We start from the raw sequence: 224996 nt of genomic DNA on the forward strand, positions 1-224996 counted from the left end.
TGTCAAAAGTCCTGACCTGCAGAATCCATGCACATGATAGGATGGTTAACACAACACTATGTTTTCAAGTTGTTTATTTAGGCAGTAAAAGTAACTAGAACAAATGGCAAAGTAAAAAGATGGAAAAACCTGGTTGCTTGATGGCAACACTGTGCTAAATGAACCAACCCTGGAGCTGCCTCCTCTCTGGGCTTCTAGTTGTGTGAGCTAATCAGTTCCTGTGGTGTTTAAGTTCTTTTGAGATGGTGTATTAGTTTGCTAGGGTTGCCATAACAAAATACCCCAGGCTGAGCATCTTAAACTACAGAAATTTATTTTCTCATAGTTCTGGAAGCTGCAAGTCCAAGATCAGTGTGTCAGCTGGGTTGGTTTTTTCTGAGGCCTCTCTCCTTGGCTTGCAGGTGGCCACCTTCTTGCTGTGTCCTCACATGCATGACCTTTTCTCTGTGCACCCACATTTCTGGTGTTTCTCTGTGTGTCCAAATTTCCTCTTACAAGGACACCAGTCAAATTGGATTAAAGCCCACCCTAGGGACTTCCCTGATGACACAGTGGTTAAGAATCTGCCTGCCGGGCTTCCCTGGTGGCACAGTGGTTGAGAATTTGCCTGCCAGTGCAGGGGACACGGGTGGGTTCGAACCCTGGTCTGGGAAGATCCCACATGCCGTGGAGCAACTAGGCCCGTGAGCCACAACTACTGAGCCTGCGCATCTGGAGCCTGTGCTCCGCAACAAGAGAGGCCGCGATAGTGAGAGGCCCGCGCACCGCGATGAAGAGTGGCTCCCGCTTGCCACAACTAGAGAAAGCCCTCGCACAGAAACGAAGACCCAACACAGCCAAAAATAAATAAATAAATAATTCTTTAAAAAAAAAAAAAAGAATCTGCCTGCCAATGCAAGGGACACAGGTTCAAGCCCTGGTCCAGGAAGATCCCACATGCCACGGAGCAACTAAGCCCGTGCACCACAACTACTGAGCCTGCAAGCCACAACTACTGAGGCCGTGTGCCACAACTACTGAAGCCTGCGCACCCAGAGCCAGTGCTCTGCAACAAGAGAAGCCGCCACAGTGAGAAGTCCGCGCACCGCAATGAAGAGTAGCCCAGGCTCACCACAACTAGAGAAAGCCCGCGTGCAGCAACAAAGACCCAATGCAGCCAAAAATAAATAAATTAATTAATTTTTTTAAAAAAAGCCCACCCTAATGGTCTCATTTTAAGTTAATCACCTCTTTAAAGACTATCTCCAGATACAGTCACATTCTAAGGTACGAAGTGTTTAGGGCTTCAACATATGAATTGAGGGGAGACACAATTCAGACCATAATAGATGGGCTCCTTGCTGCTGAAATCATCCTTAAAAATAATATGGGAGGAAAATAAATCACTCTAACATAACAAATACTGGAAGAGCTCAAGAATTAAAGAAAGAGCAATATGACAGAATAACTCCAAGGATGTCAATGACTGGAACTGGGGTTATAATGGCAGCCAGGTAGACATTCTCTCTCCTACTCTGACATCTCTGACTCTCTCTGGGGCTTACCTTCATTCTCTAAAGAGCCACCACACTGAGCATTACCTTGTTGTTTTCATATGAAATACATCAGTCTCCCAGTGAATTACAGGAGTGTTGAGGGGAATAAAGCTAGAACTGGCAGAGCTCCACACACTTGTTTAGGGAGAGCAGTAATGCTCCTAGTGCTACGTGAAAGGAGCACTAAGGCTTCTTGGCTTCCTGAAGCTGCCTACCACATGCCTTCCCATGTTTCAACCCAACCTGAGACATGCTGTACCTTATGATACCAAGAGAAAAATGAACCATGAGCTAATCTGGTGAGAGAAAAGACGTATGGTAGCCTCATGGGGAAATAGTTGTGAAAACTACAGACACTGAAGCTTCTGCTATTAACAAGCCTAAAAACTCACATCACATATGGACTTTAAAATAATTCTCTCTCTTAAAAACAAAAAACAGGGAGTAACCTAAAAACTGAAATGTAAATAAATCAGGATGTGTCCACAAAAGAAATATTATTCAGTCATTTTAAAAGAATGTACGGAATTCCCTGGTGGTCCAGTGGTTAGGACTTGGTGCTTGCACTGCTGGGGCCTGGGTTCAATCCCTGGTCGGGGAACTAAGATCCCACAAGCCGAGCAGTGCAGCCAAATAAATAAGTAAATAAATAGAAGAATGTAGTAGAAGGGAGATCAAGATCGTGGAGTAAGAGGACATAGAGCTCACCTCCCCTAACAAACACATCAAAAATACATCTAAATGTGTAACAGTTCTCAAGGAAAACTAACAGGAAACCGGCAGAAGGACTCCTGTACAATACAACGAAGGCTGTAAGAAAGATATACACATAATTGGGTAGGACAAGAAGAAAAGCATCAGGTAGGAACCTGTGCTGGTGGAAAGGGACTAAGAGGAAAAGAGAGATCGCACGGGCGGACACTCGTCCTGAGGAATGAGCAGGTCAAGCCACAGACTGGGCGTCCCAGTCCTGGGGTCTTACACATAAGACAAAAGCCCCCTTAGCTGCTTGGAGAACTGCTGAGACAGACAGAAAGACACCACTCATGAGGAGTACACAGGTGCTGGCTTGTCCCCAGGCAGGGCAGAGAGAGGTCTGCCCTAGTGGCTGCTACCTCACCGTGCTCCCCAGTCCGAGCAGAGCAAACACTCCAGCTCCTCTCACTCCACACCATAGATTGGCACTGAATCTAGAGCAGACAGGTCCTGGGAAAAGACTTGATCTAGGGAAGCAGAGGTGACCCAGGGGCCTGAGGTGTGGTCCAGGTGGGGCAGCACAGCCACTGTTGATGCTTACTCAAATAGCACCCCAGAAGCAGCCCAGACTTCTGATGGTGGCGTGGTTGCCTGAATTCCTGCTACTGTCCCGCCACACTCCCAAGTCCAAGACAAGCAAACGTCTGGCCCTGCCCACTCCACACCACAGCCTAGCACTAGATCTGGGGCAGCCATGACAGGAAAAAAGGTACAACCGTGAGCTGCATCTGAGCAGAGCCGCAGATGCCTACACAGGCAGCATATCAGACCTCTGTAAGTGCACAAGCCCTACTTGCTTCAGCACTCCCCTCCTTTGGGGCGAAGGCCACAGTGTGGGGAGAAGGAAAAACACACACTTAAAGGGAATACAACCAGCTTGAGCCCAACCCTCAGGGCTTCCACTATAGTAACTTGAGAGTGGACCCCACTCTTGACAGGGCTGTGATGGCCACTGATTAGAGAGGAAGTCCTGCCTCACACCCTGCACAGGCTCTAGCTCCTCCATCACCAGCCACACCCCTTACCAAGGTGATAGCAGCCAGCACACCCTGAGGAAAGATGTGACTGGCATCCACATCAAATCCAGCCTTCCCACCAAAAGCACTGAGCAAACATATTCTATATAGGGATGTTCCCACATAAGAACACCCCTTCAACACCACAATAGGTAACTGTTTTGCCTAAATTCATAGTGATAGAGAAAGTTAAGAAAAATGAAAAGGCAGAGGAGTTACTCTCAATTAAAAGAACAAGAGGAAACACCTGAAAAAATAAATAATGAAACAAACAATCTACAAGACAAAATATTTTAAATGTTGATTATAAAAATGCTAACTGAATTAGGGAAGTGAACTGACCTAAACACAGTTCATTTTAACAAAGAACTAGAAAATATATAAAGAAGACCCAATCAAAACTAGATAATTCAATATCTGAGATAAAAAGCACTCTAGAAGCAATGAATAACAGACTAAATGACACAGAAGGACGCACAACGATCTGGAAGATAGAATAATGGAAATCACCCAATCAGAACAGCAGATAGAAAGACAAATGAAGAAAACAAAAGCAACATATGAGATCTATGGGATAACATTAAAAGTGCCAACATTCACATCATAGGGGTGAGAAGGATATCGAAAACATATTTGAAGAAATTAGGGCTAAAAACTTCCCAAACCTAAAGAAGGAAACAGATACCAGATAAAGGAAGTACAGAGCTTCCCAAACAAGATGAACCCAACCAGACCCACCGCAAGACATATCATAATTAAAATGACAAAAGCTAAAGCTAAAGAGAGGATTCTAAAGACAGCAAGAGAAAAACAAAAGAATCATATACAAGGGAATCCCCATAAGGCTATCAGCTGATTTCTCTGCAGAAACTTTGCAGGCTAGAAGGGAGTGACATGATATACTCAAAGGGCTGAAAGGAAAAACCTGCAACTTAAGATAATCTACCCAGCAAGATTATCATTTAGAATAAAAGGAGAGATAAAGAACTTCTCAGACAAGCAAAGAATTCATAAATACTAAACCTACACTAGTGGCATGGACATATATACACTACCAAATATAAAACAGATAGCTAGTGGGAAGCAGCTGCATAGCACAGGGAGATCAGCTTGGTGCTTTGTGACCACCTAGAGGGGTGGGATGGGGAGGAAGGGAGGGAGAGGCAAGAGGGAAGAGATATGGGGATATATGTATACGTATAGCTGATTCACTTTGTTATACAGCAGCAACTAACGCAACAATGTAAAGCAATTATACTCCAATAAAGATGTTAAAAAAAAAAGAAAAAAAGAAGTGTTGAAGGGTCTTCTCTAAACAGAAAAGAAGTAATAAGAATCTATAGGAAAGGGAAAAATCCCAATAAGAAAGGCAAATATATAGTTAGTTAAAGAAAACGTAAATAAGCCAGTACGTAGATTAAAAGATAAAAAATTGCAAAAGCAAATATAACTACAACAAACAGCAAAGGGATAAGCATTAAGATGTAAAATATGACATCAAAAACACAAAATGTGGGGGAGGGGAGTAAAAAATGTAGATCTTTTAGAATGTGTTTGAACTTAAATGACTATCAGTTTAAATCAAGTAGATATAATTATGGGTCAACATATATGAACCCCATGGTAACCACAAATCAAAAACCTACAAGAGATACACAAAAACCAAAAAGAAAGGAACCCAAGCAGACTATGAAAGAAAATCATTAAACCACAATGGGAGAAACCAAAAAAGAAGAAGAAGGAGAAGAAGAAGAGGAGGAAGAGGGAGGAAGAGGGGAGAGGAGGAGGGGGGGAGGAGGAGGGGGGAGGAGGAGAGGAGAGGAGGAGGGGGGAGGAGGAGGGGGGAGGAGGAGGGGAAGGAGAAGAAGAAGAAGAGGAAGAGGGGGGAGGAGTGGGGGGAGGAGGAGGAGGAGGAAGAAGAAGGAGAAGAAGAAGAAGAGGAAATGAACAAAAAAGAACTACAAAAACAACCAAAAAAGTATAAAATGGCAATAAGTACATACCTTTCAATAATTACTTTAAATGTCGATGGACTAAATGCTCCAATCAAAAGACATAGGGTGGCTAACTGGATAAAAAAACAAGATCCTTCAATACACTGCCTACAAGCAGCTCCCTTCAGAGCTAAAGACACACATAGACTGAAAGTGAGGGGATAGAAAAATATTTTATGCAAAGAGAAATGACAAGAAAGTATGGGTAGCAATACTCATATCAGACAAAACAAACTTTAAAACTAAACCTATGAAACACCATATCAAAAGACAAAGAAGCATATTGTATAATGATAAAGGCATCAGTACAAGAAGAGGATATTACACTCATTAACATACACACACCCAATACAGGAGCAACTATATACATATAGCAAATACTAACAGACATAAAGGAAGAAATTGACAACATTATAATAATAGTGGGAAACTTTACCACCCACTGACATCAACGTACAGCTCATCCAGACAGATCATCAATATGGCAACAGTGGTTTTAAATGACACAACAGACCAGTTTAATTTAATTGATATCTACAGGACATGCCATCCCAAAACAGCAGAATACACATTCTTTTCAAATGCACATGGAATGTTCTCCAAGATAGATCATATACTAAGTCACAAAACAAGCCTCAACAAATTTAAAAGGATAGAAATTATATCAAGCATTTTTTCCGACCACAATAATATGAAACTAGAAATCAACAACAGAAAGAAAAATGAAAAAAAAAAACAACGAACATGTGGAAACTAAAACATGCTACTAAAAAACCAATGGGTCAATGACGAAATCAAAAGGAATTCAGAAAATACCTTGAGACAAATGAAAACGGAAACACAACTTTCCAAAATCATGGGATATAGCAAAAGCAGTTCTAAAAGGGAAGTTCATAGCAATACAGGCATTTCTCAAGAAACAAGAAAAATCTAAAATAAACAACCTGATCTACTACCTAAAAGAATTAGAAAAAGGACAAACAAAATCCAAAGTCAAGAGAAGGAAGGAAATAATAAAGATCAGAGAGGAAATAAAATACAAAAGATAATAAAACTAAGATGTAGTTTTTTTGAAAAGATGAACAAAATTGATAAACCTTTAGCCAGGCTCACCATGAAAAAAGAGAAAGAACCAAATAAAATAAGAAATGAAAGAGGAGAAATAACAACCAATACCACAGAGATACAAAAAGTCATAAGAGAATACTGTGAACAGTTACATGCCTACAAATTGGACAACCTAGAAAAAAATGGACAAATTTCTAGAAACGTACAGGCTGCCAAGACAGAGTCAAGAAGATACAGACAATTTGAATAGACTGATCAGTAGAAGTGAAATTGAATTTGTAATTTAAAAAAAAAATCCCAGAAACAAAAGTCCAGGATTGGACATCTTCACATGGGAATTCTACCAAACATATAAAGAAGAACTAAGACCTATCCTTCTCAAACTATTCCACAAAACTGAAGAGGAGTGAACACTCCCAAATTCATTCCACGAGGCCACCATTACCCTGATATCAAAACCAGACAAAGACACTAACACACACAAAAAAGAAAATTACAGGCAGTATCCTTGATGAATATAGATGCAAAAATTCTCAACAAAATATTAGCAAACTGAATCCAAAATACATTAAAAGATCATATACCATGATAAAGTTGGATTTATTCCAGGATCACAAGGGTGGTTCAACACTTGCAAATCATGGTGTATTTGTTAATACACCATATTAACAAAAGGAAGAATAAAAATCACATGATCACCTCAATAGATGCAAAAAAAGCATTTGACAAAATTCAACATCCATTCAGAATAAAAAATCTTATCTAAGTGGATATACAGGGAATATACCTCAACATGATAAAGGCCATTTATGACAAACCCGAAGCCAACATAATACTCAACAGTGAAAAACTGAAAGCCTTCTCACTAAATTCAGGAACAAGACAAGGATTCCCACTCACGCAACTTCTATTTAACATAGTACTGGAAGTCCTAGCCACAGCAATCAGACAAGAAAAAGAAATAAAGGGTATCCAAATTGGAGGGGAAGAAGTAAAACTGTCACTATTTGCAGATGACATGATACTTTATAGAGAGAACCTAAAATCTCCACCCCAAAACTATTAGGACTAATAAACAAATTCAGCAAGGTTACAAAATACAAGATTAATATACAGAAATCTGTTGCTTTTCTATACACTAATAATAAAATATCAGAAAGAGAAAGTAAAAAACAATTCCATTTAAAATTGCATCAAAATATACCTCAGAATAAACTTAACCAAGGAAGTGAAAGACCTATACTCTGGAAACTATAAAACAGTGACGAAGGAAACCAAAGAATGATTCAAAGAAATGGAAAGACATTTTGTGGTCTTGGACTGTAAGAATTAATATTATTAAAGTGGCCATACTACCCAAAGCAACTACAGATTTAAATCAATCCCTATCAAAATACCCATGACATTTTTCACAGAACTGGAACATATAATCCTAAAATTCACATGGAACCACAAAAGACCCTGAATTGCCAAAGTAATCTTGAGGAAAAGAACAAAGCTGGAGGTATAACCATCCCAGACCTCAGACTATATGACAAAGCAACAGCAATCAAAATATCATGGTACTGGCACAAAAAACAGATACATAGATTAAGGGAACAAACTAGAGAGTCCAGAAATAAACCCTCGCACCTATGGTCAACTAATCTATGACAAAAGACGTAAGAATACACAATAGAGAAAAGACAGTCTCTTCAATAAGTGGTGCTGGGAAACCTGGACAGTCACATGTAAAACAATAAGATTAGAACATTCCCTCACACCATATACAAAAATAAACTCAAAATGGTAAAAAGACCCAAATATAAGAACAGAAACCATAAAAGTCCTAGAAGATAACATAGGCAGAACACTCTTTGACATAAATCATAGCAATATTTTCTTGGATCACTCTAAGGCAAAATGAATAAAAGCAAAAATAAACAAATGGGACCTAATCAAACTTACAAGCTTTTGCACAGCAAAGGAAACCACTGACAAAATAAAAAGACAACCTACAGAATGGGAGAAGATACTTGAAAATGATGTGACCAACAGGAGTTAATATCCAAAACATACAAACGGCTTATACAACTCAACATCACAAAAAAAACAGCCCAATCAAAAAATGGGCAGAAGACCTGAATAGACATTCCAAAGAAGATCTACAGATGGCTAACAGGCACATGAAAAGATGTTCAGTGTTACTAATTATTAGAGAAATGCAAATAAAAACAACAATGAGATATCACCTCATACTCGTCAGAATGACCATCATCATAAAGTCTACAAATAACAAATGATGGAGAGGATGTGGAGAACACGGAACTTTGTGCACTGTTGGTGGGAATGCAATTGGTGCAGCCACTGTGGAAAACAGTATGGAGTTTCCTCAAAAAAATTAAAAATAGAGCTACCATAGGATCCAACAATCCCACTCCTGGGCCTATATCTGGAAAAAATGATAATTCGAAAAGATACATGCACCCCAGTGTTCACTGCACCACTATTTACAATAGCCAAGACATGGAAGCAACCTAAATGTCCATCAACAGATTAACAGATAAAGAAGACGTGGTACATATATACAATGGAATATTACTCAGCCATAAAAAACAATGAAATAATGCCATTTGCAGCAACATGGATGGATGGACCTAGAGATTATCACACTAAGTGTAGTCAGTCAGACAGAGAAAGACAAATATCATATATCATATATTATATGTGGAATCTAAAAAAAATGATACAAATGAACTAATTCACAAAACAGAAACAGACTCACAGACTTAGAAAACAAACTTATGGTTACCAAAGGGGAAAGGAGGAGGGGGATAAATTAGGAGTTTGGGATTAACATACACACACTACTATATATGAAATAGATAATCAACAAGGACCTACTGTACAGCACAGGGAACTCTATTCAATACTCTGTAGTAAGCTATATGGGAAAAGAATCTGAAAAAGAATAGGTACATGTATATGTATAATGGAATCACTTTGCTGTACTAACACAACACTGTAAATCAACTATAATATAAAATAGATTTTTTAAAAAATAAAGTGATATTAAGCTAGAAAACACATATGGATTTGTGGACTTCTGGCAAAAACCCACTGCCCAGGGTGTTCTGCCAACTGCAGAGAGGGATTCATAGGACTAAGATTCTTTCGTTAAGTCAGACAATAATCCTATGGCAGTATAAACATTGACACTTTCCCTCTTGTTAGCACCTTGATAATAGTTCATTTTATATATCTGGGTTTCTAAAACCTACTTTATCATCATATCTGCTATACCATATAGCAGGGTCTTCCATATAACAGGCATTTAATAAATAGATGTCCAACAAATGAATGGTATCTCCAATATCATCAACATATGGCAATTATTTTCTGATGGCTACTAAAGTAGCCTAAGTCCTGAGCCACAAGTGTCAGGGCCAATATCTAAACTTGAACTTCTCAATTATCTCTGCCTTTCCCATTGCACATCTTCCAGCTCTTCACGCCATGTTTCCAGTGACACCAGCCACATCCCCTGAGGCTACATAGCCTTGGCAGAGCCCACCACAGTAAATCAATCTCCAGAGCTAGACTCAAGAGGATACATTTAAGTCACAAAAGAACGCAGGTCACAGTTGTAATTATGATCATTGAAGTAGACTTCAGTGTGTTATGCATAACTAAGTGACTGTAGGACTGCTCACTGTATATCAGCTCAAAAAACATCTCTTTCTGTATGGGAATAAAAATGAGACATGAGGAGATTGTTTTATCTAGTGAATACTTGACTTTGAAATAACTACCATTTCCATACCCTGGTAATGTAGACTGTACCTGCCCACCTGTTGCCTTTGGCCTTGACAAGTTCAAGGTATTAGAACTACTAAGGTCATAAACCACTCAGAGGGTCTAAGACTATGGCCTGGTCAGAACTCACACTGTCAGACTTCCTTAAAATCCAAAGGGGATTGAAAAAGAAGATCTTGCTTTTTCTCTGGAAAGTTCCCAACGCTTAAAACAATTTAGAACACACCTGCAACAAACAATGGATTTCCACCCAAGCTTTATCTCATACACACCTAGTTTACTTACTGCCTATTAATTTTCCTCAGCAGTGCCCCACACATCCCCATCCCTTGACCAGAACTGAAGAAATTCTCACACCATCGGTTGAGTCAGCTCTATGGGAACGAAGAAATATTATCCTACTCTGCTTAAAACGCTGGCTTAGACAAAGTGGAAACAGTCAGCGAGCCTCGTTTTCTTAGTTGCATATTTGATTGAATGTTATTAAAAGGACTGTTAAAGTTATGAAATTCCATGCTCATATTAGGTTTAGGATGGGGTGGCTAAGGACACATATAAAAAGAGTTACTCTGATTCTTCTTTTCTTAGTAATAACATTTAACACTCAGATACTGCTTTTTATCTCCATCACTCTTTACAAACGTTAACTGTATAATTTCACTACATTAACTGCAAAGAGAGAGTCAGAAATGGCCCTATAATTAATTGTGCAGTCACTTTGGAGCATTAATTGTCTCTTAAAATGACATACTACACCCCAGAGTCTATGTTTTAACCTGGTTTAAAGTAGGAAGGTAAGAAAGGAGGGAAGGAGGAAAAAAGATCATATTCTAAAATAACAGAGATCTCAGATGCCTACCTAGGATTCTAGGGAAATATCCTGTGGATTTAGAATGTGGAATTGAAATAGTTAGTGAACTGAATGACATATCTCAATTTTGAAAATTATTATGCTTAGCACATTACAGTTTGTATTAAAAACAAAAACAAAAACAAAACAGGAAAGGTTCCAAATCCCTCCTAGCAGAGAAAAAGTTCCTCCAAATTAAAAAAAAATTTTTTGAACATAGTGAGTATACAGATTTAACATAAACAAAAGGCATACTATCTGTTGTCATTGTCGGTAATACTTTTACAGCTCACCTCTACCTTGAGTCATTTTTTTGGGAAAGACTCTCCAAATAATAAAAATAGCTATCAGTTGTTAAATATATACTACATGTGAGGCATTACGCTAAGTACTTCAAAAACACTGATTCAGGGACTTCTCTGGAGGCACAGTGGTTAAGAATCCACCTGCCAATGCAGGGGACACAGGTTCGAGCCCTGGTCCGAGAATATCCCACATGCCGCGGAGCAACTAAGCCCATGCGCCACAACTACTGAGCCTGCGTTCTAGAGACCTCGAGCCACAACTACTGAGCCGTGTGCCACAACGACTGAAGCCCGCGTACCTAGAGCCCGTGCTCTGCAACAAGAGAAGCCACCGCAATGAGAAGGCTGTGCACTGCAACAAAGAGTAGCCACTGCTCGCCGCAACTACAGAAAAAGCCCACACGCAGCAATGAAGACGCAACGCAGCCATAAATACATAAATAAATAAATAAATTTATTTATTTTAAAAAAACCCACTGATTCAGCTCAGTTTCTCTAACCTGCAAAGTGAAGGAATTATCTAGAGCAGGAATCAGCAAACTACAGCCCAATGTCTAAATACAAACACTGTTTTTGTAAATGATGCTTTATTGGCACATATCCATGTCCATTCATTTACAAATTGTCTATGACTGCTTTCCCGCTCCCAGGGTAGAGCTGAGTAACTGTGACAAAACCCACATGACCCACGAAGCTTAAAATATTTATGATCAGTTCTTTTAGAGAAAAAGTTTGCCATCCTCTGATCTAGAAGATGACCTCAAAGGACCTTCAAACACTAACATCCTATGCCTCTGACTCTGAGTGTTGAGAAACCTTTCTCTGCTTTCTCCACTATGTCATTAGCTGCATCACCAAGCAAAAACAGTATATTGGCCTCTATTTGCCTATGTGTTGTTACGTAGGCTTCTATATCTTGCCAGTTCTTTAGGAAAATATTCTTCATGTTTCTAATTCTAAAATAATTCACATATCAGCCCATTGTTGAGAGCTAACAACTTGAGTTAATTCAAATTTAAACCATATACTGTCAATAACACCCACATCAAGTATTAAAAAGTATATTTATAGGACTCTAATAAACTACACTAATAAAAATCAAATTCTGTCACTTCTTCCCTCACTCTCTCAGTTCATTGCTTCTTCTCCATTTTCTCTGCCATCATCATTGCCTGTTACCACTCCACCTCATACTTGAACTACTGCTTGATTGACCACCATTCAGCCCAATCCTAAGCATAAAGCAGGATTCTACCCACCTGAAATCTAAGACTCACCTTTTGAAAGAATCAGTGCTAGGGATATAAGAACTTTTCTTAAATGTTTTCATTGAATGTCCAGAATTAGAAACAATGAAGAGCTACGCCATTTTTTTCATATCCTCTCATATTCGTGGTTAAGTTTCACATGGGGTCCAAGAGGTGAAAATTTGATAGAATGCATGATTGGGATGGGAATTTACAAGGCTTTAAACGTTATCACTATAGTTATTTTAGAAAGGCCTGGGAATGCCTCAGTTTCACACATAATTTGGTTTCCTGTACAAGCTTGGGTTCTCAAAGAAAAATCACTCTGAAACAGAGCCATGGTGTAGAGAGGACATGAGCACACTGTGCTACAGAAGGCTGGCAAGTTAGTTTCAGTATGTACGCGGCACAGTCTCAAGGATATATTTTTCACCTCAGTAAAAATCAGGTGCTAGATTTTAGTATTGTTCATGAGAACTTTTTTTTTCCTATTTACCCTAAAATACTAATTGTTCCTTCAACTGATTGAATCACTAACTTTTCTATCCAATTTATTAATAGCCTTCATTGGATTCACTCTAACATGCTTTAGGGCTGACCCAGTAATCATCTAGATTTGGTTATTATTACAGTTTAAGCATTATTTTAAAAAGTAAAAGTACCGTCTTTATCTCTTTAAGTATCAACTTTTGAGAGTATCCTCAAAATATCATTTAAATACCACCTTTATCCATCCACGTAGAAGACTGACATTAGAAAGAAAAAAAGACTATAAAACAACCGAATTTTTACATGGAATTAAAATTATTTTATTCTATACTCATTCTTATACTAATTCTATACTAAATCTTCCTGTGAGTCTCCAGAAGTAGGCATCTGAACCGAAATACTTTCTTTAATGTATTATAGTAGTTACAGCCTCTGTCACACTGCTCATGTTTATCTTTTTTTGTTGTTTTTGCTCCATCTAATTGTGTTTAGTTCTTTGTGATTTCTTATAGTTCATTGACCTTCTTTAAGAGGAGTTTTCTGAATTCTTTGTCAATTCATAGGTATCCATTTCTCTGTGGTCAGTTACTGTAGGTTTATTAGTTTCCTTTGGTGGTGTCATGATTCTCTGATTATTCGTGAACCTTACATCTTTGCTTTGGTGTCTGTTTATTTGAAGAAGTGATCACCTCTTTCAGTCTTTACAGGTTTGCTAAGGCAAGGAAACCCAGTCAAGTCGGGGGTTCAAGAAGGATCACTGGTAGCATCTTTGGGTGGAGAGGGCTTCTTGTCAGGGTCTCTGATTGGGCAGGGCCACTGCCCATGCTCTCAGGCCAGGTGGGGCCACTGGGTGGATTTCAGAGTTGAGCAAGTCTGTTGGCTGGGCTCCAGTCAGGCAGCAGTGCTGACTGGGCTTTGCAGTTAGGCAGGACATCTGGCTGGGCTCCCCAGCTGGGCAGTGCCACTGGCTGGACTCTGCAGTCACATGGGGTTACAGGCTCAGCTCTACAATCAAGTGGGGGGATGTCTGGGCTCCTCAATTGCCTTTCATTAGCAGGGCCACAGGCTGCGCCCCTTGGCTGGATGGTGACACCGGTTGGACTCTGTGACTGGGTGGGGCTGCAGGCTGGGCTCTGCAATCACCCTTGGTTGGGTGAGACCATAGGCTGTACGCCCTTGCTATGTGGTAGTAGTAGCTGAATTCTGTTTTCAGGTGGGACCTCAGGTTGTGCTCCTTTGTCAGGTAGGGCCATAGGCTGAGCTCCACAGTTTAGCAGGGCTTGCTGGCTTAGCTCTCTGCTAAGTTAGGGCCACATGCTGGCTGAGAACCCCAGACAGACAGAACTACGGCCATGCTGCCTGGCCAGATGGAGCCACTGGCTTGGCTTCACAAGTGAGCAAAGCCGCTGACTGGGCTTCTGTTCGGGTGAAGTCACCTGCAGGGAGGAGGTGCCACCACCAAGGTCTGAGCATGGGTCACTATCAGCTCAGCTTCCCTTCTTTTCTCCTACCTGATCCTAGGCGGTCTGGCCTTGCAGTCCCCCAGTGTTTCCTGTCAGGCAAGAAACACTGGGCAAGCTGGATGCCTGTCTCAGGCTCTCTTTCCCCCACCGCAGAAACTGTAGGTGCAGGGAAACCCTCTCAGTGTGGCGCTGTGTTGACCTGGCATAGGGGCAACTGGTCAAAGTGAAACTGCTCCTTACCCTTTTAATGCAGCTTTTCTCAGTTTTTTCCTCCAAGGGGGTGTTTCAGCCTCTGTGATTTTTCACAAAGGCATTCTTGTTGTGAATAGCTGCTATTCCTTATTTTTGTGACGGGAACTAGAGCGGGAACCTCCTATTCTGCCATCTTGCTGATGTCACTCCCAAGCTTATCCGCTATAAAATGTTACTGGAGAGACCTGCACGCTTCCTGTATTACATGGTTTCTCATCTCTCCCCTGAAACATATGTAGAATCTACACCACTTTCATAAGTTCTTATACTCTAATAAGTAGACTCCTTTCAGAAGCAGGTAGGCTCCAAGCAATACCCTGTGTGTCAACATCAACCTGAAGGCCAAAAGCTCACAAAAGACACTGGAAAAGATGAACACCTCTGTATCAATGGCAAGTACAGCTCTTTCCAGTTAAAACCCCGTGTTGTTCTGATAATAGAAAGAGATTGAAACCAGGACACTGATAAAGGGCACAGTACGAAGAGGGAATCTTGCTTTTTTTTTTTTTTATGTAAACCTTGTTTAGAATGTAATCATAAGAACTAGTTTGCTGAAATATCAATTGCTCTGCTATGTGCTTTACGTACATTACCTCATTTAATCCTCTTAAGAGCCTTAGGAGCTAGGACCTATCATCTCCATATTTACACGTGAGGGAACTTAGATGAAGCAGGGCAAGAGATGGAGAATGAGCATTCAACGGGGTCTGGATGATTCTTTAAACTGGGCTTGAAACTCTCTTAGTTTTGACACTCATGACATGTCCTAGATGGCAAAGTTCAATAAAGCCTAAAATGCAAAAAGTCAGACCAGTGTTTGTCCTTTTTATGTTCCTCCAGAACCCTAAAGCTTTCTATTTAAAATGGGGTCCTGGAACTGGTGAAAATACATATTTTACTAGAAAGTGAGTAATCTACTGATATTTGACTTTTAAAAGTTAGCAGAGATCAGAGACAAGCATGTAACACATTTCTCTTGTCCCTTCTCCATGTGTGTTAGATTTCCTAGGTCACAGCCACACCAACCTTTAGGAACATGTGTGTAGGCCAAATTCACACAGACTGCATGCACTAAGCTGTCTTCCTGACATAGGCCTTGAGGGATGTGGTAAAGGCAGAGAGAGCAGAGTTTCTGGGCCTTTGGTTATGCAAAGAAGACTCAGAGCCAAGTTTGGAAGCATAATAATTGCTCTGCATAATAAAGTGAAAGGAATTTTTTTAAAGAGAGTAGTGACTTGTAAGAGACAAGGAGGCTGAAATCACTGTGGGTACATGTGGCTTACCGAATATTCTTAAGGAACAGGAATGTCTCATATTCACATATAAATCATAAGTAGTACTGCAATATTAAATTTCCCTACCTCCCTAACTCTTCAGGAAAGTTAGCTTGAGCCCACTAAACCACTAAATCACTCTCCCTTCCTTAGAAAAAAGTAAGTGAAGCGATAGGAAGAAAGAACAGAAACAGCCTTCTTCATTCTTTCAGAAGAGTGGAACGTCCTGTTTTATAGGCTAGAAGAAATACAAGAAGAGGATAAGAATTGTGTCACACAGAAGCAAGGAAAGAAAAACACCCTGGCCATCAGGTTAAAAAGCTAGCAAATCTTTGTCATTGTTTTTTTCATTCCTATATAGGAAATAACTGCCTATAGAAAAAGTGAAGAGGGCTTCCCTGGTGGTGCAGTTGTTGGGAGTCTGCCTGCCAATGCAGGGGACACGGGTTCGAGCCCTGGTCTGGGAAGATCCCACATGCCACGGAGCGACTGGGCCCGTGAGCCACAACTGCTGAGCCTGCGTGTCTGGAGCCTGTGCCCCTCAACGTGGGGGGGCTGCGTTAGTGAGAGGCCCGCGCACCGCAATGAAGAGTGGCTCCTGCACCACGATGAAGAGTGGCCCCCACTTGCCGCAGCTAGAGAAAGCCCTCGCGCGAAACAAAGACCCAACACAGCTAAAAATAAATAAATAAATAAATAAATAAAAAGAGTAGCTATTAAAAAAAGAAGAAGGAAATGCTAGTTTCTAAAAAAAAAAAAAAAAAAAAGAAAAAGTGAAGAAATGTGTTCCTGGAACTTTCTCGAACCAGACCGGCCAGTCCCCAGCTCTGACCTTATTTTACCATTTATCTCCCTGAGAGGGCCCAGAGAGCAAGGAACTCAGCTAGTAGACACCAGAGTTAAACTCTAGTGAACTTTTCAGTCCGCATTTTCCACACACCCACCTTCCTAATCTGATTTAGCACCAGGATTCGTGCAGAGCTCAATTCTTTTTTTTTTTTTTTCCAATTCCAGAATTTATTAACTGTACAATTGGTTAATTCCTGAACCCATCTGGGACTCAGTTTTATAGCTTGCAATTGGGAAGGGCTTTTTTTTTTAACATCTTTATTGGAGTATAATTGCTTCACAATGGCGTGTTAGTTTCTGCTGTATAACAAAGTGAATTAGTTATACATATATATATATCCCCATATCTCCTCCCTCTTGCCTCTCCCTCCCACCCTCCCTAACCCATCCCTCTAGGTGGACACAAAGCACCAAGCTGATCTCCCTGTGCTATGTGGCTGCTTCCTACTAGCTATCTATTTTACATTTGGTAGTGTATATATGTCCATGCCACTCTCTCACTTTGTCCCAGCTTACCCAGAGCTCAATTCTTTTAAACTTATTTACAAGTTTTATCATTATACTTGCCCACATTATGCAAGCAGTTTGCAATCTCCCCTAATTCTCTGGCTTTAATTATAGAATTGAACAAGCCAAAAACTCATTTTTCCCAGGAAACATTAAACATTACCATCTTAATGAAATTCTTAATGAAATGGTCCACTATGCGTGCCAATGACCGGTAGTAGCTGGGCCCCTAGCTTATCATTGGGCAAGGCAATTGGACAAATGCTCTTTCTTCTGTCAGTCACCAGGAATGGCAACCCTCACCCACACTTTTGGCTGGAATGATAATTCCACAAGACCGGAAGACGAGTCACTGCAAGATGCATGGATATAATTAAGATTGGATAGAAAGAGTTTAAATGAAGTAGGAATTGACCTTAACCTATACAAATCAAAACTTATTTTCAAAGCTGAATGAGCTCACATAAACTTTTCTTGCCAATTAAAAAAAAAAAAAAAGTTATCAACTGTCCTTCTTTTCTCCAGAGACTAGAGGTCTGAGAGATAAATAGCTCTCTTCTCAACTAACTTTTCAGGACTGGAGACAGGAAATGGTCAAAATATAAGAAACTTAGGGGACTCCTGAAATTTTCAGCATAGTTCATGGGTGACTCTTCAATTGTCTGTTCTTTCCCAACTGCATTTTTCAAATGCCTTTGTTGCATAAAACTCAGATCTTATATACACCACACGCTGTCCACAGGCCAAAGTGACTGGCTGCCAAAAGCTAAAATGGAAGGAAAGCAGACCTGTTCACACATTTGTTCAAATAGCACGGACATCAATGTCCTGTGCCAAGTAAATACCAAATTAAAGTACTTAACAATAGCCACTATTTATATAACAAATTCCCAGTCCCCAAACCTTGTCAAATCTTTGCATTGCCAGAAACATGTCAAGATGCCAAAACATTTATGGTTCTGTAGAGAAATTAATTGCTACATCTATCACAGTACCTAACTGAGTAACTATTATTTCTCGTCCTCTCAAGTTCTTCTGTTTTTCCACAAAAGGAACTAAAGGCAATGGAAAATTGTTTGTAAATTTTTTAGCAGCTTTATTGGAATATAATTCATCTATCATGTAATTCACCCACTTAAAGTATAGAATTCAATGGTTTGGGGTATATTACATTATTAATTTTTTAATTGTGGAAAAATATATCTATCATAAAATTTGCCATTTTTTTAAACTTTTTAAAATATAAATGTATTTATTTATTTATTTTTGGCTGCGTTGGGTTTTTGTTGCTGTGTGTGGGTTTTCTCTAGTTGTGGTGAGCAGGGACTACTCTTCATTGCGATGCATGGGCTTCTCATTGCAGTGGCTTCTCTTGCTGTGAAGCACGGGTTCTAGGGCGCATGGGCTCAGTAGTTGTGGCGCACGGGCTTAGTTGCTCCGCAGCATGTGGAGTCTTCCTGGACCAGGGCTCGAACCCACGTCCCCTGCATTGGCAAGCGGATTCTTAACCACTGCACCACCAGGGAAGTCCTGCTATTTTTAAATGTACAATCAATGCCATTAATTACATACAAAAATTTGTGCAACCATTACCACTATTTCCAAAAGCTTTTCATCACTCCAGATGGAAACTATATCACCATTAAGTAATAACTCTCCCTTCCTCCTCCCTGCAGCCCCTAGAAACCTTTAGTCTACTTTCCATCTGTATGAATTTGCCTGTTTTGGATGTTTCATGTAAGTGGAATAAAACACTATTTGTCTGTTTGTGTCTGGCTCACTTCACTTAGCATACTGTCTTCAAGGTTCATTCATGTGATAGCATGTGTCAGGATTTCATTCCTCTTTACGGTGTAATAATATACCATTATATGTATATACCACATTTTGTTTATCCATTCATCTGTAATCATGTTGATTATAGGTTTATTTTTTTAAATAATTTGACTGCAGAGAATTGGGAAATTTCATACTTCAATTCATAGCACACTCTTGTCATCGGTCAAGATGTGCCCCTCTCTTGGGTTTTGTTAATTTCTTCATCCCCAGAAGTCTCTCCTCCAATGGGCATGCATGCTAATGTGTTTTATGTAGATCCTTAAATATGTAGGTAGGTTTGCAAAATACAGAATTGTGTGTTGTTTTAATTTATATAAATGCATTTAATTTACGTAAATCTGGGACTTCCCTGGTGGTCCAGTGGCTAAGGCTCCACGCTCCCATTGAAGGCAGCCCAGGTTCGATCACCGGTCAGGGAACTAGATCCCACATGCCACAACTAAGAGTTTGCATGCCACAACTACAGATCCTGCGTGCCACAATGCAGATCCCACATGCCACAACAAAGATCCAGCACAGCCAAATAAATAAATAAATAAAATTTTTTAAAAATTTACATAAATCTCATTCTGTTTCTTTTTCACTCAACTCTACGTTTGTCAGGTCTACAGGTATTACTATGTCTAGTCAACTGTTAATGGTTTACCGAAGTATGGCATAAAGAGATTAAGTGGTTTCTTGTTATATTTTTTTCCATTGAGAGAGGTGACTCCCAGGGTAAATTCTGTACTTTTCTATGAGCAGTGGACAAATCTCTTAATCTCTCCAAGTCTTAGTTTCTTCATCTGTATAATGAGGGGGTTACACCAGATGAGAGATCCTTATGGGCAGTATGCATCAAATGACCTAGGAAACTTTTCCAAAATAATGTGCCCAGCTCAACACTGCTAATCATCAGGGAAAAGCAAACCAAACCACAATGAAATATCACCTCAGATCTGTCAGAATGGCTATCATCAAAAAGACCACAAATAAAAAATGTTGGCGAGGATGTGGAAAAAAGGGAACCTTCATGCACTATTGGTAGAAATGTAAAATGGTACAGCCACTGTGAAAAAAAAGTATAGATAGTTTATTTTTCTGAAAAAAATAAAAATAGAAATACCATATGACCCAACAATTCTACTTCTTGGTATATATGTGAAATAAAAACACTAATTCGAAAAGATAGACGCACCCCAATGTTCATAGCAGCACTATTTACAGTTGTCAAGATATGGAAGCAACCTAAGTGTCCATCAACAGATAAAGAAGATGTGGTATATATACACAATAGAATACTACTCAGCCATAAAAAAAACCAAAATTTTGCCATTTGCAACAACATGGATGGAGCTGAAGGGTATTATGCTTAGTGAAATACATCAGATGGAGAAAGACAAATACTATATGATATCACTTACATGTGGAATCTAAAAAAATACAACAAACTAGTGAATAAAACAAAAAAGAAGCAGATTCACAGATATAGAGAACAAATTAGTAGCTGCCAGTGGGGAGGGGGAGGGGCACTATAGGGGTGGGGGAGTGGGAGGTACAAACTATTGGGTGTAAGACAGTCTACAAGGATGTATTGTACAACATGGGGAATATAGCCAATATTTTGTAATAATTGCACATGGAAAGTAACCTTTTAAAATTGTATAAAAATGTTAAAAGTAATTAAAAAAACAAAACTAAATGATGTGCCCAACCCAACAGCAAAATTTAAGGCAGTAAAACCCTGGCATAAATAATAATAATAATAATAATAATAATAATAATAAAATAATAATAATAAATCACCAAATGATTCTGATGTGCACCCCTGGTAAAAACCCTGGCACAAGATGGATCTCTGAGGGCTCTTCCCTTTAGTATACTAGGATTCTGTGACTATAGGGAAAATCTCTCAGCAAAGGTCCTACAGTGAACCAGAGGCAAGAACCTGGCAATAAAGATGATGCCTGTGTCCCAGTTCTCTGTTTTTTAAATACAAAATCTATTTTTAAAGCATTTATGCTATTTTATTGCTACCTTCTATACGGATATTCCAAGGATTAACTGCTCCCTGGCTAACTCACTCTTCCACAACTCCTCAGGGCTCAATCCTTCCTTAGCTTGGATCATGCCCTCTGGTTCTTGTATTTGATAAAAGCTGAAAGAGGCTGGGAACTTCTTTCATTTCTATTCCCATCAGGAATTTGTGTAGCTCAACAGGGTCACCTCTGAGTTTCTGCTTTTACAAGGAATACAGCTCTGGTTCCTATACTCTGCTTTAAGAAGAAAATGCCTGTACTGTCGTACACATACAGTTCTGCTCCTGGCTCATCCTCCGTGCCTTGAACTGAATTCAAAAATCAGAACTAACCTTCCCAGTCTTGTGTTTCTTGCCCCCAAATATTACTGTTAAAAATTTGGACACACAGAAAATAGGAAGAAGAAAATAAAAATTACTATAATCCCACTGAGTGATATAATTTTCCCTCCCAAATATCACCCTACCTAATTGTTCTAGTCAGTTCTGGCTGCTATAACAAAGTACTATAAACTGGGAGGTTTATAAACAGACATATATTTGTTCACAGTTCTGGAGGCTGGGAGTCCAAGATCAAGGTGCCAGTACGGTCGGGTTCTGGTGAGGACCCTCTTGTGGGCTGCAGACCGCCGATTTCTCATTATATCCTCAAGTGGCAGAGAGGAGGGAGAGGAAGTAAGCTGTCTCATGACTCATAAGGGCACTGATCTCATCATGGGGGTTCCACCCTCATGACTTCATCTAATCCTGATAACCTCTCAAAGGCCCCACCTCCTAATACCATCACATTGGGGGATAGGGTTTCAACATATGAACTGGGTCGGGGGTGGGGAGAGACACAAACATTCAGTTCTTAACATTCTTACCTATCTCTGTTAGTGGTACCTTAATGGTCCTGTCACTCAGGTCCCAAGCCCAAGAATTATGCTTGGTTCCTCTCTTTTCCTTACTTCCTCCAACCTCCAAATATATCCTGAATCCATCCTCATTTTTCTGTTTCCATTCCTACCACCATAGGCCAAACTGCCATCTTCTCTTACCCAGGCTTCTCACTTAGCCTCCCTGGAAAGTTGCTGAAGGAATGAAAAATATTGACTGACAGAAACAGGAAACAAAAATATACATGCTGGCTTGAAGAATTAGGCTAAAACTAACAAGATTGAATTTAATACAAATAAACATAAGCCTCTGCATTTACTTTCCAAAATTCCACGGCACAAGTTACAAGTTGTATAAAGGACTTGGGTGATTTATTTGACTGCAAGCTCACTTAAGAAAACAATGTGGGGCTTCCCTGGTGGCGCAGTGGTGAAGAATCCGCCTGCCAATGCAGGGAACACGGGTTCGAGCCCTGGTCCGGGAAGATCCCACATGCTGCAAAGCAACTAAGCTCGTGTGCCACAACTACTGAGCCTGTGCTCTAGAGCCCGCGAGCCACAACTACTGAGCCTGCGTGCCACAACTACTGAAGCCCGCGCACCTAGAGCCTGTGCTCCGCAACAAGAGAAGCCACTGCAATGAGAAGCCTGTGCACCACAATGAAGAGTAGCCCCCGCTCGCCGCAACTAGAGAAAGCCCGTGTGCAGAAATGAAGACCCAACGCAGCCAAAAATAAATAAAAATAAAGAAATCTATAAAAAAAAAAAAAAGAAAACAATGTGATGTACCCAACTGAAAAAAAAAGTTCTTACTATTTTAGTTGAATGAATAAAAATGCACAGTCCCGTACAAAGGGCATAATATAATCCTTTTGTGCTGGTCACACACAATGTTTCATTGTGGGCACCAGATTTAGATAGATAGATAGATAGATAGATAGATAGATAGATAGATAGATAGATAGATAGATAGATAGATAGATAGATGATAGATACATAGATAGATAGATCAACCTCCGTAATTGATAGAGAAGGATTCTGAGCAGAGCTAGACTGTCACATGAGCAACAGCTGAAAGAACAGGGGACGCTTATGTAGAGAAAAAAAACCTGAGGGTCTAAAGGGTACACCCACACTTGGATGGACCTGGAGGGTATAATGCTTAGTGAAATACATCAGGTGGAGAAAGACAAATACTACATGATATCACTTACATGTGGAATCTAAAAAAATACAACAAACTAGTGAATAAAACAAAAAAGAAGCAGACTCAAAGATATAGAGAACAAATTAGTTTCCTTCAGTCAATATTTTTCAGTCTGTGACTTGATCTGCAGATCCATGACTACACATTCCTTGGATGGTCCCTGGTCTCAGATTTGTCCTTGGATCAGAACCTTATATGGGGCTCTCCCCAGGGTGAGCTCCTGCTCTCTCTCTCTGGATTCAGCTGGGGCCCCCAAAAGTCACATTGTAACTTTTGGCCTTCCTCATGCTAGGTGATATGGAGGTGTTAGGAGACCCAGACTCTGGCAGAAACCAAGACAAAGGCTCCAGAATGCTGTTCCCACAGCCTGGCACGTTCCTTCCTGAAAGGTGAACTGAATCCAGCAGGGAGATTTTGTCACCAGCCACATCTTTAGAACGCTGCTTCAAATGAAGAACCATTAAAATAATAATAGTGATCTCTGCCCACGGACATGAAAACCTACCAAAGGTACATTTTTTAATTAAAAAGCAGGTTAAAAAACAATGTGTTGAACATTTTCCATTTTTGTTGTAAAATAAAACACATATAAAAAGTCAGAGAGAGGAGCTTCAAGAGGGCTGAAGAGTAAGACGTGGAGATCACCTTCCTCCCCACAAATACATCAGAAATACATCTACATGTGGAACAACTCCTAAGAACACCTACTGAACGCTGGCAGAAGACCTCAGACTTCCCCAAAGGCAAGAAACTCCCCACGTACCTGGATAGGGCAAAAGAAAAAAGAAAAAACAGAGACAAAAGAATAGGGACGGACCTGCACCAGTGGGAGGGAGCTGTGAAGGAGGAAAAGTTTCCACACACTAGAAGCCCCTTTGTGGGCGGAGACTGCGGGTGGCAGGGGGGGAAACTTCGGAGCCACGGAGGAGAGCGCAGCAGCAGGGGTGCGGAGGGCAAAGCAGAGAGATTCCCACACAGAGGATCGATGCCGACCAGCACTCACCAGCCCGAGAGGCTTGTCTGCTCACCCGCCGGGATGGGTGGGGGCTGGGAGCTGAGGCTCAGGCTTTGGAAGTCAGATCCCAGGGAGAGGACTGGGGTTGGCAGCGTGAACACAGCCTGAAGGGGCTAGTGCGCCACAGCTAGCCAGGAGGGAGTCCGGGAAAAGCTCTGAAACTGCCTAAGAGGCAAGAGACCATTGTTTCCGGATGCGCAAGGAGAAGGGCTTCAGAGCACCGCCTAAAGGAGCTCCAGAGACGGGCATGAGCTGCGGCTATCAGCACAGACACCAGAGACGGGCATGAAATGCTAAGGCTGCTGCTGCAGCCACCAAGAAGCCTGTGTGCAAGCACAGGTCACTATCCACACCTCCCCTCCCGGAAGCCTGTGCAGCCCGCCACTGCCAGGGTCCCGTGATCCAGGGACAACTTCCCCGGGAGAACACACGGCGCACCTCAGGCTGCTGCAACATCCACTGGCCTCTGCTGCCGCAGGATTGCCCTGCACTCCATACCCCTCCCTCCCCCCGGCCTGAGTGAGCCAGAGCCCCCGAATCAGCTGCTCCTTTAACCCCATCCCGTCTGAGCCAAGAACAGATGCCCTCAGGCGACCTACACGCAGAGGAGGGGCCAGATCCAAAGCTGAACACCAGGAGCTGTGTGAAAAAAGAAGAGAAAGGGAAATCTCCCCCAGCAGCCTCAGGAGCAGCGGATTAAATCTCCACAATCAACTTGATGCACCCTGAATCTGTGGAATACCTGAATAGACAACGAATCAACCCAAACAGAGGATGTGGACTTTGGGAGCAACAATATATATATATTTTCCCCTTTTTCTCTTTTTGTGAGTGTGTAGGTGTATGCTTCTGTGTGTGATTTTGTCCGTATAGCTTTGCTTTCACCATTTGTCCTAAGGTTCTGTCTGTCCATTTTTTGTTTTTTGTTTTTTTAGTATAGTTTTTAGCACTTGTTATCATTGATGGATTTGTTTTTTGGTTTGGTTGCTCTCTTCTTTCTTTCTCTCTTTTTTTTTATTACATTTAAAAAATTTTTTTTAATAATTATTTTTTATTTTAATAACTTTATTTTATTTTATTCTATTTTATTTTATTTTATCTTATTTTATCTTTTTCTCTCTTTCTTTCTCTTTTTTCTCCCTTTTATTCTGAGCCATGTGGATGACAGGCTCTTGTTGTTCTAGCCAGGCATCAGGGCTGAGTCTCTGAGGTGGGAGAGACGAGTTCAGGACATTGGTCCACAAGAAATCTCCCAGCTCCACATAATATCAAACAGCGAAAATCTCCCAGAGATTTCCATCTCAACGCCAAGACCCACCTCCACTCAACGAACAGCAAGCTCCAGTGCTGGACACCCTATGCCAAACTAGCAAGACAGGAACACAACTGCACCCATTAGCGGAGAGGCTGCCTAAAATCATAACAAGGTCACAGACACCCCAAAACACTCCACCGGATGCGGAGCTGCCCACCAGAAAGATCCAGCCGCATCCACCAGAACACAGGCACTAGTCCCCTCCACCAGGAAGCATACACAACTCATTGAACCAACCTCAGCCACTGGGGGCAGACACCAAAAACAATGGGAACTACGAACCTGCAGCCTGCGTAAAGGAGACCCCAAACACAGTAAGTTAAGCAAAATGAGAAGACAGAGAACACACAGCAGATGAAAGAGCAAGGCAAAAACCCACCAGACCTAACAAATGAAGAGGAAATAGGCAGTCTACCTGAAAAAGAATTCAGAATAATGATAGTAAAAATGGTCCAAAATCTTGGAAATAGAATGGAGAAAATACAAGACACGTTTAACAAGGACCTAGAAGAACTAAAGAGCAAACAAACAGTGATGAACAACACAATAAATGAAATTAAAAATTCTCTAAAAGGGACCAATAGCAGAATAACTGAGGCAGAAGAACGGATAAGTGACCTGGAAGATAAAATAGTGGAAATAACTCCTGCACAGCAGAAAAAAGAAAAATGAATGAAAAGAATTGAGGAAAGTCTCAGAGACCTCTGGGACAACATTAAACGTACCAACATTCGAATTATAGGGGTCCCAGAAGAAGAAGAGAAAAAGAAAGGGACAGAGAAAATACTTGAAGAGATTACAGTAGAAAACTTCCCTAATATGGGAAAGGAAATAGTTAAACAAGTCCAGGAAGCACAGAGAGTCCCATACAGGATAAATCCAAGGAGAAACACGCCAAGACACATATTAGTCAAACTATCAAAAATTAAATACAAAGAAAAAATATTAAAAGCAGCAAGGAAAAAACAACAAATAACATACAAGGGAATCCCCATAAGGTTAACAGCTGATCTTTCAGCAGAAACTCTGCAAGCCAGAAGGGACTGGCAGGACATATTTAAAGTGATGAAGGAGAAAAACCTACAACCAAGATTACTCTACCCAGCAAGGATCTCATTCAGGTTTGATGGAGAAATTAAAACCTTTACAGAGAAGCAAAAGCTAAGAAAATTCAGCACCACCAAACCAGCTTTACAACAAATGCTAAAGGAACTTCTCTAGGCAGGAAACACAAGAGAAGGAAAAGACCTACAATAACAAACCCAAAACAATTAAGAAAATGGTAATAGGAACATACATATCAATAATTGCCTTAAATGTAAATGGATTAAATGCTCCAACCAAAAGACACAGACTGGCTGAATGGATACAAAAACAATACCCGTATATACGCTGTCTACAAGAAACCCACGTCAGACCTAGGGACACATACAGACTGAAAGTGAGGGGATGGAAAAAGATATTCCATGCAAATGGAAATCGAAAGCTGGTGTAGCAATTCTCATATCAGACAAAATAGACTTTAAAACAAAGACTATTACAAGAGACAAAGAAAGACACTACATAATGATCAAGGGATCAATCCAAGAAGAAGATATAACAATTGTAAATATTTATGCACCCAACATAGGAGCACCTCAATACATAAAGCAAATACTTACAGTCATAAAAGGGGAAATAGACAGTAACACAATCATAGTAGGGGACTTTAACACCCCACTTTCACCAATGGACAGATCATCCAAAATGAAAATAAATAAGGAAACACAAGCTTTAAATGATACATTAGACAAGATGGACTTAATTGATATTTATAGGACATTCCATCCAAAAACAACAGAATACACTTTCTTCTCAAGTGCTCATGGAACATTCTCCAGGATAGATCATATCTTGGGTCACAAATCAAGCCTTGGTAAATTTAAGAAAATGGAAATCGTATCAAGTATCTTTTCCAACAACAACGCTATCAGACTAGATATCAATTACAGGAAAAAATCTGTAAAAAATACAAACACATGGAGGCTAAACAATACACTACTTAGTAACCAAGAGATCACTGAAGAAATCAAAGAGGAAATCAAAAAACACCTAGAAACAAATGACAATGAAAACACGACGACCCAAAACCTATGGGATGCAGCAAAAGCAGTTCTAAGAGGGAAGTTTAGAGCAATATAATCCTACCTTAAGAAACAAGAAACATCTCAAATAAACAACCTAACCTTACACCTATAGCAATTAGAGAAAGAAGAACAAAAAAAACCCAAAGTTAGCAGAAGGAAAGAAATCATAAAAATCAGATCAGAAATAAATGAAAAAGAAATGAAGGAAACTATAGAAAACATCAACAAAACTAAAAGCTGGTTCTTTGAGAAGATAAACAAAATTGATAAACCATTAGCCAGACTCACCAAGAAAAAAAGGGAGAAGACTCAAATCAATAGAATTAGAAATGAAAAAGGAGAAGTAACAACTGACACTGCAGAAATACAAAGGATCATGAGAGATTACTACAAGCCACTATATGCCAATAAAATGGACAACCTGGAAGAAATGGACAAATTCTTAGAAAAGCACAACCTGCCGAGACTGAACCAGGAAGAAATAGAAAATATGAACAGACCAATCACAAGCACTGAAATTGAAACTGTGATTAAAAATCTTCCAACAAACAAAAGCCCAGGACCAGATGGCTTCACAGGTGAATTCTATCAAACATTTAGAGAAGAACTAACACCTATCCTTCTCAAACTCTTTCAAAATATAGCAGAGGGAGGAACATTCCCAAACTCATTCTACAAGGCCACCATCACCCTGATACAAAAACCAGACAAAGATGTCACAAAGAAAGAAAACCACAGGCCAATAACACTGATTAACATAGATTCAAAAATCCTCAACAAAATACTAGCAAACAGAATCCAACAGCACATTAAAAGGATCATACACTATAATCAAGTGGGGTTTATCCCAGGGATGCAAGGATTCTTCAATTTACGCAAATCAATCAATGTGATACACCGTATTAACAAATTGAAGAAGAAAAACCATATGATCATCTCAATAGATGCAGAGAAAGCTTTCAACAAAATTCAACACCCATTTATGATAAAAACCCTCCAGAAAGTAGGCAGAGAGGGAACTTTCCTCAACATAATAAAGGCCATATATGACAAACCCACAGCCAACATTGTCCTCAATGGTGAAAAACTGAAACGATTTCCACTAAGATCAGGAACAAGACAAGGTTGTCCACTCTCACCACTATTATTCAACATAGTTTTGGAAGTTTTAGCCATAGCAATCAGAGAAGTAAAAGAAATAAAAGGAATCCAAATCGGAAAACAAGAAGTAAAGCTGTTACTGTTTGCAGATGACATGATACTATACATAGAGAATCCTAAAGATGCTACCAGAAAACTTCTAGAGCTAATGAATGAATTTGGTAAAGTAGCAGGATACAAAATTAATACACAGAAATCTCTTGCATTCCTATACACTAATGATGAAAAATCTGAAAGTGAAATTAAGAAAACACTCCCATTACCATTGCAACAAAAAGAATAAAATACCTAGGAATAAACCTACCTAAGGAGACAAAAGACCTGTATGCAGAAAATTATAAGACACTGATGAAAGAAATTAAAGATGATACAAATAGATGGAGAGATATACCATGTTCCTGGATTGGAAGAATCAACATTGTGAAAATGACTCTACTACCCAAAGCAATCTACAGATTCAATGCAATCTCTATCAAACTACCACTGGCATTTTTCACAGAACTAGAACAAAAAATTTCACAATTTGTATGGAAACACAAAAGACCCCGAATAGCCAAAGCAATCTTGAGAAAGAAAAATGGAGCTGGAGGAATCAGGCTCCCTGACTTCAGACTATACTACAAAGCTACAGTAATCAAGACAGTATGGTACTGGCACAAAAACAGAAATATAGATCAATGGAACAGGAAAGAAAGCCCAGAGATAAACCCACGCACATATAGTCACCTTATCTTTGAAAAAGGAGGCAAGAATATACAGTGGAGAAAAGACAGCCTCTTCAATAAGTGGTGCTGGGAAAACTGGACAGCTACATGTAAAAGAATGAAATTAGAACACTCCCTAACACCATACACAAAAATAAACTCAAAATGGATTAAAGATCTAAATGTAAGGCCAGACACTATTAAACTCTTAGAGGAAAAGATAGGCAGAACACACCATGACATAAATCACAGCAAGATCCTTTTTGACCCACCTCCTAGAGAAATGGAAATTAAAAAAAATAAATAAACAAATGGGACCTAATGAAACTTCAAAGCTTTTGCACAGCAAAGGAAACCATAAACAAGATGAAAAGACAACCCTCAGAATGGGAGAAAATATTTGCAAATGAAGCAACTGACAAAGGATTAATCTCCAAAATTTACAAGCAGCTCATGCAGCTCAATATCAAAAAAACAAATAACCCAATCCAAAAATGGGCAGAAGACCTAAATAGACATTTCTCCAAAGAAGATATACAGATTGCCAACAGACACATGAAAGAATGCTCAGCATCATTAATCATTCGAGAAATGCAAATCAAAACTACAATGAGATATCATCTCACACCGGTCAGAATTGCCATCATCAAAAAATCTACAAACAATAAATGCTGGAGAGGGTGTGGAGAAAAGGGAACACTCTTGTACTGTTGGTGGGAATGTAAACTGATACAGCCACTATGGAGAACAGTATGGAAGTTCCTTAAAAAACTAAAAATAGAGCTACCATACGACCCAGCAATCCCACTACTGGGCATATACCCTGAGAAAACCATAATTCAAAAAGAGTCATGTACCACAATGTTCATTGCAGCTCTATTTACAATAGGCAGGACATGGAAGCAACCTAAGTGTCCATCGACAGATGAATGGATAAAGAAGATGTTGCACATACATACAATGGAATATTACTCAGCCATCAAAAGAAACGAAATTGAGTTATTTGTAGTGAGGTGAATGGACCTAGAGTCTGTCATACAGAGTGAAGTAAGTCAGAAAGAGAAAAACAAATACCGTATGCTAACACATATATATGGAATCTTAAAAAAAAAATGGTTCTGAAGAACCTAGGGACAAGACAGGAATAAAGACGCAGACATAGAGAATGGACATGAGGACACAACGATGGGGAAGGGTAAGCTCGGACAAAGTGAGAGAGTGGCATGGACATATATACAGTACCAAATGTAAAACAGATAGCTAGTGGGAAGCAGCCACATAGCACAGGGAGATCAGCTCGGTGCTTTGTGATCACCTGGAGGAGTGGGATAGGGAGGATGGGAGGGAGACACAAGAGGGAGGAGATATGGGGATATATGTATATGTATAGCTGATTCACTTTGTTATAAAGCAGAAACTAACACACCACTGTAAAGCAATTATACTCCAATAAAGATGTTAAAAAAAAAAAAAAAAAAGTCTGGCAGGAAATATACCAAAATGTCAACTGTGTGATCACTAGGTAGAGGGAACATGGGTGTCTTTATTTTCTTTTTTATAATTAAAAAAAATTTTTGTAATTATGCAACAGCAATTTTTAATTTTCATAATTAAAAAAATTGTAGTTTGGGCTAAAAAGATGGTTTGTTTGCCAAAGAAAATTAAGACCAAATGGGAAGCCAGGGATAGTAGGGTACTTTACATTTGTGGAGCACCTACTGCATACCAGCGACTGCAGTAAACACTTTTCCTGCTTTCATTCCTTTAATCCTCACAACCCTCCCATGAAGTAACAGCCCCACTTTATAGCTTGGAAAACTGAGACTCAGGAAAGGTTAGCAATTTGCTGAAGTCATACTATTTGGTAGAGATGATTAAATCCAACTCTGTTTAATTCTGCACTGGTGTTTCTACAGTTAAAACACCCTATCTCCCTCTAAGCTGGCAATCCTGAGGCTGGAGTAGAAGCAACAGTCCTTGGCTTTTGGTGGATTTAACATTTGTTGAGTCTTCTCAAAGTTTTAGGTTTCTCTCTCCACGATCAACATTGCTACTCATGGAATGGTGCATGGCATTGCTAACATCACCTGGGAGCTTACTAGAAATTAAGCATCTCAGGACCAGCCAAGACCAACTGAATCAGAATCTGCATTTTAACAAGATGCCTGGGTGATTCACCTGCACATTACAATTGGAGAACTGCATCTCTAAAAAGGCCTCCCCAGCCCCACTCCCTGCCTGGGTTGCTATGGAAACCATCATCCTCAGCCTCTGCTCCCAATGTCTGGTCTCTTTCCCCAAAGCAAAGTGCTCTGTCAGACACTCACAGAAGCCCTGGGGCCCAAGAGGAGAAAAACTATTTCCAAACGCAGATTATGAATCAAAATAAAGCCTGGCACTTCATGCTTTATATGTGTAAGCCTCAAAGATAGCTAGCACTGGTCCCTCTACAACAGCCGGAGCTGTGGTGTGTGGGTACCTGTTTAACGGCCAGCTTGGGGTGGAGCCCTGATTTGTAGCACTTGCTAAGTTCCATGGAGTAAATACTCGCAGCAGGGCCAATTCCAAAGCCACCAAGGTGACGTCACTGAAGGTGAAGCTGGGAAGGGATGCACGCAGTTGGCTCAAGCAAGCAGGCACGAGTAGGCACCAGCTCCAGCACACCACTCAACCAGAGCCAAATTTTTCTGCGTCAAGATCCTTCGTGTAAGCGGGGAAGCCACAGCATTATTTCAGCTAATGAGGACATTATGTTTTACTGTTGGCTTCTACCACCATTTAAATTTATCCATCTCTAATTAGTTTTGGAAAACAGAAAAGGACTCACCAAATATACTCTGCAACAGCCTGTCAGACCGTAAAACTGTCTGTTGCGGCTGCTCTCTCAGCAAACAGGAGTCTTGGGTTTGCTCTGGAGAAGGGTTGGGAAGCCCAGGCTCAGCCTCATGAATAAAACATGTCCAGTAGCTTCTAGGTGGGAGGAGAAAGGGGTTCCAGCAAAGCCTATATTTCCCCTAACTCTTCAGTATCTACTCTCGTAGTTTACTTCCCAGCAGGGACAAGGTATAGCAGCTGCATAGATTTGAGTTAGGAAGATAGAAAGTTAGAAATCCAAGGAGAAGCCGGATTGACAGAGGGGAGGTAAGAATAGCATGGGTGATGGAAAATTGAGAACAAACATATAGGAGAAGGAAATAATAACTATTTGAAAAGAAGTGAGTATGTCTGTTTGGCTGGAGGAGAAAGTTGTTAACTACTGTCATTATTAGCCCCCACTTAGTGAGCCCTTGACCATGTGCCAGGCTCTATGTGAGCATTTTAAGTCAATTTTCTCATCGACTTTTCACAGAAATTCAATATCATCACTATCACCCTCATCAACATCTCCATTTTACAGAGGAAGAAACTGGTTTAAAGAGTTTAAGATATTTGCTCAAAGTCATACAGCTAGTAAGAAAGAAGGGAAGAACTCCAACCCAGGTCTATCAGATATACTGTAAGCAGTGCAATACATCATCTCTAAATACGTGTGAGTGGTGGGGACAGGGGTGGAAAGGGAGATGTCCCTTTCTGAAAAAGTTCCAAGAAACCTCTCTGAGCAGGCAGAGAGGCAGAAGGAACAGAGAGGAAAGGGACCACTGACATCCCCCTGGGTCCTGAGGGCCAAGAGTGGAGTGCCAAAGTGCCAACAGTCTTAATTACCAGGTCTGCCCAGCTCAGACCACTCCTGGGTGCCATGCTAAATTCTGGAAATGATATTTTCAGAGAAACACTGACAATCAATGTGTAAACAGAGGGGAGTGACTAGAGGGTGGGAAGATTCAAAAGCTACCCTTGTTGGAAAGGAATCAGGCTAGGGAAGATGAGGCTTAAACCAACAAACACACTTTTCAGAGATCAATGGCTGATGACAAAACCTTGTTCCTCTTCTTCTGGGACATGCAGCTAGACCACATTTTCCAGCCATCCTTGCTGTTCAGGGTGGCCATGGACTGAGTTCTAGCCAATGGAATATGGGTGGAAATGTTGTAACACCCCTCCAGGCTGGGCCCCTAAACATCTCCAATGTGCTTTCTCCTTCCATGGTGACCGTGGAAGCCAACTGTTGAAGAAAGCAGAGCTACAAGGTGAAAGGAGTCTGGTCTCTGAATTACTACTTGGAGATGAGCCTCCCACCAATCAAAAACACTGAATTAAACCTTATGTGAGCGAGAAATAAACTTGTATTTTTTAAGGTTCTTTTTTTAAAAGACACCGTTCCAAAGCAACTGGAGAAAACTCAGAGATGGAAAGTGATCGTGATACGCAACTTTCAAATATCTAATGAGCCACCACAAGTTAAAAGATTTCTTGGGCTTCCCTGGTGGCACAGTGGTTAAGAATCCGCCTGCCAATGCAAGGGACATGGGTTCGAGCCCTGGTCTGGGAAGACCCCACATGCCGCAAAGCAACTAAGCCTGTGCACCACAACTACTGAACCTGTGCTCTAGAGCCGCGAGCCACAACTACTGAAGCCCGCGTGCCTAGAGCCAGTGCTCCGCAATAAGAGAAGCCACTGCCATGAGAAGCCTGTGCACCACAACGAAGAGTAGCCCCACTCGCCACAACTAGAGAAAGCCCGTGTGCAGCAATGAAGATCCAATGCAGTCAAAAATAAATTAATTAATTAATCAATTAAAAAAAAAAGATTTCTTGGGGTTACTCCAAGGTAGGGAACTAAGACCAGGGGGTAGTATCTTAAACGAGACTGATCACAACTCAGTGTAAGCAAAACAATTCCTAAGAATCAGAGATGTCCAAAGATCTGACTCCTGCCCACTCTCCAACCTCATCTCCCATCACTCTTCCCTTGGCTACCCACCCTTCCTTCTGGTCCATGAGCACCCTGAGCTGTTTCTTGCATCTGGGCCAGTATACATGCAGATTCCTCCGCCTCAAACACTCTTCCTGACTCCCCACAAGACTTATTCATATGTTCATTCAACAACTGTGTATTGTTCCACGCCCACTCCATGTCAGGTACTGTTCTGGGTGCTTGGGCTATAGCAGCGAACAAAACAGACAAAAACCACTGCCCCTGTGGAACTTAAATTCTAGCCAGAGATAAACACTGTAAACAATAAACATAGGGGCTTCCCTGGTGGCGCAGTGGTTGAGAATCTGCCTGCCAATGCAGGGGACACGGGTTCGAGCCCTGGTCTGGGAAGATCCCACATGCCACGGAGCAACTGGGCCCGTGAGCCACAATTACTGAGCCTGCGCGTCTGGAGCCTGTGCTCCGCAACAAGAGAGGCCGCGATGGTGAGAGGCCCGCGCACCGCGATGAAGAGTGGCCCCCACTTGCCACAACTAGAGAAAGCCCTCGCACAGAAACGAAGACCCAACACAGTCATAAATAAATAAATAAATAAATAAATAAAAGAACGTGAATTTCTAAAAAAAAAAAAAAAAAACAATAAACATAATAAATGAGTAAGTGATGTAGTACGTTAGGTGACAAGTGCTCTGGAATAAAAAGAAAGATACAGCAAAGAAAGGAGAATGGGGGTTCTGGGGCAAGAGGTGATGTAGAGAGAGCAGGGATGAGAGAGGCAACAGGGGCACCTCAGGCTTCAGATTCTATATCACTTCTTCCTGGAGGCCTTTGTGAACCCCCAAATCTGAACTACATTTGTGTCCCTCAATCCCATGATTTTCTCTCATAGCACATTTGTCTTTTATGACACTGTATTCGTTTGCTAGGGCTGCCAAACAAAGTACCACTGACTAGGAGGCTTAAACAAGAGAAATTTATCATCTCACAGTTGTGGAGGCAGAAGTCTGAGACAAGGTATGAACAAGGTTGGTTCCTTCTGAGAACTGAGAGGGGAGGGTCTATTCCAGGCCTCTCTCCTTGGCTTGTAAATGACCATCTTTTCCCTGTGTACCTTCACACCGTCTTCCCTCTACGCATATCTCTGTGTCCAGATTTCCCTTTTTTATAAGGACACCATTCATGCTGAATTAGGGGCCAACCTAATGACCTCATTTTAACTTGATTACCTCTGTGAAGAGCCTGTCCCCAAATAAGGTTACATTCTAAGGTGCTAAGGACTGGAATTTCATCATAAGCATTTTGAAGAAGACAATGCAACCCAAAACAGACCGTGTGAGTTAGAATTATTTTACCCATGCATTTAATAGTTTCATGTCTACAACCCCCGCTAGACTATAGGTGCCACCAGGGCAGGACCTAGTCAATTTCAGTCATCTCACTGCACCCAGCACTTAGCCCAGTGCCTGCCAGGTGCTCAGTTGCTACTTCGTGCTGAATAGCCCTAAGTTCATTTTGTTCTGCTACAAACAGGCAGAACAACCTCTTGTCCTTCAGTTCTGCAGAGTTCTTTCTTTCCATTTAAAATTCTCTTCCCTCAGGGCTGTCCCTCAGGGCCATGCTGTGTTCTGTTGACAAATTAGAAATCCTACTGGGTTTCCAGCTTGATACTGCCCGTTGGCCATTTGAAAGAATAACCAGATAATAATTCCTGTAGTTTTAATGAAGCTGGGTTTACTCAACCCTCTTCTCTCCCCTACTCCCTTGCAATCTCCTTAACCCAGCCAGTTGGCTATGGAAGGACACTGCGTAGTGTGTAAGTATAAACCTTCTGGACAGAGACCAATAAAGCATCCAAAGTTTCATTTGGAGAAACACGCAGCAAAATGGCAAAGAGAGCAAAGGCATATTGTAGACTCAGTCCCCACTCCTTGATCAGATGCTGATTTATGGTGGAACTTCAGGGATGTCATTTAACCTCTCTGACTTCCTCATCTATAAATTGGAGCTAATACTAATGCGGTTTGCAGCATAACAACACAGGGATATCAACACACTATGAAGGCTTGCAAACACTATTCTAATGTGAAATGTTTTATTAGTATCTAATGATACAGATTTCTTATTATCACCCAAAGCCCTGTATAACGTGGTCTCTGACTGTCCCATCTCCAGCTAGTTACGTATTAGTTCCTTAAACACACAAGTTCTTTCCTGTCCCAGGACCTCTCTCCTCTGCCAGGAGTAGTTTTCCCTCCCAACATTTACCACGTGTAGATGCTTCTTTCCCCTTAGCTCTCAGCTGAAACCTTGCTTTCTAAGAGAAGCTTTTCTCTTCTTGCCCATCCTGGCTAAAATAGATGCCCCTTCCCCATTAAGCTCACTCTCAGCAGTATCTGATTTCTCTATAGCACTTACCTCTTTTCGTTCATGCTTGTCACTTGCCCATCTGTTTCACTAGATCAAAAGACCATGACTCCCTCACTCACGACCCCCGCTACTCAGCACAGTGCCTGTGACTCACGATAGCGGTTCAGTAAATATTTGCTGAGCACATGAATAGATCGTTTCTAACAGTGGACAACTGAAAACAATACAGAGACCCAAGAAAAAGGCGAGGCTGAGGAACTCCAGGTATGTGCATGAGTTAGAAAGAAACCAGTCCTCGTCCTGAGTCTCTCCTTTACTCTCACACTACTACCACACTCACCACGCTTGTGACACCAGATGTGTGGGGTTTCCCCCACCAAGCAATTGTCAGCGACACCAGCTGGATGACCCCACAATTTAACACAATTCAGACACTGTCTACCTGGGGATAGCGTCAGATCCCGCAGGTTAAGGGCTCAGTTCCGAGAGACTACCCACACTTCAGAGGCCAGTAGCAAGGAGCAGGTCCCCAGGCTACCCACAACTTCTGTCCAACTTGGCTACAAATCAGACATTCTCATGACCTCTTCCCCTTTGGATTCAATTAGTTGCTAAAGCAGCTCACAGAACTGAGGGAAACACTTACTCACATTTACCAGTTTATTATATAATAAAGGATATGATAAATGATACAGATGAACAGCCAGATAAAGAGATACACAGGGCGAGGTCTGGGGGGATCCCAAGCACAGGAGCTTCTGTTCCCGTAGAGCTGGGGTGCATCACCCTCCAAGTATGTAGAAAGGCGTTCACCCACCTTGAAGTTCTCTGAACCCCATACTACTGGAACTTTGTGAGGCTTCCTCATGTAGGCATGATCAGTTATTAGAGAAGTGGTGGGTGTGGCTGAAAATTCTAAGCTTCTAATCATGGGCTTGGTCTTGCTGGTGACCAGACCCCATCCAGGAGCCATCTAGGAGTCCACTCAGAGTTGCCTCATTAGAGCAAAAGACACTCCTAACAGCCCGGAAATGCCAAGGGATTTAGGAACTCTGTGTCAGGACCAGGGTCAAAGGCCAACTATTAGAACAGAAGATGCTCCCAGTGCTCTTACCACTTAGGAAATTAGAAGGGTTTCAGAAGCTCTGCATCAGGGACCGGGGGCAAAGACCAATATATATATTTCTATTATCTCACAATACACTTAATAAAATGCTCTAGAGCCATTCAAAATTATCACTGAGAAGACTATGTAGCAGCATAGGGAAATATTTAGGATATATTGTTAGGGTAGAAAATGTTATTTACACTTGGATTGCAACTACATAAAAATACTATGTGAGATGAGCAAAAACAAAGTAAACAAAGAAATTTGGAAACAGTCAAACAATTTGCTATGGTAGTGGGACTGTCAGTGTTCGGGGTCTTTTTTCTCTTTTATTTCTGCTTCTGTCGCCATAATGCTGTTTGTTCAACAATTACAGTTTGTTCTACATCACTAAACTAGGCACACTATTGAACTGTCCCCAGAAGGGAGGCAAATATTTGCTCACAGGTGTATGTGGAATGAACTTCCTTTTCATACATTTCTAGAGCCAGCTGGGCCATGGTGAAATGGGGAGAAGGATGTGGCATGACCTTTTGAGCCCCTATAAACTTGGCTGTGTAGTTATGCATCAGGAGTGGGGCTGCACCCCACATACCTGCAATGAGGTGATGCCCCAGAGAGCAGGGGGAAGTCAGGGTGTGGCTACTGATTAAGAGAGGGAATGCTGGCTGCCTGGCCAAAAATGACACCAATAGCTACTACAATAGTCAAGATCTCTCTTAACGACAACTTCTCTGTTTTTAAGGCCATTGCACCTGCATAACCTCATTCAACCCTCAAAACTCCTCTTATGAGGTCCTTGGTTGTCATACACATATTACAGAATATACACAGACACTCAGAGAGTTTATCCTCCTCATTTTTACCTTAAAAGTGGGAATATCTATGGCACAAAATTATACTTTCTGGGAAGAAAACCTCACCATGAATTACTTACCCAGGCCATTAGCGATGGACTCTTGCAACTATACAGGAATAGTTACAGTGATATGAAGGCTAAACTACCAAGGTGCACAAACTGCCTCATCATGAAGCCCAGCAGGATGGTTCAAGAGCTCCCAAGCTTTCCCCCCTTGAAACACAGGTGATGGATGACATTCACATGTATAATACACCTTCATGGCAAACCTCAGGGTCACACACAGGTTCTCAGTCACTAACTGACAAGACTTTCTCGCCTGGCCAGGGAAGCACCCTAAAGCACAGGGAAGCCAGAAGGTGAACAAGTAAATCATTGGGACACTTCGATATTTTCATAATTATTAGCGTGGGAAGCAGTTTTGCACAGTGGCTAAGACACAGCCTGCAGTGAAAAAACATGGCTTCAAATATTGGTTCTAACCCTTTCTAACTATGTGACCCTTAGCAAGTTGATTTACCTCTCTGAGCCTCTGTTTTTATATATTGGGGATAACAACACCCATCTCATAGGGTCCCAGTAAGGACAAATTAGATAGCACATACAAAGCTCTTTGCAACAGGCTTGGCACATACCATGTACACAGTAAGTGTGAGCTAATAATGGCAGCAGTAGTGCCGCTAAAAATGACTTGAGAAATCCTTCCAAAATGACCACACCACAGGAAACAAGCTGGTTCCGAGTGACCTTGTTCTAAGAGCTTTACCTACAAAGAGTTGAGAGTTGGACAGTTGGTATGATAAAGTTTAGGACAAAGCTGGACCATTCCAGCAGAAATCTTGCCAATTTCTATTGCATTCCCTCACTGCAAACTAGACCCTATGGAGGGAGAGGAAGGAGAAACGGTCAGAGAACCCTTAAAGAGATGTGGTGATAAATCAGGGGAGAGAACTTGGCACGGCCAGCAAACAGTTACAAGTAAAACGTACCTACAAATCTCTTTGGAAGCCTTCTGAAAGGAGGAAGGGGTTGGGCTTGAAGTACAGGTAAGATTTGGGTGGGAGGGGAGGAGAGGGGCAGGACAGAGCCAGGTACACAAGAAAAGGAGGGACATGTAGCCAAAGCAGAGAGTTTGTGTCAGACAGCTGCGAGCAAGGCCCCCTGCCCTCTTCTTGCCTCTTCCATCCTCCTCTGCCCTTCCCGAAATGACTCAGCCCTTTGGCTGAGCTATCAGAATGTTCTAAGTTGGTTCTGCTTGCAGTATTTCCCCAGCTAGCTAATTAAACATACACATTTAATTGAATCATAGTGAAACCCATAATTGATGTCTCTACACCCAGAGGGGAAAAGGCGGAGTGTGATGGAAACCAACTGTGTTTTAACTGGTGCCAGCTAGAATGTTGCTGATATTTTCAAAGCTCAGCATAAAAAGCATCATATTTGAGGCAATATCATGTAGAGATTAGAGTAATCTCCCCCACAAGAGAAGAGAAGATATCCCTTTTATACAACAACAGTTCAGTAAATTTTGTTTAGCTTGCGTAGGATACAGTTAATTACAGTAATTTATCAAAGTGGCATAAGGTGGTATTCACATACACAAAGAGTATTTTCCCACAGTGGAAAATCCTTAGTTTTATAGAAGCTGAAGCTAGTACTAATTGAATTTTCACTTGGGTAGATAAAATCTTTAACAACTCCGGAATAACTAAATGCTCTTTGCTCAACGATGTGGATCAGGATGATTTACAACACCTTTCACACAATCATGCTAATTTTGCTTTCATATGATTAATTAAAACAATATGTTCATTCTTCCTAAAGTGGAATTAGGGCACCCAAGGAGTTGGCTTCTATAGCCAACTTCCCTACCCAGCAATAAAAGCAAATTTCACACCTTGTCTTCGAGAGAGTGTTAAGTATATGGGGCCCTGACGGAGACTGTGTCAAGTTCAGCTTGGCTCTTTGGAAGGCAGCAGAGTTGAGTCTGAAGGGCAGAAAGAGATTCCTAGGACTTCAGAGCTGACAAGGACCTTCGAGGCAGTCTCGTGAAAATCCCTCATTTCCCAGATAAGAAAACTGAGGCTTGGAGAGACCAATAAGTTGTCCCCAACTTATGAGGCCCCATTTCTGGCAGAACTGATATCAGTATCCAGCTACCCTGAGGTTTAAGCCAGTCTTCTGGAGAACGAGCACTGGACTGGGAGTCAGCAAACCCGGGTTTCAGAGCCAATTGTGTTGCTGACTCACTGCGGGACCTCGCGAGCATGGGGTCTCTCTCTCACCTTCCTCTTCGCAGAATTGGGAAAATGATAGCATTTGCCTATCAAACTTCCAAAATCAGAGGCTATGAGACAGATGAAGTTTATTACAGGTGCTCCTCCGTCCCTAACCCCCATTTTCTCCTGAATTTCCCAGGCCCCTCTGCCCCAATGCCTTACCCCCCTCTGCTCCTTAGACTCCTCAGAAGGAGCCCTCTTGTTTTTTCCAGCTGGGGAAGCTGAAGGCTGGGAGACTTAAGGCCATGCAGCTACTTAGCGGCAAAAGTGTTTTGAAGCCCATCACCACCTCCCTATGCGGCCTCCTCCCTGTGCCCATCCCCTTAGAACCCTGCCCTCTGCCACGGGTGACAATGGATGGTAACTCTCTTGGGTGATGGTCCTTAACCCTGAGGGGGCCCTACTCACCCTGAGGCTTTGGTTCACCTAGCCAGTCCCAAAAGGAGACTCTTTTAAATCAAATTCTTAAGCAGTGAAAGACAGAAAAGACCTCCACCACCTTCACTTTACAGATGGGAAAACTGAGGCCCAGAGGGTAAGAAAGTGCCTTTTACTAAGCACCTCTGAGGTGCCAGACATCACTCAAGGGGCTTTCTCAGGTGATCACATTTCATTCAAGGGCAGAAAGAACATATGACTTGTCCAAGGGCATCTGGCTGCTAAGTGCTTAATCAAGACTCACTCAGGACTGCTCTGTTTTCCATGCAAACGTCTCCAAAGCTTTCCCCCTATCCTTTATGGAGCATTTTATAAGGGTCGAGTGTGAACTGTTTTATATGTACTAATTCATTTTATACTTCAAATGACCCTCTACAGGGGGCGCTACTATCCCTCCCACATTAGAGATGTGGAAATGGAAGCACAGAGGTGAAGTCACCTGGCTGAACTCACACAGCCAATGAGGCCAAAGGCTAAGATGCGAATCCAGGCAGTGTGTCTCCAGAGTCCAAAATCTGAACCTATGCACTCAATGGCCACCTCTAATGCACTACCTCTCCTTAAACTTCTGTTAGGTCTGCAAGGTCTTTGGTCTTTGGACCACTGCTCACTACGCAAGCATAAAATAAAATCAATTAGGAGGTGTCAAGTACAGGCGTCACACGCCTTCAAACTGGTAGCGCGAAGACTTCAAATAGTCCTTCAAGAGTTCTTGCTTCCCCCAAGGGGTCACTGGCTCTGGCTCCACAGGTGCCGTTAGCATAATGACAACCCTGCTTGCAGCCTCAGTCCCCATGCTGCCCGTGTCTGAGTGAGTGGTTGAGTGGCTGCCTCCCAAGGCTTCCCCTTGGCTTCACGCTCCACGGGAGAGTGCAGACAGCCGCGTTCATCCACTGCAGCAGCCTGAAAACCCACTCAGCAACTGCGTGCCCCTGCCCTGAGGCCAGTTCACCAGGAAGACCTGTGGGCTTCTCCAAGTCGGCCTGATATTCAAAAAGAAGGAAAGCAATAAAATAAAAAACATGGGTGACACAGGATAATACAGCAAGAAAAATGGGGGTTTTATCCAGATGAAAACATTAATTCATTCATCCAAGGTTCTTATTATCACAATTTCTCACCTTCCCAAACTCAAGACCTCTAAGCAAAGTTTCTAGATTTATACCAAATAATCAAATGCTCCTTCTAGATTCTGTAAGCATTTTTTTTTTAAAAAGAATTTGTATTTCACTTCTACGAAGTGGAAGGAATTGTATGTATTAATACCTCTGCAAAACAGCCACAAATTATTTTGTCATCCTTTGAAGATAATTTCAGGTAGAGAAACAAAAAATAGAAAACACTCTCTATAATCTTGATATTAAGGCTCGTGCTCACGTGGAACAGCGTTAAGAATGTGAGTTTGGGAACTGGGGTGTCTGGGTCTTAATTCCCACCTACCACTTACAAACTGCATGCCCTTGGGCGAGTTAACTGTCTTGCCCAGCCTCACTCTCTTCCTCTGGCATACTTATTAGTATCATGCCCACTTTACAATGTGGTGGGATTGTTATAAGGCTTCAATGAGATTATGCATGTAAAGCTTTCGATAACTGTTAGTGGTTATCAGCACGTGATAATTTTTGTCACCAAATATAAGATTTGTTATATTAATGAGAATCCTTTCTATTGGAAGAGACAGAAACCAGCTGAAATTAGTTTAAACAAAAAAGAAAAGGAATGTGTTGGCTAGCGCATCTGAAGGCACACAGGTGGTACCAGCCCCAGGCTAGTCAGGATCCCAGAAATCAAAGAGCATTCGGGTCCGTCTTTGTTCAATACCGGATTTCATCTCAACTTCGGTCTACGAGTTGTCCTCATAGTCTCCTCGGGGACATTGTTTCTGGGATCAACTCCTATAGCTCATGACACATGGGACAAGATCTTCAATTCTTCCAGCTCCATTTCAATTCAAAAAATTCCAGGGAAGTTACAAGCTTTTTCTGGTGGTCAGGAAAGTGGGTTCTATCATTGGCTACCCCATCGGAACCACACGGGGTTTAACAAAAAAAAAAAAAAAAAGGAAGAAGGATGCATTGTGCTAGGACATACCTGTTATTCATATGGGAACCAGTGTGTCATGACAAAGCCCCTTTAAAGAGTGTACACTACCTATCTACCCATGTAGATCTATAGTATTCACTATATACACATTATTCAACGCACTGATGAACCATAAGTTGTACACACTTTGCAGAAATTAAGTTTATATTTTCTTCTGTCCTCCATAGTGCCCAGCACAGAACAGTCACTCTAAGAAGGATGTGTGAAGTGACTAATAACTTAGCTTTGGAATCAAATTATGTCACTGTATTAGTTGGGATTACTTAGATTATGCTTCAGTTTAAAAAAAAATAGGGGCTTCCCTGGTGGCGCAGTGGTTGACAGTCTGCCTGCCAATGCAGGGGACACGGGTTCGAGCCCTGGTCTGGGAGGATCCCACATGCCACGGAGCAGCTGCGCCCGTGAGCCACAGCTACTGAGCCTGCGCGTCTGGAGCCTGTGCTCCGCAACAAGAGAGGCCGCGATAGTGAGAGGCCCGCGCACCGCGATGAAGAGTGGCCCCCGCTTGCCGCAACTGGAGAAAGCCCTTGCACAGAAACGAAGACCCAACACAGCCATAAATAAATAAATAAATAAATACATTTAAAAATACTTATTAAAAAAAAAAAAAGAGCAAATCACAGAACCAAAACCTACAAGATATTCCCATTTAAAAAAATAATAATAATAACCCCCAAATCTTAGTGACTTAGCACAAGTTTATTTCTCACTCACACAAAGTCCACTGTGGTACAGGTGACTGTCCAGGGCAACTGTCCTCAGGAGATACTCAGAGCCTTCACAATCCTGCTGTGTGCCATCTGTAACTCGGGGCCCCCTCAGTCAACATGCAGAACAGAGCTTGCAGGGGGTGGGGGGCCACCTCGTACTGGAAATTAAGTCCTTCACTCCAGAAGGGACCCATATCATTCTGCTCGCAGCCCATTGGCTAGACCCACCTACTGCAAAAAAACCGGGGAATATCATCTTTCATATGCCTGGAAGGAGAGGAGAACCAGATATGTGTGAGCTCTAGCTGTCCCCACCAAAATCAATTAAGATAAAACTATAGTCTATAAAAATTATACCCCAATTTTTAAATATTAAGACAATCCAAAGAGAAGAAAGTAGCCTAAAACCTATTAATACGGCTTTCCTACTACTCCATCACTGAGCTCCATTCCCCAAATTTCTGACTAAACCCATATTACAGCCCAGCAGAGACTAATTCCATTTGAAAGTTCAAAGTTTATTTATTTTGCACGCTCCACTATTAGACACAAATGACCTTCAAAATCCAAATGAGCATACAATCTTACTAGTAGCAATTGACAGTTCTTTGCAAAAGCCTTTTTAAAAAACTATGCCTACTCTTTGACCCTGTAATTCCACTTCTGTGATTTAACCTGAGGAAATAAGCATGGATATGCACACAGATTTAGCTACAAGGATGTTCCTTGCAGCCTATTTGAAACAGGGAAAAGGAAGAATTAACCTAAATGCCAGCAAGAGTATTCTGGTTAAAGTATGTCCTCACACCAGACTACTATGTATCCATTAATAATCACACTGTGAGGGTGTGTTTATTAATGTGAAAAGAGGTTTGTGGTACATTAAGTGGTGGGAAAAGCAGGTTATAAAATGGTATGTACACTGCATATACCTGGGAAATATTCTAGAAGAAAATATATCAAGATATTAATAATGTTTACTTCTGTGTGGGTGGGGTTATGGGTATTTTTATTTTCTCTTTTTTGCTAGACTATTATTTTCTGCTATTACGAGTATTGCCGTTGAAATAAGAAAAACAAGGTACTTTGAGTTATGAATAAATAATACCCTTGAGCCTATCACACAGTCACTGCTCATAATGGGGCTTTTATCTTAGAAACTGACTGCAGGCGATTAGGTTCTTTTTCGTCTTTACTGCTCACAGTCAGTACTGATGGCAATAAGAGCAATTTCTGGGAGACAGCACTTCCCGGTTTATAAGACCTTTTGTATTCAGAAGGCTCCGCACAACTGTAAAGGAAGGTAGTACAGGCCTTTCTACCCCAGTTTACAGCTAAGGCTCAAAACTTCCACATGACTTACCTGCCCAAGGTGGGGAGGCTACACAAGAATTCAGGACCCTTCCAGGCCGCTGCACTGTCCCAGGGAACATCACTGTGTTCCAGGGGTACCACTCACATAAAATATAAGAGTGCCCCCTGGAGGTGTGCTGTGTCCAGTCCTGCTCAGACCCTTACCAGAGAGTCGAAAGTCCTCCTACACTGATGAGCCCGCCTGTGGCCACAGTGGTTTACAGGTAAGTCAGCAAATTAGCGTTCAACAGATATTTATTGAGCACCCCTACGAGCTAGCAGGCACCTGAAACTACTAAGTTTGGCCTTTATCCTTTAGGCAATGAGAAGATATCTGAGGGTCCTAAGCAGTAGAATGATGTAAGCAGAGCTGTGTTTTAGAAAGAACATTCTGGTAGAAATAAGAGTCAGTGAAGGTGAGCAAGACCAGAAAGGCAGGGAGACCGGTGAGTTAAGAGGCTACTGCAATCGTCTGGGCAGGAGGAAATAAATACCTAAACCAAGGCAGAGGTACCTGAGTGATGGAAAGCATCAACATCATCACCATTTTGATAATATTAGTAGGAGCTACTATTTACTGAGCACTTATTATATGCCATATGCTATGCTAGTGATTTACATAATGACCCCATTTGGCCTTCAAACTAACCCTATGTGGTAGGCACTATTATTATCCTATTTCTGAGGTACGGGTTCAGAAGAGTTAGGTCAACTGCCCAAGGTCACATAGCTAGTATGTGGCCATGAATCCAACTTAGGCCCATGTAACTTCAAAGCTCATCCTCTGAGCCATCATGCTAAGAATTAGTAGAAGAAGGTGGATGACTAAATGGATGACAATGATGACAGAAGGGGATAATGAGTTCCCTTCCAGAAATGTGGAATGCCATGGAATGTCCAGATGGAGGAATCCAGGCTGGGGCTGAGGCTGAATTTCTGGAAGCCATCAGTGTGTAGGTGAAAGCTGGTGCCCTGAGAATGAACAGCTCATGGGGCGAGTACACAAAGCAGACCGCCTTGAATGGAAGCCTGGGGAACCTCAAACTTTAAAGGCCAGGAAAGCTTCTTTTAAAAAGCAAAATACAGGAAATTCTCTGGTAGTCCAGTAGTTAGGACTCAGCACTCTCGCTGCCAGGACTCCAGATTAGATCCCTAGTCAGGGAACTAAGATCCTGAAAGCCATGCAGCTCAGCCAAAAGAAAAGAAAAGAAAAAAGCAAAATACAATCAAGGCAAAAGGAAAATCAGGAAAGAATAGGGCCAAGGAAACAATGAGTAAGAGAGTTCCAAAAATCATACACTAGACTTAGTGGTATCAAATGTTACATTCCCAATAATGGGGGCTGATATTTTTGAGCACTTATTCAATGCCAGGTACTATTCTGAGTGATTTGTGTATATTAGTTCATTTAATCCTAACAACGTTCCCATAGGAAGACACTATCCCCACTCACAAATAAGAAAACTGCCCTGTCCCAGGTGCTATGGCTTATAAGCAGTAGAGCAGAGGTAAGTGCTGGGAAGTATTCTAGAAGATAATATATCAAGGAATTAATAATGTTTGCTTCTGTGTGGTTGAGATTATGGGTGTTTTTATTTTCTCTTTTTCGCTGACTATTATTTTCTGCTATTATGAGTAGCATTTGGTGAACAGTGTTAATGAATATCCCAGGCCTCTTCCAAAGCTGAAGTTTCATAATTTTTTATGAAAAAAAAACTTTCCTTTTTATGAACTCTAGAGCCAGAGTTAAGACTGCCTCGCTGTTATAAAAAGCCAGGCAGTCTAACTCTACAGATGGCACCCGTGGCCTCTATACTGCCTGGCTCTAGAGCTGGCACTCATGGCCTCTACACCATATTGTCTTCCTCAGTAAAGTCTAACATTTTTTGAACATTCAATGTATGCCAGGCACTGTTCTACCTGCTAACTCACTTAATCTTATCACAATAACCTTATTAGGTGCCATTATTATTCTTTTTTTTTTTTTATAATTCTTTATTTTCTGTATTTATTTTTGGCTGTGTTGGGTCTTCATTTCTGTGCGAGGGCTTTCTCCAATTGTGGCAAGCGGGGGCCACTCTTCATCGCGGTGCGCGGGCCGCTCACTATCGCGGCCTTTCTTGTTGCGGAGCACAGGCTCCAGATGCGCAGGTTCAGTAGTTGTGGCTCACGGGCCTAGTTGCTCCGTGGCACGTGGGATCTTCCCAGACCAGGGCTCGAACCCGTGTCCCCTGCATTGGCAGGCAGATTCTCAACCACTGTGCCACCAGGGAAGCCCCGCCATTATTATTCTTATTGCACCGATGGGAAAACTGAATCATAAAGCAGTTGCCCAGAATCACACAGCTGGTAGAACCATCAAGGTATAGTAGACCCATCCATGAGGAAATTAAAGAGTTATCAATCAGTACTTCGTGGGTGAAGGTGAGTTGGCAGGAATCCTAACCAAAGTGAAATGTAGAAATGAAAAATTCAGAGTTCAATGGAAACTAAAAAATTATGAAACTTCAGCTTTGGAAGAGGCCTGGGATATTCATGAACGCTGCTCACCAAATGCCAGGCATGGTCGGATTGCACTTTCTGGCCGCCTGTGCTTGTGTGGTCCATAGGACTAGTTCCATCCAATGAGTTGTGAGAGGACATGACACATGTCACTTCTAGGCCAGCTGATTGCCAGTACAAGACCCTTCAGAGCACTCTTTCCCTCTGTCACAGCAATCTGCAGCAGTGGGAATGGTGGCTGCTGCAACAACCTGAGTCCCAGAGCACAGGAACATGGAGACGAGCCTCAGCTGACCCACAGTGGACATGTGGCATGAATGAGAAATAAACCTGGCTGATACCAAGCCTTAAATGACCTGGGTGGGGAAACTGAGGGCCCAAAAGGACAGAGATCCGCCCAGCATCAATCACAAAGCTGGCTACCTAGAGGCACCGAGCGGCAAGAATCCACATCCGGCACCCCATCCAGTTACCTTTCCTTTATACATCACTGAGCATCTTGCACATTTTGTAAGTCACTGCCCCTTCTAACCCAAAGCATATTCTGCTTCTGTAAATTAACGCAAAGGCTGAATTTAGCTAATCATTGCCTAATTTTCATAAACTGTCTCCTAGTGCACACACTCAGAACTCAGTTTTTTCAAAAGGTAGAAGGAGAAGGCATGGGGTGGGGGGGTCTGGAGGGGTGGAGTAGGGAAACCCTGCTCTATTATTTACAGAATCAAAGCTAATTTAATTAAGTATTGACAGAAAGTGCTCAATATTGCAAATAGTTGCCACCCGTTTCTCCTGCAGTCTGGATCTCCTCGTAGTAACTGACTTCACTCCATCTTCCTCTTTGATGTATGAGGCCATAAAACAGGGAGTGAGCAAGTCACCTTCGAAGAGGCCTTTTGTCATTGCAATAACTAGAAGTAATTTATGTTCACCTGGAATTTGGGTTCTCTGTCTCTGACTAGGCAACAGACTGAAATCACAATTTGGATGCCAGAAGCCAATCAGAAGGTCAAAGTGACTCTGAAAGGTATCAGTCTGCTAAAATCTACGATATGAGAACACCAGCGTCCATGCTCAGCAATTAGACCATCAGCAAAGATTTCAGACACAGGCTGCCTCTTGTGTATTTGGGATTTACTTCACCTTTGCAGGTATCCTAGGACACCTTCCCCATCATAACCACCATCCAAGTCCCTCCCATCCTTCACAACCCTGTTTAATTCCTGCCTCTTCTAGGAAGCCCTCCCTGACTATCCTAGCCTATGATATATACGGTATACTCTGACTTTACAATTCTTTGGGCACTTGTCACGTTCTCCCTGGGTACGTGCTTTTTATGTTTGCATGTCTAGACTCTGTAGATCATGTTTCTGTAGAAATAGGTTTCATCTCACGTGCCAACTCTGATCAATTAGTAGTGGCTGCCTAGAGTGCTAGAGTGAGAACTCCAAGGCTGCAACTGGGCTCAATGGTTAAGATTGCAGTGATTGATTAACAAGGTCTGCAATGGGCATGGCCAGGAAAAATGAAAATGTGTGGCATATGTCTGCCCTCTATCCTGTAAACAGTGAATTCTTTAAAGATAGAGTCCATAAACTGCACTTATTTATATTCCCAGGAATATTTGCATAGGCACAGAATGCATGTTCAAAAATTATTTGATGAATAAATATTTCCCATTTTAACAATGACCTAACTCTAATGCATTAATCACATGAGTTCTAATTATGGGTCTTTCAAACAGCCCTTAACACACATAGGTATAGATTTGACTCCCATCAGAAATCTTTCCAAAGCAAGATTTTATATGAAGGATGGCTTTTGACACATCAGTCCCTAAGGTTTCTGAATCTGAAAACGTTAATACTTAATAACTCCTACCATCCGTGCAGTTATTAATGATTTTTCAAAGTTTTTGTTCCTCATTTGGTTACTACATGACTTTCATGAGGTAAAAGTTTATTCCCATTTTACAGCTTTGAAATAACTTGTTTAATAGCATAACGATTAGTCAAACCAGAAGATGTAACCCAATAAATATTTACCAATCCTGCAAATAGTAAAATAAGCCCTTAAGGTCCAGGCCAGTGTTTCCTGTAGTTTTTTCCCTGTAGAACACCAGGATTTTTGTAGGGTCACTACATGTCTTCTTGTGATCAAATAAGTTTGGGAGACATTAATAGGTTTCCCTATGGTGGGACTTTTCAGAGCGTTTAAGACATTAATGCACTTGGTGAATTGCACAGAGGACCCTCGACATGAAATACTTCCCATCTATTCAACCTAGAACCCCTTTGACAAGAAGCATACAAGTGCTACAAAATCTTTTGAGAAATGATTACCTGGGCTCATCAAACTCCCATCCTTAGTTTTTGATCTAAAATTTCCAGCAAGATCACTAAAAGGACAGCAGAGTAGTTAAGAGCTTGGGCTCTAGAATCCAACTAGTTTTAAGTTCTGGCCCCAGCACTTAATGGCTGTGACCTTGGTTGAGTCACTGAATCCCCAGCCTTGCTTCCTCACCAAGAACATGCAGATTCTAACAAGGCCTAACTCCTAGGATTGTCACAAGGACTGAATGAGGCAAGGCAGGTAGAGCGCCTAGCTCACATAAGCACTTGATAAATGTTAGCTGATTTTATTGCCAAAGAGGCAGGAAGGTCAGAGTGGAATCTATTTAAAAACAGAACAAAATACCGCAGGTTGGGCTCCCTGGGAGGCAGACTCCAAGATAGAGTTTAGCCTGCAGGAAGCTTTTAGAGGAGTGTCCTCAAAGTCAACATCAGTGGAAGGGAAGGGAAGAAAGAGAAAGAAAGTTGACCCACACCCAAAGGGAGAGACCTAGAGATAAACTGACCCTTCAGAATTGTCCCAAGTTGAACTGAGAAGGTCAGGCATGGATCTGTCATTGGATGTGGGCCACCCTAGGAAGGCCTTGGATAAGATGAGTCTCTGCAACTCAGGCTACCAGCACTCCCAGCAGCCGGGACAAGTTCTCCACCGGAGCTGCATCTGAGCAGTGCACACAGTGTCTTGCACACAATGTCTACCACGCCAAAAGAAGCGCAAAAGATTCCTCTGCCCCTCTGGGAAGGAAAAAGGGGAGTCTGCAGATATCAACCAAATCTAGTCATTTATTCATTCATCATTTATTAATGCCTACCATATGCCAGGCCCTGGGGCTCAGGGCTTATGAATCAGGTACTGATTATATAGCAATAATAATAATGATAATGTCTTCTCTTGACTTTTTAAAGCATGAAAATAAAGATGGGGAAACAGAGAAGGAAGAGATATCAAATCACTTCAAGCCAGGATATATTCTCGGGTGATCAGTCACGTGTCAGCCCAGTATGCAAAGGTGTTAATTTGAATGAAGAAAGGGACATGGCAACTTTTTTCCCCAAAGCAATACATCAAGTTGTTCTTGCGGTGACTGCGTGAGCTTGGCAAACCGTGCGCTGCACAAAATTGAATTACCAGGTTTGGGGAAGCCTGGGCAGGCTCGAGATGCATGAGGATTTATGGCTTTAGGTACTTAAAATGCCTCCCACTAAATTTGTTATGACCTTCTCCCTCTGCCCATGGCCCCAAGTTAACCACAGTCTGGGGCTGAGCAAAGGTAAACGGCACACCAATCAAGCAAAAGCAGCCCCAAAGAGACAGGTCTCTGCCTGGCGGAGGGACAGAGAGAACAAAGTCCTTCATGTCCCCGGAAGCCTTGGCTGTGTTCCTCTCTCCCCTGGAGCAGCTTCAGTCCTCAGGGTCCACCTGCCCTCCGGACCTCTCCCATCCTCTCCATCTTGTCACTCGTCTCCCTAGTGGCCCCTCAAGAACTGTTCTTCTTTAGCACAAGACAGCTCTTGTCTTTCCCACTGACCATCCCATCTGTTTATGTCATGTCTTCTCAAGAAGTCAGCCAGCTACTCTGCAACTAATATTTCACATTTGCCTAGTACAATACAATTTACTTCTGGGCCTCACGACCAGCCGAGAGGCAGGCACTGCAGAAATGGTGACTCCCACTCCAGAGATGAGGGCACTGAAGCCCAGAGAGGCAAAGTGACTTGCCCAAAGTCACAAAGCAGAAGGGCGGGACCCAAGCCAGGCCCTCTGTGCCACAAACTAGCCTCACCCACTGCCTCTCAGCCCCAGGGACCAGGCCATGGGTTGGCAGTGTGCCTTATACTCAGTAGGACAATTGATCCAAGTCACAGATTGGGGGGATTACCTGGGAATCCACAGGGAGGATGGCCAGCCCCCAGAGGAGGCCCATGAATACACTACTGTGCAAATATATTATCCAACTTGAGCATACTTGGAGAAGCCAAAGGTTTTTTTTTTTTTCAAGCCAAAAGCAACAGATTAAAAATTTGGACTAAAACAACATAGATTTTTTTAACTCCATTGCCCCAAGTGAACTTAGGAAATCCATGGGCCTCTGAGCCTAAATATTTTTCTTGTCAGTTAAAGCTCTTGTTTTAAAATTTTCCCAGGCACCCTTTTAAGAATGAGTCCTTGGCAGGTATTATTTATTCTACATCTTTTCTTTCACTCAACAGATATTCACTGGGCACCTACAGTGGGCCAGGAGTTGTGCTAAGTGCTGAGGATTCAGCCGAGGACCAGGCAGGCAGATACCTGCCCTCAGGGGGTCTCACAGGCTGGCAGAATAATACGGTGATTAAACAAGTAAGTACAGTGCAGAATTTAGAACTATCACTCCTTGTAGCTCTGTTCATTGGAGTTTAAAATAGGACAACCTTTATGAAGAGCGATTTGGCAGTAGCTATGAAAATTTTAAATGTGCGTAGCTTAGGACTCAGCAGATGCAAAAGTAAAACGAAACAAACTAAACTAAAACAGCAGATACTAGAGTAAGGGCAAAAGGGTATAGGTATGAAAGGGAGGGAGGGAATGAGGGAGAGAGGGAGGGAGAGAGGGAGGGAGGGAGGAAGGAAGGAAGGAAGGAAGGAAGGAAGGAAGGAAGGAAGGAAGGAAGGAAGGAAGGAAGGAAGGAAGGAAGGAAGGGAAGGAAAACTTAAATACCCATCCAGAGGAGTATAATTTAAAAAGTTATGGTACATTCATACCGTAGAATACTACGTAGTCAATAAATATATGAGATAGACTTGTCTGTACCAACCTGGGGAAATGTTTATAAAATATGCTAAGCGGAAAAAATCAAGTTGGAAAACAGTGCATCTGTTATACCTATCTATGTATATGTGGATACGCCTATATAGGCATATATGGACATCTAAATGTGTATCTATTTAAAGTCAAAGGGAAAAAATCAGCAAGGATACAGACCAAACTGTTACCAGGGAATATCTCTGGGCAGTGGAATGGCGATGGTTTAAATGGATAAACTTTCAAACAATTTGCAAAGTAATTTTACTTTTGTAGTTTTAAAAAACCAGTTTAGCAAAATAAGGAGTATTAAATGTTCTGACAGGGAAAGAACAGAGAACTGTCTCTGAGCACCAAGCAGGACTTACCCTTCACTTCTTACCATTTTAATCTGCTTATCCTTCAATCTCCAACATTTCCCAGCAAGACCCCAAGCATCCTGCAATTTATAACCCCACCTAGTGGCAAAGAGGTGAATTTCAGACGCCAAAACTTAAGAGAAATACACTGTTTTGCAAAAGGAAGGTGGATGTGGTGGACTTCACAGTGGAATGCTGCAAAACGACTAGTGACAAAAAGGGGTCTTCCAGAGCCCCCCTTACCTCACAGGTCATTATGAGGAGAAAACGAGCCGAGTATGTGCAGAGGCTGCTTCCCAGTTCACACACTTGCTTGTGCAAGAAACACAATTTCTCTTATTTTTTCTAACTCAGCTAAACTTCTATTTTGAGCTCTTATTCTGGCCAGATGGCAGAGACTTATTTTTAGTCAATACAGTGCTATTGGCTCTACCCCACCACCATTCCCAATACACAGTTTACACATATATAACACCAGGACCGGGGGAAAGTCCAAGGGCGGAGGGGTGTCGGGAGCCAGTGTGCTGGGATTGGGGGTTTAAGTGTACACAGGCTACTGTAAGGTGCCCCATGCCTTCTCACCGAGCTCTTTCTGGCCCAGTGACCCTCCCTTGTTTCTGAGTCAGGAACTCTCTGCACAGTCAGGCCACCCCTGCCTCCCTCCAAGACTGGCCATATCATCTTTTGCCCTTGCTACTCCCTTCCTGGTTCTCCGCCCGGAGGACAGGACGTAGGAAGTCTCTTCCAGATCCGCAGAGTTCACCACCCTCATCACCTCCACATTAGCCCTCCCCTCCACACCACAGGGGATCTTCGTCTAGTCTGGTAGGGCTGTGGGGAGTGGTAAATCCCCCTGTCCTCCAACACTCCAGAAGTCAGCTGATGGGAGCACAAAAACCTGGAAGCTCTGCCCCCATTTCCCCTAAGATAAAGAAGCCCGGTACAGAGTAGAGTGGGGTGCGATACAAGGGTGGGGAAAAGGAAAATATACGGAGAAAAGAGTAGAAGCTAATGTGCCAAGTGAAAACAGTATAGCATGGTGGTTCAAGGTTTGGTTACATAATTGTCTGGGTCTGAATCCCCACTCTACCACTTACTAGTGGTGGTCAAACTATTTCACTTCTCTTCAGGATACTAGTATCCACCTCAGAGGGCCACTGTAGGAATTAAGTGAGATAAGGGGATGCAGACACTGAATCAGTCTTGTCACTGCCATTCTGCTCACAAATAGACTGAAATTTGACATTGGTCCATCATTATTCAATTCAGAGTTCCTTACACACCGCCCTCTGCCTAAAGGTGGGAATGTCAATTGTCTGAATGTGAACCTCATGCTGAAAGCACTTTTTCTTCTGAGGGAAGAAAGACAGAGAGTAGTGTCACCTTCTATAGTGGACCCTCTACAAGGAACTTCCAGGTCAACATCTCTTCAGCAATGTTCCCAAGGCTGAGAGAAGCGATGCTTGGAGCTAATGGCAACATCTACTCAAAGCCTCCTCAGGTCTTAATCTCGAAGATCTTGCTTAGAAAAGCCTTCACACAGATGTATCCTGTTGACATTGGGCATGCCCATGTAGGGGCCTTCCCGGTGACAGGCCCTTCCATGGCCCTCACTTACTATTGATTGAGAAAAGAGGCTACAGAAATACACTGTGACTGCCTAGGCCCTAGCAGTTAATGTCTGGGGAGTAAAGAATGCAGAAACAAAGACAGGACAGTCAGGCAGGAGAGGTGCCATAACTTAAATAATAAATCAGTCACGAGGACCCCCAGTCCCGCTTTGACAGTAAAGATAAATCTGAGAGACATTCCTAAGTTGTTCTGCAGATACTAAAACCCCCACCAGGTGAAGGAAGTTGACTGCATGCTGACCACCAGCATGTAGCCCCCAGATAGGTTGGAACCAGAAAGTTGATGATGTTGACTCCTGAAATACCACCGTTACCTCACCCACCAACTAATCAGAAGGGTGTCCACGAGTTAGTTATGCACCCCATGACACCCTCCCTCACATTGCATTTAAAAATCCTTCCCCAAAAGCCACTGCAGAGTTCAGGGCTTCTGAGCATTAGCTGCCTGTACTCCTTGCTTGGTGCCTGCAATAAACACTGCACTTTCCTTCACCACAACCCGGTGTCAGTAGATTGGCTTTGCTGGGCATCAGGCAAGTGGACCCAAGTTTGGTTTGGTAATACCATGAAGCCCTGAACCAAGGGAAAAGCCCTCTCTCTAAACAGATGAAGGCAATGGTTTTCCCAGCATTAGCATGCATCACCGGGAGGGCTTGTTGTAACAGTTTGCTGGACTCCACCCCTCAGAGTACTAATTCTGCAGGCTGGGGTTGAAGCCATTAATTTACATTTCTAAGAAGTCCCTGGTAATGATGATTTAGCTGATGGGAGACCATTCTCTGAGAACCACTGGATTACAGAAAAACACTGCTCAATAAGAAGAGCTATGAGGAACTTTAAACTAAGACAGGAACTTACATATGTAACTCATTCTCCCTCAGGGTAAGCTCACAGAAATATCACAGGAACGAGTGCAGTGATCTTTGGTATACCTTGCTCTAGAATGAGGGTTTTACATTTATTAGCACTCATTATTCCCATTGGAATGGAAAATGTGACATGGCTGGTGTCTACAAAATTTCCCCAAAATCCAAATACCACTCAAAAACCCACCTGGATAAGAACAGGGAATCCATTAGTCCTATAAATTCTACATACACATTTCCTACCACCCATGCTCTGAAGATAAAGACTATGCTCCCAGCTCACTCTTATCCCTTCTGTGGATTGGCTCCTCCTTCCACAGACTCAGCAGGGCTAGGCAGCCACTGAACTAGACATCTGCCAGCTCACAAGTCCCTTCTCTAGAAAGTTCCCCCTGATCCATGAGAGGAGACAGAAGCCATGAGACCCTACTCTCTTCCATTTCTGATTAGACCAGGAATGAACAGACCCAATCCAAGATTAGCCAATCAGGTTCACTCCTGGGAATCTGAAATTGGGATTCAGAGATATTCAGTCAGCATCTGAAATTGGCTAGACTGATAAGTATGAGGTGGGCAGAATTCACCAAATGGCCTGAGGAGCCGAAGAAACTAATCAATAGAGAAAAAAGAGCAAAGTAACTATGCATAGGTAGAGAGAGAAGATAAATATGTCCCCGTGGCATTCCAGACCCCAGCTTATATCTCTTCCTGAGGACTTCCTGGGGCCTTCCTTATCCCACCTTCAGGTTCCATGTGACATTTTATATCCTCATCATTATTTTCCCTTTTCTATTTAAATTAGCTCCAGCTGGAATCACTCATTTATTCAGTCCTCAGCTATTTGTTGAACACCTGATCTGAGCCAGGTGCTGTCCTTGGTGTTGGAGAAATGGTGGTGAATACTACAGACGCATTCTTGATCCCATGGAGCAATCAGTTCTGTTATTTGCAACCCAGAACACCTAGTACAGCTCCTACATCTGCCACAATATAGAGAAATGCACTCACAGAAAGAAAAGTTATAGAAAAATATATATAGTTTATCGAACATCTACTATGTGCCAAGCACCCTGCTAAGTGCTTTACATGCACCATCTCTGACAACAACCCTATGAGGCAGGAATTATTATTATCCCCATTGGCTCAAGGACACACAGGAGTCACACCTGGGTGGTCTGAATCTTCAGAGCTGCTAAGAGAAAAGAGAGAAAGAAAGTGCCAGAACATAAGCAGACACTGGGGAAAGACACATACACACAAACCCATTTACACTCACACACAAACTCGTACACACACAGAATTCAGGCCAGCTATATCAGCACAGACTCAGGCACCCTCTTGGTCTCTGTCAGGTGCTGGCCCCTCTGCTTCATCTCCATCCTATAAGGTGACAAAAATCAGAAATAACCCTCCCTCTTCAGAAATAACCCTGAAGAGCAACTAAGCTTGGCAATACTTTAATTGGACAAAGGCCTTCCAAATGTGGCCTCCTGAGAATAGCAGGGATGCATTTCCACCTGTCTTTTAGAAAATGTGCCCTCCCTGGATTGCATATGAATGCTCTTAGGGAAATGTCAGAGAATCACTTTAAATGCTTTCTGCCAGCAGGTCAGCACTTACCCACTGGACACCTACCTCCCCAGGAGCCCCACTCAGGTTCCCTTGCAGTTCTATCCCAGTCTGCTCCCTGCCAGGCCCAGGAGAGCAGGGAGCAGCTCTGATCTAGGTGGACAGAGATGTGACTAGTCCCTGCCAACAGCCCCTCCCCTCTCAGTACGGACAAGCAAAACACTTGAAGGCTGCCTGAGGCTCCGAGTCTGCAGAGTCTGGGAAGAACACAGGATTCTAACAGGCAGGGGACATTCCAACAAGAGAGGATGGCGAATCAGGGTGCAGAGTCCCCCTGTATGCATGTCAGCTTCCTCATCCGGAAAGCTGGGATTCTCTAATCTCCCTTACATCAAAACAGATACCATTTATTGAGCACAAGCACTGCGCTAAACACATTTGCAAGTTATTTGAAAGAACCCTAGTAGATAGAGATGACTGTCCCCATTATATAAGTGACAAAACTGAGGTTCCAGAAGATAAAGCTGGGTTCACTTAGCTAGTCCTGGTTCACATAACTAGCAAATGGCAGAACCGTCACTTTCCAAATTCCACGCTCTTAGCCACGAGCTGGTTTCCCTTGACTTGTGTTTGAGAGGATGAACTGACAGTGAGGAGAAAAGGGCAGAGCCCCCAGTATATCTTCATAATTTGCCAGCAGTCAGCCTGATCTAGCTGGAACTTTGATTCCTCACCTCCCCACCCCCACCCCCACCCCTTAATTATCTCCTAACCCAGCTGCACACTTCTTAGGGCCATTTTCAGGATCCTAAGACAGGAGGCTTAACCCCAGAAGGCCTTAGCTGCCACCCAGCCCAGCAAGCTCACAGAGCTCTAAAACAAATGTGCTGACAAATCCATACCCCATCATCATTGCTAGAAATTTTTAAAAACAGAAATCTGAGACGTGCTGAGGGAATTAGGAACTGGGAAGTGGTATCAGGGTTTAGGCTTCAAATGCTTCTCTAAAGAACAATAGGAAATGTCTGCCTTAAAGCCCCATAGAGTGAAGCTCTATGATAAATTTGGGAAACCTCTTTGAAACTCTTTCTGTCTCTCCATCCTCTCTGCTGGTAAGCATCACTCACACATTTCATTTAGTATTTTCTGCTTTGCCTTTAGGGTGAGCTCTCTCTCTCTCTACTTGTCCTTCCTGAATTCTCAAGGTTCTCAGCAAAAGAAAACAAAACAAAAACAGCCAAATATTCGGTCCTCTATGGGAAAAGAAATCCTCAAAGATACATGTCTCAGAAACAGAATGATATGCTTTTATCTTACATTAGATCAGGTATGTTTCCAGTTACAGAAGAGAACAACCAAAATCTTACAGCTAATTATAACTCTGATGTTGTCTGGGGTCTGTAGGTCCTTGTCACCCAGAGAAGACAAAATGTAAGGTCTGTTAGGGGCAGGCATTTTTGCCCTTTTTTTCCCACTGCTGTATCCCCAGTACCTAGAATAGTGCATAACACATTGTAGGTATTCAATAAAATGTTTTAACTCTTTCGGGATCCATCCAGACCTATGAATCAGAAACTCTGGGAATGAGGCCCAGCAATGTGTATTATAACAAGCCTTCCAGGTGATCCTGAGGTTCACTCAACTTTAAAAACCACTGAACTATGATATAGGTCTGTGCTGTTCAATATGGCAGCTATAAGACACACACGGCTATATTTTTATTGATATAATTGACATATAACATTATGTTAGTTTCACATGTACAATGTAATGATCTGATATATTTATACACTGCAAAATGATCACCACAGGAAGTTTACTTAACATCCATCACCACACACAGTAACAAAAAAAAATTTTTCTTATGATGAGAACTTTTAAGATCTACTCTCTTAGCAACTTTCAAATATACAATACAGTGTTAACTATAGTTACTATTAAAATATCTTTAATAAATAGGCAAAATCACCTAAGCATACACAACACACACACACACACCCCCTCTGGGGTAGGCAGACTTATAAAATAGCTCCCAGTGATTCCCATTTCCTAGCATTCCTGCCCTTGTATAACTAGCCCTCTCTTTAAGGCTGGGCTATGTGCAGTGACTTGCTTCTAACCAAAATAATATGGCAAACATGATGGGATGTCATTTCCATGACTAGATGTCACTTCCATGAGTAGGTTACAAAAGATGGTGATTTCTGTCTTACCAGCAAAACTCTCTCTCTCTGGTTAGCTTGGATGAAGCAAGCCGCCATGTTGAAGCCCACATGGCAAGGAAATGAGGGAAACCTTCAGCTAACAGCCAGCGAGAAAATGCCGTCCTCAGTCCAACAGTCCCCATGGAACTGAATTTTGCTAACAATCACATAAGAGCTTGGAAGCCTATCTTTCCTCAGTTAAACCTTCAGATGATACCCGCACAATGACTGACACCTTGGTTGTAATCTTGTACACCCAGGAAAGCTATGCCTGGATTCCTAAGTCACAGAAATGCAAGATAATAAATGCTTGTTGCTTTAAGTTTTAGAGCAATTTATTACACAGCAACAGATAACTAATATTCCCTCACAGTGTAGAAATCCAAAGCCTTCCCCAGCATTTCTGTGAATCACAGACTGCTTATGTTTTCCTGTTTCCCCTGGATTTGAACTCTAGGTTTAGTTTGATTTATGAACCATCTCACTGTTCCACCTACACTACCCCTATTCCATACTCCCTCAATGTAGCCATGAACCTCAGTCTCTTCTTTATTTCCAAGTTCTCAGAGAGCAGGTATAATAGGCTAACCAAAAAAGCTTAAAAGGAAAAAATAAAGAATGAAATGTCCCTAGGTGCCTTGGAAAAGCTCCAAAATACTGCTGCAGATCTAGAAGGCCATATGTATACATAGAGTTGTGTGCATGCTGAGAAGACCTGAGAAGATCTCAAGTTCTCATCTCTGGCTAACACTGAGGCTCTATTCAAGCAGGAAGTTAAGTCTGTACACTCAGGAAAGCTACGACTGGCAGCTGTAAACAGCCTGGCTCAGCACTGAACATGTGTCCCAACACAAACACAGAGCCCCTAAGCAAAGCCTGGGAGATGTACTGGCCCCAGACTTTTAAGGAAATCTCTACCCAATCATTCCCCAACAAGGAAATTAAAATTGTACTCTAGAAAATATCTATATTTAACACAAAAGAAGGCAGCAATAGAGGAACAGAGGAACAAAAAAATATCAGCTGTATAGGAAACAGTAAAGTTGCAGGCATAAATTTCACCTTCTTGGTGATTACATTAAATGTTAATGAATTAAACACTCCAATTAAAAGGCAAAGCTTGGCAAAATGGATTTTTTCTTTTAATGATCCAACTGTACACTGTCTATACAAGACACTTCGGATTCAAAACGCAAACAGGTTGAAAGTAAAAGGATTGGAAAAGATATACCAAGCAAACAGTAACCAAGAGGGAGCTGAAATGGCTATACTAATATCAGATAAAATAGATCTTAAGACAAAAATTGTTACCAGAGACAAAATTTCTAAGTCAATCAATGAAGAATACATAACAATTATGTGTATGACAGAATCCGAAAATACACGAAGAAAAAACTAACAGAATTGAAGAGAGAAATAGACAATTCAAAAGAGACTTAGCAGACACATCAACCAAATGCAATGCATGTACCTCAATTGGGTCCTGATTTAGACAAATTTTATGTGTGTGTGTGTGTGTGTGTATATATATATATATATACACACACACACACATACACACACACATGCAAGAAAATCAGGGAAATGTGAACACTGAATGAATATTTGATGATATTAAGGAATTACTGTTAATTTTTTAGGTGTGATAAGGGTATTGCAGTTATGCTAAAAAAAAAAGACTTCTTTTCTTTTAGAGGCATATTCTGAAATATTTTTAGATAACTTTATACGATGTATGCAATCTGGAAGGAGGAGGCAGAATATGAGGACTAGATCAAACAAGATTACTTATGAGTGGATAATTAACGTTGCTGGGTGGTGGGTCCATGGCAGTCCATTTTATTATTCTTTCTTCTTATGGATATATTCAAAGTGTTCCATAATAAAAGGCTAAAAAAGGCAGAACAAAGCTACCTGACTGCTCACTCTGAGAAGCACCAGGACCAAAAAGATTACTATTTGTCCATCCACTCAAAATTCATTTGTTGATTATTTACTATGAGTAAGTCACGGGGATAAACATGATCCCAAGTAGGCACAGATAAAAATAATGATAAACAAAGAATGGAAGATGTGTCATAAGAGAGGCCCAAATGCAGGGCTACAAGGAACTCGTGAGGGAGAGATTATTACTGATAGGGACAAGGGCAAGCCTGAAATCATAGAATATTAAGCAGGAAGAGTCTCCATCGGAATCATCTTATTTACATCTGAAAACTCTGAACTCCAGAGAGAGGAAGTCAATTTCCCCAGTTACCACAGCAACATTCTAAAAGAGCTGGGATTTATTTGTTCTGTAGCTGACATTCACAGAGAGCTTATTATGTCCTGACACCTTGCTTAGAACTTCACACATATCATTTCATTTAATCCTCACAATGTATTCCATTATTATCCCATTGTACAGAGGAGAAAACAGAGGCTCAGAGAGGTTAAGTGACTTACCCAAGTCAACACAGCTAGGAAGTGACAGAGCTGGGTCTCAAACCTAGACAGTTTGTCTCCAGAGCCTTTTCTCTTCTCACTATAATGGGATTTAACCCAGAGTTCCTTCCATCACTCTGTGCTGGGTTATGCTGTAATAGGATACAGAGAGAGAGAGGAACAGATGTTTCAGGCAGAGGAAATGGAGGAGATCCAACTAACACTACTACTTTGCCCTATAGGGCTTTCTAGGACTGAGCACCTAGAGAAAAGAACCCTATTGCATTAATAATTTTATGCCACTAAACCATGGTTGCCTCATATAAATGAACAAAATTTGTCCACTGTAACCACTTTCCATACAGTGCTCTCTGACCCCTTGCTCTGGTTTTCTGCACTTGAGAAACAAAGCCCAGTTGTTGGGCTGCAATTCACAGGCCTACGAGACCTGTGCTTGCCCAGCTTCAAGACCAAAGAAAAAGCCTGGAGTCAGCAACAGAGACATCAGTGGTTTAACAGATTCAGCGGGGGGCGGGGGGTGGTGCTTACATGTCTTAAGCAAAGTCCTGGAGTGATTCCCCACCATGTGCGGTGGACAGGAGGCAGGACGTGGTGGTAGTCTTTGCTTGGGGTGGGGGCTATTACCAGTTATAGGGGAATTGATGTCTGGTAGACTCATTAGTTACCAGGAAAACCAGTAGAGGGGCACTCCCCTCACCACTCCTTTGATAAGAACAATCACTAGCTAGGCCTGGGGCAAGTACGTAGGAAGATCAGTCATATGCGTAGGGTACAGGTGAAGCAAGCACTGGTTGGGCAGGGGATGTACAGAGAGCAAGAGAGCAAACATCTTGAGTGGCCTGACCATACACCAGTTATCTCAGCCCTGCTGAGGGTCGCCAAGCCTCCTCTGGCAGTCCTTCCCCACTCCCAGCTGGACTGCAGCGTGGAAGGCTCCAGGGGCCGAGCCTTCACATGCTCCCTAGCTCTTTCCTCCTCTTAGAGGGGCTCAGTGGCATCATGGAAAGCTGGGCTCTCATCTTTAGCACTAGCACAGCTCACCAAGTGACCCTGAGGAAATCATTCAACCTGGACCTCAGTTTCCCATATCTTTCACATAAAAGGGGTTAAACCAAATGAGCTTTAAAAAGGCATATTCTTCTATAAAAATATTGAATCACTATGCTGTACACCTGAAACTAATATAATATTGTAAATCAACTATACTTCAATTTTTTTAAAAGGCATATTCCTCTCGGACAAGGCATAATTCCATGAAATCAGGGAGTGAGAAAGAGACACTTAAAAAAAAAATTCTCTATCAAGAGAAACAAAAAAATTTATAAACCAAATATAAAACTGAAAATTAAATATATATATAATAAAATAAATATACACATGCTTATTCACTATACAGTGTTAGGGCACAACGCTATTTTATGCCACTATTGGACACAGAATATCAGACAGACAGGCTGGAGTTTGTAGCCCAGCTTTGCCAAGCACTGGATATGTTACCTCCTTGATTATAATAATAACAACAATAATAGTTAATAGTCGTTGAATACTGCCTACATGTCACGAACTCAACACTCTACAGTGCCCTCTGGGGAAAATCATTTAAGCTTCAGTTACCACATCTATAATAAGAATGAATGGAAGCACACCATAATACAGTAGCAGTAACATTATAGATTCTCAGCAAAGACTTTCTAAAATCATATTATGTTATTTTGAACAAAGTGTAAGCTTGTTGAGAACAACTGCTTCATCATCATCCAGGCTAATGCAATGTTAGCATTATTATTTTTGTTAGCGAAAAAAAATTTTGTTAGCAAAAAAAAAAGTCTATTCAAATGTTTGTCTTTACTTTTCTTGAAAACTACTGTTTTTAAATGTCATCTTATATCTTTTGGGTTGTTCATTCCAATAGCAATAATAGTAATAAATGTATTATCTCCTTACCTTTCCCATTATTATTCCAAAATAAATTCTAACAAATTCAGGTAGCTCATCATGAGATGCCACAAAGAGCAAATGAACAAAAATAAAAAACATCTGTGAGACAGGCAGGCTCTATTGAAAAGCTAGAGCCAAAAACTGAAGAATTTAAAACCATCTGTATCACAATTAGACACTCAGTTGTTCTTACCAGGCTCTAAAGAATTGAGACTATTTCCACTATCACATGGCTATGCTCTCTCAATTGGGTTTTATTATTTTTAGTGATTCAACTACAGAATCAGAAGAGTGCTCAGAGATCAACCAGTTCAGTCCCCTTTCAGTTCCAATCCCTATGTTCAGGAGAGAAAAATAAGACCCCAAAAAACAATCAGGCAGCCAATCAACTATTAGCTGTTGCACACTTATTATCATTTGCAAGCCTCTCTCTAGGTTCTTGGGATACCTCATGAACAAAAGAACACTAAAGATAATCCCTGCCCTCATGACACACATTGTGGCAGAGACAAGTGACTTGTCCAAATAACACTTCAAACAGGGACAAAACTAGGTCACCCTACATCTAGACCTGGGCTAGAACATTTATACCCAGTGACCAGACACCTTGGTTTACATCAACATTTGAATCATACCTGTGATTAGGATTATTCTTCCCACATTTTGTCCAACAGGCCTTCAAAACTTTCCTTCAATTCCATCTCTTTGGCAGAGACATAAATTTCTGATTGCCAGATCAATCTGGGTTAATTACAGTGTGCTTAACCTATCTAGACAATGCAGTGTCACAGACTATAATAATTATGTCTTATAATGTGTGTAATGCTGAAAAGTTTACAAAGTTTTTTGGAATCATTTGGGAATTAGGTATCCATGCAAGGTATTCCCATATTACCCTACGCTTTCATTATAGTATTTCTTGTGTTACATTTTGTAAGTGCTTATTTTCTGTCTCCCTCTCTAAACTGAAAGCTCCATGATGGGGCAGGGGCATCTATGTGCCCCATTAGATCAATATCTAGCCCTAAGCCAGACACATGATTGGCATTCAATCCATATTTATAGGTTGAATGAATAAATGATCTATTTTCTCTCTCAATCTTCTTGATGACCCTTTGAAGTGGGTAGAGATTACTACTACATTTTACTGGACTGAGAACTGAGACTCAAAGTCCAGGTCACATCTCCAAGGTCACGCAGATGGTCATAATAAAACCTGATTTCCTGACAATTATTCTAGTGACTTTATGTTTCTTGTAGACTAGAACCACATGTTTTCCATCTCTGAGCCCTTCACAGAGTAGGTCACAGCGGCCCCTAAGGAGGCAGTAGTAAACCTATTATTAAAAATTATTATTGATGAAATAGACTTTAAGTCAAAATCTGTCTTAAGAGAAAAAGAAGGACATTATATAATGATAAGAGGATCAATATACCAGGAAGATATAACAGAACCTAACATCACAGAACCTAAATATATAAAGCAAACATTGACAAAACTGAAGGGTGAAAAAGACAGCAATACAATAATAGTAAGGAACTTCAATACTCCACTTTAAATAATGGATAGAATATCCAGACAAAAAGATCAATAAGGAAACAGAGGATTTGAACACACCATAGATCAAATGGATGTAAAAAACATATATAGAACATTCTACCCAACAGCAGCAAAATACATATTATTTTCATGTTTACACAGAACTTTCTCCAGGACAGACCACATCTTAGGTCACAAAACAAGTCTTAACAAATTTAAGAAGACTAAAATCATACTAGGTATCTTTTCTTACAACAGTGGAATAAAACTAGAAGAAATGGATAAATTCCTAAAAACACACAACCTACCAAGACTAGCATGAAAAAATAGAAAGTTTGAAAAGACCTAAAATGAGTATGGAGATTAACTCAGTAATCAAAAACCTCCCAACAAAGAAAAGCCTAGGACCAGATGGCTTCACAGGGGAATTCTACCAAACATTCAGAGAAGAATTAATGCCAATCCTCAAACTCATTGAAAAAATTTAAGAGGAGGGAACACTTTCAAACTCATTTTAAGAGGACAGTATCACCCTAATAACAAAGCCAGACAAAGACACCACAAGAAAACTACAGGCCAATATCCCTGATGAATACAAATACAAAAATCCTCAACAAAATACTATCAAACCAAATCCAACACATTAAAAGGATCATACATCATGATGAAGTGGGATTTGTCACTGGAATGCAAGAATGGTTCAACATACAAAAATCAATTAATGTGATACACAACATTAACTAAATAAAGGATAAAAATCACACAATCATCTCAATAGATGCAGAAAAAGCATTTGACAAAATTCAGTACTCATTCATGATAAAAACTGTCAACAAACTAGTAATAGAAAGAAAGTACCTCAACAAAATAAAGGCCATATATGAAAAGCCCATAGCTAACATCATTCTCAAGGTGAAAAACTAAAAGCTCCTTGAAGATCAGAAACAAGGCAAGGATACCCATTCTTAACACTTCTATTCAACATAATACTAGAAGTCCTAGCCAGAGTAGTTATACAAGAAAAAGAAATAAAAGGTGTTCAAACTGGAAAGGAAGAAGCAAAATTGTGCCTGTTTGCAGATGGATATAATCTTATATATAGAAAACCCTAAAGATGCCATTAAAAAAACTATAAGAACCAATAGACAAATTCAGTGAAGTTTTGGGATACTAAAAAAATCAACAAATTATCTGAAAAGGAAATTAAGAAAACAATCTCACTTACAATTACACCAAAAAGAATAAGATATATAGGACTAAACTTAACTAACAGAGGTGAAAAACTTGTACACTAAAAACTACAAAATACTGATGAAAGAAATTAAAGACACAAACAAATGGAAAGACATCCAGTGTTCACGGATTAGAAACCTTAATATTGTTAAAATGTCCATAATACCCAAAGTGATCTAGTGATTCTATGCAATCTCTACCAAAATCCTAATGGCATTCTTCATATATATATATAAATATTTATTTATTTATTTATTTATTTATTTATTTATTTATTGGAGTATAATTGCTTTACAATGTTGTGTTAGTTTCTGCTGTACAACAAAGGGAATCAGCTATATATACACATATTTCCCCATATCCCCTCCCTCTTGAGCCTCCCTCCCACCCTCTCTATCCCATCCCTCTAGGTCATCACAAAGCATCAAGCTTCTCTCCCTGTGCTATGCAGCAGCTTCCCACTAGCCACCCATTTTATATTTGGTAGTGTATATATGTCAATGCTACTCTCTCACTTAGTCCCATCTTCCCCTTCTCCCCCTGTGTCCTCAAGTCCATTCTCTACGTCTGCATCTTTATTCCTGCCCTGCCACTAGGTTCATCAGTACCTTTTTTTTTAGATTCCTAATGGCATTCCTTAATAGAAAAACAATTTTAAAATTCATTTGAAACCACAAAAGACCAGGATTAGCCAAATCAATTTTGAGAAAGAAGAACAAAGCTGGAGGGATCACAATTCCAGATTTCAAAATATATTACAAAGCTACAGTAATCAAAACAGTATGGTGGGGTGGCTTCACTGGTGGTGCAGTGGTTGAGAATCTGCCTGCCAGTGCAGGGGACACGGGTTCAAGCCCTGGTCTGGGAAGATTCCCACATGCCGTGGAGCAACTGGGCCCATGAGCCACAACTACTGAGCCTGCGCGTCTGGAGCCTGTGCCCCGCAACAAGAGAGGCCGCGACAGTGAGAGGCCCGCACACCGCAATGAAGAGTGGCCCCTACTCACCGCAACTAGAGAAAGCCCTCACACAGAAACGAAGACCCAACACAGCCAAAAATAAAATAAATAAATAAATAAACTTATTAAAAAAAAAAAAAAACAGTATGGTGACTTCCGTGGCGGTGCAGTGGTTAATAATCTGCCTGCCAATGCAGGGTACATGGGTTCGAGCCCTGGTCTGGGAAGATCCCACATGCCATGGAGCAACAAAGCCCGTGTGCCACAACTGACCCTGTGCTCTAGAGCCCACGAGCCACAACTACTGAGCCCGCATGCCACAACTACTGAAGCCCATGCACCTAGAGCCCGTGCTCCGCTACAAGAGAAGTCACTGCAATGAGAAGCTCGCACACCACAACGAAGAGTAGCCTCTGCTCGCCGCAACTAGAGAAAGCCCACATGCAGCAACAAAGACCCAACGGAGCCAAAAATAAAATTAATTAATTAATTTTTTAAAAAAAACTGTATGGTACTGGCATAAAGACAAACATATAGACCAGTGGAACAGAATAGAGAACCCATAAATAAATCTACACGTGTACAATCAAATTATCTTTGACAAAGTTGACAAGAATACATAATGGGGAATGGATTGTTTCTTCAACAAATGGTGTTGGGAAAACTGGATAGCTACATGCAAAAGAAGGAAATTGGACCTTTATCTTATATCATAAACAAAAATCTACTCAAAATATATTCAAGACTTAAACATAACACCTGAAACTGTAAAACTCCTAGAAGAAAACATAGAAGAAAAGCTTCATAACATTGGTCTCAGCAATGATTTCATGGATATGACACCAAAAACACAGTCAACAAAAGCAAAAATAGATGAAAACAGATGAGGCTAAAAAGCTTCTGCACAGCAAAGGAAACAATCAACAGAGTAAAAAAGGCACCCTATGGAATGGGAGAAAATATTTACAAACCTTTTATGTGATAAGGAGTTAATCTTCAAAATACATATGAAACTCCTATAACTCAATAGGAAACAAACAAACAAACAAAAAACTAATGTAGGCTAAGGACTTGAATAGACACATAGACACTTCTCCAAAGAAGACATACAAATGGCCAAACAGTATATGAAAAAATGTTCAATGACACTAATTGTGTGGGAATGCAAATCAAAACCACAATGAGATATCACCTCATACCTGTCAGGATAGTTACTATCAAAAAAACACAAAAGACAACAAGTGTTGGTGAGCTTGTGGAGAAACTGGAACCTTTGTACACTGTTGGTGGGAATGCAAAATGGTGCAGCCACTATGGAAAATAGTATAGAGTTTCCTCAAAACATTAAAAATAGAACTACAACACGATCCAGCAACTCCACTTCTGGATATTTACCCAAATGAACTGAAATCATGATCTCAAAGAAATATTAGCACTCCCATGTTCAGCTGATTATGTGCAGCCCTATTCACAATATTCAAGATGTGGAAACAACCTGAATATCCATTGACAGATGAATGGATAAAGAAAATGAGATATATACATACATGGACTATTATTAAGCCTTAAAAAGGAAGTTCTGACACATGCTACAACATGGATGAAACTTGAAGACATTATACTATGTGAAATAAACCAGTTATAGAAAGACAAATACTGCATAATTCCACTCATATGAGGTATCTAAAATAGTCAAATTCATAAAACTAGAGAGTGGAATGATGGTTGCCAGGGGCTGGAGAGAGGGGGAAATGAGGAGTTACTAATCAACAGGCATAAAGTTTCAGTTAAGTCAGATGAGAAAGCTCTAGAATTACTATAAAACATTGTACCTATAGTCAACAATACTGTACTATATACTTAAAAATCTGTTAAGAGGTTAGATCCCATGTTAAGTGTTCTTACCACAATAAAATTTAAAAATTTTAAAGAAGTGTTATTATTATTATTATTATTATTATTATTATCAAGAAGAAGAAGAAATAAAAATAATTTGCTAAAAGAAAGAAGCTCTGGAGTCAGACGGTTCAAATCCCAACCCTGCCAGTTACTAGCTGAGGGACCTTGGGTGGGCTTCTTCATATACTTATACATCATATAAAAAGAACATCATAGTTCCTATCACCAAGGAGGCTGGGAGGATTAAAAGAGATATCGCATGTAGAGGTCAACACAACATTGGCATTTCCCATGCAAGACCTTCAGGCCAAGGCCCCCTCCCCAGACCCACAGAAACGGCAAAGCCTTCTTCAAACTTGCCCATATCGTGCAGATGTACCAAACCAGGGGCTTCTAAGACCCGGATGCTCACAAAGTGGTCCCCACCTGGACAGGAGGCCCTCGTAATCCCATTCAAAGTCCCTGAAAGGCTTCTTCCCAGCCTCTGCTCAATTCAAAGTTTGCTTGTCAACTCCTACAGGTTCCTGCAGCTTCACCTGGTGGTTTGTGTATGAAAAACTCTAAATGCCTCAGTTGGCATATGAATAAAGGAAATGTTTTGGTTTTTTTTTTTAATGTTATTTACTTATTTATTTATGGCTGTGTTGGGTCTTCGTTTCTGTGCGAGGGCTTTCTCTAGTTGCGGCAAGTGGGGACCACTCTTCATCGTGGTGCGCGGGCCTCTCACTATCGCGGCCTCTCTTGTTGCGGAGCACAGGCTCCAGACGCGCAGGCTCAGCAATTCTGGCTCACGGGCCTAGTCGCTCCGCGGCATGTGGGATCTTCCCAGACCAGGGCTCGAACCCGTGTCCCCTGCATTGGCAGGCAGATTCTCAACCACTGCGCCACCAGGGAAGCCCAGGAAATGCTTTTTGTTCAAACTAAAACCTTTGAAGAAACAAGCCAGGGGCTGACATAAGAGAGTAGCCTGACAGTCAGCACAGGCCAAGTAAATAGACTAACAGTATTAATAGAACTATGTGAACAATAGGAGGCACCATAACTCTCCCACATGTCCCCAAATAAACAAAGCCCCAGTCCACAAGCACCACAGACTGGATGACAGCAGGCTGGAAAATGCTGCCTAGAAATCAATCCCCAGTCTTTGTTCTGTTTTCCAAATCATTTAGCACAGAGACATTTGCTACATTGGACCTTCTGACATGAAAGCCACCGCTAAATAGTTCTGACAATTCATGAGTGCTATTTATTGTAGTTTATGACCTCTACAAGGGAAAAGCTTGCAGCTGCTCTTCAAAACCCAACACTTTTTTAAACCTTCATTCACCTAACAAATATTTACTGGACACTCACTCTGTGTCAGACACTGAACTAGATCCTGAGGATCTAGCAGCAGCAAACAAAACAGAAGTGGTTCCTGCCCTCAGGGAAACTATATTCTAATGGCACAGACAGACAAAAGCAAGTAGACAAAGAAACAAAATAATTACTAATTGCGGTAAGTTCTACAAAGGAAGCAAATGAGGAATTGACATGGGAAATAATAGTAAAGTTTGAGGAAAGAGATAACATTTTAGCTAACATTCAAAGAACAAGGAAGGAAAGCCATGAAAAGAGATGGCGCTTGTATAATTGCATTTGTATAGAATGTCCAGAAAAGCAAATCTATAGATACAGAAAGTAGATTAGTGGTTGCCTAGGGCTGGGGGTGTGAATGGGGAGTGAGTGTAAACAGGCATGAGGTTTCTTTTTGGGGTGATGGAAATGTTCTAAAATTAGATTGTGGTTGGTGATTGCACAACTGTAAATGTATGAAAATCACTGAATAGCATATAAAATAGGTGAATTTTATGATATAAAATTATCTCAATAAAGTGACAGAGACAGAAAATGGATGGATGGATAGATGGATGGATGGATGGATGACAGATAGATAGATAGATAACAGAAATATACAGACAGATAGATGGACAGATGGATGGGTAGATTGATGATAGAAAGAGAGAGAGACTGAGACAGAGACTAAAGCCGAGGATACAGTCTTTTCTGAGGGCTCCTGAGCAGCTCTCACCAAACTCACACAGTGCTGCTCCTGGGTTAGCCAAGATTCTGATCCCTGATATCAGTATGGAGGTTCCTTAAAAAATTAAAAATAGAATTACCATATGACCCACCAATCCCACTCCTGGGCATACATCCAGACAAAACTATAATTCAAAAAGATACATGCACCCTTATGTTCATTGCAACACTATTTACAATAGCCAAGACACGGAAGCAACTTAAGTGTCCATCAACAGATGAATGGATAAAGGAGATGTGGTACATATATACAATGAAATACTACTCAGCCATAAAAAAGAATGAAATAATGCCATTTGCAACAACATGGATGGGCCTAGAGATTACCATACTAAGTGAAATAAAGTCAGACAGGGAAAGACAAATATCATATGATATCACTTATATGTGGAATCTAAAAAAAAATGATACAAATGTACTTATTTACAAAACAGAAAGAGACACACAGACATAGAAAACAAACTTATGGTTACCAAAAGGGAAAGGGGGGTGGGGAGGGATAAATTAGGAGGTTGTGATTAACATATGCATACTACTGTATATAAAATAGATAACCAACAAGGACCTACTATATAGCACAGGGAACTATACTCAATATTTTGTAATAAGCTACAAGGGAAAAGAATCTAAAAAGGAATATATATATTAGTTAGTTCCTGAAACTAACACAATATTGTAAATCAACAATACGTCAATAAAATAAATAAATAAAAATAAAATGGAGAAAAAAAATATTCTGATCCCTGAATTAAAGGGACTCTATAGGAGAGAACAGAGGTTTTTTTCCTTACTTATCTTTCTGGTTGCTTCGATTCAAAACAGAGACCATATATTAATTACTAAGAGTCATACTTAATCTGAGCCTATCTGCATAACAATTAAACTGTTCCTGAATTTCGGTTCAGGAGAGACAGAAAGAGAGATGGGAAGATCATCTCAGGTGGAGGGAACAGCATGCACAAGTGTTCTCATGAGGGAAGGCACCTGGCACGTGCGAGGACTGAGGGAACCACTGTTCTGGACTCAGCGAGAGGTAGGCAAGTGAAGAGAACAGGGCCACCAGGTCACACGAGGCCTCCATGGCCATGGTGAGGAACAAGGTGCTTTCCATTCTACAAAGTGGACTCGCTGTATTCGCCCTTCAAGTTATTCATGTTTTGATGAAGAAACAAAAGGCAGAATATAGAGAGATGATACATCCTTGATGTTTTATAATGTCCTGCCCGACACAATCTCCCATTGGCTCTGCCAACAACCCAGTCAGAAGACACGGTTTTATGAACTTCAGTTAGGAGATGAGGAAACTGATACATAATAAAGTTAAACTGACTTGCCCAGGTTGACACAGCCATTAACATGGAAGCTAGGAACCACCTTTATTTTATAAACAAATTCTCCCCATTTTCAAACTTGTGGTTTACCAAAATCCACATTACCAATCTCCCTATATTAGTTATCCAACTCAGCATAACAAACCTCCCCAAAACTCAGTAGCTCAACACAACCCTTAATGTTGCCCAGGAATCAATGGGACAGCTGGGCGATTCTGTTGATCTAGACCAGACTCAACCAATCTTCACTGGCCTTGTTCACATGTCTGTCACCTGGCTGGTCAGCTGGGATCCAGCTGGTCTAACTAACATGCCAAGCCAACAGGCTGACTGGTGGCTGAAGGCAAAGGAAGTGATTGGGCCACATATATTTTATCATATCGTATTATAGCAATAGGCTAGCTGAGGCGTTTTACATGGCAACCGTAAGGTTCCAAGCGAGCAAGTGGAAACATGCAGTGCTTTTTGAGACCTAGGCTTAGAACTGGTACCCACCTCTTCTGCTGCATTCTATTGGCTAAAGAAAGGGACAAGTCCAGCCCAGAATCAAGGGGAAGAAAAACAGATTTTACCTCTTAATGGGAAGAGGTACAAAGACCCATTGCAAGCCAAGAATACAGGGAGGAATGAAGGGTTATTACCATTTTTGCAATCTACTAAAATCCCATTCCCACAAAGAGCAAGAAGTAAAGTTCCCCTAAAGGACTACTGATCAGGAATTATTCCTGGAGTCTCACTGCCCTCTCTGGTCATCTCTGGTTGTGAGGAAGCAAGAGAGGATTATAATATCTGTTCATCAGTTTTTCTTCCCCTACCGACACCTCTTTCTTAGAGTCTCCTTGAGGGCCTCTGGCTCAACCCCTCCACCCTGGCCATAGCTCACCAGATGGATGGACAGAATGAACATTTCACGCAACCTGGCCAAAGTCACTGTATTTGTTCCCTAGGGCTGCTATAACAAAGTACCACAATGGAGTGGCTTGAAACAACAGAAATTTATTCTCTCACAGTTCCGAAGGCTGGAAGTCCAAAATGAAAGTGTTAGTGGGGTTGGTTCATATTTCATGTTCTAGGGAAAATTTTTGTCCCATGCTTCTCTCCTAGCTTCTGACAGCTCCTGGCAATGCTTGGCATCTCATGGCTTGTGGCAATATAACTCCAATCTTTGCTTCTGTTCCCACATGGCATTCTCCCCTGTGCCTATGTCTCTTCTGTTTCATCTTCTTATAAGGACCCTAGTCATTGGATTAGGGTGCACCTTAATCCAGTAGGACCTCTTTTTAATGAATTACATCTTCAAAAATGTTATTTCCAAATAAAGTCACATTCTGAGGTTCCAGGTCAACATGCATTTTGGGGGATATCATTCAACCCAGTACAGGGATTCTCTGTCCCAGGTATTTGGAATTAAGACTTGGAAACACTTATTTGTCTTTGTTAATTCTGGAACAGAAGAGACATGTAAGGAGCTGGAATGGCCATTTCCTTCCATGTATGTAAAACAGAGAAAGTCAAACTACAGAGAGGAAAAGAATGAAGCAGATTTTTAGAAAGAAGCAGAGATGACAAAACATGCTGAGATGGACAGAAAGACAAAGAGAGACACAGACCTTCCATCTTGGTTTCTCAAGGTCTTCAGAGCCCTGGCTCAGTTCCTCACAGGACCAGGTTGCACTCTCTACCTTCAAACTCCAATAGATACTGTCATATCCTTCCAATAAACTTCTCTCTTTGGTGTAAGTTAGTGTGAATGGATTCTGTTAATTGCAACCTAAAAATTTCCACAAAGCCAGAGATGACTTCTTTATCCTGCCGAGATGTTTCTGGTGGCCAGCCTGGCTGGGGGTGCCACAGGAAGATGTCAATCATGAAGTGGACAGTCTTATCCTGGATATTGCTGTTGTCTCTGTTCATTGCACAATGTTACACACGGTGGTTAGGTTCCCAGACCAGCCCCCAAACGATCTTTAATCTTACAATGCTGTTAGCATGCTAACTCAGTTACAGAACAAGTAGATTAATAAGTCAATGTATAAAACTGCATTCAAATATGTCAAATAAACTCACAAAATCTCCTTTACAGCCTGCCAAAATTAGGGATGTCTCCTCTCCCTACTCATTCTTTGTCTTTTGTTTTGTTTTTAATTTTTCAGGAAACAGAGATAGAGACTGCTCAAAGTGTTTTCACTCTCCTTGTAATCTCAATTGCAGTGTTCAGTGATGTCATAATATGTAATGGACAATTTGGCCACTCAGTATCCTGTGAACATCCGGTAAGTCCATCATTTCCAAGGAAGAAGCCAGAACTCACTTTCCCAGCCTCCCTTGCAGCTCAAGTTTAAGTGTATGACCTAGCTTTGCCAACCTGATACAAGTAAGCCTTAAATTTGGAAAGGAACCACACGGGAAAGCAGCACTATGCCAAATCCACATTTTAATGAACAAAGTTGTGAAAGTATCTAAGGGACATTTGTGACAGAGCTTCTGTTCCTAACATTACCAGTGAAAGCACCAGTTTTTATGCTGAGCGGTTGTGCCGTCCTCATTGTAGTGTCCCCACAGTGTCATTTGGGCTTTGTTTCTGAATAAATAGCCAGCCTCAAGCTTCATCTCTGGCCTTCTCTGAGATTCTGTGAGCCTCCTGTGTCCTTTAATGAAACCCTTTCTCAAATAAACCAGCAAAAGTGGATTCTGTTGCTTTGAATTAAGAACCCTGACTGAGGGCTTCCCTGGTGGCGCAGTGGTTGAGAGTCTGCCTGCCAATGCAGGGGACACGGGTTCGAGCCCTGGTCTGGGAGGATCCCACATGCTGCGGAGCGACTGGGCCCGTGAGCCACAATTGCTGAGCCTGCGCGTCTGGAGCCTGTGCTCCGCAACAAGAGAGGCCGCGACAGTGAGAGGCCCACACACCGCGATGAAGAGTGGCCCCCGCTCGCCACAACCAAAGAAAGCCCTTGCACAGAAATGAAGACCCAACACAGCCAAAAATAAATAAATAAATAAATTTTTTAAAAAAAAAATCTCTTTTAAAAAAAAGAACCCTGACTGAGAGGAGATATTTCTGGTAGTATTGCTCCTACCTTCTACCAAAAGTAGGATTCTTCAACCATCTAGACTATCTTGAGCACTTGAGCTGGATTGTCTCACATAGCCTCAGATGTGGGTAACAGGACTGTTCTGACACCTTTCATTGTTTGCCTCTTAAAAGCAACTTAGAATCCATGGCGGCATCCCCCATCAAAACTGAAAGGTATATTTTTCATATATGTTATAAAGATATAAATACAAATAAGCATAATTTCTAAATATTGGGGCTTTAAACAATGATTTTTCAGAAACTATATAATCTATCCCTTATTACAAAAATGCAGCCTATCTTTTACGAGGGGCACCAAGACCTCACCTTATCTTGCTTGACAGTAGTCATCGTAGTCTTTCAAACTCATCTGTTCTCACTGGAAGGAAAAAGTATGACATTCCAGTGACAGGTGTTTCAGGTTCCACAAAGGGTATCTTTCCAGGGGTCTTCCATAACTCAATCCATTTGTACTTTTTTTTTTCTGTGAATTTAATTTTTCTGTGATATCTGATCATGCCACTCCACTGAGTAAAACTCAAGTCATTCTGTACTGACTTTGGAAAAAAGTCCAAATTCCTTAGCATTATACATAAGGCCAAACAATGCCTGTCTCTCCAGCCCCATGTCTTGCTATGCTTTAAAACTCTACTCCTTGTCTCCAACATTCCGCTCTCAGCTATACTCCACTACTTGTGCTTCATTCACTGAACGGGGTATACTGTTCCTTGCCTCTGTAGCCTTGCTCACACTGCTCCATCTGCCAAGAGTCACCTACTGTACTTTGCCCAAATGATAAACACTTATCCTTTTATCGATACCCAACACCAGTGTCAACTACTCTAGAGTATCTGCATATTCACATATGGATTTCATTTGATAAGAACTCTTTCATTTGTAAGTTAACAAATCATTCATACTGTCTTGAATTGGGAAAACGATTTGAACACTTTACAAAAGAAGATTTACAAGTGGCCAATAAGCACATGAAAATGTATTCACTATCATTAGTCATAATAGAAATGCAAATTAAAATCACAATGAGATACCATTTGACAACCATTAGAATGGTTAAAATTATAAGAACTGACAAAAAGAAATGTTGGCTAGGATATGGAACAACTGGTACTCTCAAAAATTGCTGATGGGAGTGTAAAATGGTATAGGTACTTTGAAGAACTGTTTGCCACTTTCTTCTAAAATTAAACACATATCTACCTATGACCCAGCAATTCCATCTCTGGATACTTATCCATGAGAAATAAAAATATAAGTCTACAAAAACACTCATACAAGTATATTCAAAGCAGCCCTACCATAATAGTGTAAAATGGAAATAATCCAAATACCCATCAATAGGAAAATGATAATCACATGTTATATATTCATACAACTGAATACTACTCAGCTGTATAATAGAACCAAACTCTAATATACACAACAGCATGGATGAATCTCAAAAACATAGTGCAGAGCAAAAGATGCCACACCAAAAAGTAAAGACTGCATGATTCCATTCATATGAAATTCTAAAAAAGGAAAATATAATCTATAGTGACGGAAGTCAAAAAGTGGTTGTCAGGGGAGGGGGCAGGAGGAAGATTAACTGGAAAAGGACACAAAGGATGACCTGCTGAAGTGATAGAAATGTTTTATATACTGTTTTGGATGGTGGTTGCTCAAGTTATATATTTGTGGAAACTTGTCAAAACGAATATTTAATCTGTACAATTTTTTTAAATTTAATAAACAGTATTTATTAAAAGTACATAGATCATGGAAGTACTTTTAAATAAGCAATCTCTGGGATGTGGGTTCACAAGACTCAACCAAGTGAAATCCCTGCAGTGAGTTCCTTCTTTTGGGGGGAGGGGTAGAGAGGTTAGAGTTCTAAAATGACAGTGACAATGATGGCAGGAGTCAAGAGTAAACGAGGGGTTTCCCTGGTGGCGCAGTGGTTGAGAATCTGCCTGCCAATGCAGGGGACACGGGTTCGAGCCCTGGTCTGGGAAGATCCCACTTGCCGCGGAGCGGCTGGGCCCATGAGCCACAATTACTGAGCCTGCGCGTCTGGAGCCTGAGCTCCGCAACAAGAGAGGCCGCCTAGTGAGAGGCCCGCGCACCGCGATGAAGAGTGGCCCCCGCTCGCCGCAACTAGAGAAAGCCCTCGCACAGAAACGAAGACCCAACACAGCCAAAACTAACTAACTAACTAAATAAATAAATTTATTTAAAAAAAAAAAAAGAGTAAACGATAAGAAAGGTTGGTCCTAAGGAGGCAGCTGAGAGAAGGGAAGCTTATGGGCTCGCTGGGCTGTACCATCAGGGCTTGGTGTCTTCAAAGGTGTCAAGGAAGAGGATGAACAAGGAGTCAGGTAAGACTTGCTAGTGTGGTGGGAATTAGTTCAAAGAGTTACACACATAGAAAATCAGAATGCTTGGAGTATAATTAGGAGGCTGGGAAGTTATTCTAAGGAAGAAAATGGCTGTGTTGTGTGTGCTATTGGGAAAGCGATTCTGAGTTGGTTACTGATATTCAAACACCTGCACTAATTAGGTGTGTTCATCTGGTATGAGTGGGGTGAACTTTGATAGACATTCCAGGTGAGGGGGGAAAAGATGCAGGGTTAAAGCTACTTTGCGAAACCTAGAGTGGGAGGGAGACATTGTGAAATAACATTAAAAGCATGAGCTTTGGAAATCAAATGGATCTGAATGATAATTTATTTATTAACCAGATATTTGGTCAAATATTCTGAGCATTTCTGTGAGGTGGGTTTTCAATGAGATTAACACTTAAATTGGTAGACGACTAAAGTAGATTGCCCTGTATAACGTAGGTGGCCCTCAGTCAGTTGAAGGCCTGAAGAGACAAAAAGGCCGACTCTCCTCCGAGTAAGAGGGAATTTTTCCTGCCTCATGGCCTTCAAACTGGAACATCGGCTTTTTCCCGCCTTTTGGACCCAGAATGGAATGATACCTTTGGCTCTCCTGGGTCTCCAGATTGCAACTCACCCTGCAGATTTGGGGACTTGCCAACCTCCATAAGCAAATGAGCCAATTCCTTACATCCTTATAACAAATATCTCTATATATGTATATATTATATATACACACACATATATCCACATCCTATTGGTTCTGTTTCTTTGGAGAACCCTAATACAACCTGGGTTCAAATCATGGTTGTTTCTTAATAACTGTGTGACCTTAAGCAAGCCCTTTAACCTCCCTGAGCCTATAAAATGGAAATAATTAAAAATCCATTTAGCACAGGATTGTAACAAGGATTAACTGAAATAGTTTCACAAAGCATTGAGCACAGTATCTGACACATAGTGATCAATAAATGGAAGTTGTTGTCAACATTATTTTTATTATTATTATAGAAGGCTCTCTTTTGAGGAAAAAATGCAGGTAAAACAGGACCTAAAGATGTATTTTTGGTGAGGGTGGTAGGAACGTGTGTAGGAAATGTCAAAGCTTTACCTAGTCAACAGCAAAGAGTCCCTTGTTCTTTCCTTCTAGTGTTCTCCCCTATTTTCACGAAAGCTACTTCTCTGTTTCATCTCTCTCATGTAACTCTTTGTATGGGAAAATTCAGCTGAACCACTTTCTAAAACCCTAATTAAAATCTTGTTAAAAAATCTTCCAAATATACATCACTTTTTCTTGACTTAAACATAGTGGATGTAAAAATGTGGCCCTTCTGATTTAGGATGTCGCAGTGGTACTGAGTTTTTACAGAAAATATTAGTAATCACTGTAATGCACGATGTATTTTCAAAACTAAATCTCTCATAGCAATTTATTTTGCTGTCAGCCTTTCATAAAATTAAGTGTGGCATCAATTCCAGTTTACTAGGAGTTTTGGCTAGTAACACTTTATTGTAAAAATCACCTCCCTTTGACAATTTTAAGGAAGAGAATAATATCTTCATTTTATATTCTTAAATCTTTTCTCAGGATAAGCATGAAATATCATTGTGCAGAAACTGATTCCATTTCAAATGTAAACATTTCATTTAGCAACCAGTCTTAACTATCCACAGATGCAGCTGAGGTTCTGAAATTCCCATTTTTTAAAAGAGTAAAAAGACTGGCCAACTCCTCTGTGAAAAGAACCTGATTAATGCCAGTGTGTGGATTAGTTCTGGCCTGGAGAGCAGACAAAGTTCTATCATCTTGAATCTAAAACTACAGCACACTACTGAGATCCCAAAATAACTTAGAGTCTGGTTGTTGGTTTTATTTTCCTTGGCTCCTTCCTCATGGGTGGTGGTGGTGGGACTGGGGGAGAGGTTATGGTGGGCCTGGAAAAGAAGGGAACTATGTTCCCTACAGCAGCAATATAGGTCCACTGCCCAGTCCTCTCAACTATACAAAAAACTCTCCCTTCCCAAAATGGGCAATCTGGTTTGGAAAACTCACATTTACTCAATGAAACAAAACTACAAAAACTGTAGCTCTTACTACGTGCTAGCCCTATTCTAGATGCTAGAGATACAAAGATAGATACTAGTTCATAGCCCCAAGAGCTTAGCCTAGTGGGAGACACATGTTAGTGAACAATCACAGCACAGTGAACAACCGAATAACAGATGTGACTCAAAGAAAGCAGGGACAACTTGGGGAAAGGGAAGACTTCACAGAAATGCTAACAGGCTGTCTTCAGGATGCAGGTGGTCCATTCCAAGGTTAAGTATTTTTAAAGCAAGAACTCAATTTCCAGACTAAAAACCTTAATTTCTGAACGTGAAAACTTTACGTTCAGGTTCTTATAATCTATCATATACACACACAACAATAACCCACACAAAGGGAAATTAGCTCAGTTTGAGAACGTGATTCATCATCATTCACACCTGCTCAATTTAAGTCCCTCCCCAAATACGCATTACACTGAGGAATATGTGGTAGCAACTCCCCAAAATTAGGACAGAGAGACTTTTGTTGCTATAGAACAATATAAAACACTACACATACCTCTGGATGTATTCAGTTGTTGGATTGTAAACTGTTAGTCCTTTTTAAACTCTGTTAAGATGGATACCGAATAAGGAATAATGCCCTAAACTCTTGCAGTTTCCATATTTATATCTGAAAAATCTCCAATTTACCAAGGCCGATGTGGTATTTCTGGGAAAAAAAAATGAAAACTACACATTTGATTTATGGATTTCTGTCATTCATTCATGTCATAATCCTAAAAGCTACCTTTATTCCACAACTTTCCACCATTTCTTTCTAAGAAAAGGGCATATGAAAAGGTTTTTTGTTTTTTAAGGTTATAGCCTTCAAAAACTTGAAATATAAATTTGAATGATCCAACAATTAGAAAATGTTCCCCTACTACCATCTGACATTCCCAGTTTATCATTCTATTTAATATTCTTTTGTAACATCTAACACTCTTCACCTAACAAGGTCAAAGGTTCCTTGAACACTTTTACAAACTGCCTACAGACACAATCCCTGTGAAACCTGAGGATGCCACACCAACAGAATGCAGGTCACTGTGATACGGAAGACCACTCCGCAAAGTCAAAACTGTAGTTCACTTTACACTGACAGCTTCTTTCCAGAACTCCCTCCCCGCCCCCGGCCTCCCCCTGCCCCAAAGAACGGGAAAGTGTCGATTTTATAAGACGTCTGGCCCTGCTTTCTTCAAAACGAAGCTTTTATCTGATTCCTGGAAGGTCACCTCGGTACTCCCAGGGCTCAGGATGCAGCGCCTGGGTTTTTGACCATGGGCGTTGGCTCCTCAACCGGTGACCTTCAGGCCTCTGTGCTCAGCCCGACCCCTGGACGGCCTTCACGCCACGGAAGGCACCATCCCTACCACTGCCACTGATTCAGACACGGCGGCTCAGTGGGGACCCGGCCGCCCCCCCAAACCACTGTTGGCGACTTTGGCCAAGCACGGGGCCCCGCTCAGAAAGGCTGAGCGACCGCCCCACCGAGGTCACCTAGGACCGACGCCCCGATGGGCTCGGTCCACACCGCCTGCCCAAGCCCTTGCCGAGCCCCGCTCCTGTTCTGACTTCAGCCCACACCGCACCCCGTCCACCAGGTAACTTTCCAGAACCCCGGCCCTCTCTGGGAAGTCCCGACTCGCATCCAGGAGGGAACCCTAATTCGTTTACTGAACGCCTACGCTGAGCTCAGGGCTGGGCTGGCACGCGGAGGAGACCCTTCGCCCTGGCCTAAGGAAGCACCGGCGTTCCAGCAGCTCGGGCTGGGACCCGTCCTCCAGGAGGACCAACAACGGGGCAGCAAGGGACCGGGAGAGCCGCGCCCCCAGCCCCCATGTCCCCTCTGCCCGCTTTTACCTCGCCAGACCCCACCAGGGCCGCCGGAGCTAAAATTAGAAACGAGTGCGACGCGCGCTCACGTGCACTCGGCGCAGCTGGGCCAGGGCCGCGGCCGGGTGAGTCACGGCTCCGCCCCCACCCGCCGAGGACCTAATCTGTACAATTTTTAATGTAAAGTATACGTGAATTTAAACTGGCTTTAAAAATGAATCCTCTCCATAGATCCATACGTGTATATACACACAACATTCTTCCTGTAATTTCTGTATGTTCCCAGACCACAGAAGTTCACACACCCTGGATTAAGAACTCCTGGACAAAATGACTCCTAAGAGCTTTCCAATATCTCACATTCTCTGAATTCTCTGAAGAAAAAACAATTCTGGAATCACAAGGTAATTACAAAGTCAATGGGGAAAAATTAGTCCCCCAAATTCCACTCATTCCCATTTCACCTACAACATAAACCAAGAAACACGCACACGGTCTTCCTTGGACGTTACCTGCAAAGTTTCACGTCTTTATCCGCGCCCTGTGGAGCAGAGGCAGAAGTTAGGGAACCCATTGTAAAGAACAACATGGATTGGAGACGGCTGCTAGCCAGAAGAGACACAGCATGAAACAGAAGCCCTGGAGTCTCAGTTTTACCACTAACAAGCTGAAGAACCCTAAAGGAATTTTGGAATCAATCAGGCCAACTGTTTCATTTCAAAGATCGACACCCTGAGTTCCAGAGAAAGGGATTAACTGGCTCAAGGTCAAATAGCAAGTAAGTAGCAGAGCCTGAGTTAGAACCCTGTCTTATCAAACCCAACTGTTGTGCACCCTGTTGTTTTGTTTGGCCAGTGTCTATTTTCTAGGAATTTCTTCTTTGTCCCATTATACACAGGGCTATAGTAGAGCTGCTATATTCCTTCAAAGCAACCCACACTACCAGGCCTACAGTTTATGGGTCAGAGGGAGAGGTGAGCAGGGAAAGGGGAGAGGAAGGAGAGGAGGAGGAGGAGGAGCAGGAGGAGGGAAGAGAGAAAGATTCCATCTGTTTCTTAAATTTTATTTATTTATTTATTCGTATTTTTTTCCTGTTAGAAGTTGGTCTTTTGAAGTTAGTTTTCTTGTTGTTGTTGTTGTTGTTTATTTTCCATTGAGGTATAGCTGATGTACAATATTATACAAGTTTCAGGTGTACAACAGTGATTCACAATTTTTAAAGGTTATATTCCATTTTTAGTTATTATAAAATACTGGTTATATTCCTTGTGTAGTCCATCTGCTTTTAGATGCTTGTACAAGGAGCCTGTGGCAATGGCCATTACCTGCAATGGTCTGGAAAATCCCTAAGTCAGAGGTGCCCAAGGACTAGGCCTGCTAATCAGTTTACAGATTATTTCTATAGAGCTTTTGAGAGTTCAGAGAATATTCAAGAAGGTATTTAGTAGAAGAAATTAGAAACATAGGCAGGATGCTCTTAGACATCAGTTTTAGTGTTTTTTTATTTTTTGGATATGTCTCCTCAGGCAAGGGAAACAAAAGCAAAAATAAACAAATTGGACTACATCAAACTAAAAAGCTTTTGCACAACCCAAGGAAACCAACTAAATGAAAAGGCCATCTACTGAATGGGAGAAGATATTTGCAAATGATGTATCCAATAAGGGGTTAACATTTAAAATATGCAAAGAACTCATACAATTGAACATCAAAAAAACAAACGACCTGATTAAAAATAGAGTATATGAATAGACATTTTTCTAAGGAAGACATACAGATAGCCAACAGACACATGAAAAGATGTTCAACATCACTAAGCATCCAGGAAACACAAATCAAAACCACAATGAGGGGGCTTCCCTGGTGGTGCAGTGGTTAAGAATCCACCTGCCAATGCAGGGGACAGAGGTTCAAGCCCCGGTCCGGGAAGATCCCACATGCCACGGAGCAACTAAGCCTGTGCACCACAACTACTGAGCCTGCGCTCTAGAGCCTGCGAGCCACAACTACTGAGCCCGTGTGCCGCAACTACTGAGCCCGCATGCCGCAACTACTGAAGCTCACGCACCTAGAGCCCGTACTCTGCAACAAAAGAAGCCACTGCAATGAGAAGCCCGCGCACTGCAACAAAGAGTAACCCCCGCTCACTGCAACTAGAGAAAGTCCACGCATAGCGACGAAGACCCAACACAGCCAAAAATAAATAAATTTATTTAAAAAAAAAAAAACCACAATGAGATATCACCTCACATCTGTCAGAATGGCTATCATCAAAAAGACCACAAATAGCAATTGTTAGCTAGGATGTGGAGAAAAAAGAACCCTCACGCACTGTTGGTGGGAATGTAAACTGGTGCAGCCACTATGGAAATCAGTATGGGGGTTCCTCAAAAAAATTAAAAACAGAACTACCATATGACCCAGCAATTCCACTCCTGGGCATATATCTGAAGAAAATGAAAATACTAATTAGAAAAGATATATGTACCCCTATGTTCAGAGCAGCATTATTTAAATAGCCAAGATATGTAACCAACCCAGTGTCCATCAATAGATAAATGGATAAAGGAGATGTGATATACGTACAAAACATAAACAGAGTTATAGATACAGAGAATAAAAAGGTGGTGGCCAGAGGGGAGGAGGGTTGGGGGAGGAAATAAATAGATGAGGGAGACTAAGAGGTACAAACTTACAGTTGCAAAATAAATGAGTCACGGATATGAAATGTACAGCATGGGGAATATAGCCGATACCTATGAATATCTTTGCATGGTATGACATAACTAGATTTATCATGGTGAACATTTTGGAAATGTACAGAAATAGCGAATCACTATGTTGTGTAACAGGAACCAAAAATAGTGTTGTAGCTCAATTATACTTCAAAAACAAAAAAAAACATACACACAAACTCATGGATAAAGAGATCAGATTTGTGGTTACCAGAGGCAGGGGTTGGGGGAGGGGGAACTGGATAAAGGCAGTCAAAATGTACAAGCTTCCAGTTATAAGACAAATAAGTACTAGGGATATAATGTGCAACATGATAAATATAATTAACACTGCTATATGTTATATATGAAAATTAAGAGAGTAAATCCTAAGAGCTCTCATCATAAGAAAAAAATTTTTCCTATTTCTTTAATTTTGTGTCTATGTGAGATGATAGATGTTCACTAAACTTATTGTGATAATCATTTCATGATATATGTAAGTCACATCATTATGCTGTACACCTTATACATTGCTTTATGTCAATTATATCTCAATAAAACTGGAAGAAATGAAAAAAGAAAAAAAAGGTGTTTTGTCCAGAAACCACGAAAAAGTTATGAGGAAAATTAAACCTAATGGTGGCAACAAAGTGTTCATATGTGACTAAAAAAGGAATCCCTCTGAAGCTAAGATTCCTTATTTTAACTATATTGTTCACCATATAGTTATCACATTAGCAAAAATTAGAAATCATCTAAATGTTCAAAATGGGAAAAGTGTTCAATAAATTTTGATGTAGCCCTATGAAAAAATATTATATAGACATTAAGTAATCCTGCCCTAGAAGAATATTTAATGATTTGGCCATTGCTTTCCAAAAATGTTGTTTAAACAACATAATACACAACTATATAAAACATAATAATCCCAATTCTGTAAAAAAAAAAAAAAAAAAAAGAGATACCTATTTAGATTTATATGCATAGAAAAAAGACTGGAAGGAGAAAATACGCTAACAGATGTCATCTCCAGTGAGTCAGATCATGGATTTATTTCAATTGGTCCCTGGTTACCTAACAGAAATAAGGACAGAGAAAAACAACTTTCTCTATTTCCACCCAAACCATCCAATTAAATTCAACCCATCAAATGCCAGCTTTCTTAAAAAGAAAGCAGGGCTTATTTATTGGAGTTGCAGACAAATAAAGAAAAGTTGGCATCAACTTTATGTTTTTCTAAATGTTCTACTCTTGGTCCCAGGCAGGATGTTTTCAAGATTCTAAGCATCACCCTCAAGCTAATTAATCAACATAAATCACCCTTCGTGAGTCCAGTTTGCCTTGCTCCCAGGTTCCTGCCAAAGATGCTTGTTCTGGGGAAACCAAAGTGGTCACGGTAGCCTCAATGTGCCCTCTGATCAAATGAAGGTAACCTGTAGCATCCCAGCCCATTACCTGGGCTTTGTCCTCTCATAGTACCCACCTTGCTCCTATCATCACTGGTCTCCCTCTCACAAAACTGACTCTACAGAAGCAAGGGCATAGTTTTCACTGGTTATTTACTCATATCTAACAACCTGATTGGCACATCTACCATCCAATCAGAACAAGTACAGGCAACAGCTCTAGAGGAGTGTTCGGGAGGCCTTCGCTGAGTTTGGCATTAACCTTTCAGTTCTGGATCATGGGGAGGGTCAGGGACGTGGTCTTTAAGGAGGACCAGGTCAGCAGGAGTCCTGGGGAGGGATCAGGTGGGTCTCAGAGCAGCATGTATTACCAACCATAGGGATGTAACTCAACATTTTTAACAACCACTAGGGTCACATCAGTGTACAGTACCACCCAGAGACTGACAGGAAGGGTCCTACTCTGGCCCCCACATTTTAGAAGACCTCACATGTCAGAAAAAAATATATTCCTTGAAGAACACATGGGCACCTTTGTCCGTCAGTGTTCAACACTATAGCAAGCATGGCCCGTTCCCTAAATACCTGCTTTTCGGACCAATGCCATTCAGGCTCCAGGGAAGCAGTTCTGCTCACCTCTTGCCCCATATCCTTGAAGAGATGGCTGAGTCCGAATGCCACGAAGGTTTGTGGGTCGTGGCTCTGCTGACATCAAAGACAGGAAGGCAGAGTGCAGGAGGGTTTGTGTGGTGGGAGTGCTTACGTTAGAGAAAAGACTAATTAATTTGTCAAATCCTTCCACAAAGATAGCATAAATGTGATAGATTCTTGAATAATGAAGTGTAACTTCCCAGTAGTGCTGAGGGTCCATTTTCTTTTTGCTTCTTTGTGTTCTAATATGTTATTCACAAATTAGCATGGTATTCATAATTGCACATGGTGACTAACGAATATTTGCCATATTAAACAATTCATCTGTATGTACTATCATGAAAAGATGGCCAAAATGCCTTAAGTAAAAAAATAAGATGCAGAATAGTATGTACATTATGTTCCCTTTTTTCTTTTTTTTTTTTAAATTCATATACACAGAGATACACAATTTGAACAAAGTAAATTTCTGGACTTTCTGTCTGGAATTTTCTCTCTCTGGGGGTCCACTGAGAGGGCATCTTACCGTATTTCATGCTCTTCTAAAGTGTCTGAATGCTTTTTACTGCTCATAGATTACTTTTTCAATTTTAAGAAGCAGTATTTAATAAAAAAGAAATTCCTTATACACTGAGTAAATTAATTTTCTTTTTTGTTTATCTATTTTCTGATTTTTCTACATTGAACCTGTATTATTTAGTATCGTCTAAACAATTCACTTCTAGTGAATTCATAAAAGCTATAATAGTTATAGTCACTAGTCACTTTCCCTCATTAGCCCAATGTGCTTCCACAGGATTTTCTGTCTCTATAGCTCAGAATGTGGGCTTCTGGTTATGCTGCAAAAGGAAGCCACGGTGCAGGGTGTGTGTATGAGAGAGAGACACAGACAGATACAGAGACAGAGGCTGACAAAAACAGAGACAGAGACAGAGAGACAGACAGAGAACAATCACAACAGCTGCCACAATCTCCCCAGAGTAAACCCAGGAAAGCAGCAAAGATAACACCTTGAGAAAAATGTTTCCACCTGGGGGTGTCCAGAGAATCTTCCCGGCATCACTCCTCTGGAAATCACAACTCCCACACTGCTTGGGGAGCCTGGCTAAGAGAAGCTGAGGCAGAGAGAGAACACAGTCCCAGCAGTTGATGGTAGGTTCTAATCAGCCCTTCAGACTGCAGAGGCCACTCACACCCGCCAGCTTGCTAAAACCTCCCCTGTGCCTAAGCTTCCCAGTCATCCCAGCACACACTGCCGGCCCCCTAGCTTTGCACACAAGCTGTCCAAAACTCTGAAACCAAAGCAAGAAGTCTCCACAGTCCTGAGTTTCAGACCTCCAGCTCCAAACCCTTCTCTTTAAAAAATGCCTGTTAGCTCCATTTCATCTCATCTCATTCTAAAATCCACTAATTCATTGGGGGAAACAGAAGCCTTTTGATCTCTGATTGCCTGGCCATTCATAATAGATAACCTGCCTTGGGGAAAAAAAAAGTCACCATTAGCTGTTCCATTTGATATGCCCCAGAGCTTCAATTATGGAACCCTACTAGTGGAACAGAACTTTATTCTAATGAGGCGAATCAATAATGGATGAGGGGGCAGGGAAGAGCAAGAGAGAGACAGAAAGAAACAGAGAGACAGACAGAGACCAAGAGTCCAACCAATAGACATAGAGGGAGGAGTCAGAAACAGAGAGAGGATGAATGGATCAAACCTCCAACAGCCAAAGCATCACCTAGGAAGGTTTTTAGCACAATCTTGGTTGTTTTCCAAACTCAGACTCGGTAAAAACTGCCCTGGGACTTCTTACTTCCTTCACCACAGATAAAAATGGGAAGCAGGGCTTCCTTTTCCTGACAGTTACACAACTGCCTAGACCCTCTCAGCAATGACCTTCCAGTGTGCAGAGCCATTATCTTAAAGGCCTCGGCAGCTGGCAGCCTTGAGGGTGAGCAGTAACGGGGAGTCCATGCACACTTCAGGATGCTTAAGTCATGAAAGTTTAAGTGTAAAGCAGATAAGGTTGGGGGGAAGGAAGCGTGGGGAGGTGGTTCGCGAGGAGTGGGGGAGAAACCTGGGAACAAGTTCAAAGGAAACACACTTTACTACCAAGGACTTTGAAGTAATCAGCTCTTCTTTAAAGAAAGCTCTGTTACTAGGTCATTTATATGTGTCTTGGGTGCAATTTCACTACTCAAGAAATATGTGTACAGGGTTCAATCACATCAGTTCTGGTGATACGAGAATGCTTAAGATATCTGAGCAGAAGGTGCTCTTCTGGAATATTCTGTTCCAATGCAAAACACTGAATACACACACACACACACACACACACACACACACATCAAGTGACCTGACCCCAGGATATTTTCAGAGGCATCCAAAAGCCCCAACAGGGTGACTGCCCATACCAAATCTTATGTACAGAGGCTCAGTAGGAAAGAAAGTTGGAATTCAACCCGCACAAAAGACAGCTTGCAGAACAGGGCTACGGCGTCTACTTAATTCCTATCAATTTGCTTTGAAAAGCCTGACACACACATTTTTGAGCCCTAAACAGGGTAACTGCAGCTCTCCTCAGAAAATTTGATCAGCAAGCTACTTGCATTCAAAGTCCAAATCTCTTAATCGTGGGTACCATGTTTTCAAATAATGATACCACCTGGAAATTGTACAGCACTTTATATTTTTAAAGTGCCTTCACCCCCCTGGTCTCCCAGTGCTAGCAGCCAGGCAGGGCAGGACACGGAGAAGGAAGCCACTCAAGGCAATGTTGTGCCTAAGGTCACACACGTGGGAAGTGATGTCCCAACTCTACATGCGGTTGAGTCAGGGACAACTGACTCCACGGATCTTTCTGCGATGCCCGGAAAGCGTTGACAGAACCTCACATTTTAAATGTCATTACTCTGCTGGCTCGCATGGGCATTCACATTCACTACTTCTGCTCCTCCCTCCTTCTGCCTGGAACGCTCTTCCCCCGGGGAATAGCCACTCGTTATTCACATCTTGGCTCAAATGTCATCTCCCCAGAGAGGTCTCCCCTAACTACCTTTTCTAGGAGGTAAGTCTTCACTCTGACATCCCTTGCTTTATTGCCTACATAGAATTTAGCACTTTCTGAAATTGTTTTCTAAACTGGTGATCATGTTAATCACCTGTTCCCCCAGCAGAACCATGAGGACAGGAACCCTGCCTAGCTTGTGCACCACTATATCCCACATGCCTAGAACAGTGCCTAGTATACAGTAGGTGCCCCCAAATATTTTCTGAATGACTAACCTATTTCATTAATACTCATAACCAACCTTGTAAAAGAAACACAAAAGCATTATTATTCCCATTTTACAGATGAGGAAACTGAGGCCCAGAATGATTGACTTGTTCAAGATCTCAGCTAGAAAGTGACAGAGTTGAGAAAAGAGCCTGGGTCTTTGACATCCAGTCTACTGCTACCTGCACTATATAGTTTTTGTATACCAAAAGTTTGAGAAGTGAGAAATTCTTATTAATCAAGAATTACTTTACATACCATTCATTTATTCAACAAAAGATTCTGAGCAGTTACTAAATCCAAGAAATATATTAAACACTACGGGAGATAAAAGGATATAGGCAAGATATATTTCCTGCCTTCAAGGAACTTACCATCTTTTAGGGGAGTTAAAATAAGCACACAAATATCAATAAAATAAAATTGAAAGTTGTAAGTGCTGTTATGGACTGAATTGTGTCCACCCCAAAATCCAAATGTTGAAGTCTGAACCCCCAGCACCTCAGAATGTAACCTTACTTGGAGATAGGGCATTTTAAAGAGGTAAAGGTTCAATGAGGTCATACGGGTGGCCCCTAAACCACATAACCATATCTGGAGACGGGCTTCAAAGAATGATTAAGTTAAAATGAGGCCATTTCACATATATACAATGGAATATTACTCAGCCATAAAAAGAAATGAAATTGAGTTATTTGTAGTGAGGTGGATGGACCTAGAGACTGTCATACAGAGTGAAGTAAGTCAGAAAGAGAAAAACAAATACCATATGCTAACGCATATATATGGGATTTTAAAAAGCGGTACTGATGAACCTAGTAGCAGGGCAGGAATAAAGACGCAGACGTAGAAGAGAACAGACTTGAGGGCAAGGGAGGTAAGGGGAAGCTGGGACGAAGTGAGAGAGTGGCATAGACATATACACACTACCAAATGTAAAATAGATGGCTAGTGGGAAGCTGCTGCATAGCACAGGGAGATCAGCTCAGTGCTTTGTGACCACCTAGAGGGGTGGGATAGGAAGGGTGCAAGGCAAGCTCAAGAGGGAGGGGATATGGGGATATATATATACACATAGCTGATTCACTTTGTTGTACAGCAGAAACTAACACAATATTATAAAGCATTTATACTCCAATAAAGATGTGAAAAAAAAAATGAGGCCATTAGGGTAGAGCTCTAATCCAACAGGACCACTGTCCTTATAAGAAAAGGAAGAGACACCAGGGAAGCTAAGGAGAGAGGCCTCAGGAGAAACCAAACCTGCCTACACCTTGATCTTGGACTTTTAGCCTCCAGAACTGTGAGAAAATTAATTTCTGTGTTTAAGCTACTTAATTTGTCCCTCTCTCTCTCTTCTTATAAGGACATCAGTCACACTGGATTACTAGCCCACTCTGTTCCCATATAACCTCATTATAATTTAACTAATTATATCTACAACAAAGCTATTTCCAAATAACATCACATTCTGGAGGTCAGGACTACAACGTATCTTTGTGGGGGAGGGGGGAGATACAATTCAACCCATAACAATTGGCTGGTTCAATCTTACTCAAAAAGACTCTTTCTAAAACTTTTTCTGGAATTAATGGAAAAGATAAATCCCACAAGGCTTGGGGCTTCCCTGATGGCGCAGTTGTTGAGAATCTGCCTGCCAATGCAGGGGACAAGGGTTCGATCCCTGGTCCAGGAAGATCCCACATGCCGTGGAGCAACTAAGCCCGTGTGCCACAACTACTGAGGCTGCGCTCTAGAGCCCATGAGCCACAACTACTGAGCCCATGTGCCACAACTACTGAAGCCCATGTGTCTAGAGCCCGCGCTCCACAATGAGAAGTCACCGCAATGAGAAGCCCGCGCACCACAATGAAGAGTAGCCCCCGCTCACTGCAACTAGAGAAAGCCCACGTGCAGCAACGAAGACCCAATGCAGCCAAAAATAAATAATTTTTTTTAATTAAAAAAAATAAACCCCACAAGGCTTGATGTAAAGATTACGTTAACACAGAGTGGTCAGGGCCCCACCAGCCCACCACTGGAAAGAGACTGGCAGAAAGCAGAGCCTGAAGAGGGAGAGATAGAACAAGTCCTGATGGCTTTCTCTGAGCCCCTGGATCCACCCACGCCTGATGCTGGTTTTCCTCAACAGAAAAAAAAAAAAGAACAGAGCAGGCCGGAGCTGCTGCCATCGCCATGACCCGTGGTAACCAGCACAAGCTCACCTGCCAGAAGAATATGAAAAAGCAGAGTGACTCGGTTAAGGGAAAGCGCCGAGATGACGGGCTTTCTGCTACCGCCTGCAAGCAGAGGGACTCGGAGATCATGTAGCAGAAACAGAAAAAGGCAAACGAGAAGAAGGAGGAACCCAAGTAGCTTTGTGGCTTCGTGTCCAACCCTCTTGCCCTTCGCCTGTGTGCCTGGAGCCAGTCCCACCACGCTCGCGTTTTCTCCTGTAGTCTCACAGGTCCCAGCACCGATGGCATTCCCTTTGCCCTGAGTCTGCAGCGAGTCCCTTTTGTGCTTCCTTCCCCTCAGGTAGCCTCTCTCCCCCTGGGCCACTCCTGGGGGTGAGGGGGTTACCCCTTCCCAGTGTTTTTTATTCCTGTGGGGCTCACCCCAAAGTATTAAAAGTAGCTTTGTAATTCAAAAACAAAAAACCTTTTTTTTTGGTGAAAAAAAGAACCATCCAAAATTTATTCTCCAACAGACAGCATCAGCAGGTAAAAACTACAGCGGTTTCTCCGTAGATCATACATTCACAAGGCATTATTACCTTAACAAGTGAGAAAGCCTCTGGTGTATTTTCTGTAATAATATCTACTTCACAGTGTAAACAGGTACTATTATTGTGTTCACTTACAATTCCAGAAGGAAAGGCACAACTTGGCAAAACAAATTTTTTTTGGATCCTAAAGTCAGGTGCAATGACCGAGAGACAGACTTGAGAACAGTCGCAATCCACTTTTCCACATAGAAGGGCAAAGACTTCACCCGGAAATGTGGGTCTTTCTTTCTCCTTCCTTGTTAAATCCTCAAGAGTAACGCTTCACCGTCTGCTTAATATCACACATACAAAAGAGGGATTAAGAAAAAAAGAATCACAACAACATCTTGAACTTCCAGCTGCTCCCATCAATACATCAACTCTTAGGTTTACAACTGGGCCTAGGAACACTTCAGCGGTCATCAAATAAGAAAATAGAGGCTATAGCTACAAAAATAACACATGAATGAGGTAGATAAATTAAAGCTTTCACATCCAGTACTTGCCTGTTCCAACTTGGTAGCCTTCATGCAATACTCAGAAGAAAAAAAAAAAATCTTCATAATTACTTGGCATAAGTCACAATCAAGGAACTTCTGGTACAAATTAGTATAAGAAGTTATTAGTTATTAGACTTAACTGAAGTAGGGGTTAAGTCTGTAGAAGTGAAAAAGAAACATCATTCCAGGTAGGAATGCTTGGCATATAGTTAAGTGCTCAATTATGATTTTTTAATGAATGGTTAAGGAAATGGAATGATAGAAGACCATATATGTTTGGGGAGAACCAAGAGACCAATTTGACTACAGGGATCTCACTGAGACTCTGTACACTTTATTTTTATTTTTTCTAATTTTATTGAGGTATAGTTGATTTACAATGTTGTGTTAATTTCTGCTGTACAGCAAAGTGCCTCAGTTATACATATATATATTCTTTTTCATATTCTTTTCCATTATGGTTTATCATAGGATATGGAATATAGTTCCCCATGCTATACAGTAGGACCTTATTGTTTATCCATTCTATACATAATAGCTTACATCTGCTAACCCCAAACTCCCAATCCATCCCTCCCCCAGACCCCCTCCCCCCTGGCAACCACACCTCTCTCTGTTCTCTATATCTGAGTCCATTTTGTAGATATGTTCATCTGTACACTTAAAATGGGGAAATTGTATGTTATGTGAATTGTATCTTAATAAAGCTGTTTAAAAAATTGTCCAAAAAACCCAGTTATTCAGGTTATTACATTCTCTCTGTTCATTAATCCAACATAACTGGATAACTTAAAAGCAACAGTCCCAACTAATAAAGAAAATAGAATCAATAAGATTTGACAAGTACACGACAGCAGGAAAAGGAACGACAAAGCTACCTCCAAACCCAAGTTATTGGGAGGAAGTAGGGACGAGAATGGACAAAGGGAAGTCTATAGGAAGAGTAAGTTAGGGAGGGAAAGTAATGGGGTTGGTTTTGGATTTCTTGAGCTGAAGATTCTAGGATGACATGAATGGAGCTATATGCTATCGGACATAGGAAACATAAGATCAGGATCCATGGGAGAAAGATTATTACCTCCCATAAGTGTGATTTGTGCTAACACAGAGGGGTGTGTCAGAGTTCAGTGCAGGAAACCGAAGTCACTCTATGTATCAAGCAGGAGATTTAATACAGGGAATTAATTGCTCAAAAAGAAAAAAAAAAGAGCACTGGAAGGCTAGAAGGGGTAGAAGTCAGGGGGTCTCCAAGGGACTGGGGAGATCAATGACATGCTACCATAGCTGCAATCCCACCTGCTGCCACCCCTGCCCCTAAAGCCCCTGGAGGTTGGTGGCTAGGCATTGGGATGCTGAGTGAGTCACCACGGCGGCCTCTTAACACATTTCCACCACCTTGACTCTCAATGGCCATGGCTGCAGAGAGATCTCATGCCAGGGCAATGAATTGGGGGAACTTATCTTGCATCTGGAATCCTAGCTGCAAGAAAGATGAGTTACCTTTCCAATCTCTCCAGGTAGAAGGAAGAGGAAATGGCAATTGAGAATGCCAAGGCATGGCTTCTACCACAAGGGATACATGAATACGATGACAAGCTAGGTAAAAGAGCAACTAATTGTCAGTGTGATCACTGTACAGCTTTCAACAAGTGCTTTCACACACTGAGTCTGTTTCCCCATCTCTAAAATGAGGCAACTGAACTAAGCAATTTGTAAGGTCCTCTTCAGCCCAGCTCTTTTAGATGTCTGTGAAAGCCACTCAAGTCCTGACCTAGAGTTAAACAATTTTCTTCCTGGGAGTATTATCTTCCCAGACAACAGAACAGCCCTACACATTTGAACATAATCATTAAACACCTGGCAAGAAGTGCCACCCCACATACAGTTTAATAACTCACATTCCAATCCAATTACTGTGCGTTTCATAAGCAAGTACTTATTAGAATACAGTTGTTTCTCTGAGCAAGCAGGATTTTTAGAAGGGAAATTACAATGATGATCTTCCAGATACAGGCACGAATAATGTAATTATTCCTCCTCTCTCCTCATTGTTATTGTTTCCCTTCCAGGCTGTCTTAGATGGGAGCCTTCTAGCCAGTGGCTCAATGCACTCACCTTTCCCACTCTGGACCCTTTTGCCTCTTCAACTTAGGGTCCTCCCTATGTCTTTATCAAAACACATCCGTCCTGGGTCCTAGAGGAGCTTAGGGATTTGACAAGGGTCCTACTTATTACCTCTTCTTCTCTGACTTATGACTGCGTGTGAAGTTGGAGGGAATTTGCGGGGGAGACAAGCAGCAGACTGACAGTGAGGCAACCGTATGGTTTGGAGCATCTGTGACCTCTTTCTGGGTCTCTGAATCCCCACCTCTACATTAAGAGGATTGGATTAGACCAGGAATTCTTAACCTGGGATACATGGGCAAGCTCTGGGGGATTTAAGGATAAGCCTAAATTATATGAAGTAGGTCATGTGTGTAAGGAACATTCGTGTCCCCAGTTTCTATCTGGGGGAATAATGTGGTCATATCAGCACCACAGCAGAGCAAGTGATCTAGCTAAAGCAATCAGTGCTCTCTATTCCCTGGCAAAGGTACTGGTTGGGAGACGAGCATGTGCCTAAAACTTACAACCAGATCAAATCTTGTGACTTTTATTGGGAATGCTAAAACAGAGACATTCTTTCCTGCTAGACATATACTATTAAGAATGAAGTGCCAGGAGCTTCTACCAGCCATCTTGGAACCCACAGGGGAGCCAGCCTTGGGATAAAGCTGACATTGTAGGAGGCAAAGCAGAGAGACAGAAGAAATGAGTCTTGGCGAAATTGTTGAAGTGCTGGATCAAGGTTCACCTGATACCCCTAAAGTTTTTAATTACATAAACCAGTAAATTTCCTCCACTGCTTAAGCTGCTCTGAATAGGGTTTCTTCTGTACCTTGAAATTAAAAGCAACTTAAATGATAGTATTATGTTTATCTGTGAAATGCTCTAAGGAGAGAAGCCACAGTTTTCAGGAGATCTTCAAAGGAATCTGTGACCCCCCAAAATATTTTAAATCCTTAAACTAGGAAAATCTTTAAGGTCTCTTTGCAGCATTCGCATTCTGAAATCTTATGACTATGAAATTCTAAATTGTTGGTTTGACTGATAATGTGTAACCCGCACCATTCTAAATATAGTTTTAAAAATAAAGTTGATTTTTTCCATTACAAAAGAAAAAGATGCTTATTACAGAAACTTGTAAACTATAGAAAAAAAAACTAAACAGAAAGACAACCACTGTTAATATTTCTGAAGTTTCCATGCAATTTTTTTATTCTTCTATGCATAATCTTAGGGAGATTTTCATACAGCTGAGTTCATACTGTATGTGCAATTTTGTATCATACTTTTTTCACTTGACATCATATCGTTCCCACATCATTATAAACCCTTTGTAAACAGCCTTTTTTAACGACTTCTTAACATTCTGTTGAATGAATATTCTATAATTTACTTTATCATTCCCCAAATGTTGGGCAAAATGAGGTTGTGTCCAGGTTTTGTTTTTGGTTGTTTATTTTCTTGGGCTTTTTGTTCTGTTTTGTTTTTGCTATTCTATTTCCTTTTATAAAAGAAGCCACCTTGCTGAATGTAAAGGAAGGAGGCACTGGTCCTGGAGTGCCTATCATGATGTCAGACCTCATGGGGAAAGAGGCGGAGCGCCTTCTGGACACGGGGCAGCCTCCGCCTTGCCAAGGAGACAACTCCTGGGTCCCTACATCAATCCAATGTTAAGCCGCCTCTGTCCCTCTCGTACTTCTTCCATTTGGATGGGGCGCCACAAGCAGCACTCCTGGCCTCTCTCCACCTCGAGATGGAGTGTCTGCCCTGATCGGTGAGCTTGGGAAGGAGCCCCTTTCACTGAGGACCAGCACAGCCCTCTGTTCCTTCCTGCTTGTTTTTAGCAGGTCAGGCCCCAGTTTGGGCAGCTCTGCAGTGATCCAGCTTTGTCTGTAACAGGGTGAGCAGTCTCATTCTGTTGTCCAGCAATACAAATTCCCTTTAATCTCCAAAATCTGTCTGATTGGGATAAAGGTGATATTTGGTCACCTATCTCCTTAGTTTTTCTCTAATTTTTCCATAGGTTCAAGCAAAGAAGAAGGATGCTATTTATCCAACCCCTTCAAAACTACAACTAAGACAACAATATCCTCCACTGTTGCTGAATTTCTTCTGTCCTCATCCCGCAAGCAGGCTGTTGGGATTTGGGATTGTTTAGAGGACTTAGCTGAAGGTAAAACGTCTTGCTACCTGTGGATCTTGGCAATCAGTACTATGCTCAGACAGATACCACAGATAATAGAATTTACTATTATTTATAACAGCCACTCCTGTTTCTTGAGTGGTAATCATGCACCCTGCATTGTGTTAGATGCTTTACACACTTAGTTCAGGCTAACAAAAACCCTATGAGGCAGGTAGTCACCTCCATTTTACAAGTGAGGAAGCCACAGCTCAGAGAGGTCCCGTAACACCCAGATTCACACCAGCAGCAGTGGCCAGGCTAGGATCCACACTTAGATTAAAGCCCATGCTGAAAGCCCATGCTCTTAACCTCCTGGCAGCCCAATGGGTTCCTCTGAGGAGGGGTCAGGACAGGGTCGGGCAAAGGAGGAAGGACCCCCATACTCCCTCAACACTCAGGCCAGGGAACTGCACCAGGCTCAGAGCCCCAGCAGAGCCTTCATCTTTCCCGAGGCCACCTCCACAGGATCAGTGTGGTTTAAAGGGAACTGCGGGGGTGGGGGGTGGGGTGTTTTTTGGGCTTCTGTTTTTTGCGGTAAAATTCATATAACATAAAACTCACCATTTTAAGTTGTACAATTCACTGACATTTAGTATATCCACAATGTGTGCAATCATCTCTATCTAGTTCCAGAACATTTTTATCACCCCGGAAGCATACCTTATTATGCAGTCATTCCCCATCCCCCCTGCCCCCAGCCTCTGGCAAGCACTCATCTGCTTTCTGTCTCTATGGGTTTACCTTTTCTGAATATTTCATATGAATGCAATTACCTGTAGATTTATCATGGGTGATAGTAGCTCACAACTCATTCATTCTGTAGATAGGGAAGCAGTCCTCAAAGCACAGGGTAGAAAGAATTCTCCTCTCGCTGCCTACCCTGACCTCCTACTTTGCCACTGGGCTGCGCATCCACCCCCTCTCCCTACCTCCCTGACACATTCACTCTAAAAAAAAAAAAACTTTCCCAACCAATGAGCCAATGACTAGGAAATCTAATGATTCAACCCTTCTTCTCCTGGCTCAAGAAGGTCAAGGCCAAAATGACAGAGTTTTAATCACAGTTTCAATTTCATTACTTGTGATTGGTCCGTTCATATTTTCTATTTCTTCCTGGTTCAGTCTTGGAAGGTTATACCCTTCTAAGAATTTGTCCATTTCTTCCAGGTTGTTCATTTTATTGACATAGAGTTGCGTGTACTAGTCTCTTAGGATGCTTTGTATTTCTGTGGTGTCTGTTGTAACTTCTCCTTTTTCATTTCTGATTTTATTGATTTGAGTCCTCTCCCTCTTTCTCTTGATGGAGAAACAGTATGGAGGTTCCTTAAAAAACTAAAAGTAGAATTACCATATGACCCAGCAATCCCACTACTGGGCATATACCCAGAGAAAACCATCATTCAAAAAGACACATGCACCCCAATGTTCACTGCAGCACAATTTACAATAGCCAGGTCATGGAATCAACCTAAATGCCCATCAACAGATGAATGGATAAAGAAGATATGGTACATATATACAATGGAATATTACTCAGCCATAAAAACGAACGAAATTGGGTCATTTGTAGAGACGTGGATGGATCTAGAGACCGTCATACAGAGTGAAGTAAGTCAGAAAGAGAAAATCAAATATCGTATATTAACGCATATATGTGGAGCCTAGAAAAATGGTACAGATGAACCCGCTTGCAGGGCAGAAATAGAGACACAGATGTAGAGAACAAACGTATGGACACCAAGGGGGGAAAATGGAGGGGGGGCGGTGGTGGTGGTGGTGGGATGAATTGGGAGATTGGGATTGACATATATACACTAATATGTAAAAAATGGATAACTAATAAGAACCTGCTGTATAAAAAAATAAATTAAATTCAAAAGTTAAAAAAAAAAAAAAAACAGAAGACCAAAATGGCACTGATTATGTCAGAAGTTCAGCAGTCCAAATAGCCTGGGCTCCTACAGGAATCCTCAGTCAATTAGCACACAATTCCACTGTCATTTCCACCTCCACCCATGCTAGCCTTCACCCTTGGCATAGGAGCTCTGAACACTGTATACATTCTTATAATGTGTTATCTCTTCTTTCAGGACGAATTCAAGTCTTCCTGCAGTAGCTATAGCAGTGAGCAGTGAGCCTGGTTCATCATTCCTGTCTGTGAATGGAGAAGGTTGGAGAAGGCAGAGGAGAACTTCAGAGTTACTCAAAATGAGACTGTCAGAGTACAGAGTAGGAGAGGCAGAGAAGGTCTGACTGATGGGAAGGCAGGACCAATGAGGCCAACAGGGGATGGAGGGATTCTGTGCTGGAAAAGGACTTCTACATCTTTCAGGACCATCCTGTGGAAACATGAATTCAGACAGAGACCACCTGGCTGTCTCTGGCAAATTATACAGGCACACAGCATTTCCCTGGAATTTCTCTCCTGGTCTGCACCTGACATGAAGAAAAAGGTATTCACTAAGGACTTATAAATTCCAACAAGTTCCTAGGTCAGTTCCAAATTCTCTGCATCTCAGCCCAACAAGAGAACTACCTATATTCACATGACAGAGAAGGGGAAGGAGGGAGACTTAACAGGAGAACTGGGACAGATGAGACACAGCAGCCCTTGTCCTTGGTCCTACTGTGTCCCCTCCTGCTTTTTCTGAGTGGCATTCTGTGAACCTGAATGTCCAGTCAGGATCATGAAGGCTCCTCGCTCTCATTAATCGTAGAACTCGTGTCACGCCCACCACCATCACCCACCCCCAACACACACACACACACACACACACACACACACACACACACACACCCCTCCAGTATCACTAAGTCTGTAGGCAAATACCCAGGATCTCTTTGGGAGGTTACCATTCAATGGATTGAAAATACAGAAATGAGTGTTCTGTAGCTAACAATCCTAACCCTAGAGGCTTAACTGGGAGCACAGAACACTCCCCCCTCCACTGACACCCTGTTTCCTAGGGCTGCCACAACAAATTACCACAAACTGGGAGGTTTAAAACGACATAAACTTATTGTCTCATAGTTCTAGAGGCTAGAAGTCCAAAATCAAGGTATTGACAGGTCCATGCTCCCTCCAAAATCTCTAGGGAAGAATCCTTCTTGGCCTCTTCTGGTTTCTGATGGTTATTAGTAACCCTTGCCGTTCCTTGGTTTGTGGCAGCATCGCTGCAATCTCTGCCTCTATCTTCACATGCTGTTCTCCCTGTGTGCCTGTGTACACATTTCCCTCTTCTTATAAAGACACTAGTCATTGGACGAGGGCCCACCGTAATCCAGCACAAGCTCATCTTAACTTGCAAAGACCCTATTTCCAAATAAGGTCACATTCACAGGTTCAGGGAGTTAATACTTGAAGACCTTTTGGGGTAACATAATTCAAACCCCCACACCCTCTAATAAGGGCCAAACCAGAGGCCTGTGGCATGTTAACAGTAGAAAGAGTTCCTATTATCAGTTCCTTGGACCTCAAAAATATATCATCATTGACACTACAAAACAGCAGTATTTATTTAGCACTTACCAAGTGCCAAGCGTTGTGCTATTTTACGTGGATTTTCTTGTTAATCCTCAAATTGACTCTGTGAAGTAGGAACTATTATTAGTCCCATCTGAAAAATGAAGAAATTGGAGCTTTAGAAAATTAAGTAACTTACCCAAGGAATATAGTGATCGATCCAGGATTTGAACCCAACTCTCTCTGACCCCAAAGCCCACCAAATTTCTTCCATGCTTTATTTTTCACACCAAGCTGTGTGATTTGGGGCAAGTAAGCACCCTTCTCTGGGGCTTCAGTAGCCCTATGTGTAAAAAAGATCAGTTCCCCTAGTTTTCTAAGGGCTCTTCCCGCTATGAGTCCAGAGCTCTTTGAGTCTTTTCACACAGGGTAAACAACCACTCTGGCCAGCTGATCCACTTTTAAAATCCACTGCAGAAAGGTCTGCTCCCTGACCCCCTCCCCTCCCCTCCCCAGCAGCCAGACATCTTGCAGAGTGTGTTTACGCATGATTCAAATAAACAGGACTGCAAATAACTTTTCCAAATTCCAATACCGGGTTCTGACAGCCTCATCAGAAGCAGGAATCATCTCCATCTGCACACACACTTCAGGGAGAGCCTAACTGACCCACAGGGAAAGACCAGCTCCACCAGCAACACACATCTTTACAGCACTTGGAAAAAACAAAAAACAAAAAAACTTGGATTTCTAATTTGTTTCTCATCAGCTGTGTGCTTCTGGAGCTAAGCAAGAACCATCAAGTACGCAGAGTCTTTCACTTGACTTAAATGAAAGTTCAGGTTCCAATTCCGCATTTCCTGACCCCCTCCTCCTGGCATTTTTCCTCTGCTTTTCATTCCACTTTCCAACTAGACCACATCTGTGGGGCTCTAAACATCACCACAGGAGAGAAGCAAGCAAGGGAAGGGGATGGGGAATAACTAAAAGATTAGGGGCAGTAAAGGAGCTGGTGGAAGCATAAAGAACATCTCTAAGAGGAGCTGGACCCAAAATGATCACAAAATCGTTAAGATGAATCACATTTATTGGATGCTACTGGTTTCAGGCATATCTTCTCTTGTAAAGCTCTCAGCAATTGAGAGGCTGCTGTGTATGGTCCCACTTTGCAGATGAAAAAACCAAGGCTCAGCTAGTAAATGAGATTCAGGACCAGGTGTGGCTGATTCCAAAGCCTCTTTCTTCTACAATCCTGGAGCCCCCAGGGACCACAAAGAATAAAACAGTCCCTGTTTTGCAGTTTACACTGCTATTGGTGTCACAGCTGCCAACTTCCAAGAGTATACTCTCTACCTTTTCTCATGGAGGAAGAGACAAGATTTTATTTTAATGAAGCGATTAACAGATAAGATTACCTCAGATCTGGAGTCTCAGACAGAATCAACGCTTGTCGAGAAAGTGGTCATCTTCATTCTCCGTTCTCCTCCCTCTGGCTCCTGCGGCGATGTCAAAATCAAGGACTAAAGGATTGCTGAAACCTCTCCAAGCGACAAGATTTTACTCCCCTAAGCTACACTCCCCACCTGCTCCCAGCAGAAGTCGCACGTTGTGCAAACCTACGCTCGCGTCCTGGCTCCCTGAGCCTCCCTCATCTGTACGCTGAGGATGACACTGCTATATACATCCTGAATCCCACAGCTTCTCACTCCACCAATCCCTAAGGCCCTATCCAACCCCAATCCCCTGCAAGAGCCACCTAATTTATCTCTTGCCTTTCACTCTTGCTCCCTATAGCCACGCTGTCTACCCAGCAGACACAGCGATCTTTTTAAAATGTAAATTAAGTCACGTAACTGTCTTGATCAAAACCCTCCAGTGGAATCTCATCATGTCTAGAATTTAAAAAACGCTTTGTTGTGGAGGAATTCCCTGGTGGTCCCGTGGTTAGGGCTCCGCACTTCCACTGCAGGAGAGCGGAGAATGAAGATGACCACTCTTTCCAAGCGTTGATTCTGTCTGAGACTCTGGATCTGAGGTAGTCTTATTCGTTAATCGCTTCATTAGAACAAAGTCTTGTCTCCTCCTCCATGAGAAAAAGTAGAGAATATACTGTCCCGTGGTTAGGGCTCCGCACTTCCACTGCAGCAGCAGGTACCACGTGGCTCAGCCAAATAAAATAAAAAATAAGATAAAATAAAATAATAAAATAAAACAAAATACTCTTTGTCGTGGTCTCCAAAGTCCACTCCTGCCTGCTTCCCTTACACTCTCCGCCTTGATCCCTCCATGCCAGCCACGTGGGCACCTTCTATGGATAGTTCCTGAAACTGCCAAGTCATAGCTGTCTGCACTAGCTGGTCCTTCTGGCTGGCATTCTCTTCCCGAGTTTCACACGCTTCCTTCCTCACTTTATCTGGGTGTCTACTCAAATGTCCCTTCTCGGGACTTCCCTGGTGGCGCAGTGGTTAAGAATCTGCCTGCCAATGCAGGGGACCTGGGTTCAAGCCCTGGTCCGGGAGGATCCCACATGCTGTGGAGCAACTAAGCCACAACTACTGAGCCAGCGCTCTAGAGCCCGCACGAGCCACAGCTACTGAAGCCCGCACGCCTACAGCCCGTGCTCCACAACAAGAGAAGCAACCGCAATGAGAAGCCTGCGCACCGCAACGAAGAGTAGCCCCCGCTTACTGCAACTAGAGAAAGCCTGTGCGCAGCAACGAAGACCCAACACATCCAAAAATAAATAAATGAATAAATAAAAAAATTAAAATTAAAAAAAAAAATGTCCCTTCTCCGGAGAAGCTTTCCCTCGCCTCCCCAATTGCAGCTTCCCTAGCAAACTCTAAAAACTTCTTTGCCTCATGTTTTTCAGAACATTTAACACTACTTAAAATTTTACATGAGTATAAATTGTTATGATTGGTCTCTTCCACTAAAATATGAGCTCCGTGACAAAAGGAGTCTTGTCTACGTCGTTTATCCTTGTCAAACAGTAGGTGTGTAATAAATATTAGTATAATGAATGAATGAATGAGACCACGTAAGTTTTGGCAAAGACTGCTAGCTGTCTCCAATATCCATTCTCCCCTCTTCCTTTAAGTAATCAAAACCCCAAGCTGTAGTTCAACACATTACCACTCACCTAAAAACTATGTTTCCCAGACTCCCTTGCAGCTAGGTGTGTCTATGTCACTAAGTTCTAGCCAATTAGGGTTGCCAGATAAAATACAGGATGTCCAGTTAAATTTGAATGTCAGATTAACAACCAATAATTTTTTACTACAAGTATGCCCCAAATTACAAGTCCAATAATTGTTTTAGTATAAGTATGCCCCATTAGGACAAAAAAAGTATTGGTGGTTTATCTGACATTCAAATTTAACTGGGTGTCCTATATTTTTGTTTCCTAAATCTGGCAACTCTATGGCCAACAGAATATAAGAGAAAGTAATGTCCACAACTCCGAGGTCACACCCTTAAAACTAGGGGACATGTCCTCACTTTCTTTTCCCCTCCTTGTTGGCTGAAACACAATCGTAGAGGGGGTGTGAGTCATCTTTGACCCTGTAGACCAGGAGTCCAGGCCCCGGGCTGATATGATGGAACAGTGCTGCTCTGCTCTCCAGATCCACCTGCTACCTCAGACTTGTACATGAGAGAAAAACTACCTTCTGCTTCATTAAAGCCTCTGTTATTTTGTTCTCCATTAAAGCAGCTAAATCAATATCAGAACAAACGCAAAATTATGAATGAATTATGGTAATTCGTGTGCCTGCTAGGTCATCAGAAAGCCTCAATAAATGTTTATTTCCTCTTCTCCTCACTAACAGCGTTGTCCCCTCTTTACCAAATTTCACAGACCTGTTTTGAAGGAATTTGGCATCTTCATGCTTTATCAGCAGCTCTTGCAAGCGCAGACTGTTTCAAGGCGGGGCTGTAGGAATTCAGCAGCCAGCAGAGGCTGTGCACCCTCTTGGCCTCTGAGGAGAGGGGCTCAAGGTGAAGCTTAGTCATAGGGTAAAATTAGGCAAAGGGACCAATAAGATTTTCAGTTCTCCCAGCATTGATTGCCAGCTGCCTGGAGAAGCTCCGGAGTTCCCTGACACACAGCTCTGAGCTCTGGAAATACTCTCATCTATGGAAGCCCAGGGAAAAGAGAAGCAGCTCAGAGTCCTTCTGCACGGGTGTCACCATCAGCTAGCTCAGCCACAGTCACAGACGCCCAGACCGGGGAGGAACCTCCGGGTCTCCGTGGCAAGTTCTCCCCTCCACGCCCATCCACTGCTCCCCACATCTTCAGATGGCTGGTCTCTGCTCCAGTGTCACCTCTTTAGAGATACCTCCCCTGGCCACTCCATCTAAAGGAGAAGCCCCTGTCACCCTCCATTCCTGCCTTGAACTTTACAGCATCTATCTCTTCCTATTGATATTATATATCTACTGGGTTATCATCTGCCTTCCCCACTGAAAGGTAGGCTCCCTGAGGGCAGGGAATTTGTCTCTCTTATTCACTGCTTTACACCCAGCACCTCAGACAGTGCCCAGGCGATGAGGAGATACTGGATAAATATTTCTGAATAAACAAACAAATAGAAGATAGATATGGATACAGATACAGATATAGATGTAGATATAGATCTAGATATAAATATAGACATATCGGGGTCACAAACAAGCCAAGCAGATTTTACCAATGGCTCCCAGCACAGGGTGACAAGAAAAATGACAAAACCTCCATGTGCATGATAATGTTGATGTTTTGTTAAAGAAAACTCAGCTTTTAGTATAAGGTTTGACTCCATATTGACATAGAAACCTCTGCTGGGTAGAGGTAATGTTTGCACAGAATGTTAGAGCCAAAGGCATCTGAAGTTCCAGTCCCCGATGGGGAAACAGAGCCCAGAGAGATGATGGGGTCACACTAACAGTAGCAAGTAATATCTGCAAAGCACGTTTTAGTTTTGGAAGCATCTTCACTTCCTTATTTCTCACTTGATCCTCACAACAATTCTACTGGGCAAGTGGTGGTAATATTAATAGCATTATATTATTTACAATTGCCAAAGTATGGAAGCAACCTAAGTGTCCATCAACAGATGAATCGATAAAGAAGATGTGGTATATAAATACAATGGAATATTACTCAACCATAAAAAAAGAATTTAAATTTTGCCATTTGCAGCAACATGGTTGGACTTGGAGGGCATTATGCTAACTAAGTGAAATACATGAGACAAATATTGCACGATATCACTTATATGTGGAATCTAAAAAAAACACAACAAACAAGTGAATAAAACAAAAAAGAAGCAGACTCACAGATATAGAAAACAAACTAGTGGTTACCAGTTGGGAGAGGGAAGGGGGGAGGGGCAATATAGGGGTAGGGAGAAAAAAAGGGTTATTATGGGACTACATGAAATCATGTGTTTGAAACTTGAAAATTGTAAAGCAGTATAGAATTTAAAGAATCTTTTATTCAATAAAAAATAATAATGCAATAAAATAAAATTAAAATATTGGTAACATTATAATTATATTGAAATATAATAATTAGCCTCCTGAACTGTGCACTTAAAAATGGCTAAGACGTGGGGCTTCCCTGGTGGCACAGTGGTTGAGAATCTGCCTGCTAATGCAGGGGACACGGGTTCGAGCCCTGGTCTGGGAGGATCCCACATGCCGCGGAGCAACTAGGCCCGTAAGCCACAACTGCTGAGCCTGCGCGTCTGGAGCCTGTGCTCCGCAACAAAAGAGGCCACGATAGTGAGAGGCCCGCGCACTGCGATGAACAGTGGTCCCCGCTTGCTGCAACTAGAGAAAGCCCTCGCACAGAAACGAAGACCCAACATAGCAATCAATCAATCAATCAATCAATAAACAAATCTTTAAAAAAAAAATGGCTAAGACGGTAAATTTTATGTTATGTGTATTTCACCACAACCAGAAATTAAAATTATATATGGGTATATATATAAAACTATTAGCCACAACTCTATTTTGTACATAAAGCCAATAAAGCTCAGAGAGGCTGTGACTTGCAAAAGTCACACAGTAAGGGATGTGTGGGGAAGCCAGCCTCACATCAGGACTTGCTCTGGACCTTTTCTACAGGGAGAGAGAAACTTCACTCCACAAACATGCCAAGAACCAACCTCAAGCTAGAAGATCAGTGCCCTGAGTTTTCTAAGGAAGCTTCTAATACACTTAATCCAGCACAGCTGCTCATGCAACTCTGCTGGAGAGGCCTGCCTCTTGTGTGATACTGTGCCGAGGGGTAGCTGATCCAACAGACAACAGCTCAGTACAGACTTGCGTGTCATTTACTCTCATTTCATGACGATTAATTTGCTTGGGGACCAAGGGTGTTCAGTGGTTACATTAAGATGCAAAGAAAAAGTAAACATTCATGCATCCTTTATCTCCTCATTTCAAGACAGATAAGTCCCATCAGTGTCTGCAGAAGATATTCTCATTGACATTGTTTATCTGTTCCACTTGACTCCAAATTACACTTGAGAAACAAGAACTATCACATCACGGTGTTTTTATACAGCAGTGGTGACTACAGGGGGCCAGATATTAAAGAGAAAACATCTAGCCTGAGATTCTACTGCAGCATAAACTCAGCGAGATATGACACAAAGAATCAGGCCCAAACATGCAGGAGAGCAAGAAAGCCTTCCTGGAAAAACCCATCTGGGCTTGAGTTCCTGCTTAATATGCAGCATTGTGCATGTTGGTTTTCATTTCATGTGCCAGCTTTGCTCCAACATCTAAATCACTGTGTTAAGAAAGAGTCTGAGGCCTAATCAGAAGTTACAGTCATAGCATGGAGCATAGTACATCATAAGTACCTGTGTTCTGATCCTCCTCCAGCTCGCCCACCTCACTTAGATCATGCATCTCTCTTTCATACCGGCTGTCTGGTCTTGATTCAATATCAGGCTTCTCAAGATAGGGTGGCAAAATGGTTAACTTTGGAACCCAAGAGAGCTACAATGGAATCTCAGCTCCATCACTTACTACTTACATGACCTTGGGAAGTTACCTAACCTCACTGGTCTTGTTTTCTCATCTCACAAAAGGGGAATAATATTGCCTACCCCATAAGATTGTTGTGTGAATTAAACGAGATATTTTGTGCAAAGCACTGGGTACGGTGCCTGGTGGCAGCAAGGGTTCAATAACTGGGCCATTCATGATGCCCTACTATGCCTTGCACTGTTAACCCCAGAGCACATTTTCAATAAGCATTTATTAGCGGTTATCTCAGGGTCATGAGAATGAATGATCTGTTGGTTGGTTTTTACTGTACCTCATTTGAATTATGCTTTATTGAGCACATATTATGTGCTAGACCCTGCTGCACGTGGTTTGTGTCTCAACTCATCTAATCCTCACACAGTCCAATCATTCTGTGGGCAGGGGGAGCAGGAACACGCACCCGGGCAATCTGGCTCCGGCACCTGCCCTCTTAACCACTACTGCCTCTGCCCAGGAGCAGCTGCTACTTGTTTTGCAACCAGAAAAGCAAAATATTTTAAAAACAATTTAAGATAGTAAATACACACTTGTTGAATGACTGTCAGCTCTCATCTGAATTTGCAAGAACCTGATGAGTGAGAGACTGACACTTCTTTTTAATTCAGTCGAAAATTATTGAGAGCAGAGTGTCAGGTACAAAGCAAGATGCTGTGGGAAATATAATAGAAGAAATGATGCCTTCCCTTCAGGGCCTTTAGATGTGGAAGGTGAAATATTACTGCTAGTAGCTGACATTCATTTACTGTGTGCCGTGTGCCTTGTCACTGTGCTAAACACTTTGTCTACATTATCTCATTCAATCCTCATGACAAATCGACGAAATAGGTATGATTAACGCCCCCATTGTGCAAATGAGGAAACCAAAGCTTTTAAATCTTAATAACTTGCTGGGGGTTCCAGGAAAAAAAACCTGCACAGGTTAAGTGCCACGTGGCTGCCACAGGCAATGATTCACATCCATCTTTCTCTTCCCCACTGTCTTAAAAAGCAGGCCACCTGGTGGGTGCTTGAAACATTCCTGGCAAAGTGAATACCCACTTTTCAATACACTCTCATTGCTAAATATCCGTGCATTTACCAGATATTAAACTTTACATGCACATGATTACAGAGTCAGTGAGTTCTAAAGAATTCCACCTTCAGAGTTTATGGGCCTCTTCGTACATCCTCCCCACCAGCATCTCCTCTTCCACCTTCAGAATTTGGAGATGGGCCTGAAATGGAAAAGACATTGCCATCTCCCGCTCTCGCTTGTTAATTCTCAATTTCAAGATGTTCTATTACACCTGATTTATGGTCTGACAGAGCTCATTCTAGCCCACAACCTTGAGCTTGTCAAATGCACGGGGGAAAATTTACTAACGACTGTGTTCATCTTAATGCACTGTAGGGAATTTTTTAAGTGAAAAAGCCTCAAGAAGCAGGGACATTTCAAACATCCAATTATGAATAACAATCGTCTGATGGCTGAGCACTGTAGATCTTCCAGCTCACTCGGTTTTCATCTAATTAAATCTTTCATTTCCACGGGCAGCGTGCAGTACAAACTTGTGCCTGCTTTTGTCGGCAGGAGATAATCAATAGGAGACATGTGGATGCATTTCAGCATTTATTAGCAGCTCAATCAGAAGTTGTTTTATTTTAATAACATCCTTGCCTTCGTTCTGTTCAGGATAAATCGACAGCTTTGATGAATAACAGACAGAAAACTGGTTTATATTATCCCATTAAGAGTAAAGAAATCAGAGAATGAAAGGGAGCTGAGAAATTGAAGAACACTTCAAAGCTGTATTTTCCTTGTTATCAAGAAAAGGGAGAAACGAAAATGCCTTCCATTCACTCTAAAGTATCACCAAACCTATTTGACTTCAGCTAGATATCCCTTCCAGGACCAAAACAATAAATTCCCTCATTCTGAAGCTTTCTACTGCTTTTATTTGCTGATCATAGTTAGTAATTCTTGGTTAATTTCCACTGGAACTGCAATACGGATCAGAAAGGGGAGAACCAGGTACAAAATGTCATTCGTTCACCAGAAATGAACCCAAATGCCCAAAAGCTCACATCCTGAAATAGCAGGCACAGTGGCAGGGGCCGGATGCCTTAGAACAAATACACAAGGTTCACCATGGTGAGGCATTTACAAGAGCCTGCTGCACACCTTAGTCAGTGGAATTTAAACTGATCTGGGGGCCAGAAGACCTCTCTTTGAAATCTCACTTGGTATAGCCAACCATTTACTTGACAGTGCCATGGAAATATCTCTCAGGCATCTCAAATATAACATCTAAAAATCTGAATGTTTTGCCACAATAAGACACCACTTCATACCCATTAGGATGGAGGATATCCAAAAAGTTAATAAATAACAAGTGTTTGCAAGGAAGTGGAGAAACTGGAACCCTTGTGTACTTTGAATGTGAAATGGTGCAGCCACTGGGGAAAACAGTTTGGTGGTTCCTCAAGAAACTTAAAATAGAACTACCATACGATCCAGCAACTCCACTTCCAGGTATAAACCCAAAAGAAGTGAAAGCAGGGGCTTGAACAGATATTTGTACACCTATGTTCATAACAGCATTAAATAACAAGCAATAAGCAAGAGCTGAAAGGTGGAAGCAACCCAAGTGCCCATCAATAAAGCGGATGAATAAATAAAATGTGGCATATACATACAATGGAATATTATTCAGCCTTAAAAGAGAAGTTCTGACATAGCCTACGGCATGGATGAACCTGGAAGACATTGTGCAAGTAGAATAAGCCAGTAACCAAAGGACAAATACTATATGATTATATGAGGTACCTAGAGCAGTCAAATTCATGGTGACAGAAAGTAGAATGATGGCTGCCAATACTCGGATTTTTCTTACTGTGGTAAGACATATATTACCACAATAAGAAAAATCCGAGTATTGTAACGCCCAGATATAGTTGCCCTCTGATATTTCCCACCTGAGCATACAGTGCATCCATTCACTCAGGGGCTCCAGCCAGGGAGCTGGGAGCCAGTCCCGGTACCTCCACACTCAAGCCCCGAGCCCTCCAGGCATTTCTCCACCAGCAGCCAGACTGGGCTTTTACAGACCTAAACCGGGTCCTGCTACCCTTCGGCTTCGAGCTTCCCCTTGCACTCAGAATCCAATGTGGACTCCTCACTCTGAAGCCAGGTGACCTTGCCAAATTCTTGTGCCACATCCTCCCTCACTCTGTACTTCTGTGCTTCTCCTCACACTCTGTACTTCCATTAGTTCCTCAAACTAACCAGGTTCCATCCCCATGCAGGGCCTTTGCCTGGAACATTCTCCCCTCATCCTTTGCAGGCCAAACACTCCTTAGACTTTAGGTCTCAGCATAAATGGAACTTCCTCAAGGGTGCTTCACAGCTGCCACATTGCAAAAAGAATGCCTCTGCTCTCCTGTCAAGTGCTCTCTTAGCCCCCTGGCACTTTCTGCATGCCTCTATTTGTATATCCCTCACTACCCAGGAGACGGTCAGATGCCTGAGGTCAGCGCCCAAGTCTGCCTTGATCCACAGTCCCAGCACTTATTGCAATGTCTGGCACATAGTAGGTATGCATTTGTTGATGAGTGAATAAACAAAGGAATGCATGTTCTTTTAAATCACCCAAACAACGGGAAGCAGAAACCCTGCCTTTAACCCAAACAGCCCCCACCTTCTACTTTCTTAGACACCCAGACAGGCCTTTGTACAGTAACGTGAAACACGTCCCACCTCCACTATCCCACATACCTGCTCATAACGACTGGCACTGGACATTCGCACCCAACGGCACCCTTGCAAAGGGGCCTTGCTTTTCCTGAGATGGGGATGAGAGTGATACCTGTCGAAGACAAGGTAATTGCTTGAGTTGTTTCCTGCAGTGATACAAATCCACTGACAAGCGCCACACAGCTGTTCCCATACTCAGTTCTCAATGGCACGCTGCCTGCTGTATTAGTGAGTAAATTCCTTGAAACAACATGAGATCGGCAATATTGATGGAATATAAAATTAGGTATGTAGCTGCCAAGCACCCCAGAAAGGTCCCGATTCCTTACCTCATTAGTAATGATGAAGCCGGAGGCTCCCCGGCCATTCTTCCTCCCTTTGGCAAGCATCTTCCCCTAGGTAATGCTCCAACAAACAGTAACCTGGGTTACAGTGATGATGATTATTATTATGGACTCTATTTTATTCGCATTTAATTAGTAATTATTTTAAATTACATGGCTGAAGAGCTGCTACAATGGGTGTTTCCTGGCAGTCAGGGGTTAATTCTCCAAAAATGCAGAAATATGGGCTATTTTCAGTTCAGCCGTTAGACGCTGTAGTGATGAACGCCTCTCACTGCCATATGGTGTAGTCTAAACTTAGTGTCTTTTCACAACAATAGTTTCACTTCTATTACCATTAGAGAGAAATATGTAAAAACAGTTTTCTCTCTAAACAGAGCTCCCATGCCAGCAGGCCCTGGAGTATCCTAGAGGAGGAAAGCAAACAATCCTGCAGCACAGATCGGTGCCAGTTGCTTTCTGCGCCCCTCTCAGGGATGCTCAAGTTTACAGCTGATATTTAATTGGCCATAAAATGCACATGTCTTCTTTTGGACTCACGAATCCGGTAACAAACCAGGGGTGAAATCCCAAACCCATGGGGCTCACTGGTGGTGGATGCATGTGAAGCCACCTGGTAACACCCTGTTTTTGCATTTTTGACACTTCGCGGTGGCTTTATTTCTACAGATGAATATGCTCTCCTCAAATCACTGAATCCAGGGAAATAATAAGATGAGCCTGGAACATCTTTTTGTCTCATAAAGTAAGAAAGTCCTCAAACAATGATGAAGAAATGTCAAAAGGACACAGGAAGCAACTTGCAATGGCTCCCACTGGCCAAATCTGGGACATTTTGAGCATGAAAAGAAATACTGATAGCAACAGATTAGTATACAGTGAGTAAAGTAAGTACTCATGAAGCTATACTGATAGAAATAAATGAATAAATAAATTAGAAAAGAAAGCTCTTCTTTATAGTAAACAACTAATAAATGCAAAAGAAATGATGGTTATTAGAAAATCACCATTTACTAACCATCATAGTAATGTTTAATTTAGTCAAGAAACATCAAAGGATGCTAAACTCTAGTGGGTGAGAGATTGATGAGGAAAGAGATACTTACATAGTCTCAAAGTATCTCCTCACAAGATACTTATTAATTACAAAGAGACTTTACAATAATTTTACAGTAGAGACACCTGGCAGACAGCAGCACAATAAGTGAATCAAAGTTAAAAATACCAATAACCAGGGACTCCTCTGGTGGTCCAGTGGTTAAGAATCTGCCTTCCAATGCGGGGGATGCAGGTTTGATCCCTGGTCGGGGAACTAAGATCCCACATGTCGTGGGGCAATTAAGCCCGTGCACTGCAACTACTGAGCCCACGTGCCACAACTACACAGCCCGTGTGCCACAACTACAGAGCCCACGCACTCTGGAGCCTGTGCACCACAACTAGAGAGAAGCCCGTGTGCTGCAACAAAGGAGCCTGCGTGCTGCAACGAAAGATCCTGTGTGCTGCAACTAAGACCCGACGCAGCCAAAAATAAATAATTTTTTTTAAAACGATAGTAACTTAAAAAAAAATACCAATAACCAAATAGACATCGTGTGCCACCCTGTGGGGTGTGATTAAAAGAAAAAAAAAGCATCTTTGGCATTCCAGTCAAAACACATAACCTGAGTCTAATCATGAAGAAACTGGTCAAGACCAAACTGAAGGAGATTCTACAAAATGACTGGCCTACGATCTTCAACCATATCCATGTCACAAAACATAGGATTACCATATGATCCAGCAATTCCAATTCTGTATAAACACTCAAGAGAAGTGAAAGCAGGGACTTGAACAGATATTTGTACACTCGTGTTCATAGCACCAATATTCACAGTAGCCAAAGGGTGGAAGCAACACAAGCCTCCACTGAAGGGTGAATGAATAAACAAAATACGATATATTCATACAATGGAATATTGTTCAGCCTGGAAAAGGAAAGAAATTCTGAAACATGCTATAGCATGGATGAACCTTGAAGACATTACGCTACGTTAAATAAGTCAGTCACAAAAGGACAAATAATGTATGATTATATACATTATACAATAATGTATGATATATGAGGTGCTTATTAGAGTGGGCAGATTCACAGAGACAGAAAGTAGCATAGTGGTTGCCAGGGGCTGGGAGGAGGGAGAAATGGGGAGTTCATGTTTAATGGATACAGAGTTTCAACTGGAGAAGATAAACATTTCTGGAGATGGATGGTGGTGATGGTTGCACAACAATGTAAGTGTACCTAATGCCATAAAAATGTACACTTAAAATAGTTAAAATGGTAAGTTTTGTGTTGCATATATTATACCTCAATTAAAAAAAAAAGTATTCAAGCTTTCGAGTCAAACCTGGGTTCAAGGGCTGGGAGGAGGAGATGGGTAAGTTTATGGCTCTGACAGTAATGATAGTTTCACAGGTGTATACTTATCTCCAAACACCTCAAGTTATATACATTAAATACCTATAGCTTTTTGTATGTCAATCATACCTCAATAAAGCGCTGAGGAAAAAAAAAAACCTGGGTTCAAATTCTGACTGTGCTACTAACTCACTGGGTGACCCTTAGGAAAGTTATTTAATTTCTTTGAACCTCAGGCTTCTCATTTATAAAATGGAGACGATATTCAAGCCTACAAGATAGGATTGTTATGAGGCAGAAGATAATACATTTAGCACAATGCCTGGCACATAGTAGGCAGTGGATAATATTAGCAAGACGATAAATGTCCCCACACATGAGATAACATGCCACGTTTTTAGAGGGCTAAAGCTACTTTGGTGTGGTTGGAGTATGTGGTGCTGAGCGAAGGTACTAGAATGAAAAGCAGATCTTTTATGCCAAGATGAAGAGTTTACACTTTGTCCTGAAGCCTGTGAGGAGTCACTGGAGGGTTGTAAGCAGTGGAGGGAAATATTAGAGAAGAAGAGAGAGAGGGCAAAGACATCTGTATATTTCACTCCGTCATGGGCTTTCTCCTCTCCATCAACACAGATAATTAACACCACTGGCTTCAGGGAAAACAAACCATTAACGGAAACGCCACATTTAACACTCTCACTTTGCAGCAAACACCTTACCAGAACAGGGAACTCGGATATAAAGAAGTAACTAGCCACGTAATAAAGTTAGGCTTAAGCACAAACTCCAAGAAGACTGCTCTGCCTTTATCTCCCACTTGAATCACTGGGTGGAGGGTACAGGAGCTTCCTGGGCTTCTATGACTTAACCAAGGCTTCCCACTGCCTTCTCCATCTGTCCCCTAACCCGTGCCAAGCTTCCTCTGGCCCCTTAACATCTGTGATGAGCAGGGCTGGGTCAGAAGCATTTTGCTCAGATTCAACCTGCACACCAAGAATGGCCTGTGTCACATAACCTCATCTCGTTTCAGTGTTCTAATGTGCTCACGTTTTCACCACTGTCGCTGAATGTCATTTTAAATAGCCGCTCTCTACTAATTTTTCTCTCCATCTATAACGCTTAAGCATTTAGGTGAAACTCAAGGTAATGAAAGTAGCCAAAAGCACACATTTCTCCTGGCTAAACTGCATTTTTCACCTGGTTCTGCTCAGTACTCTAAATGAGATTTATTTTTGATTTTACTGTTTTATTTTCTAATTACCTAAGTAATATACATTCCACCTAGAAAATATCAAAAATATAAAAAAGCAAAAAGGAAAAATAAAAATTACCTATAACCTTATCAACCAGATATAATACGCTTAAAAATACTGGTATACATCCTTCTAGGTTTGTTTTTCTTTTTCCTAGTTTTCTATGCATATTGCTACTTGCTCTTTTGAAAATTGGACTCATGTTGTACACATTGAAAAACTTACGTTTTAAATAATAACTAGTAACTAGTCTTAACACTTCACGTTTTATGTCATTAATAGCATATTGTGAACCTATCCCTATGTCATTCAAAAATGTGTTTTAATGACTCCGTAGCACACCATCACATTGTGTGTATGAGAGCCATGATCTCCACTGTCGAAGCTGTTGCCTGCACAAGCTGGTAGGCCTGGCGTGGGGTGGGGTCCCCCTGGAATAAGAGGAGCCTTTTTTCTAAGTCACACAATGGTGCGCATTTTAGCTAGAAAACACCCAGGTACACAAAGGGAACATAACCTAGCCAGTTCCTCATCATTGGAATGTTTTAGGTCATTTCCAGTTATCTTTATTATGAATATCTTTGTACATATCTTGTTAAATCAAAGAATATACAATTTTTGAGGCTCTTGTTAATGTTGCTGGACTGCTCTCCTACCAAGTGTTTCAGAGTGTTCTTTTCTCTACAACTTTCCAATTCTGGATGCCTCCCTTCTTTTTAATCCTGGACAATTATATACGTGACAGGTACACACTTTTAATGTGTAACTATTTGATTACTAGGGAGAATGAATATTTTTAAATGTTTATTAGTAATATGTATTTCTTCCCTTAAAAATGCTCTATCCATATTTCTTGCCTGTTTTTCTATTGCAGTATTGGTCTCATTGATTGTAGGGGCTCTTTGCATTTCAAGAATGTTAACCCTTTATCTGCCATATATATATATTTTTTTTTAATTTATTTATTTTTGGCTGCATTGGGTCTTCGTTGCTGCACGCCGGCTTTCTCTAGTTGCGGTGAGCGGGGTCTACTCTTTGTTGCAGTGCGTGGGCTTCTCATTACGGTGGCTTCTCTTGCTGCGGAGCACAGGCTGTAGGCACACAGGCTTCAGTATCTGTGGCACACGGGCTCAGTAGTTGTGGCTCACAGGCTCTAGAGCACAGGCTCAGTAGTTGTGGTGCACGGGCTTAGTTGCTCCGCGGCATGTGAGATCTTCTCGGACCAGGGCTCGAACCCGTGTCCCCTGCATTGGCAGGCAGATTCTTAACCACTGCGCCACCAGGGAAGTCCCCTGCCATATATTTTTAAAACATTTTCCCCAATTATACGTTGTCTTTCAATTTTTACTTTGATGTTTTAAAATTTGTACATCATTTTTAACTTGGGAGTAATCAAATCTATCGATCTTTTCCTTATGTCTTCTGCCTTTACTTTGATATTTAAAAAGGCTTTCTCCATTCCAGGTCAGATTGATTTCACCCATATTTGTTTAATTTTTTATTGTACACCTCATAACTGCAACCTAGGTTCTTTTAAACTGGGTTTGGTTTATAAGGTTCAGAGTCTTTTAACCTGTGCTGAACCATGTGGCTGCTTTGGCTGGTAGAGCTTTGGATAGGGAATGGGGAATTGGATGAGGAAATGGGAGGATTATCTTCACCAATGGACTTGGATCCTCTGTGCCTAAATCCTCTGTGTGTAAAATATAGGAAATTACATTTGGAACCCAAGTTTTACCTTTTTTAAAATTATAAAATATGGTACATATACAGAGGGCCGCACAGTGTGATGAACAATCATAAAACAAATGTTCATGTAACTGCTATCCATGTTACTGAGATGGAGAGTGAGGGAGAGGGAGGGAGGGAGAGAGAGGAAAAGAGGGAGGGAGGAGGAGGCGGAAGGGAGAGTGGAGGGAGGGAAGGAGGGATGGAGGGAGAGAGAGAGAAGACAGAGATTCCTACAATGGGTTCTTTCTCAAGGACACACTCCTTTTATCTCTTGATAATCACTATTCTGACTGTTGGAGTCTTCACTTCCTTGTTTTACTTTATGCTTTGCTCTCGTATGTATTCATCACCTATCTTCTCTGCATATTTTTAAGTTTCTAATGGTTTGATATTTTTTCACTCTTATTTATAATCCATTTGTAATTTATCTTACCATATGATGTGAGGAATCAAAAGTTAATTTTCCACAAATGGTTTATCAATTTTTTCAGCACTGTTTAGCATAATACTTTCTTCCTGAATCAGTTTTTTAAAGTCAGATCTCTCAAGATGTAATTCATCCTCTTTAAGATTATAATGCCATGAACTTTGACAAATACATAATGCATAGTCACAACAATCAAGACATATAGATGGAGTATTTCCATCATCCCAAAAAGTTTGCTTGTGCCCTTTTGTAGTCAATCCCCCATCCCCACCTGCCAGGCCCTGGAAACCACTGATCTGTTCTCTGTCCATACAGCTTTGCCTTTTCCTGAATGTCAACCGAATATAATTATACAATGTATAGCTTTTATTTTTTTCCCAATGCTTTTTCCAGCCTTTGAGTCTGGCTTTTTCACTTACCGTAATGCTTTTGAAATTCATCCAAGCCGCTGCCTGTATCAGTAGTTCATCCATCTTATTGATGAGAAGTATTGTAGGGACGTACCACAATTTACAGATTCAATCTTCCAGCATTAAGTATGATGGTAGCCGTAGGGTTTTTGTAGATGTCCTTTATCAGATTGAGGAAGTTCTAGTTTGCTGAGTTTTCATCATAAATGGATGTTCAATGTTATCAAGTGCTTTTCATGCAGCTATTAAGCAACGTATCTTGGTCTGTCTGCCCTGGGAGTAACAGACTCTGCCACTCCAGAGACTTGAGGTTGTAGTCTACTGTCCAGGGAAAACTGTCCAGGTTAGTAGGCAGGGCCTTGGGCCTCACATCCACTGATCACTTTGAACCCTGTGGGTAACTGAGTTTGCTGCCCTACCCCCAGTAGCTTAGAGCTTTTGATCCCTAAAGGAGGAAAATCCAGGGAAGCCAATGGCATTTTGTGTCCGCAACATCCATTGATTGCCTCCCTCTGCCTGGACCTCAGAGGTGGGCTCAAGAGGGCCAGCCTCCTGCCCTGCCCCCAATATTTCTTGTGAGCACCCAGTGGAAGTCTGTGGAAGAGAGTTTGCAGCTGAGTGGGAACTCCTCTTCTACCTCAGCTTTCCCAGATTTACACACTCACCCACACATGGATTTTGTTACAATTTAGCTGATTTCTTCTCCCCACGTGGATAGTGGCTGTGCCTCTCTTCCCCATGCTCTGCCCGAGTGGAGACAGTTGTGAAGCCCATTTCTCCTCGGAGGGGCTTGTCTCTCTTCTGAATGAGGTTACTTGGTTGCCTCACAACCTCATCTTTCTCATGAGCTCAACAAAAGGAACGATTTTGTAGTTTATCTGTCATTTTCTCATTATTAGGACAGAAGCGATGTGCTGAGCAGCTTTCTGTATCTTAAGCAGAAATATAAGAACATTTCAATTCCACCTTTATCCTACACCATATGTATATACTCGAGCTTGTTTGGCGGGCTATTTTTATTCTTACACAAGAATCATGCTACTTTTATAATAAATCTTTCTTTCTAGCAGTGTAAGTCACCTCTCAATCTTCTAAAAATTCTTCAGCCTTTTATTAAGATTCCCAGGTGACCTTAGGATTATATTGTCTAGTTAAAAAGAAAAATACTTTTGACATTTTTATTAGAATTGAAAAGGCTGAAGTATTGAGTTACGCCATCCAAGAATGTGGTATGCCCTACCATTTATTTAAGTCTTCAAGTCTCCCAGGAAAGTCTTACAGTTTTATTTATATGGGCCCTGCATACTTTTCTTATGTCAAGTTTATTCCTAGATATTTTCTATTTTAGTCTCTATTTTAATGCCTTCTTAAAATTGTATATTCTGATGATTGTTGATTTAAAGCATAAGCACTGACTTTTGTATACTGATTTTTTAACCAGCTGCCTTACTGAACTCTCCTTACTTCTAATCATTTTTCAGTTGGTTTTCTTCGGTTCCTAAGGAGGCAATTATACGCAAGTAATAATTTGTCTCTTCCTTTCCAAAGATTTTTCTCTTATTGCATCTTACTGCTTTGACTAAACTTTTGGGAAATGTTAAATAACCATGTATAGTGGGCATACTTGACTTGTACCTGACTTTGGTGGGAAACTCCAGAGCTTCATCATTAAGTATGATGAAACCTGAGGCAGATACAACAAATTCGCTTACTGAACAGTCGCTCAAATTCCCTTCCAGCCTGTACTTGAAAAAGAAGAGAAAAGAACAGCCCCTGACATTCAGAAGCTGGCCAGGCACTTAACGCTGTTATTCTCTTTTTGGACGTAAACCAGGTATCTCACAGAATACCAACTCAGACAAGGTCATCCTGAGAGCATGATTAAATTAGATAAAGCAAGTCCACAACATAATTTTGTCTAAGCACAGACAAAAATAAGGTTGCTGTGCCATCCACATAATACCAAACATCACCCTCTTTTTGCTAAAATGAGTGACTATTAATTCTTTATCAATTAATTACACCTGTTTCCTCACCCTAGTCTGCCCTCCCTATGTATAAAATTTGAGATAATCATAGAATTCCCCCCACACACGCTTTCTGATGGCATCCAATCCAGAGCAAACCTTAGCTTCCTTAGACTCTCCACAACTCAATCAACCAAAGCCCAAATCCTATGAAGTCACTCAACCAAAGCCCAAATCCTAATATCCTCTTGCTGAGGATTCCCCATGGTTCCCCACGGTGTGTGTTCTCCCTTGCTGCAACAAGTAATAAACCTGACTTGTTCAACTATAATTGTGATCATGGTGGTTTCTGGCTGGAGGACACTGACATGTTTTAAGAGGCTAGAAAACTAGAAAGTACATTTCTATACTCCTTTATAGCTAAGGTTCAGTCCTATGACATTTCTGCCAGTCACTGATACCCATGCTTAAATTAGTCTAACAATATGTTGGAATGGGACACTTGCTACCTTAGTGTGGTGTCTTAGACTGAGGCACCACTGTGATAGGTATCAACATGCCAAAATGATTGTGAGAGAATCAATTCTAACTCCCAATTATGACTCAAGTTCATATTTTGATCAATTCTAATCCAGAACCGTACAGAGAAATAGAATGATCCAGCTCATTCCTACAAAGAATTTTAAATTTTTTCTGTATGTTTTATACCCTTGTCTCATACGTATTTTTTCATTTGTATTTTTTTTTTAATTGAGGTATAGTTGATTTACAATGTTGTGTTAGTTTCTGGTATACAGCAGTGATTCAGATACGTACATATATATACACACACACATACACTCTTTTTCATATTTTTACCATTATAATTACAAGATACTGCATATAGTTCCCTGTGCTATACAGTAAGACCTTGTTATTTACCTATTCTATATATAGTAGTTTGTATATGCTAATCCCAAACTCCTAATTTATCCCTCCCCCACCCCCTTTCCCCTTTGGTAACCCTAAGTTTGTTTTCTACGTCTGTGAGTCTGTTTCTGTTTTGTAAATCATTTGTGTCATATTTTAGATTCCACATAAAAGTGACATCATATGGTATTTGTCTTTCTCTTTCTGACTTACTTTACTATGATAATCTCTAGGTCCATCCATATTGCTGCAAATGGCATTATTTCATTCTTTTTTATGGCTGAGTAGTATTCCATTGTATATATATACCACATCTTCTTTATCCATTCACCTATTGACAGATATTTAGGACACTTCTGTGTCTTGGCTATTTGTATCATTTGTATTTCTTATTGGACTTACAATATCTGTCCATTTCAATGATTCTTTCCCCCAAAGAACCAAGAATTAGGAGTGTTTTATTATCAAGTAGATTATGCTTAAACTTTCTTTTTAAGAACAAATTTCTGGTTTTGGGGCACTATGATTTTAAAAAGTGATCTAGGGCTTCCCTGGTGGCGCAGTGGTTAAGAATCCGCCTGCCAATGCAGGGTACATGGGTTCGAGCCCTGGCCAAGGAAGATCCCACATGCCACGGAGCAACTAAGCCCATGCGCCACAACTACTGAGCCTGTGCTCTAGAGCCCGCGAGCCACAACTACTGAGCCCACATGCCACAGCTACTGAAGCCCGTGCACCCAGAGCCCGTGCTTTGCAACAAAAGAAGCCACCACGATAAGAAGCCCGCACATCGCAACAAAGAGTAACCTCCGCTCATCACTTGAGAAAGCCCATGCACAGCAACGAAGACCCAATGCAGCCAAAATTAAACAAAAATAAATTTTTTTAAAAAGTGGTCTATATAATTCTTATTTGAGAGAATGTGAGGCCTTCTTTGTAAATCAATTTTACAATTGCAGAATCAATTTAGAGTCTGCAACTGTAGAATCTAAAATTTGTAGAATCAATTATACAAATTGTTACGGACATTTGAAAAGGATAGATATTCTCCTTAAGAGTACAAAGTTTGAAATATTTATCACAGCTGCTACTATGTAGCAAACTACCTCAAATTTCAGTGGCTTAAACAATAAGAACTTACTAATTTCTTCATGAGTCTGTAAGTCAGTTTGTGGTGATTTACCTATTCTCACCTGGGCTCATTCATGCTTCTGTCATCAGTTTTTGCTGCATCTGCAGCTGTGCTGATGTCTGCTGGGCTCTCTCATGTTTTGTGGTTGGCTGGCTGTAAGCTGGGGCCCACATCTCTTCCACGTGGTCTCTTGTCCTTGAGCAGATCAGCCTGGGCTTGTTTACATGGAGAAGCAGAGGTCCAAGAAAGAAAGAGGAAGCAAACAGGGCCAAGGCTGGAAACCTGTGAACTGTCACTTCTGCCACATTCTATTACAAAGCAAGCCCAAATTCGAGAGGTCAGACAGACTCCACCTCATAATAAGAGGTGCTGCAAAGTCACACTGCAAAGAGCATGGATATAGAAAGAGTCAAGAACTGTGGCCAGAGAAAATGAACTTAAATCATTTCTTATGCTGGGGTCCACTATGGGAACTTGGAACTTTTCGATGACCTTCAGGAGGTTTAGAAATGGTTTCACATTGACTGCAGAATGTATTCCTCCATATGTGCATTAAACAACACTTTTAGGTTCATTTATGCCTTTTCCTTAAATTCCACTTTGTGTGATATTGCCATCCCTTACTTTCCAGAGTGGAATTTTTATGAGTCTCCTTGGGCCATAAGTGAAAATAAAAATTCATTCAAGTCCCTATTGGACAAAAATAAAAAATATTTTACTTGACTGCACAAGTATGATTCATTTCCCAATATTTTCTCTCTTTGATCCAATGTATTTGTGATTCCATACAGATAAATCCTAAGTTATGTACTAACATAACTCAGAGTAGGCTGGTTTGCTTAAGAATAAAGGCTAGAACCTCTCTCATATAGACATCTGACCCTAGACAGTTACATCAGAGACACTGGGTTAAGAAGAGGTGCCTATTCCTAGAAGTGTTAATAATGTCATCTATGTAGTTTTGTCCTGCTTTAGAATCTTTCTGGAAGCTCACCTACGCCAAAACATATCCTGTTTTAAACCCACACATGTGACTGAGCTCTTCTTAATCAACTAAAATTGTAATTACAACCTCTGTACTAAAATGAAATGCATGGAAAAAATCTAATCGTTTTCATCACATAGAAAAACACATCCCTTTTATTTTGCAATGTTTGCAGTATACTCACTTCGCATGCCTTTTCCCTCAGGGTTAGCTGGAGCCTCATCAAGCTTGGTAACTCTGAGTCAGCTCCAAAGACAGTATATTCCCCAACCGCAGCACACATCCCACATCTTACTTCTGGAAGGATGAAGTGGTCCTAACATTTATAGAGTTGAAAACAAAACCCAAGTCGGCATTCTGACAACATAACCCTTTACTGATCCGTATGACATTTGTCATTTTACCCTTTCCCCTCACTGTATCTTTAAGAAAATAAACTTTCCCAAAAATCCAATGACTGTTTCCAGGTCACCCTGATGTCTGCTCCCATAGGCCCATGTCCCTCTGCTTTCGTAACAGCACAGTGGAGACTTGTAGTTAGCGATTTACTGAATTACTCTGCCTTTCCCAGCAGAGTGTGAGCTCCAGGAGCAAGGGCTGATACCTCTTTCACTACCTGTATCCTCAGCACCAGGCATATAATGGTTGCCCAATAAATTATGTTGAGTTAAAGAAAACAAAAGCTAACCTTTTTTTAAGAAAAAATCTATCATATGGTAGCAGTCGGGGTGATGGTTACCTCTGGGGAAGACAGGTGGGTAGTGACTGGGAGGGGGTATGAAGGGGACTCAGAGTTGCTATCACATTCTATTTCTTCACCTGTTTACCTGGGCACGTTCACCACTTGATCAATTGAGCTAAACTTATGATCAGTGCACTTCCTGAATGTGCTACACACCAACTAGAAAAGTTTAAATCTATCATAATTCTCTGACAAAGAAAGAAGGAAATCACAAGCATTCAGATATTGCCATTAAAGAATAATTAAGACATTAGTTTCTGAACCATGTAAAGTTAAGTTTAAGTGGGGACCAAAATGTTCACTTATGTTAGAAAGTGCACTCTCAGCCATGGAAACTAACCAGATGTACTTAGCAACAGTCACAATGGGAGAGATTCATTGAGAAAATGTATATATACAGTGCTTAACACAGTGCTAGGTACCCAGTGCGGCATGTTAGCAATTAGTACACTTTAACAAACCAGAAACAGTTCCAAATAAAGGCTGAATCTTAGATCACAAGCAAACTTTCTTCATTAGAATCCAAGATCTGTTTTGTCCTTAACTCTTTCAAAACAGCTTTAATAGCCTGATGAAGCAGCAACCTCATTTACGTAATTTATAGTTACGGAGTCCACATCACCACCTGGCGTGTTTTAGTCACACCCGAGGAAGTCAAAACTCAAGGCTAAAACTCGTGGAGCATCTGCACTGAAAGAGAGCCCAGAGACCCTCTGGTCCAGTGATTCTCTAGCTGCACATCACTAGGGCATTCATTACAAGTGCAAACCCCCTGGTCTCCCACACCAGATCCTGACTCACTAAGTCTGAGAGTAGGGCCCAGGGATTTGGATCTTTAAACAAGTCCTTCAAGTGATTCTGAAGAAGGTGGTCTACAGACCACCTCTACATGGAGCCTCTTATCTTCTAGATGAATGAAATGGAGGCCAGGGAGGAGACCTGTCCAAAGTCTTCTTCTGGTTAATGAGTATGCCAGGACTAGAATGAAGTTCGCTTTCCACCACTCCAGTGTTATTTCCATGATTCCATGCTATAATAGCTTAGGACCCAGAATGAATCTGCCCTAAATCTCAGTGGCTTATTCCACTGAGCTCTTTACCTTTTTACCCACACATTAAGGTAACTGCAGAGGCCCAGAAACATACCTGTACATTCATTAGGTATGCAGAACCAGGTACTTAAACCTAGAGTTTAAATCATAGCTCCAATATTCACAAACTGTGTGACCCTGAGACAGTTATTTGTAAAATATAGCACGGAGCATGTCAAATAATGAGGTCCCAGTAAATAGTATGTATAATTAATGCCATCTTAAAACATGGCACTAAAGCTACATTCTTCATTTGACTAGAGGGATATTCTCAAAGTACAGTCCCCTACAACAGAATCACCTGGAAGTGCTTGTTTAAAACAGATTTCTAGTGAATCAGAATCTCTGGGGCGAAACCCAGAAGAAGTCTGCATTAATAAGCAAGCACCCCAAGTTCTTCCTCTACATACAAACGTTTGAGAAACAACAGACTAGGGCTGTGGACAGAGTGCCTCTTGTCAATGAAAACACATGTATCAATGAGAACCAGGTAGTGCTGAACACTCTAACAATTTTCTGCTAACAAGAGGGAAGTGAGTGCCACCTACTGCCTTATTTTTATTTATTTATTTGTTTATTTATTATCATTATTTTATTTATTTTTGGCTGCGCTGGGTCTTCATTGCTGCGCGTGGGCTTTCTCTAGTTGCGGTGAGCAGGGGCTACTCTTCGTTGCAGTGCGCGGGCTTCTCATTGCGGTGGCTTCTCTTGTTGCAGAGTACAGGCTCCAGGCACGCGAGCTTCTGCAGTTGTGGCATGCAGGCTCAGTAGTTGTGGCTCACGGAATCTAGAGCGCAGGCTCAGTAGTTGTGGTGCATGGGCTTAGTTGCTCCGCAGCCTATGCGATCTTCCCGGACCAGGGCTCAAACCCGTGTTCCCTGCACTGGCAGGCCAATTCTTAACCACTGTGCCGCCAGGGAAGTCCTGTGCATTAATTTTGTATCCTGCAACCTTACCAATTCATTGATTAGTTCTAGTAGTTTTCTGGTGGCATCTTTAGGATTTTCTATATATAGTATCATGTCATGGGCAAACAGTGACAGTTTTACTACTTCTTTTCCAATTTGTATTCCTTTTCTTTCTTTTTCTTCTCTGACTGCTGTAGCTAGGACTTCCAATACTATTTTGAATAATAGTGGCAAGAGTGGACATCCTTGTCTTGTTCCTGATCTTAGAGGAAATGCTTTCAGTTTTTCACCACTGAGAATGATGTTTGCTGTGGGTTTGTCGTATATGGCTTTTATCATGTTGAGGTAGGTTCCCTCTATGTCCACTTTCTGGAGAGTTTTTATCATAAATGGGTGTTGAATTTTGTTAAATGCTTTTTCTGCATCTACTGAGGTGATCATATGGTTTTTACTCTTCAGTTTGTTAATATGGTGTATCACACTGATTGTTTTGCATATACTGAAGAATCCTTGCATCCCTGGGATAGATCCCACTTGATCACAGTGTATGATCCTTTTAATGTGTTGTTGGATTCTGTTTGCTAGTATTTTGTTGAGGATTTTTGAGCCTATATTCATCAGTGATATTGGTCTATAATTTTCTTTTTTGTGATATCTTTGTCTGGTTTGGGTATCAGGGTGATGGTGGCCTTGTAGAACAACTTTGGGAGTGTTCCTCCCTCTGCAAATTTTTGGAAGAGTTTGAGAAGGACGGGTGTTAACTCTTCTCTAAATGTTTGACAGAATTCGCCTGTGAAGCCATCTGGTCCTGGACTTTTGTTTGTTGGAAGATTTTTAATTGAAGTTTCAATTTCATTACCTGTGATTGGTCTGTTTATATTTTCTAATTCTTCCTGGTTCAATCTTGGAAGGTTGTACTTTGCCAAGAATTTGTCCATTTCTTCCAGGTTGTCCATTTTATTGGCATACAGTTGCTTGTAGTAGTCTCTTAGGATGCTTTGTATTTCTGCAGTGTCTGTTGTAACTTCTCCTTTTTCATTTCTAATTTTATTGGTTTGCATCCTCTCCGTTTTTTTCTTGACAAGTCTGGCTAAAGGTTTATTCATTTTGTTTATCTTCTCAAAGAACCAGCTTTTAGTTTTATTGATCTTTGCTACTGTTTTCTTTGTTTCTATTTCATTTATTTCTGCTCTGATCTTTGATTTCTTTACTTCTACTAACTTTGGGTTTTCTTTGTTCTTCTTTTTCTAGTTGCTTTGGGTGTAAGGTTACATTGTTTGAGATTTTTCTTGTTTCTTGAGGTGAGCTTGAATTGCTATTAACTTCCCTCTTAGCATTGCTTTTGCTGTGTCCCATAGGTTTTGGATCGTTGTGTTTTTGTTGTCATTTGTTTCTAGGTATTTTTTGATTTCCTCTTTGATTTCTTCAGTGATCTCTTGGCTATTTAGCAGTGCACTGTTTAGCCTCCATGTATTTGTGTTTTTTACTGTTTTTTTCCTGTACCTGATTTCTAATCTCACAGTGTTGTGGTCAGAAAAGATGCTTGATACGATTTCAATTTTCTTACATGTTCCAAGGCTTGATTTGTGACCCAAGATGTGATCTATTCTGGAGAATGTTCCATGCGCACTTGAAAAGAAAGTGTATTCTTCCGCTTTCAGGTGGAATGTCCTAAAAATATCCATTATTTTAGAATGCAAGGCTGAGACTGGTTCAATTCTTCTCTCCATAATTGAATTCACTCTGAAAAATGAATCAATCCTAAACAAGACAGCCAAGCAATAAAAAGCATTGTTGGTAGGAGACATAAAAATAGTCATTATTTAAGTAAAATAAAACTTTCTAAGTTAAATGGTTTTTGGAGTTTTAGATTAATATATCTAATAAACTCCTGTAAATTCAAGTTACTGCTAAAACAGTAAAGGAAAATATAATCCCTCATCCACTGGCCTATGCCAACAGTGAAAGGAAAAACTGAACTACAGAATGCCCTAAAATACTGCACTGAAACAATGTGCAGGGATGCTCCCGTCCATCACCCCCTCCCCCAGTTCCAGGAGAAAAATCAAGTGAAATAATAAGGACAAGTTTTCTTATCCTATAACTTTCTACTCAAGTCCAGTATCAAAACTACCACCTGCAGGGCACAAGCTAGAAAGCTAACATTGCCTTCAAACATCACTCAAAAAAGCTTTCTGAATTATATAGTCTGTCACTATGTTTAAAGCTGATTTCTCCTTCCTAGTTGCAAATACATAAAATATACCCAGAGGCTCAAGAGAGATAGGCAGAGCTTTATAAATATTCATGTAAAACTAGCAGTTGTACTTCATATTTCAATAATTCAATGACAAATCATAAAAAGCATCTGTCTTTAATTTTTGTTGGTTTTAGGAAATAAATGGTAAAATATATACACTGTGGAGTCTTAATACCCCCATCATAGAGTGTGAATGATGGTCCGGTTGCGAAGCTCCTGGATATACTCTTTGGCGTGGGCGATTGCTGTCTTTGGAGCCTCAGGTGGAGGTGGAGGGCCTTCCACCAACTTCACAAAATAATGGCAAAAAACCTTCTCCATAATCCCAAAGCGACCTCTGCCATGGTATCGGATGCGTTTCAGGTACTGGCCTCGCCCTGAGGTGGACTGAGCTAGACAGAGAAGAAAAAGAAAATTAGAGGAAACAACTGTATCCACAAGATTACAGCTTGATCAGCTGAGCAATTTCTGCCCTCTCCTCAACTGGATTCTAAGACTACATGAGCTCACTGGCTGGCTAGAGCAGGCTTGTCTCAAGACATGTATCTCCTGAGTCCTTCCTTACTAAGGACCAGGCTCTACTCCAGGTGCTGGAGAAACAGGAGTGAACAAGAATAGCAAGGGCCCTGGCTCTGTGCAGTGCGCACAGAAAGAGAGGCGAAAGAGAGAAAATAAACATGATCATTTTAGTTAGTGGCAAGTGCTATGAATAAAAGAAAACAATGATGTGACAGAGACTGATGGGGTGTTGGGAGGCAACTTCAGACTGGGGGGTGTCAAGAGGCATCCTTGACGAAGAGACATTTGATCCAAGACCAGAATGAATCATTCATGCAAATATCTAGAGGCAAGGTGTTCCAAGAAGAGGGAACAGCAAGTGCAAAGGCCCAATGGTAGGAACATGCTTGGCTTGGTTTAGGAACAGAACCTGCTGAAGCATAGTAAGCAAGAGAAAGAGTGACACAAACAAGGGGAAGAGATCAGAGATGAAGGCAAGATTACACAGAGCCCTGGAGGCTGAGGGAAGACGTTCTGATTTTATTCTAACTGTATTATATTCTAACTGTTCCTTTGAAATCAATGATTCCCAAATGCTGTCCTCAGGCTACTACATCAAACTAACTTAGGGAACATATTTAAAATGCTGATGCTGAGATCCCATCTCTAGATACTCTGTATTTGAAGTGGGCTTTGAAAATTAAATCCTGAGCAAACAACACTCCCCCCACCCCAAGCAATTCTGATTCACAGCCAGGTTTAGGAACTCCTGTATCACATCTGTCCCCTCATCTCCCCTCCCCCATTCAACATGTCAAAGTTTGACCCTGCAAAATTTGAAGAAACCTTTTAAACAGTACAAGAAGAAATCTGTTCACCTGTTCACCCACAGTAAATCAGGGTAGTAATTACCTTCTACTACCTTCTGAATTTACTTAGTCTTACGTTTTTAGTTAATTTAATCAGCCTTTTAAAAAGGTAAAATCTATAGCATATGTAGCAAATTAATTCACTTCAATCCTCACCATTCTTTTACTGTGACAGAACTTTATATTACAGGGACCATATCAAGGTATGTGCTCCACAACCCTCTAACTACAAACCTCTCATGAAATGGTTTCAGCAGAAGCACGCTAGCTTTGCCAAAGAGAAAGCTAAGGCTGAAAGTGATTAAGAAAACTGCCTAGGGTCTCAGTGAGATAAGGAGAGAACTACCACCCTTTTATCAACTTCATCTACTGGCACTAAAGAAATGAATTTAAGAACTTCCAAAGATAGGGGTGGGGGTCAGGTGGGTGAAATGGGTGAAGGGAGTCATAAGGTACAAACTTCCAGTGATAAAATAAATAAGCCATGGGGACGTAATGTACAGCATGGTGACTATAGTCAATAATACCATATTGCATATTTAAAAGTTGTTAAGAGAATAGATCTTAAAAGTTCTCATCACAAGAAAAAAAATTCTGTAACTATGTATGGTGACAGATGTTAACTAGACTTGTAATCACTTTGCAATATTGAATCATTCAGTTGTACACCTGAAAGTAATATAATGTTATACGTCAATTATACCTCAATAAAAAAAAAATCTTAATTTTTCCAAAGAGAAAGCAGCATTACACAAATCACTTTATAATAAAGTACTACCAGGTGTCCTGAATCCACTTGTCAGGAGGAATCCTACAAACAAAAACAGTGACACTGGGAAGAGTGTAGAAACTTCTAAAAAGATTTTACAAACATGATAGCTAATTTTATCCAAAACTGCTACTCTACCCAATTTGAGCACCAATTTCCAAATACCCTGAGAATAAGGAATACTACTCCAGTGAAGGAAGTATCAAAATTAGCTAACTGTGCAGGACTACATAATCTATCAAAACACAATGCTCAACCCTATCAGGGTCTACGTTAACTACCATTTTCCTTCCATCTCTCCCAAAATACGTAAGAGAAGACACTCAATACCGGCTAAATGCCAGTTATGATTTCCTCCTTAAGCCATAAAATATCTGCTTACCTTTATGCATATAATGCCATCCCTTTTTTATGTCAAAACAAAAACATTAATTCTTCTGAAACACCAGGATTCTTTAACACTCTGGAATGGGAATACCCAACACAGCCACTCGGAGATCTGAATGAAATCAGGGCTTAGAGTATAAATTCCAAATTAGTTTTTTTTTTTTTTTTTTTTTTTTTTTGGCCGCACCGCACGGCATGCGGGATCTTAGTTCCCTGACCAGGGATTGAAGCCGTGGCCCCTGAATTGGAAGCGTGGAGTCGTTTCAAACTGCTTTAGTACGGAACCATTTCAATTAAATGAAACAATATGTAGACGCCTACTTTCATGTGAATCTGTTAAGAATGAAACATGGGTGAGGACAGATCCAAAACTGCTGCCATTCATTCACCCAACATATAGAAATTCCAAGTTCCTGCTGGGTGTGAAGCTCCATCCTGGGCTCTAAGGATACAGCAGTGACCAAGATATCAAGAAGCCTTTCTGCTTGTCCCAGGCCCCACCCTTGGAGGCCTCAGAGCACAATTTCAAAACCAATGCTTAGAGTTAATAGTCTTAAAACACTGCCTTAATAACATAAATCTCTTACCCAAAAACTTCCTGTGGTTCCTCTTCAATACTGTTTTAACCAAATGCCACAGCTTGTCATGTTCAGCCCTCTGGAATCTAGGCCATGTTCACCTTTTCAATTTCATCTCCTCTAGGTCAAGCCTCTACTTCCTCTGCACTGTTCTACTCACTGTACCACACACTTACTGCTCATCCCAACCTACGTGCCTTTGCTTAAGTGGTTACCTCACTTTGAAAATTTTTCCTCTTGGACACTCCTTCAGATCCCCAAAAGCGTATCTTTAAAAACCAAAATTTTCTAGAAAATCCATGACTATTTTAACCTATACTGACCTTCTCTTCTCTATTCCAACAATACCATTTACCTGTTACTCTTTTTGGTCCCAAACCATATGCTACCTTGTGTAAGCGTTCATGTTTCACCTGTAAAAGTTACTTCCTCAACAAAACTTACACTCCTCTTGTATTGTCCCCAAAGTTCATGCCCCATAAGGAACAGAAATGATTTTGAAATACATCTTCAGCTAATTAATATCATTTTTTCAATACAGATGTCTCTGGTAAATTTGCTCAAATTCTAAAATAAATTTCAAAGTTTTCCAAGTACATACAATACTAATAGTGTACATGGGTTTGTTCCAACTAGGGAGAACAATTTATGTATTCTTCCAAAGGACTATTACTGTCAAAGAACAAAACTACTTGTGCTAAATGTTTTAAATTGCTAGAAAAGATATACCGTCACCTAACTGTGTGCGTGGTATACCCACTGAAGGCACTCAAATACTTTCTGAATGAAAGAAAAAACATAAAAACATCTCAAAAGTGGAAACGACCTTCTAAAGATAATGCCCAAGATAATGCTCTTATAAAGATAATGCCCAGCAGGTACCATGTATTTAAAATATTGTCAATATTTCCTATTACTTGTATTTAGGTAAATACGAATCTTGACATTTTAACTTTAGAAACTCTCCCCCTTCCTCCTTCATCATTCTTAGCCCAGAAAACTGATTTACAAAGTCAGTCGTTCACTTTCCCTGAAGTGAACTACTTTAGATGCCATGAATCATGAAGCAGTGACATTTTATTAGTCCATGTCCACTTGTTAAGGCCTGTTCACAGTGTCATTAGTCATCATTTTAAGTTTGAAAAGGAAATGAACTTTCAAAGCCTGTGGTCATGCAACACCGGGTATTAGCTTTAGACTGATGACAAGCATTTGAGGGAATTACCACATAATGAGAACATATGCTACCAAAAAAGCAAGTCCCTTAAAATGCCTGTACTTACTTATTTCAGGGGACTGAAAGAGCTATTGCTGAGCCGAAACAGTAGCCAACAAGTAACTAGTCTTTCAAAGCTCTAAAAGAAGTCTATGGAATAAAATGTCTAGGCCTTTTCAAAGAATGTAAGAAGATAATTCCATTTCCCACATTTTATAGGTAAGAATGAATAGAACTTACCCAGGCCTCTCCCCTGGGGTTTCAGATTCAGTAAGTCTGTGGTGAGGCCTGGGAATCTGTATCTTTAATAAGAACCTCAGACGATTCTTATCAGGGAAGTTTAGCAAATACAGAGATAAAATGCCTGATGTGTCATGGTCAGATACTTCATCTTCCTGGTCAGATACTTCATCTTCCTGGGGGTACTCATCTCTCTTCCCTTCATAATGGTATTAGGCAACAAAATACTTAGCAAGTGAGTTTTTAAAATCAAAAGACAAATCCAAACTTATTAGCCCTACTTAAGAAAAGAGATTTTGACCCAGAACTAGATGAAAGGAAGGTGTAGGAGGGGCAGAGGTTTTTCAGCAGAAATGTGCCTCAAGAGACCAGTGCATTAAAGGACCATTCACATGTGACTGGTTAAGTTGATTTTTGCTTAAAGGCAACATTGGACTTTGCTCCTTCATTTGGGAAGACAGGATTAAGCTCCTCACCCTCTCTCTCTATAGTACTACAACTGCTGAAACAGACTTAACACAAATTCCATTTCACTTGCATCTAATTTCCATTATGAAATGTTGCCTATCAGCTAAGAAGCCAATATTCCTCTAAAATTGAACAAAATTAAATAAATTTGATTTGATATTCAGTCATGGGGCAGGAAAGGTCACCAAGAGGTTTTAAGCAAACGGTCTTGCTCTTCATTTCATCTCTTCCAATGATTCTGGGTCCTTCTAGCATTATTTATTCATGCTGCTCCCAGAAGAAAATGCTTATGATTAATTACTGTGGACTGCATCTTCTGAGTTGCCATTTGATTCCCCTCTGTATAAGAATATAATTAGTTATACAAGATTCAGCTTTAAAATAAGATATTTCATGGGCTTCTCTGGTGGTGCAGTGGTTGAGAATCCGCCTGCCAATGCAGGGGACACGGGTTCGAGCCCTGGTCTGGGAAGATGCCACATGCCGCGGGGCAACTGGGCCCGTGAGCCACAACTACTGAGCCTGCGTGTCTGGAGCCTGTGCTCCGCAACAAGAGAGGCCGCAATAGTGAGAGGCCCGCGCACCGCGATGAAGAGTGACCCCCGCTCGCCGCAATTAGAGAAAGCCCTCGCACAGAAACGAAGATCCAACACAAACAAAAATTAATTAATTAATTAATTAATTAAAAAATTAATAAGATATTTCAGTTGAAAATCATAACTCATTTGAATTTCAAAAGTAGGTGTGGTTGCCGGCATCAATTCCAGGTGAGTTGAGTTAAGATATTAACTAAATCAGAATAAATATCTCCAGTAGAGCAGAGGTTATATGACAAAGTACAATTTAGATGTTTTTTTAAAATTCTGATTGTTAAAAAACTATAAGGCATGGCTAACTTCCCCCAGAATGATTCAGCCTTTTACCCTCCATTTGGAGAGTAGCAGTTCCCATATCCTGAGTTTAAAATATCTTTAGGTAAAACAGTCCTTCTTATATGCAGGTTTGGCAGATTGAGAAAATTTTGCTTTGACATCAGCATCTCTGTTTGATTACAAAACTGCTAAGGTTAGCAGTAATTGCTGCAGTAACTCCAGCCGCTGCTCTACTTTACTGTGGTGTTAGGGGAGCGAGGGGAGAGCTTTGTAATAACCATTGATCTCTTTCTAGAGCAGTAAGAAGGTATGCTACCAAAATATCCCTTACATTTGTACAGTGTACCAGGCTTCCCAAAACATTTTCACATACATTAACTTAATTTGATGTGGAACAAGCATACAAAACCGAGATAATGCTTCAGGATGTAATAACAAAGGGGCACCAACACATCTGGGTCATCTGAGCCTTCGAAGGCCCCTTGGCTTTTATAATTCAACAGATTTTCCATTCTGGTAATTGGAAGACTAACTTATAGGATACCTTTATGGATTAGGCACCTGGCTTGGCACATTACAAATAAAGATTTTTTTAAGTCCACCTGTGATCCTTTACATATCTCCTCTGGGTTGACAAAGAATTAATTTTTTTAAAAATCAGTTACATTCTTCCATAGTTTCATTATGATTAAAGGACCACTCTATGTATCATCTCGATATCCATTATTTAATAATTATCAGCAATAGGTTTCATGATCTCAGTCTCATTACGGAACAGGTAACAATAAAGCAGTAAAGTTAGGACCATTTACAACTGACTAACATTAGCATGCTGAAGGCTGAAGAATAAGCGATTACCAGCAATTTTCACTGGCAAACACAGTCCAAAGTATTTAGATATCAAAGACTGTTATTAGATGAAGAACTTGGCATCACTGTTGGAAGCCATTTTCCAAAGCTAAGAATATTAAAGATCTTACCTATATATAAATTGGATCTGAATTCCACATTGTGGTCTCTCACTGCCATATCTTGTGCTTCTAAGAGAACCTTAAATAAGGAAAAGAAAGGCATTCATTTGGCTGACCTGAACTAAAACAGAATTAAATTTCTCATTTCTTATTGTTATCTCTATGACTGCTAATCACATACCTTCCTATTGCAGTCAATTTTAAAAAGAGAATATCAAATTATAACAATACTAAGGAAAAGGGATACAGTGAGCTTTCCTTCCTCAGACAAGAACTGCAAATGCAAAGAACACAGTCCATCCTGCTAAGTTTTAAATGGAATGTGTAAGCTGTAAAGGAGGAGATAACAACACTTGCAACAGTACCCTTGGTAATGGGCATTATGGCTTTGAGTCATAGACTTGTCAAAAAGTTCAAGAAGCTCAAGGGCTAAATCTTATTGAAAATTCTTAAACTTTAGATCCAAAATAACCATTAACAACATCAGACAACTGGAGAAAATCATACTTGAAAATTTCCTTTAAGAATTATTAAATTTGGGACTTCCCTGGTGGCGCAGTGGTTGGGAATCTGCCTGCCAATGCAGGGGACATGGGTTCGAGCCCTGGTCTGGGAAGACCCCACATGCTGCGGAGCAACGAAGCCCGTGGGCCACAACTACTGAGCCTGTGCTCTAGAGCCCACGAGCCACAACTACTGAGCCCGTGTGCCACAACTCCTGAAGCCCACGTGCCCAGAGCCCATGATCCACAACAAGAGAAGCCACCGCAATGAGAAGCCCGTGCACCGCAACGAAGAGTAGCCCCCGCTCGCCGCAACTAGAGAAAGCCCGAGTGCAGCAACGAAGACCCAATGCAGCCAAAGATAAATAAATAAATAAATAAATTTATTTTTAAAAAAAAAAGAATTACTAAATTTATACTCCAAGGATATTTTGAATTAACTTCCTCCAGAACACATTTTTAAAAATAGGACAATTGTCAGAAATAACAGAAATCAGATCTTTCCCTCCTTTAAAGACGAAGAATGTAGTACAAAGCTAGGTACAAAACAGATACTTAGTAACCGCATTCTGAATGGAAATAAATACAAGCATTACAATAGAGCCTCTTAGAAGTCTGAATCCAACAACCTCAAATATTCAACTACTAGAAGATCTGACTTTATATGAAAATTAACTGAACTATAGGAAATAATGCTAATATCCCCAGATGTCCTCAACTCAGCTTTTTGAAACAAAAACACTCATGTGCCTAGAATGAGTCAGCACAAATACCTACAGTCACGTGCACCTAGTGAATCAGCTACATTTAGAGCTAGAAGTGTCTTTAGAGATCATCCAATCCAACCCCACCTAGTTTACAAATGAGAAAAATGGAACCAGACAAGTGTCTTGCCCAAAGTCACAACAGAAACTGTCAGAGAAAAGGTAAGACTCCCAGTCCCCTGAGTCCCAGTCCAGTGCTCTTTCCACTCAACTAGTTATAAAATCCCAAGCTCTCAGTTGTGGAACTGACAAAAAAAAATCTTTTAAAAAATTTATCAATCCCCCAATCATTAAAAATAAGATGTATCACTTCACTTCACAGACAGACCATAAAATATAAATCACTATCTGGTGCAAGTAAAAGCATCTCAGGAAAAAAAAATACTTAAAGCACGGAACATTCCTAAGGTATAAGGACACTAATAAAACTGAGTCCCCTCCCCTAAATCTGTATTATATAAACTATGCATTTACACTAGCGAATTAAAGATTTAGGCAAAGCTTACTAACACCTGCAAGCCAACTATTCGCTCCCTCCCCACCAATCTTCGTTTACCTCTTTAATTATCTGGGCCCCTTTTTTGTCACTGAATTCCAACTGAGCCAGAGCCTGGTCAATGGACATTCCTCGTATCTAGAATTAAAGGGTAACAGACAAGAGAAAATAAACAAATTAGTTTACAAAGTCAGCATTCCCTTTTCAGTGAACAGTAAAAGTCTTACATAATCCAAATAACTTCTAAAATTAGCTAACTAGTTACATGTTAATTACATCTCAATAAAAGTGGGGAAAAACATTTTTCATTAAGAATAAAAATAGCTAACTAAACGCAGGCAAAAGAGACGAAAACAAGTTTGAGAAAGAATGCCACCACCCTCTGTAGGTCAAAATCAAACTTAAAATTTTTAACCACTAAATCTGGATTATAATGGTTTCAATAATAAAAAAAGAGAGCAGACATGACAGAGAAAGATCACAGGTTGGCAAGGATCACAGTAGGCACTAAAGGCATCTCCTTCTCCTACAGAAGAAATGTATTACATGTGTATTTGCTGCTTTTGTCTTCTCTCATATATAAATTTCATTTTCGAGGTAAAAAACTTAAAAAGGCAACAGTTTTGAAATAGGTTGAATCAACTTTTACAGATATGTAAGTTTGCTTCCTGGATTCTCTAACTATAGCCAGGTTCTTGACACCCTTCTTCTAAAGTATCTATGTATCCAACATGATTTAGTTTGTCAGGTAAAAATTAAGCAAAATCACCAATCTCTGAACTATCATTTTTGGATTACCTAGGAAATGTCTAAAAATGTAATTATATTCCTCACTTTTTGGAAAAAACAGGGCAAGTTTTTTTGCTTTTTTCAAATCCTGGGGTAAAATTTGTAGCTTCTTTCCCTATGTATTATACGGTAATAGTCATTTTTGCTTACCAATTTTGCCAAATACCACATCTTGTCTTTGCTGTACTTTATTTGTCTTCGACAATGGTAGATTTCCTTACAAACAGGAAAAAAAATTAAGCAAGTTTATCAAAATGACAGTAAAACACTGTTAATAAAGTTTTTACTTTCTGTGCTTAATGAAAAGGCTGCCATAAGAAATAAAAATATTATTAAGAATTTGGAAGACTTCCCTGTGGCGCAGTGGTTAAGAATCCGCCTGCCAATGCAGGAGACATGGGTTCGAGCCCCGGTCCAGGAAGATCCCACATGCCGTGGAGCAACTAAGCCCGTGAGCCACAACTACTGAGCCCGTGTGCCACAACTACTGAAGCCCATGCGCCTAGAGCCCGTGCTCTGCAACAAGAGAAGCCACTGCAGTGAGAAGTCCACGCGCCTAGAGCCCGTGCTCCACAACAAGAGAAGCCTGCGCACCACATGGAAGAGTAGCCCCCGCTCACTGCAACTAGAGAAAGCCCACGCGCAGCAACGAAGAGCCAAGGGTAGCCAAAAATAAATAAATAAATAAATAAATAAATAATTTTTTTTTAAAAGAAAGAATTTGGGGACCCTTTTTCCCTATACAAAGTTATATTTTTCCAAATTCTCACTATGTTATAAAGATTACTAAGGGAAAAACAAACTGTAAAATGGCTAGTTTGTGACAAAATTTGCAACGCTTCTATACAGAGGAATAGTAAAAGACTTAAACTAAAGTATTTTGAAAACATTTAGCTGGCTAAAAGAACAAAAGAAAAGGTACAAAAAGGTTTCTTGTTAGTGAGGAGAACAATGGCAAAATGGATAAAGTAACTATTTTCATAAGAAAACCAATATTGTAAGTGTTCAGTCAAGAGCACAGGTTCTAGAATCAGTCTACCTGGGTTTGAATCCCAGCTCTACCATTTACCAGCTACAGAACCCAAGCTACTTAACTTCTCTCTGCTTAAGTTTCTTCTTCTTTAAAACGAAGATAATAGTACCTAACACATAAGACTATAATAAGGATTAAATAAAGTAACCTATATAAAGTAAGTACTTTACAGTGTCTAGCACATGGTAAGATCTTAGTAAATGTTAGCTTTTATTATCTTTTATTTATAGTGGTAGGTATAGCCTACTGAATTTTTTAATCAATCATCCATTAAACAATTTATAGTTCACAAAGCACTTTTCAAGCCCATTATTTCATATGATCTAACTCTATGAGTTGGGAGAAAAAACATTTTAAAAAACTTTTCAAAATGAAAATCAGAGAAATCAAGTGACTTGTCCAAGATCGCAAAGTTTGTAAGCTAGTGCCACCCAGGGAAGTATGTGAAGGGCTTAATACAATGTCTGGCAGGTGTATCTTTAAAGTTCCCCTCATGACTCTAAAACCCACATTCTTCCTACTATTATACCATAATGCCACTTAAAAAAAAATTAGAAAACATTTTTCAAGGCAAATAAAAGCAGAGAAACCTCAAAACTTTCTAACATTCTGACTCCTGCAAGAAGTTTACAAATGCCTTAGGATTTACTCATTGCCCCATCTACTATTATTTAACTACATATTCCAAATGCTGAAGATCAGAATGAGATAGAATAGTAAATATTATCTGGTCTTCTTCTAAACAAGAGATAAAACTAATTTTTAAAATGTTTGCAGGTAGCAGATTGGAAAGCCTAAGGGACACTGCAAATAATGGCACAGTGTATCAACTATGTGGCTAGGTGAGCAAATTATTCCCTGTTAATAAGCAAGGTGTTTATAAACAGCATTAATAATTTACTCATAACAGGTATAACTGTTACACCAAAATCAATTTACCAAATACTATTTAAAATCAGAAAATGTTAAGGCATTTTCCAAAAGTCTTAATTTGTCCCAAAAAAGGATTACTCCCTCAAACAAAATTTGTGCAAAATAGAGAATTGAATTAGGTTTCTCCAAAGTGCCTATATAAAATCTAACCAAATGTCTTCACACAGGCTCTTACAGAAGGAGTATATATGATGCAAAAGTTAATCAAAATAGTTTCAGTAAATTACAATATATAACGAATGATTTAACTGACACTGTTCTTCATTTGCTAGAGTCAGGTAGATGATCTACTATTAACTATTTGAATTTTGCTATTTAGGATGTATCCTGAAGTGTGTTTAACATCCAAAAAGACTGGTACTTACAAAATACAAAATTTTGCTTTAGATTCTGGACCTGACAAATACTATTATGATTTCTTTATTTCCAGTTAAAGCCAAGTCCACAGAGCTCAAGTAAGAAGTAAAGAAAGCTCATTAATTATAGACAATATATATTTTTTAAAATTTTTACTTTACTTTTGGTTGCATTGGGTCTTTGTTGCTGTGCGTGGGCTTTCCCTAGTTGCGGCGAGAGGGGGCTACTCTTCGTTGCGGTGCGCGGGCTTCTCATTGCGGTGGCTTCTCCTGTTGCAGAGCACAGGCTCTAGGCACGCGGGCTCAGTAGTTGTGGCGCATGGGATTAGTTCCTCCACGGCATGGGAGATCTTCCCAGACCAGGGCTTGAACCCATCTCCCCTGCATTGGCAGGCGGATTCTTAACCACTGTGCCACCAGGGAAGCCCCTAGAAAATATTTTATTTATGATATTTGTACAAATGTGTAAATTTTTGTAAATTTTGGTTGATTACAAAATGGAGTCAATGCTTAATAGCACAGATTCTATGACAAATCAAACTTTTAAGCTCTGATGGCATAATAAAATATGAAAGTTAAAAACTCATTTGTTTAAGCTATTAAGATCTCTTTTTCTTCTTAGTTCCCAATCAGGTAGGAGGTCTTTAAATCAATAAATTAACTCCCCTAAATGAGAAAAAAATAACCCATAAAACTGTACTAATTCAGACTAATAACTAGATAGCAACTGAATTTTAATAAAATGCATGCTGTCAAGTTCATATAAAAACTAAGCAAATGACATTACTTAGATTATATTGATTATCCAGTAGCCTTAAATCCCAAAGGACCTTAAAAGATGTTTGCTAAACTGAATGATCTATAATTAACACAGTAATTCTATTTCTAAAGTACTTATCACAGTTCATTTTCTTAAGGATTCAAATGTTCCCACCTTGTTTATGCTATTATTACTTACTTAAACTTTTTAACAGATGTGTATGTATCCCACAGAAAATTCATATTAAGCTAGAAATTTGTCTTTTATTTCAGACTACAGCAATCTCTAGCAATTTGGAGAGGGCAAAAGGATTCTGAGCAACTAAAGGTAAGTTAAAGTCTGGAAGGAACAAGGTATCTCTGGAAGGAATCCAATGATTAAACTCAAACCTTAGGTTCAAAGGTTTGTAAATTACAAAAAAAAAAAAAAAGGAAGAAAAACCTCACGACCAAGTGTGTCTATACTCAAGTATAAAACATTGCAAAATCATACATATGATTTAAATATTGGCCAATGGCTTAAGCCATTCTTGCCAACCCCTCGTGCTCCATTATCAAGCCTCTTGGAGTCAAAAATCAGTCGAAACGTCTCAAGCTATTAGCTCAGTTTTAGAGTTAAGGTTCCTATCCAGGAGGTTAAGTCAAGGCAAATCAGTAAACCAAAGACAATCATTTTAACTACAAAAAAGACAGATCTGGAACATTTTCTGTACCAATTAAAGGATCAAGCAAATTCCTGTATAATTTTTTTCTTTTCTTAACATGGAATAATAAATCGCTGCTAGCCACACAAGAGCAAGAGCGCTTTACCAAAATCAAGAGATTAGTTCTACCCACAAACTTACAGCTGGCCTCCGAGGTTCTCCAGGCAGTTGTGGAGGATAAACAATTTTATTCTTCTTCTCCCATTTTCGAGATATTTCAAGAGAAGCACTTGTGTGAATATGTGATTGGGGTAAAACGCTGTGAGATGAAAAAAGCCTGTAAAGCAACAGACATTTAGAATCTTTTCCAAAGCTTATCTATCTTCTGAATCACATCAGCTCCATTTTGATGGAAACTATTTAAGGATCACAAGTGGAAACATTCTAGACATATTTGTTAACAAAGAATCGGGATTACATAAAATACCACAAACAGCTAGTAGTTTACTGAAGGCTCAGAAGAGTGAAAAGTCAGTAACTCATGTAAGTCAAATAATAAACAGATATTAACCCAAGATTTTAATTGAGGTATAGCTGGTGTACAACATTATGTAAGTTTCAGGTGTACAGCATAGCGAGTCACAATTTTTAAAGGTTACATTCCATTCACAGTTATTATAAAAGTTTGGCTATGTTCCCTGTGTTGTACAGTATATCCTTGGAGCTTATGTATTTTATACATAGTAGTTTGTACCTCTTAACCTCCTACCCCTGTTTTGCCCCTCACCCCTTCCCTCTTCTCACTGGTAACCATCAGCTTGTTTTCTATATTTCTGTTTCTTTTTTGTTATATTCACTAGTTTATTTTATACTTTAGATTCTACATATAAGTGATATCATACAGTATTTGTCTTTCTCCGTCTGACTTATTTCACTAAGCAGAATACCAACCCAAGTCCATCCACGATGTTGCAAATGGCAGAATTTCATTCCTTTCTATGGTGGCCAATGACTATTGATTCTCTACTGTAAGTCACCTCAGTCCTAAAATAGATTTAAAGACACAGAGGATCTCTGACATGATCTGTGGAATTCCTCAACTTTGTTGAATAATCAAGACAAATAACATCACTTTCTAATCCCTAAGAAATTAATGCATAAAGGTGGCTTCATTCGCCTCCTAATGTAAAAAGACACCACCCACCATCCATGAAGTAGTCCTTCTGCAAAAACAAACTTGAATTAATCAAGCCTCTAGATTCAATACAGAAAATACAGAGACGGGGAAACCTGTTAAACATGAAGCGGATGCACTCAGCAAAATCCAAGCTGTACAAAACTCTACAAGACGAACAGCCCATTTTCTTCAACAAATAAATTACAAGGAGAAAAAAAAAAGAGCTGAATAAAGGACCTACAGATTACGAGAATTAAGAAAAAAGTCAGTTAATGGGTGGACTTTTTAAAAAAATTTTATTCAATGTATTTAAACTAAAAAAACAAAACAAACAAACAAAAAAACCCAATTCACCCATTTCTCTCACCCCCAACCCGCTGCCTCTTGCAACCACCAATCTGTTCTCTGTACCGATGAGCCCGGTTTGGTTTTTGTTTTGTTTTGATTTTTTAGATTCCACATATAAGAAATATCAAATGGTATTAGTCTTTCTCTGCCTGACTTGTTTCACTTAATACCCTCTAGGTCCATCCTTATTGTCACAAATGGCAAGATTTCATTCTCTTTTACGGCTGATTAATATTCCTCTGTGTTTGTGTGAGTGTGTGTGTGTGTGTTTATATATTTACATATATCACAATTTCTTTAACTACTCATCCACTGATGGAAACTTAGGTTGTTTCCATACCTTGGCTATTGTAATGTAGCAATGGACGTGAGTGTGTAGATATCTTTCCAAATTAGTGTTTTTGTTCTCTTCAGAAGTGGAATTGCTAGATCACATGGTAGTTCATTTTTAGTTTTTTGAGGAACCTCCGTACTGTTTTCCACAGTGGCTGCACCAATTTACATTCCCACCAACACTGCACAACAGTCCCTTTTCTGCACGTCCCTGCCAACACTTCTTATTTCCTATTTTTTGATAATAGCCATTCTAACAGGTGTGAGGTGGTATCTCATTGTGGTCTGGATTTGCTTTTCTCTGATGATTAATGATATGGAGTATCTTTTCATGTACCTATTGGTCAATGGCATGTCTTCTTGGCAAAATAGCTATTCAGATCTTCTCATTTTTTAATTTGATTGTTTGCGGTTTTTTTGCTATTCAGTTGTATGAGTTTGTTGTATATTTTGGACATTAGCCCTTTATCAGATATATGACTTACAATTATTTTCTCCCATTCAGTAGGCTGCCTTTTCACTTTGTTGATGGTTTCCTGTGCTATGCAGAAGACTTTTAGTTTAATTAGGTTCTACTTGTTTACTTTTGCTTTTGCTTTTGGTGTCAGATTCAAAAAATCACTGCCAAGACCTATGTCAAGGAGCTTACTGCCTGCTTTCTTCTAGGAGTTTTATGGTTTCAGGTCTTACATTCAAGTCTTTAACCTATTTTGAGTTAATTTTGGAGTATGGGGTAGGATAGGATCAAATTTCATTCTTTGGCGTGAGGCTGTCCAATTTTCCAAATACCATCTGTTAAAGAGACTGCCCTTTCCCCAACGTGTATTCTTGCTCTACTGTCATAAGTTAATTGACAACATATGTGTGGGATTATTTCTGGGCTCTATATTCTGTTCCATTGATCTATGTGTCTGTTTTTATACCAATATCATACTGTTTTAATTACTATACCTTCGTAATATAGTTTGAAATCAGGTAGCATGATGCCTCCAGCTTTGTTTTTCTTTAAGATTGCTTTGGCTATTGGGGTCTTTGGAGGTTCCACACAACTTTTAAGACTGTTTGTTCAGGCTTCCCTGGTGGCACAGTGGTTATGAATCCGCCTGCCAGTGCAGGGGACGTGGGTTCAAGCCCTGGTCTGGTAAGATCCCACATGCTGCAGGGCAACTAAGCCTGTGCGCCACAACTACTGAGCCGGTGTGCAACAAATACTGAAGCCCGTGCGCCTAGAGCCTGTGCTCCGCAATAAGAGAAGCCACTGTAATGAGAAGCCTGCGCACTGCAATGAAGACCCAACACAGCCAATAAATAAATAAATAAATAAAATTTTAAAAAAACAAAACAAAACACTGTTTGCTCCATTTCTGTGAAAAATGCCATTGAAATTTTGATAGGAATTACACTGAATCTATAGATTGCTTTGAGTGGTATGGTCATTTTAACAATACTAATTCTTCCAATCCATGAACACAAAATATCTTTGCATTTATTTCTATCTTCTTCAATTTCTTTCATTAATGTCTTGTAGTTTTTAATATACAAGTCTTTCATCTCCTTGGTTAAATTTATTTCTAGGTATTCTATTCTTTTTGATGCAATTGTAAATGGGTTATTTGATTAATTTATCTTTCTGATAGTTCTTTATTAGTATGAAGAAACAAAAAATTTTTGTTTGATTTTGTATCTCGCAACTTTACTGAATTTGTTTATTAGTTTTAATAGTTTTTTGGAGTCTTTAGGGTTTTCTTATCATGTCATCTGTAAATAGTGATAGTTTTACTTCTTCCTTTCCAATCTGGATACCTTTTATCTCTTTTTCTTGTCTAATTTCTGCAGCTAGAACTTCCAATACCATGTTGAATAAAAGTGGCGAGAGTGTACGTTGTCGTCTTTGTTCCTGACCTTAGAGGAAACGTTTTCAGCCTTTCACCATTGAGTACGATGTTAGCTGTGGACTTGTCATATATGGCCTTTATTATGTTGAGGTATGTTCACTCAATACCTGCTTTGTTGAGAGTTTTTATCAAAAATGGATGCTGAATTTTGTCAAATGCTTTTCCTGCATGTCAATATTGAAACGGTCGTATGATTTTTATCCTTCATTGTGTTAACGTGGTGAATTGCACTGACTGGTTTGCAGATGTTGAACCATCCTTACATTTTTGGAATACATCCCACTTGATCACGATGTATGATCCTTTTAATGTATTGGTGAATTCAGTTTGCTAAGAATTTGTTGAGGATTTTGCATACATGCTCATCGGGGATACTGCCTGTAACTTTTTGTGTGTGGCACCCTTGTCCGGTTTTGGTATCAGGAAAATGCTGGCCTCATAAAATATGTTTGGAAGAATTCTGCCCTCTTCTATCTTTTGGGAGAGTTTGAGAAAGACTGATTTTAATTCTTCTTTTAATGTTTGGTAGAATTCACCAGGGAAGCCATCTGGTCCTGGACTTTTGTTTGTTGGATGGCTTTTGATTATTCATTCAATCTCCTTGCTAGTAATCAGTCTGCTCAGATTTTCTATTTCATCATGATTCAGTCATAGTAGGTTATATGTTTCTAGGAATTTCTCAATTTCTTCTAGGTTGTCCAATGTGTTGGCATATAATTATTCATAGCAGTCTCTTAAGATCCTCTGTATTTCTGCGGTATCACTGTCACACTCCTCTTTCATTTCTGATTTTATTTACTAGAGTCCTCTCTCTTTTTTCCTGTTGAGTCTAGCTAAAGGTTTGTCAGGTTTGGGGTTTCTTTTTTTTTTTTTTTTTTTTTTAATCTTTTCAAAGAATCAGCTCTTAGTTTTATTGATCTTTTCTATTGTCTTTTTAGTCTCTAGTTCATTTATTTCTGCTCTAACCTTTGTTATTTCCTTCCTTCTACTAACCTTGGACTTCATTTCTTCTTCTAGTTCCTTGAGGTGTAGAGTTAGGCTGTTTCTTCAGACTTTTCTTATTTCTTGAGGTAGACATTTATTGCTGTGAACTTCCCTCTTAGAACTGCTTTTGCTGCACTGCATAAATTCTGCTATGTTACATTTCCATTTTCATTTTCCTCAAGGTATTTTTTTTATTTCTTCTTTGACCCACTGGTTATTCAGTAGCATATTGTTTAATCCTGAACTCACATCCTCCTACAGACACACTGAGTCTACAGCTACATGTGGAACAACTTCCTCTGAAAAAAAACTAAAGGCTGGCTGGGTGACAACTACATATCAGGCAAACAAGAAGAAAACGACATCAAAGCAGGTAGGAAAGGTTGGCTCACAATCCTGTCATAAACCCCACCCCCAGTATGGCAACCCACAACTGGGAGGGAACTCAAAACCCAGAGCTTCTCCCTGAGAAACAAAGGGTTCAAACCCCACATCAGGAACTGCAACTTTTAAGACACGCACTTGAGATGAACCCCCAAAACACCTAACTTTGAAAACCAATTGAGCTCATGGCCTGAGACCCACAAGATGGGGACAATCAGAGAAACACCTCTTAAAGAGTCACGCTCAGAAACTCACCTGCCCCAATGCCCAGCTCAGGGGCAGCTGATTGCACCCATACGTAAAGTAAAGGAGGCTCACCTGCTTACAGTAAAACCTCAGGCTAGGGGGACTTCCCTGGTGGCACAGTGGGTAAGACTCCACGCTCCCAATGCAGGGGGCCTGGGTTCGATACCTGGTCAGGGAACTAGATCCCACATGCGTGCCGCAACTACGAGTTCACATGCCACAACTAAGGAACCTGTGTGCCACAACTAAGGACCTGGCAAGTTGCAACTAAGGAGCCCTGGAGCCGCAATTAAGGAGCCCACCAGCCACAACTAAGGAGCCCACGTGCTGCAACTAAGGAGCTGGTGAGCCACAACTAAGGACCCCACAAGGAGCAACTAAAGAGCCCTCCTGCCACAACTAAGACCCTGTGCAACCAAATAAATAAATAAATATTAAAAAAAAAAAAACCCTCAGCCTGGGGACTTCCCTGGCAGTCCAGTGGTTAGGACTCCACACTCTCACTGCTGAGGGCCCAGGTTCAATCCCTGGTCGGGGAACTAAGATCCCACAAGCCATGTGGCACGGCCCAAAGCAAACAAACAAAAAAAAACCACCTCAGCCTGTGGATCAGGCATCCAATTTAACACACACATTTAGGAGCCTGCTGGAACACTCACTCTATGGGGATGGAGACTAGCGGGCGCCATCTTTGCCCTCTCCCTTTGCCGTGTCCCCTGCATTGGCAGGCAGATTCTTAACCACTGCGCCACCAGGGAAGAAGTCCCCAGGAGATAACTCTTGATTGCCTGGCTCTGGAGGTCAGGGGAGCTTGCGCTCCTGGTCACATGGGACTGTAATAATAGGTGTCACCCAGAAAGGAGCTCATAACCCTGTTTGGCACCGTGATTTTTATGACTGCTGCTAGGGGACACATCTACATCGCCTGACTCTGGTGACCAGTAGGGCTTATGCCTGTGGGCCCCCCAGCACTGTAACCAACAGAGAAAGAGTTCCTAAACAGCTGCCACCCCCCGGGCACAGCAAGAGGCAATAGACCTCTGAGGTCTGTCTTTTTGTGAAGGAGGCCTATTAGCTAATCATCACGACTGTGGCCTGGGGGCAGCCTTCTAATTAAACAGCATATGGAGGGGCTGACTGTAATCCTTCACACACGGCTGGTGCAGTTTCTGCAGCTGACATCCAGAGGATGCCCATCACCTGGCCCTGATGGCCAAAGGGGCTTGTGTTCTGGGGTCTCATGGGACTGTGGCAATTGGGGAGGGATGGTTCTTGGCAGGCTACCATCCTCAGGAGACTGTGCAGACAGCAGACCAAGACACACTCCCCATTCTTTCTGTGAAGGAGGCCACTCTGCGTGTCCTGGAGCTTTCGACTGAGTGGCAGGCCTCAAGTCTGGCACACGTTTGGTGGCCTATGGAGCTGCTCTCAACAATGCAGGCTGTAGACACCATCTTGGTGCTCTTTCTCTGCCTTGCTCCAGCTCACCAGTATCTCCCAAAAAAGTTTATACACTCATCTGGACGGTGTATCCTGATTTCTGCAACTGCTGCCTGGGGGACAGATCATGTGGCTCTGGGGGCCAGCAGGGCTTACATTTGTGGCCTCCCAGAACTGAATATATCTGCATACTTATAAAGCTGCTGCCTGAGGGTCTAGCTTCCAGTCCAACTGAATCTAGGTGCTGAAACCCTCCTCTTTGGGACACTGTCTATTCTTGGCACATCCTCAACTACTGGGAGCTACTAATAACATAACAGGATGCTTGGACAAGCACAAAAGTTCGAGAGATGACCAAAAGCTGGGGCAGGGCTGAATAAAAACTTTTATCTCTTACATGAGGCCACTCCTTCAAGACTGGGAGAAGTAGTCGTTTCTTCTACTGTATAGAAACCAACACAGAGAGTCAAGCAAAATAAAGAAACAGAGGAATATGTTCCAAGTCAGTTAACAAGATAAAACCTCAGAAAAATATCTTAATGAAACAGAGATAAGTAATTTACCTGATAAAGAGTTCAAAGTAATGGTCATAAAGATGCTCACCGAACTGGGAAGACAAGTGGATGAACACAGCGAAATCTTCAACAAAGAGATGGAAAGTATAAGAAAATACCAAACAGAAGTCACAGAGCTTAAGAATATAATAACTGAACTGAAAAATACACTAGAAGTGTTCAACAGTAGACTGGATAAAGCAGAAGAAAGAATCAGTCAACTTGAAGAAAAGGCAGTGGAACTCACCCAAGCAGAGCAGCAAAAAGAAAAAGAATGAAAAAATTTGACTATAGCTTAAGAGACTTATGGGGCAATATCAAACAGACTAACATTTGCATTATAGGGCTTCCAGAAAGAGAAAGAAAAGGGCAGAAATCTTACTTGAAGAAATAATGGCTGGGGAATTCCTTGGAGGTCCAGTGGTTGGGACTCCGGGTTATCACTGCCAAGGGCCAGAGTTCGATCCCTGGTCAGGGAACTAAGATCCCGCATGGCCAAAATAAATAAATAAGTAAATAAATAAATTACTATCCCTCTACTCTACCATTAAAACTCCTCTTAAGAATGGACTTGAGGACATGGGGTGGGGGGGAAGCTGGGGCAAAGTGAGAGTAGCATGGACATGTATACACTACCAAATGTAAAATAGTTAGCTAGTGGGAAGCAGCAGCAAAGCACAGTGAGATCAGGTCAGTGCTCTGCGGATGACCTAGAGGGGTGGGATAGGGAGGATGGAAGGGAGGCTCAAGAGGGAGGAGGTATGGGGACATATGTATGCATATGGCGGATTCACTTTGGTGTACAACAGAAACTAACACAGTATTGTGAAGCAATTATACTCTAATAAAGACCTATTTTTAAAAAAAACAAAAAACTTCTCTTAAAAAAAAAAAAAAAAGAGAGAAAAAGAAATAATGGCCGAAAACTTCCCTAACTTGGGGAAGGAAACAGACATTCAGATCTAGGAAGCCCAGAAAGTTCCAAGTAAGATGAACCCAAAGAGACCCACACCAAGACACATTATAATTAAAATGTCAAAAGTTAGACAAAGAACATTAAAAGCAGCAAAAAAAAACAAACAAAAAGTCTTGTTACATACAAGGGAACCCCCATAAGCCTATCCACAGATTTTTCAGCACAAATTTTGCAGGCCAGAAGGGAGTGGCATAAAACATTCAAATGGCTGAAAGAAAAAAAACTTTCAACCAAGAATACTCTACCTGGCAAAGTTATTCAGAATTGAAGGAGAAAGAGAGTCTTCCAGACAAGCAAAAGCTTAAAAGGGTTCCTCACCACTAAACTGACCTTACAAGAAATAAGAAATGTTAAAAAGACTTCTTTAAGTGTGGACTACTATAATCTTAAAAGTACAAAAGTTATTTAACCATTGGAAATTTGAACATTAACTGGACATTTGATATTTTTTAATAAGATACATGGTGAAATATTTATGGATGAAATAATATACTATCTGGGATTTGTTTCAAAATATGATGGGGAAGAGCAGGGGCTCTAGATAAAACAAGAAAACAAGATAGGCCATGAGTTAATAATTGTTGGAGTTGGGTGATGGGTTCATGAGGGTTCATCATATTGTCTACTTTTGTTTACATCTGGATATAGCCAAGTAACAACAAACTTTGGTTTTTCCCTAATGCTCAGAATATAGTCTAAACTCCTTAACAAGACACAGAAGGCCTTTCATAATCTAACACCAGCCTGGCCATCTCAGCTTATTCACCTTAAAGCCTAACCACACAAACATTCACTGTTCCCTGAACAAGCCACATTCTTTCATATCTTTACACTTTTGCTCATGTTGTTTTCTCCTCCCTTATTATCTCCTGAATGAAACGCTTGTCCTGTTTTAAGTCCCAGCTCAAGTGTCACCTCAATGTGAACCTGATCCCTTCTCCAAGACAACCAATCCTATTGCCTTAGTACTTTGTTCCTGCCAGCCATATAGCAATGAGTTGTACTACTCCTGAACTGTAAGGTGGCTGCAGAAGAATGAGTTCCTGTAGTAAGTGTATCGATTTGAGCATTTGGAGGGCAAGCATGACATCCTTTGTATTTTAGCACCAAAGACAATATCTGGCACATACATACTGAGTAAATATTTAACCCAGACTTAAATATTCAAAGTTGTTGTATATTGGCAGATTCTCACACAATATATGCAATTAGATTATATACTTGGCAAAGTCTTTTTTTTTAGTCCTCAAACCATTCAGGCTAAAGAATTTTAAAAATCTATTCTTCTAGTGGCTCACTTCTCCTACTCTACCTCAAGTTCACTGATCAGTGCCATCAAAATACCTAACAAAATCTGTACTTTTGTCATCCACATTTAGCTTGCACTATTTTAACTGAAAAGCACAAAACCAGAACATATGATGTAAGAGGACAGAATTTTCTAATAAAACTATAAGCCAGGTGATGAGGGCAGAGACTACAGAGTCAACAAGACCTGGGTCTAAATCCTAACTCTAATACTAGATGAATGGCCTTGGGGAAGTCACATAACTTTCTAGACCTCAGTTTTCTCATCAGTAAATGGAGTAATAATAGGAATTACCTCATAGGCTTCTTTTTTTTTTTTTTTAAACGGATATTTTTATTAATTAATTAACTTATTTATTTTTGGCTGTGTTGGGTCTTCGTTTCTGTGCGAGGGCTTTCTCTAGTTGTGGCAAGCGGGGGTCACTCTTCATTGAGGTGCACGGGCCTCTCACTATCGCGGCCTCTCTTGTTGCGGAGCACAGGCTCCAGATGCGCAGGCTCAGTAGTTGTGGCTCACGGGCCTAGTTGCTCCACGGCATGTGGGATCTTCCCAGACCAGGGCTTGAACCCGTGTCCCCTGCATTAGCAGGCAGATTCTCAACCACTGCGCCACCAGGGAAGCCCACCTCATAGGCTTCTTTTTTTTTTTGGCCACACCGCGAGGCATGCGGTATCTTAGTTCCCCAACCAGGGATAGAACCCACGCCCCCTGCAGTAGAAGCGCAGTCTTAACCACTGGACTACCAGGGAAGCCTCCCACATAGGCTTCTTAAGGAGCTCAAATGAGATACTTTAAGTAAAATACTTAACCTGACACATAATAGGGCTCAATAAATTTGAGAGTATTACTTTTAGAATGAGAAGAATACCTACTTCATTCTGTTGGTGGTATATAAATAATTAACATACAACACCCTACAAAGTCTAGCACAAGATAAACACTGGTAGCTAGTATTAACTTTAAATTAGGCTGTCTGAACAGTTCATCTCTCCTGTTCTCAAAAAAAAATAAACAGTTTGAACTGTTTGAATTGCGTAAACTTCGTATTATACAATTTCAAACCTTCTTCTCATGTTTATAATCATGATCATTTGTTTCTATGAAGTTGTAATTCGTGGGTGCACTAAGTTTGTCAATTTCTTTATCTATGAGAAGAGGAACTGGCGTACTTCATCTCCAGGGTCTCTCCAAACCTTAATTCTTCTTTCATCTCGTGGATGACAGCAGGATTACAGAAATATGAATGCCTTGGCTTCTCTTTAACTCTTCAAGGAAACCACTACTATACGAAACAGTCTGAAAGACTGCTTGAGGGTGAGGCCCATGCCTTCTATATCCTCCATATCTAGCATAGTGTTTTATACTCCTCAAATCCTCAATACACATTCAGTGAATTAAATACAATGGCTAATAAATTAAACACATGATGAATTAATAATGACAAAGCTTTCTGAATGCCTACAATACTTTCAGGGCTCAAATGCTTCATAAAATGAATTATCAAGCAAATACTAAACAACTGTAATCAAATTAAAGTAAAATATGATTACAAACGGGGTCTTTAAATCAGAAGTGTACTAAATCAATTAGTTTTATGCGCCCTCTCCTGGCCAACTATTGGAATAACACTAAGTTAAAGCAGGAAACGAAGTGCTCATAAGGTACAATTGAAAATAAAATTAATTCAAAATTTAAGGCTTTTTTTTTTTTTTTTTTGCCATGCCACTCGTCTTGCAGGATCTTAGCTCCCCGACCAGGGATTGAACCCAGGCCACGGCAGTGAAATCACTGAGTCCTAACCACTGGACTGCCCAGAAATTCCCAAAACTTAAGGCTTTTATGAGACCATTTCATGTAAGAAAGCCTGTCACTGAAGAAAACAAATTCAAGAAAAGGAAGTTGGGGGACTTCCCTGGTGACACAGTGGTTAAGAATCCGCCTGCCCCATCATCAAAAAATCTACAAACAATAAATGCTGGAGAGGGTGTGGAGAAAAGGGAACCCTCTTGCACTGTTGGTGGGAATGTAAACTGATAAAGCCACTATGGAGAACAGTATGGAAGTTCCTTAAAAAACTAAAAATAGAACTACCGTACAAGCCATCAATCCCACTACTGGGCATATACCCTGAGAAAACCATAATTCAAAAAGAGTCATGTACCACAATGTTCATTGCAGCTCTATTTACAATAGCCAGGACATGGAAGCAAACTAAGTGTCCATCGACAGATGAATGGATAAAGAAGATGTGGCACATATATACAATGGAATATTACTCAGCCATAAAAAGAAACGAAATTGAGTTATTTGTAGTGAGGTGGATGGACCTAGAGTCTGTCATATAGAGTGAAGTAAGTCAGAAAGAGAAAAACAAATACCATATGCTAACACATATATATGGAATCTTAAAAAAAAAAAATGGTTCTGAAGAACCTAGGGGCAGGACAGGAATAAAGACGCAGACACAGAGAATGGACATGAGGACACGACGATGGGGAAGGGTAAGCTGGGACAAAGTGAGAGAGTGGCATGGACATATATACACTACCAAATGTAAAACAGATAGCTAGTGGGAAGCAGCCACATAGCACAGGGAGATCAGCTCGGTGCTTTGTGACCACCTAGAGGGGTGGGATAGGGAGGATGGGAGGGAGACGCAAGAGGGAGGAGATATGGGGATATATGTATAGCTGATTCACTTTGTTATAAAGCAGAAACTAACACACCATTGTAAAGCAATTATACTCCAATAAAGATGTTAAAATAATTAATTAATTAATTTTTTAAAAAAAGAATCCGCCTGCCAAAGCAGGGGACATGAGTTCGAGCCCTGGTCTGGGAAGATCCCACATGCCATGGAGCCCGTGCACCACAACTACTAGAGAATGTGCTCTAGAGCCCGTGAGCCACAACTACTCAGCCCATGTGCCACAACTACTGAAGCCCACACACCTAGAGCCCACGCTCCACAAGAGAAGCCACCGCAATGAGAAGCCCGCGCACTGCAACAAACAGTAGCCCCTGCTCCCCGCAACTAGAGAAAGCCCGTGGGCAGCAACGAAGACCCAATGCGGCCATCAATAAATAAATAAATTTATAAAGAAAAGGAATTAACAAATGATAGCATGGGTTATTGCTAGAATCCATTTCCTTCTGTAAAATTTCTTCCAACAAATATTAGATTTTAACTCTGCCTAGAGCTCTAGCTTACTGTTAGCATTCTAAAGAATGAAAATAAGTTAAAATCTTAAAACAAACAACAAAAACGGAAAAAAAAAAAAAAACCAAAAGGCAACCAGGATCAACTTTTATCATTTTGAAACTCAAAGATCACTACTGGTATTTACTATACCCTTTCATTTACTAGGAAACCCAAATCCCTTTAGCTTCACTGCATCTCTGTAAACTGGGTGAAGGAAGGTAGGCATGAACCACCACTCCAGAGCGCTTGTACACGAAACACACACAGGTTCCCACAGTACGGTGAGATTGCCTGAGCTCAAGCAGAAAGTGAATGGTATGCTGGAACTAGCATATGAATTTCCCTTCTCTCATTATTCTGGTGTTTTCTATCTACCAATACTTGAGGATTAAGTTTAAGTACCATGTTTCAAATCCTGCCCATAGTCATTAGGCATTGAAGAGTAGCAGATACAAGCCAAATTTTAGGTTTAAGAGTTAACTCAGGGGCTTCCCTGGTGGCGCAGTGGTTGAGAATCTGCCTGCTAATGCAGGGGACACGGGTTCGAGCCCTGGTCTGGGAAAATCCCACATGCCGCAGAGCAGCTAGGCCCGTGAGCCGCAATTACTGAGCCTGCGCGTCTGGAGCCTGTGCTCCGCAACAAGAGAGGCCGCGATAGTGAGAGGCCCGCGCACCGTGATGAAGAGTGGCCCCCGCTTGCCACAACTAGAGAAAGCCCTAGCACAGAAACGAAGACCCAACATAGCAATCAATCCATCAATCAATTAATCAATAAAAAAAAAAAGAGTTAACTCAGATAAGACAGAGTATCTGAAACTTCCTAGTCACAATTTGACAGAATACTTCCTCTTTGTTCCTCAAAGTTTACTTTGAAATTTAGTACAAGGTATACTCAAGTCCCAAGTGAAGATAATACTGGCCTCAGGCTCAGTCTTAAGAAACTCATGTTATTAGATGCATCAAGGTAAAAAGTTCTTTGTTCCAAATTTACTTCAGATAACATTAATCCCACACTTGAGGCTGAATAAAAGAACATCCTCCCCCTTGCCTCCATTAAAATCTAAAATAAAAAGCTGAAGTGATATGTATATTCTCATAACTCAGTATAATTTTAGTGCTTTGTGAAAGTCAAGGACAATCAAACAAGGAAACAAGAATTTAGCAAACAAAAAAAGTGAAATCCCAGCAACCATGGACCATGATAAGCTCCGAGTTTTTCCGACCTCGGCATTACTGACATTTTAAGCAGGTCATTCTTTGTTGTGAGGGCTCTCCTGTGCCTTTGTCGTAAGGATGCTTAGTGGCATCCCTCACCTCTACCCACTAGATGCCAGCAGCACCCCCTGCCTTGTGACAATCTTGCAGCGCCTCCAGATGTTGCCAAATGTCTCCTGGGGGGAGGTGAGAGGCAAAGCTGCTCCCAATTGGAAGTCACTATTAGCTAAAGCAGCATTAAAACAAACAAACAAAAACAAAACGACAGTGCTAGTTTTTGCAGACTAGGGAGCATGACTTCTCTGTTCCAAAAGGTTCCAGTTATCACGCCATACACATGTGAATGGTTAGTAAGTCAGATTTTCTCACTCTGTAAAGCAATAATGACTAAATGACTAAATTTTACATTCTTATTCATAAGAATAAGTGGGCCCTTAAGGCTGCCTGGCATTCCTACTGTATTTCTCGAGTCCATTTACTCTCCTAGCCCCTGTAGACAAACTTCATACCTCCTCCTTGCTAGTTAAACCTCCCATATCTCCTCCCTCATCCTCAGTCTCAGCTGATAATTGTGCTTATTCCCTGAGAAAATTGAACAATCAAAAGAGAACTTCCAGGGGACTTCCCTCAGTTAAGACTCTGAGCTCCCAATGCAGGGGGCCGGGGCTCAATTCCTGGTCAGAGAACTAGATCCCACATGCATGCCACAACTAAGAAGCCGGCAAGCTGCTACTAAGGAGCCGGTGAGCTGCAACTAAGGAGCCTGCCGGCCGCAACTAAGAAGCAGGCGAGCCACAACTAAGAAGCCGGCCTGCTGCAACTAAGACCCAGCACAACTAAATAAATTTAATTAATTAATTAATTAATTGTTGCCTTAAAAAAAAAAAGAAGAGAACTTCCACAAGCTCCCACCACCTAATCTATATACCCACCGGCATCCATAGCCATACACACTTACTATCTTCACTTGTTACTATGAATGCAAGTCTATGCCCTAATCAGGACCAATCTCGTCCCTTGCTCCCTAGATCCCATTTCTTCCCATCCACTCAAGGGCACTGCTTCGGCAATTCTTTCTTCCCCTTTAAATCGTCAATTTTTCTTCTCTACTGGAACACTACCATCAGCAAACAAATATACTCCAATATCTCCCAACTTAACTGTCCCCTGACCACCTCCCTCTAGCTACTGCTGCAAAACTCCTTGACTGAGTTACCTAAACTCCCTGTCTCTAATCCCAACCCTCCCATTCATCCTTAACCCTCTCCCATCATTCCACCAAAACTGCTTTATCAAGGTCATCAAAGATATCTGTGTTGTAAAATCCAGTGGACAATTCTCAGTCCTCATCTGAGAATGATTTAAGTATCCCTGGTAAAAGGGCTCTCTGACTACCCAACGATTCCAGTGTTGGAGGGTGGTTCCTCACACCACCACTAAGTAATGCTCTGACACCAGCTGGGTGTCCTACAATTAAATTCAATTCTGACACTCTCTACCTGGGGACAGCATCACATTAAGGGCTCTGTCCCACAAGACCACCCTCCACTTCAGATGCCAATTACAAGCTCAGGTTGTTACCTGTGCTTCTGACCAACTGGCTATAAATCAAGAGGTTCTCATGATGCCCTTCTTGGGTTTGATTAATTTGCTAGACCAGCTCACAAAATTCAGGAAACCCATTTACTCACTAGATTACTGATTTTTTATGAAAGATAGTAAAAGATATGAATCAAAAGCCAAATGAGGAGACACACAGGGCAAAGTCCCAAACAAAGGAGCTTCCATCTTCGTGAAACGTGGGGCCCAGCACAGTGGCACATAGAAGCATTCTGGCTCCCCACTCAGAAGCTCTCTGAACCCCCTCCTTCTGGCTTTCTATGGAGGCTTCATTACATAGGCAGGATTAACTAACTCATTGGCCTTTGGTAACTGATTCAACCTGCAGTCCTTCTCCCCTCCCTGGAAACCAGGAGGTTGTGGGACTAAAAGTTCCACCCCTCTGTTCATGGTTGGTTCCCCTAGCAACCAACCCCTATCCTTAGGTGCTTCCCCAAATTCACCTCATTAACATAAACCCAGTTGTGGTGGAAAGGGGCCATGTCAGGAATAACAAGACACCCATTTCACTTTATGGCTCTGAAGCCATAAACTGAGGACAAGAGAACAAATATGATGACAAAAGAAGCTCCCATAACCCTATGGCTCAGTAAATTCCAAGGGTTTTGGGAGCTGTGAGCCAGAACCATGGACAAAGACAAAATATACATGAGAAATATATTGTGGCCTATTTGTCATAAATCATAATATCACATCTGGTCACCTGCTCTTCCTTGAGGCACTTTCTTTACTTGAGTTCCAGGACACTACACACTCTGGGTTCTCCTCTCACCTCTCTAGACACTTCCCTAGTCTCCTTTGTTTTGTCCTCCTCAACCTGATCTGTAAATGTTGGCTGCCTCAGGTAGGAATCAATCCTTGGACTCTTGTGCTTTCTATCTACTCTCATAGTGAAGTCAACCAGACTCATGGCTTTAAATACTGTTCATACACTGATGACTCCCAAATCTGCAGGCCTTCTATGAACTCCCAACTCATATATCCAATTGCCTCCTCACATCTCTACTTGTATGCTTACCAGCGATCTCACACTTAACAAGCCCCAAACTGAGCTCCTGATAGTCTCCCAAAACTTGCTCCTCTGGAAGTCTTCCTACCTCAGCAAATGGTAACTCCACACTTCCATCTGCTCAGGTCGTAAACCCTGGTGTCACCCTTCTTTCTCACACCCCACATCCAATTCATCAACAGGTCCTGTCAGCTGTTGTTAATGCACTGCCAGAATCCAACCATTCATCCACCTTCACAGCCACCCTAATCCAAGCCACCATAATCTCAAACTTGAAATATCCAATGGTCTCTACTTCTATCCTTGCTCCTCATCCCCACTCTGGTCTGTTCTGAACACAGGAAGAGCCACCACCCATAAACATAAGTGTGATCATATCACTCTTATACTGAAAACCCACCAATGGTTTCCCATCTCACTAAGAATAAAAACCAAAGTACTTACAATGATCCATAAGGCTCTACATGATCTCCTATTCCTTCTTCTGACCTCATCTCCTACTACCATCTCCCCTCCTCACTCACTGCTTTTGACCATACTAGGTATGTTCCCTCCTCAGGGCCTTTGCACTTATGTTCCATCTCTCTAGAATGGTGTTCACCCAGATGTTGGCATGCCTTGACAGCCTGCTCCCTGGTTTCTTTCAGATCTTTACGCAAATGCTATCTTAATGAGGCCTTTCCTATCTAAAACTGCAACCTCCCTCTTGTATACACACACTTCCTATTCCCATTCTCTGCTCTCATTTTCTCCTAAGCAGTTGTCACTATCTAATATACTCTGTATTTTACTTATTATTTGCCTCCCTCACTAGATTGTACACTCCATGAGAGCAATGATTATATTCTTTGTTCACTACAAAATTCCTAGTGCTAGAATAGCCTGGCACACAGCAGGCACTACATACATATTTGTAGAATGAATTCGAGAATACAGGGGGACAGCCAGGTAATAAAAATAAGAGGGCTGAGTATAGGTACCTATGTAAAAATTTCACACTTGGTTGGAAAATGAGGAAAACTGAAGAATATACATCCCATCTAAAGAGTGGTACACTCTTCTGCTCTAGAAAATTGTCGCCATGCTTTGCAATGCATAATAGAATCTAGAAACCTAGATTTTTATGAGAAAGCTACTACTTTTTAAACACTGATTGAAAAAGAAGGTTTTAAACACAATATAACATACAGACAAAGCATATCTGTAGGCTTGATTCATCAGACAGATCTCCAATCTGTAACCTCTCGGGGTAAGATAGCACAGCCCCGAAGTGGCTATTTAAAATGTTTCATTCTTCCCTGCCCCCATGTTACTCTTCTTTTTCATGATATAGCACATATTTATTCATTTATTTTTATTTTTATTTATACTTATATACTCTGGGGAGTTTGGCCCACTATAGAGGGGATGAGAACAAATTTAAAAAGTCACAATTCTCAGCAGAACAATTTTTAAAAAGAATCTGAGAATAAATCAAAAAGTTTATAAATATATTATTGTTCAACCTCCTAGTTCACAGATCTAACACCCTCCCTCAGAAAAGCTAGTGGAAGCCACTGGTGTCAATAATCATGTGAAAATAAGGCATTAAACCTTTCAGATCACTACTGTATCATTCAGAGTAATAACAGTCATATTCTAGTGAGTAACTAACTGCATGGGTATATAAGAGCTTCTAAAGCCCTCATTTTGTCCTAAGGAATACTTAAAAGAATTTGTATAATCAGCATAAACTATTCTATTACATAAAGCTGGAAATCTGTACCTATACTTAATTTGCCATTAGGATTCCTTCTTGGCACTGGAGTGGAAAAACCTGAATCTCAATTTCTGGCAATCTCTCAGACTACAACTTGCATCTGTTCAGGCTGACTGATGGTTCAACTTACACTTACTGACCAAGTAATAAGGATAGGGTACTACAGGTACTATTCTAGGTGATGGGAATGCAAAGAGACATAAAACCTATTTCCAGCCCTCAAGTGATTTAAAATTCAGTTAGAGAGATAAAGGATTAACCATAATGTGCAACAGGCATTACAATGTCAGAAGTCACAGGAGGGCTGGGGTAATCAGGATGGCTTTGAGGAGTTGGGGTCTGAGCTGAGTGTTGAACAAAGTATGGACTTCCACATGCAGAAACCTGGGAAAAGAGCACTCCAGGTTAAAGGCATAGCAAAAGTAAAGGTGTGATTTACAGGGCATCTTTCTGAAAAAAAAAAGACCTGAAGATGATACAACAGCCCTCAGAATACAGTGGGCTGAATGGTGGCCCCAAAGATATGTGCACATCCTTACTCCCAGAATCTGTGAATAATACATTCTATAGAAAAGGAGGTAATTAAGTTAGGGATCTTGAGAGGAGGAGCTTATCCTGGATTATCTTGTTCGGCCCTAAATGTAAGTCTGTTTTTCTTAATGAGAAAGATGCAGAGAAAGTTTTGAAGCAGAAAAAAGGAGGGAAAGGTGAGGTGAAGACAGAGAGAAGCCGGAAGAGGCAAGGAATGGATTCTCCCCTATAGCCTCCAGAGGGAGTACAGCCCTACTGACACCTTGATTTTGGATTTCTGGCCTCCAGAACTGTGGGAGAATAAATTTCATTTGTTTTAAGTCACCCAGTTTGGGGTAATTTCTTACAGCAGCCCTAAGAAACTAATACAGAAACCTTTCAGATCCATGAGTTAGACTTGAAGGAGATACAAACTCTAATTGAAAGAAGAGTCTTGAGAGTGCTTTCAAAGGAATAAAGTGTCACATAAACAAGAGACTCACTAAACAAACATAAATATTATGGAATTGAAAATGTCCATCTATAAGGTCTCCTTGTTTTAGCGCATGGCCATTTTAGGGCTTATTGTCAAGCCTCAATACTGGTCAATTTTTCTTTTTTCAAAAGTAAATATCAGGGAATTTGCCTGGTGGTGCAGTGGTTAAAAATTTGCCTGCCAATGCAGGGGACACAGGTTCGATCCCTGGTCCAGGAAGATCCCACAAGCCACAGAGCAACTAAGCCCGTGTGCCACAACTACTGAGCCCGTGCTCTACAGCCCACGAGCCACAACTACTGAGCCCACACGCCACAACTACTGAAGCCCACACGCCTAGAGCCCATGCTCCACAACAAGAGAAGCCACCGCAATGAGAAGCCCGCGTACCGCAACAAAGAGTAGCCCCCGCTTGCCACAACTAGAGAAAGCCCGGGCACAGCAACGAAGACCCAGTGCAGCCAAAAATAAACTAAAAAAAAAAAAAAAAAGTAAATGTCAGGGAATTCCTTGGCGGTACAGTGCTTAGGACTCCATGCTTCCACGGCAGGGAGCACAGGTTCAGTTCCTGGTCGGGGAACTAAGAACCCACAAGCCACACAGCGCAGCCCACCCCCCTCAAAAAAAAAAAAGTAAATGTCAGCACACACTTGATTTCTATTTAAATCCTTTTAACTAAAACATTAAAATAAAAGATCATTAAATTATACCATTTTGATCATGGTTTGTGGTTCTTGGGGACTGTTGTCACTTTTAGGAAATACAACCTGAAGTGATTAGGAGTAAAGTACCATAACGTGTACAATTCACTTTCAAATGATTCAAGGAAAAAAGCATGTATATTTATAGAGTTATGTTTACAACTGATGAATCCAGCTGAAGGACATTGTAATCTTTCAACTTTCCTGTAGGACTGAAATTTTTCAAAGTATATTGAGGAAAATATTTCACCCATTAACACAAGGGTCACTGCCTGACACACTTTCCAACATACTTTACACCACTAATCATTACTGTGTAGTTACGTTTATTATTGTGTATCATTATTGTCCTTTTGTTTAGTTATGATGTCCCAGTGCAAAGATTCCTATACTAAGGATTATGAAATTACAAGTCAAACTATGAATGTGATATGCATTTTTCTGGGAACATTTCTTGTGGCTTTCGTCATACTCTCAAAGAGGTCTGTGACTCAAATTTAAGAACCACTGTCCTAAAGGGCAAGGAATCACAAGCCCTCAGATCATAGGGTAAGATTTATTTAAGAGAGTACAAATCAGCGGGTCTGTCAAATCTGCCGGCCATGGCAATCAGAACACTGAAAGCATGGATGCATAAAAACAAGAGATAATTTCTACCCCTTACACTGGAAAAGTCTCTTAAGAGTGACTCAACTGACCAGGCTAATGTATATTTCAGTTTCTTATCTTCCTGTCAATTGTTCTACAAAAGTAGGGCTGATAGATGAAATATGTAATCTCATCTAAGAGTGTTAAGTAGCTACTGATTGGTTCCAGCATTAAATCTGATTCCTCTCAAACAACTTCACAGCAATATCATCCCCAGTCAAAACACCTCCACAGTGCCAGGCGCTAAAATAGACATTTAACGTACTAGTCTCTTAGTTCTCACAACCATCCTTGAAGTTAAATATTATCCTCATTTTTTGATATGAGGAAACTGAGCCTCACAGAAGTTAAGCAAATGGCCCAAGACCACAATACTTGTACCTGACAGAGACCTGAAATCCAGCTCTATCACCTGAAGCCCAGTGTTTATTCAAATATATCACACTGTTCTCATCATTTATCCACCAAACTGCTGATTCATGACATTTCCAACTTGGTTTTTCTTGTGGAGAAATTTAACCTATGTACAGCTTAGTAACCAGTGCCTTCAAACTTTTAAACCACCAAAATATACTCTTCACTCTTCAAACTTAAACTCACCTCTTCCAGAAAGACTCCCCCGACAAACCCCTTCAGGGCTCATCACTCAGTCCCTCCCATGATGTGATACAGCACTATTTTAAGCCAGAGAATTTTCTGTTTAGATCCTAGGTTTGCCATGTAACCTTCAGTAAGTCACAAAAATTCCCAAATGCTTGCATCAGTAAAATGGGAGACTTGAAATTCAAAGGTTGGAAATTGTCAGTCTGCTACCAAATATAGCCTGCAGAAAAGTTTTATTTGGTCAGCAGCATTTTTTTAATCCAATTCAATGCCTTTAGAGGAGAAATGCACTCTATGACTGCCACAGGCCCTACCACTCTCTTTTTACAAAGACCACTTCTCCTAGTTCATTCATTTCTATTACCTGTCTGGCAATTGGTATGTAATTACATTTCCAACCACTGAATTAGATATCTCTAAAATTTTACACGGTCATCATAAGCATTAGTTATGCCTTTTCTACTTAGTTTTCATGTGGTCATTTCCCCACTAGAAAGTTCAGAATGGGGACTTGTAAAATCATATAACTTCAAAATTAGAAAGAGCCTCCAAGACTACCTAGCAAAATCCAACCCTCTTGTATTACACAGATGACAAGACTGAAGCCAAACTGCTTCAGTTACTTGCTCAGAGCTTCCCAATATAAGTCAGTGTGGGACAATTTAAATCAACAAAAATCAACAAAATATTCACTTTGGGCAAGACCCTATACTGGAGCTACAAAAAGAAACAAGAAGTGCCCCTAACTGTCCAGGATACACAAGGTAGCAGAGGACACAGGCACATATATATGAGGCCCTTATTTAAGGAACACATACTAAAGGAAAGGAGAAATTGATTTCTTTCATTTTTAGTGAGATCATGAAGGGGAAACAGTTAAAGAGGAGTCTGAATAATGAGAACTGCTGTTATTGACAGAAAGTGAGGGAAAAGCATGAAAAACCAAGAAACAAGTAAAGGCACAGCATACTCAGAAAAAGTAAGTAAATCAGCATGGCTGGGGGTAGAGTGATAGAAGATAATCTACGAAAGCAGTGAAGACAAATCCTAAGTGCCAGTACTTCCTACTTTCTTCTTTAGCCCACCTCTTCCTCCCTTGAGCCGAGAATCTAAGACAAAGCAAGATATAATGGGAACTCAATAGTAGTTTATAATGATAAAAACACTAATGGCAGCTAAGATTTAGGGCGGGATTATTATACACCATGCACTGAACAAAACACTTCATAAGCCTTATCTCATTTAATCCTGATTAAAAATCTATGAGGTAGTACTAATTTTCCTCTCATATCATAGAAGATAACTGAAGCTTAGGAAGAATAAGTAACTTTTCCAAAATCGCAGTTAAAATGTGGACTCACACTCAACTTATCTGTCTCCAAAATCTATGGACTACACCAAAATTAATGTTAACAAATACATCGATCAGAAAATTTACAGGGGCTTCCCTGGTGGCGCAGTGGTTGAGAATCTGCCTGCCAATGCAGGGGACATGGGTTCGAGCCCTGGTCTGGGAAGATCCCACATGCCGCGGAGCAACTGGGCCCGTGAGCCACAACTACTGAGCCTGCGCGTCTGGAGCCTGTGCTCCGCAACAAGAGAGGCCGCGATAGTGAGAGGCCCGCGCACCGCGATGAAGAGTGGCCCCCGCTTGCCACAACTAGAGGAAGCCCTCGCACAGAAACGAAGACCCAACACAGGCAAAAATAAATAAATTAATTAATTAATTAAAAAACAAACAAAAAAAACAATTAAAAAAAAAAAAAGAAAATGTACAATCAGATTATCAACCTTCAAAGAGCCACAGCTGTACTACAGAAGAAGAACAATGAGAAGGGAGCAGAGAAAGCCTCTTGCCAGTACTGACTTCAGCTGCGTTCCCTAACCTTAAAGAACACTTTGTCCTGAGGTCAAAGAATGCTCTAAAAATACAGTATAAAGCTTCAAAAGTCCTGTAACTGAGGGACCTTGGGCAACTTACTTTACTTTGAGGGCTTCAATTTCCTTGTCTGAAAAAATGGGTATAGCAGTACCTACACTACGTAGGATGCTCTGAGAAAGAGATAAGGCGTACAAAGATTTTAACACAATGTCAGGCACGATGTAAACCGCATCTGTCTACAATACAGTCCCTGCCCATATAAGCAAATAATTACAGAGATAACTAGAAAAGTACGCTCCCAATTTGGGTGGGAGAATCTAACCATATCCAAAAAGATCAGAAAAGAGTGTTCAGAAAAGACATTTACAACGTCCCTTCGGTCATAGATAATCCTGATACACGCAGGGCTATACAATACGGCGGTGAAAACACAGGGTGGCAAAGCAGAGACTCTGGCTGTCTCGTTCGCTAGCCTCAGAGCCTAAAGCAGAGCCTGGCACTTAGGCTCTAAGTAACTGAGACTAGTAAAACTGAGGCTTGGACCCTTCCCTAACTCCGAGGCGAAAGACTTACCCCAAGGCCAGCTTCCCCCTCAGATTCTGCATCCATAACGCACCTGCAATATCAACACACGCCGTCAATTCAGACTCCCACCTCACTCCCTTCCTCCACCCACCAAGAAATCCTTACCCAAACGATCCAGTATTGCCGCCGCCATCTTGCTCCCTCCCTCTACGGAAGCCTCCGAGTTCAGATGCCGTGTGGGCAAAACGCATGCGCAATTCTCCGGATTTAAACCCCTCTTATCGCGAGACCGAGCCGCACCGACAGCCGAGGTGTTGTCATGGAGACCGTGAACACGCGGCCGGCGCTTGGTCAGACCAGCGCCGGTGTGGTCAGACCAGCCTTGCTTGGGAATGAATTACTTAGCAAAGGTCAAAGACTAGCGAGTTTCCGAAAATTCGTCGGGATCCAGAAAAACTGCGAAGCCTCACCTCACAAATGGTCTGAAAGGATTAGGAAAACAAGAGACCGTGAACCAAGCCAACTAACCTGGGAGGGCTTCAGTTTTCTCAAAAGAACTAAGTATCCCGACGGCACAGGCTTGTGAAGATCACTAGAGATTGTGTGAAAGCTCTTTTAAAGAACAAACATACAAACTACTATGTATAAAATAAATAAGCTACAAGGATATTTTGTACAACACAGGAAATATAGCCAATATTTTATAATAACTTTAAATGGAGTATAATCTTTAAATATTGTGAATCACTATGTTATACACCTGAAACTAATATTGCAAATCAACTATACTTCAATAAATAAATAAAAATAAAGAACGAACAGTTCAAATACAAAGTATGATGCTAATCTCCAGGTTGACCTCCAAGACATAAGAGTTAATAATCAGCAGGCACTTGCTACCATATATGGCCAGCAGGCATTTCACTAAATCTCATGTATTCCTCACAGCAATCCAATTAGACCTGTATTATCAGGTCTTCAATTGAAAAAAAAGATTTAGGATAGGTTAAAATCTCTCAGATAATAACTGGCAAAAACAGTGGTCAATCTAGGGTTGGGTGCCTCCAAAGTTAGTGCTCCCACCCACATCCGAATAAGTAAATGTATATATATATATATATATATATATATATATATATATATATATATCTTCATTAGCATAGACAGCTCAGGTTTCGTTTGCTACATATGCGAGAGTTCCAGGTATCCAATGCAAACAAGCAATACGGAGTAGAAGACTGTAAGCGCAGAAACTGAGCATTTTAGGACGTTTGAGTTGGAAGGAAACTTTGGTTCTTTTTCCTCCACAGCACTTAACACATACAGTCCCTTCATAGAGTTGGCACTTAATCAGATCAAAAGAGAGTCACTCTATTCTGCTGCTTCTTGAGTATCAAAAACCAGAGCCAGAATTTCCACCCAGTTGCAGAAACCCTTGTTTTTGATTTCTGATTCGAACTTTTATCTTTTTGTTAATTGGCTTCTTGTAGATACGTTTAAAGCATCTCCAGAGCTACCAAGGCGCCCCGGCACATAGCTTTAAAAAAATATTTGATGGGATAGGGTTGAACAGGTCCAGAGAATAAACCAGCAGTGCGGGGAGGTGACTCCATCAGTCTAACCTCTTAATTAACCTTCCTTGCTGTAGCAAGTGACAATACCTAACCAGCAGCACCAGACCCTCCAGCCGCAGGCGGCATTGGTGGGGCAAAGAGCCGCCCGCGGAGCCCAGCCTTTCCCAGCCCCGAGGCCGCAGGAGCGGCGCGCGCAGTGAGACCTGGACCTCCGCGCGCGCCGTAGCGGCGGGCCCCAAGAGGCGGGGCTCTAAATTAACCCCGCCCCCTTCCCGGCTCCGGCGTAGGGCTGCGAACTGTCTGCCTCAGAGCCTGCTTCCATCATCCCTGGTTGCTCGTGATCATGGGACAGGAACCGCGCACGCTGCCGCCCTCCCCTAACTGGTACTGCTCCCGATGCAGCGATGCCGTGCCCGGGGGCCTCTTCGGCTTCGCGGCGCGGACCTCTGTCTTCCTTGTCCGCGTGGGCCCGGGAGCGGACGTGATCCCAGGGACGTCCCCATTTCGAGGTAATTCCCCACCTCTTGGCCCCCGCCTTCCTGCACTAATTGCGTTCCCCAGGGGCGCCGAGTGGGCGTGTCCAGCCACCCCCCTCTCTATAGATGGGGAAACTGAGACTCGGGCAGGGAGAAGGGTCTGCTCACGGTCATCTAAACTGAGTCGTGTCCCGGTCTCCAGGGTTGGCTGTTCACCACGCTGTGGCTGAGTGATCCCGCCTCCTGGCGCTCTCACGTGGATCCGCTGGCTTACTGAAAAGTTATCCATGTGTCTCGCCAGGCATTTATAACACCTAGGCCTTCCTCCCCAACCCAGTGCGTGCGGGCCCCGAGAGCCTTCCCGGGGTTGGGTGCTGCCTACAGCTCCAGGTCCTAAGAGAGATCCTACAAATATATGATACTCATTTCTGTAAGATGAATGACTTGAGCCGGATGCTTTCAGGCTCCAAACTAGGTTTTGATTATGCCTTGGGATATGGCATGCCAGATATTTATTCTTTTCCAAATGACTTCTGGCCAGATCTAAATAGGAATCCCTTTTACATTCTTCACTTGAGCTGCTCCTCAGCCTAAGAACTAGGCACGTCAAGTGATATGAATGGTATTTTACAGTTGAGAAGACTGAGGCCCAAGAAGATAAAAAAACTTGTCTGAAGTCAGGTGGCAGAGCCAATACCAGCACTTGGGGTTTCTGATTGTGAGTCCCTGGAAATTTTTGTTATTCCATGGGATAAGTGAGGCCCCAGTCACCATCTAACAACAGAAGGATTCTGCCAGGAATCCTTGGTAGCACTTTAATCTGGAGTCTGGTTTTGCTTGAAGTCATAGGGGAGTTGGTGGGACACACCGAAAGGGTGTCTGGCTTCACGTTTTGTCATCACCCGGGTCAATACAACCTCTGCGCCACCAGCTCCGATGACGGGACTGTGAAAATCTGGGATGTAGAGACAAAAACAGTTGTGACGGAACATGCGCTCCATCAGGTACCATGACTTGCTGGTTTCTCAGACCATTATTATTTATCTGTGCCAGAGTTCTCTTCCTTCAAGTATAGTTTTGCTAGCTCATCTGTGCAAGGTAACTTTTATAATTGTGTTTGTTGATTAGATTAGAAGCTCTATATTGTAAGGTACCTCAAAACTTTTTTGGAAGGAGATGCATATAAATCAGAGGTCAGCAAACTGCACTGCTGCCTGCTTTTGTGAATTCTTTCATTGGAATACAATCACAGTCATTCATTTAAGTACTGTCTACAATTTTAAGTATTGGCTGCTTGCACAGTACCGTGGCAGAGTTGAGTAGTTACAACAGAGACAATATGGCCCACACAATCTGAAATATTTACTCTCTGGCACTTTACCATGAAAAAGACTCCTGATATAAACTGTAAGTGAATGAAACTTGTTTCCAAACTAGATGATTAATTGATATACCTGCCTAGAGAATGTAGGAAAGGACTCAGTTAATCTCAGTAAGAACTTTGCTTTAATCTGTCAAAGAAAGAAATTTTTTAAATGGCTCCTTGATCCCCAGTAGCCTAAATTCTCCTATCATTTGGTTATAATGTAGTCTTGCTCTACAAGTGGTCCTGACAGTATTTATTAAGTACCTATAATGTGCCTAGCATTATACAGGTTAAAAACTAAGTAAAAAAAATTCAGCATTGACAAATGAAAAGCAAAGATATCTTTGTTTTGTTTTAAAGCATACAATATCAGCATTGCATTGGTCTCCTCTAGTAAAGGATTTACTAGTATCTGGAGATGAAAAAGGAGTAGTTTTCTGTTACTGGCTTAACAGAAATGACAGCCAGCACCTCTTTATAGAACCCAGGACAATTTTCTGTCTTACTTGCTCACCTCATCATGAAGATTTAGTAGCCATTGGGTAAGTACTATGCCATCTGCATTGATGATCTATTTTTGTTTATGATCTTATTTTGCATTTTCTTTGCCTTCTCCTGTCGCTTTATTCCTCAGAGGAAACCATTTACAGGTATTAACCACTCTCCCTTCACCCCTGGTATCATTTATTCTTGTGACCTCTGGGTCCTCACTGTCTCTCCCATTCTATTTTTGTTTCCTTGGTTTCCATGATACTGTACTTTACTCATTCTTCATATCTGATTTCTTCAGTCAACCTCCAAATGTCAGAAATGTCCTCTTTCATCTTTTTTCCCTCCATACTTACCCTTGGTTATAACATTTACTCCCAAAGTGTCAAATGACTCAGCTCTGTCTCTGGTTCTCAGCTCTCCCACTCAATTGGGAAAGCGATCTGGCATTGGGATCTGTCTCCCCAGTGATCACCAAGGTTGTTTCACACGAGCTGCCTGAGAGCGCAATCCCCACTCCTTCACCACTCCATTTACTTCTCTCCCAAAGATGTTCATTCTCTGTAGTTTGAAGACTAGACATAAGCACAAGAATGTAGGAGGAGAAAGTTCAACTGGAGTGGATTCAAGAGACTGGGAGGTGAGGTAGATACACGTGGAGACAACTTTTCCACAGTTTGTTGTGACAACGTGCATATAGACGTGAAGCCAGAGGAGGTGTATGGGGGTCAAGGGAGTATTAAATGGAAGATAACAAAGGCATGTTTTTATGCTGATGCTGAGGCAGAAAAGCGGGAGCCTGTGGCAGGGGTGAACAGTGAAGAATACATGAGTGATAATGGGAGGTCAAGAGGGAACTGGATCCAGACCACAAGTAGAAAGAACAGCTGAGAATGTGGAAAGAGGTGCAAGTAGGTTCACAGATCTTGTTGGAAGAGGAGGGCGTTTCGTTCTGATGGCTGCTGATTTTCTTAGTGAGGCAGAAAGAGGTGGAGAAGAAGTCAGAGGTGGAGTCAAGTTCAGGGTGGGGAAGGAGCTGGATGCAGGAAGAAGGTATGAAAACAGTCATCTCAGAGAAGAGGAAAATGAACTTACTGAGAGAAACTGCAGGTCCTGTGGTCCTGGCTGAGTGCCAAGCCAAGGATCGTGGTCATGAATTTTAAGTAAACTACTCAAACTGGTTGAGAAAGGAGATGGTTGGATTCAACCAGGTTTGGGGTTTTGTGGAATAAATACCCCTGAGAGAAAGGGGGAACAAAGGAGATAAGGGTGTTTTTTAAGGAGTGATTATAATGATGGATCATGAAATCTGCACTGCATGGGGAGAAGGACAGGAAGACAGGTGTGGGTGAGTTAACAGTGAAAATGGAAGGGGTCTGTGATCGGAGGTCTCCATGAAATGGCAGCATTGTCTTGGTGGGAGTACAAGAGAGGGGGCAGAAAGGGTGGTAGGCAGGGGTCAGAGAAGGGTGAATCAAACTGACCTTGAAAGATGAGCAGGAATTCAGAAGAAGAGAAGAGTCTTTCAGGTGGAAGACAATCAAACAGGATTGAATCAGAATTTGTTTTTAGAGGTTCTTCAAAATAGTCCCTGACGTCTTGACTGAAATTGCAAAACAGGTTGATCACATGACTATTAGGTTATATATCTTGATGGTTTTTCAAAGTCTGTGTCTTCAGAGATTTGATATATTCTATGATTTCATTTTTTTTAAGTAAAGCTGTAATGGGGAAAAATTTTTTTTAATAAAAGGAGAAAAATAAAGCTGTAATGGTATTTTTCCCTGTAGGACTGTCTAGTGTATAGGAAATGTAAACAGGTATGTCCACTTTGGAGAGCAATTTTGCACTTTCTAGTAAAGCAAAAATGTGTATATCTTAAGATCCTATTACTAGGCATCAAACCTGAAACTGGCTTAAGTGTGTATAAAATTATTAATAGCATTTTTTGCTTGTGATAGTAAAAACCAAATGGAAGCCCTTCAAAAGGAAAATGAGTAACTAAACTTGTGGTATATTCATACAGTGGAGTACTATGCAATAGTATAAACGACTGACCAGGAACTAGAGTTACACGTGTCAACGTGAATGACTCACAAAAAGAATGAGTGAAAAAAGCAAGCTACAGAAAAACAGACAACATGATACCATTTATATGAAGTCTCTAAATGTACAAAGTAATTCTGTATCTTATTTAGGAATATATACAAAGAAGGGCTAGGACTAATGTAACACAAAATTTAGGAATAGCAGTTTATCTGTGGGGAAGAAAGGGAGAGAGGTTTGATTGGGGCGGGATGTACAGAGGACTTCAACTGTATTGGTAATATTTTTTTTCTTAAGCTAGAGAGTAGATATTTCTTATGTCTGAAATACTTAATCATTTAAAAAAAAAAAAAAACTATTACAATTTCTAAGTTTCTTCTGAATTCAAAAAATGACAGCCTTGGAATATCCAGATCTAGAAGTTAGAATTCTGCAGCTTTTGTTAGAAAAGTAAGATCATTTGTAAAACTAAGGAGATATTTTTAGTTTATTAGGACAAATTCATTTCCAATTAGGGAAATTGCTGGGCCCCTGTCAGAACTATTCTTCTGTAAGTTCCCCCTGAGCACAGGCATGGTCCACTGTTTGACCTTCGTGCCAGGCAATGTGTATAGTATAACTTAATGCCAGGAGTTTGGCATGGGGGAGGGTTTTTTTAAAAACCAGAAAACAAGAAATAAGTACTTTGGAATAAGGACAGAACAAGATTATTTCTTGCTCTTTTTCCTTCCCCCCACCCCAAATGCACTTAACTTTTAGAAATGCACAATAACTCCTAAGCCAAAATGTTTCCTAGAAAGACAGTCTGTCTTCATTTTTCAGTAGTATTTCTAACTCTTGTTTTTTAGCTACAAGGATGGCATAGTGGTTATAATTGACATCAGCAAGAAAGGAGAAGTTATACACAGGCTTCGAGGCCACGATGATGAGATCCACTCCATAGCCTGGTGCCCCCTGCCTGGTGAAGATTGTTTATCCATAAATCAAGGGGAAAATTCAGGTAGAGATGATTTAAGAGGGTTCAGTACTCTTTAGACCTAAAGAACAAAGTGGGTAGAATAGTATAATTTGAATTATGTTTAAAACTAGATTTTACAGATCAAATCTATGAAAACAGTAACTAAGTTTCAGGAACCCTTGCAAACTAATTTTTCTTTGGTAAGTGCATGTTTAATGCAAATTAAAAACAAAATTACCATCTCTACCCTAGAAGAACTTGAAATCCCCAATGGGAAAGTTATAGCACAGACTCCAGTAAAAAAAGGCTGCTACTTAGCCACTGGAAGCAAAGATCAGACCATTCGTATCTGGAGCTGCTCTAGAGGCCGAGGTAAGACTGACATTTAACGTTTCCTTTGTGATATAACCTATTATCAATCCAGTAGAAGTAGAAGCTTATTATTTCTTGTTATCCTCAGTGTGTGTCATCTGTCAGAAAGCAGTTCTTTACTTTTCTATCCAGAAAGTTTTAGCCTGGGCTAGAACTCTCTGCACTCTGAACATCTGGCTTTGGTGTTGGCAATGAGGTTTTCTATTGCATTCACAGAAAGATCACTGTTTGGCCTGGAGGGCAAGATGTTTGTTATGAGAATGGGAATATCTGAACTTGGCAAGGCCTGGATCAAAGGAATGGAAAAGATCTCTAGAGCTAGAGCTTTTAATGTACAAATGCAGAATTAATAATGTATACCTAATACAGAAGTACCTGTTTAAATGTAAAAGCTCACTCTACCCAAATTACAGAGACCCTCAGTCATCTAGCTTTCCCAAGCTTCTCTTTGAACAGAACTTTTACCTTAAGTTTATATTGAATAGATTGAGAGGAACTCCAGGCAGAATGAATTCTACCTTTACAGTAAAAATCTAGCTTTTCTCTTTATAGCAGTCTTCTTTCTCCAATTTATGTAAAAACATGGAAGTTTTTTCATCTTTGTCCAAATGCATTAGTACACGTAAAGCAAGTAGCACAGTGCTTGGCACATAGTTAGGGTTCAGTCAGTGGTAACTAGTAGTATAATTTTGGAAAGCAGAATTTTTTAAGGTTTGTGGACTGCTTTTGGACGCACTTTGGCTGATACTCCCTAGTGGGGACAACATCGGGCTAGGAATCCCTCCAAAAGGGTAATCTCTGAACTTACAGATGTCTAATACAATGGTATTCAATTCTGGTCATGCAGCAGAATCAGCTGGAGGTGACTGCACCCCACCTCGAATCTGCTGAATCAGAATCTCTAGGGGTAGAGCCCTGGCATATGTATTTTTAGAAGCGCCAGTGGTAGTTCTCATACACAGCAGGGACTAAGAACATCTGGTCAGTAGCATGTCAGGAGTGGAGAACTTACCACCGCAACTGCCAAATTTGTCCCCTTTGTTGGATTTCTTGCCAACTAGAAGATGGAGTCCTACTCTCTGTCCTTCCTACCCTCTGTCCTTCCAACTTTGAAGAATCTTGGGTTGTGTTACCACCTGGGTTCTCAATCCCAGTTGGAACCTTATTTTCCCAGACACACCATATTCTTAATGTTTAAGTTGCCAAGACAGCCTGTAAGAGCTTGTTTGACCAAAATTTGCTAGACTGGTATTAACCACTATATGTGTAAATTTCCATGAGAAAATGAGGTCTGAATTCTAAGCAACCAAGCTAACAAACTTTTAAACATGAACTGTATTGTGAACTGCTGGTGGCTTCATGCATGTACTTTCATTGTCTTGACTGTCCATGGACCTTCTTTTAATCTGCAGGGGTGACGACTCTGAAATTGCCCTTTCTGAAGAGAAGAGGAGGGGGTATAGACCCAACTGTTAAAGAGCGCCTTTGGTTGACACTCCATTGGCCCAAGGGTCAGCCAACACAGCTGGTATCCAGCTGTTTTGGGTAAGTCTTTTTGGTCATGCTCTCTGACATATTTTGTTCTCCTCTCTAGCCTCAGAATTCCTGGGCTTCTCTTTCTAGACACAGAAGATGGAGAAAGCAATGACTAAGGTTTATATTATAATGGGCCATTTGTAATGGAAAAATCATGGAACTAATACCTGTGCTGTCTAATAAGAGTTGTGAAAAGATCAAATAACTACGGCCTGGTGGTTAAGTGTGGACTCTGAAGTCAGTCGGAACTGAATTTCAGAATCAGTCTGTTACTTACCGGCTGTTCATAAGCAAGACCCTTCACTTTTCTGAGCTTCAGTGACTTCACATGAAAAAAGGGGAGGATGTAAGTGTTTCCTCTCTCTTAGGATGATTATGGCCATTCATTAAGCAAAATTTATTGAGCACCAGCTTCTAGTTGCTTGAGATGATAAGTGAATTTAACAGACAAGTTCCCTGCTTTTAAATGAGGTAATACAGGCAAAGCATATAGAAATACCCCAAAGTGTTAGTCACAACCCAACTACCCCCCCCGCTCCAAAAAAGACATACTATGTCTTAAAGCCTTTGTGGCTCTGCAAATTACGGTGGCATTTTATAATTAAAGCTGTTAGGAAAGTCTGTTCAAAAGGTAGTCCAGTACATTTGTATGATTCAAAAAGAATGAAAGGATATAGTAAAGCTCCCTTTTTGTTTTTTTTTGTTTTTTTTAATATTTCGGCCACACCACACAGCTTGCGGGATCTCAGTTTCCCAACCAGGGACTGAACCTGTGCCGCCGCAGTGAAAGCACCAAGTCCTAACAACTAGACCACCAGGGAACTCCAAAGCTCCCTCTCCACCTCTGTCTTCGCTACTTGGTTCCCCTCCCCATAGGCAGTGACTTTTTTTGTTTTTGTGTGTGTTTTTCCAGAGATATTTTGTGCCTATTTCAGAATATGTAATTTTTATCTCCTTAAAGGAACAATGAACAGAAATTATTTTGCAGCTGAGGGCCCATACTCTCTGGCCCAAAATCACTTGTTTTCAGATTGCTCATGAAAGACGACTAATACTTGTTTTTCCTTCACAGAGGCGAACTGCTACTATGGGATCTCACTCAGTCTTGGAGACGGAAATATACCCTCTTTAGTGCTTCATCAGAAGGGCAGAATCATTCAAGAATTGTGTTTAATTTATGTTCTCTACAAACTGAAGATGACAAACAGCTGCTGCTTTCCACATCAATGGACAGAGATGTAAGAACAGCTTATTTTGCATTCAGCACTGTACAGCAGTGATTGAGGACTTGCATGGGATTAGAGGGCTTTTTCAAATCATACATCATTTCTCACACCTCACCTTGCCCCCATGTTCCAATTTCAGAGTTACTGTTACTGACTGGCATTAAATACATTAGCAGCAGAAAAGCAGGGGAAAGCTGAGGAACCACCAAGATGCCTTTTTGTTAAAGCAGGTACAACAAGGAAGAGTAGATGTGTCCATGGAAGGCTGTGTGAGATCATCAATCCTTAGCTTTGAGATACCCTCGTCTATGGTTCAGGAAGCAGAGCCATCTTCTCCCGGCACAGTCTCTATAAGAGACAACTGGCTTTACTTGAGACACCTTTCTGTTTTACAATAAGCTAGGCTTGTTTGACAGACCGTTTTCTTCCAAGTCACTGTTAAACAAGTGACGATTAAAAACTTAGCAGTCCTCTTCCACTGCCTATGATAACATATTTTGCTTTTGAAGATAATGATTCTGATTCTTCCACTGTCCTAAGGCCACCTTTATCCTTTTTTTTTTTTGAGTTTGCCAAATGAGAAAATTACCAATGCTGTAATACAGTGATACAGTAGAGTGGAAAGGCCGCTGAACTCTGGGAAATAGGAAGCCTGGGTTCTAGTTTATTGTGCTTTCAATTCACTTGGCATCTTAGGGAATAAATGTATTCTAAGATCCCTCTGAGCTCTACAATTTATAACTGATTTTTTTTTTTTTCTCATTCCTACTGGAATAGTTAAGTTACATTATCCTGATGTACTCTGAGCCCATCCTATTTGAAGTGTTGATTGTTTTTCCTGTTTCTTGGACCTTCTTTATAAAGACCCTAACCCTTAATCTTTTCAGGTAAAATGTTGGGACATGGCCACCCTGGAGTGCTGCTGGACCCTGCCTTCCCTTGGTGGGTTTGCCTACAGTCTGGCTTTCTCTCCTGTAGACACAGGCTGTTTGGCGATAGGTGCTGGTGATGGCATGATCCGTATATGGAATACATTCTCCATAAAGAACAACTATGATGTGAAAATTTTTTGGCAGGGTGTCAAGTCCAAGGTTACAGCGGTAAGGATGCTTTCTTTGAGCTTGCACGAACTTTTTTCAAATAACTAATTCTGTTTTAGAGAATACCTATTCATGTAAATGAACTCTGTTGGGAATTCAGACTTCTTCAAGGGTATTTTCGATGCAATTTGAAAGTGGAACAGCAGAAGGACTCTCTCTGACCAAACCCGTTACATACCTCCTAATTCAGAAATTTGGCTTTGTTTGTAAAATTAAGGTTTTGTTTGAGTCACACTATTTTCTAATAGTAAGAAATTAGAAATAACCTGGATGTGCATTCATAGGAGATACATTAAATTATAATATAACCACATGGGGAATAGTATTAAACTATTAAAAGTGATAATGTAGATCTTTCTTTGATGTGGAAAGATGTTAATGATTCATGAAAAATGCAAATTATAAAACATGGAATGCAGATTATAAAACAATATGTATAATTTTTTTGTTTTTCTTCAAAGTGATATCTTTTTGTTGTGGCTATTTAGTCTAAAAGCAATAAAGGTTTGTGGTTCAAAACGAAAACCATAGTACAGAAGTGTAGGAAGCAAAAAATGTTTCCTACCCCACCCTTGACTCCATTCTCCCACTTCCATCATCCAGAGAACCACTGTTGACAGTTTGTGATGTATCTTTCCAAGCTTTGTTAATGATGAATAGAATCATATTTTCTAAGTTGTTCTGGAATCTTTTATTCCCCACTCAACAATGTATCATGCACATCATTTAAATGTTTGAACCTATTTTTGTTTTTTCAATTATATATAAAGTTCATCCACAAAAAATGTCTAGAAAGATACAGAATTGGCAATGGGGTGTTTTGGATGGTGAGATTACAGGTGACTTTTACTTTGTTTTTAATACTTCTTTGTTTCTCTCTTTTAAATAATGAGAATTTGTTACTTTTAAAATTAGAAGACAGAAAGAACAAGAAAGTTTTCCAGCTGAACACTTGAAGTATAACCTAAGGATTCCCTTAACACTGCCGCTTTCCTCATTTTTTTGTAGTTGTGCTGGCACCCAACCAAGGAAGGCTGCTTAGCTTTTGGAACTGATGATGGAAAAGTGGGATTGTATGACACCTACTCCAACAAGTAAGATATAGATGATTCCTATTTAGCCCATTGACCAAATTGTCAGTGAGTTAATTTTGAGTTCATAAACCTGGATGTATATCATAATAGGCCTGGGAAGCATCTTTAAGATTCTGACACTGAGACTAGGCTTAGAACTCAGAATTTTATTTAAAAAAATTTTTTCAGGTCATGGTGGTTCAGCCCATCTGACCTGTGGGAACCACTAAAATAAACCATTTGCTTTCGTTTTCCCTCAACATTTTTCTACAAAATTTTTCAGGCATTGAAGAATGTTAAAAGCCGAGAACAAAGAACATCTCTGTACCTTCCATCTTGATTTACCAGTTGTTAACATTTTGCCATACTTGCTTTATTTGTCTACACTTAACAAAAATTAACAGTAATCCATCATATGAGCTAATATCCAGTGCATATACAAATTTCCTCATTTGAGCCAAAAACGTTTTCCCTAGTGGTTTTTTTTTCAAACTTTTTTCAATCAGGGATCATACATTGTATTTTGTTATGTCTCTTTAGTCTCTTACTCTAGAATAATCCCCCACTTCTTTCCATAACATTGCCTTTTCAATTTGAAGATTCCAGATAAGTTGTTTTGTAGCATATTCTGCATTGTGGACTTGTTAATTCTTTGTGGTGACTTGTAACTCATTTCACTATTCCCTGTATTTCCTATATTCCTTGTATTCCCTGTATTTCCTATAAACGGTCTAGAGCTGCACTGTCCATTACAGTAGTCTTTAGTCATAGGTGGCTACTGAGATGTGCTGAGTGTAAAACATACTCGAGAGTTCAAAGGCTTAGTCCCCAGAAAAGAATGTAAAATGCCTCAGTAATTATTTATTTTCATTATATTTTAAAAGATAATACTTTTTATATACTGAGCTAAATAAAATACATTCTTAAAATTGAATTTCACTTGTTTCTTTTACTTCTGTTAACTTGGCTACTAGAAAGCTTTGAGTTGCAGATGTGGCTCACAGTATAAATCTACTGGGCACAGCTAGTCTAGATGCTTGATTAGATTCCAGACCTGCACTGTTCAGTTTGGTAGCCAATGGCCATGTGTGGCTATTTATACTTAAAGTAATTAAAAATAAATAAAATTCGAAATTGAGTTCTTAGTTGCATGAGCCACATTTCCAATGCTCAAGGGCCATATGTGGCTAAGGGCTACTTTACTGGACAGCACTGTTCTAGGCCAGGGATTAGAGAATTATGGCCCATGAGTTAAGAATAGTTTTATCTTTTGAAATAAATGAAAAAGAATCAAAAGAATATTTCACAATGTATGAAAAGTAAATAAAATTCAGATTTCTCTGTCCATAAGTAAAGTTTTATTGGAGCCCAACCACGCTCTTTTTTTTTTTTTTGGCTGCGTTGGGTCTTTGTTGCTACGCATGGGCTTTCTCTAGTTGCGGCGAGCGGGGGCTACTCTTCATTGCGGTGCGCAGGCTTCTCATTGTGGTGGCTTCTCTTGTTGCAGAGCACGGGCTCAAGGCACACAAGCTTCAGTAGTTGTGGCACACGGACTCAGTAGTTGTGGCTCGTGGGCTCTAGAGTGCAGGCTCAGTAGTTGTGGCGCACGGGCTTAGTTGTTCCGCAGCATGTGGGATTTTCCTGGACCAGGGCTCAAACCCGTGTCCCCTGCCTTGGCAGGAGGATTCTTAACCACTGCGCCACCTGGGAAGCCCCACACTCATTTTTTTACCTCTTGTCTGAGGCTGCTTTCATGCTACCACAGCAGAGTGGACGAGTTGTGACAGAAATTGCATGTTTCACAAAGCCTAAAGCACTGACTATCTGGCCCTTTACAGAAAAAGTTTGCCTAAAGATCATTTGCATCTAAGTGAGAATCATTCATTATACTGTGCAGCTAACCTTTTTATATGCCAGTTTTTTAGGTACTTATGTATAACTGAATACACGTTAACTATTTTTCTTCATTTCTAACTTTTTTTTAAAAAGGCTACACTATTTCAAAGAAGTATTTAATAAAACTATGTATCAATTTAAATAGGTTTGTGTCATCACAAAACTGCTGACTAATTCTAGTAAATTACTATCGTTTGGTTATTATAAGCTGAATATCCAAACTGATACCAGCAAAGGTATGTAGTAGGAGGAAGGATGTTGCTGTAGATATATTGTTAGTATTCAGCCAGAAATGCTTATTCTACTTCTTTCAGCCAAAGAAAAATTGGTTCATTGTCTAGAGTGATAATGATAAATGTATCAGATACATGGAAATAAAGAAGTCAACAGCTAAGTTAGTTCAGTCATAGGTTCTAGAATCCTGGAATTCTAAAATCATACAAAGAATACAGTATATGTTAAAGGTAATAACTGCACTGCCCTGTCCTGACACATCACATATCATTAATCACCACAGCGACCTTCAAAAATACCCTGAAGAGCAACGTTTCTTTAAAAAAATAAAAAAATAAAAAACTCAAAAAGAACTACCATATGATCCAGCAATTCCACTCCTGGGTATATATCCAAAAAAAACTAAAAACACTAATTCGAAAAGATACATGCACCCCAGTGTTCATAGCAGCATTATTTACAACTGCCTAGATATGGAAGCAACCTAAGTGTCTATCAACAGATGAAAGGACAAAAAAGTTGTGTGTATACACACACACACACACACACAATGGAATAACTACTCAGCCATAAAAAATAATGAAATTTTGCCATTTGAAGCAACATGGATTGATGTAGAGGGCATTATATGAAGTGAAATAAGTCAGACAGAGAAAGACAAATAGTGTATGCTATCACTTACATGTGGAATCTAAAAAATACAACAAACAAGTGAATATAACAAAAAAGAAGCAGACTCACAGATACAGAGAACAAACTAGTGGTTGGGGTGGGGTGGACTCTAGGGGTGGGGGAGTGGGAGGTACAAACTATTGGGTGTAAGATAGGCTCAAGGATGTACTGTACAACATGGGGAATATAGCCAGTATTTTGTAATAATTAAATGGAAAGTAACCTTTAAAAACTAAAACAAATTTTAAATTTTTTAATTAAATAAATAAATGCATTATTAGGTAGAAAAGATGGAAGAAATGAATGTTTGTGAAGAATAAAAATATTAATCCAGGGAAAAAAAACTTTAAAATCTATCTACTCTAAAATCTTGGGAATTCCCTGGCGGTCCAGTGGTTAGGACTCCGAGCTTCCACCGCAGGGGGCACGGGTTCGATCCCTGGTTGGGAACCAAAATCCCGAAAGCCGCAAGGCACGGCCAAAAAAATAAAATGAAATAAAATCTTGTCTTAGTTTAAGAATGTAATGTTAACGACAGGGTAAGCCAAAAATGACTTCTAGTCTTTTACTTGACTATAAGGTGGATACATTTGCATGGTGATAATATATGCTTAGCAGTAACCCTAGTTCTGGGCTTAACAGTTTGCATTTTCTGTCTTGTCCTGTTTTTCTCTAGTTGTGATAGCCTTTACACTGGTATATAACTACAGTAATATTAGAATATTTGACAGAGATGGGGAAAATGTTCCCAAGCTGGCCAGTTGGGGAGGTTAATAACATTTTTTTACTGGGTGAAGTATGTTTGGGACTTAATTATTTTGTTAGTAGCTATCATTACATGGTATATTATTTAAGTGTTTGCTTGTTTACAGTCAGTTATTTGGAGAAGTGTACCGTTAAATTATTTTTCTTTAATATCAGCAATTAAGTTTATATAACAGGCAACTTTTTGAAAAAGATGGTCTGTTTTCCACTATATCTTTTTGTTTTAAGTCTTTCTGTTTGTAATCCCCCTTCCCCCCAGACCTCCACAGATTTCTAGCACATATCACAAGAAGACTGTATACTCTTTAGCCTGGGGGCCACCAGTACCCTCCATGACACTCGGTAAGTGTGAGTCATTCTGTAACAAACGTGAGAGTATTCTCTTTCTTTCAACTTAATCCTAGGATATGCAACCTGGAAAGAGTCATAAATATTCTAGTGCAGTGATTACTTAAGCAAGCTGCTATGTCCCCAGGGGTCCATGAGGTGATAAATTAGAAAGCATTCACCCAGAATAAGCCTCTCCAAACTCCAAACTAAAGCATATTTGGTCTCTTTGAGCTGAATTTTTTCATTGTGAATATAGTTATCTCATGCTGGGTCCTGATACCTAGTCTAATGATTTTCACTAAAATTTGCTATCACCTTTTAATTTTATCAGAATTATAATGTTGGGAATTCCCTGGAGGTCCAGTGGTTAGGACTCCGTGCTCTTACTGCCAAGGGCCCAGGTTCATTCCCTGGTCCAAGAACTAAGATACCGCAAGCCGTGCAGTTTGGCCAAAAAAATAAATAAAGTAAGATAAGCAATTTATTAAAAAAAAAAAATTTTTTTTTAAAAAGAATTATAATGTTAATGATCATCTGTTTTCACCTACAGTTAAAGCAAACTTAGAATTTCTCAAATGATCTCTTGTTGCCTTTGACTGTATTCTGACCCTTTTCCTTTTCTAGCCCCTCAGCCTTATCTTTCTCTTTCTTATGCCTACAGTGGTAGGTCTTGCAGAATTTTAAAAACGAGTCTGTTCAGCAAAAGTCTTTGGTAATCTTTTCTTCACCATCTATAATGGAACATCTGTAAATTTCCATAATAATGTAAACATTTACAGTGTAAATCATCAGAACTCAAGCAGCATTGCAGTGGTAGTTCATTCATTCATTCATTCAACAAATGTTGATCCTTGATTTGTGCCAAGCATAGTTCTAGCAGTGGTGAAAATAAAACTTGCCCTTACAGAAACCCACCAGAACCACTGTTTGCTTCTTAAAAATCAACATGATGATTGCTGTAACACCAAAGGAATCATTGCTTTGAGTACAGCTTCTTACACTTAAGTCATAGCAAGTCCTGCAGCTCCTTATATTTAAATGCCCAAAGAGTACTTGTTTCGGTAAGAGAAGGTAAATTCCCCAAAACTTTGAAAACATGTTTTCTGATCCCAGCTTTGGCACCCCTACTATTTTGAGTGGCAGAAGAATGTTTAAAGCAAATATGTTGTATTATAAATATTAATGTAGAATTAATATACCCTGTTTACTTCTGCCCCCAACAACTGTGTTCAGACGCAAAGAACAGTGACTTTATTCCAATATATTAATGTAATTCTTTTAAAACATCTCATAGTATGATATGGTCATACTATAGCAACAAATAGTTAAGTTGGTGAAATACAAAACTGATAAGCTTTCTTTTCTTATCTCATATAGGAGGAGAAGGGGACAGACCTTCCCTCACTCTATACAGCTGTGGAGGGGAAGGGATTGTCTTACAACACAACCCCTGGAAGCTTAGTGGAGAGGCCTTTGACATCAACAAACTCATCAGGGACACCAATTCAATCAAAGTGAGTTCTTGTGGTCTAAAGTCTTCTCATGATCTCTCCATCTTCTTGGCTTCTCATCTTGCATGATAAATGCCATTATAAGAGGTATCCATTATGCTCAGGCAGATTTCAAGCTTCTCTCAATTGCAATGGTGATTTATTATAAACTTTCCGATCTTGAATATAAAGCAGCCTTTTCACGCCAGCCACTTTCTCCAGAGTGAGGTGTTCGTAAAAATATTTTTTTAATATGGTATTCAAGTGCGGCTATAAGGTATTTTGCTCAAGACAGAATTGTCATTTTGTTTTTAATTTTTTAGTGAAATAATTACAGATTTACACAAAAGTTGCAAAAATAATACAAATAATTTCCTTATATCCTTGACTGAGATTTCCACATTTAGCCACTTTTCTTTACCATCCTATCAATGTATCTGTATGCCAGAACTGTCTTTTTAAATGAAACCATAAATGTTGAGATTTCCTTACTCTTTCAAATGAGCATTTTTTACTGTTGCTCATTATTTTGTATGGCTAGCATAAAAATAACATTTAATCATAAATTGAATTATTTTTGTTGACTGTATTCCTTCATGTCTTAAATGTTATCTGAACATTAACATTCAACAATGAATAAAAGAGACAAAATTCCTATTCTTAACAAAATTTTAGTTTTGTGACAGTTAAATGTATGGATCAGAGGCTCATGTAAGGAGTTTGGGCTGGAAATAGAAATTTGGAGTCCCTTCACATGAATGGTAGCTAAAGAAGCTGCGGGTATGTATGAGGTGATTTAAAGAGACAAGTAAGAAAAGAAGAGGGCCCAGGAAGCTTTGGGGAACACCAAAAAAAGTTAGAAAAAAAAAAAAATGATTCTGGAAAAGAAACAGAAGAGATAGGAAGAAAAAAGGGTAGTGTGTATGACTTCTATTAAAAAGGCGACCCACCCCCATGTTATCAAAGCCAATGGATATGTTTCGTGTCTTATTGTGGGATAAAAATCATTTTAATTAAGTTCATTTCACAAGGTTAGACACTGCAGACATTTAGTATTTACTGGCCTCTCTTTTTTATCCCATTTAGGAAATCGTATTTCAGATACTTCCCTTAGTAACTCTTTGGCGAATTATGTAGATTATTTATAAGAATGGCTGTTGTACAATTAGAACATTTTTAAACTAGGGATTTTCTTTTTTTTCCCACACTGTCATCACTGATTTGTAAGAAGAACAATGTTTTCAGTCAAGATTGGTTTGTTTTGCTTTCTAGTACAAATTGCCTGTACACACAGAGATCAGCTGGAAAGCAGATGGCAAAATCATGGCTCTTGGCAATGAAGATGGGTATGTGTTTGTTTCTTTAAAAAAAAAAAAACTTTGTAATTGCACATATATCTGATCACAAGCTAATGCCATCTGTAATGTTAGTTGGGAAAACCTAGTTGTAGTTGATATTCTGACTTATCCTGGATATCCTTAAATGACTCAGCTCTCTGCACCTTTGAGAACTGCAAAATAAGTTAAATATTTTCAGCCCAAAGAGAATGTTTGCCTACTCCGTGTTTTGGCTGTTGTGTGCTTCACAGAATCCTCATCTCCAGAATTAAACTGCCTGAATCTCCCTTAAGTAAACCGAGGCAGAAATGCTTTTTAGGCTTCACCATGCCCTTTCCAACATCTTTTTGTTTTTGTTTTTTTTAGGGTTTTTTTTCCCCCTTCCAATGTTGATCATAGTAACATAGTCCTATTTCAGCCATTGGTTTAGTAATTCTTCTTTTAGCTTCTCCCTTGCACCATTTATTATAAGAGCCTGATAAACACAACTTTCCAGAGATTGCTGAGATTTGTGAAAACTGTTTGAAAGAACTACTTTTTGTATCTGGTTCTTTGTGAGAGAGTAACCTCTGCAGTTTATATAGGGTTATCCTATTCCATTTCACCTTTCTTTGACTGATGGAATGAGGGATACACCTGTTTGCATTGGACGGTAATTTGAGCATCCATCTTTCTTGTCTTGGTGTGTTTCTTATTCCAGATCAATAGAAATATTCAAGGTTCCTAACTTGAAACTGATCTGCACCATCCAGCAGCATCACAAGCTTGTGAATACTATTAGCTGGCATCATGAGTATGGCAGCCAGCCAGAGCTGAGCTATCTGATGGCCTCTGGGTCCAACAATGCAGTCATTTATGTGCACAACCTGCAGACCGTCATAGGTAACTTTGGTTTCTTTCCATATTGAGGGTGGTATATGTGTTCTGCTACTTCTTGTTCCAATTTCTGTGCCTTTTTTCCTTTCTTTTTGGTATTAAAGTAAATACTACTTTTCTTATTTTTCTGCTTTCAAAAGTAGTATTTAATATTTAGTATTCACCTTATTTAAAATACAACAAAAGTTTCAAACATGACAAAATTCCCTAATCCCATTCCTCAGTAAAAACCAGTGTTATTAGTTTGCTGCATGTTTTCTCCAGATTTTCTAAAGTATAGTTATTGCTATAGTTATTCCAGGCCAGGGGTAGGGATATGACTTTGCATCTTGTGTGAAACTGTCGCTCTCCAAAAGATTTTGCCAGTTTATATCCCCTTCCCTCAGTGTTTCCATGTGTGACTGCATCTAATTCTCAGTCCTGGGAGGTAGGTTTTGTTATCTTCATTTTCCTGATTAAACTGAGGCTCAGAGAGGTTAGCTCACTTCCATAAGTCCCACAGCTAGTATATGATAGAGCCTAGATTCAAACCCAGATTGTCTAATTGCAGAGTCTGCATGTGTTCTAGTAACTACTAGTCCCTGCCTGGCACGTTGATCTTTTTCATATTTTCATATGATGTATTCCTTAATGAATCTTAAACTTCTCTGAATTTCTTCAGCACCCAGAAGAACCATAAGTGGTCAGAGGCGCCTGTTCTTTTAATGTGAAGGAGATGGAATTACTTTTTTTTCTAATATGAAGAAATTATAATGTGACACTAATCTGTTTCCAAAGTGCTGGAGAGTATGTACTGTCAACCATAGTGAAAATTTCAAGCTGACATTTTAAATTTCTCTAGAACTAATTTCCAGTGATTTCCTGAGAATCTTTATTTGTAATAACAAAAAAATTTTTATTCTAGCAGTGACTCTCAAGTTAAAAGGAATATAGGAAAACTAATAAAGTGTACATAGATTTTTCTAATAATAAATAGTAGACAGTTTGTAACTAATAAGCATGATATGTTAGAAAGCTTATCCTAGTCCTCTGATTTCAAATTAAATATCTACTTTGGCAAAGAACATAAACTTAATTTTTTTAAACTGAAGTATAGTTGATTTACAATATCATATTAGTTTCAGGTAGACAATATAGCGATTCAGCATTTTTATAGATTATATCCATTTAAAGTTATTATAAAATAATGGCTATATTTCCCTGTGCTATACAATATATCCTTATTGCTTATTTATTTTATATACAAGTTTGTACCTCTTAATCCCACACTCCCATCTTGCCCCTCCCCTCTGCCCTCTCCCCACTGATAACCACTAGTTTGCTCTCTATATCTGTGAGTCTGTTTCTTTTTTGTTATATTCATTCATTTTATCTTTTAGATTCCACATATAAGTGAAAACATATAGTATTTGTCTTTCTCAGTCTGACTTATTTCACTTAGCATAATACCCTCTAGGTCTCTGTTGTTGCAAACAGCAGAACTTCCTTCTTTCTTATGACTAATATTCCATTGTACATATATACCACATCTTTATCCATTCATCTGTTGATGGACATTGAGGTTGCTTCCATATCTTGGCAGTTGTAAATAATGTTGCTATGAACATTGGAGTACATGTATCTTTTAGAATTAGTGTTTTCATTTTTTTTGGATATATGCCCAGGAGTGGAATTGCTGGGTCATATGGTACTTCTATTTTTAGTTTTTTGAGGCACCTCCATACTGTTTTCCATAGTGGCTGCACCAGTTACATTCCCGCCAATAATGTACTAGAGTTCTCTTTTCTCCACATTCTCACCAACATTTGTTATTTGTGTTTGTGTTTTGTTTTGTTTTGTTTTTTTGGCTGCGTTGGGTCTTCGATGCTGCACGCGGGCTTTCTCTAGTTGCAGCAAGCAGGGGCTACTCTTCGTTGCAGTGCATGGGCTTCTCATTGCAGTGGCTTCTCTGTTGCAGAGCACAGGCTCTAAGCGCGCGTGCTTCAGTAGTTGTGGCACACGGGCTCTAGAGCACAGGCTCAGTAGTTGTGGCACACAGGCTTAGTCACTCCGCGGCATGTGGGATCTTCCCGGACCAGGGCTCGAACCCATGTCCCCTGCATTGGCAGGCAGATTCTTAACCACTGTGCCACCAGGAAAGTCCCTATTTGTGTTCTTTTTGATGATAGCCATTCTGACAGGTGTGAGATGATATGACTGTGGTTTTGATTTGCATTTCTCGATGATTAGCGATGTTGAGCATCTTTTCTTATGCCTTTTGGCCATATCTTCTTTGGAAAAATGTCTATTCAGGTGTTCTGCCCATTTTTTAATTGGGTTGTTTGTTTTTTTGACACTGAGTTCTATGAGCTGTTTAGGTATTTTGGAAATAATCCCTTATCAGTCATTTGCAAATATTTTCTCCCATTCAGTAGGTTGTCTTTTCGTTTTGTCGATGGTTTCCTTTGCTGTGCAAAAGCTTTTAAGTTTAATTAGGTTCCATTTGTTTATTTTTGCTTTTGTTCCTTTTGCCTTAGGAGACGGATCCAAAAAAAAAAATACTGCTATGATTTATGTCGAAGAGTTCTCTTCTAGGAGTTCTCAGGTTTCAGGTCTTACATTTAGGTCTTTAATCCATTTTATTTTTGTATACGGTGTGAGAAAATGTTGTAATTTCATTCTTTTACAGGTAGCTGTCCAGTTTTCTCAGCATCGCTTATTGAAGAGCATTAACTTAATTCTTAAGAGCAGTGCAGATCTTTTTCTACTATAATACTGTCACCCTAGTTTGTTTTTTATTTCATATCTACTGAATAATAGAAAAAGGAAATAGATGGCCAGAATCCATTTCATTTTATTTTTACATTCTTATATTTAAATAATTGAGACTTAGAGGAAAGTTGCAAGAATAGTACAAAGGACTCCCATATACCCTTTCACAGATTCAACAACTTATATTTTGTCATATTTGCTTTGTTCTGTGTGTGTGTGTGTATGTATGTATTTTTCCAAACTGTTTGTGTTGCATGTGTCATGCCCCATATCCCTTAATATTTGTGTATTTTGTAAGAATAAGGCTATTCCCTTACATAACCATAATTCCATTATAAACTTCAGTTAATTTAATACAATAGTTTGATCTGCCATGCTTATTCTAGTGTTGTCAATTGATCCAATATTGTCCTTTATATCTAGAACAGTCTCTCAGCCTTTTTTTTTTTTTTTTTTTTGCCACACCACGCGGCCTGTGGGATCCTTGTTCCCCAACCAGGGATCGAACCCGTGCCCCCTGCATTGGAAGTGTGGAGTCTTAACCACGGGACCACCAGGGAAGTCCCTCATCTTGATTTTTTTGAAGAATACCAGCCCGTTATTTTGTAGATGTCCCCTCAATTTGGTTTGGTCTCTTATTTTCTCATGACTAGATTCAGGTCACACATTTTTAGCTAGAGTGCCATATATGTGATATGTTCTTGGTATCACATCCAAAATGTATTACTTTCATTTTGATGGCTTTTAGAAAGAAAGAATGATAGCTAACACTTCTTGCAGTAAGCCCATGTGCCAAGCACTGTGGATATGCCTACACACTTAACTACTAAACAACATTGCCCACATAGAAACAATATTGAAAATCACACAGAAAGCACGTGGCAAAATCTTGACTCTTGCCATGTCAATACTCTCCTTTATGTCTTTCTGTTGTTGTTGCTGGTAGAAATGACATCATCCCCTTGTCTTACAGAGAGCAATCCTGAATCTCCAGTGACCATTACAGAGCCCTACCGGACCCTCTCAGGGCACACAGCCAAGATTACCAGTCTGGCATGGAGCCCACATCATGACGGAAGGCTGATATCTGCTTCCTATGATGGTACAGCTCAGGTACTAGTGCATCCTTGATTCAGTGGGTTCTTCACTATGTACTCTAACTTAAACTCTTCCCTCTTTTCCCCCAGTTTTGTACAGACTCCTTCCCTCACCATTATCTTCTATAGAAAGGGATTTTTCTGAGCTCTAGAGGGCATTTTAGTTTATTAAACATATCTGGGCCCTTGGCAAGCTAAGTTTGGGGTGTTTTTTACTTAGATGAAAGGGGAAATATTAATAGGAACTAGCTAAATTCTGATGTTTTTAAAGATTTCATTCTGACCTACTGTCAGTTTAATGGACTAAAGTTGATGTGAAAAGTACTCCTCCCATTCTGTTCTATCACAGAATGGTGACTATAAATAATGAAAAAATATTTCTAATAATAAATTGGTAACTCAATTTACCTCAATTTACCAATTTTGAGACCTCCAAGTTCTCAAAAATAAAGATGAGATGCCAAACCAGAGGTATTGGGTGAGTTTTGGATATCAGAACCAGAAGAGACCTTAGGAACTGGGGATCTATCATCTGTGATGGATGTCTGTCTCAGTAGTGAGTGGTACATGAGCTATCTGCACAGAGCTGAGAGCCGTGACGGGCTACCCTTTGTGCAGTGCAGACTGGAGTAATTCAAGAAACAGCAAGGAAACTGATCATTTGCCCACAGACAGAAGAATCACCTGTGAGAAGTTAGAACCCTAAGCATCCGTCACATGTGCAGGTGTGGGCTCTGAATTAGAATTCTCTTCATGGTATCTGAATCCCCAGCCCAAAAATAACATATGATACTGGTTCAGGACAGTGAAATCCATAGGGCACCGTTAAAGCTTGCTGAAAATCATCCACATGGGAATGCCTCTATATCCCAGAATACATAAACCTCCCACAGGAAATAGCACTTTCTGAAACTGAACTCCTAAAAGTACAAATCACAAGAGGAAATAAGGGTACACAGATTTTTAAGATTTTTTCAAAAATGTATACCCCCAAAAAAACAATAGAATAACCAGAAATTATTCTCTTGTGTGACTTTTGGTTTTAGGTGTGGGATACTCTCCAGGAAGAGCCTCTATGCAATTTCCGAGGACATCGAGGTCGACTGCTTTGCATTGCATGGTCCCCGTTGGATCCAGACTGCATCTACTCAGGGGCAGATGACTTCTGTGTGTACAAATGGCTCACTTCCATGCAAGAACATTCCCGACCTCCTCAAGGTCAGTCAAAACCTGGAGCCCATAAAGGCTTGCCTAATTTCCTTTCTCCTTTCCTCAGTAAATGAGTTGACTGGAGTCAAGCAAAGAAGACATTCGTGTAGGGCGGCAGCAACAGGATGGTAGGGTTGGAAGCCCAAGCAAGGATAGCAGCCATGAGGGGCCTGAGGACAACACCCAAATAGTAACAAGTATACCTAGCACCCAGAGCTTGTTTTCTAAATATCATTCTCCATTAAAAGGGACCGACCAGGGCTTCTGGAGAAATGGCTAATTCCAGGTTAGGACAGGAAAAATACAAGATGAGCCTGCAACATCATATGCCACAAAGGAAGGAAGTGCTCAAAGAATAGAGATCATCAAAAGGACAAAGAAGCCAGCTTGAAGGGGCTGGCTACCCAAATCTGGGACAATCTGTACTTGAAATAATTAACAGAATTCCATTTCTGGCTATAAAAGAATAACTGGTACCAGATTTGCCCACTCACCAGAAATAGCTAGAAAACTAGACAGAGTATATAAACAGCTAGAAATATACCCGAAGAAATGAAATGATACATCCATATATAAGACTTATAAAAGAATGCTCATAGCTTTATCTATAATTGCCACAAACCGGAAACAACAACCCAAATGTACATCAGCTGGGGCTTCCCTGGTGGCGCAGTGGTTGAGAATCTGCCTGCCAATGCAGAGGACACGGGTTCGAGCCCTGGTCTGGGAAGATCCCACATGCCGCGGAGTGACTAGGCCCGTGAGCCACAATTGCTGAGCCTGCGCGTCTGGAGCCTGTGCTCCGCAACAGGAGAGCCCGCAATAGTGAGAGGCCCGCGCACCGCAATGAAGAGTGGCCCCCACTTGCCACAACTAAGGAAAGCCCTCGCACAGAAACGGAGACCCAACACAGCCATAAATAGATAAATAAATAAATAAATATTTTTTTTAAAAAAAAAGCCCTTGACCCTGCCTCTTCTCCATCAAATCTAAAAAAAAAAAAAAATGTACATCAGCTGGTAAATAAACTGTAGTATATACTGTAGTGGAATTCTACTCAGCAATAAAAAGCAAGTAACTACTTTTAAACACAACAAAATGGATGAATCTCAAAAAGGATTATGCCTAGCAAAAGAAGCTGGGCACAAAGACTAAATGCTGTATAGCTAATACAGAGTATGAAATGTAGTTATAGGGCTTCCCTGGCGGTGCAGTGGTTAAGAATCCGCCTGCCAATGCAGGGGACACAGGTTTGATCCCTGGTCTGGGAAGATCCCACATGCCGCGGAGCAACTAAGCCCATATGCCACAACTACTGAGCCTGTGCTCTAGAGCCTGCGAGCCACAACTTCTGAGCCCACATGCCACAACTACTGAACCCTGCGCACCTAGAGCCCGTGCTCCCCAACAAGAGAAGCCACTGCAATGAAGAGCCCATGCACTGCAACAAAGAGTAGCCCCTGCTCACCGCAACTAGAGAAAGCCCGTGCACAGCAACAAAGACCCAATGCAGCCAAAAATAAATAAATAAAATAAATTAAAAAAAAAAAAAAGAAATGTAGTTATAAATCATATGAATTTCTAAAACAGACAAAACTAAACTACAGTGACAGCAAATCAGTGATTGCCTACGGCAATGAAATGCATAACCTAAATCTAATCATGAAAAACATAAGGCAGACCCAATTTGAAGGAAATTTGACAAAATAACTGTCCTGTAATCTTCATGAGTTTCCAGTCATAAAAGTCAAAATAAAATCTGAGCCTGTTCAGGCTGAAAGAAAGTAGAGACATAACAAGCCAGTGCAACATGTAGTCCTGGATTGACTCCTTTTGCTATAAAGGACATTCTTGGTACAACTGGCAGAACTTAAGTGAGGTGGGAGTAGGCAGGAGTAATGTATCATCGTTAATTTCCTGATTTTAATGGTTGTGCTCTGATGATGTAGAATATCCTTGTTTGTAGGATACACACTCAAGTATTCTGGGGTAAATGGGCATTGTGTTTATGATTTAATGAAATCCCAAAAGAGTTTGGTTTGGTTAACATTTTGATAATATAACTAAGAATTCATTGGGAAGGAATGGAAAGGGTAAGAATGTTATCAAAAAGAAGAGAAATAAGGTTTTGGAGATTATCTCCTAGAGTGCTTTTAACCAAGAATATATACTTTAATCTGTCCTTTTCTGAATTGTGATTTCTATAGGCAAGAAAAGTATTGAATTAGAGAAAAAAAGGCTCTCCCAACCTAAGCCAAAGCCCAAAAAGAAGAAAAAGCCCATCTTGAGAGTGCCTGTAAAGCAGGAATTGTGTAACGGGAATGAAGAAGAGAGCGTAAAGGAGAGCTCGGGCCCTGTTGAGAACGGAGTGTCAGACCAGGAGACTGAGGAGGAAGCCCGGGAGCCAGAGCTACCCTGTGGTGTCACCTCGGCAGGTATGTGGCCAAATCCTGTGTTTCGCTAACTCTCTAGGACTTAGTAGTCATGACCAGGAAACTAAGCCAGGTCTACCTTTGAAGTGTTAAGGGGATCTAATGGATGATTGGGATGGAAATAGTGAAGTTCTATAGAGAAAACTTGTTATCAACTTGAGCAGGGTAAGACTGTGGGACAAAGTGAAACTAGGGCAATGTATACATAGAAACTTACATGGGGAAAGTTTTAACAAGATGATGTCATCAGCCATGTTTACTGAAAGAAACCATTGTCCCTTACAAATATCTGACCTAGAAACTATCGCCACTCTGGGAACTTGCAGGCAAACAATATAAATAGGACTGACTCGTTTAATTCTACAGCAGAATATTTTGATGTGACAGAATTTAAAATGGCCAAAATATATGGTACAGAGTTCTCCCTGACCCTCTCCATCCCAAGGGATGGCCACTGGGACCCACAGTTTGGGTAAATAAAGATCTAAAAAGTTTAATGGATTTATTTTTTAGATTCATCAGAATACTTCTTTATCATAAAATGTTCTTTTACCCCTGTAGATCAACAACTTAGTTTGGGTTTTTTGTTTTTTGTGTTTTTTTTTAGTTCATGGTGTGTACACTCAGGATTGTGACTCTGTATCCCATACACTTTAAATTTCTATTGGTAAAGTTGTTCCTTGTTTGTGTAATTAAATATGCAATTAGTACTTTGTCACCCAAGCCAAGTTTGGGAACTCCTAGACCTATGGTATAAAGCTGTGGAGGCTAGAACCTTTATAACTTTTCCTTAGATCAATTAGTCAAGAGTTCTAAGTAATAAACCTACAGATTCCTGGAAGGCAGTTTGTGAGATGGGGAAAGGGAGACTACCCATGCTTCCTATCTGAAATATTTCATCTTATATTTGGGGTAATAGATAAAATCACACCATTAAGACTGGTATGCTCTTAATTTTTAAAAAGAACTAGATTCTACATTGTTCTTATCCAAATTTTTTTCTTTTTCCCCATGATGTAGTTTCTAAAGAACCAGTTATCTGCACTCCAGCATCCTTAGGTTTTGAAAAGTCAAAAGTCACCATTAATAACAAAGTCACTTTACTGAAAAAGGAGGCACCTAAAGAAAAGCCAGGTTGGTATTTAATAATTAAAATATTTGGGGGACTTCCCTAGTGGTGCAGTGGTGAAGAATCCGCCTGCCAATGCAGGGGACACGGGTTCAATCCCTGGTCCAGGAAGATCCCATATGCTGCGGAGCAACTAAGTTCGTGCACCGCAACTACTGAGCCTGCGCTCTAGAGCCCACGAGCCACAACTACTGAGCCCACGTGCTGTAACTACTGAAGCCTGCGCTCCTAGAGCCCGTGCTCTGCAACAAGAGAAGCTGCCGCAATGAAAAGCCCGTGCACCGCAACAAAGAGTAGCCCCCTCTCACCACAACTAGAGAAAGCCTGTGTGCAGCAATGAAGACCCAACACAGCCAAAAAATTTTTAACAAAAGAATAAAAAACAAATTTATTTGGCTATTACAAATAAATAAATAAAATATTTTGTTAAAGTATCCTTAAATATTACATGCAACTGAAAACTCAAAAGTTTTCAGTTTTTCCTTTTGTTTTAGATTTTAAATATTTGTAAGTGTTTTGATTGGTTCAATTTGGGGTCATTTTTTTAGTACTTGAGGAACCGTCATTTTGCAGTTGTTGATGTTGCTTCACAAGTGTTCACAGGGACACGTTTGTGTGTGTTGTGAACACTGCCCCCAGCTAATTTAATTTGAAAGCTTCCTTATAAGAGTGGGAACTTTCTCTGCCCAGCAGTATCCCTCCAGTAGGTTACACACACAATGGGCATGCATTCAGTTTTGTGTTTTTGATCAACTCTTCTTCAGACAGTCTGTACTTTTATTACATTTCAGAAGCCTTAATCAAGAAGCGAAAAGCTCGTTCCATGCTTCCACTGAGTACAAGTCTGGACCACAGATCCAAAGAGGAGCTTCATCAGGACTGTTTGGTATTAGCCACTGCAAAACACTCCAGAGGTACAGAAATACACTTCCTTGGCCCATCCATAGTCTTCTGGGAACTGACACATAAGAAGTGCTTGTTTATATGTTACATGAATGAGCCAACAAATGTCCAAAGTTGTTGTGTTTCTGCATCATCCCTCCCCCACACCCCGCTGCCAGGTTCTGTCCGCGCTCTGACCGCTGTCAGCACTCTGCAGTGCCTTGGAGGCATAATGCTCTGCTTTTCTATTATAAATCAAGTTGTTGCCAGCCATATGGGTGCTGGAATTGGTATGATGGCTTCAATATCTCAGCGTGAATCAATTCCATCAACTGTTTTTCCCCAGTAAACAGCATGTACATGTAGAAAAGAAAATCATCTGCTAATTGGAAATAACCCTTAATACGGCAGTTCCTTTAAAAATTTTTGATGGAAGTTTTTGTTTATAGAACGTTTTTTGGTTTCAGTTTTTCAAAGCCCTCACCTAATGTGTGTTATTTTGACATTTGAGCAACTTTTTTTTTAATTTTGAATTTTATGTGTTGAAAAGGGATGCACATGACAAAATGAAATTCAAACAGTATAAAACCTGAGCCTAACAAACCTGACAAACAAACCTAACAAACCTAATGAAGTATTTTCATATTTTGCTATCTTTGTAACCAGCAGGGGTCTCTGTTAGGGTAAACAAGGGCACAGGTCTCTTTTTCTCAGCATCTGAAATGGGTGTTACATACATTCGGAAGTAACTGGACAGAAAACAGTAACCTATTAAGTGACTTCATCTGAATTTTTGTCTTTTTGAATTAGCAGAGCCAAAGGAGGATGTGTCTGCTGATCTTGAGCAAAGGTTTCACCTGGGGCTTTTCACAGACAGGGCTACCCTGTACAGAATGATTGAGGTTGAAGGTGAGACTAGTCCAATCAACACAATCCTGTCCATCTTTATGCTTCCCTAACGCTTTATACATACCTCTTATACGGCTGCCATCCTGTGGTATGGTAATGGTTAGTTTTACATGTCAGCTAACTAGGTTTTGAGTTCCCCTATTTGCATGCTCACAAACACCCCTCACTCGCATCTGTCACAGGACCCTAAACATACGGTGTCCATTCTGAGTGTCTGAGTGCAAGTGAAAGTGGGTGGACAAGTGACTGAGTGGGCTTCAGGCCCCATTATGAACACTCTGGGAAGTGACTTACCCATGAGCCAGTGACTACATATTCTAGGAATTTATTCCTTTCGTTCATCCTGCCTTTCTTTTTCTAGAAGACAGTGCAGACAGATGTTTCTGAAACATCTTCCAAATATTTCTCCTCCAAACAGGAAAAGGTCACTTGGAAAACGGCCACCCCGAATTATTTCACCAGCTCATGCTTTGGAAAGGAGATCTAAAAGGTGTTCTGCAGACTGCAGCAGAAAGAGGGGAGCTGACAGACAATCTTGTGGCTATGGCACCAGTCGGTATGTTCTTTTCAACAAAAACCCTAGCATCTCTAGGATACATCCACTAAAGATAGACATTGTCTTGAAGGACAATTTGGCCATGTCTAATAATTAAATTTAAAATCCACATCCCTTTGACCCAGCAGTTCTAACTGTAGGAATTTAACTGCACCTACACATGCAAAATGGCAGATACATATGGACTGGGATTGCAGTGGTATTTGTAATAGCAAAAGGTCGCAAGAACCTCTATGTCCATCAGTGTAAGACTGGTTAAATCTTGTATGTCTATACAGTAGAAACTCCTATAGATACCCAAAAAATGAGGCAGCTCTGTACATTCTGATACAGAACGGAGCTCCAAAATTTAGTAAGTGAAAAGAATCAAGGTATAGATGCACAACAGAATATTTAATACTGTCATTGATACTTATACATGTGTGGTTATATATTCATAGATTATTGCCAAAGGTTTCAAAAGAAACTAATAATAACGGTTGTCTCCAGGGAAAGGAGTTTGGACAAGTTTGGGTAGTAGGGTGCCAGGATAACAAGGAAATTTTTTATGCCATGCCTCATTTTTTAGCTTTTTATTGAAGTATGCCAGAGAGAGAGAGATGGAAGTACACAGGTCATGAGTGTACTTGAATTTCACTAACTGAATACACCCTTGTAACTAGCACCCATATCAAGAAACATAACATTACCAGTACCCTAGAAGCTTCTCTCATGCTCCCTTTCAGTCAGTCTACATGCACCCCAACAAGGGTGAGCACTGTCTGACTTCCATACTCATGTACATTTGAATTTTGTACTATTTTTTATGTATTACATAATCAGAGAAACAATTTACATTTCAAAATGTAGGGATGGGGAGAGGTAGATGAAACAAATGGTCAGATGAAACAACAACTGAATTACTATCTAAATGTTCTGCTTAATGCAGTGACTAACAACAAGCATTTTCAACCCAAATGTACATGCTTTTTTCCCTTAAATCTGCTGTGTTTTTTTTTGTTTGTTTGTTTGTTTTAAGCCGGTTACCATGTGTGGGTATGGGCCGTGGAAGCTTTTGCCAAACAGCTGTGTTTTCAGGACCAGTATGTCAAGGCTGCCTCTCACCTACTTTCTATCCACAAAGTGTATGACGCTGTGGAGCTGCTCAAGTCAAACCACTTCTACAGGTCTGTATGACCCAGCAGGTGAACCAGCAGCTGGATGTAATGTGAAATCAATCTACATAACAGTTCTGTTTCATGATAACCACCATAAAAAATTTACTGTAATTAAACATCTCAAATGCACACAAATGTATGTTCACTAGCTTAAACATCAGTGCACCCACCACCTATACTTAACAAATGTTAACTTTCAGCAATATTTGCTACTGATATTTTTTTTTAATTTCTTTACTGTTAAAGTAATACAAACAAAGAAAAGAGCATGATACAAATGAACAGCTTAATGAATTACTAAGAGAGGAACTTTTTTAAGCCTCACCTGTGAAGTGAGAAGTATAACATTCCAGACTTAGTTGAATTGCCTTTCCCCAATTCTGTCCTCATCCCTTCTCTAGCAGTAACCACTCTTCTGAGACTGGTGTGAATCCTTTCTGTTCAAGTTATTATTCTTCCACTACAGTACATATTTAAGTACAGAAAACAAAAGCAACAAAATATTTCTTGTAGACAGCATACAGTTGGGTCTTGTTTTTTATCCAGTCTGATAGTCTCTGCCTTTTAATTGGAGTGTTTTAATGTAAATATTAGTGCAACTGATTTAAATCTACCATCTTGCTATTTCATTTCTTCTTTTCCTGCTTTCTTTCAGATTAGTTAAATATTTTTTTATCTCCAGTACTGGCATGTCAGCTATATTTATTTTTTTTAATGGTTACTTTAGGGTTTATGATGAGCATTTTTAACTTATCAGTTTACCTTCAGATAATACTGTACCACTTCTTGCATACATCATACTTCTTTCTTTCTTCCTGTCTCTTCCACTATTGCTGTCATATATTTCACATACTATATACATGTTATAACCCCACATTACAGTATTAGAATTCTTGCTTTAAACAATTACCTTTAAGTTTTTAAACATTTTCTTATATTTGCCCATATATTTATTTACAGCACTTTCCATTCTCTTACGTAGATCCAAGTTTCCAATTGCTGTTAATTCCTTCTTTCCCGTGCAGAACTTCAACATTTTTTTTGTAGTGTGGTCCCGCTGGTGACATATTCCATCAACTTTTGTTTGTCTATAAAAGTCTTTAATTTTGCCTCTATTTTAAAGGATCTTTCAGTGGGTGTAGACTTCTAGATTGGAAGGTTCTGTCATTCTGTGCTTCATAGATATCATTCCATTTTTTCTTGGCTTGCATTGTTGACTTGACTACTGCATTTATTCTTATCTTTGTTATACAGGAACTATGTCTTTTTTCTCTGACTGTTTTTAGGACTTTCTCCACCACTGATTTTCAGCCATTTCATATGATGGCTTTGGTGAGACTTTCTTTTTATCCTATTTTGGTGTGTTGTCTTCCTTTAGAGAATGCCGGACTCTGTTTTGGCAAGCCGTAAAGTTACCTGCAGATCAACTTGATCTTTTCCTGGCTGTTTTAAGCTTTCTTAGGGCAAGTTCAGAGAAATCCATACTCTAGAATTAGTCTGCCCTCCTGCCTTCTGGTGTCTTTACCGAATGCCTTGTGTAAGTCAACAAATCAGAACTCAAATGTCTGGGTGGTCAAAACTCGTAGGTCTCCACACCCTGAGTGAGCCCTGGGAATTATTCAGCTTATCGTTCCCTGATTATTCTTTGTACAGCCTTAAGGACTTTCCTACATATGCACAGCTTTGTGTTCAAACCAGAGACTCAACAGGATCCCTAAGCACCGTTGTGGAGCTCTTTCTCTGGACAGCTTCTTCCTTCCTACTCTCCTGCCCCACAAATTCCAATCGCTTCGTCTCCCCTCAGCCCTGACTGCTGAAGCTCTGCTGGGATTCCTTCTGGGAAAATGGTTTTAGGCAGAAAGCCAGGGCCATGATTGGGCTCACAACATTTGTTTCCTTCTCCCCGGGATGACAGTCCTGTGCTGCCTGGTGTCCAATGGCTGAAAACAGTTGCTTCATACCTATTTTCCCCAATGTTTTAATTTTGCAACAGGAGGATACGTCTGGTCCTATTTGTCACTCCATCGTGGCTGGAAGTAGAGGTCTCAAATTATGTACTTCTTAAATATTGCTGTGTCTAAATCACCTTAGTCTAAAACACTTTTATTCCAGCTACGACTTTATGTTGGCTGCAACTCAGAAGTTGTATGTCATTTGGAAAATAGTAGTTCAGTCAGTTAACACAGATCCTCCAAATGTTAACACATCTCACTATAAAATATCAAAAAAAAATCACATTCCTTACTTCATCAGAAAAGTCTTTAACTTTGGGGAAGCCGTCAAGCTCACAGTGGCAGGCACAAGTTTCCTAAAACTCTGATTTTCACCTGAAAGCTCAAATTTTATCATTGGCAACAGTACTGTTGGTTGTTTTCCGTGAAATGACAGGCTTACTTTGTTCATTTTTGAGAAAACATCTGCCAAATACTCAACACTAAATAACTATAGTTTGTTAGTCATTCTTTCAAGAAGTAATGAGATTCCTTCAAAATAAAAGCAACTAGTTCAGCTTGCAATTCGTTCATATAAGTTTTTCATAGAACCATTGTACTTTGGAATTCAGCAAAGAACACAAAATGTTCTTCCCATTTTGTCACACAGAATATTAACAGGATGTGCAGGATTTTGTGAAATTCATCATTTTTCCTTTTCAAGGAAATTTACCTTTTTTTTTTTTAACGACAAGGGCCACTAACTGGATTCTTGCTCCAGATGCCAGCAGTTTACCCACCATTGCTTTCGCATAATCAGTACAAATGTCAACACACTGAGAAAAGGCAAATAACCTCTTGGCATTATTGTGAAAATAGTCTTGACCTCATGAACCCCCGAAAGAGCCTTTGGAACTCCGGGAATCCACAAACCACACTTTAAGAACTGCTGACATAGGTGAAGAATTGAGCACAGCACGCAGTTCTAACTTGCCCTGTAATGCAGGAATACAGTTTTTTTATGGGAAGTTGGAATAAGACACACAACACAAAGGGAATGGCTTATCCTACCTTGCAGCCCCTCCTAGGGCCTCTTTCAGATTGGCTAATTACCTATTCTTGCCTCTAGGGAGGCTATTGCAATTGCCAAGGCCCGGCTGCGCCCAGAGGACCCGATCCTGAAAGACCTGTACCTCAGCTGGGGAGCCATCCTAGAAAAAGACGGCCATTATGCCTTAGCAGCCAAATGGTAAGTCTGAGGGAAACAGGAGTGCACCCAAAGAAGAGCTTCTGAAAGAGCTGGACAAGGATGGAAGAAAGAAGTTTAGAGGTGGGGGTGAAGTAACTAGCAAATTAAAAAGCGTATACGTATTAAAGCCAGCTTCATAAGATTCATCAGGATCTACCTACTTGGTATTTATGTAAGTCACCATAACTTCAAGAAATCCAAGTCGTCGACTTGGAAATCACTCCTTTCTTTAGGGATGTCTTGTATCATTAAATATGGGAAATGGGAGGGAATGATTCCTTTGCTTGGGTTCAACTCAGCAACTGCTGAAGTTCCTTTATCTCCTTAACCTGTATAATGCTGCCTCTTCAGCTTCTGCTGCACTGGCCTCAGCCTTCACAGGGACAGCCACAGGTAATGACACACCTGGGACCACAGGAAGGCACGCAAGGCAAAGTGGACAGAAAGAAATGATTCGACCCTCTGGGGAGCAGGAGTAGGCGATCTGTTTATGACACTTTGCTTGAGTTTTCTTTTGTATCTTAGCTATTTAGGAGCCACTTCAGCTTATGATGCAGCCAAAGTTTTGGCCAAAAAGGGGGATGTGGCATCACTTAGAACGGCTGCAGAGTTGGCTTCCATCGTAGGAGAGAATGAGTTGTCTGCTACCCTGGCTCTCAGATGTGCCCAAGAACTGCTTCTGGCCAGGAACTGGGTGGGAGCCCAGGAAGCCCTGCAGCTCCACGAAAGTCTGAAGGTTAGTCTGTTACTGCCTCTCCGGCTTTTAAGAGGGATGAGCCCCAAACCCTTTTCTAGTCAGATTCCAAGTGAATTACCCAGTTGCACAAGCTGTACCACTTTGCTAAGTATCCTTGGAAGTGTCCAGCAAGCCCTGGCCATACTATCCCATTTAAGTACTGTGGCTTGCCAGTTGCCACATTCAGAGTAAAAGATAATGTGGTTATTGACAGTAATTCCCACTGCTTAGCAGTCGAATAGCCTTCAGTCAGTTCAGCCCCTGTGTTTCTTCATTGATGTCATCAGCACAGAAATGAAGAGGAAGAGGGTCTGCTTTGAAGAAGATGGATTGGCTTTAACAGAAATCATGGTGCTCTGCCTGTAGCAGCCCTCTTCAGCTATAAGCTGTAATTCTGCCTATATGAAACAGAGACCTTCCCAAGCATAAGTGAGAAAATATTATAGGGATATACAAGGAATCTCATGGCAACTGAAAACCCAGCAAAAGTAGGGATTTTTTTTAGGCCTTTTCTCTGTGCTCTCTTCTCTTCCAGCTGATTCCCTCTGTTAAACCTACTTGGATATAGCCCCTAACCACTCCCCCAGCTCTCAGATCTACACAGCTTGTCTGCTCCAGCACCTTCTGCCCACGATGCTTTAACTTCTGTATGCCTTAATCTGAAGTTTGGGCAGAGAAAAGAACTAGATGAGTCCAGCCCATCTTTTCTCAAACTGGGCCACAAGTCTTAAGTGGCTGGCCTGCATGTGGCTGAAATTTCAGTGAGTAGGGCTATAGCTGGGGTGTCATATTACAAATATGGTTGCTAAAAAAAAAAAAAAGTAATAAATATGGTTGCTTGAGCTCCAAGAGCTGTGGGTAGGAATCCCCCAAAAGGCATTTGGAAAAACTGTCTGTTAGATCACCTCTTTTCCCCCTCCCACAAGACTCACTGGGCTGGCAGCACACGGAAGGGAAGGCTGCTGCAAATGCAAAGGGGGGGGGGAATCTGAGAGACTGGGGAGAGCTCTAGACAATGGAGCACTTCCCTGCATAACACCTCCTCTCCTTTGCTATTGGGTTCCAGGGCCAGAGATTGGTGTTTTGCCTTCTTGAGCTACTGTCCAAGCACCTGGAGGAAAAGCAGCTTTCAGAGGGCAAAAGCTCCTCCTCTTCTTACAATGCTTGGCCCGCAGGCAGCGAAAGGCCCTTTGTGGAGAGGGTGACTGCAGTATGGAAAAGCGCCTTCAGCCTCGACTCCCCAGAGCAGTACCAGGCAGCATTTCAGCAGCTGCAAGATATCAAGTACCCATCTGCTACAAGTAACACTCCCTCCAAACAGGTACCCCTTCTGCATGAGCTTTTGATATTAATCACTCAGTAGGCTAAGACTTCTCTAATCCATGTCTAGTAATAATAAGGAAACATGTAGAATGCCAGTTTGTATTTCAGAAAAGATTAAGCCAGGCCCAGGAAACCTGGAAAGATCCCTTCCGATTAATTAGAGCCCTTTATCTTTAAAGTTAGTCTTCAATCAGTATTCCCTTCTAAAAGAAAAAGAAAAAAGTCTAAAAACAAAGAAAAGCACAGAAACTAATATAATAATAAGTACCCATCAATTAGAATTAATTAACAGATGTTCACATTTTGTCATTTTTGCTTCATGGAGTATTTTGGTTTTGTTTTGTATATATTTTTGCTTTTGGTGAAAGAATCAAGTTGAAGTCCCTCATGTTCCCTTCCCCAGTGCCATTTCCCTGCCCTAGCTCACAAAAATTTCAGCCCCTGCATCAGACCACATGTGTTATTTTGTGGCTTCCTTATGTGATCGTTGTTTATAAAATCTTAAACATACCTGTGCACGATGACACCCAGCAACCCCATTGCTTAGATATTTCACTAAGAGAAGTGAACCCAGGTGTCTACACAGTCTTGTACAGAAATGTTCATGGCAGCTTAGTTCATAATAGCCAAATAGAAACAACACAAATGTCCATGAGCTGGTGAATGGATATACAAACTGCAATATATCCATATAGTGGAAAACTATACTATGCAACAATAAAAAGGAACAAATTACTAATGCAAAAAGAGTATCAGTGAATCTTGAAAGCATTATGATAAGTCAAAGAATCAAGTCACAAAAGACTACATACTCTACTGTTCCATTCATATGAATTATAGAAAAGACAAAATTATACTGGCAAAAACTAGATTAGTGGTTGCCAGGGGATGGGGAGAGGGGAGTTGAATGCAAAGGGGCACAAAGGAGTATCTTACAATGAAAATGTTCTATGTCTTGATTTTGGTGGTAGTTACACCATATGTATGTGTGTGTGTATATATATATATATGTATACATATATATATACACACACACATATATATTTATTTGTCAAAACTCATCAAATTGCACACTTAAAATTGATAAATCTTAATTACACTCCAGATTTTTTTTAATTACAGCTTTTAATTCAAGAAACTCACTTTCTGTTTAATTTTTTAAATTTTGTTTTAATTTTTTGTTTTAATTTGCATTTAGCAAATGTCAAGGCATTTTCTTAGCATGAACAGACTTTAACACCAGACAGTGTATGTTGCTGTACAACTAAATATGAAAGTTTCCAATGAGGAAGCAAAAATGGGTGGTGGAGATAGGAGGACCTTTCTTAAATGTGGACTGTGTGTACTTCCCAAATGCAGTTAATAGGAACATTTCTGGTGTCATTCCCAGTGCTGATGTGAGAGGATGTTTAACTGAGACTCTGGCTCCTCTCTGCAGCTCCTGCTTCACATCTGCCATGACCTGACCTTGGCAGTGCTAAGCCAGCAGGTGGCCTCCTGGGACGAAGCTGTGGAAGGACTGCTTCGGGCTGTGATCCGGAGCTACAACTCAGGAAACTTCACCATCATGCAGGAAGTGCACTCAGCCTTTCTTCCGGAGGGTAAAAGACCCCCAGCTCTGCTGGAGCACACCCACTAAAGGATGATATAACCACCGCCAGTGTTGTGGCACCGGGAGTACATAGGTTATTGAAAGACAGACATGGGCCAGTGTGTCATTTAGTAGAAAGTTTGAATTCTCTTACCCAACCTCCTTAAGAGGTAGCCAGAATGACTAAGCTGTTTTCCTTTACCTGGTCCTACCTACCTACCTCACTGCCTCCTATATACTTTCCTACACACAGCTCTAGAGAAATAGCAATGTGCTCACAAGTTATTAAGAATGGAGAAGACATTCCTTGAGCTGCACAATTAGTCACTAACCTAAAACACTGTGGGTTTTCAGAGACACAGTGGGATCTTACCCCCAGAGCCTTCAGTGGGACAGATGAAATACTTTTTTCTATCATGCTTTAAATGGCCTGTAGCAATGAGGACACTGCCTTAGGCCAAGACATGTTTAGCTCTGGTTGGCTTCTGGTGGAAAGCATGTGGTCCCAGGGATCACTGCTGTTCTGTTTCTTGGGATCTGATCTGCCTCTTAGGTGACAGGAAACAACATGCGGGCAGGAAGCCGGATTTCTGACAGATAAAGAAATGAACAACCCTAAATCCTCTTCTTCTCTCCTAGGCTGTGACCACCTAAGAGACAAACGGGGTGACCATCAGTCCCCCACCACACCAGCTTTCAAAAGTTTGGAGGCCTTTTTTATTTATGGACGTCTGTATGAATTCTGGTGGTCTCTCTCCGGGCCTTGCCCCGAATCCAGCGTCTGGGTAAGGGCTGCTCACAGAAGGACAACCTCTGTTGAGCAGAGCCAACAGCTTGACAATGTCAGCCCTGAAGAAACTGACCCCAAAGCTTCCCAGCCAGAGCCAAGCAGGACTCTAGAACTAGACCTGAGACTCACAGAAGAAGGTGAGCAAATGCTGAACGCCTGTAAGGAGCTCTTTTCAGAAAAGCACGCTGGTCTCCAAAATGCACAGAGAACCATTGCTGAAGTCCAAGAGACCTTGGCAGAAATGATCCGCCAACACCAGAAGAGTCAACTTTGTAAATCCACAGCAAATGGCCCTGATAAGAATGAACCTGAACAGGAAGCAGAGCAGTCCCTCTCTAGTCCTCAGAACCAGTGGTAAGTACTGATTCCATACAACATGGAACTAAAATACCCTGCTGGATTCTCACATAGTACTTGATGAGACTGATCAGGTCACTTGGAAGCACCACAGTGCAGTCATTAAAGCACAGGCTTTGAAGTCACATGTGGGGTTCCAATCCTGGCCCTGTTCAGTGACCTCAGGCAGGAGTCTTAATGTCTCTGAGCTTTAGTTCCCTCATCCATAAATGGAGTACCAACTCCATCCTTGCTTGTTTTGAGAATTAAACAGAATCACAAATATTGTTAATAACAACAGTACAATAAAACCCTACTTTTGTGCAACAGATTCCTAAATAATCAATCATGTAAAATAGGGAGTTGCATTATTGCATCATTAATGAAAACCATTGATTTTCTTTTTTTTTTTTTTTTTTTTTTTCGGCCGTGCTACGTGGCTTATGGGATCTCAGTTCCCCAACCAGGGATTGAACCCGCACCCTCGGCAGTGAAAGCAGAGAGTCCTAACCACTGGACCACCAGGGAATTCCCAAAACCATTGTTTTTCAATTGTTCAGTACTATCCCAAAAAATACACAAAAAGGGTAGTGTACAGAATTACACACTAAACTGTAAAAAATCCCAAATGATCAGATTGCTGCAGCATCCTAATCATTTCCATTGAAAATAAGGGCCAGGTAGATATAGATGATTATTAATCACTTTAGAGCCCTTCTGCATTATCACAGGGCACTTCGCTATGGGCATTTGCAGTGATTAACAGTTGCTGATTAGTTGTTATGCCGAGTGCCTTTACCTTGATTATGTCCCCCCCAGCACAGGGCCTAAAATACAGTAACCAGCACAGTCAATAAACTTACAGCTATTATTACTAAACTTTTAAAAATTAAAATTACATTTGTTGCTCTAAAAATACTACGAGTGAAATCTTGAGTCAGAGTTTTGAGTTACTTCCCTAGTGAGCTACCACACTCTAGGCAGCACTTTATGTTTGGTTTTAGTAACAAGAAAAACACAAAAAAGTTCTCTAACCCAGCGGCTCTTAACCTTTGGATCAGAGGGCCCCTTTGAGAAGCTTAAGACACCCTTCCCAGAAAAATGTGCATTCATACACCCTGAGGGTAGGAACCCCGGCTCTGTCTAACCCATTCCCCAGAGAAATCCAGGCCCTTTGCATTTGGCTGCAGATTGAATCCCCTAAAGGTCCTTAATTTTCATTGGAGCTCTATGTCTAAGAAGTGGGGATTTGGAAAGTGGTGAGGAACAATACTGCATTTTGAAAATTTTATATCACATCACATTAAATTCCCTTCTCTTAGCCTTTGTATTTAAAGATAAGAGATAAAGACCCAGGTGACAAAGTAATTTTATTTACAGGATAATAGATTTAAAAGTTACGTGGGGCAAGACATATAACTTGTGCTTTTATTATTATTATTATCACTAGTAAAGAAGAAAAAAATGAACCAGTTTCTTTGCCTGAATTAACCAAAAGGATTACAGAGGCCAATGAGAGAATAGCTAAGTTCCCTGAGAGTATTAAGGTAAGATTTATATAGCAGTTCATTTGGTAAAACATTACTTTTTATGTTATCAATTGACTACACCAAATTCTTTAACGTCATCTGAAATCTGTACGCATTTGTATGTGCTTAAAAATTGAAGATCCAGTTGCCTTTGGTGAGCTATAAAATGTTTTGTGAGAGTAGAATTATTGACACCACAAGCAATTTTATACCTTAGCCTTCAGAGAAATCTAACAAATTTTCTAATTACGAGGTAAAGTAAAATTACAGTTGGTACCATGTATTTGATCGCTTACAAATGGATAGGTATATTTGGATGTGGCCCTAGTAGTAACAGAAGCATCATGTTTTAAATTCATTTGAGTAGGGCTCTAGGAAAAGATTGTATCATTTGAGAGGGACATCTCAGTTTTGAGTTTCATCTCTCCTTAGAGTAACTGATGAAGTCTTAGGAGAGAAATGGCTCAACCGTGCCAGAGAAGTGTCATTAGATAAGATTTGAGACACTCATGCCTTCTGTGCAGGTGTTCGTGGCTTTTTTTTTTGCAAATGCTTCCTTGTTTATCCCTGTGTCATCTTTCAGACCTGGCCCTTCCCAGACGTGCTGGAGTGCTGCCTCATTCTGCTTCACATCGGGTCCCAATATTCTGGCTTCGTGACCCAGGAAATGCAGCAACAGGCTCAAGAGCTCCTTCAGAAATACGGCAGCACTAAAGTTTACAAACGACACTACCAGACCCTGTGCATGTGAACTTTCAAGGACCTCTAAGAAACTGTGCCAAATTCAAAACATCCAACACCTTTCAGCTCTGCATTTACACCTCGCCAGAGATTCACTTTGATCCCTATATGTTTCTGCAGTGATCCAAATAATACAAATGAGAGTCAAGTTTCAATCAACTCTACACTTAAACACAATGAAATCTGACTTTGGACTCAATTGTGGTTTCCTACTGGAGGAAAGATCATGAAAAGCCAGCAGTAGTTACTCAGAACTAACACCTGCAAAGTGATTGTTGATAATCTCTAAAGCCTTATGCAGGTTTCGCCCAAAGAGGAGAAACTTCTTTTTTAATCACCCAAAGTGTTACATTCTTAAACACAAGCTACCTTTATAAATGCTTTGCCTGACCATAAACATGTACACTCTTGTTGGAGGGTAGAGATTATGTCTTCCCTTTACTATTTTACCCCTAGCACTCACTTAAGAGTGTCTAGTATCTAATAGGTACATAATGGAAACTTTAAACTGAGGAAGTTGGGAAAATGAAAGAATGCTCATTAATAGCTTAGACTTAAAGGACTCTAACCTGAGCTCATTGATACCAGCACTGGCTGACAACTAAGGCTTGTGATTGGTAGTCGACCTTACTGCGTTAGCAGAACACAGGAATTCAAGAACATCTGGCAGTACAACAGCACCCCCCTCAGCCACGATTTCACTTTCCACAGTTTCAGTTACCCCCAGTCAACAGCAGTCCAAAAATACTGAATGGGAAATTCCAGAAATAGACAACTCATACGTTTTAAACTGTGGCCATTCTGAGTAGCACGATGAAATCTCACGGTGGTCCCACTCCGTCCTACCCAGCACATGACTCATCCCTTTGTCCAGCATACCCATTCTGTATACACTACCTGCCCATTAGTATAGGAAAAACACAGAGCATACATTATAGGGCTCAGTACTACCCAGGGTTTCAGGCCTCTACTGTGGGTCTTGAAACATAACCCCCACAGATAAGGGGAGACTACTGTATATGGAGGGGCTGAATTACACCCACAGTTAGTATTCTCTTGGTTACTGCTCAGGACAATCCCTTTCTGAGGATGACCACTAACACAGCCCTACACACTCACGTATATACAAGGCAAAGTTCTTTACAGTTCTACTACACTTGTGCCCCTTCTTTAGCACCACTTTAATGAGCTGTTTCTTATCTCTCCCATGCAATGAGCACACGCCTACTCAACACCGAGTTCCTCAACCCTTCATCTCAACATTTCTCCTGACATGTCAGTAAGCCTGCTGTCAACTGTGGCAAAAATAAACACCTATTTTAATCCAAATTTGTTAAGGATATATGTGTAGGGCTCAGTCACCAGCATGCGAAAGCACCTTGGTTGAGAACCACTGACCTATGCTGCTTTACCACAAATCTTAACGATAAATATATCTCTTCCAGTATGTGAACATCCCAGTCAAAATCCTAGATCTGCTCCTGTACCTGACTTACAATCCCACATTTTTGGGCCAATAGAAAGGATTGGAAACAAAGTCCTAAACCAAGTCTAGGATATCAGACGTTCGATTTATCCAAAAGAAGTCCACTAATTAATAAGTGGATCTACCGTATATAATGGAGTAGCACCAGGAAGTAGAATTAAAACTGATTTCCTAGTAAGGCCCAATAATCAGCGAGGCATATGAAGTAAAGAGACAATTCCGTTTACACAGCTGCCATTAAAAGCTTCCTACAAAGTGAGACATTTTGTATGCAAGCCAATTTGTGGAAAATGGAGGCAAGAGTTAGAGAGCAGACACGATGCTTCCATGTCACTGACAGCAAACAACCGTCTTCTAAAGCCAGCAATTCAGAGCTTTGAAAGACCAAACCTTCATGCCAGTGGTTAAAAAGAAATCTTTATTTTACAAAATTAAAAACATAAATAATATTTACAAGCATCTTAAATACCAGCTTATAAGACTTGACATTTTTGAATCATTTTAAATTGAGTTTTCCATAAGCTTTTAATATGTAAGACTATTCAACCACTTCAGTGAGCTACCAGTTTTCATTTCTACTATTCCAAAGGAGTTTTTGGTTTTTTGAAATTGTCCACAGTGTAGTCATTCAGAAAAAATACAGTGTACTTTTTAAATGACTAGTTTAAAAAAAAAAAAAAAAAAATCACAGTCCTGAGCTTCCTACCCCAGTTGTGGGATATTACTCCAAGAGAACCCTATAAACCAAATTCCTTACTGTCCTGTTTACATGTTACCACTATAACTTTTTAAAGACTCACATTTCTGGTACTCACCACAATCCATCTCCCTCACTTCTCCTCAGTTTGCTGCAAAGGAGAGGCAGGGAAAACAGAGAAGAGAGGCAGCAGAATACAGATGACCATCTGAGATCACATTACTGAAAATGTAACAGACTTATGATCCAAAAACCTGCTCTTAGTAATTTCCTTCGGGACCAAATCCAAGGTATTTTATGAAATGAAAACTTAAAATGATTTCAAATGATGCACACGTGACAGCAAATCTCAGTGGCACAATGGAACACAGACTTAAAGAAAGTGGTTAATTTAATACCCATTCTGGAGTTCCTTGTGAATAAAGGGTAGACAGATTCAGTAGAATTTTGTTTTTAAGGAAAGTTTTCATTATCGGGTCTTCATATTTCAGCACTGAGTAATTCATTTCCACGGAATAATACATAAAGACCAACAAAGTGTGAGGAAAGCAAATGTTCTCGAGAAGGGTCAAAATAAACGAAAAGAAAGGAAGGAAAGGAAAGGCTCAACATCTATAACCCACTTCACAAGACCACCACTTGGTTCCACTTTCCCTTGAAGCCCTCAGCTCAGCTGAGAATCACGGCAAGAAGTCTTCATCCTCAGAGATTAGCAACAAATTTAAAAGAAAAAGAATGACACAGGTAAGAGTTATATACATTTTACTAGTTTGTTTCTGACTTGTCCTGGATTTTAGAAGGTGTCAAATGAGCCATGGATGCTGGTGGCAGGAGGCAACTGGAGAAGACAGGCTTAGGGATGAGGAATAGGGAAGACGTGTTTACAAATTCAGAGCAAACTCCCTTCTTCTGGATCTAAAATAAAGACATCTTTTGTCTTCAGTAAAACAAAAGTCTTTCTGTCAGCGCAGGTGGTAGGTACAGTTTGCTCAAAAGACGCGTCTTCTCTTGGGGAGGAAGATAAGTGTGCACAGTCAGCACACTAAGCACCGCTCTGGGGCCAGGCCCACCCGCAGAGCCTCGCCGCCATCACTGCTGCATGTTGCTGATGATCGCCAGGATGCTCATCTTCTCCTGGGCAGAGTCCGCGTCCTCGTTCTGCTTCTGGGCCACTCCCGTGCCCAGGCCATAGAGCCGCCCACAGTACTTGGCATCGTCAATACTGTCCTCAAAAAACAACTGCAGAACAGGACAGAGAGCCCCTGGTGAGAACCATGCCAAGAGTCACGCCAAGAATCAGGCCAAGCCGCAACACTACTACATCAGCACCTCCCAGCTCTCTTAGAGCCTTGAACACCTAGCCAACTAGAAACTAACTTCATAAAGAAAGGCTCCAAACCTTTCCTACACAGTCTCTTCACGCTCCTTTCTCTCTACACAGGCTCCCCTTTCTGAAGAGACTTCCACTTTCCATGAGTTCTTACTGCCAGCATCCCTGTGCTGCTGTTGCTGTTTATTAATACAACTGCCTCTATCTCCTCCCTTCTCTTTAACAGGCAGTGCAGTGGTTAAGAGCTTGAGCTCTAGACTCAGACTGACTCACTGTGTCATCTTAGAAAAATCACTTGAACGCTCCTTAAGCCACGGTTTTGTATCCATAAAATGGGTAATATAACAGTAGGTTGTTACGCGTGAGAAAATGGCCAGGAAGCACACACACAGCAAGGTATCTCACCCTTTCGGGCACTACTGGGCAGGTGACTCTCCGCTGGGGGGTGAGGAAGGCTGTCCAGGGTACTGTAGCACTGTAGGATGTTCTGCAGCATCCGTGGCTAGCAGCACACAACCCTACTCCCCCAGGTTATGACAGCCGAAAACGTCTCCAGACATTGCCAGAGGTGCCTCAGACGGCAAAACTGGGAGCACACTGCTGCCAGCTTTGTTCTTCTTCCTCAAGATTGCTTCGGCTACTTGGAGTCTTTTGTGGTTCCATACAAATTTTAGGATTATTCTATTTCTGTGGAAAATGCCACTGGAATTTTGATCAGGATTACATTCAATCTGTAGACTACTTTGGGTGGTATGGACATTTTAACAATATTAATTCTTCCAATCCATGAGCCCGGAATATCTTTCCATTTATTTGTGTCTTCTTCAATTTCTTTCATCAGTGTCTTAGAGTTTTCAGTATACTGGTCTTTCACCTCCTTGGTAAAATTTATTCCAAGGTTATTTTATTCTTTTTGATGCAATTGTAAATGGGATTGTTTTCGTAATTTCTCTTTCTGATAGTTCACTATTAGTGTATAGAAACAACATATTTTTTACATTAATTTTTTTATCCTGCAATTTTACTGGATTCGTTTATTAGCTCTAACAGTTTTTTGGTGGAGTCTTTGGGGTTTTCTATATATGTCATCTGCAAACAGTGACAGTTTTCCTCCTTTCTGATTTGGATGCCTTGTATTTCTTTTTCTTGCCTAACTGCTCCAGCTAGGACTTCCAATAACATGTTGAATAAAAGTGGAGAGAGTGGGCATCCTTGTCTTGTTCCTGATCTTAGAGGAAAAGCTTTCAGCTTCTCACCACTGAATATGATGTTAGCTGTGGGACATTTGATAATTAATAGAACTTAGCATAAAATAAGTGAGTGGTTTCACAAATCTGTTCATATTATAGAAATCAGAAGAAAAGCAAATAATTGCAAGGATGAGAGGTGCTAGGAACACCAAGTACACTTCTGAGTGACCTCCATTTCAAAATGCTTCTTTGCCTCCCAAATCACATCTAATATACTGAACATATGCATAACAAACAAACCAAAAAAAAAAACCACTGCTTTCAAAGTGATCACCAACTTCCAAGAGAAACTATAAATTTTCAACAAACCTCGGCCCAAAAAACCTTTGCCTTACCTCTTTCATCCTGAAGAATGCCATTCCCGTTAGCAGTGAGTCTGAGCCTGCCTGGTGCTGCCTTCCAATTCTCTGCAAATCCAACTGATCAGCAACTTCCTGAAGACCTCCCTGGAGATGTAAGGAAACAAATATAATATTACAGACCCGACTTCTCTACTGGAGTCAACTGTATCTATTCTTGAGTTTACTTCTTGTGGTGACAGGAAGTAGGAACAGGCCATTTACTTAACAGGTCTTCCCCACACTATCCCCTTACACTGTGTTATATTCCACTTTTCACTCCCTTCGTTCTTTTCTGTATTGTTAATTCTGTCAGACCTCCGCCCCTGAAAGTCCTCACTGCTGTAAAACAAGGTTGGGGAAATAGTAAATGCCAATCCAATTCTAGATGGCAAACCTCTTTTATCAACAATTTATTAGAGGAGGGAGTTCTTAAATTGTCTAGAGCTAAGAACCCCTCTGAGAGTCTGGTACACTGCAGACCCCATTCCTAACAAATCATACATATACCTCATGTCTCCAACTGTTTCACTAGGTTCGTGGGCCCTAAGTGAAGAATGCCTGCCTTAGGGTGAGAGTAGCAGAAGGCTCCCTTCATGCCCAGGTTAAAGACAGTTACCACACAAATCCCTGTGCCAATCAACTCTATATATACCCTGTCTAGCACCATGCTGGCACCTAGCAGGTACTCAAGGAGACATGCTGAACAAACTGCAATAAAGCAAAATGACAAGTCTGCATTTTTGTCTTCTTGTTGTCGTTACTACTATTAAGAAAAATATTGTGTACCTTAAGATTTTTGCAACTTTTCATCAGGTATTTCACATCATAAATGGATGGGAAAAAAAGGTTCAGAATGTGAAAGAATTCATGTTCCTCTTCTGGCAAACGAGAATCCGTAAGTAACTTTACCATGTAGCCAAAGTCATAGCCACTGCGAGGAGAGAATGAGGCAGTAAGGTGGAAGAGCAGGAGTTAACAGGCCCCAGCATTCAACTGCTTCATTTCTCAGAGCTTATGATGCTACCTCACGTTAGGAACTTTCAGTTTTCCAAAGTAGTTTATCCTGTACTCTGAACTTTCCATTAAATGACCATGTAACAGATTAATATGAGAGATACATAAGAGAACCCAAGGGTTTATAAATGTGGGTTTTATTCATCAAAAATTCAAACGTACTGAAAGGTATGGAGTCCCCTGGTGGGCTAGTGGTTAGGATTTGGCACTTTCACTGCTGTGGCCCAGGCTGAATCCCTGGTCGGGGACTGAGATCCCACAAGCCATGCAGGGCGACCAAAAAAAAAAGAAAAGGTACTGAAAGGTAAAATAACTTATTCTAAGGGGAATTTGGCCTTTGAGTACCCAGGAAACTCCAGGCCAGCCTTTTAAATGACAAGAAAAAGATGACCAAGTGCTTCCATCCTTCCCACCCTCCACCTTTCCACCTGACATATGCCCACTGCAGCCACATGATACAGCCTAGTACTGTGTGAAATAAACCAGTATGCGCTCCAAAGTGTTTTCTGAAAAACTGAAATGTTACCATTTCAACTTTGTAACTGCTAGTGAGAAACAAAAGAGTGCCAAAAGGACTGCAAAAACAACGTAAGAATTCAATTCCTTGCTTCCAAAGGAAGAGAAAAACACTCTCTTAGACTGACCTGTGAAATGAAAGCCATTTGACATTGTCACAGAGAACCACTCCTGATGTCATAAGCAGCTCTGCAAAGTGCAATGTGTCAATCCCTTCCTCTTCATGCTTCTGAAACTGCAGTCCTGAGTTAGCAAGGAGATCTATGGAATCCTGGGAGTACATGTCCTCTCTAAAAAGAGAAGGTGTTTACTTCTTAGCTGGTGGTAAGGTAACAGAAGTAGTGGGCAACAATATTACCATCACCTTATAAATTATAGAATAAGTATTCTTTTTTTTTTTAATTTTTTTTTTATATTTTATTTATTTATTTTTGGCCGTGTTGGGTCTTCATTGCTGCATGCGGACTTTCTCTAGTTGTGGCGAGCGGGGGATACTCTTCGTTGCAGTGCGTGGGCTTCTTATTGCGGTGGCTTCTCGTTGTGGAGCACGGGTTCTAGGCGCGGGGGCTTCAGTAGTTGCAGCACGCGGGCTCCGTAGTTGTGGCTCGCGGGCTCTAGAGCGCAGGCTCAGTAGTTGTGGCACACGGGCTTAGTTGCTCCACGGCATGTGGGATCTTCCCGGACCAGAGCTCAAACCCACGTCCCCTGCATTGGCAGGTGGATTCTTAACCCCTGCGCCACCAGGGAAGTTCCTAGAGTAAGTATTCTTGAAATACTTTCATAATTTAAGAATAAATCAATTCATTCCTTCCAGTATTCTAGCAAACACACAAAGTAATCTTACCTGTGACAGAAAGAAAAACGGGATTTTTCCCCCACAAAGTAAGTGTCTTAATAATGAAAGATCCACATTTTCTCATTATTTAATGAAAAGCAGGACTTCCCTGGTGGCGCAGTGGTTAAGAATGTGATCTTTTGTGTCTGGCTTCTTTCCCTTAACATAATGTTTTCAAAACTCATCCATGTATAGCATATGTCAGTACTTTATCTCTCTGTACTGTGCAGTAACATTCCATGGCACGGATATACGACATATAGCCATTCCTCAGATCACAGACATTTGGACAGTTTCCAATTTGGGGCCTTTATGAATAATGCCGCTATGAACACTCACATACAAGTTTGACATGGATGTATGTCTTCATTTCTCTTGGGTGGAACTGCTGGGTCATATGGTAACTCTATTTTTAACCTTTTGAGAAACTGCCTGTTTTCCAAAGAGGCTGCATTATTTTATATTCCCAATAGCAATATATGAGAGTTCTAATTTCTCCACACCCTCACCAACATTTGTTATTATGTCTTTTTGATCACAGCCACCTAGTGGGTATGAAGTAGTATCTCATGGTTTTGGTTTGCATTTCCCTAATGACTAACGGTGGTGACCATCTTTTAATAAGCTTATTAGCCATTTCTAAATCTTCTTTGGAGAAATGTCTATTCAGATCTTGTGCCCATTTTTTTTATTTATTTATTTATTTATTTATTTATTTATGGCTGTGTTGGGTCTTCGTTGCTGTGCGCGGGCTTTTCTCTAGTTGCGGCGAGCGGGGGCTACTCTTCGTAGCAGCGTGCGGGCTTCTCATTGCAGTGGCTTCTCGTTGCAGAGCACAGGCTCTAGGCAGGTGAGCTTCAGTAGTTGTGGCTCGCGGGCTCAGTAGCTGTGGCTCGCAGGCTCTAGAGCACAGGCTCAGTAGTTGTGGCGCACGGGCTTAGTTGCTCCGCGGCACGGGGAATCTTCCCAGACCACGGCTCAAGCCCATGTCCCCTGCATTGGCAGGCAGATTCTTACCCATTGTGCCACCAGGGAAGTCCTTGTGCCCATTTTTAATTAGGCTGTCTTTTTATTGTCGACTTGTAAGAGTTCTTTAAGAGGGACTTTACTTTTTGAGATTCCTTACTCCATCTTCTACTTGACTACTCTCTCCAACCCCTACTTGGGTTTGGTGGAAACAAAACTTAATAAAATCAGTTAGAAATCAGTCTGCACAAATGTAGCACATCTAAGAATAACATTGAGAAGTGTCTCAGACACTTACGTAAGGTTGAATTTGAAGTTGAACTGCCAAGTGTTGATTCCAGAAGGATATTCTCCCTTCTCATTCGTGAATGTAAGGCCCAGCTGGATGATTTTTAAAAGGTCAACATTACACCGTAAAAGCTGATACTGGTAATCTATGGAACTACGAAATTCACCAATGGGTCGCACCACAACACCTGGAAATTCTGTGTCCTAGAAAAGGAAAAAGTCTCTCATCGTAAGGTTTCACAAAACTTATGCTGACTTGACCATTCATAAATAAAAGTTTTACCTCAATTTATAAAAGTTATGTGACAAGCCCCAAGCTCAGGCACAAAAATTCACCTTAAAATACTGATTTCATTGATCTATACAGAAGGAGCACTAGAAACACGAAGCTTTACACAACAACTTGGAGATCCTAAGTAGGATGTGAATAGAAGTAGTTGAGTAACTGTAGGTCTATTAAGAACATTCTAGGTTTGGGAATTCCCTGGCGGTCCAGTGGTTCGATCCCTGGTCGGGGAACTAAGATCCCACAAGCCACGCAGCACGCCCGCCACCCCGCCAAGAAAAAAAGAACATTCTAGGTTCATATACAGTTAATTAGGAATGGTCTAGGTTGAGAACGAAACACTATATAAATAAAAATGCAAATATAGGAAAGTGGAACAGCCATTCAACAAAAGTAATAAATAGCCACATTTGGCTTAAAGTAAAAAGCCTGGAACAAGATCAGAGAGAGTTCTGAATACAAGGCTGAAGACATAATTCTACACCCTCCACAGCAGGAGTTGCAAACTCCAGGCAGTTAACGTAACAGAGTAAAGCGTGCAGGGTGTTAAAATGGTTATGAGTAATGGGGACTGGAGCAAACTAAAGGGTACATGCCTCCCCTAAAAGAGGCTCTTGATATCACTATGATACGTGCCTCCCTCCAGCCACTCAGTGTCAGGCAGGAATGTAGACCCTATAATGCCAGATCTGTCCATTTCTTCCAGAGATACCAGAAATCTGGAATTTAAGTAAGGTCTCTTGATTTTTAAATGTTGGCAACTACTTTTTAAAAACTGCTTTAACACTGCCAGTCAAATTCACCATACCTGTGGAATAGATGTGCCCTATGGACTGAGACAACTTCTGTTTAAAGACTTGCAAACAAAAATAACATCATAAACACTAGATACTAGAGGTTACATCCTTTTCAGACACACAGGCTACCTTGATGTTTCATAAAAGCAACATAACCTTCCATCATGTTTAATTTACCATGGCTTTAGTGTAATCATTTCTTTCAAAAATCTCACACTGAATATTCCCTAAGTCCATACCAGAAGGTGAGTCAAACAGAGTAGAGCTCTTTACCATGGCAATATAACTGTAACTGAGAACGATTTCTCGGATCTTCCTCATCTCTTCTTCTAGATTGCTGGCCCAGACTTCACAGATGACCTGGCTGTTCTCCACAAGTGCCGCAGGCATCCTGAACAAACGTGAAGTCTCTTTCAGCTGACTATGTTAGAGGGCAAGTCAATGGTTGATCTGATCTACATTCAAAAACATATTTTGAAATCACATTAATTTACATACTGGCATTAAGACATTAACAAAGACATCAAAACAGTATTTTACCATCACTTCATCAGCTTAAGCTAAAACATTAGGACTATTATATTTATTCTCCATTTTATATGATGAGGGAACCTGCCTTTGTCAAAACAGACACACCCACAAACACACACACACACACACACACACACTCACTCTCCCTCCCTCAGTTCTTTAACCTGAAGAAAATAAACTTACTTAAGAATCATGAAGAAACTTTTGCCCAAGCTGCCCTTTAGCACAGAAATGAAACCATTGCCCTAAACCAGTTTTTGAGCCCTCTCCAGACTACCTAAAGAATAAAATAGTCCCCTGTTAACACAAATATGCCCTTACCATGACTTTCACATCACTTTGCACAGGGACCAAATCATGGAAACATTTCTAAAGGAATCAGTTTAGCCAGTTTAAATGTACTGGGATCTCCAAAAGCCTGAAAGAATGTGGACCTGAACTCTCACACTGAAGTCCTAACACCGTATGATGAATACGGATGTGGGACTTGCCCCTCCACTCCCCCAAAAAAGGAAATTCTTTTTCCCGACAATCCAAAAGTCAAATACAACTAGAGGCAAATAGATCATGAAGTGAGAGATTTAAGTTGTAAAAACCAATCCCAAGTTGAACAACCACAATTAAAATCAGAATTTATTAATGTCTACTTTTCAACATACAATATTATAAAGAAACAAAGTATCAATTCAACAATAAAAATAGAGAAGACAGCAGGTATAAATAATTCAACCAGAAGCAGAATGATTTATAGTGTATATTCTGGGAGGAAACTGGGGAGGCAACAGTATTCTACACGATAAAACTCAACATGGTTCAGCCTCAGAGTAATGCTGTTATTATAGCAATGATATGCTTAGTTATAAAAAGATGAAAAGGAGCTTATCATAAGGGGATTTACTTAAAACGCAAGCCCACGCACAGATCCTCAACACAATGTAAGAGTGGGCTCCAGAGCATATATTTAAGGGACAATTCCTAGAAAGAGTAAAACGAACCTTTGCTTTCTACTTTCAAGATAGGCAGATACAATAAGAATCTGGATCAAAACAAAATTGGCATTCTCAAGTGTCATCATTTCTCTGAGACACTTCTGAGAAAACAATCTATTGGTTTGTCACCAACCCTTGAAGATTCCATTTATTCAAGTTACTCTACACTTTGACAGATGCTTCTCTGAAATTATAGTAGACTTACTGTAATTACTCTGAAACTTAAGTAGACTGTGGTAGCTTCCTAACAAATATGGGTGAACACTTCTTAAAGGCAGAATCCATTTCTTCTCATTTTTGTTCTATGCACAATGGGCATGAATTAAAGGCATGCAGATGAAGAAATCAAGAACATCAGAAAATGGCAGAAGTTCAGACTGAGCGTGGAGTAAATTCCACTCTCTGACCATAATCAAAAAAATGTTGGGGGAATTCCCTGGCGGCCCAGTGGTTAGAACTCAGCGCTCTCACTGCGAGGGGCCACAGGTTCAATCCCTGGTCGAGGAACTAAGATCCCACAAGCCACGCAGCAAGGCCAAAAAGACAAAAAAGAAAATGCTAGGGCTCAGAACTTTAGATTCTAAACCATGCTTAAGGTTTCCCCTGCAAAAGGGCATAAAACCATTTCTATGCCCATTAATGTTAAATCAGTACCACTTCGCTTCCTTATTTCCCTAACTGAAACAATGCACTCCCTTTTTGGTGTCACTTTAAACACAACCATAAACTACTTTAGGGGAAGTGGGTATCACTGATTGAAACATTTCCATAAAAGCAAAAGCAACTAAAGGGACTCAAGCAAAAAATGTCTTTGGCCTCCAAGCAGCAAAGAGCAGACTTAAAAAGAGGGCAATTAGATATTTACATTAAACCCTTAGAACAAGGCTCCCCAGCTAAGAAGCTCTTAAGGTTTTATCAAAAGAACTCAGGAAACAATATGAAGAGGCTCCCTCTCGTCAAATAAAATATGATATGAACATCATTATGGATAATTACTACGATGCATCATGACTTTTCAGATAGAGATTTAAATCCAGGAGTTCATAATGAACTAAGAAAATAAATTTCATTGGCCACCACTGGAGAATGCTAATGAATGGACTTATTTTTAAAAATACGTATCTTGTCTTTCCTATATAAACTGTAACCCCAAGTAACCAAATAGTTGAAGGAAATTTCTCTTTATAAAAGTTGTATAAATAAAAATAAATAGGGAATGACAGACTATCACCATTTTGTAACCCCTAATGAATTTAGAGATCTGGGCAATAATCATAATGGCATTTATACGGAATTTCCAGAAAAGGCAACTCTATAAAGGCAGAAAAGACTACATGGTGGGATGGGACTGAGAGTTATATAAATGGGAATGAGGTATCTTACTGAGGTGACAGAAATGTCCCCAAACTCCATTAAAATGATTATTGCACAACTCAGTAAATTTACTAAAAATCACTGAGTTTTACATGAAAATGTGTGAGTTTTATAGTATGTAAACTATATCTCAATAAAGTTGTTAAAATAATCACTAGAGCTGTAATCATCACAAAAAGAGACCACCAGGTATTATGTGCCTCAAAACAACACATCACCACTATGAAACAGTCTTGACCAAAAAAAAATCTAACTTGAATCTGACCAAGCCTCTAGATTTAACTACCAATGTACAGAAAATACAGAGAAACACATTAAGTGACACTAGAGAAATGCAATCAGCAAAATCCAGAAACTTCTATAGGAAACTAGAGAACCCAGCTTCTTCAACAAATAAATTACAAGAAATAAAAGTAAAAGACTCTCAGGAGACCTATCAGTCAATCAAAACATACAGACCTAAATTAAACCCTGCTTTAAACAAGTGATAGGAAAAAAAAACCAAAAAAGAACTATAACATTTTTGAGACAAGTAGAAGTCTGAACAATGCCTGATTTGGGTTTTTTGTTTCAGGGTTTTGTTTATTTTGCTTTTTTTTTCTTTCTGGTGTTATACTGTGGTTATGGTTTTTTTTAAAAAAAGAGTTCTTACCTTTTAGAGATAATGAAAAATAGTTATGAGTGATACGATATGAAATGTGGGGTTTGCTTCAAAATAACAGTGAAGAAAACTCACAATAATTTTGTACAGTACTATCTTTCTCTACATTTTACAGATAAGAAAACTGAAATGCAGAGACATTAATTTTAAAAGGTAGTGTCCATGGCTTCCATTTCCAAGAAAATTCTTTTTACAATATAGGGGTTGAGGATTAAGAGGTACAAACTATTATGTAAAAAATAAGCTACAAGGATATATTGTGCAACACAGGGAATATAGCCAATATTTTATAGTAACTGTAAATGGAGTATAACGTTTAAAAATTGTGAATCACTATGTTGTACATCTGTAACTTATATAACACTGTACATCAACTATACTTTTTTTTTTTTTTTTTTTTTTTTTAAAGAAATTCACGTTCTTTTATTTATTTATTTATGACTGTGTTGAGTCTTCGTTTCCGTGTGAGGGTTTTCTCTAGTTGCGGCAAGTGGGGACCACTCTTCATCGCGGTGCGCGGGCCTCTCACCATCGCGGCCTCTCTTGTTGCGGAGCACAGGCTCCAGACGCGCAGGCTCAGTAATTGTGGCTCACGGGCCCAGTTGCTCCGTGGCATGTGGGATCTTCCCAGACCAGGGCTCGAACCCGTGTCCCCTGCATTGGCAGGCAGATTCTCAACCACTGCGCCACCAGGGAAGCCCCCATCAACTATACTTTAATTTTAAAATTTTTTTGGATTATTTTTAAAAGCTAACCATTGTTATACATATCTGACAAACAAGGAAGTCAAAACCAGACCAGTGGCAAAACATTTAAGACATTCTTCCATCAAACCCTTACCTAGGAAAACTTGCAAGCCCCAAATGTAGTGCCACACAAACACTGAAAAGGAATCACACTGCACACATTTAACTTAGCATAAATTACTGGATATGCTAGCCAAAAAAGAAATAATAATAATAATAAAATAATACTAGCAATTCTGCCTGCCACTTTCCACTCAGTGAGCACATGCTCCAGTATGAGCCTAAAATGAGGATCACAAACATACCATTCCCCTTAATTATTAGTCTTCCTCCTTCTAAGCCTCTCAGAGCCAGCACTGCACAGTGCAGAATGACTTTATGCCATTCACTTATGTTTATTTGTGCAACAAGGCCCCTAAAGGTAAACCTAACTACTCTACCTGGGTTACAACCAAAGAAATAGTAACAAGTTTCAAAACTGAAGGAAAAACGACTGTGCTGGATTTACTGAGAAACACTATGGCCACCTCCAACCCCGCACCTTCCTAAGGAATTTTTAAGGATAATTTTGGTTGCATGCATTGCTTGCCTTGCAGGCTGACTTTAAAACCTGACTGCCACATGAGCTACTCTACATGAAAGCAAAATACAAGCCCTGATACCTGCCGTTTCCCAGTACTAGACTGTATAAGAAGGTCACCCAGGAGTTACTGAGGTCTCTGCCCTGCGCTCATCTGTAGAACAAACTGTGCAGTTCGCCCCCCAATGATCTACAGTGTAAATTTCTCCAAAACAAAACTCCTTACTAACCCAGGAAAGCTCTGAAGAGCAAGTAAATGATAAAGGCAACCGAAAGCTTTCTCTGCAAGCAATCCAGAGTGCCAGACCTTGCTGGAGAAAAGCATGTTTTGGTTTTTCTGATTTTGTTTTGTTTAAGGCTAAGAGTGCAAGGAAACAATAAACATCACTTCCCCATTCTAGACGACCGGACAAAGGCTTTGCCGCGCATGGGTAAGATGGAAAAGGAAGTAGCAGCACTTCAGAAGAAATGGCAGCCGCTTGGAAGAGGGTTCTTTCTATCCACGGCCGCGGGGGCCCCAGTCTTCCGTCCCCGCCAAACACAGTATCCCAAGACACCACCCTCGACCGAACCGCAGTTCAACCAGTTCTTCAAACCACCCACGTGGCCCAGGCCTGTGAGCTGGCTCCTCCAGAGCCAAGAGCTCGGGTTCATAAAGCCACCGAGTAGCAAGGAAAAGTTGCGGGGACGCAAGAACCAACAAGGGGGAAGCCCGCAAGGTTCCAAAGTCAGGTCCTCTGACTCACACCGTCTCTCGTCATCCTTCTCTTCCTGTTCAGGATCACTCTCCCTCTTCAAACCACCCTCATCCCTCTCCTCCTCCTAACTCCCTTTCTTCTCTTTTTTTTTTTTTTTTTTTTTTTGTAAAACGAAGATTTTTAAATTGCATGTCTTAGGGCCAGAGAGACCTAAATTCGAAGCCAGGGCACGGACGAGCTGTGTGGCTTTGCGTTAAGTTACTTAACCTCTCTCATGCCTCAGTTCTCCCTTCTTGTAAAATGGGTCGTCTACTGGTGGTGCACACCTCGGAGGACTGCTGTAGGGCGTAACAGAATGAAGCATATAAGGTGCTGGCACATATCACTAGGACATTAATATCGTGTGGTAGTGGTGGTTATTATGACTACTATCCGATGGACCTCTTTCTCTTTTCACACACCCTGTCCCTCTCGCACGCTCCCACTCCCCTTCCTCCCGCAGGCCCCCGATGGCCTCCCACACTCTCTCATCTCACGCTCCTCTCTGATAAGCGGGAGCCCGCTTACCCTGACCGGCAGGGCCCGCGAAGCGCGGGCAGACGGGCTGGCGAACAGACTACCCGGGAGCGGCGTGACCCGGTGCTCTCCGCCCGCTGCCCCGGATCGGCTCCTAGAACCGAGCGGCCCAGTGAGATGAGCGCCTTCATGCCCAGAGCGACCTTACGCACAGCCCTCCAAACAACCTGGCCGCACCACTCTACCCACCCGATCCTCCCGACTCGCCTGCTCCCTTCGCGTCACTCCAGGCGGGCGCGCGCCTGACGCTGCCTGCCCCTCCCCTTCTGCGCGCCCCGGCGACTCCGTGCGTGTTCGCCCAACCTGTGAGCTCACGGGAGCGGCGCGCAGGCACAAAACCAAGAGGGCGCCGCGAAAACGGCGGGGCGGGGCGGGGCGGGGCGGGGCGGGGCGACCTCAGACGACGCAAGTGAAATACGGCCCCCTACGGCCTTCGCTGAGTTAGTTTCGCTGGTTCAATTCACCAGGATCACTGTTCCTCCATTTCGGTTCTACTTCTGTGCGCTCAGAGGCGGCGTGGTCTAGAACTAACCCCCCGTGGTGGGCGTGGCCTAGCTAGACCAAAGGCCGAGGAAAGGGCGTGGCCCGTCTGACCAAATCCTCCAAATTACAACCTCCTAGTCTACCTTCTTTGAAGGGCCATTAATATCGACGGGAGCTGACTTGGGAGGAGGTTCGCTGGGGGAGATCCTGACCGCTTCCTTCTGTACTAATGCGGCCCCCTGGACCCTTCACTTACA

At 40.9% G+C, this 224996-nt stretch overlaps 3 protein-coding genes, 1 long non-coding RNA gene and 1 pseudogene across 19 annotated transcripts; 2 read left to right on the forward strand and 3 right to left on the reverse strand.

Moving 5' to 3' along the window:
- Positions 1–92948: 92948 nt before the first annotated feature.
- LOC309656956 lies at positions 92949–93473 on the forward strand (annotated as a pseudogene). Its single transcript has one exon. The product of its transcript is annotated as an uncharacterized misc_RNA (transcript).
- Positions 93474–93569: 96 nt separating this feature from the next.
- Positions 93570–123337, reverse strand: LOC309656960. The gene is made up of 5 exons (XR_014261628.1): positions 123247–123337; positions 112944–113036; positions 112636–112726; positions 101901–101988; positions 93570–100526 (listed from the first exon to the last, which is right to left on the reverse strand). It is a non-coding gene; the product is annotated as an uncharacterized lncRNA (long non-coding RNA).
- Positions 123338–129265: 5928 nt separating this feature from the next.
- MRPL22 (mitochondrial ribosomal protein L22) lies at positions 129266–168445 on the reverse strand. Of its 7 annotated transcripts, none has more exons than XM_082453962.1 (8): positions 168350–168445; positions 166297–166613; positions 166180–166222; positions 149726–149761; positions 142517–142652; positions 137862–137939; positions 136048–136117; positions 129266–129562 (listed from the first exon to the last, which is right to left on the reverse strand). In XM_082453962.1, exons 2-8 carry the CDS (start codon positions 166322–166324, stop codon positions 129351–129353), a joined length of 603 nt encoding a protein of 200 aa, XP_082310088.1. In that variant the 5' UTR covers positions 166325–166613; positions 168350–168445; the 3' UTR covers positions 129266–129350. The 7 variants fall into 7 exon arrangements, with proteins under 7 accessions (XP_082310088.1, XP_082310091.1, XP_082310085.1 ...); XM_082453965.1 differs by lacking the exon at positions 168350–168445 and adding an exon at positions 138741–138806 and having other exon boundaries at positions 166297–166506; XM_082453959.1 differs by lacking the exon at positions 168350–168445 and adding an exon at positions 138741–138806 and having other exon boundaries at positions 142517–142634; positions 166297–166441.
- Positions 167954–209624, forward strand: GEMIN5 (gem nuclear organelle associated protein 5). Of its 3 annotated transcripts, none has more exons than XM_082453899.1 (28): positions 167954–168214; positions 169025–169185; positions 169908–170089; positions 172931–173082; positions 173293–173412; positions 174825–174957; positions 176021–176186; positions 177062–177274; positions 178283–178368; positions 182174–182256; positions 183622–183758; positions 185007–185080; positions 185772–185953; positions 189672–189811; positions 190842–191013; positions 193212–193439; positions 194457–194570; positions 195357–195479; positions 196258–196356; positions 196775–196912; positions 197931–198078; positions 201130–201249; positions 201775–201985; positions 203052–203306; positions 204747–204909; positions 205539–206043; positions 207476–207572; positions 208138–209624. In XM_082453899.1, the coding sequence occupies exons 1-28, from the start codon at positions 168049–168051 to the stop codon at positions 208303–208305; spliced, it is 4536 nt and encodes a 1511-aa protein (XP_082310025.1). In that variant the 5' UTR covers positions 167954–168048; the 3' UTR covers positions 208306–209624. The 3 variants fall into 3 exon arrangements, with proteins under 3 accessions (XP_082310025.1, XP_082310026.1, XP_082310027.1); XM_082453900.1 differs by having other exon boundaries at positions 196261–196356; XM_082453901.1 differs by having other exon boundaries at positions 173296–173412.
- CNOT8 (CCR4-NOT transcription complex subunit 8) lies at positions 170248–224596 on the reverse strand. Of its 7 annotated transcripts, XR_014261622.1 has the most exons (8): positions 224248–224404; positions 218375–218556; positions 217029–217222; positions 215058–215219; positions 214186–214330; positions 213394–213504; positions 171521–171639; positions 170248–171072 (listed from the first exon to the last, which is right to left on the reverse strand). XR_014261622.1 is itself a non-coding variant. In XM_082453951.1 (7 exons), exons 2-7 carry the CDS (start codon positions 218489–218491, stop codon positions 171616–171618), a joined length of 753 nt encoding a protein of 250 aa, XP_082310077.1. In that variant the 5' UTR covers positions 218492–218556; positions 224248–224404; the 3' UTR covers positions 170248–171615. The 7 variants fall into 7 exon arrangements, 6 of the variants coding, with proteins under 6 accessions (XP_082310077.1, XP_082310078.1, XP_082310075.1 ...); XM_082453951.1 differs by having other exon boundaries at positions 170248–171639; XM_082453952.1 differs by lacking the exons at positions 170248–171072; positions 171521–171639 and adding an exon at positions 173099–173119.
- Positions 224597–224996: the final 400 nt, after the last annotated feature.

This window comes from Balaenoptera physalus (assembly GCF_965194825.1).
Source record: "Balaenoptera physalus genome assembly, chromosome: 3".
In the NCBI taxonomy this organism is placed as follows: Eukaryota; Metazoa; Chordata; class Mammalia; order Artiodactyla; family Balaenopteridae; genus Balaenoptera; species Balaenoptera physalus.

Excerpts from the sequence above, each read along its gene's own strand:
- MRPL22 (XM_082453965.1), bottom strand. The coding sequence starts at position 166,324 with ATGGCGGCGGCAATACTGGATCGTTTGG. Across the intron at positions 166,223-166,296 it reads GGCAATACTGGATCGTTTGG|GTGCGTTATGGATGCAGAAT; the intron begins GTAAGGATTTCT and ends TTGATATTGCAG. Across the intron at positions 138,807-142,516 it reads GAGAACCTCGGAGGCCAGCT|GAAATCTACCATTGTCGAAG; the intron begins GTAAGTTTGTGG and ends CCTGTTTGTAAG.
- GEMIN5 (XM_082453899.1), top strand. The coding sequence starts at position 168,049 with ATGGGACAGGAACCGCGCACGCTGCCGCCCTCCCCTAACTGGTACTGC. Across the intron at positions 194,571-195,356 it reads GGCACCTAAAGAAAAGCCAG|AAGCCTTAATCAAGAAGCGA; the intron begins GTTGGTATTTAA and ends ATTACATTTCAG. Across the intron at positions 201,250-201,774 it reads TATGCCTTAGCAGCCAAATG|CTATTTAGGAGCCACTTCAG; the intron begins GTAAGTCTGAGG and ends TTTGTATCTTAG.
- CNOT8 (XM_082453949.1), bottom strand. The coding sequence starts at position 218,491 with ATGCCTGCGGCACTTGTGGAGAACAGCCAGGTCATCTGTGAAGTCTGG. Across the intron at positions 217,223-218,374 it reads GTTACAGTTATATTGCCATG|GACACAGAATTTCCAGGTGT; the intron begins GTAAAGAGCTCT and ends TTCCTTTTCTAG. Across the intron at positions 214,331-215,057 it reads AAATGGCTTTCATTTCACAG|TGGCTATGACTTTGGCTACA; the intron begins GTCAGTCTAAGA and ends CTCTCCTCGCAG.